Below are 219,116 nucleotides of genomic sequence, written 5' to 3' on the forward strand. Positions count from 1 at the left end.
CCAGACTTCCCCTCTCCCCTGCTCCCTTGCAGCCCCTGACTTCCCCCCATCCTTACACAGCCCTTTCCAGGCCGAGGGGTGCTGGGGTGGCCTGATCACTTCAGAGTCAGGCCACTAGGTAGGTTAGTCATCTGCTCCTTGAAAGACTGGGTTCCCCTCTCTGAGCCTCAGCTACTCCATCGATAAAGTGCCAGCAGACCTCCCTGGAGTCAGTCACCCTCAGAGCAGACCCCTCTAACTGTTCTTTAAAAGGGTTGGTCACATGTGCGAAGTGTCTGGCTCTGTGACTGCAGGAGTCTGGGTGGAGGCAAATGGTGAGGCAAGGTCTAGGGGAGCCCAGCGGCCCAGACTGCAAACACCAGTGGAGACTGAAGGCTGCCCAAAGCCCCTCCAGGGAGCAGTCCAAGACTGGGGGTGAGGGTGGGGTGGGAGTGGCTACAAATATTTACCACCCAAGACAAACTCCTGAAAGTAAGAGGCCTGGAATCTGCAGTGCCAGGCTTACAGGGAGGGGAGGGAGAGCAGAGCTGGGAACCCTGCACTTCAGGGAGATCTGTGGGGTTTGTCCCTTGCAAAGATCCGAAGCCCCTTGCTGGCTGGGCGGGCCTGAGCACACACAGCCAGGGACGGGACCAGCTAGCCAGGCAGTGGCCACGGAGACCCCGGCCGCTTGTGAAGGGGGACGGGGGAGGAAAGAGCCGGGCGCTGCAGCCACCTTGGCAACCCGCTTGGCGCCCTTCCAGGGGCGGGCTCCGGTGCCAGGCGCGTTTGGTTATTCCTATGCCCATCTCACAAAGGAAACGGAGGCACGAGGCGGTGCGGCAAGTGGCCCAGAACCTCGCAGCACCGTCGGGCCGGAAAGTAACGCAGCGAGCGGCCGGCGACGCCCCGCCCCGCGGGCCGCGGCGCAGCCAATGGGCGCGCGGCGCGCAGTGAGGCGATGTGACGTCACGGCGAACTCCGGGCCGCCCGGCCGGGTCACGTGAGCTGAGCCCGCTCGCACGCAGTTTGCCAGTCCTGGCAGGGCCGGCCCCGAGGCCACCCGGCCGGCCACATCCTCCTGGCCTCTAGATCCCACACCTGGCTGGGGCTGCCGCCAGGTGCGCATCCGGGGCACCCAGGCCTGGCTTGCCTCTGTGCGGGGACTGCGCGGCCGCCTCCCGAGGGGCTGCCTCAGCCGAGGGCACCCAGCCTCAGCTCTGCCACCTGTCAGGGGTTCGGGTCTCCCTTCGGCCCTTGGGCGACTTAGAGACTGCTATGGGTCGTAGCCGTTAGGGGCAGTAGGCAACGGGGGCAACAGCTCAATAGAGCGCCGAGTAATCTGCGGGTAAGCTGCCTGCCGGCCGCTATTCGACGGGAAGCCACGGAGACCCAGCCCTTCCCACACACTTGCCCTCAGACTCCATTTCTGCAGTAGCTCAGCTGGAACCTCCCCGGGTGTCAGCGGAGGGGGCCAGGCAAGGGGACACTGGGTCACTCCCAGCTGTGCCAGGGGCTAGGTAGCCTTTGACTGCAAGAGTCTTAAGATTCTATTCTGTAAGCTGGGTACAAGACCGCAGCTCTCAATGAGCCAATATATCTGCTCTGGTCACAAGGCTCTTGCCTGCTGTGAGCACCCCCAGGGTCCTCCAAGCCACCTGACAGGTCTTCCTGTCCTCCTGGGGAGCCAGGGGAATGAGGGGGACCCCCTGGGGACTGACTCTTGGACAGAAGCCAAGAGTAGATGGAGGGGGAGTAACACACCCGGGTGTGCGTTGGGAAGTGGGCAGAGACCCCCAAGCATCATGTGACTCCCTTCTCCTCTCAGCAAAATGCAGCCACAGATGTGTTTTAGTTTTGTCAAAATGAAATAGAGTTCCCTGAAGGCTGGGTTTCTGGCTTCATCAGAAGACACAAGGAGCCCAGGACAGGGCAACGGGGTTGCCCATTTAGCGAGGGGGCTGTGCGCTCCTCCCACAGCCCCCCCCCCCCCCCCCCCGCCTGGCATCACACTTGACCACTTCATTTGCTAGTAAGTGTTCCCTGCCAGGCCCCTGTGGCCTCAGGTGTGCTGCCAGGTGCCTATTTCCCAGGTTCAAGAGTGAAGATGGAGGGGGCAGGTGCATGCCTAACTGGGGGCAGCTCTCTCACATGGTGAACCCTGCAGCGGTTCTCCACGACCCTTTTGGGGGTCGAATGACCGACCCTTTCACAGGGGTCGCCTAAGACCATCAGAAAACACACATTCCTGATGGTCTTAGGAACTGAGACACCACTCCTCTATCTGCCTCCAGGCCAGTCGGCCCACATGCAGATACGCCCACATACAAGTACCCGGCGTGAAGACTGTTACCCATGCTGCACCATGCTTCAGTACAAAATTTCATTTATTTCTCATTTGAAATAAATATGTCACAATGTATAATTATATATTATTTTTGTGATTCATCACTATGCTTTAATTATGTTCAATTGATAGCAATGACAATACATCCTGCCTATCAGATATTTACATGATGATTCATAACTAGCAAAATGACAGTGATGAAGTAGCAACAGAAATAATTTCATGGTTGCGGGGTCACCACCACATGAGGAACTGCATGAAAGGGTCGTGGTGTCAGGAAAATTGAGAACCCCTGCTCCAGAGTGTTGGTGGTGATGAGAGTGAATGACCCCGCTCCTTTCCAGGCCACCCCACTAGCTCCCCGGTGTTGAGCCGGGACTGTGCTTCCTGAGATGGGGAGATCTCCTCAGACCCTCCTAGCCCCCACCCTGTGAGCTCTGGCAGGGGTTCCTTCAAAAGAAACTGCAGTTTGCTTCTCTTGCTTCTCCCTCCCCTTGGGGTTCCCAGGAAACATTTGAAAATAAGGTGGTCTGAAACAACCACTACCATCCCGCACCCCCCAAAAGAAAGAAACAACTCCCTCCTTCCCAGATGCTGGAGTGCGAGGGGGTAGGGACGGGTAGAGGTCCATCTGGCTGGTCCCACAGTGTTCCCACACTGCCCCACTCCAAGCCACGCGTGGCAAGCAGCTCTGGTCAGGGCTCCAGGGAAAGGCTCCGCAGAAGAGGATGCCCTGGAAGAGAGTCTGCTCTCCCAAGGACGTCTCCGTCGCTGGCCTTGCCCACCCCCCACTGCAGTGACTATCTACGGCATGGGACTGTCAAGATTTCATTTCCAACCCCCCAACAGGAGCATTGAGGAAGAGTCCCCGCCCTCAGCCCGGAGCTGCTGGAAGTCTCGAGAAGCAGCTCAGAGGAAGCCACTTGTCAGGAAGAAGAGAAGCACACTTCTGAGCAGCTCCGAGCCCCTGGATCCAGCTGTGCCTGCAAGAGTGCTCCCCCTGCGGGATGCCACGGTGCAGCCTGCCCTGGAGGACTGTCAGAGGGGGTGACGCCGCAGTGACTGTCCATAAAACGTGTGTGCAGGCGTCCGGCACTCGTTCTTATGGACGGCTGACTTATATCAATGTACCTACGAGGATAATCCCCGATGCCAGAATGCTTTGGGGACCTTTTTTATTTTAATTTGTACACACAGTTATGGGGTTTATTAGGGAAGTAACAGGTTAAAGTTCAGGATATAGTTCTTTGACCAGGACAGTCTAGCTGTGCCCATAAGCAGGTAGGTCTTCACTCTTTCAGCTCCTCAGCCTGGACTCTCCACTGCTAAGTGTTAACAAAGCTCTTTTACTTCACCAATAGTGTTCAGAAGCAGTCCTGTCCATGCATACATATGTTAGCATCTTATATTCTATGATATATTTGAACATAAGCTAATATAGGAACATTTTTCTCAACTGAAGCTCATTAGTTTGTTCAGGTTTTCCTTTTTTTTTTTTTTATCTTAATGTCCTGTTCCCTGGATCCAGTCCGGGGTACCAGGTTCTGTTTGGTAGTCATGCCTCCTTAGGCTTCTCTCCGTGGCGACAGTATCTAAGACAGTTCCTTGCTTTTCATGAGTTTTAGGAATGCTGAACTGGATGTTCTGTAGAATGTTCCTCCATTGGGATTGTCTGATGTTTTCCTCGCTTTTTGGACTTTCCATGCCTTCAGTCAGAGCTGTCATTGTTACCAATCACAACAGTGCAAATCACATGGCTGTATTTTCACTGTTAAGTGTGTTTCTATGGTCCCTGACTCAACTTTCCTGGTGTGTTCACAACTAGTGTTTGTGAACCTCCTTTAATAGCTTAAAAAAATAACTTCATTTTTTTTAAGAATGAAGTAATTAATGAGAAAGAATGAGAAAAAAAATAAAGGTTTATGCTTGGTATGGATGGCAGTGTAAACAAACACAAGAACCGTTTGCGGGGTGCCCACAGGGTTGAAGCCTCCGTGAACCCCCTGACCACTGGGCTTGGGGAGTGGCCTCGGGCAGCCAGAAGAAGTGGACAAACACAGCTGTCCTTAAGTTAAAATGTAACACCTTCTCATTCATTCTTTTGACCTAACTTAAATGTGCTCTAACTTTTATTTTCTGCTTTCTTTTGGATTGAGATTTTTTTGTTGTTATTGTTGCTTTAATATGCTTTTCTTTATTGAAGTCCAGGATAAGTAAATCTATAGAGCCAGTCATTGGATTAAGTTTCTTAGAAGCATGGCCAGGGGCAGGGAATGGGGCAGTTAATGAATACAAAAATGAAGACGAGATTTTTAAATGGATTGTGTCGATGGTTGCACACCTTTTTCAATATGTTTAAACTATTGAATTATATGGTGTGAATGACCGTAAGTACTCGAGTATAAGCTGACCCGAATATCAGCCGAGGCACCTAATTTTACCACAAACAATGCATCAAAATGTTCTGAAAACTTCAGCTTACACACGAGTATATATGGTATATATCAATAAAACTTTAAAAAAGATATTAAAGTCAAGGGGGAAAGGATCAAATAACTACTAATCATGTAATTCAATGCATGATTTTACAAACAATTTTTAGTAGTCATGTAATCTAAGCAATTTTAAAACATAACACATATTATCCTATGATTAAAATTGATGAACATTAAGTATTCCATCTGAGGTGTGGGGGTTACACGGGGTTGAAGCCAACCCTTGTACTGCCGCTGGCCTGAAGATGGAACTGAAAATTTCAGTTATGTATGTCAATAAATATCTTTCTGATTAAACTCATTTCTGTCGCAACCAAGCTATGTGTAAATGGGGGTGGTGGTAGCGAATTGCTCCCATTTTGGAAAGCCATAGTGAAGCCTGGCTGTCTCCCGGCACCACCCCGCCATAATTCTGTTAGCGTAATCCAATTGATCTTGTCGGTTATCTTGTGCCCTGTCACTTCGCCAAGTCCCAGTATTTTTCTTGCTGAGTCTTTGGGACTTTTTTATGGATAGGATCATATTATCTGCAAATGATGATAGTTTTACTACTTCTTTGCCAATTTGGATGTCTTTTCTCTTTTTGCCTTCTAGCTCTGGCTAAGCCTTCCAGCACACCGTTAAACAAGGGCATCCTTGTCTGATTTCTGTGCACAAGGGGAATGCTTCTGGTCTCCATCCATTGCCCATTGACTTTGTATGTAGACCCTTACTGACGTTTGAGGAATTTCCATTCCATTCACTATTTTGTTGAGCATTTTTATCAGGAATGGGTGTTAGGTCTTATTAAATGTCTCTTCTGTGTGGGTTGATAAGATCATATGGTTCATTTTGTTTTATGTACATGCTGGATTATGTTGATTTTATTTTAGTGTTGAACCATCCTGGTTGCATCCCTAGTATGAATCCCACTTAGTCATGATGATTTTTCTTTTGTGGATACATTTGGATTCTATTGGACTGGGATTCAGTTGACCTACTTTTGCATTTATGTTCATAAGGGATGTTGGTCCACAGTTTTCTTTCTCAGCTATATATTTGCCTGGTTCGGATATCAAGGTTATGATTGCTGAATCATAAAGCAAATTTTGGAATATTCTATCCTTTTTTATATTCTGGGATAGTCTGCATAGAATTGGTGTCAGCTCCTATCTGAATATCTGGCATAATTCACCAGTGAAGTTGTTTGAGCCAAGGCTTTGTTGTTGTTTAGGGGAGTTTTTTTAATGACCTGATTAATTACTACCACAGTTAATTTAGATAGATAATATTTTTCTAGAAATGTGTCGACTTTCAGTTCTCAAATTTGTTGGGGGTACAGTTCTTAGTATTCTGTTGTTAACCCAAACCCAGTGCCTTTGAATCAATTCCAAATCATAGAACCTATAGGACAGAGTAGAACTGTTCGTTGGGGCTGCTGAGCAGGTAAATCTTTGTGGGAGCAGATAGCTCCACTTCTCTCCAAAAGAGGGACTAGTGGGCTTGAACCAACAACCTTGTGATCAGCACCTTACTGTTTAAACCACTACCCCATCAGAGTTCCTTTGTTATCCTCTTGTTTTAGTTGGTTCTGGTCATATTATCTGCATCTTCTCCTTTTTCTTTGTTAGATTTGCCAGTGGTATGTCAATTTTATTCATCCGCTCAAAGAACCAACTTCTAGCAGTACATTGATTCTACTCTGTCAGTTTATTTGTACTCAATTTTTTTCTTTACTTCCGGTGACTTTCGATTGATTTTGCTGCTTTTTCTAATTGTTGGAGCTGTTCGTTGAAGGGCTTCATTTTAGTTCACTGTTTCTTGAGGTGTCACTTTATTGCTATGAATTTCACTGAATGCTGCTTTTGCTGATTCTCAGTGGTTTGGGTACATTGTTTCATTCTCATTTGATTCAAGGGCATTTCTTTCTTTTTTTTGAGGACATTACTTTTTAAAAATTCTATCACCCAGTAGTTTTTAAGTTGGGTGGGAGTCTGTATTCGATTGATTTTTTTTCTCCCTTGGTGTTCATGTTGTTGAATTCTAATAGTACGGTGTTGTGATCCGAGAAGATAATTTGTCGTTTTCCATGTTTTTAATGTCGAGAAGCTTGCTTTGTGGCCGAACATACGGTCTCTCCCAGTGACTGTTGCGTGTGCACCGGGAAAGAATGCACTGTGTGTGCTGAGGCTTGGTGCAGTGTTCTGTGTATGTCCACGAGGTCAAGCTCGGAGGAGTGCTGCCACCGCTGCACTTTAATCTGGCCCTTTCCCAGATTTGTCTCTCCACAGGACTCTCCCCTTTGTTGTTTTGCTCTGACTCCTAGTGACCCATGCACCGACTCGTACAACAGAAGGGAGCACTGCCTAGTCCTGCCCCTCGTTACGATTGTGATGTTTGAGCCCATCTTGCTGAGGGTCGGCCTCTGTCCCTTCCCCTTTACTGCACCCCTTAAGAATAACTTTACAAGTCCCCTTTAGGAACAACGATTAGCCAGTGTATTGAGGAACTATGCCCCTTGGTGAGGACTAACTAGAAGTCCTGAGGTCCCTCCTGGGCACTGCTGGCCTGTTGGATCCTTCTCTAGCTGACCTGCCTGTTCCTGCTGCAGGCCTGGCTGCTGCCCCAGAGCCTCCCGTCCTATAGGCTCCATGAGGGCTCCGATGCTGAGAATCCCGTCATCTGGAAACCAGGATGTGAGCTTCTTGAAAGTAGGCTCGAGGAGTTTCTTCCTTGAACACCAGTGGACTCCTGGGAGGCTCTGTAGAAGCTGGCAGCACGCATGCGTGTCAGGGCATCCTGGTGACCTGTGCAGAGCAGAATAAGCCTAGCCCTTTTCTGGCACCCACAGTGCCCAGTGTGGGGCGGGGTGCAGGGGAGTTCAGGAACCCAGCTCTGGAGTCTCAGGGATTCCAAGACTTTGACTTACACACAGTGAGCAGCCTCTCCCCCTCATTTGGCCGGAAGCAGATGGCGCCTCCGGGGCTCCCTGGTGTCCAGGGAGACAACTGGCTGCAAGGAGCTGGCAGCTGCAGTTTCTGGCTTGGGTTGGTGTAGACCCACCCCAGCTCTGGACCCACCTGCCTCTTGCACCTGGCAGAGGGTCCTCATCTCGCGGTACCATCTTAAAAGGGCAGGTGTTCAGGTCAGGCATAACTGTGTTGTTGCCCTTCTGTGGCCGACGGGGGGCCCGAGATCTGGGTTTGAGCTACACGTTTCCATCCTCCAGGGCTGCTCCTCCACCTGAGCAGTGGCTCTGCATGGCTGCCGTGGACCCAGGGAGGTGAGGGCACCACCCCTTGAGCCTTTCTGAGAAGCTTCCCACAACCCACCCCTCCATGACCCTCCACACCTCTAGGCTCTGAGAGCCCCTTTCAAAGTTAGGGCGCGAGGAGGAGAGCCTTTTCAAAGGCGCAGAGGGGCTGTGGGGCTGGGCAAAGAATGAAGGGGACTCTGAAAGGGGGCGCTTTCTGTTCGGCACGGTGAAAATGTTCTCAAGTGCAGGGATGTCTGCACATCAACAGACACCGGCTGGTACGCAAACCCCAAACGAACTCACCACTACGGAGTCGACAAGGACGGGTTAGAACTGCCCCTGTGGGTTTCCGAGACGGCAACTCTACGGGCGTGGAAAGCTCCGTCTTTCTCCAGTGGAGCAGCAGGGGTTTTAGAACTGCTGACCTTGCAGCTAGCAGCCACCACGTGACGCCATCGGGGCCCCTCGAGGGGTTTGCATGATGTGTGAATTCTCTCGCAAAACTACTTTGCCAAGAACTACTTCTCTACTCACAAACTCTGCAGGGTCAGATGCCCAGACCTCTGGTGAAACCTAGCTGAAGGGCTGAGCAGAGCTCACACCCGTTTGCTCAAGGGCCTGGGTGTGTGCCCTCCCCGCCCTGCCCCTCCCGAGGAGCCACAGATGAGCCCCTGCTCTCAGGGGCCCAGCCACCACAGCCAATGGCCCAGGCAGGCCAGGGTCTGTCCACCAGCTTGGGAGGGGGCGGGAGCAGCTTAAGGAGACATAACTGGCAGGTGCACCAACCAGTCAGTCACTCCTCAGTCACCACACAGGGAGGCCGGTGTGCTCCTATTCTTTATTGAGGAGTATTTTACATGCAAGAACCCAAACTGGAGAGACGGCACCGGAAAGGGGCCGATGGGCGGCTGGCTCTGAGCATCGCACATAGACCGTCCACAGACACGTATGACAGAGACAGGACATCCAGGCTCCGGGGGCCTCCGGACGATGAGCTCCACACGTGCCTGTCCCCAGCAGCCCCTCCAGTCCCGAGAAGCCTCACGTGGTTCAGTGCAGTCCTTGGGAACGTCACAGTTGCCCCGTCTCCAGCACGCCTGGAGCCAGACCGACCACGACAGCACAATCTCTAGGGCCGTGGGGGCCAGGGACTCTGGATGGCCATAGCCCACCCTGATGCACCCTGTGCAGAAGAGGGGCTGTGGAGTGAGGGGAGGTACAGTGGGGAGCAGCGTGTGGTCTGCTGTGGGGGTCCAAGGTCACCCAGAGCCCTCGCCACCACTCTCCCAGCCAAGCCTGGAGGCGGCACCAGAGGGGCATAGCACCCCAGCACTGCCCTGCCTGGTTTTGGACCTCGGAGGGTGGGGGTGGGGGTGGACAGACAGTCCTGGCTGGTCTCTCCTCAGAGAGCAGGGGTGTTTGCACTGAAGGCTGGCACAGACAGACAGATGCTCACTTTCCCTCTGACCCAGGCCAGCAGCAAGCCCTCTTGTGCTGGAATGCCATTCCGTCTGCCTGCCAGTCCCCAGCATGCCAGGTGGGTCGGACTGTCCTTGCCCACTGGTCGGAAAGGCAGGCCAGAGGAGCGGGTTAGTGTTCACATCGCGGCACACAGGAACACAGAACAGGTTCAACACATCCCCAAGAAAATATTTTGACAAAATAAATATTTTAACCTATAATCAGGTATAATTAGTGCTTATGGAGGATCCCAGCAATAATTTAGTGTAATTAAGTACATACTGTATCTGTTATTTCTAACACTTGTGGAAACGGGGGTTTGGGAGGGTCAGGATTTCCTGCAAGGGTGCTGCCCCTCCCATAGCTAGGGTCTATGCTGCCAGACTTGGGGCAGCCCCATACCCAAGGTGCCGCATCTCAGGGAACCCTGGAAAGGTACACAGGCCGCCCGGCTCCCCCTCAAGGCACTGGGCGCTGTGAGGGCTTCCGGCCATAAGCAGTCCCCCCAGCCTGCCTCAAGGCAGCTGTCTTTGACCTGGGTATTCAAGCAGAAGTGGGGCCACTTCTCTGCTTGGGTCAGTGGCTTCCTGCCACCCCACTGTGGCCCGGGGATGGAGTCTCCCTGGGCAAGTGTTCCCCTCCCTCTTCCTCTCAGTCCCGGGAGTCTCCTAATGTGGTGTGCAGTGTGGAACGGCCACGGTGACCATGGAGGGAGTGGGAAAGGGGTAGTGCCCAAGCTCCGCAGAGACTGAGACAGCTCAGGGCTGGGCACACGAGGCCACCTGAGCACTCTCTGCAGTTGGCATCAAGCTAGCTCACCAGCGTGCCAAGCAGAGCCCTGGAGGAAGTCAGTGCGGGCCAGGGTGGAAAGGGAAGGGCGTCCAACTGAACTCTGGCTGGCAGGGCCCCAGGATGACAATGAGAATGGAGCATCCTGGCAGTGTGGGGCTGAGGTACCACCAGATGGCCCCTCCAGAGGAGGCTGCAGTCGTGTCAGTGTGGGCACGGCTGCTGAACCGCTCCGCAGCCTGCTCCAAGGGTGTTCAGCTCTAGTCCAGCCTGAGTGCTTTCCCCAGTGCGGACCCTGGCTCTTTGTCTGCCTGAGCTGGTGCATGATGGGTGGTGGTGGAGGGGACGGGCTGACACTGCTATGGGTCAGGACACAGGGTGGCCTGGGCTGCTTGATAAGGGGACAGCAGCATTAGGGGGAGGGGGAGTGCTCAGGCTAGACCAGGGCCAAGCTCCATGTCCTTCAGTCAGAGCCAGGAGAGCAGGGGGTGACAGCAGGGTGTTGCCTGCTTGACCTGGGTTCTGCTGCCTCCCAAGCCAGCGGGGAGACTTGGAGTGGGAGGAGTCCGGAAGCAGGGCAAGGCCGCGGTGCCATTCTGGCAGCAGGGGGACACAGGCTGCCCCAGGCTGGGCACCCAAGAGTGCTGGAAGCCTTCCCAAACAAATCCCTCTGGAGAGGGACCCTTGCGTGATGCGGTGAGGGTACAGGCTGCGTCTGGCTAGTAGTGTTTCGAATGATCTCTGCAGGCACCAGGCAGCGTGCTGCGTGGCCATGCCCAGGGGATGGGGCGGCCCTGGTAGTCCCCTTGAATCACTTCCATGCCAGGAGCCTGCAGGAGTCAGCTTTGGCAGGGCCTAAAGCCTGAGCAAGCAACTCAGCGACAGAGATGTGGTCCAGAAAGTGAGAGGTCCCACACAGGGACCCCCATAGAACCTTCTAAAGTGCTGGCATGCCAGGTGCTGTGGGCGACACCTGTCAGGGAACAGCAGCCGGAGCGGGAAGCCCAGACTGGGCATGCCTGCAGGCCTGGCTCCCCTAGAGCAGCAGCACATAGCCCTCGAGAAGAAAGCGAGCAGAGGTGGGCAGTGGGGGAGCCAGGGCCTCCTCTAGACACAGCACCCAAAGGCTGCCCATCTGTAGCAGCCTTGAGGGAGTGTGGTGAGCCAAGGGGCTGCCCCCTCCCCACCCTGCCCCCCACCCCAAATGAAGATGGTGCAAGTTGGTCCTGACGAGTGGGAATCTGGGAGCAAACACAGTGGTGTTTCCATGGAGACACGGGTGTGGGCCTGGGAGGAGGGGCCGGGGCCTGGGCGAGACCGGACACTGGCTGCCCGGGGGTCTCTGGACAGGCACACCCTAACAGCAGCTCACAGGGCGAAGAGGGCATCCTCAGACCGCTCAGGCTTCTTCCGGCCCGAGGGGGCCGAGGCTGGCGGGGGGGCCTCCGCCGGAGGGGAGGGGAGGTCAGGGACCATCTCAGCAGCTTTGGCTCGCTCTTCGAGGAACTTATCAAATTCTGCAAACAAAACGGGGCAAAGGCAGGAGCAGTCAGAGGCTCGCCCTGAGTCTAAACCACCTCCTCTACTATGTGTTCCTGGTCTCTCCAGGGTTTCCTTGCAGGACCCCCACCCATCTCCTGGCTCCCGCTGGCACCACACTGCCCTTGGCCCCTAGGAGCCCCTCACTGCTTGCCACCAGGGAAAGAAGCCAGGCTGGAGAGAGCTGCCAGCGAAAGCCAGAAGGCAGTGGCACTTAGGCACCATCTCCACTTCCTCTGGGGTATGAGCAAGTGGGCCTCGGGCATGGGCATCCGTGGTCTAAGGCAAAAGAGGGCAAGTCCTCCTGAATCACAGGGGGCTCCCCACACAGTTTCCCCGGGACCAGCCCCACCCACTGATGTGCAGGCTCTCCACTTTCCCATCAGCCTTGGGACAGGGGGGCGGGGAGGAGGGCAGGCTGGAGTTTCTGCTCCCATACCGCCAACAGCCCCCACCAAAGGGAGCAGCTGAGGCAGCAGGAGGGGAGGAAGAGACATGAGCGCCTCTCCCAGGTGGACCGCCAGAGGGCTGCGGTTCCCTCTGAGCCCCTTGGGGGAGCTGATGATGACGACAGAGGTCAGAGGGCCGCACACAGGGGAGAAGGGGGTGCAATGAGGGCGAGATGGAGACACGGCTGCGAAGAAGGGGGTTCAGCTGGATTCCAGAAGCAGCCAGGCTCCCTCTCAGGAGGGGCCTCCGTGGCCATCGCCTATGCAGACACCCTTGAGCACTCAAAGGAGGCCAAGCTGATGGGGGGCATGGGTGGCAGTCTGTGTCCACACCTCCTCAGACCCACTCACACGTCCCTTCTGATCTCACTCCCTCACTGGAATGAGGGCTGGTGGGCCCTAGCTGTGACAGCCGCTGGGCACAGAGCCAGGCACACTGGGGGGTGGGGGAACAGGGGATGGAGGTCATACCTTCACTCGTGACCCCTTCCTCCGGGTCGTCACCTTTCTGTGAGCGAAGCAGAGACAGGAGCATTAGGCCCCAGAGCTGCACCACCCCAGAGCCCACTGCCCACTGTCCCCACTCCCAGAGTCCCAACAACACAGTGGCGTTCTTCCTGCCGGAGGGGAAGAAACTCCACACTCAGAATGGCTCTGGAGCCCCAGCCTTCCTCGGGAAGGGCTGAGAAGGAAAACCTTGCTAAGGAGCGGCTAGTTGTTGGGCGAGGCGGAGGGCACCAAGGGCACCTTCTTAGTCCGTCAGAACCTAGGGGCTCCTGCAGGAAGGGGCAGGGGCAGCTACCGGAGGATCCAGCTGCCGTGGCCATGCCCACCTGGCTCTGCATCTCGGGATCCGAGGCATCTCCCCTTACACTGAAGCTGGAAAGGCTCCAGTGGAGACCCGGCCAGCCACCAGTGCTCCTGGGGCAGCTCAGACTGCCAGCGTGTGGAGCTCAGCAGGGTATTCTGGGGAATTGGACGGCCTGGGGCCTTTCTAGGAGGAGAGCCGGCAGACACAGCCAGGGATGGGGTGAGGCTTGGCTCTTTCACAGCCTGCTGGGTGGCCTTACGGGGCAGGGCCTTTCTCTGTTCTGGGCCTTGGTGTCCTGGTAGGTGAGGGGCTTGGTCTTTCTGCTGGGCCTCTCTCTGTGACTGGAGTTATTTCTTTTTAGGGCATCTCCTTGGGAAAGATACGTGAGGAGGCTTCAAAAAGTTCCCAGAAAAATGCCACGATCTTTTCACTCCATTTCCCCCAAACTCTCTGAAGCCCCCTTGAGGTGGGACATGCTCCTCTCCGGGCATTTGGGGTGCTTTCTCCCCTGCAGTGGGAAAGTCTGACCTCTCCGCGAGGGAGACGCAGAGTAGCCAGTGGCCCTGGCCCGAGGCCCACGCCCCAGGAGGGACATGGGCGGGGCAGGCTGGCAGATCACAACGGGCCAGTCCGGGCCATGTGTTCTCTGAGAGGGAGGCCGCTGGGAGATTCCAGATCTGGGGAGAATCTGGCCAGCCTGGGAGCAGGCAGAATCTCTCTGAGCCGCTCCCAGACTGACTGCCAGGAGCAGGAGGGCGAGGGAGGTGCTTTGATGGATAGGTAGGCACCGCCCACAGTGGCTTTCGCTGTGAGCCAGTGACAGCTGGGCCGTACCCTCACCTCCCCCCTTCTCTTGGGATGGAGGCGCCCTCATTGGGCATGGCTTCCTCTAAGCCGTAAAAGCCAGAAGCCAGGGGTAGGGAGGGGGACTCAAAAATCAAACCAGGCTCCTGCCTCATTTGCAAGCAAACTTTATAATAAAATAAAACCGCACAAGATCAGCCCAAGCACATGCTGGAGGCTGGCAAGGAGCCGGGGAAAGGCAGCGTGTTTTCCATCCTGCTCAGCAGATGCCAGGCCCAGCTCTGCTCAGACTAGCTGCACGCCCCGCCACTGAGCTGGGAGGCCTGAGCGGGTGATGCCCATGGCAGGTGCTCCATCACAGCTGACCTCCCCCAGCCTCGGCATCAGGGGCTGCTGCCAAACCTTGTGCAGAACGTGAGCCTGCCCCAGGCTGTCCTCCCCTCGCCCCACCCGAGACAGGGCCCTGAGACAGCCCACGGCTGGTCCTCAGAGAGCTCTCTGGCCCCCAAGCCCCGCACACAGAGCACACACGTAGGGGTCTCACCAGGTCCGTCCTGAGCCACACCTCAATGTCGTCCATGACCGAGGACTGCACAACGGGGATCTGGGGCCCATCAGCAGCGGGGCAGGCAGCCACACAGCCACAGAGAAGGGAGACAGCACACCAGGACAAAAGAAAGTCGTCAAAACCACCCCAAATGAAACCAAAAGTACACATGGCAAACACACGCACACAAACCAGCCGGCACTGCAGCACAGGGCAACACAGGCAGCGCAGGGGAGAAGGCAGTGGAGCACAGGGTGCCAAGGGGAAGCAGCGCTGGGCAGCGGGTTCTGGGGAAGGGAGGGAGGGTGACCGTACTCATTCTTGAGATGGAGAACTTTTTGACTACGGGCCAGCCCATGTGCCGGGCGACCTTAGCTGCAGACTACGGCAAGACCAGGTGGTGCTCACAGTTAAGTGCTAGACTACGAATGGAAAGGTTGGTGGTTCCAATCCACTGGGAGGCCCCTTAAGACAGGCCTGGGCATGGCCTGAACGACCCGGACAGGGCCCAGCTCTACTCTGTAGCTGGGCGGCCACCAGGAGAGCCACAGAGACCAAACCCACTGCCAGCAGGTTGGTTCTGGCTCATGGAGACCTTCCTTCGGGGACGGTTGATCTTTACTGGAATTGACAAACCTCGTCTTTCTCCCGAAGAGCCCTTGGTGACACTGTGGCTAGCAGCCTAACACGGAGAGGTCTGCAAACAGCAAAACCAACCCGCAGCCACCCAGCGACCCTGTGGGGCAAGGCAGAGCTGCCCCTGTGGGTTTCCAAGACCGTAACTCTAGGGGAGTAGAAAGCCTGCCGTTCTCCCTTGGAGCACCACCAGGGCCCTTACTTACTGAGAGATCTTCAAAAGGGCCCTTAAGTCTCATGAGTGTAGAGGCCAGAGTGCTCCCCGCCCTCTGCCCACGGTCTGGCCCAGCCCAGGACGTGTCCAGCATGGTGGCAGGGCCTGATGCCCCAGGAGGCTGTAGTTAGGTCCAGCTGGTTTGCCCAGCTGAAGCAATGTCAAAATGTTGTCTGGTGCCTTTCTGGGTGGGAGGCAAGGCCCGCCAAGCAGAGGTGTGCACTGTCACCAGGGTTGAGACCCCGTGACAGAGGCGGCCGGCCACCCTACCAACAGAAATGGCACAAACCCGGGCTTTGATGACAAAGGGGACTGTGGACTGTGATGACAAAGGAGCCCTGTTTGTGTCTCTTCTGGGGACAATCACGAAGCAGCCCTGAATGCAACAGCTCCCTCTAGTCCCATCCTTTCTTCCTGCTCTTAGTGGCATCTGGGCTTCAGAGGTCAGGGAAGAAGGAGCCGCTCACTGGAGGACCGTCAGGGGTGCGGGGGAGGCAGCTGGTCTCAGAGCAAACCGAGAGGCCCCCGCCGGTGCGGAGCAGACACCCTGTTCCCCTGATAGGGCCTCCTAGGCAGGACTCGGAACAATCCATCTGGCTGCGAATGTTTCCGTTGCTGTCTGATAGCTACAGCCCCGAGCAGGCGCACTAACGAGATGTTGGCTCACAGCCTGGAGAAATGAGCGGCCTGCCCTTCACCAAGGCGACCTGCTCTTCACCTCCCTTGCATCCAGCAGTGCCTTCAGGGACTCGCTTGCAATCTCACTTCTTCAAGGAGAAAAAATGCCAGTGTTGCATCGGGCCTCAACCAGCGAGATGCCCGCGGTTAGAATCAGGCCAGTCCGATGGCTGCCCCTCATCAAGCTACGTGTCCCTAACAAAGGGCCTGAGCAGACGCGCCCAGGACTCGGACCACAGCCCTGCCGGGACTCCCTCCTCTCTCCTGGAGACCTGCTGTGGGTATGCTAGGCACACACTGGGTAGAAGAGGGGACTTCCAAGCCCAGCGGGGCCGAGGTCCACCAGGGTGACCAGTGGCCCCGCCTAGTGCTCCTGGCCCAAGCCCTCAGCTTGTTCCAAGGACTTGTTTTGACCACCTGGGTGACTGCACTTGGGATCCTGGCTGCAAGCCCAGCAATGAAGGCCCAAGCCAATCGTGGGCACAGTAGGGGTGCTGTCCCTGGTAGGACACTTGTTATTTTTGACTAACAGGGATGTCAGAAGGTTACATCACAAAGGACCCTAACTCCCTGACACGAATTCTTGGGACGATGCACATGCTAAAGCCCCTGATGAACTCCCCTGGTCCGCAAGGCCAGCAGCGGGCAGCAACGCCATGCCCGCCGTCAGGCCCACCACCGCTGCTCTGGGCAAGTGCACTGGGCCTCGCTGCGTTGCTTCACCTCATTCCCACCGGCAGGGCAGGGCTTCTCCGCGTATTGCAAAAGCTGGCGAAAGGCACCCAGCGGGTCATGGGCCTTAAAGCCTTTCGATTTCCCTTTGACTTTTTGGTATGCTCCCACTTTCCTTTCTGAGGGTGACCCACGAGAGTCTGCGTGCTCGGAAAATAAGCGCTGCATCTGAGACGCTCCTGACGGGCACGCTGCTCACCCCGCTCCTGCTCCTGGATTTGCCAAGTAAACAGCGTGTTGCCGAACACTTAAGGACGGGTCGCTTGCAGGTGCTCCTAACCAGGCTCAGAGGAAGGAGGCGGTGGCAGGGCACCGGGCAAGGGTGGTGCTCAGGCTCTGGCCCACAGGCTGCAGGGCCCTGGGCAGGCTGCTCCACCACTCTGCCGGGCCACTTCTTCCTCTGACAGCCTGCCCCTCAGGTCTCCAGGAGCCTCAGAGGGTCAGGGCAAGGGTGCAGAGGGCAGGTGCTGGCTCCCTTCGTTTTGGTTCCGTCAACTGTGAAGCAAGTTCACGGCCGAGTCTCATTGGGCTTTCAGCACTGGAGGACTCCCAATCCCGACTCTCGGCTGGTGTTGGCTGCCCGGCAGCACGGTGGTGGCCTCTTGCCAGGGGGATGAGTGCTGTCCGCCCTGCGTCACCCCTCTGTGGGTCATGAGCGGACTGCTGTGACCCACAGGCTTTTCACAGACAAGGCCTTTCTTCTTCGGAGGAAGCTTGCTGGACAACAGAGCAATACACACGGCGGGCTGCGCCCGAGGGGCCTTAGCCAGGAGTCAGACGCAGGCCCAAAGGAGTGGCGAGAAGTCTACCACTGGCACCCCTCAGCCCCAGACCTCCAGAGTAGTACTTCTCTTTCCCAAATCCAGGGAGGTGGAAAATGATCACAACATTCTCTTTCCATTGTGACGGGCACCTGGCCTCAGGGCTGAATCCCTGTGGCTCACCGCTACTGGTTAAGCTTCCTGCTCAGCTTCTTGTGGTTGGAAACAATGCCTTAGCTGAGAAGCCTCCTGCCCTGTGAGTGAATGCCTTAGGTATTACAACAGGGCGAAGTTTCTTCTCCTGAAGTAGGTGTGCTCAGACGCAGGCTGAACATACTCAGCGGATTGTGCAGGAGGAAGAGGCAGTCCTGTGTCAGGCTGGCGAGGAGAAGGCGCTGCGTTGTTGGGGGCTGGGCAGGGCAACAACCTCTCTGAGGCCTTGGTTTCTCCCATCTGTCGGTGAGGGGCCAGCCCAGCAGGGAGCCATGGATTTTGCGTTCTGTCAGGCAGCAGCGCAGGCTGAAGGGGTGTTGAAGGGTTTGCAGGAGAAGGTGTGGCAGAGGGCAGAGGCACAGTCATCAGCGAGGTGTAAAGCCGGGAGGGACGGCAGGAGATTCAGGCCATCTCCCTGGGCGGCCAGGCAGGGCTGCTGCTGGGCTGTGCAGTATAAGGCTGGATGCGGCCTGCCTGGACCCCGAGTGCAAAAGGAGGGGTGCCCCTCGGATGCCGGAGCTGCAGATAGGGACTGCAGGCTGTGGGTCTCTCTCACGTGGGTGTGTACAAAAAGTTTCCGGGTGGCTCAGAATCATGTCAGGAGGGACACCTGTCCTGAGGGGACCTTAGCTAGGTGGCTACACCCCACAGACCTAGGCTCTTTCCCAGCCCATTCTGTTCGGTGGTGACACATAGTCACTCAAATCAGGGCATCTTTCTGGACGCTACCATCATCTCAGAGACACCCCCCCCGACCCACGCCAGCTAAGGACCAGCTGGGAGATGCTAATAGATGCTCCCCAAGAGAAAGAAGGTGGGCAGGAGCACCCGAACACCACCCAGGATCATCCCAAAGGCCACTGGGATCCAATGGGCAGCTCACTGCTACAACTCTGGTGTTGCCAGTCCACTTCTGCGTTGGACATCACCTGCACTGGCAGCCCTGAAGAGCCCCTCCCCTGCACAGTCCCAGACCCACCAGGAAACCTAATGGACGTCGGCAGCTCTGGTGGGCAACCTCCGAGAGGCTGCGTGAGCCTCCCTCCAACGGTTCACTTACCACCCCCACTGTGAGGAAGCGGCTAACCGGGGCTTGTACAAAAAGTTTCCAAGTAAAGAATTTGTAGCGGAGACCTTTGGGAAGGGTTAGGGCATCTACATTATGAAGACCAGGGCAAAGCGATTAATATGCATAGTTTTAAAACAAAACAGAACAAAATAAAACAATGGTAGTCAGGTAGGATGCCAGGTTAGCTGTTAATGGGGCATGTTTCAGGGGGGCTGGGGATGGGAGCTTGGTGTGGCGACAGGTGGGGAGGCAGCCTGTGGAAGCAGTCTCCGTTTCGGCTGCACTCTGGCTAGTTGCCACAGGCAGTATCCTGTTTTGCAGGATTAGCAGGCACAGGGCGCGTGGAAGGGGCCCGAGCAGCTTGCACACTGGCGTGGATATGGTCTCTAGGAGCTTTGCTCTGAGGCCCTGGCACAGACCAGAGCCTACCATTTCCCCCCAGCAGCAAGCAGGGGCCCCCGCCAGCCTTCCTCGGGACGGCCTTCTCACTCAGAACTGCAGCTGCTGCTGGAGTGGGGGTGGAGGGGGGGTGTGGGTGTGGGGCTGCTCTACCTGGGCATGGCTAGACCAGTCAGCCACCTCCTCCATAGTCTGGATGGTCTTTCTAGAGCCAAACCCTTGCATGCAGGTCATCCCTGCCCAGGTAATGGGCAGCCCACCTGCTTGGGCCCGTCCCTGGGCCACTACTGATCCAGCACCCAGGATTGCCTAGGCCCTTCACCACTGTCTTCTACTCCCCTTCCCGGGTCGGAGGGGCACCCCTGCAGGAGAGAGGCCCACACGGTCACTTTTGGGTCATCTCTGCAGAGCTCGGAGGTCCCTACTGCTTCATCCGGGGGGAGCCGTGGACTCTCCTCCGCACACCCCCGGGGGAGGTCACCTCTTCTCCAGGCAACCTCACATGAGGTCTCTGTGCCAGGAGAGCTCTGCTTGATGACAATGGACCGTGCCCACCCCAAACTCGGCCCTGTGCCATCATCATTCTGTTCAGGGGGGTGAGCGCCTGTCTTCTAAGGGCTCTCGCGTCCAGATATCAATAACTGCGTTCTAAAATGTGTCAGATGCACAGGGCCGGCCGGCTGCGGCACTGTTCTTTCAGGACAGTCCCACATCCCAGAGCCTGTGCTCATCCTGGAAAAGCGAACACTGGGGAAAGCTCCAGAGACAGTAAAAGGAGGGAAGGTTGCCCCGCCCCTGCCCCCACCCCCTGCTGCCCAAATGGCCCAGACCCTTGAGATCCAGGTCACCAGCCTTGGCTGAAAGCCAGCAAGGCACTTCCTGGCCTGCCCTTGGTGAAATAGGGCATCCCGGTGGGGAGGACAGTGGCCTTGTACTGTCTGGTTCGGCAGGCTGCAGGGGGACAATGGACTGTTACACAGGTAAGGGGCTGGGTAGACAGGCCGGCGCTGCTGGTGAACTCTCACCATTCCTTGGGTTATTAGCCAGGTGTCTATAGGCTCCAGGTCAAAGTCCACACCTTTACTTCTCTGCTGGGCCGAGGACACAAAAGTCACGGCAAGACCCGGGACAAATAAGTCAAGAGCACATATTGTGGTGACAGAAAAGCCCAGTTCAGAGTTGGCAGACTGTCACACGAGGAAATGCAACCCCATATGCCTCCCTCCCTGCCCCTATTACCTGCCTGGAGGGAAAAAAGAGAGAGAAAGTTTAGCAAGCAAAGAACCCCAACAGACACTTCTGTTGATGCCTCCCCAGAGGGCCTCCAAGGGGCGAGCGAGGGCAGGCGGGGCCTGCGTCAGGGTCAGCAGGAAGCAGCCTTTGGAAAGAACCCGCTTTCACAATGACATGTCACTTTTTCTAGCAGTGTCCTCTTTGTCCTCCTTTCTACTTACTGCCATAGTCTTTCGCTAAACCCCTAACCTGACAGCCGAGTTTAGCATCTTTTCACTGCCTTCTTTTTCCCTCCAAGGTGGAACACTGAGAGCTGGGACTATGATCTGGTTGCCCTCACGCAGCCGGTGCTGTAACACGGCTTCCTCTTCTTCTCCGTGCTCCTAGATCCTGCCTTGCCCAGTTGTGTTCACTTCTGGGCCAGCCTGGCTTGAAGACCCATGACCATAGTCTGAAGGTACCCATCACCACTCACACATGTGTTTGTACACACCACTCGGCTCCTGGCACCTCTAAGGCCTTGGGCATGGGTGGCACTGCCATGGCAAGCAGTAAACATGAAGAAAGGGTCTTAAAACCTCATGTCCACAGGTAAGCCTGCTGGTGCTAAGGGGACCTTTGAGAAGCAGCAGGGCTGAGCCCACTTGCTTCCAAAGGGTGCAGGTCTGAAGTTGGTCCCATCCCTGGGTGGGCCCTCTGACCAGGATCCCTGCAGGGGCACTGATAACAGCAGGGCCACATAAGGACACACCCTGATAGACCTACAGACAGCCTGGGTAACAAATGAGGTGGCCCGGGCTAGCATTCGCCTGGGGGAGGGGCGTCCTCACCAGGCAGTGCATTGGTAGCCCTCAGCAGGCTCTCGCAAGCCCTGCCAGGGCAGCGGTGAGGGCACTTGGGTGCTGAGTAAAAGGCACAGGGCCATGGTCATCACACATCTTCTGGGAACCCCACTCTAGGCCCTTCTGTGGGAAGACAGGTGCTGAGGGACCGCGGACAGACCAGGCTTCAGGCTGGCAGTCTGTGCTGCCCAGTGCCTACTCCCAAGGGCCACACCCCTCATCTCTCAGGATCAACTCACGCTCACTGCCACCGAGTCGATGCCAACTCACAGTGACCCTACAGAACTGCCCCTGTGGGCTTCTGAGACCGTGACTCGTTATGGGAGTAGAAAGCCCCGTTTTCCTCCTGAAAGGGTGGCTGGCGGTTAGAAACTGGTGAGGTCAGCAGCCCAGCGTGTAACCACTCTGCCACCAGGCCTGGACAGAAAGACCCGGTCTCCCAGGTGAGCTTTCCCATGGAAACTGGACACGCACTGCCGCCTGTAAAGCCCAGTCTCAGACACGGGCCACAGAAGAACCCTGAGGGGCAGGAGGCTCCGTGCAGACCCCCTGCCCCCATGGCCAGTGGAGAGCCTCTGAAGGGGGCTCCTGATAGCCACCCCTCCCTGACCATCTACACTCTGACACGCATTCACACACGTCCTTGCAATGACCTGATGTCTTAAAGACACGATGCACTCAAGTGAGCACTCATCTCCAATTCCACGTCTCCCCCTTCAATTCTGCTCCCCCCAGACCAGGCCCCTCTGGAGGCCCACCGCTCGCTACCCTGCTTGGCCATGCTCACACCCTGCCCTCAGTGGGCTGGTACTCTTGGACAGGCAGCACCGAGTCACTGTCACGGGGCTCAGACCAGCAGCCACTGTGCCAGAGCTCATTGGAGAAAGGGCCTCCCTTGGAGCCTCTCAGGTAGCACCAGTAGGCCCTACGTCAGACCCTCTAGGTGGCTTGTTCCCTCCTCACGGGACCTTCAGGCTTTGGGGCTGGGCAGCACTCTTGGACCAGGCCTCTCCCTGGTGTGTCCCTGCCCTCAGTTCCAGCCCCTTCTGCTCCAGGATCCAGCGGTTTCACCACACTGCCGACTTCTCACTGGAGGACACCAGCCCCAAAAGCAGAGTTAAAGAAAGACATACCGCTTCGGAGCTCTGTTTCCGACTGTCTAGTGACGAAGCCAGTCCCCCGATTGCCTGTGGATCCTCGTAGGTCACCCTGGGGACAGCAGCACAGAAAGCATAAGACACCCCCCAGGTGGTTTGCAGCACCCTCCTCAAAGGCAGCCAGGGGAACATCCTGGGCCTGTCTGGGCAGAGGTGCAAGCTCTAGACTGTGGGGAGCTGAGGCGCTAGACTGGCCCCACCCGGCCTTCTCGGGGATCTGTCATTGTTCGATCCCATTTCTTGCTCCTGAGTAACAATCCTGGAACATCACTAAAGCTCAGTGGCAGGGTGTCAATCCAGCCAATCAATTGGGGGAGGGGCTCAATCCAGCCAAGTCCTATTCATTCTTATTTTGAAGCCAGCAGCCTTGGTAGTGAGAAATGTGGCCTCATGGGCTGGGATCTGAGGCTGCCACCTACTGTGGGGGGTGGGAGTCTCATCCTCGGACACCCAACTCCTTTTGGTATATGAAAAGCAGTTTTTGTCGATGAAGGGCACAGGGGGCCTTGTGTATTCTTGAGTGTAGGACTCAGAGTGGAGGGCCGGAAGTCAGGTCCTCCAGAAAGGGGTCTCCTTGCCAGTGCTTAGGGCGAATGGGATTCTCCCAGCATGTGCTGCCTGCAGGGGCAGGGGCTATCTACTCCCCCCCTTCCCACAGGGCTCACCTGGTCAGCACTGAAGCAGGGAGCTGTGCCCTGACTACTTGGCCCAGGGACCCTTGCTGCCAGGACCAGGTCTGTCCTTGCCTGGCTAGCCCTGCCTGCCTCCAAACTTCTGGGGCACGCAGCTGGCCGCGGGAGTCTGCGTTGTGCAGCAGCGGCAGCAAAAGGCAGAGGGAGAAAGGAGCATCCTGCCCTTGGGACGGATGGAGAAACCAGTGAGCATCAGTCCAGAGGTAGCAGAGGCAGGGGCGGGCTGACAGTCCCTCAGTATGCGCCCCAAATGCCATGTCCCATGTCTCTGCATCGTAAAGCCCCTGGTGGCCCAGGGCCTGGTCAATCAAGGCCTCTTTGTGTTGCTTGGGATTCAGCCTGGGCCAGTCCCACCCCCCCCCCCGCCCCCAGTATCATTAGAGAACCAATGAAAGGGCCCCACATACATCTTGTGTTGTTCAGCCAAGGAATTCCCTCTCGTCTGCGCAAACGTGTCGAAGCCGTCACGGGGGTGACACTGCTGGAGTGAGCTGAGGGTGCCACTGACACTGTCTGTCCCCAAGTCTGTGGGGCAAGACAAGCCAGAGGAGGGGAAGAATACGTGTGGACTCTCAACTTCACGGGGGCTCAGGGGCGCAGCTCTGTGGTGGAGTTTCCTCAGTCACCCCCAGAGCACCCCCCTGCAGAGGGAGCCATGGGAGAGGTGAGTGGAGGGTGGGGCCCCCGGGCTGACACTAAACGTCAGCTGGCAGGGACAGGAGCTGAGGGGTGAAGCCTGAGGCAGCTCTTAAGAAGGCAGTGGCAGAACCCAACCTGAGTTTTCAAGGTCAAGTCTGGCGCCCAGAAGCTGCCTGGCTCCCAGGCACACAAGCCCATTTCCAAGGGACAGTGGCTGCAGATACACAAGCTCCGGCCCTGCTAGAATGAAGGCTTCTGATATCACTGCCACCTCAGCAGCCTCTAGGGCCAATCCGAACTGCCCCTCGGGTTCCTGAGGCGGTGAAGCTTTACGGGTCTGAAGCGCAGACCTGCGGCTAGCAGCCCACCAGCCACCAGTGCTCAGTCAAAGCTTCCCTCAGCAGAGACAGCTCAAAAGTAGCAAGAGGACTGTGAGAAGAATGAAAACAGGATAGAGAAAGGAATTTTGAGGGGGCCAGGCCCATTACTTTACGATGGTAATTTTAGTTCAGTTATAAATGGGCATTATCCGGAGCACTTACGGCATCTAGAAACAAAGCACTGGACGGCTAGCTGCAAGGCCAGCAGTTCAGACCCACCAGCGGCTTTGGGGGAGAAAGACGAAGCCAACTGCTGTACATCATGGCAGCCTCGGAAATGCTAGTGGGTCCCTGTGAGCCGGATCAGCTGGTGGCAGTGGGTTTGGTCCCCATGGAATGCATGCAGTGTGTGGACAAAGGGTGAATGGAGCGTTCGGGTAGATATTACGGCTCAAGGACAGCGAATGTGCAAGTGCTGCCATTTCCTGGTCCCCAGCCAAGGAGACGTTGCCAATCACACAGAGTTTTTCTTGAGCCCTGTACAGGCAGGGCTTTAGCGTCCTTCTCAATCCTGAGCTCCAATCAGCGACTGGGCTGAAATCTATTTGCTATCCTCAGCCTACTTGATACAGAAACATAAATCGCTTCAACCATAGAGAGAGCATTCTAGATAAAACTTAGCAGGCTGCTTTTCTTAATGCAAAACAAATCAACCACCTTCCAGGCCTGATCCCCAACCACACAGGGTTAAACTTTAGGTTTCCAAAAGAAGTTATGCTGTGAAGTGTGGGGGGAGGCCAGATGTTTACAGACATCCTCCCTGAGGGCAGTTAGTCACCAGACTACAGGGTAGGCCTGCTCCCAGCTACTGGGGACAATTGATTACTTCTCCCTGAGGCCTGTGGCCATTAGCTTGGTTCCTGTAGGTGAAGTTCACACCCCACAGATAATGGTCTCTATCAGTTGAGCCAGGGAACAGGCCAAACCAGCTCTGTGACATCCAAGGTTAGGCTGCCATCCTGTATCTAGGATCCGCCCATCTTGCCACATGTATACCCCCAATCCCTCCTCTTCCTATTGTGTTTATTTCCCTAGATCACCCCCTCCCATTACTGTATTACCTATAGCACAACCCCTTCCTGTGACGTATGTCCTCACCTGTAATTAGGGGGCTTGCACGACCCCAGAGAATATAAAAGCCTGGGCTAGCATTAAAGACTCTCTTCCTCCACGTGGACCACCAAGCGGGGCTGAGGTGAGCATGCTACCATGAATTGTGTCTGACTCTGTTACTTCAATCTCTCTTCTATCTCTCATGCTCTCTATGACTTTACTATAATCTTTACTTATTATCGCTGTACAATTGCACCTACAGGACCCGTAATGAGGTGTTAGGGGCTAGCTTCCCCTGACAAGGAAGGTCATGGAATTGGCTAGGGCTCAGGAACACACTTACACACGGATTCCTCAAAAGGAGCCCCCAGGCCTTTCAACAGAGAGGGAAGGGCAGGGAAGGGCCTGCAGAAGGTAACGGGAAGCGGGGCCCAGCCAACACTCACCCAAGCCTGCCAGCTGGGAGGAAAGTGTGCACGGTGGCGCTGTGGTTCCGACCATGGGGCTGACCACAGCTGGAGAGCCGGGCCCCAGGTCGATCAGGTTGTCTTCGGTCACCTCGTTCAGGACCTGTGAGATGGGAGACCCGTGGTGAGCCCGAGTCCTGGGTCACAGGGTTTCCTGAGAAGCAACAACTGTGGCACCAACACAGATGCCAGGTTGGGGCACTCAGCCACTATCAGGGTCTGTGTATGTGTGTGCGCGAGTGTGGGATTATGAGTGTGTGTCTTGTGACCGAGTGTGTGACCGTGGGGGTATGTGACTGCAAGTGAGTGTGTGCAACTATGAGTGTGTGACTGAGCGTGTGTGACTGCGAGCGCAAGTAACTGCGAGTGCGAGTGGCTAAGTGTAACTGTGAGTGTGAGTGACTGTGTGGCTGCGAGTGTGAGTGACTATGTGTGAGTGTGACTGCGGGGGTGTGTGTGACTGAGTGTGTGCGGCTGTGAGTGTGAGTGACTTTCTGTGACTGAATGTGTGTGTGACTATGAGTGACTATGTGTGGCTGTGAGTGTGTGTGACTGTGAGCAACTGTGTGCGTGCTCGTGAGCCCAGCCCACCACTCTCCCCTGCACTGCAGGATGGCTGAGTCAAGCAGTCACCAGGACCACTGGAACCGTAATTCTCTGCTCAGCGCTGGCTGCCCTACCACCACTGGGGTGTGACCGCTGGCCCTTCCATCAGAAAGACAGACTGAGGTGCGGCCTGACAGAGGCGGGTCTCCCTGACAGCTGTGCAGCGGATGCGGCCCCGCCTCAGGCACTGAGGGCATTCTGGAAGAATACTTACTCCATTAGTGGCCTTTTGTCCAGAGAGACCTGACCTGTATCGTTCAAACCTAGAGGGGAAGGAGAGGCCGAGGTTAGGGGCGAGGTGGCTGTCTGTGGTCCGCACAGGACTCCCAGGATGGGACCGCTCAGGTGCTGAGAGGCCAGCCAGGCAAAGGCTCTCAGAAAGGAGGCCAACGTGTTGCATGTCGGAGTGGGGACGGGGCAAGGGGCAGTCACACACACAGAGAGACCCGCCTCTCACGTGGGCACCCTGTGTGCGGGTCAGGAAGGAAGCTGTGATAAGAAGCCTCATCAGTCACCCCTGACCTGGACCCAGGAAGCCCCTCTTGCCTTGCCTCCTCACCAAGGCTGTCTCCGATGTCTGTCTAGTCACCACAACCTTCCGAGTTCACAGAGTGCTCAAGTCTCTAAAATGTCCTCGACTTCTGGGGCCTGGAGAAAGGGGCGCTACTTCCTGGGCGATCATTTGCTTACACTGGCAGGGCTGTGAAGGGGCACGAGGAGGAGGGCAGGCTTGGGCTCTGGCCATCGTCTGGCAGAAAGCTCTCGACAGAGCAGTCAGTGCGGGGCTGCTGCCAGGAACAGGGTGGGCTGTGGGAGCTTCCTCTGCCCCAGCCGGTCAGCCATGGAGGGGCTTGGCTTTGAGCAGCCACGGCAGGTCTCCTCCTATGCCTCGTCGCACTCTGACCAGGTGCAGAACATGAAAGCTTCAGGGGGAGAGCTGGTGAGGGGGCAGTAAATGTCTGCCCTTGTATTGAAACACCCCTCAGTGCCCTGGGCCAAGAAGCAGCTGCAAGGCGCCTGCAGATGGGGCCAGAGCAGGGGCTTGCGGTGGGATCTGCTGCTCTGTGCTGGTCCCTGGGTGCCCCGGCTGAGCAAAGGAAGCCAGGCAGTGTCTGGTGACTGTGGCTATAAGTAGTACTTTCAAGCCCTCTTTACAAGAAGAACAGGCCAGTGGAATGTCTGGAATGTCTCTAAGGCGTGGGCACCTCGCCCTCACTGTCTTGAAGGGACATTTTCTTCAGAGCACTGGCATTGTGCTGACACCTGGGACAGCAGTCCCAGGCCCCGTCCTTGGATCTCTCTTAACTGTGGGACTAGCATGCTTTGGGGTGACACTGCCCATACTAGCCCTGGCTGTGTCGGGTCGGGCTGCTCACGGCAAGGGCAGCAGTCCCAAAGCACCCGCAGCTCTGCCGGTGAAAGAGAACTCTTTCTACCCCCACAAAGAGTTAACAGTCTCGAAGACCCCCAGGGGCAGTTCCACCCCTGTCCTGAAGGGTCACTGTGAGTCAGAATCTACCCGATGGAGAAACTGCAACCCCATGGGGGACAAACGGGGCTTGGCTGGGAGTCAGGGTTCAGCAGACCTGCTCCTGCTCTCCACGGACCGTGGGACCTCCTGGTGGCCCCAGGATCTCATAAAGGGTAGAGGTTTCTTCATCTGTTAAATGGGCACAGGCCCCTCTGTCCTACTTACACATTAGAAAGCTGAGACAAAACCCATGGCTGTGACAATCACAACAAAGTCACCCTCTGCACCCCAAAGCGTTATGCAAATCCACGTTTCTGTCTCACTGAACCCACTGATGCTGGTGAACACCCTCACCAAGCATGCAAATAAGCTGTGAGTCACCTGGTACCAACAAAGGGGCCAGGACACCCCAACCCAAGGTCTCCTGCCTCCTGCGCCTTGTCTTTGTCAGGAGAGGCTGCTTGTCACATGGGGCAATGGGGACAGCCTACCCCAGAGCACCCACCAGGTGAGGAGCTGGGAGTGCAACTCGCCATTGGTACCTCCTCTTTAACACCTCTCTCTGCACGAGGTTCAGCTTCTCCCCCCAAGACGAGGCTCTGGAGAAGGCTTGTTATCTCCAAAATTCATTTGGCTGCAGCAAGCAATGAAAAGAGTGTTGGGTCCCCAAGCAACTGCTTCTGAACACTTAGCCTGCCCACATCTCCTGCACTCAAAACACACTGGCATTTGAAAAGAAAATGCTATTTTTCCTTAAAAGATGGGGAAGAGGAAACCCTTTTTCTTAGTACTTTTTTTTAATTCCTTTAATCCTTTCCACATTCAGAAGGCCATCAAAGCAGCAGGTGCAGCAGCCCCACCCTCCTGGGGCCAGGTAGGGGAAGCAGAGCAGCCGCAGGCTTACAAAGGGCAGAGCCTAATTCTTCCATCAGCTTCTTGCTGCGCGCTCCCAGGGGGACTTTTCCCTGTCACCTGGGAACAAATGAGCATCTCTGGCGAGCATTTCCCACTCTCATCCCTCTGCTGTGTTGGTGAAACAAGCCCTGTGTTATGGCAACAGTGTCCTCAGGGGACAGGGAGCAGAGCCTGGCCCACCTCTCGTAGCGCAGGAAGACGTTGTTGAGGTCGTCGTTCACGTGCAGCAGCTCCTCGGTGACCTCCTCGTTGGATACTCGGGAGATGAGCTCCACGATGCGCTGCTGCATGGCCCGGCACGTCCTGTTCAGCTCCTAGGGGACACAAGCACTGCTCGGAGCCTGGCCCTGCTTCCCACCGTCCACGGCCTGGGAGAACGCTGGGCTGTTCCAATCAGCCACAGAAAGAGCACTCGCTGGCTGATGCAAACAACAGTCCTGTGTGGAACACAGCCAGGTCTCCTCCCTCTTGTCCCTCCTCCCTTACCTCCAAGGTCGGTCAGCGTGTCTCTCTCTGTCTCTCTCTCTCTCTCTCTCTCTCTCTCTCTCTCTCTCTCTCTCTCTCTCTCTCTCTCTCTCTCTCTCTCTCTGCCACGGAGTTGACTTTAACTCATGGCAACCCTGGAGGACAGAGGACCAACCCTGTTGGTTTCCAAGACTCTTTATGGGAGTAGAAAACCCTGTCTTTCTCTCAAGGAGCAGCTGGTGGTTTAGAACTGCCGACCTTGCAGTTAGCTGCCCAATGCATAACCACTACACCACCAGGCCTCCACCACCAAGGATACGGAGGCTTTTAAAAAAGATATGCACACGTGTAGACTAAGGTGATCAGATTTTAACATTGGTACAGCGGGACACCATTGACCGGGGTGGGGTGGGTGGGTTCTTGATAAAAAATTTGGTCTATATGGAGCAACAAAAATTTTCATAGAACACAAAAATAGTATTGTACTATTTTAAAAAATTTCAACATAAGTATAATTTACAAATAAAATATGTTAAAATTATGTGTAGTATTATTTTATTCTTCGGCATATTTCTCATTTGAGTGAATTTTTTTAGTAGATTGCTGTTGTTTATGAAATTTTTCACAAGAATTTGCTAAATTATATTTCACACATAAAATAGCTTTCAAAGTCTCAACACTTAATTGTGATTTTTCTGATGTCCACACTTTATTTACCATAGGGAAAAAAAAACAAACGTGTTCAGTCGCAGCATAAGTTCCTGGTAAGGACAGCGCGTATTCCACAATTTTTAGTGCATTCTTGTATGGAACATAGTTTGTTTCAAAATGATGAAATATTTCTAACCATTTGTTCTCTGTTGTGATTTTTGCTGATGCCCAAGATTTAACCTCTCCTCATTAAAAAGATCATTTTTGGAAATATTACTATATGGGAAATTTTGAGTAATATGATCGAATGATTTTTGCACATCATTCCAATTAAGTTCTTGTTTTAATGTAACCCAATGAATATGTTCAATATCACTGTAATGTACCGTCCACTCCTCTAAATAATCTATGCAGTTACTATAGAACTTTTTAATGCGATTCATAATATCTGCACGATTTATTGCCCCTTGTTCTGCTAGCTGGCTTATACTATTACGGATAGTTAGCGGAAGAAAGTTATGTTCTAACTGGTCTTGACACTGAAATTTTAAATTATTAACTTCATTTGCTACTTCAATTACTGGAATTTTGTCACCTTCAATACGTTTTATAGCATTTTGAAAAAGAGCTGCTTGATTGTGTACAAATTCTAGCCAAATTTTTTAAGGTTTTTTCCCAAAAACCTCTTCTAAAATTCTAGGACATTTATCTTGTGATAGAAAGTAGGATTTCAAAGGATCGTATATTTCCAAAATTCTTTCGACAGCTGGCAAAAGAGCTAAACAGCGTGTATCCAAGAATTTTACCGTATCCAAGAATTTTCTGATATTCGACTTCGCAGTTTCACAAAATTCTTTAAGCATTTCAACACGCACAGTGTATATATAGAAATAAGAATATATTTTAATAACAATATTTTCCACATCTACAGGCAACAAATCAGCAGCTCTTTGAATGGCGTTATGTAGTATGTAGATTCCCTTCCCGTTCTCCCGCTGTTCCCTAGCTTGTCGTGCATTCTTTCCAAAAACCGGGACTTTTTAAAAATGCCGCGGGATGTGGGACAAATTGTTCAAAATTGGGACTGTCCCTCCAAAAGCGTTAGTGTAGACTGACACAGCGCTGTGTACCCACAAGTACATGCTTGGACACATAGTATTATAAATGCTACTTGCTTTTTCTCTTCAACAAAAAGACATGACTTGCCCAACACTTTCCCTCTTCTGCTGAGAGGCACCCATGGGGAGTCTCCCTTTTTATTCAACCCAAGTAACAGCATGATGAACATTTATACCAACAACAACAAACCCCCAAACTAAACGCACTGCCGTCAAGGCACTGCTAACTCATCGGGACCCTATAGGACAGGGTGGCCCTGCTCCCCTGAGTTTCTGAGACGGTCACTCTTTGCAGGAGTAGGAAGCCTGTCTTTCTCCCGCGGATGGCAGTTGTTTTCTACCTGCTGACCTTGCAGTTAGCAGCCCCCCACTGCGCCACCAGGGCTCCGTGACGACGCACACATCCACTCTTAGAGACCTGTGCCCGTCCTTCCACAGCGGCCAGAGGGTGGGATGGTTTACATGTAGCCTGCTCGGCCAGTGGCTCCGAACCACCAGGTGCTCTGGGGGCGAAAAAGGAGTCTGTCTACTTCTATGAAGATTTCGGGCCTTGGACACCGACGGGGGCAGTTCTGCTCTGTTCTAGAGGGCTGCTGTGAGTCAGAGCGACTCGGAGGAAGTGAGAGAAGAAAAACGGCACTTCCAGAGGACAAGGTCATGGCAGTGGAACGACTGGCGCGAACGGGATTGATTATGTAGAGCGAAAGCTCCCCCAAGGACATTAACCAGTGTACCCTCCTAGCCACGCCACAGCATCATGGGTTATGGCAGCAAGCAGACACGCCGGTGGTCTCTTGGTCATCCTGCAGAGTGCGGGCGCTCGGCCAGCCTGCCAGCTCAGTCTGCCCGGGATCACTCGGTGCACCTCTGTCCCCGATCCCAGCCACTCTCCTCACCTCGGGGGCAGCGTCCCCGGAAGACAGGGGCTGGTTTCTGAGCCTCCTGGCTCTAGAAGAACAGCCTTACTGGGGCTCTGGTTCAAATTGCCTCGGAGCAGTTCCCTCAACCGTTCGAAAGGGCACCTTTCCATCTTGAATGCCAGATGGAGGCCTACAGAGGAGGGAACGGCAGGCCAGCCCCTAGGCCCCTCTGACCACAAGCACTGCTCGTCGGAGGCTGGCCACTGACCTCCCCTACCCAGACACCAGTGGGAGCTGGCGGAGCAGTGAGGAAGGTGGCAAGGAAAGGGAGAGGGTGCGTGTGGCAGGGGAGGTGTGGGGGCTGAGGGAAGCATTTCCATCTCACAGCCTGGTCCCCACACCACCTCCTTTCCCCGTTAGAAGTAACGCCTACTCACAGCAGACGGGCCAGCTCTGCTTAGTTCTTCTTTTTGCCTCGTGACCTGGAGAAGTTCTCCCTCTCGCTAGATCCGTAGGGTGGGGATGGGGGCGTCACCATTAACTTACTCCCCGGGCCCTGTACCAGGCAACACAGTGGAAAGCCCAGCACCCAAAGGTCAAGGTGGCCCAACAATGAAGTGGGGTATGACACAGCAAAGCGTCCCCTGGCCCTGCCAGGGCAGAGGTGGTGGCTCTGGTTCCTGTCGCCCCTCCCCCGCCAGCACTCTGGGGTGCGTGTCTGCACTCCTTCCACCCATCCCCGGTGCGCCCCCGACATGTACTTCCAGAGGCCCACCCACACGCATGTGCACGTGTACACGCAGTCACTTCACCCGCGAGCACGATGGATGCAGCAGTCTTGGGCCTGCATGGAGGAGCGGGGCCTCTGCAGACCTGCCCATGAGAGGCGATCTGGCGTGCCAGGTCTGCTCAGGCCGTCACAGCTCCGCTGCGACCAACTGACTGACCGACCCATCGACCGACCGGTGTTGAGGGCCAGGAGGAACTCTCCCGAGAACAGCTGTATATTTTAGGTTGAAGGCTGCTAGCCCCAGGCACTAGTCAGGGTGGGGAGGTGGGGAGGTGGGGGGGGGGTGCATTCAGCGCTGGCTCGCTCCCTGCGGTGGCAGCGCAGCCCTTTGTCGCAGTCCCGCCATGCACTGTACCCTCTCAAGCCCAACGTCTGCACGGTGTGTGTTGGTTTGGTTTGGTTTTGCTGCAGACTGCCGCTCCCAGAGCTCCTGAGGGAGCACCCCTCCGAGGGTGTGCCGAAGGCGGGCGCAGCTGACCCCGCGGATGTGGGTCTGAGGGCGCATTGCTGGGTGCTTGTGCTTCTCTAACCACTACGGGGTGCTTCAGGTGACTCCCGACTCTAGCTGCCCCTGGGGGCCACATGCCCACAGGGTCTCTGGCACAGAGGAAAGAGCAGGGTTAGGGTCAGAGGGTCAGGTCCGGCTGGCAGGAAGATGAGTGTCAAAGTCACCAGTCTGGTATTCCCACTTGGCTACTCTCAGAGACCTTGATTCTAAGGCGCTCTGATCCAGCCCCCTAAACCACCACCACGGTCCTCTGCTTCATTACCTCCCGAGCCCTTCTGTGCCCCCTTCTCGGCACTCCTCTCAGAAAGTGGGGGATGCGTGTTCACCCAGAATCCAGCGTTCCCCACCCTGTCCGCCCGGGACCTTCCCCATGCCATGCTGACCCAGCGGCAGGCACTTCGAAACACAGAGGCAAGGGTTAGAATTAATAACAAGCTAGACACCAACAAGTGACTGCAGAGGATGCCCAAATCCAGGGAAGAGCGCAGCACAGCAAAATGTTACTTGCTGCCCTGGAGAACTGACTCTTATTCCCAGGCCAGCCAGGGAAAGGTGCCCAGAGTCCACTTGGCTTCCTATCGCCCCAGTGTGAGTGCTACAGGTGCCAACGGACAAGCCAGGTCAAACCTGGCCACCGCAGAGTCAGGGAGGCATACCGGATGGTCACCCGCATGGCAGGAACCTCACCACAGAAGTGAGGTCTGCTCCTGAGTGAGCCGAGATGGCAAGCCAGGCCCTTGCCATGTGAAATAAGACCGCCACGCAACATGCCTGCCCAGGAAAGCAGCAGCCGTGGTGACCCTGTGAAGGCTGCACGAGGACTAGGAATGCCGCAAAACTGCCGTGAGGGGAGGCTCATTTACCTGTGACTCCAGCTGCTGGGGCCGAGGAGAACTGGCCCTGCCGATGTTCTGGTGGCACAGTCATTAAGTGCTCAGCTGCTACCTGAATGGTCAGCACTTCAAGCTGACCAACCACTCTGTGGGAGCAAAATACAGGAGGCTGCTTCTGTAGATTCCAAGCGTTGGAAACCCTTTGACCTCATGGAGTGGTCTTCCACGGTTGCTGTGAGCCAGAAGCCACTCACTGGCAATGGGAAACCATTAGGAAACTGGACTTCCCCAGAGCACTGATGGGAGGTGACCTGCCAAACTTTGGGTCCACAGTTGAGCGCTCGAATCCTGTGCCACCAGCACTGTTAAATGCACCGTTGCTGATGGTGCTCGGTGCTGGTGAGCTGGTTCTGCTCACAGTGACCCTACGCACAGCAGGCAAGCACTGACCAGTTTGAGCCCACTGTCCATCCGCTCTGTTATGAGTTTTTCTCTTTTTTGAAGATCCTCTCTTTCACCAAGCATGATGTTCTTCTCCAGGGACGGGTACCTCCTGATAACATGTCCACAGTTTGAGAGACAGCCTCACTACCCTCATCCCTAACGAGCATTCAGGCGGAACTTCTTGCAAATAGATTTGCTTGTTCCTTGGGCCAGTCCTTGGATGTCCAGTGTTTGTCACTCACACCATCCTGCAGATGCAGCTGTTTGTCTCCAGTCTTCCGGAGTCACTGGCTGGCTTTGGCACGCAGATGGGCAAGACGGTGGCGTGGGTCAGGTGTGCCTCCGTCCACAAAGCGCCATCTTTGCACGTTAACACTATAAAGAGATTGCAACAGATTTGCCCAGTGAAAAACATCGTTTGATTTCCCAACCGTTGCTTCCCTGAGTGTGGATGACGGATCCATGTAAAAGGAAATCCTTGCCAACTTCCATCTCCATTTTTCAGGGCGAGGTCTGTTGGTTCAGCTGTGAAGATGTCCGTTTTCTTCACCGTGAGGTGCCGTCCATCAGGAAGTGTGTCCAGTCCATGTTGCTTCCTGAAAACACAATTGTGTCACCTGCAATATCAAAGGTTGTTCATGAGTCTTCCTCTAATCCCGGTGACGTGTTCTTCTTCAGAGAGTCCAGATTCTTGAAGTATTTGCTCAGCATGCAAACTGAGTAAGGACAGTGGAAGGACAACCCGAGACACCCCTTTTCTGATTTTAAACCGTTCAACAAGCCCTTTCTCTCTTCGGAGGACTGTCTCTTGATCCGTGTCTAGGTTCCAGGTGAGCACAGTGAAGTCTCCTGGAAGTCTCATTCTTTACAGTGTTCTCTGTAGCTGGGGAGACGCATGTCAAACACCAGCAGCCAGCTTCATAGCACTCCCTGATGCTTCCGTCAGGGCCCAGCAGAGGGCCAGCAGGGCCCAGGCGCGCTTCTGAATCTGGCTTGGACTTTGTGGCGGCCTTCTTTCCATGGACTGCCACAACTCTTTTCCAATGATCTTGGGCAAAATTTTACTTGCAAGTAATATTAAAGATACTGTTGGAAAATTCAACATTCGGTGGGTCCTCTTCCTTTGGACAGGGACACAAATGGGTCTCTTCCGGTCAGTCGGCCAGGTAGCTGCCTTCCAAACTGCTTGGCACAGACGAGTGAGTGGCAGCAGAGCAGCTGCTTGTTGAAACTTCTGTTTCTGCATCCTGTCAACCTTTAACAAATGTATTCAGCGTAGACAAACACCTTTCTTACTGTTAAGACTTTTGGTTGACTTCAAACGTCCAGGCATCCATCCTGCTGCCCAGAAGAAAAGGCCCAACTGTTGGAAGGTCGACCTACGGGCAGGGTGTGGGAGGTGGCTGTGTTGGTGATAGGTAGGTCTGCCAGGGGCCCTCCCTGTGCCACTGTGCAGCTCATGTCTCTTCTAAATGTGCAGCTGGAGACTAGATCAGCCAGTGCCTAGGGATCTGCTCTGCTCCAGCAACCGAGGAGCTGAAAAATCTCTGCTATCCAAAGAACCTGCGGTCCCAGCTCAGGAGCATTCCTGCCAGCAAAGGTAGACCCTGACAAGCAGGTCTCTGCAGGGAGGTGTGGCCCTGCCCTGGCATCTGTGGCCAGCAGCAACCCCAGACTGCCTTGGGTTGGGGAGGAGAACAGGAACAGGGGAATCAAGCCCTACAAACTCAGGACCAATCACAGGGGCGGGGGGGGGGGGTATGTGGTAGGAACCAGGTCACCCTCCTATAGAGCCCAGAGCCATTTCCAAATACACCTTGGAATTTTACCGTGAACATTTCTAAACTGGACAGAGTTTTATGAGAACGCTGGCATACCCACCACCATCCAGCTTCACCATCCACACTGCAGTGTTCATTTTGCCTGACTTCCCAGTTCTCTACCTCCTGCCCCAGCCCCCAGCACAAGCTCCGGGGCCTCGCACAGCCCCCTCTGCCCCAGAGGCTCCAACAGCACTGTGGCTACACCTCTAGCAGGTCCCTGAGGACACAGACTACCACTGAACTCCTGCAACAAAGGCAGACTTCCAGTTTGCCCTTATCCTCAACCAGTGTTGGCCAGCCCCCTAACTCCCACCATAAACCACTGAGAACTTCGGACAGAGAGCAGATCTCCAGCAACACCCACAGGATGAACAAGAAACCAAGCCAGCTCTCCCAGCCGCCCACAGAGTGTCTCAGACACATGGCTGTCAGGTGTAAAACAAGGGTGTGGATGTGGGTAGCATTCTGCAGATGCCTGGGCGGCCTCCCAGCACAGGTTCAGGACACCTCCACAGCAGCCAGATCTTTGCTTTGGCTGCCCTGAAATACCCCGGGGTCCCCAGACCTCTGTTTTGTGGGGAAAGGAGTCTGTTGGTGTGAAAATACTGTTTGGAAAGTACGAGATGATTTCAGAGGCTTCTACAAGATCTCCCTTGGTTTGGAGAGGCATGAGGCCCAGGACTAACAAGCAGTGACTCCTGGAGTGATTTTGCGACCTCTCTCCCTACTGCCTCCTGCTTGGGAAGTGGCGCTAGGCACCCGCTCCCACAGGCACAGTGGAGACTCTGAGAAGCAGCCTGTCTGGCCATTCCAGAGCCGCACCTCACAGTAGGCCCAAAGACTCTGGCTGAGGGCTTCGAGAACAGAGGTCTCCAGAGGTCTCAGCACAGACAAGGTTTCACCATCTCCTGGCTCCGACCTTTTAGGTTGGCATCTTAGAGAGAAGAGAAATGGAAGTTGGGAAGGCTGGCATGCCAAGTTTTCTGCATCCTGAAGGCCAGCTGCCCACCCCCACCCTCAGCACTCCACGGAGCTCCGCCTCTACTGCCCTCAACCAGAGCTCCGCCTCTACTGCCCTCTACTTCCAAACTGCCCAGACACCGGGCCCAGAGTTCCGCTGGCTACCCTTCCCACCCCACCAAGTGCCGGACACGACACTCCTGGTCCTCTCATGTCTGGGCCTCAACAGAGCGGAGAACAGCCATCACTGTTCTCGGTGCACAAGCCTTCAGCGACCAGAACACCTCATGAAACCATCCTGGCTTTCTGTCTAATTAATTCCAATGCCTTTATCTTTCCTTCAAGAGGCAGTCTCGTTCCCAGTTAGCAAAAATATCTTTTAATCATCTTGATGGGTTTTCTCTGAACCCTCTCCAAGTTCTAAAGGAGCGTGGAATAAAGGCCTGAAGATCTGTTTTCTGTAACTACAAAGGAGAGGGGAGGGAGAAGCCATTCTTTGTTGAAGAGAAAGGGGGAAAAGTGAAGCCAAACATGTAGGAGAAACTGGTTTTTTTTCTAGGAAAAATGGTCAAGGCCATTCCACGGTTGTGGAAATGAGATGCAAGAAGTGAGCGGGAATCTGAGGCTCCTTTAGTAGCTGATGGGTGGCCATTAGGAACGCTCATTTGTGGCCTTATTGGATGATTAAATTGTTCTTCGTTGAAGACAAAGCTCAATAGCTAATATGGGAGAGACAGGACATACCGAATAGCAGCACCGGATCTTCAGAGATCCCAGGAAGCTTCCGCCAGAGGCGGCAGTACCAGTGTGAGTGTGAACTTCAGCCGGAACAGTAAAAGCAGAGTCTCTTGCCTGGGCCCTGAAGCCCAAGTGTCTATGCACTGGAAGACAAGAGGGAGCTGGCAGGAGCTCTCGGTTTGAGACATCTGCCTCTGGCTGAGAACCTCACATTTGTTTCCAAGGTGGGCTTCCTACCCTGACCAGATGGGGAGGGGTGGCTGCGGCAGTCCGCAAAGGCTTTCCTTTTGTTTGACTGTCAGAGACAATAGACCAGATAGGTTACCAGTTGCAGGAAAGGCAGACCTGAGCTCCATGCAACAAATTCAATCATAACCGGGTGAACTACTATCTGCCAAGGGTTTGTTTGTCCCCAGCACTGGGATAAGCGCCTCAACTATATGAGGGTAAGTCAGAAAGTATCGCTACAAGATGGCACCAAAAAAAGATTGCAGAAACCTTTATGAAATAAAAAATCTCAACATGTTAAGCTCCTGTTTTCCGATGTGTTGTCCGTCTGGGCGTATACACTTCTGAAAGGTATGTGTCCATGCCGCTAATCCTCCCCGGGATTCCGTGACCTTCGGTTTACACGACGTCAAAACAGCAGTTTCCGCTTCTTGAGGGACTCCGGCATGCCCCTGACATACACACTCTGCATTTGGGGGTCAAAGAGAAGCCCGAAGGGGCAAGACCAGGGCTGTGGAGTGGACGGGGCTAGAGTTCGCAGTGAAGTTCTCACAGGCTAGCCCTTGCTATCTTGAAGAACAAGCAGGTACGCTCTCATGATTAACAAATCAATAAAAGGGAAAGTCCCCCGCAAGCCTTTCCTAGACTTTTCCTCAGGAATGCAGTTTGTAATTCTTTTACAGCTTTTTCATAGTACCTCCCAATGCCTGTCTTGTGTCCTTGAGGAAAATCTACGAAGACTACCCCTCCGGGACTCTCAAAACACAGTTGCCATACCTGTCTGAGCTAGCATCTGCCTTGAGCGGAACCAGCCCTGCACAGACCCGGGAAGCCATTGCTTGGTGGGATCATGTTTGGAAGGCATCCTAAAGCAGCCAAGTCAAGCACATGGCTGCGGGGACTTGCCTGCAGCCATCCACCGACGGCAGAGACTCACCTGAACGTGCTCTGCTTGGTATAAACCCACGCAGGTTTGAATGGGAAGCTATGTAGCAATACTTTTTTATATGAATTTCAGTCCTTACAAGGAAGAATGAGTCCTCCATTCTGGGAAGGCGATTTAGACCAGGTGACTTGCTTACAGCACTAAGCTCCTGGTAGAACCAAGATTTGGACCCAAGTGATTCTAAAGTCTGTGTTCTTCCCAGCGCGCTGCCCGCATTCTAGCCAAGAAGCATGTGTTAGCCCAGAGTGCTGCATGGGGCCAGTGACCTGTCGCTGGTCGTCCAGAAGAGTCAGAAGGCACCAAACAAGAGGAAATGGAATATTGAAGGGCCGGTGGTGGTGGTGGAGGTGGCGGTGGAGTTGTTGGTGGAGGCGGTGTTGGAGGAGGTGGTGGTGTTGGGGGCAGTGGTGGCGGTGGAGGTGAAGTGGTTGTTGGTGGAGGTGGTGCTGTTGGGGGCAGTGGTGGAGGTGGAGGTGAAGTGGTTGTTGGTGGAGGTGAAGTGGTGTTGGAGGCAGTGGTGGAGGTGGAGGTGAAGTTGTTGGTGGTGGAGGTGGTGGTGTTGGAGGCAGTGGTGGAGGTGGAGGTGAAGTGGTTGTTGGTGGAGGTGAAGTGGTGTTGGAGGCAGTGGTGGAGGTGGAGGTGAAGTTGTTGGTGGTGGAGGTGGTGGTGTTGGAGGCAGTGGTGGAGGTGGAGGTGAAGTGGTTGTTGGTGGAGGTGGTGGTGTTGGAGGCAGTGGTGGAGGTGGAGGTGAAGTGGTTGTTGGTGGAGGTGAAGTGGTTGTTGGTGGAGGTAAAGTGGTTGTTGGTGGAGGTGGTAGAGGTGGAGGTGAAACTGCTGGTGGTGGAGGTGAAGTTGGTGGTGGTGGAGGTGGATGGAGGTGGTGCTGAAGGAGGTGTTGTTGGAGGTAGTAGTGGAGGAGGCAGAGGTACAGGTGTTAGAAGAGGTGGTGGTGGTGGGGGTGGAGTTTGTGGTAGAGGTGGAGGAGCTGGAGTTGTGGAGGTGGAGGTGGTGGTGAAGATAGAGGTGGTGGTGGAGATGGAGGTGGAGTTGTTGGTGAAGGTGGAGGTAGAGGTGGTGGAGATGGTAGAGGTGGAGTTGGTGGAGGTGGTGGCGATAGAGGTGGTGGTGGAGATGGAGTGGAGTTGTTGGTGAAGGTGGAGGTAGAGGTGGTGGAGATGGTGGTGACGGAGGCAGTGGTAGAGGTGGTAGCAATGGCAGCGGTGCTGGTGATGGAGGTGGAGTTCTTGGTGGAGGCGGGGGTGGTGGTGGCAATGCAATGATCCAGGCAATCTCTTTGCATTTGGCACGAGTGAGAGTGACGCAGGACCAGAGGAGTACTGGCTTGGCAGGCTGGCATCCTGACACACTTGTCCTGGGAGTCTTGAGGGAAATGACTCTCACCACCAAGCTCCCTTTCCACTCTACATCTTCTGTCAGGTCGGTGTGCCCCTGTGCTGACATCTCCCTCCCCAACCCCTCCATCTCCCACCCAGCATGCCCCTCGGTCAGGCAGCTCCCTCTGGCCTGCACGGCACGCTGGCAGGGAGTACGCTTGCTTCCTCAGGCCTGGTCAGCACCAGGGGCTCTAGGGGATGTCCAGGTGGAGCAGGCCAGATGCCCTCCAGCCTGACTGCAGGGGCCATGGGGCACATTTTGAGCCCATTACACTTCAAGTAGACTGGGGCAGTCCCCCATGTGGGCAGCCTGCTGTTTGGAGAGTCCCTGACCCACTGGCTCCCAAGTGCTGGAGGAGAGGCGGATGATGTCAACAATGACTGAGGCGCAAAGCCAGCTGGAGGAGCTGGGCCTGTTTCACACAGCACTGCCTGAAGCCTGGCTCCCCCAGGTGGCAGGAGAGCCTCCTGTCCTCCCACTGGCCCCTAGAATCCTTCTTCCTCTGTTTGATTTCTAAGACAGCAGGGAGGGTTAGCAGACTTGGAACAAAACAGAGGGAAGACAGGCGTCCAGGGGAGCCACCTATTTTTGAAAACTGAGCTGATGCCAAGAGATTAAGTTCTGTTTGACTTGGCTGCTGGGCTTATATAAAAACAAAACAGCATCGCAGTCATGCACACACCTACCTCCACAGGTGCACACAGACGCATATGCCCACACACACACACACAAGCACATACACGCAGTGCTCTTGCTGCTTGGTTGGGCTCGGGCGGCTGCAAGCCCCCACCAGCAGGAACTCCAACACAGACACAGCACAAGAGGCACTCGTGGTTCCTAAGCTGACCTCAGATTCCCGGGCCTTTTGGTAATATGCCACGGCTGAGAACAGAGGCCACCGACTCATTAGAGGATGCTGGGTCTCGTGGGGCGTGACAGTAGACAGCCAGACCCGCCAGGCTGACAGAGTCAAGTCTGGGAGCCCATGGGAGCCCATTCTCCCCGCTCAGGCATAAAGAATGGGCTGACACTGCAGTTTCTGAAAATGCGTTCTCCCTGTCGGTCTGTGTCCATACAGGGAGGGTGGTTTACTCAGTGCTAGGGCTGTGCTCAGAGCCCTGGTGGGGCCGAGGGTTATGCGTTGGACTGCTAACTGCGAGGTTGGCCATTCAAAATCACCAGTCGCTCCCTAAGGGAAAGATGTGGCTTTCTGCTGCCTTGGCCTCCACCCAACCTGCACCCTTCAAGGGGTCGAGGGCTTGGCGTGGATGGCGTCTTGACAGATGGCAGCTTGGGACCAGGCAGAGCCCTGCAGAGCACACTCCTCAAGGGTGGGTCCTTCCTGGGTGAGCCAGCCAATGACCTATGTGCCAGATAACACCACCACCAGCAGCAGGCCTGTCATGAGGCACTCCACAACCCTACCACGCCTGCATGGCCTCTGACCTCTTCACTTACCGGTTCACATGGCCTCCCATTCAAGATCTGGCACTTTCCACGACGGCATGGCCGCTCTACGGGCAAGGCTGCAGCCTCCTCTATAAAAACCAGGGCCTTCTGAGGCAGGGCACAGCCTCCAGCTCCAGCCTGGGCTGTGTTGGGCAGTAGGCCTGATCTGTAGGCTGTGGGGCAGGACTGCAGGCCTTCCAGCTCCTGGATCCCCTTGCTGGCAGTGTCCCAGAGGTGGCAAAGGCCACAGGGTAAGGAGACCGTGAAAGGAGCAAGCCCCAGTCAGGAACCTTCAGCACTTGGGAAAAGACAAGGAGCCTCAAGTTCCATCTCAGTCTCGATAATCTTGTGGGTTAGTTAACGGGTGGCAACAGGGTTGTTGCCTCAATTAGAGGCCTAAGGAGTCCTGCTGCAGAAGGTTTATGACACAGCATGACGGGAACAAGGCAACGCCGCACAAAACTGTTCGCGGCAGGTTCTCAAGCGCGCTGGAAATACACATCGGCAAAGAGTCCCAGAGAAAGCAGTTAGTCACAAGGTGGACAGAGGCTGCTGACGCTGTTGGAGGTGAAGAGCATGACGCTCTTCTTGGCACTTGGCTTTTCTTGTGACAGACCTGTCCTCTCTAATTTGCATTTTATAATCAGAAAAAGGAAACTAAGACAGAGAGGCCCCAGCTGGGGGGTGTACATAACTTCCCAGCCCTGATCTGACTGTAGGAACAGACCCTGGAGGCACCGTGAGTAAAGTGTCGGGCTGCTAACGGAACGGTCAGTGGTTTGAACCCACTGACCACTGCACAGGAGGAAGATGAGGCAGTCTGCTGTCAGAAAGCTTCGCGGCCTGGGAAGCTAAGGGACATCAGAGTGCTTCCGTCTCACGACCACTGCTCCAAGGTGGGGCCTGACCCCTGTGTGCAGCAGAGTACAGTGTCCCCTGCAGGTCCCCAAGATGAGGTCCCCCTCACCTGCAGCAATTCCAGATCGGACGAGTCCTCCTGCCCCGGGACCATTTCTGTTAGCATCTCCGACATGACTTTTGTGTTTCCTCGAACCACGTCTAGTTCGCTCCGCAGCCTGGCAATCTGTTGGGGCCGGGAGGGAGGGGGGCAGGGAGGAAGAGGAGAAGTCAACCAACAGTTGGCTGAGCTACCTGAGCACAGTGGCGCCCGTTGTGGTGACATCTAGACCACACTTCTGCACGGCCACACTGCGAGCCCCATGCCCAAAAATGGCTGTGCTGAGGGAGGCACGGGCAGGGAACCCTCTCCCCAGAGAAGGCTGGTCCCCAGAAGCCCGTGGCCCTGATGGCTGGCCCAGGACACTGAGGCAGTGGCTCGTCATTGGGGTGAGTACCGGGCCAGGGGGAACAGAACCAGTTTTCTGCCACAGAAGTGCTGACGTGCATGGTCTCAGCGCAGCCCCGGACCGAGCTCCACTCTCATGAGCCCTCTTGTTGTACGCTTGGCCCCTAGGAGTTTAAACTGTAATAGTCCTCTGAGAGGTCTGTAATGACCCTCCGTCCACTGAGCAAACCTTTCCTGAGGTCTCCTATCCTGAGTACAGGGTGGCTGTATGAACCTCACTTTTCTGCTGTGGTGAGAACACGGACAGGGAAGTGAGGGAACACTACAGGGAGACACCCCCCCCCTCCGCCCCGACTCTCTACTCGTATCACAGTCCCTTGGAAAGTCATCCAATCTGCTTACCTAAGAAGCCTGGCTCTGGGCCCAGGCTCGAGCCTTCTCTTCTCTCCAAGGGACATCCTGAGCTGCTCTCAGTTCTGCATTGTGCTCAGCTCTGGCCCTGCACCCTTGCCCACCATGGGCGCTGTGCAAGAATCTGGCCCCACTGACAGGGTCCCTCAGGGGTGGCCATGGGGAGGAGCTCCAGGACACTCCAGGAGCACTGGCTCAATGGGAGCAGTGACAACACAAGTGGACCTTCGCCACTCAGAGCTTCTGCATCCTAATACCTGAACCTGGCAGAGCTGCTGTGACAACCTGAGGTTCAGGGGAGTACATGCCGGCTCACGTGCTCCAAAACACTCACTGCCATACAGTCATTGCACACAGAGTAGAACTGCTCTATAGGGTTTCTGTGACTAAAGCTTTATGGGTGTAGAAAGCCTCATCTTTCTGCCACAAAGGGGCAGGTGGTTTCAAAATGCTGACCTTGTGGTTCACAGCCTGACTTGAATCCCACCGGGGTTCCTACTTAACTAACACCAGGAGGGCCTGCTAACTCCTCCTGCAGAAATGCTAAAAGACTGGGGCAGAGCCCACCACTTCCTGACTTTGGGCTCTGCCCAGACATCACTTCCCAGCTCAGGAAGCCTTTCCTGACTGCGGGGGGCCCAGCCTGCATTGACCGACCACACCCGTCATCCTCCTCGCCCCCCACGCCCTGCCAGCCTGCTCTCTGGAAGGGATAAGCACAGGAGACTACAAGAAATGTTTGATGATATCCCGGCGTGGTGTAGGGAACCAGTGGAGAGGTCTGGGAGGCTGGCCCCAGCACCAAAAATTAAGTGGATTCCTGCCCCTCCCCCGAAAAGAATTTGTTTCAAAGGACGACATTGATTCTGCAGCTCCGGGAGATGGACATATCTGATCAGAGCACATGGGAGCAGATGAAGGGGCAGGAGGAGACAGTGGAACACAGCCTGGCCCACCAGGCCATGAGGATGATGTTCCTGAGTAGAGCAGCCAGTCCACAGAGAGAACAACATGGCTGGCCCCACTATGAGACATGATGCCCCTCAGTGACCAAGGGCGATACAGGGGACAGCACCGGAGACACAGTGTGGGAATTGCACCTGACCTGATCCCACCACACTGAGGCAAATCACTGGGGGAGTGCAGCGGAACAGCAAGGGAATGGAGTGGCAAGGTCCCCAGGGAATGCTGAAAGTGGACTTTGGGGCCAGGGCGTGGTGCCCCAACAGACTGGACTGGAAAATGCTCCTAAGGGCCAGCAAATGATCCCTGAACTAACTACAAGTTTTTCTCTTGTGAACTGTTTTGTTCTGTTCTTTGTCAGTGGTTTGTTTTTGTTGTTTTGTTGCCTGGTTGTATACTGTTGCTTTGTTTTCCTCTGTCTTGTTTTCGTGCATGTTAGTGTCTCCACAGGTCTGTCTGAATAGGACAGGCTGGATGAACTATCTGGAGGAAAAACAATGGGACCGACAGTTCCGGGGGGACTTGGGGTGGGGGTGGTAGGGGGGTAAGGAAGTGGTGCTAACAAACACAGGGACAAGGGAACAACATGGGACCCAAAATGGTAGTGAGGGGGGAGTGGCAGGCCTGGTGGGGAATGAGCAAGGGTAAGATTGTGTAGAGAAGAGGTATAGCTGTAACCCAGGTGGGGACAGAGCTTGGTGGTAGGGCAGGAGGAAAGTCAAGGGAGATGGAGGAAAGAGCTAGGAGTCAAGGGGCATTTATGGAGGTCTAGACAAAGACATATACATGCAAATATATATATGAGGATGGGGAAATAGATCTATGTGTCTATATTTATAGGTTTAGTATTAAGGTGGCGGAAAGACCTTGGGCCTCTACTCAAGCACTCCCTCAATGCATGAATACTTTCTTTTATTAAATTGGCACTCTATGATGCTCACTCTCCCGACACAACTGCTGAAGCCAAAGTGGGTGAACAAGTAAATGTGGTGAAGAAAGCTGATGGTGCCTGGCTATCAAAAGAGATAGTGACTGGGGTTTTAAAGGCTTGAAGATAAACAAGTGGCCATCTAGCTCAGAAGCAACAAAGCCCACATGGAAGAACACACCAGCCTGTGTGATCACGTGGTCCCGAAGGGATCAGTTATCAGGCATCAAAGAACCAAAAATCATATCACTGGCTGCACACCTCCATGATACGATCGCCGAAGACAAACGGGTGCATAAGCAAATGTGGTGAAGAAAGCTGATGGTGCCCGGCTATCGAAAGAGGTAGTGTCTGGGGTCTTAAAGGCTTGAAGGTGAACAAGCGGCCATCTAGCTCAGAAGCAATAAAGCCCACATGGAAGAAGCACACCAGCCGGTGCGATCACGAGGTGCCAAAGGGACCAGGTATAAGGCATCATGCAAAAAAAATATATGTGTGCGTGTGTATATATACATACCATAGTGAATGAAGGGGGAAGTGCAGAGTGGAGACTCAAGGCCCAAGTATCGGCCACTGGAGATCCCCTCATAAAGGGGTTTAGGAGAGGAGATGGGTCAGTCAGGGTACGATGTAGTACCGATGAAGGACACAGCTTTCCCCCAGATCCTGGATGCTTCCTTCCCCCAACTACCATGATCTGAATTCTACCTTGCAGGACTGGATAGAGCAGAGGTTGTACACTGGTGCATATGGGAGCTGGCGGCACAGGGAATCCAGGGTGGACGATACCTTCAGGACCAGGGGTGTGAGGGGCAATGCTGGGAGAGTGGAGGGTGAGTGGGTTGGAAAGGGGGAACTGATTACAAGGATCCACATGTGACCTCCTCCTTGGGAGATGGACGGCAGAGAAGGAGGGGAAAGGAGACTCCAGATAGGGCAAGATATGACAAAATAACAATCTATAAATTATCAAGGGCTCATGAGGGAGGGGGGAGCGGGGAGGGAGGGTAAAAAAAAAGAGGACCTGATACAAAGGGCTTAAGTGGAAAGCAAACATTTTGAGAATGATTAGGGCAAAGAATGTACGGATGTACTTTATACACTTGATGTATGTATATGTATGGATTGTGATAAGAGTTGTATGTGCCCCAAATAAAATGAAAAAAGAAAAAAAAATGTTTGCTGCTTGAACCATGGTTTCTGCCTTGAGCTCCCCCTGGTGGATGGTTCACAGTGCCAGGAGTGTGGTGGTCCACACCTGTCACTCATCTATCTTTCCCTGGTGGAAGGCCTCAGGGGTTGCCCTGCACTCCCACCCTCCTACCCATCCAGGACCCCAGGCTCGCTATCCAGCTGCTGAGAAGGCTTCCCCAGAGCACGGACGGTGATGGCAGCAAGGAAGTAAAAAGGCTCCATCACTGTCCAACTTTCCAGGACGCTCTGTCCTGCCCTACAGGGGCAGGGCCTGTCGTCAGAGAATGGCCTCCTGAGGGCCTCTTTATAGGGAAAGACCTGGTCATTCTTGGTCTTGAGGAAGCGCTGGGTCTAGTGGACTGAAGCCCCTGGCCAGGGGGAGCCCAGACATGGGCCTTGCTTCCTGCTCCTCTGTACACACAGCAGTTTGTGGGCGACTCACAAGACGCCCTCTGCTGTGGCCTGTGGTGCTCATGAGTACCCTCAGTGGGGAGGGCCGTCACTTCTCTGCTGATGAGGAGTCAGGTCGCATGACCCGAGCTCAGCCTCTGGGGCAGTCTCCAGCACATCAGGACACATGCCCAGGCCTGCCTGACCCGGCCTCTCTTGCTCCCACTCACCACCTGGTAGGGAGCCTGTGTGGCCTGGTACGGGATGTCTCCGTTCAGTGGACACCCTTGTTTGGGACCTTGTTTAACTGAGCTGCTAGGATAAAGGAGGCATCATCACAAATGTTAAAGAAGGATTTTTGAAAATATAGATACTTGGTAGATTTCCACCGCCCCCTCCCAAGTCTGACAAATTCCCAAATACTAACTAATGGAAAGTGTAAGTGGTTCATCTAAAAGCCAGCAAAGAGAAATCCAGATCAGGGTTAAAGCCGTAGTGGCTCATCAGGAAGCAATGCATATGTGGCCGGGATCTGGGAGAAAGGCACCCCTCTGCTCCTGCGAGCTTGCTGAGTGTGTCACTTGCCTCTTCAGAGGCCTCTGGTGGCTCTCAATTCTCACAGGACACGACTTACAAGGCCTTCCCCAACTGAGCCCTGCCCTCAGACTTTTGGCTGCAGCCTCTGTCAAGTCCCCCCTCAGTGGACTCTGCACATGCTCCTCTGTGCCTCTGCTCTTCCTAGAGCCACTTCACCTGACAGCCCCTACTCCTGCTTTAAGACCCTCATCAGCACCAGCTGCCTAGGCCCATTGCGCTCCCAGCAGGCAGACAGGGAGCTCTGCATCTGCTCCCCCATGCTCCTCAGAGCCCAGGAGGGAAGGGGCTGGCCCTTTCATCTTCATATCCCTAATACCTAGTAAGTGCCAGGCCTGGGGAGGCTTCTGTGATCCCTTGGAAGGATGACCTTGCTGGGGAACAGGGTGTGTGCAAATACCTGTTCTGAGTTGGCTGTGATGGGACCAGTCACGGTCAGCAGTGGGGCCTGCGGAGTGGAGGAAGGAGCAGGAGGCGAGGAGTAGGGGCCGGCACTCGTCCTCGGCTGGGACTGGGGCTTGGGCATGGTGGCGGCTGGATCCACTTCAGGAATGCTCTGGTAGGGCAGAAACAAAGTCGTCTGCTCACTTGAGCCTCTGGGCTGCACCTCCCATCACCGCCACCCGAGGGAGGCGGAGCCCAGCTTGGCTGGGGCCTCACAAGGTTCAGCTGACTCCTGGAAGCCTGGTGTCCCTCTACTGAGTGAGTGGCAAGCCACAGAGCCTGCCTCTGCTCTCCTCCAGTGAGCTGCTCACAGGGCAGAGGGAGAGGCTGAGACGGCGGGGAACCCTGGAAGGAGGCTGCTATCAGGTTTGGGGAATTGTGCGAAGCCTACGTTTCCATTCCGGCGTCCCCAGGGAGGCTAGCCTGACCAGTGATTATGCAATACACCGCACGCTCCTTGTGAGGGCGGCCGAAACAACCGGCATCTGTGCTGTCAGCCCCAGACTAGCGCAGGCTGTGCTCACTCCCCACAGCACAGTAGGCCGTTTGCAGGCCTCATCACGAGGGCAGCATTTGGGGAAGGACAATTCTCTGCATGTGCCCATTGGCATCTCATAGAGCCTCTTGGACAGGACTTACTTGGTCTCACCAGCAGCCTGCGCATTCCACAGAGGGCACCAGTAAGGTGAGGCAGGCTGCGATGAGGCATCTTTCCATTTGCCGGAGTGTGTGCCTCTCACAGGCCCCCAGGGCTGGGCGCCACCATCCTGGGGCGGGCCTTGCTGCAGGGCATGCATCCACTTTTGGGCAAAGGATGGCTCCTGCGTGGTGGGAGCACCCAGGCTGGCATTGGAATAGCCCAGCGGGATGCCCTAAGGGGAGTCTCTCATGGGCTTCTGGATTGATGCAGACAGAACACTCATGTCTCAAACGGAACTTCAGGTCAGCCTGACTGGCACAGCGGTCTGCAGCCAGGGATGTCAACCCCTCTGCAGCAGCCAGCGCGTGCTGGTGCTACCAAGGGATGGATGACGAGGCCCTGAACACTCCAGGGCCCTCTGGAAAGCAGCTGCCAATGGATTGCACAGGCCGGCCCGCCTGAAATGATTCTGCTGTTACAATTTCCCTCAGCCAACGGGAGACCTGGAGGAGACACTGCTGTCACTTCATCACCTGCCCCACCAGCTGCCTCGGTGCTGCACACACACACCCTTGACACACACACCCCCATTGTTGGAAAGAAATGCTTCTGAATCTTAGGGACTTGTGACGGCCTGCTGAATAATTCAGTGAGCAGCAGCAGGGTGGTGGCAGTGGGCTGGCCAGCTCTTCGATAGGTCTTTCGAGAACACGCCAGCTGGACACTCACCCGCTGTGGTGTGTGTATTGGAGACAGAGCGTCCAAGTCTGCCATGGGGAACTCGACCCCCTTTCTCTTCAGCTCCTCGTATATGTGCACAACGCCCGTGAGGTCTGGGCTGCTCCGGAAGGCATCCGCCCAAGCCTGCGGGAGGGCCAAGGGGGTCTGTGAGGAAGAGTCTGTCCCCGGGACAAGCACGCCCATCAGAGGCCAGGCTCTGTCCCCTGCGCTGGAAGGCACATCTTACCCTGCCTGGCCTCCCTCAAGCTGCCTTGAGGGGACCGGTCAGATCGCAGTTCTCAAAGGTACTATTTTAAGTGTGGACAAAACCAGAAGACTTAATGCAGCGTGTCATTTCCTGAGCGAGGCGGCAGAGGTAACATCTGAGCACACTGGCATGTGCTAAAATCCAGGCATTTCCCTGGCTGTAAGGAAAGAGGTAAGTCCCTGGTGCGGCCTAACTGACAGGAACAGCAGGCACGGGGCTCAGGCAAGTGCTCAGCCTCGCACCTCCTCTGCACTGTCGGTGCTGGCTGAGCACGGCCGGAGTCTGTAGGCCAGCTGAGCTAAACGGAGGACAGTTGACCTGTGCGATGGAACCAAGGCTGATGCTAGTCTTTCCTCGGTGGACCAGGAGAATGACGATAAGGCTGAGACTGCCAGGGCCGGACAGACCATCTATCTGAGGCGGAGGCGGGAGAGCCAGCCCTGAGCTTCATCCCCTAAGTTGTGCTGATGAAGGCCCGGTGGGAAGCATGCCGCTAGATTCCCAGGTGTAAGACCACGAGAGGCAGAAACACAAACAAACTGCCACTTATTCTGTTGGTCCGCAAAACTCTAAAAAAATTAGCAGGCATTATGTGCTTTAGAATTTAGAGGAGATCTCAAAAAAGCAGGTCACTCTTCAGCAATGGGATGCCACCCTGCCAGTCCTAGAGCCTGGGGGTACGCAGGCCTGAACCAGCTGTTGCCACCTGCACTTAACCACGCCGTACCCCTGTGGTGTGCACTGCAGTCAATCTTGGGGAAGCCATGGACACCCTGCCTCAAAAGGACAGGCCCAATTGAAGTTCACAGGTCAGCTTCTCCAAAGGCTCCTTAATGGCCACAGAAGGAGCTCAGTCTTCCTACCAGGCCAGCTTGTGTGGCCCACTTATCTACTCTGCATACTAAGGGGTCATGCCACCTCCTCCACAGGACAGCCGGTCTTGGCTAGCACGCTCTCTCATTTGCAAAAGGCCCTCGGGCCCACCGGCTCTGTTGCTGGCTCAGCCTGGAGAGGCCTCACAGAGCCCAGCCTCCCCCCTGTACCCCAGTCCGGCTGCAGCCTGTGCCTGTGGCTTGGAGAGGTGCTCACATTTTCATTTGATGTTGGTTTCAGTTCTGAGCCCAGTTTCAGGGGCTGCAGGAGGGGCTGGGGTGGAACAAACAGGATGGCTCCCCTGGGTGCCATTTCATGCCTCTATTTCTCCTGGGAACAAACGGCCCCAGAGCACCTCTAGAATGTCTCCTGCTTCCCCCTCTAGCCAAATGTGAGCTAACAGAGTAAAGAATTACACACTCTCTCCACAGGAGCACGCACGGGCGGCACCCGCCAAACATGAGCTGCAGGGCCCTCTTACGGGGGCACGTCCTCACCATTCACAGAGGTACCCAGGGCCATGTCAGCTCCGAGTGAGTGTGTGTACGTGTGGGTACGTGCAACTGGGTTGGACGGATCAGATTCTCTTCCTCTCTGAGGTCAGCCCTGGGCCTCAGGGAGAGCTGGGCCCCTCTCTGGGAAGGCAGAATTGTCCTCTACAATTCTCCTACGGTCCTGTCCTCTACAGTCTCCTGATCAATTCTCTTCTTCGCCTAGGCAAGCTGGAGTTGGCATCTGTTATGTGCAACCAAGTATTCTTGGCTCACCCAGCCCTTCCACCTGCCAGTTTCAGCTCCTGCACAGGGCACCTGCGCAGTCTGGGCGAGGTGGCCGCTTGAGACCATATGCTCTCGACAGCATCCTCCACTGAGCAAGCTGCTGATGCCAACAGAGGGATGGGGGCAGGGGGTAAGAGAGCGGTCCCATGTGAAAGTGCAGAAATGAGGGCTGTGTGCCTTCAGTCTCATTTTGGAAAGCACCTAATCAGCAGGCGCCGTCTTCTTCCAAGTCTCCTCCACCTCACACACAGGAAACGAGCTCATTCTCATGGTCACTAAGCTTGCTCTTTCCTGCTCCCGCAAGCAGAGGAGGGGCGGGCACTCAGGCTGTGCACGGACTGCAGAGATAAAGGAGAAGCCCGCCACAGCGCTGACCCCACTGCTGTATCTCAGGGGCCAGGCACAAGCCCCAGGGCGCCAGGTCCCACTCCCAGAACTTCTGCCCTTGAAGTCAGCAGCAGCAGCGCTGCTGGCAGGCTGCCTTCCCTGAGGACTGCCTGCTCAGCTGGGTGCCACCACACTGAAGGTCCTGTCACAGGAGCTGGTCAGCAGCTGGCCGGAGGGAATGTCTCGCAGGAAGCCATGCCCATCAGAGAGCGAGCCCCTTCCTTCCCTGGGCTACAGTGTAAAGGGTTTGAGAGGGAAGGACGACTAAAGAGGAGAGAGAGAGAGAGAGAGAGAGAGAGAGAGAGAGAGAGAGAGAGAGAGAGAGAGAGAGAGAGAGAAACGCTTTCCTTCTGTCATTACTCAGTTTACACACCAAATCCCAGTCTAAAGCCTTAGAGACATGCAGTCTGCACTCTCATCCTTTCTGTAACCCTCAAGTTCTGACAAAGTCTTCTTCCAGCCAATTTCAGACCGACGTGTAACTGCTGATTTCGATGATGGCTCCAGCAATTTGCAGGCTGACGGCGTGTTCCATTGATGCTTCCGGACCAGGTTTCCTGTGCCTAGTGACAGGGTCTCCGCCCAGCTTCTGGCTAGAGGCCTGCCACCCAGGTCTTCTCATCTTATTCCCACTGCCATCACGTTGGTGCCGAGTCACTGCCACCCTACAGGACAGGGTGGAAGTGCCCTGTGCGTTTCTGAGGCTGTAACTCTTTATGGGAGTAGAAAGCCCGGTCCTCTCCCCACCCAGGTAGGTCTTGGACGCCTTCAAAGAACAGGACACCTCCTGCTCCTCCTGCCCCACCCTCACTGCTCCAGATCACTTTCTTGAATGGAAAGAGAACTTTCCGTACAGAGAGTAATTTTAGACCCTACTGCTGGGCACCAGAACAGGAGCAGGGAGACATGACTACACTGAGGTCACTCTGCCGAGATGGTGTCCCTTCTGTTCCTAAAACTGTCTCAAGGGATAAAAGGAGAGATATGACGTCAAGTGTGTGTGTGTGGGGGGGAAGGGTTTCCTGGTCTTCTCAATAAATAATCTTACCACGAGCAAACAATAAGCCTTGTTATGTACTAAAGAACAGAAAACACCATCTCTGCGCCATGACACCAGCCAGAAGAACTGGGTGATGCCCAGGTCAAAGAATCAGAAGAGAATCTTGATCAAAAGGGGGAAATTATAGAACAGGACGTCAAACTCTCCCAGATTCCCTTTTGACTTCCTAGAGTTATAAAATTTGGATAAACCTCTGCCACTATTACCTTGAGATAATCACTACACCTTATACCAAAAAGATCCCCTAAAATGTTCTTAAAACCAAGTATAAAATGTTCTTAAAACCAAGTGGTAGTTTAGTGTAATTAGTGTAAGTCAAAAATGTCTGCCGTGACCCATGTGCCTGCACTTTCAAGAACATCCCTCTGGGATCACAACGGTCACGGCAACTCAGAAGATCAGGTGGGACTTTGTGGGGCGGTGAGAACCAACGCTGCCCAGGCCCGAGGAACAGCGCCGCCATCACTGCGAGGAGCACGTGGAAGCAGGTGCTCTGGTGTACACCTGCTGTGTGCATTCTCGGTAACAACGATGACAACAAAGCAAGCTTACTTTAATGAGAGAACAAAGGAGCCGAAGCCAAAAGCATGATGCAAGGGTGAAAGGAACACTCAGGGACGATGTCAGCAGAGGCTGGAGAGCTGGGAAGCCAGGCTTTCTGCTCCCAGTGTGCCTTTCCACCCAGTCTGTGGGTAGGACACTGGTTTGGGCCAGCGCCTCCGGTGGGGGTGAGCCTCACACACCACGCGGGGATGACTGTCACAGAATCACAGCGCTCAGGGAAAACGAAGTGTGTGTTTTGTGCTATCATCAGGAGCCCTGGGGGCAGAGCGTGTGACTTGGGGCTTCTAACTCAGGGCCAGTAGTTTGACACCATCAGCTGCCCTGCTCTTGTATAGATGGACGGCCTGGGGCATCCACAGGAGCAGTTCTACTCTCTCCTACAGGCTCACCAGGGCTCAGAATGACCCCATGCAGTGAGTTTGTATCACAACCAAGAGGCTTTCACCAACAGAAATGTCCTATCTGAAGTTGTAGAGGAGATAAGTCTGAAATCAGGGCCCCACATTCACTGGGTGCTCTGGGAGAAAGCCTTTGTTTCTCCGGCTTCTGCTCTTTGGCTCCTGGGGCTCTTCAAGTGGCTTGTCATTTATCTTCGCCATCTCTGCAGTCCTTGCTTAATGGGCTCCTTGAATGTCTCAAAAGAGATAGATACAAGACATACCCTGCATGAATACTGTCTCATCAACATAATAAAGGGATTGAAAGGACAGTGGGCATGGGTCAGGATCTACAATACATATTTTTGGGGGTACAATTCGATCCATCACATGGAGGGCAGTCTGGGGGCCCCTGAGGGTGCTCTGGAGCACACGGCCCATGAGTGTGTTCTGTTTTTCCAGGCAGGGCTGGCTGAGCTCGAGGGAAGGGGCAGGGTGCTGGGAGAGCGTGCTAGGCAACAACGAGCTCTCATCACATACTTGTTCATGGCAAAAATACGCCCCTGGAAATGCCCCCTCTGTGCCAGGGAATGTCTGTGGCAAGCATTCCAGAGAGCAGCCAGAAAGGACAGGGAGAAGCAGAGGCAGGCATGCAGGAGGAGCACTATTCGCGTCCCTCACCGGCCAGGAGCTTCAGAAAGGCCAGTGCTCCTCCCCCCACGTGGAGCAGCGGGAGGGAGGGACAGTTCTCCCCAGAGGCTGGAGGTCACGGTCCAGTCGATGCTTGGGGGGCAGGAGGGGCGATGGTCTCCCTGTGGGGCCCTTAATCCTAAGAGTTTTTCTAGTGCCAGCACATTCTGCTTACTTCCACGTAAGGGGAAATTTGGGGCTATCCCTGAAATAGTTCAACTGGCTTGTGTCCGTGCTGGCTAGGCCCCAACCCTCAATCAGCTGCATCTCTCCTGGTAAATCCAAAGTCCCCCTGCTCCTTCCCCATTGTGCCGTACGTCTGTCCACGCTGACATCAGAGCTGCGGCTTACTCACAACCTGGACGGCCAGGAGAGCTAGGGAGCCACGCATCACCCCAGCTTTTCTGGGGCTCCTCGGGGGAGAGGAGCCCTTGCTCTCAGAGGGGGCAATTGTCAGACGCCGGAGGGGCAGGAGGAACCGTGTGTGTTTAAAAATCTCGTTTTAAAGCTTTCTTTCTCAAAGACGTGGAAGGTTGCGCCAAGCAAAGCCCCGCGCACTCAGCAGGGCTCTAATGGAAACGCTGGGAGACCCCGCAGGTCCGAGGGGCGGTTGTGGTTCTTTCCTGGGGCTGCTGTAGCAGATTGCCATGAACCCAGTGGTTTAAAACAACAGAAATGTATTCCTTCGCAGTCTGGAGGCTGGGCGTCCACAATCAGTGTGTCGTCGGAGGGCTGTCTGTGCTCTCTCTGGGGGTTCTGCGGAGAATCCAACCCAATTTCCAACGGTGGCCAGCAATCCTCGGCTTATAAATGCATCCCTCTAATAATCTCCCTGTCCTTGTTGCCACCGGGTGGACTCACATCCAAACTGTCCTCTTCTGAGCAGGACGCCATTCATTAAATGCAGGGCCGCTCATTCCAGGTGGCCTCATCTTCGCGTGATTACCTCTGTCTGCAAAGTCCCCATTTTCAAACCCAGTCCCAGTCCGAGTTAGGACTTGCTGCTCACTGAGCATTTTTCATATGAGCCCCAAAGTGGGACTGCCAAAGCCTTCCAGTGAGCTGGACGCACTCAGCCACGGAGCACTGGCCAGCCCCGAGGGTGACGGGGGCCAGGAGCTGCTCTCACACGCAATCTGCACGACTGGCGTGAGCATGGTGGGCTGGTCACAAACAAGCACAGCCGGGCAGTGCCATGTGCGTGATGTTCAAGAAAGACGAGGCTCTGTGTGGTGCCGGGGCCTGGGGAGCAATCCACTCTTGGTGCTGGTCAGTGGAGGACCCCATGCAGGTCATGGCGGGGAACACAAGCCGATGCATTGCTATGACCCTGGTCAGAGCCCACCACTCCGCCCCGGTCCACAGTCGTATATCCACGTTCATCAGACTGTACTTACTCTTGCTATCTGCGATTCCCTAAATACTAACTACGATTCAATACAAGGTCCAACAGGTCACAGATGCCACGCATCTTCCAGCTCTAACTGCCCCCCCCCCCGCCCCGTCAGGCTGTCGAATTCCACCCAAAGGCACCTCTCCAGGACACTTGCACGTCACAGCTGAAGCAGGGAGGGCGTGCCCTCTGTCCATCAGACGCCTCAGGGCCCCAGGGAGTGGTAGGCATGGCTCTTGCCAAATCAGCAGGGTATACCTGCAGACACAGGTGGAGGGGTGCCCAACCAGAGTGGTGGGGGCTGGAGGGTGGTGTAGAGGGGTGTGTTAGAGGGCAGGAAGGCAGAATCATGGCCTCCACTTGACAGTGCTGGGGGAAATGGGCAGGAGAGGTGGTAAAGTGGGTGTTTGGGGTCAGGGCAGAGTGGTGGGCGCTGACTTGGGTCATAGCAGTGCATCTGGCTTGTCTCCCCGCCATGATCTGCACACAGTCAGTACAGGGAGCACAGGTTGTGTCCAGCAAAGGGTTGGGACTATCATGTAGCATGGACCACAACCATGGCCCAGTGAGAACACGTCCTTTCCAGGTCTGACTCGAGCAAGCTCCCTGTGGCCACAGTGCGCTCTGCAGAAAGCCTTTCCTGTTCCACGGGTTCAGGCTCCACCACTTCCACTGTTTGTGAGAAAAAAGACCACTCCTTATCCCCACATCAGGTCCTGGAATACTGAGGAGTAAGAGCGTGCGCTGGCAAAGTTCCAGAAGGTCTGCATGGCTGTGCATGCATGTGCATGCACGCTCACGCACTCGAGGGCATGCCTGCGCAGGCACGTGCATGTGGTGGGAGGAGAAAGCTGCGGGCTGGGCAGAAGGACAAAGGGAAGGGTAGTCCCTGAGGGAAGTGTGGAAGGGGCTCTGCAGTCACCCACATGGCTCCCCTGACTCACAGCTACTGCCATCGGCCAACCACCACCTACTCAGCACTTACCCTATCCACCCAACTGCTCCCTGGGTCTTCAAGGAACTTAGAGGGGGCCGAAAACAGAAACGCTAGTAAGCAAGTGCTGAAGGGGCCACAAAAGCGGGTGGTGGCGAGCAGGGGGTGCAGACGGACGGTCGGCGTGCACTTGAATCGTTCTTCCTTCGGCTTGGCCTTTCTCCTTCTCGGCCTCTGGCACACCACCACTGCATCTCACTGCTCCCGGCCTGTCACGCTTCTTGGTCCTTGCTGGAGCAGACTTGCCGCCCTGCCTCCCCTGGCTCCTTCCTGGCCTGGAGCACAGCCCTCATCAGCTAGGGTGAGGAGTTGGCTGATGTGCTTTCTCCATCTAAACCCCAGAGCTGATGGTCTACAAGTCACCAGTGGGTTTCCACCACCTCCAGGAGAACGCACTAACTCTTTACACTCAGGGTCCACAAGCCTTAACCATCCTCTGGCTTCAGCTCAGGCTCCCTCCACCGCCTCCCGCAGCTTGCCCCCAGGCAGTCTGCATTAGGTTCCTATTTCCCAAGTGATGGTTTAAAAGTACGTTCCCAGAATCTTTGATGCTCTCCACTTGAAGAGGCTTAATTCATCTCCCTTTGAGACGGGCCGGTGACCCTGTCTAACAAATACAATGGGATGGCATGAGGCTGTGTGACTGCCGAGACCCGGCCGTACAAAGCAGAGCAGCCTCTTCCTAACTCTCTCGGACGGCTCACTCCAGGGAAAGCCAGCTGCCAGGTCCTGAGGACACTCAAGAGGTCTACATGGTGAGACACTTGGGCGCTCTGCCAGCCATCAGCAAGTAGCTGAGGCCTCTTGCCAACAGCCATTTGGGTGCAGGGCCTCAGCTGCAGCTCCTCCAGCCTGAGCTGAGCCTTGGGATGAGCGCAGCCCTGGTGGAAGTCTGACTGCACAAGAGACCCCAGGCCAGAACCACCCAGCTAACCAAGCCCTCAATTCCTGGTCCCCAGAAACTACGAGACAGCACACAGGTGTTGCCTTTAGCTGCTCCGTGATGAGGCGATGTTTCACAAGCAATTAGCAATGAACAACCTCAAGCAGGATGAAAGAATGGAAGTTTCTGGGTTTAAATATTTGCTGGAAAATATTTTTCTGCACTCATCCCAGAAATGCTGGCTCACCAACTAGCTCCCCAACCAGTCGGCAGGGCGGTTCTCTCTCTCGTTCTTCTGTGTTTTGTACCTGCACTCTTCTCTACCTGGACAAGGGGGCAGCCCGTGCCCACATGCTGACCTTCCATCAAGCTCCTCCTCATTCTTCTGGGTCCAACAGGAGTGACACTTTCCTTATCACCGTCCCTACTCCCACTCAACCTGCCTTATTACTCCCACCTTACAACTCCTGAGTACTCCTGACCCATGACTCCTACTGGACTACTCTGACTTATTACTCCTGTCTTACTACTCCCACCTTACTACTGAATTACTACCCCCACCTTACTACACTACCTTACTACTCCTGGCTCCCACTGTACTGCTCTGCCTTATTCGTCCTGCCTTACTACTCCTGACTCACGATGCCCACCATACTACTCTGTCTTATTCCTCCAGCCTTACTACTCCCACTCTACCCTGGCTGGCCTTGCCCTGTGCCTCCCCAGCCTGCACACAGCTCCAGCATGGCCACACTCGCAGCGGCGAAAGGCAAGGCTCTTAAGAAGCTTTAGTGAAGAGTCCTGTCGACTGGGTGGTGCGTCACAGCTTATGATTCCAGTGAGGCGAAGGTAAAAACTTAAACATTTGCCAGGAAATACTTAAACACAGAAACTCTCCACTCTTTGGTGGGAATTGTAGGAAAGCATGAGGACTTGATAAGAGGCCTCATTTTCCGCAGTCTCAACCCCAAAGAAAGGGCCGCCCTACCTGGATCAGAGCAAGCACTTTGTCCTGTACAATGGTGGGAGGGTTGTTCTTGGGAGAGATGATTTTGACCAGAACACTGTCGATGAAATCACGGTTCGCCACAAGGATGTGGAAGCGGTGGCCACAGTTCTTCACACACGTTTCCAGCACCTGGCATGGGAAGGAAACACAACAGGGTCACCAGGCGGGGCCAGAGGAGACGTGGAGGCGGGGAGCGGGTCTCCACCACCCTGTTTGTCTCCCCTCTTCCTTTTGGCCTGTCTCCCCCAGAGTCACATCTCCAAGACACTCCCACACCCCACTCAGCTCTGCCTCCCGTGATAACAGCAGTCCCTTACCAACGGAGACTGCGCATCTCTCCACAGTGAGTAGGTAGTCAGGTCAGGGGTTACTGAGGTGCTAGTTATACATGAGAAGGGTGCTGGTTTAATGCACTCAAAATGACTGAGCCCATCCCTGAAAATTCGCATGTTAACTCCTCTCCTTGGGCCTGTGGGTGTGAGGCATCAGCCAATAAGACACAGGCTCTGTCACTAGAGGAGGCTGCTGTGACAGCTTGGATTATCTGGTGTCAATTATAATGGCCCTTGTATGCGAGTAAGACAACACACACACACACACACACACACACACACAGAGCACATACCCTACATAACCTCCTTCTGTAACCAAAAGTGGTAAGTGCAAAATATTTCCCACTTTGGAGATGGTCTGTTTCTCATCAGCCAGGTAGCTTTATGATGGGTGTTCAATTTGAAGCCTGCCTGCTCCTCCCTGGCGCTGTGGGTTACATGTGGGACTGCTGACCGCGAGGTCAGCAATTCGAACCCACCAGGTACTCTGAACGAGAAAGATGAGGCTTTCTACTCCTGTAAAGAGCTACCGCCTCGGAGGGCCAAAGGCAGTTCTTGGCTGTTCTATAGGTTTGTCTGAGTCAGAGCTGACTGGATGGCAGTGAAAGGTGCTCCTCCCCAGTGAGAAAACCATTACTGCTCAGCAGATTCCAACTCATCACGACCCTATGAGAAAGACTAGAATTGCCCTACTTTCCAAAACTAGACATGTTTACAGGAGCAGACTTCCCATCAAGTGGCTGGTGGGTTCAAATGGCTAACCTTCTGGTTAGCAGCAAGATGGTTGACCATGGTGCCACTAGACTCTTCACCCGGGCCTTAGGCCCTCAGGAAAGAGTGGAACATATGATGGGTGCTGGCCAGCCAGCAGGTTTGAGTGTGAGCCTGAGCTCTGAGACGTTCTCCCTCTGGCCTGGGTACAGTCTCTCTCAGGCTCTCGTTCCTCATCTCATCTGTAAAGCAGATCTGTACAAAACAGCGCCTCTCTTACCAGGCTTCTGGGAGAACAGGGAAGAAGGTGTAAGGCACCTAGCCGAGGACCATGCACATGGGGCTCTGATGTGTGTTGTTGCTATGCAGAGAGCTGCGGCTACATTCAAACACCAAACTCCAAAAAGGCAAACTCACTGCTATCGAGTTGATTCGGACCCTACAGGACAGGGTACAATGGCCTCTGTGGGTTTATGAGACTGTAAATGTTTATGGGAGTAGAAAGCCTCATCTTTCTCCCAGGGAGCAGCTGGTGGTTTTGAACTGCTAACCTTGTGGTGAGCAGCCCAACTTGTAACCACTGTGCCATCAGGACTTCTGTCATCCAAGTACGGGGGCAGCTTATTTTGCCCCAGATGAGCTGTAGTCTGTAATTCACAGGTATCAGCAGGAAGGGTTTCTCCAGTTTCAAACATACCTCCCTGCACTGCAAACCAGCCCATATATGTACCCAGCCCTTCTTCCCTTGCCCACCAGGTCCACAGTCGGCCAGTGGGGAACAGCCCCCTTAGAAAGACAGCAGCAGCAGCCAGAAACATTTCTGACTGCTCAGGTATTCTTACTTGGTCCTCTCAGGATTGAACTCCGAGACCTCGCTGGAGGCCTAGCCGAATTGGCTGTAAAAGAAGGTCCACGCTAACACTTACTGCAGGCTCAGGACATGCAGGCACTGGGGTGGATCCTTCATCTAATAGAGAGCTGCATTTAATTCTCATCACGAATTAGTTCTCTTTAAAGTAGATATTGTTATCTCATTAGAAAAAAGTTAAGAGGCTTGGAAAGATGAAGCTACGGAGCTAGTCATCAATGCAGGCCAGTGTCAGAAGTAGGGGCCAGCAGACCAGTGTTCTCTGAGGCCACGCCCCCCCTACCCCCTCAGCTCTGCTTCAGGAGGAGCCGTGAGCCCCTGAGACATCAGGCGCAGGAGCCAGCTTTCACAATCCTCACCGGGTCTCCCCCCACCACCAAATAACCCTGGAAGGTGGGTACTGCCCCACTTGAAAGGGGAGGGAGCTGAGGCTCAGACAAATGAAATCCCTTAAGCCAAGAGTGGAGAGCTAAGCCTGCCTGGTCTCGCAGCTTCACACCAGTCAAGACTACCCTGTGCTGCGAGAGACAAGGTAGCCAGGTGGGCAAGGGAGGCTCTGGGACTGAGCAGCCTCATCCAGGGCTCCTGAGCAGCAGTAGCTTTCAGTCAGGTCAGGGAGTGATGGTGCTTGATCCTGGCCGGCCATGAGGGAACCAGAGTGCCTTCCTCACAGTGACGCAGGGGGGTGGGGGGGGGGCGGGGAGCAGGGGACAGGTTGTCACAGACAGGAACCAGAGGTGCAGAGGTGCTTGCTCTTCCTGCCCTCAAAGACCTTACCAAACTCACACCCAACTCATTGCCATCGAGTTGATGCCAACTCGTAGCGACCCTGTGGGGCAGGGTAAATCTGCTTCTGCGGGTTTCTGAGACTGTAAGTCTTTACAGGAGTAGAAAGCCCCAGCAGTGTCCTGAGGAGCGGTCGGCAGTTTCAAACTGCTGACCTTGCCGACTGAAGCTGAACGTATAACCACAATGTCACCCGGGTTCCTCAAAGAGGGCGCAGCCACCCTTCTTTCTGGCAGTCTCCTAAACCCTCTCACCCCCAGTGCAGACAGACACGAGTGGGCTGAGTTTGGGGGTGGGGTAGTGCCTTATTTCATGAAGGGAAGATGGAAAGGGAGGGAGGGGAGAGGGGGAGGCTGAGGGAAGGCAGGGGTGGGGGAAGGAGAACTGGACAAAGAAGAGCAGAGGGCTGAGGGTGGGCAGGCTGTGGGCACCAAAGGCCAGCGTACACACCTCCCCTTGTAGGGCCACATCCTGCAGTTTTTCTGAGGAGCAGACTCGGGAGCCTATACATCCCAGCCTGCGTTCTCAGGCTCAAGAATGCCACAGACAGCGGTGGCATGTGAGACAGAGCACCCCACAGCCCAGCAGAGCAGGAGGTGCTCCCTGGGCAGGGTGGGGCCCTTAGCCCGAGGAGACCAGGGGTCTATTTTAGGTGACTCTGTCACGGAACAAAAACCAAACTGAACTCGCTGCCATCACGTTGATTCCTATGCTATAGGACAGGGCAGAACTGCCCTGTGGGTTTCTGAGGCGGAAGCAAGCCTTCCTTTTCTCTCACAGAGTGACTTGCAGTTTCGAACGGCTGACCTTACGATTAGAAGCTCCGTCCCTAAAACGATAGGCCAACCTGCCCTGGTGGGTTGTGGGGCATAAAAGACATTGTAGCAATTCTCCAGATCTGTCCCAAATCCAAGAAGTAAGCAAAAAGGATCCTGTAAGGAAGAAGGAACCATGATTTCATAAGTAAAGTCCAAGTAAAGACCTCTTACTCACATGCTCGGTAAACACCAAAGATCCTGGGAGTACAGTGGAACGAGGAGTGGGAGAGCTGAGAGTGACTGACAGGCCACATAAAAACAAAGCCAGGAAAAATCACCCAGGAAGTAGACATGAGACCTTGCTGGGGCTGGGGGCAGGGGCTCTGGCTCTTTCCAAACTCCCCCAGAAGCACTGCTGGATCTGTAGTGGAGATCTGACCCATCGGGAAGGCTAAATGGTGCCTATGGTGCTCGGAAGCAGAAGGCAATCATTCTTTCCCAGAAAACATTCCACCTGGTCTAGCTGCCAGGAAGCTAGGTGCATAGAGAACTTTGCTGCCCACACCAGGAAAGGGCCCTCCCATAGCAACACCCATTCCTGATGTGTTTAGCCATTGGAAGAAATTTATTTTGGTTCATTCTGGGTTTAGTGAAATCCTTGGCTCAAATTCCAAAGAAAAAAAGCTTTCAGCTCCTTATTTCTCTTTTCTTCTTTATTAGTCTTGGCAGAGAAAATGCTCCTATTAAGTTCTGGGTTTTCATTTAGGGAAAAAAACCCAAACCATTTTTCTGCTTATAACAAACAAACAAAGCATAAGAATCACATGCCTATCTCAACAGATACAGAAAAGGTATCTGATAAAGGCCAACACCCATTCCTGATAAAAATTCTCAGCAAAGTGCAGTATGGCACCAATGAAACATACAACTTTCCTCTAGTTCTTTAATGCTTCCCCACCCCCACCAACTCCCACTATCATGACCTCAATTCTACCTTACAAATCCGACTAGACCAGAGCATGTACACTGGTACAGAAAAGAGCTGGAAACACAGGGAATCCAGGACAGATAAACCCCTCAGGACCAATAATGAGAGTAGCGATACCAGGAGGGTAAGGGGAAGATGGGGTAGAAAGAGGAAACTTAACACAATGATCTACATATAACCCCCTCCCTGGGGGATAGATAATAGAAAAGTGGGTGAAGGGAGACACCGGACAGTGTAAGACATGAAAAAATAATAATAATTTATAAATTATCAAGGGTTCATGAGGGAGGGGGCGTTATTAGGAGCTGATCCCAAGGGCTCAAATAGAAAGCAAATGTTTTGAGAATGATGATGGGAACAAATGTACAAATGTGCTTGGCACCATGGATGTGTATATTGATTGTGATAAGAATTGTGTGAGCTCCCAATTAAAAAAAAGATAGCGAATGTTCCTACAAATGTTTTGAAGCCCCCTTGTACATACAAAACCAACGGCCAACATTATACTTATTGGAAAGGGACTACAGCCTTCTCCCTGAGAAAGGGATCAGAACAAAGGTGGCCTTTATCGCCACTCACATGAACATTGCCCTGGAAACCTAGCTCATGCGAGACCACAAAAAGGGACATACAGGGCATAAAAACTGGGAAGAAACGAGTAAGACGATTCCTCCCCAGATGGCACCATTGTGAGGCTCCCTCACGTTGGTTCGGGCTCATAGGCCCATGCACACAGAAGGAAACTGCCTGGCCGTGCCCCGTGCCCACAACTGCTACGCTTGAGCCCAATGTGGCAATCACTGTGTTAGCCCATCTTGCCCAAGGTCTGCCTCTTTTTCGTTGCCCCTCTACTCTACCAAGAAGGATGCCCTTCCTCAATTGCAATTTCTTCCAAAAGTCATAGAATTCGAGTTTCTGTTCGTTGTGGAGTCAATTCCAACTCATAGCAACCCAATAGGACAGAAATAGCAGTCCCAGTGCATTTCCTCAGGGTTGTATCATCTATGGGAACGTATGACCAGGTCTTTTCCCTAGCAGAACCACTGCTGGCTTTGAATCACTGAGCTTTCAGTTAGCAGTAAAGGGCTTTGACCAGGAAGGTGCCACAAGGATGCTTTATAGGCCTTCTGTCAAATCATAAAAACTAAGGGTATACAACTAGGTGGACACCCCCCCACCCCACCCCCAGCAGAATGCCGAGGACAGCACTGAAGCTACAGCTTGGGGAGAGGGGCACATCTGATCATAGCACACAGGAGAAACAAAGAGGGATGGAGAGGGAAGGGAACACAGCCTGGTCCACCAAGACCCCGAGGATGATATTCCCACTCAGAGCAGATAAGGCACAGAGAGGACCACAGGGCCGGCCCCACCACTAGACACAACACCCCTCACTGACCCATAGTGCTGTGGGGAACAACACTGGAGACACAGTGCGGGCATAGTGCCAATCTGACCCCATCACATGGGGCGAAACACTAGGGCGTGCAACAGAGCAGCAGGGGGAGCACAGTGAGGAAACCTCCGGGGAAGACCAAAAATAGACTTTGGAGGCAGAGCGTGGCACCCCATCAGACTCGACTGGAAAACACTTGTGTAAAGGCCAACAAAAAGATCTTGAACTATTTATAGGCTTCCATTTTTGTCAGTGGCTTTCTTTTTGTTGCTGTTATTTTTTGTTGTTATTACTGCTTTGTTGGTTTTGACTTCCTTCGTTGTTTTGTTTGGCTTTGCCTGGTTTTGTGCTTATTAATGTCTCTGCATGTCTACCTAGATAAGATAGGCAGGATCAACAATTTGGGGTGAAAAGAACGGGACCAATGGTTCTGGGGGGATACAGGAGAAGAGGAAGTGGGAGAAAGAAAGGAGGGGGGAAACCAACCCAGGGACAAGGAACAACAAATGAACTAAAATCGATAGAGAGAAGTGGGGCTTAATCAAGGGCAACGTAGCAATGAGGAAATACTAAACCCGAAAGAAGGCCTAACATGATGGTGGAACAAGAGCAGTGGTTCTCAACCTTCGTAATGCCTTGACCCTTTCATACAGTTCCTCATGGTGTGGTGACCCCCAACCATAAAATTATTTTTGTTGCTACTTCATAACTGTAATTTTGCTACTGTTATGAATCGTAATATAAATATCTGATGTGCAGGATGTATTTCATTGTTACAAATTGAACATAATTAAAGCATAGTGATGAATTACAAAATATGTAATTATATATTGTGAAATATTTATTTCTAATTACAAATAAATGAAATTTTGTCTTGAAGCATGGGTAACAATCTTAATATAACAGCGGTAAACTACATTGCTACATTTTGCGACAGTATGCATAAAAAGTCAATGTCAGTGTGGAGGTTGAGATAGCTTCTTTCTCACCAGATCAGCATATCTGCATGTGGGCGGACCCATCTGGAGACGGTTTGAGGAGCAGTGTCTTGGTTTCCTAAGACCATTGGAAATATGTGTTTTCCAATGGTCTTAGGAGACCCCTGTGAAAGGGTCGTCCCAAAGGGGTCATGACCCACAGGTTAAGAAACACTGGACAAGAGGAAAGTAAAAGGAAATAGAGGAAAGAACTAGGAGCAAAGGACATTTATAGAGGTTTAAATACAGGCATGTACATATGTAAATATATTTATATATAACGAGAGGGGAATAGATCTATATACTTATATGAACATGTTAAGAATTAAAGTTGCAGATGGACATTGGGTCTTGACTCAAGTACTCCCTCAACACAAGAACACTTTGTTCTAATAATCCGGCATTCTGTGATGCTCATCTTCCTAACATGATCACTGAAGACAAAATGGGTGCATAAGCAAATGTGGTGAAGAAAGCTGATGGTGCCTGGCTATCAAAAGATATAGCATCTGGAGTCTTAAAGACTTGAAGGTAAACAAGCAGTCATCTAGTTCAGAAGCAACAAAGCCCACATGGAAGAAGAATACCAGCCTCTGTGATCACGAGGTATCAAAGGGATCAGGTATCAGTTGACTAATACCCAGAACAAAATCATATCCAATGTAAATGGGAGTGTGGGGCTGTGGAGTGAAGACCCAAAGTCCATCTGGAGACAACTGGACATCCCCATACAGAAGGGTCAAAAGGAAGAGATGAGCCAGTCAGGGTGCAGTATAGCACCGATGAAGCACACAACTTTCCTCTAGTTCTTTGGTGCGTCCTTCCCCCCCCCACTATTATGCCCTCCATTCTACCAAATAGATTGAATTAGACCAGAGGATGCACATTGCTACAGCTATGAGCCTGAAACACAGGGAATCCAAGAGAGATAAACCCCTCAGGGGCAGCAATGAGAGTAGAGATACCAGGAGGATAAGGGGAAGGTGGGGGAAGAAAGGGACAATCGATGACAAGGATCAACAAATAACCCCCTCCCAGGGGGACGAACAATGGAAAAGTGGGTGAAGGGCAACAGAGGATAATGTAAGATATGAAAATAATAATCTATAACTTATCAAGGGTTCAGGAGGGAGGGAGGAGGAAAAGTGAGGAGCTGATGTCAGGGGCTCAAGTAGAGAGAAAATGCTTTGAGAATGATGAGGGCTCTGCAGGTCTCTCTAGATAAGACAGGCTGGATGAACAATCTGGAGGAGAAAACAACGCGACGGATGGTTCTGGGGGCTATGGGGCAAGGGGAGGTGGGGGAAAGGAAGTGGGTGTTAACAACCCCAGGGACAAGGAAACAACAAGTGATCTAAAATTGATGGTGAGGAGGGTGTAGGAGGCCTGGTAGGGCTTGATTAAGGGCAATGTAACCGAGAAGAGTTACTGAAAGCTGAATGAAGGCTGAGCATGATAGGAAAATAAAGGAATAAATAGCATGAAGGAAATAAAGGAAGGAACCAGGAGGCAAAGGCATTTATAGAGGTCTAAATACAGGCATGCACATATGTAAGTATATATGATGATGGGAAAATAGATCTATGTGCATATATTTAAAGGCTTAGTATTAAAGTAGCAGATGGACATTGGGCCTCTACTCAAGTACTCCCTCAATGCAAGAACATTTTGTTATATTAAACTGGCATTCCATGATGCTCACCTTCCTGACATGGTCACTGAAGACAAAGCGAGTGCATAAGCAAATGTGGTGAAGAAAGCTGATGGTGCCTGGCTATCAAAAGAGATAGCAACTGGGGTCTTAAAGGCTTGAAGATAAACAAGCGGCCATCTAGCTGAGAAGCAACAAAGCCCACATGAAAGAAGCACATCAGCCTGTGTGATCACAAGGTATCGATAGGTATCAGGCATCAAAGAACAAATGAGGGGGAGTGTGCAGTGGAGACCCAAAGCCCATCTGTAGACAACTGGACATCTCCTTACGGAAGGGTCACAGGGAGGAGATGAGTCACTCAGGGTGCAGTATACCACCAATGAAACATACAACTTTCCTCTAGTTCTTAAATGCTTCCCCCCTCTCCACTATCATGATCCCAATTCTACCTTACAAATCTGGCTAGACCAGAGGATGTACACTGGTACAGAAAAGAACTGGAAACACAGGGAATCCAGGACAGATAAACCCCTCAGAACCAATAATGAGAGTAGTGATACCAGGAGGGTATGGGGAAGGTGGGGAAGAAAGGGGGAACCGATCACAACGATCTACATACAACCCTCTCCCTGGGGGATGGACAACAGAAAAGTGGGTGAAGGGAGACATTGGACAGTGTAAGACATGAAAAAAAATAATTTATAAATTATCAAGGGTTTGTGAGGGAAGAAGAATGGGGGGAGGGGGGAAATGAGGAGCTGATACCAAGAGCTCAAGTAGAAAGAAAATGTTTTGAGAATGATGGCAACAACTAAAAAAAAGAGAGAGAGAGAGAATGATGGCAACAAATGTACAAATGTGCTTGACACAATAGATGGATGCATGGACTATGGTAAGAGTTGTATGAGACACCCCCACCCTTCACACCCCACACTTCCCAGAAAAAAAAAAAAAGTTGTATGAGCCCCCAACAAAATGATTTTTTTAAAAATAGAGAAAGAGGAAACTGCTGATAATATCCATTAATAATAGGAATGTGGAATGTACAAAGTAAAAATCAAAGAAAAATGGAAGCTGTCAAAAATAAATGAAATGTCTGAAGATCGAGATCACAGGCATTAGTGAGTTGGGAAAAAAAAGAAAGAAAATGAAGATGGCAACATAAGTGCAAATATGCTTGACATAATGGATGAATGTATGGCTTGTATAAGAGATGTAAGAGCCCCCAATAAAAGTATTTAATAAAAAAATAATAAGGGTATATAGATGTTAAGCATTGTTTATAACTAATTTCAAGCAACTAATATCCACAGAATTAAGTTCATCTTTCATGGGGGTAATGATTATAGACTGAAGAAGCAGACAAAGAAACTCAAACTACATTGAGAAAAATGTAAACTTTCAGTTTGTAAAGAAAAGTAAATATGTCAAATGCATAAATTCTTCTTAGGTCTTCCTTACTCAATGTCCAACTTTCATAAATAAATGTAGCAATGGAAAATACCATGGCTTGGGTCAGGCACACCTTATTCCTCAAAGTAAAATTCTTACTTTTCAATAAGAGGTCTCCTGCAGCAGAGTTACACAATGCAGCATATCTTTTGATCTCTTCACTGGTGCTTCCATGAACAGACTGTGGGTCCAAGCAAGACAAAACCCTTGACAACTTCGATCTTTTTTCCATTTATCATGATGCTAAATATTAGTCCAGTTGTGAGGATTTTGGTTTTCTTTACATTGAGTTGTTATCCAATGCTGAAGGCTGAAATTCTTGATCTTCATCAGCAAATATTTCAATTCCTCCTCACTTTCAGCAAACAAGTTTCTGTCATCTACATACCACAGGTTAGTAAGCCTTCCTCCAGCCCTGATGCTTTATTCTTCTTCATACAATCCAGCTTCTCTGATTATTTGCTCAGATGGCGCTATTAGATACATAGAAAATCTCAGCAGTTTCATAAGAAAAACGCCGAAACTAGTAAAAAAAGATTTCAGCAAACTGGCAGGATACAAGATCAACACACAAAACTTAGCCGAATTCCTCTACACAAACAAAGAGAACTCTGAAATCAGGAAAACAATACCATTTACAACAGTCTGCAAGAAGATAAAATTCATAGGAATAAATCTAAGTAGGAACATAAAAGGTTTGTACAAAGAAAACTGCATAATACTACCATAAGAAACCACAAGAGACTTGCTAAATAGAAAAACATCCTATGCTCAGGAATAGGAAAACGTAACATTGTGAAAATGTCGATACTACCCAACGTGATCTAGAGATATAATGAAATCCCAATCCAAATACCAACAACATTCTTTAAAGAGGTGGAAAAACCAATCACCAACTTTATTTGTAAAAGACACAGACTGCAGATAAGAAAAGCATTATTGGGGAGGGGGGAACGGGGAGGGAGGGGTTAGGGAAAAATAAGGAAAATGAGCTGATTCCAGGAACCCAAGTGGAAGGCGAATTTTGAGAATGACGAGGTCAACGAATGTATTAACAGTGCTTTACTCAATTGATGTACGTATGGATTGTGATAAGAGTTGTATGAGCCCCAATAAAATGATTTTTTTAAAAAAGCATTATTGACGAAGAGCAACAAGTTTGGAGACCTCACATCCCTGCCCTCAGAAGTTTACTACATAGCCATGGTACTCCAAACAGCCTGACATATAGACCAATGGAACAGAACCAAGAACCCAAAATTTAACCCCAAAATAAAAGAAATGACCTATGTGCATCATCAAAGGTTGAATTGATAAACAAACGGTAAACATACATAATTGGAATACAGCACGGTGATAAAGAATAACGAGGAACCACAAAACATCTCACACAGAGATGAATTTGGAAGACGTTATGCTGAGTGAAATAAGTCCCACACAAAGGAACAAATACTGCATGAGGCCACTATTATAAAAAGTCAAGAACAGATTTACACACAGAAATTTGTTTACCAGGAAATAGAAGGGCGAGAGTGAAAAAGCACTAACTAGACAGTAGACAAGAGTGAATTCTAAACCTTACCTAATTCACAATAAAGAGTTCTTTTTGCTCATTTTTAAAGAGTTAATTCTAGTGAAAGGAAAGTCAATTGCCAATCTGGGAGAAGTCGGCCGAATGTGGCCACGGCAAAGGAAGCAAGAAAGAAGAGAGGGCGACTACAGTAAACTGGGAGGACGGCGCACCATCAGGCGGCGCTCTGTTGTAAACAGGGGTACGATGAGCCTGAACAGATTGGGTGGCACCCGACAACATGGAAACTCGATAACATATAAAGTCCTGCAGCAGCAGTAACAACTACTACTAAGTTACGAGTAAACACATAGGCAATTAGATTATTTTAATTATCTAATAGTACGGTAGTTCCCAGATGGTAACAGATGGTAGTTAGATGATCTTATGTCAACTTGAATTTTTATGAAAATGTAGAGGTGGAGGTTCAACCTGTCAATCGGGTTACATCCTGATGATGCTCCTGTGGGGCGGGGGGGTGTCCTTCTTATAGAAGAAACTGGGACCTTCCTCTCTCTCTGCTTCTCTGCCTTCCTGCCTGCTGAGACTCTGCCTTGAAGGGTGGGCCCATGTGGGCCACCCAATCCTGCGAGCTGTGGGTGCCCTGTTTCCACTGACCTTGGACCCACAGGACTCTGCACCCATTGGCTTGTGGTGGTCTTCCTGCTCCCCAGTTCAGCATTCTGTGCCATCAGCCTGCATCTACTGGAGTCTGCAGAGGGACGCATGGACTAGCATCTGACTTATGGACTTGAGTTGAACTGGGTTGGGATGCCTATTTATATATAGTTACTTCTTGACACAGAGCTCTTTCAGTATATATGTGTCACTGGATTTGTTTCTCTAGAAAACCCAGCCTACCGCAGTAAACAGGCATGCTAAATAGGTAAGGGGTCATGAGAAGTACACATAGGTATGAGTGGATATTGCTACATTCTTATTTGCACATGCTGCATGTATACTCACATACTAACCAGACCCTATTATTGTGATTGTAGTTAGATGCCATTAAGTCAGTTTTGACTCATAGTACCCTACGTACAACGGTACTGAGCACTCCTGCCTGGTTCTGTACCATCCTCGAAGTTGCTGTTGTGTTTCAGCCCATTGCTGCAGTTAGTGTGTGCAGCGTCCCGTTGTGGCTTTTCCTCGTTTTTGTTGACCCTCTGCTTTATCAATAGTAATGTACCTTTCCCAGGGACTGGTCTCTCCTGATAACATGTTCAAAGTATGAGAGATGAATTCTTTTCTACAGAACATTCATTCTAAGGAACATTCTTGCTGTCCTTCCTCTTAAGACAGACTTGCTTATTATTCTGGAAGGCCATGGTTCTGTCTGTGTTCTTCACCAACACCATCATTCAAAGGCATCGGTTCTTCGCCAGCCTTCCTTAGTCACTGTCCAGTTTTCCCAGGCCAATGAGGGGATTGACAATATCACAGCTTTGGTCATCTTGACTCCCACTTCACAGAAATCTTCTGCGGCAGATTTGGCCATCCAATGCACTGGCTGATTTCTTGACCGCTGCTTCCATGAATGGTGGCTGTGGATCCAAAGTAAATTGAAATCCTTGTCATCTTCGATTCTTTCTCCGTTTGGTTTGTTTTTGTGGTGTTGCATACTGGTCCAGTTGTGAAGACTTGGTTTCTTTACATTGAATTGTAACCCATGAACCCTGGTGGTACAGTGAGTTACATGCTGGGCTGTTAACTGAAGGTCAGCAGTTTGGAACCACCAGTGGCTCAGTGGGAGAAAGATGAGGCTTTCTACTTCCATACAGTTTTACAGTCTCTGCCCTACAGGGTCACTATGAGTTGGAATTGACTCGATGGCAGTTCAATTAGGGTGGTTTTTTTGTCTGGTGAGTTGATGCTTTCTGCATCATTAAATATTTTGCCCATAAAATCCTTTAATATTGCAACTCAAGGCTTAAACTTTTTTTCTCTCCAGCTGGAGATGTAGAATATGTTCTTCTCCATTTTCTAGCCCTGGGTCTTTGCGCATTTTATTATAACGCTCTACTTTGTCTTCTCAAGCGGTTTTGAAATTCCTGTTCAGCTCTTTTCCTTCACCATTTCTTCCATTTGCTTTAGTCATTCCCCATTCAAGGGCAAGTTTCAGAGCCTCTTTTTGAAGTCCACATTGGCATTTTCTTTCTTTCCTGTGCTTTGAATGTTTTGTTTTCTTCATGTGTGATGCTTGGTGTCATCCCTCAATTCATTAGTGTTTTCTGTATCAAATCTGTTCTTTGGATCGTCTTGAAATTCTAGTAGGATATTCAAGGCTGTATTTTCGTTCTCATGGACGCGTCTTTATTTTCTTCAGCTTTAACCTGAACTCTCATAAGAGACACTGATGGGATATTCCACAGTTGGCCCCCGGGGTCTTGTTTTGGATGGTGATTGTGGTAGTTATAGAATGGTTTGTCAATTTGAGGATTAAGAATGAAGGGATGCAGTCTAGCCTGTCTATCAGATCATAGCCAGTGAGCCCTCTGTGTGGGCATGGCCTTCTCCTAAGAATTCTGAGAATTTCGGTGTTTCCTCCTTGGAGGCAGAAGACATTTTCTCTCTCTGCTGACTTCTTGCGAGACATCCCTGAGGAGAAGCCACATGGACCTACCCTGATGCAGCCCTGGGGACTGGAGAAGCCACGTAGAGATCCCTGCCAACACTGAGATGCTTGCAATGCCACTGGATCCAAAGAGTTTCTTTCAATAATTCAATCACATCAAGAATAGCTGTACAATTATCACCACAGTCAAGTCTAGAATATTTTCTTCTTCCTTGTACTCATTATTAATGTAATTATTTTTTCTATGTGGCAAAAATATACACCACAAAACATTCTCCAATTCCACAACTTCCACATGTATAATTCAGTGTCATTGATTATATTCTTCATGCTTTAGAACCATTATTGATATCATTTCCAAATTATGCCACCACCATTAACATAAACTTAATGCCCCCTAGGCAATAACTCTTTCTCTTTCACCCATGGTACCCATTGATCCAAGTTTGATTTCTTTTTTAAGTAGTTTTCTTGATATTCTTGTATGATTCACACACATCATACACTTCCATGGTTAAACTGCTTGTAAAAAGTTTTATATACACCATCACAATCAGTTCTAGTGCTCCCTACCCCTCCTGCATTCATTGTTTGCTCCCCAAATCCCCTTACCCTTCCCACCCTCCCTCTCCCCTCCGTGTCCCCATAAGCCCTTGCATCAGTTATTGTCTCTATGTATCCACCCCTTCTGTGCTTAACAGACTGGGACAATAAGAAACAAAACCAAAACAAAATGGAAAGAAGAAAATAATAATAATACAAAGATTAAACAGATTTTAAAAAGATACTTAAAAGGCCAGAGAAGAAATTTCTTTTTGGGAACAGGTGAGAACTACTTCAGCCTAGAGCAAATTCAGGTTGGGTGAAGAGGGAGGGCAAATGACCAAGTATCATGTGATACCATGGCTCGAGTCACCATAATCGAGTTTACAGTAATCTCTGTCCGATAGTAAAGCTGCTCGAGCCCCTCCTCTGGGGCTAGAGGGGATCTGCCAGAGGCGTCATCTGACTCGATGCTCTGCAGATGGGTTTTGGGGTCCCACTGTCCTCCATGGCCTTCTACAAATCGGGTGTGCACAATTTAAGCTCCGATACTTTTTCCTTCATCATATATGGATTGTGTTATTGTCATCTTTGGATCACACAGGCTGATGGACTTCTGTGTGGGCTTAGTTGACTCCTCACTTATATGGCTACTTTTTTGAAGCCTTTAAGACCCAATTGATAGCCAGGCACCATCTGCTTTCTTCATCACACTTTGCTGAAGCTCCCTTTCCTTCAGTGATCATTTCATGAAGGTGAGTATCAAGATCAATCTTGAAATGATCTTTTTATGTGAATATGATGCTATTCCTCTTAAATGTATCATTCCTAGCACAGTAAAACATATGACTGTCTGATTCAAAATGTTCAATAACAGTTCATTTAGCTCATTAACGCCTGTTGATTTTTTTCGCCCCCACAGTTTACTGGCATGTAATTCACATATTATGCAATTCAACAGTTCAATCACATCAAGAAGAGTTGTGTAATAATCACCACAATCATTTAAAAAAACTTTTTTCATTCTTTTTTTTTTTTTGTCTTCAAGCGAAAGGACAGTCTTATTTTAATCGAAGTGCAGAAGGAGTGAACAGTCTCACACGCAGGCACAGGTATGAGAATGCTTCTGGAAAATGCCGAAGGGACCAGGCTCAAGCGCCAAACCCAGGGGCTGAGCGGCCACTTGGTCCAGCTGACTTTGGGGATGTCACAGTGCTCCGTGAGCGTGTCCAGGGGTCTGTTGAAGTCCTCCACTCTCTGTTTGTGGGTTTTAGACGCTTTCCTCAGGATCCTTTCCCTTTGCCGCTTCGCCTGCATCTTCTCGAAGGCCACCTGGGCCGGGTCCGCTTGTCCAGGCCACGTCGCTTCTCCTCCTCGTTCTTGTTGTTCGTTCCCATCGCTTCCAGAAGTTTCGCCTTGTCTTTGACCTTCTTTTTCTTCTTCCGTTTAGTTACGCCGAGCTCTGTGATGCTTTCAACTTCAGGGGTCCCTTGTGGACCTCCATTTTTTTCATTCTTATACTCATCATTATTAGCTCCACATTTCCCCCAGCCTCCCCTGCCATGCCCCCAAGGAATCCAGTTACTGTCGCTACAAATTTACCTATCCTGGGTTTTATATTCAGAAAACATTAATGGGGAAAAACTCCCAGCTAACAACAATAACAAAGTAAAACAGATAAAAAAAACCTCAAAGCAGAAAATATTAAAAACTAGAACAAATTTAAACGAATCATAAGGGGGCTCAATTGATAGGGTAATACATTTTAACCTAACTGCATCTTCAACAATTCACTTTCCAATGTTTATTGATCTTTACTGTGTTCCATTTCATGTTTGATGACTTCCAATTTTCTTAGATTCATATTTCATACACTCCATGTTCCAATTATTAAGGGATGCTTACAGCTGTTTCTTCTTGTTTCACCATCAGCAGGTGAACATCCTGAAGATCCGCTCCATTCACAGCATCACCGTTGGGTCTCCCTTGATGAGGCGACTCTTCCTCCAGTCATACAGTGAATGCCTTCCACCCAAGAGGCTCCTCGTCCACCACTATACTAAACAATGTCCTCGCTACTCGGAAGGCTGTTAGTGACTAATCCTTCAGAAATGGATTGCCTAATCCTTCCTCCTTGTCTGTTCCTACTTTGGAAGCTCCATGGATGACCTTGCTGGTATTTGCAATACCGCTGACATAGCTTCCAGAATCATCCCGGCAACATGTAAGCTACCACACTTTGACAAATGGACGGGCAAGAGCACAGCATACAGGGGCACAACGATAAAAACAATTTAGTCATACGGACTGCACCATAAAATCTGAATGCTAAGGACTCTAGGTCAATTAGTAAAATACAGTTCAAAAAGATAATCCTTTACATCTTGGTCTGGTGACGAGGATCTTGGGTTTCAAAAACTTTAAGTGGCTCTCTAAGAAGCAACTATTAGTCTCTTCCTGCTTGGAACATAGGAGACTGAAAAAAAAGAAGAAGGGAACTCAAAGAAACAATTAGTCGAATTATGTCTTAAGTGACAGCCTCCTTTAACTAGAGACCAGAATAAGTAGATGGTTCCTGGCTATCACTAGTGACCACTGTGGCAGTTACATTATCTGTTTTCAATTTGAGAGGACTAAGAGAGTAGGGGTGGAGTTTAGCCTGTCAATCAGGTTTCTGCTCGATGCCCTCATTGGAGGCACTAAGGAGATGAATAGCTCGCTGGAGGCAGGACACAGGCTCTCTCCCTGTGAGACATTGCAGCTGACAAGACACATGGAACTGTGCTAGTGCCCTAAGCTGGAGGAGCCACGTGGAGACCCCTGCCAGGGCCAAGATGCTTACGCCACTGGATCCTCAAGACTTCCCACCCACTAGCCTGTGATCTTCCTGCATTGCATGTGTTTTGTGAGTCGGAAGAGGACTTTATAGGTTAGTATCAGACACATGTTCACATTTAGCACAAAAAATGTTTAAAATTATTTTTCTTGGGGAAGCATTTTGCACCTGTCTGGGATAAGTAATCAGCTATTCCAACCGGTCATAGACACCATCATGGAGCACAGGCGTAGTTCGTGTGATAGGCACGGTGGCCCAGATATCGCCACATGCCTCTGAAACAGCTCCCTGGGAAGCCACACCGTGTCTTTCCTTAGGGAAGGGCCCAGACCTAGTCTGTCCTTGCCAGGGGTCCTGTGGGGGACCTTCGGGAGATGATGACTAGTTTCCACTCTAAGTGACTGGTCTTTGTGACTGAAATCTGGGCCCACTAACTCCTTTGCTCCAAGACCTCCGCTGAGCACCAGTTTCCTGAACCGTCCAAGGAGATGATGAAGCCTATGCTGGAAGGCTCTCATAAACATAGCAGCCCTGGTGGTGTATGGGCTATGCTTGGGCTGCTAACCAAAAAGGCAGGAGTTCTAAATCACCAGGGGCTCCGAGCGGGAAAGATGGCTTCTCCTAAAGATCTCAGCTGCCGAACCCACAGAGGCAGCTCTACTTGGCCTACTGGGCTGCTAGGAGTTGGAACTCACTTGATGGCATGCAGTTTGAGGTGGGTTTTTGTTGGTTGGTTGCTTGGTTTGGTTTCAGTTCTAAGCATCTACAATATATCTGAAAAGCTGGGCACAGCCCCTGCCCCGCCCTGGGAAGGTGGCAGGTGGGAGGGATGTTATAGCCAGTCTCCTGCTCGGTCAGAGCTGGCTAAGGGCTGGCGGGGAGCCAAGCCCAGGACACTGCCTTCTCATTCTGCTGGTCAACTGTGTTCACTGTGTGCACTCACCTCTGTTCCAGAGGAGGGTAGGGTCACTGAGCCACAAAGCTTGACTGAGCACAGTCGCTGGCTGCAGCCCACAGAGTGCTGAGTGTGAACGAGCAGGGAAAGCAGACGGGGTTTCTCATGGACTTCCCACCCCTGGGTGGAGCAAATGATTGACACGCTCAGTTGTTGCTGGAAAGGAGGCTGGTGCTCTATCAGTCACTGAAAACTGGAGCGCTGACCCAGGGGTCTGTGTCTGCGTGGATGGGAATAGTAACAGTGACAGTCCCCACACCCTGGATAGGAGGGCAGCACTCACGGTTAATGCCAGCATCACTTCTCTGTAGTTCCGGTTCCCATTGAGCCGCTTCTTCAGGGCTCGGATGGCATCCTTGGGCCTGAAGAGAAGGATATATTAAGATCCCTACAAATTCAGTTATGTTCTCTCATGCAGCCTTTTGCCATGGTCCTTATCTATGTGCATAGATTTATAGGTTTAGTATTAAGGTAGCAGATGGACATTGGGCCTCCACTCAAGTACTCCCTCAATGCAAGAACACTTTGTTCTATTAAAATGGAATTCCATGAAGCTCACCGTCCCGACATGATTACTGAAGACAAATGGGTGCATAAGCAAGTGTGATGAAGAAAGCTGATGGAGCCCGGCTATCAAAAAATATAGGGTCTAGGGTCTTAAAGATTTGAAGGTAAATAAGCAGCCATCTAGCTCAGAAACAACAAAGCCCACATGGAAGAAGCACACCAGCCTGTGTGATCATGAGGTGTTGAAGGGATCAGGCATCAAAAACCAAAAAAATCATATCATTGTGAATGAGGGGGAGTACCGAGTGGAGACCCAAAGCACATCTGTAGGCAACTTGTCAGCCCCTTACAGAAGGGTCATGGGGAGGAGATGAGCCAGTCAGGGTGCAGTATAGCAATGATGAAACACACAACTTTCCTCTAGTTCCTAAATGCTTCCTTCCTCCTGCGCTTCCCTCCACTATCATGAACCCAATTCTACCTTACAAATCTGGCTAGACCAGAGGATGTACACTGGTACAGATAGGAACTGGAAACACGGGGAATCCAGGACAGATGATCCCTTCAGGACCAGTGGTGAGAGTGGCGATACTGGGAGGGTAGGGTGGAAAGGGGGAACCGATTACAAGGATCTACATATAACCTCCTCCCTGGGGGATGGACCACAGAAAAATGGGTGAAGGGAGATGTCGGACAGTGTGAGATATGACAAAATAATGATAATTTATAAATGATCAAGGATTCATGAGGAAGGGGGAAGTGGAGAGGGAGAGGGGAAATGGGGAGCTGATACCAAGGGCTTAAATGAAGAGCAAATGTTTTTAGAATGATGAGGGCAATGAATGTGAAAATATGCTTTACACAATTGATGTCTGTATGGATTGTGATGAGTTGTATGAGCCCCCAATACAATGATTTAAAAAAAGAAAAACAGGTTGGGAGATTTTCCCCCTTAAGCCCTGAGGAGTTGTTACTTTTGCCCTAGTTCTTTGGAAAAGCAACTTGAGGGACCAGCCAGGTTGCTTTCTATTCCAAAAACTTGTTATTTTTTATCTTCTGGAGAAGCCTGGGCTCTGCTGGCAGAACATGTTACTTTTTGTACAGCACTTAAGTAGATTGCTATCTCCTGGCTAATTGAACTCTGGTCAGTGAGGGAGGCTCACTGTAATTGATGAGAACAGGGATACAGTGAGGGCTGAAGATCAGAGGTTTTCAAGGCCTTCCGGAGGGTAGTGCGGCCTTTGGGACATGGAGGCCCTGCCAAGTGCTGGCTTAAACAACAACCAAAGAGCAACTGCGGACGTTACTGGGATAGAGGCATAGCCACCTGGAGGCAGAACAGGGTACGCTGCTACACTGGCTATGGGTTGGCAGTCAAAGCGTGATGGTGGAGAGGCCTGGTGACAAAACAGCTGAGAGCGGAACAAGCTGCTATCATGGCTAGGCACTGGACCAAGTTGTAGCAGAGAGGCTGACCGCGGAGAGGCTTAACAATGAAGAAGCCTGATGGCATCCGGGTCCAGCAGTGGAAAGCTATTGACAGGAAGGCAGTAGCAGAGAAAGGCGGCTACACTGAGCAGCTGACGGTGAGGAGCTCAACATTGAAGAGAGCCAATGGCAGAGAGGCCCACCCAGCTGAGCAGGCAGCCACCTGGAAAGAAGGCAGCTGTCCAGCAGAGAAGCCTTATCTACGCATCACTGGACGTGCGCAGTGGGACTGACTGAGAGGTGTCCTGATCGGAAGCTGTCCTGCACGGAAGGGAGGGATGTCTCCACTTCAGAGATCTATCCAGACCTTGCCTGTGTGCTTCCCGACCCTGATCCAAAGTTGTTCCCCATCATTTCCAAATTGACGCTAGCGATAACCTGTTACTCCCTAATAAACCATGTAACTGCGAGTCTGCTCTGGGAGTTCTGTGTGGCTACCTCAACCAGGGCTTTAGTGCCAGCATGAATTACACGTTGGGTTGCTGACCACAAGGTCAGATGTTCAAAACCACTTTATGGGAGAAAGCTGAGGCTCCCTACTCCCATAAAAAGTCACCATCTTGGAAAGCCACGGGGCACTTCTACCCTGTTCTGAGTGGCTGAGCGTGGGAACTGAGTTGACAGCAATCAGTGTTGGCAGCGAGACTACAGTAGAAAATGTCGCAGGGGTTGCAACTGATGCCAGGAATAATGAAGTAGGAGGAAGGCTACCATCATTCCTCAAAGAACCCAGACAATATTTTATACTTTTAGACCTACAGATTCCCTCCTGTTTGTAGGAACTAACAGCTGTAGAGGCACTGTTTGTCAACACACAGACTGGAAACAGATTAGCTGTCTATCAACAGCAAACCAGTTATAGTAGCCTATGGTACATCCATGTAACAGGCTGCTACGCAGCTGTGTAGCAGAGTGACGTCCCAGACGCACAGAAAATGGGACAAACTCAAAGACCAATCACCAAAGGACTGCATAGCCCAGTGCCTCCCGTGTGCTCCTTTCTGAGTGAAGAGTGAAAGAGCAAGGTGAAAATGGCTCAGAAACTGGTAACACTGGCTGCCCCTGATGAGCGGCTGAGGAAGAAGGTTTGTCACTGGATCGCCTTGCTGCCACATGCAAGTGTCATTTATTCAAACCAAGTATGCTGAATGACACTTCTTAATGGGATGGCTCTTCTACCCAAGTCTCTGTAACTCCCACCAGATGATGGGGTGGGACTATGCAAACCAGTGTGTACAACATGAATGGAGGGGATTGGTCAGCTTTTGTTACTGGCACTCTGGCTGCAAGGATGAGCCATCTGTGAAGCAGCGAAAAGTAAAGCCTGGAGGACGTTGGAAGAGCACGTTCAAGGTCTCTGTCTGAGGCAGCAGTGGCCACCGAGAGCAGACGGTCACAGACCATGGCATGGAGACTTAGAGGAGCAGCACTGAGACCAGGGGCATCTTCTCCTTATCTGACCTGAAACTATGGAACTGTGGAACACTGTGACAGGAAGGCTGGCTTCCTGACCCATGGGGGAAAGTCCATGGGTCTGCGTGGCTGCGTGGCTAAGAACTGGAGAGACCTGGCTACTGGCTGAGGAGACCAATGACTGTATATTTACTGTTTGCTGATCCTGATTTATGGCAATCTATTAACTTCTCTCATTACCCCCTTCATTGTGAGCACTGTCTGTGAGTTGTGCGTGGCTGCTGTATTGAACGCAGCATATTTGTAGAGGGGTGGAGGAGGAAGGCTTTGTGTCAGAACAGGTACAGAAGGATGGGGTGGAAGCATGTCTGCCTCTGCCTCTTGGCAATGGGGAAGCAGAGAAGGTCAGCTATGTCCACCTCCTCCACTGCTGTTTACTTCACCAAAAAGCAGCCCATGGGGAGGTAACACACTGAGAGATCCCCACCCCCACCCCTCTCCCTGAGAAACCAGAGAGAAGAGACACAGAAGGGGGAGGATTAGGCCCCTGCTTAGGTCTGAATATTCTATTTCTCCTTGAGTCGACTAACTTCCGTGAGCCTACTTAGAAGCTCGGGAACGATGTGTCTGAGGTACCAAATCTGATGGGGATCCCACAGGAAATCTCGCAGTCATTGGTAGCTCCCAACTCATAAATGGGCTGTGTTCAAAAATGCATTCATAAATCGATGGTCTGGAACTCAAGATGCATTCTTCCTTCCTTGTCTGTTACTGCTACGCGCTCCCCATCCAGTCTGCCCAGTTCCCCAAGTGCACTTATTATACTCGTATGGATGGGCCTACTGTGGGATCTCACTGAAGGCAACTCAGGATTCAACAAAACTGGGCTAGGAGCCACCTAAAAACATCAAGTCCCTGAGCCCCAATGCCCGATAATCCTGCACTCTGGGATCCCAAAGTCCAGCCATAGGCCAGTCCTTTATTCTCCACAAAGAGGCTCCAGCCTTCCACGAATTGCATGCCTATCCAGATGGGTTGCAGGATTGCCGGGTTGGAGGGGGGGTGGTAGTGGGGGAGGAAGACTCTCCCTATCAGCCCAATTTGGACAGAAATGAGCAGGAGCAAAGCAAGGCTTCTGGAAGAAATTAAAAACTAATCCCCTATCCATCTATTTCCTATTTCCACTTGAAACATGGCTGCCCTGAAGGAATTTCTGGCACCTGAGTCAAAGGGAACGGCCCCTGCCAAGTATGTCTGCAATACAGCTGCAGTTTCCAAACAGGGAGGGACGGCTGCAAACAGGGGCCTGACAGGCTCCAGTGTGGAGACTGCTGTGGGCTTGGGCGGCTGAAGGTCAGTGGTGACTTGCTGGGAGCAGATATCGATTGCCTTCCTTTCAAAGGCACTGCCAAACCCTAGTGAGCCTGCCCCCGCAGCTCCAGTCCCTCTCCATCCAGCCCCCGCCCCCAGCAGACACTGGGCACGGCCTCCATGGCTGAGATCATTGTGGCCTGCAGAGCATCAGCATGCGAGGGGCTCTCCCGGTGTGGGGTGATGGAGTCAGCAGGCACAGGGGGAGATACAAAATGAAAATTCATCCCTGGGAAGTCTTGCTGGAGTGTGACTGGGTAAGCACAAATGCAAGTATTTATCTCTCTCCCTGGGGGAGACGCTTCAAAGAGGCGGATCAAAGTCATGTCAGAGGAATTGCCACGTTTCCAGAAGCTGCGGCAGATGAGACAGCTCCAAGCTGGGAGCCAGGGATAAGGGGGAATTGAGAGTGGTGAGCCAAGATGGAGAATGGAAGAAAGGACCGAGAGGAAATGACAGGTGTACCAGTGGGAATGCCACATAGCTCTCAGCGAGGTCAGGTCCCTCGCTCACCCCCGGGCTCCGGTCTTGTTGCTGGGTCACCTTCCTCACAGTCCCTCCCACCCCAGACTCACAACTCTGTACCTCGGCCTTTGTCCCTCTTTCCTGCAGCCTCAGAGCTGCTGCTGGTGGGGAGCATGTTCCGTCCTCGTCCCACATCCCCCGGAATCATCCCATCAATCACTCTCCCCCTGCTTCTGCTCTTCCCATGCTCCGCTTTACCTGTTTACTCCTCTGTACCCTGCTCACTGAAAGGTGGATGGTTCAAGTCCACCAGCTGCTCTGCAGGAGACAGACGTGGAAGTCTGCTTCCATAAAGATTTACAGTCTTGGCAGCCTCACAGGGAAGTTCTAATTTGTCCTCTTGGGGCCTAATGAGTCAGAGTCAACATGGCAGTTGGGTTTTCTTTGGCTCATAAATGAAGAAACTCAGACATAAGGAAATTAAGTCCCTTACCTAAGGTCACAGAATACAGCGAGTCCTAGACATAGCCCACCCAGTCACAAGTCACACGCACTGGCCTTCCACCTGCCATGCCCACTCTCACTTCACCTGGAGATGCCCTTGTATCCTGCAAGACTTCACCAGGATGTGACATCCTCCAAGAAGCCTTTGCCACAGGCAGTACCCGAGTCTCTGGAACTATAAATAGCTTCTCGCTTGCAGAGCTGTTGTCCCATGCGTCAGAACTATCTTTACAGGCCTGCATTCCTCACCAGACTGCGCTCCTTAGGGACCCTACTCACGAGTTAACAAATGCGGATCAACCAGGTGTGTGCCGTGGTAGGCACTGGGATAAAGTGGTACAATCCCTGCCTTGTGGCGCTCACAGTCCAATGAGGACGGAGGAGTGAGACCACACCCTGCCAAGTGCCACACAACATCTGTTATGAGCACATATATGGGGCGCTTGTCTAAGAGAGGGTAGAAATAAATAGATGAATCAAGTGAAAGAGACTATCAGGGCAATGAGAGTCCAGTGAGGCCCAGTGAATGATGGGAACTGGGGTCAGGGAGCAAGCCTGTATGCAGGTGAGAGGGAGTTAGGTCTCCGATAATGAGTTGAACTGGTGAGGCTTTTGCTCCCATTTTAGGAAATGAGAACAGTCACTTTCTCGCTTGTGAAAGTTAGGTGTTGTGGTGCCAACATGGCACCTGTAAGCCAGGGGTGGAGTCTAGCCTGTCAATCAGGTCACAGCTTGATGACCTCCTGTGTAGTTAAGACTGCGATAAAGGGCTCTCTGTGTGCAGGCCTCTCTGCCTCCCTGGTGGTCAGACCAGCCCCACCGAGCTGCCCTGCCGCAACATGTGCGCTACACTAGCTGTGGGCCGTGCGGTGCCTGCTCCACCTGGCTGAGGCTGGTGCGCCGCGTCACTGTGCTGTGCTGCTCCATGCCACGGTGCCCCTCCACCTTGTAGTGTCTGCTGCCTGCGGGCTCACCCTGCTCATCCTGCCACCACTCTAGATGCCGCACCGCCCACCACCACTTCTTATCGCTCCACCGTGACCTGCTTCAGGACGCCGCGCTACTGGCCTCTGCTGCGCCTCACCACTTCATCTTCCTACTGTCTGCATCCTCGGCCTGGGACCAGCGGCTGCGTGAGTCGGAAGGACCTTCAGTATATTAAGTGTCCCATGAACGTGACTTCTCTGTACTGGTGACAGAGACGGAGCTCTGGAATGCTGTGTGGACTAATTTGCTGTTATGTTCCTTTTTGCTATATAAATGTATCCATATTTACAATCACAAGTTTGCTGGTTTTGTTTCTCTAGAGAACCCTGCCTAACACACCCCTGCAGTACAGGTGTAGACAGAAAATACCCTGGGAATCACTAAGGTATTCTCACTCAAACCTGCAGGGACAGGAAACAGGAGCTAGACCGCGTTAGGAGCAAAGTGTCACCAAGGCCTTACGTGATGGAAGGGTTTAAAATAGAAGCTCCTGACTCCAGTAGAGCAAGAACCCTTTGGAATGAGGAAGCACTTGGGCTCCTGGCCCTCCTGTTCTCAACTCCTTCCATGCTATCCTCCTGCTTCCATCCTCAAGTCCCAGACTGAAGCCAGCCCACCCAGAGGCACCCCCTCCTCCTTCTCACTGGAGTCCTCAGCACTGGGCACACACCTTGACCTTGGTGAGCACAGACCTGTCTGGTCCCCCTCCTCAGACAGAGCCCCAAGACTGGGAACTGATACACTGGTGGTAATCAGTCAACAATACCTGGCTGACCCAAACAGCGAGTGGCATCGGACATGAGGAAGGAAGAAAGGAGCCCCGAGGGATCTCAAGGACGTGATCAGTCTTCCTTTACAAAACAACAGTCTCCAACCTTTAGGACGGTGGGTGAACCACATCTGTGTGCCAGGTGTCGGGCTGATTATCCACATAGAAAGAATGAAATACGTCATTTTCCTGAAGACTCCTAAACCTCTATCTCCAGCACAGGGGACTCATCCCCCAAACTCTAGACTCACACTTTCAAGCATCCTGCCAGCAGCTCTACCTGCAGGCTTGACAGATCGCGTGTATATCTCACGTGTTTCAATGGAACTGCCGATTTCCCCAGCCCAGTTGCCTCTCCCATGGCTTGCCCATCTCAGGCACTGGCTGTCGGTGCCCGGGCCCTAAACCCTGGCGTTATCCTTGGCTCTTCTCTTCCCTCAACCCCCACAACACAAACCTCATTGCCTCTACCTTGGGAACAGATTCAGAACCCAAGCGTTCCTCACTCGCTCCTCTGCCAGCTTCAGCCACCACCACCTCACACCTGGGTTGCTGTAATAACCTCCTAGCTGGTTTCCCAGCATCTGTCCCTGCCACATCCCTGCCCGGCAATTCTGAAACGAGCAGCCAGGGTGATCTTAAAATGAAAGTCAGCGCATGCCATCTTTCTGCTCAAGCCCTTAGATAGATTCCCCTCTCACCCAAAGGAAAGGCCATCGTCTTTCCCAGGTCCTCAGAGCACACCATCACCCGGGTCTCCATGCAGCCTGCGACCTCGGCTACCAGCACCCTTTTCTCCCCGGCTCTGCTCCAGCCCCCAGACTTCTCACTGTTTCTCACACGTACCACACACCCTCTCTCCCCACTCCCTCTACCTGAAAGTCCTTCCCTCACAGGAGCCTAATGCTCAGGCCCTCCGTCTCCTTCGAGTCTGTTTAATGTCACCCCAGTTAGGTTTCCTGAGCCCTCTGCTCCTCCAGACTAGCTCCATGGAGGCAGGGGCTGAGGTTGGTAGGTCGTGCTCACCGGTCTCCTCTGCACCTACCCAGACATGCACACGGGGAGTCTCTCATACACGACTGTGTACAAGGCAAGGCTAGTGAGGCCAGCAACAAGAGGCAGTGCCCCAGGACAGAGTTGTTCTCCCCGTCACCTGGGAGACGGTTTCAGAGCAGGGGGCCACAGTAAGTAGGGTTTGCAAGGAATGGCCTGAGGACTAAAGGCAGAGCAGTTTGGAAGCAGGACAGAGTACATCGATCATGTGGAAGAGGGGAGATGGTAAAATAAGATAAACACACAAGCCAAACAAGAGCAGATGCAGCAGAGCTGGAACACAAGGGGGCAGCTGGGGGCGGGGGGGCTGGCCCTCCATGCCACCCACGTCCCTTCCCTTGCTGCCTTCCCACACCTGAGCTCCTTCTGTGGACGGGGTAGGGCTCTCGCCTGACTCCCGGGGCTGTGGTCCAGTGAGCCACGTGAGTGATGGGGAGGCCGAGGCGAGGGAGTAGGAAATAAGGATTTGGCTGCTCAGATTAATGACCACTGGGGAACTGAGTAACCAAGCAACTTAATTTCTATGTGTGACTAAAAGCAGGGCTATTTAAGAGGTCAGCATTGCTCTAATCAAGCACCACTGGGGGAAGGGTGGGGCGAGTGGGGTGGAGAGGGAGAGAACTAAGGGTACCAGCTTAGTGAATGTCAAAGTGAACACATTAAAAACACCCCAACAAATCACTCAACATCCTCAAGCCCCACAGGCTTGGAGCCATACCAACGAGTAGCCCGAAGCTCAGCAGAACGGGGAGTGGGGGCAGCACCTACCCTTCCTCCGTCTCATTGATGATGTCGCAGATCTCCATGTTCAACGTCCAGTCCTCACTCTGCAGGGAGCCATCTGTTGCCTTTTCTGTGAAATCAGAGAGAAAACCAGTTTACAATCCCCTGGAACAAGGGGCCCTGGGGGAACAGGTAAAGGCCAGAACCATCACATTGTTCTGTAAGCAGATAATGGGGCCCATGGGACCTTCTGGGGGTGATGCTTTCATGAGAGGACAGACACCCAGAGAGAGATCTACGCCTGAGGACCAGTGTCACAGCACTGCCGTTCATTCACCAAACTCGGGGAGAAAAGCTAATGCCAGGGCCACGTCATCAGAAATCTCTCCAAACCCAAAAAGACCAGACTCTGGAGGCCAAATAGCCAATCCCGCTACCAATTCAGAGTGACCCTATACAGAGCTCCTGGGACTGTACATCTTTACGAGAGCGACAGCCTCGTCTTTTTCCTGCAGAGTGGCTGGTGGGTTTGAACCACTGGCTTTGTAGTTAGGACTATGGGGCTCTGAACTACCTCGATTAAGTGCTGGCTCCAGCACCTAGTGGTGACCTTGGGTAAGTTACATGATTGCCTTGCTTTCCTCATTCATAAACTAGCGGCAATCACAACACAATTATAGAGCTGTTCTGAAGACTGAATGAGTTCATATACATATATAGCACTTGAACAGAGCCTGGGCCACAGTAGACGCTCTACAGGTAAACTGTCAATATCAGAAGTCAGCTTCAAGTAGTTACAAAACACGATCTGAACCAGGGGCAAGGGAAATGGGGGAGAACAGAATGAGGCATACCACCAGGTGCCGTGCTGGCTGCTACATACACTTTATTTACTCCAACAAATGATGCTTACAACAGCAATTGCTTGGATGTGTATGTCCTTCAACTTAAACCCCCCACTTAAAGAAGTGAAGGGAAAAGTCAAGCCTCCAGTTGAAATATTGAAGGATTCTATGGGGAAAATATTAAATAAAGCAAAAAGTAGAAGGAATATACAGAGTCACTATACCAAAGGAATTGGCTGACAGCCAACGACTTTAAAAATGTGATCCAGAACCGATGGTACTACTAGGCATACACTCTAAAGATATGAGACACAACATGAGTGGAGGCGTGCTCTCCCATGTTTGTAGCAGCACAGTTCAGAATAGCAAGAAACTGGAAGCTGCCCAAACGCCCAACAGTGGAAGAATGGACAAAGAACTATGGTCCATACACACAATGGACTGTTATGCATCCCTAAAACCAGTGATGAAACAGGAAACACGGCATGACATGGAAGGACCTGGAAACCACGATGCTGAGTGAAGTAAGCCAATCACAAAAGGACAAGCACCGTATGAGCCCACGACTACACAGAGAAACATCAGTGAAACAAATTGTAGGAGCCAGTGCCAGAACCAAAGTTGAGAAGCTTACCTACCACCCAGGAGCCACACATCACCTCCCTCTGGAGCATTTCATAAGCGGCAGCTTGAAGGGGAGACCTCACATTGCCTGGGGTCCCACTTTCAAGAGGGGGGAAATGGGAGATGACAATACACTTGAAGCTACACAGCATGGAGACAAGACTGGGGCAAATCAAGGGCTCCCACAGGATTGGACAAAGAATCTTGCCAGAAATAAGCCAAGACCAGGAAAGGGAACCACGTGCATTTTGGAGGAGATGCGGATAGTTCCATTGGTGAATCTGGTGGGTGATTGGAGAGAAGCAACCTCACATCAAGAAGGGATGCTAAACTATAATTGTAAGGAACCTAGAGGGGCAATGGGCAGATTATGTGCTCCTGGATAGACACTCCAAATACATTTCTACCCAACCGAACCATGTCATGGACTAAGCACCATGAAGATCCTGGAAGCTGACCTTGCAGGCAACATGGCATAACACAGGGGCTACACCAGAAGAACTTAACACAGAGGCCCGGCTGAATGAACTAAGCCCTGCCTCAAAGCTGCCTGCACCCTTGGACAGAAGACTGGGGTACTTGAATGGGAGAGGAAGCAGAGAGTGACTGACCCAGGACTGTGTAAGTGGTGGTCATTGGACCTTGGGGGAAACCCCAGCTTGGCGGGTGTCCAATAGAAAGGGACCCAGAATCGCCATGCATATAGTGCCTTGATGCCCACCTTGCAGTGACATGACGGGTTTCCATCTATTGGTCAAGGATGTGCACTTGGAAGCATTGATCCAGGAAGTCCCTCCCCACCCCTGGCACCAATCCCTATACTTACACAGAGCTCAATTATGGGGGACTGAACTGTGTAGGCAATAACTCATGGGCTGTGGCTCAAGGTGGAAGCATAGACCCCTCATATCGACAGTGTCTGGAGGGCTATGACATTGGAAAGCCTCCTGATGGTATCAGTGCAATCACCTCTTATCCCAGGGGGATGAGTAACACTTTGAACTGTTCTGTTTCTATGGGTTTTTGTTTTCCTGCCTTTAGTTTGTTTGCTTTTGCTTGACTTTTTTGTTGTCTGCTAGTAGGTTTATTGCTGTTGTTGGGGTAGTTGGTATTAAGGGGGTTTTGATTTTGTCATAACACAACATCCAAAGTAAACCTGAATCATGCATATTCCAGGGACAAGCAAATGGATCTGGGCCCCCACTTAACTCTAGCCCCAATCCAAGAACAGTTAGTTCTGATCACATGGCCCTGCTTGATGCTCACCTTCATGAAATGATCACTGAAGATAAGGTGTTACAGCAAAGGGTGGTGAAGAGAGCAGGTGGTGCCCAGCTGTCAATCAGAATAGTGTCAGGTCTTAAAGGCTTGTCTTCAAAACAAGCAACCGTCTAAGCAGGGAGTCAACTAAGTCCACATGGAAGAAGCACACCAGCTTGTGTGATCCAACAATGACGGTAACAAAATCCAAATATGACGAGGGAAAAAGTACCAGAGCTAACATTACGAACACCCAATTGGTAGAAGGCTATGGAGAGCTCCCACTGTGACTGCAGAGTAACGAGATTAAGCTGCTGGCAGACCCCAACCAGCCACAGGCAAGATCTCTGTAATCTTGATTAGGCCGATTGAACTCCACACTTGGTCAGCTGCCCTCCCTACTGACCCAACCAGAATTTGTCCTAGGAGCAGGTATCTCCTGCATGTCCCATGACAAAAATCTCTTCCCTGGCTTTTTCCATATTGACGGTAGTCTATCTTTCTTACTCATTATTTGTATTTTTATCTTTAAATTATTATCATTTTATCCTTACTATTTTATTTAGCTTTTGTGTTTCATGTTTCTATTGGGCTTCCCAGTTTGTGAAGCACAGAAGAAGCGGATTCACAGAGATAACTGGTGCCTGGGTCTACAGGGGTGGGAGTGGGAGACAGAGTGAGGGAATTTGGGGAATAAACAATGAAGGGGGAGGGGGGAGGGAACACTAGAACAGATTGTGATTACACAATTCATTTTAAAGGTGATTTAACCGTGAGTGAGTATGTGTGTGGGTGTGCTAAAACTGACTGTGGTAATGATTGTACAATTCTTCTTGATATGATTGAACTATGGAATTATATGATATGTGGATTAGGTGCCAAGAAAAAATGTTAAAAAGCAACGGCATTGAAGGAAAAAGTTCACGCTGTACAAGAGGCGCTAGTGGAAAACAAGGCCCCAGATTTGATGGAATACTAACTGAAATATTTCAATAAACTGATGCAGCACTGGAAGCTCTCACTAGTCTATGCCAAGAAATTTGGCCAACTGGCTGAAAGACATCCATATTGTACCCATTGGAAAGACAAATGATTCAACAGTATGCAAAAAGTACTGAGCAAGATCATTAATATCACATGCAAGTACAATTTTTCTGAAGATAATAAAAATGGCTGTAGTATTAACATTAATAGGAAAGCCCATAAACGTAAGCTGGACTCAAAAGAGGATATGGCATGAGGGATATCATTGCTGACGTCTGACAGATGTTGACTGAAAGAAGAGCATATCAGAAAACTGCTTGTATACTGTTCACTATGGAAAGTTGTTTACTATGCAAAGGCATTCAATCGTGTGGATCACAAAACTATGGATAGTGTTGTGGATAATGGAGTCTGCAGAACATTTCACTGTGCTCACGTGCAGCCTGTACATAGACTTAGTGGCAGTTATGTGAGCAGAACAAGGGAATGCTGGATGGTGGCCATCAGGGCTATATCCTTTCACCATACTTATTCAAAATCCAAGAAACAAGACACTGGATGATAGAAATAACATGGTATCAAGACGGGAGAAAGGGCTTATTAATAACTTTCAATATGCAGATGGCACAACCTTGCTTGTGCAAAGTGAGGAGGGCCTGAAGCACTTGATGATTAAAACCAGTGTGGATTAAAATTCCATGTAAAGAAAATGAAAACTCTTACAACTGGACCAAAAGATAACATTATGATAAATGGGTAAAATTGAAGTTGTCACGGATCTCAATTTGATTGGATCCATAATCAATGCTCATGGAAGCAGCAGTCAAGAAATCAATTAATGTAATGGATTAGGCAAATCTGCTGCACAAGACCACTTTAAAGTATTCAAGACCAAAGATGTCACTTCGGTGCACTTGACCCAAGCCATGATATTTTCAATGGTCTCGCAGACGTGTGAAAGTTGGACAATGAATAAGGAAGACTGTACAACAGTGGTTCTCCACCTTCCTAATGCTTCGGCCCTTTCACACCGCTCCTCACATTGTGGTGACCCCCAACCATAAAGTTATTTTCGTTGGTACTTCATAACTATACTTTTGCTAGTGTTATGAATCATAATGTAAATATCTGCTATACAGGATATATTTTCATTGTTACAAATTGAGCATAATTGAAGCATAATTATCAGAAAACAATATGTAATTCTATATTGTCAAATATTTATTTCTAATGACAAATAAATAAAATTTTGTCTTGAAGCATGGTGTAGCATGGATAACAGTCTTCATGCCAGGTACTTGTACGTGGGCGTATCTGTATGTGGGCGGACCTGCCTGGAGACGGATAAAGGGATGATGTCCTGGTTCCGATGGTCTTAGGAACCCTGTGAAAAGGTTGCTCGACCCTCAAGGGGGTCACGCACACCCCACAGGTTAAGAACCGCTGCTGTAGAAGAACACATGCATTGGAATTATGGTGGTGGCAAAGAAGACTATCAAAAGTACCATGAACCACCAGCAGAATAAACGCATCTGTCTAGATAAAGTACAGCCAGAATTATCCTTATTACCAAGGATGGTGAAACTGCATCTCATGTGCTTTGGACATGTTATCAGGAGAGACCCACCCCTGGAGAAGGACATCATGCTTAGTAAAGTAAAACCCCAAACCAAACTCACTGCCAGAGTCGATGCTGACTCATAGAGTAGAAGAGAGAGGAGCCAGAGTAGAGCTGCTCCTTTGGGTTTCTGAGATTGTAACTGTTTACAGGTGTATTAAAGTCTCCTTTTTATCCCAAGGAGGAACTGGTGGTTTAGAACTGCTGACCTTGTGGCTAGCAGCCCAGTGAGTAACCCACGAGTCCACTAGGGTTCCTCTGGTAAAGTAGAGGGTCAGCAAAAAGAGAAAGACCCTCGAGGAGCTGGATTGACACTGCAATTACAATAAGCTCGCAGATAACAATAATGGGTTGGATGGTGCAGGACCGGGCAGTGTTTTGTTCTGTGTACACAGTATCACTGTGAGTGGGAATCAATTCAGTGCCACCCAACAGCAGTCACATACTTAAAAAGAAGGAAATGGAGGTGCAGAAAGGATGGCTCACTTGGTCAAGGTCACACAAGTGAACTGGAGGCACCAACAATTGATCTCAAGTCTGTTTGCCTATCTCTAAAACCTGGGGTACCTACAGGGTCCTGTACATTTCCTAGCAAAATCAGAGTTCGAATCTGAAGTTGAGATCTTTGGTAAATTCTTAATCTCCCCATCCTAATGGCCATTTAAGAAAGGGTTATTAGCATACACTTCCACTGGTGCTCAAATAATAAGATAGAATGACCAATGTATACGCTGAAAAGTATCCTTATTTTGGATACATATCCTTGCTTGGCCACTAGTTGAAAGACAGTTTGAACCTGCTCAGAAGATGGCCTGGTAACTGACTTCCGACAGCCATAAAAGCCCTGTAGGCAGGTCTACTCCACACACTGGGGATCGCCATTAGCTGGAATCGACTGGGCAAAGTAGTACCATCATCCTTATTTGACTGGATGCAACTAGGAAGAGGTGACAGTGCTTTTGACATAACATACTAGGGCACACAGTGTAAGCAAAAGCTGCACTTCTAAGCCCTGACAACACACTTATTCCAAAAATATTACTCTTACCCAAAATGCGATAGCCTCCAGTCTGCATAAAAAGGCTCCACTGGGGCCCTGGTGGTGTAGTGGATTGTGCGTTGGGCTGAAAAGCACAAGGTGAGCAGTTCAAACACACCAACTGCTTTGTGGGAGAAAGTTGAGGCTTTCCACTCCTGGGGAAATTGGCAGTCTTGGAAACCCATGGGGGCAGTTCTAGCCTGCCCTACAAGGTTGCTATGAGTCAACACTGACTCGATGGGAGTGAGCGCTTCATTTTTTACCAAAAAGGATATGATCTTAACTTTGTCATCCGCTTTGTTCATCAACAAAAGATTTCTGAGAGCCTGGAAGAAGTAAAGGTACCGACACATGGTGAGACCAGCTGAATGCCAAGTGAGCGCAGCAGTACAGAACAATGAGCTAGCTCCAAGCTCCCCGCCCCACCCCCAAGACAGGCGGAAGTCTTAGAAAGTCCGTGTCCGTGTCGAGGTTGGAGTCGGGAAGGCACAAAAGCAGCATTTAGTATCTGCCCACGTAGCCGAAGTGATGTGGGGTTAAAGCCATGGGCTGCTAACTGAAGGTCGACAGTTTGACCCCATCAACCGCCCTGCAGAAGAAACATGTGGCGGTCTGCTTCCCTAATGACCGATTACGGCCTTGACAACCGTACAGGGAGATGCTACTCTGTCCAGCAGCTTTGTCGGGAGTTGGCACGGACTCAACTGCAGAGGGTTTGTTTACCAGGTTTCCACAAGATGAGGAAAGTGCATGGGCGGGGCAGAGCAGGCCTCAGGGACACCTGGGCCGCCCCACACCTGCTTCCTCCCCCTAGAAGGAAAGCTTTGTTTGATCTAAGCTGCAAAACCAGTAAGCCCCACACCAGGGCCTGTGAGGCAAAGTAGAGCCACCTGGAGAGGCAGCTGGGCGGTGGGAGGCCTGGTGAAGAGGCTGGGGGCAGCGGGCGGGGCGGCAGCGGGCAGGGGGGGCAGGCTGGAGAAGAAAAGGCTGAGGACAGAGGCTACAGGAAGGCTGATCCCAGCCTTCCCACAATGGGTGCTGGCAGGCGTGTGGGCGGGGTTTGCCAAGACACAGGGGAGGGCCGCCTCTGGGGAAGTGCAGCAAAGCTCCTGAACAGGACAGGCATGGAATGATCTATGATTTCTACCGCTGCTCTTCCTGCCGCAACCAGCCGCCTCTGGACACCCCTCCCTTCAAATCGGCCATTCAGAAAAGGTCACTCACTGCTGGGGTCACAGACTGCGGGGGGGGCGGGGGGGCATGTCTGCAGCCATCAATCCAGTAGCTGCCACAGGAGGCGGCAGACTCCGAAGGTAGCAGCTCTGCCTGGACCTGTGGCCCTTCTGGGTCAACAAGTGGAGAGGCCAATCAGCCAAAGGGCCATCTCTGCCTGTCGTCACCTTCTGAGAACAACTGTAGCCCAGACTCTCATGAGAAGAAAGTACCACCGCTGCACTTTCCTGGGGCCACAGGGACATTGTCTCGGGAGTTTTAATAGAGGAAATATTAAATCAATGAAACCTCATTTCCAAGTTCAGTTTTGCAGCAGAATCCATTAACCTTATATTCACCCTCTCCCTCCTCTAATAATGCCGGGAAGGGGTTCAAAAGCGCGGTAACTTATCCTCAGGGTCAGCACATTCTATTCAATTATGGGGTTCTAAGTATTCAAGCTAAAAGACATCTACTCGTTTTGATTATATAGAACCAGCCCCCAAAAGAACATTTCTCTCTTTTCATTTTGCTGAAAATGTCACACAAACAGAGCATGGATGTCTGGCTAAGCTGAGGGACGTGAGGCTGACGAACCAGGTTTTGTTTTTCCTCTTTCTTTATATAGATATTAAAACTTTTCATTGCGAATTAGGTGAAGGCTTACAGAGCACATCGTCGGATTTACATGCAACAAGTCACATTCATTTAGTCCTTTGCAATCTCCTCAATGAACCATCACTTACTCCACTTCCTCGGGGTGGCTCCTGTTTCCATTCCTCCTCCTTTCTGAACCCTGTATGCTTGATCTTGGGGTGAACGTTGCCTTTAAAAAATTTAAATGGCTGATTATTCCCACATGGTGGTGACTTCAGTTCCAGACCTGCAGGGTGACCAAGGGCCACAGACTTAGGTGCTCCACCAGCCTTGACCTGACCTGAAAGCCTAGCCCTTTTTACGACTCGGAGTTTTGTTCCACACCATTCTCTCACTCTATGAGGCCCTTCTAACGGGACCCCTTTTAATGGGACCCTTCTCAGGGCCATGGGCAGTGGGAGCCAGCCACCATGTAGCTCTTCTGGTCTCAGGTTGGCGTGGCCCATGCATCCACTGGATGAATTATTTCCATATGGCTTTGGATCGATTCAGCTATCTTCTCTTTGCATAAAATGAGCTTCCAGCAAGAGGGAACAAAGGACTGTCCCTGAAACTACGGTCCCCCTGTGTGGGTTCCCTCACTCGGTCCTGTCCACAGGCTAGAGTAAAGCTTAAATTCAATCTCATTTCCGTTGTCCCATAAATCATCAAAACCTAAAATAAATCCTGGTGGAACAGCAGGAACACAAAGCCCTCGGGAACAGCAGGGCTTGTCATTCTCAACAGCCAGTCCCTGGGATGGATAAAGATCAAAGCAACTAGCAGCCTTGGTTGCTTTAGAGGGTGGGTGGGCAGGACTGGGCAGGACCACTTAGGCAGGGCAGCCCTGCCGAGCAGCCTACTGAGAGGGGCCCCATTTCTGGAGACAACTCACTAACGTTTCAATGCAAAAGTAGCCTGTCACCCTGACTTGTCACTAGGGCACACCCACCATTCAGAAAAGGCTGCCTCCTGCCTCGGCTGAAGCCTGGGCCACCCTGCCCTGCAGCCTCAAGGAGGGCAGCAGAAGCATGCTCCCGCTCGTGCGGCTGCTTTCCTGCCCATCTCTCCCACAGTCAGAACTCCAAGACAGTCCTGCTGGGACGGGAAGGGCCTCACCATCCATTGGTCTTTCTGCACTTTGATGTTAAGTACAGTGACCTCAGAAGCTGCCCCCTCAGCACCAGGAGGCAAAGGAGGGCTGGGGTTTGCATTTTGCATTCTGCAACATCCTTCTGTAAAAATGGAGGAGGGCTAACCCAGCTAAATTATCTACCTCCAGATTAATCAAGAAGGTGGGTAGGGACCCAGAGGTGGGTTGCTCTGTGACAGGTGTGGAGGAAGAAGAAAAAGGGGTTTTGAAGGGCAGGAAGCTTATCTAATAATATGCCCCAACGAGATGAGATGAACCTACTGGATCTTTCTATGCTAGTGAAGCAGGTTGGCATCTGCAAGTCAGGTGGGAAGAGAAAAATCAATTCCGACATTCTACACAGAGCCGTTATTGCCTTTTGCTTCAGAGTCCCAACCTGCTCTGTGAATGCTAATCGCAGATGCCCCTCCTTCTACTGGAGAGGCAAGAGAATGCATTTTGAGTATGCATCCCTACTTTAAAAAGCTCTGATGGCGTTACATGTCTATGTTACATGTTAGGCTGCTAACTACATACAGGTCAGCAGTTCGAAACCACTAGTGGCTCCATGAGAGAAAGATGAGGCTTTCTACTTCTGTAAAGAGTGACAGTCTCAGAAACCCACAGGAGCAGTTCCACCCCGTCTTTACAGGGCCGCTATGAACAGGAATTGACTTGATGGCAGTGAGAGCTGATGTAGTGGTTTGTGTGTTGAGCTAACCACAAAGCCAGCAGTTTGAATCCACCAGTCACTCCTCAGGAGCAAGATGAGCCATCTACTCCTATAAATAGACTTACGCCCTCAGAAACCCACAGGGGCAGTTCTATTCTGTCCTACAGGGTGGCTGTGCGCCAGAATTGATTCGAAGGCAGTGAGTTTTATTTGAATGATTCCCCACTTTACAGGATGTCCTTGTCTGTGACAGCTGCTCCCCTCTTCACAGGTCCAGTGGGACAAATACACAAAAGTACCATTGAGCCAGCCTGCAGGCTGCCCTGAGGCTGCACTCTCAGTGACCTTAAGCAGGGTAAAGCAATGTGGTCCTGATGGCATTCAATGCTGACAAGGCCTCAGATGTGCTTGTCCTGTCTTTGGAGCTGAGAAGAGGAGGGAAGGGCCGTGACTTGCCTTTCAAGGCCAAGGATCCGGGTAGCAGAGATGAGGTTTGTCCTGGCCAGGGGTCAGTCCTGGCCAGCCCAGGATAACTACAGCCCGCTGGGTGGTTTCTACATCTGTGCCCTAGTGCCACAGCGCTGAGGAGGCCCTTCATGGCTTGAGCAGGTGGGACACCAGTGCACTGCAGCAGACAACAGTCGGTCTAAGAAGCAGAGTGCACAGGATGAAGACAGACACCTGCAGAGAGCCCGGGGAGGGGGAATGTCCAACAGTACTTCCAATCTGATTGCATGCTTGAGTCATCCTGGAAACTTTAAGACATACAGGGAGCTTCAGACTGTTTTCAGGAAAATTCCATTATCTTTAACTCTTATTATCCCATGCCACAACCTGAGGTGATGCCCCAGGGCTGGGAGCAAAGACAGGAGGCCTCTTGGTTTGAAAAGTTGTAGACCTCTCTAGTTTGGGAAGTTCTCTCATCTTTACTCTAGCCTCTGCCTCCCAATGCCAACCTTCTGTCCACGCTCAGTCTCAGGACCAGCTCCTCCGCTAGCCTCCTCCGTCCTGCAAATCTTACTGAATCAATGAGCCATGAGTCAGGCTAGGCTAAACTTTAAGCTACTTGAAGGCAGGGCACCTTCACATTCCCAAGACCTAAGCCTAACTTCATGCATCATGAAAAAATTATTAAATTTACTTATTAAAAATCATATCTATGAATATATATAGTTCTGGAGGTGAAAATCTACATAGGAAATTGGTTTCCCATTCCAAGGTTTGTACACAAAGCACTCTATGACATTGGTTGCATGCCCAACAATGCGTCAACACTCTCCATTCTGCCCTGGGTTTCCTATATCCTCTTGTACTCCTTCCTGCTTCTACTCACCTTTGCTTTCAGGCAAATATCCTTCTGACCCAGATAATCATGTTCTAAGGAACTGTTCTTCTTGAACAGTAGTTAGTGGTTCTCAACCTTCCTAATAACAGGACACTTTCATACATGTTCCTCATGTGGTGGTGACCCCCAACCACACAATTATTTTTGTTGCTACTTCATAACTATAATTTTGCTACTGTTATAAACTGTCATGTAAGTATCTGATATACAGGATGAAATTTCATTGTTACAAATTGCACATAATTAAAGCATAGTGATTAATCACAAAACAATATGTAATTATAGATAGTGAAATATTTATTTCTAATGACAAGTAAATGAAATTTTATCTTGAAGCATGGTGTAGCATGGGTAACAAGTCTTCATGCCAGGTACTCATAAGCGGTGTCTCATTTCCTAAGATCATCAGAAACATGTGTTTTCCAATGGTTTAGGCGACCCCTGTGAAAGGGTCCTTCGACCCCCAAAGTGGTCTCAACCCACAGGTTGAGAACCATGGTTCTTGAGTATTATTATTTACTTATGGGCCAATTCTTTGGCTGAAAGGTGGTCTCTGTCAATCAGTGAAGCCTGGCCTTTTGGGTGAATTTAATGTTTTGTTTTACATTTTTCTCCTTCTCTGTCTGGGAACCTCTGTTGAGATCCCAATCAGAGTGGCAGGCAGTGGTAGCGGGGCACCATCCAGTGTTTCTGATCCCTGGGTCGTATGGATGTGGATCATGTGGCCCATTAGTCCCTTGGATATTCAGTTTCCTTCTCTCTCCTTCTCTCCCTCTCTCTCTTTAAATAGACATCAAAGTTTACTAGTGGTTCCTAGGGTCAGTTTACAGAAAGTAGGGGTGGAGGACAGGGGTGGTGAAAAAGCTACATGGATCATGGAATTGTACGCTTGCAAACATATTTTTGTAATTGCTGTCAATAAGGCTTAAACCTGTAAAAAGCTGAACAGGCAAACGTTGTGGTTTCAAACAGTTTGTGGGAAACTTCCATTATTTTCAAATGTATTTGCAGTTATCACTGGGGCTATGTCTTGCTGATTTGGTTGCTGGCCTGCTCGTCCACCTGCATGGCCGGGTGCAGGGCCTTCCTGAAACCTTGCAGGGCTGAGAGGTACTTGGTAATGTTGGCGAGGGTGGATGCTGCTTTGTTCTCAATGGTCTCCAGGTCAGAGTCAAGCTGCCTGGTCATCGTGGGAGAGCTTAAGTCAGGTTGGCCCTTGCTTTGAGCCGCAGAGGTGCAAGGAGTCGTGGGCAGCAGACACAGCTGGGAGCACCGGCTACGAGGTGCTCAGGCGGTGGGCTCTTCTCTGGCACTGGGCTCCCCGTGCACAGGAGGTAGGAGCTCTCCTTTGCTCTTGTTGGGAAGAAACCAATAGTTGTACCTTGCGTGGCTGCCTGTAAGCTTGAAGACCCTAGACACTACGCACCAGAGTGGGAAGAACACTGCCTTCATGAACTATAGATATCCCAAGTCTACGGTCCTTCACCCTTGAGCCTATAAAGTTTGTCTTGCCTTCCTCTCCATATCTTCCTTTGCCTTTACAGGGAAGCCAGTGCTAACAAACCCTTCTGAAAGCCCCTGGATAGTAGGCCCGGGTGATCTGGCCTCATTATGGTAAGCCTCCTTTGACTTGGGGACAGGAGGATGGGTAGCACAGTACAATCAGGGGTTCTGCTAATTACAGTGTTTCCAGGCTAGTAACATAACCTCTCAAAACAATTCCCTCAACTGTACGACGGGATAATAGTCAGGGAAGCACCTGGCTCACACAGTTGTTGTGAGGAGAAAATTCAATAATGTACAGATAATACTAGACCAGTGGTTCTCAACCTGTGGGTCGCGACCCCTGGGGGGGGGTGTCAAACGACCCTTTCCCAGGGGTCACCTAAGACCATCAGAAAACATAAATATTCCACAATATGTAATTACATATTATTTTGTGTTTAATCACTATGCTTCAATTATGTTTAATTACTGGCATGTTAAATTTGTAACAATGAAAATTCATCCTGCATATCAGATATTTACAGTACGGTTCATAACAATAGCCAAACTACAGCTATGAAGCAGCAACAAAAATAATTTTATGATGTGGGGGTCACCACCACATGAGGAACTGTCTGAAAGGGACGCGGCATGAGGAAAGTTGAGAACCGCTGCACTAGACAGAGTCACACACCATCACAGGCCCTGCCAGCAATTCCTTTCACCAGGAAGACAGCTTTGCCTCAGAAAGGGCTCCACCAGCACCTTCCCCACCCCCTCAGGCAGCATCCTCAAGCCGCCACTGCCACCTGCAGGTAGCAGTCGCCCACAAGCTCTGCCCACCAGATTCAACACTGCCTCTGGGTAATGTCCTCAGCCTTTCTGGTGTCTGCGTGAGGGGCTCCTGTACATGGGGCTCCCTCCAGCCTTAGCTGGGCCCACCTGTAGAGTGAACGAAGAGCCAGGCACAGTTTCCTTTAGGAATCCAAATGGTAAAACTCCAAGAGTTTTAGAAACTATCCAGTAAAGAGAGTCTACGAGAGTCACTCAGAAGAGATGTTTAGTTAGAAGCACATTTTCTGGGCCTCTGAAAATGAGTCTGGGGGTGGGAGGCATATTTTGTTGGTAGCTTCCCCTAGACAGCTGGTTGCCTTTAAAATTACCATTGAAGCAATCAAGTCTTTAAGAAAATTATACTCAATCTTTTTTTAAAAAGTGTATTGGGGGCCAGGGGGTGGGTGGCGGGTAGGGATAGGCAGATACAGAGGGAGAACAAACAATGTTTCCCCAGCAGGACACGCATCACTCTAGCTGGCTCAGGTCTTTTACATGCACCGGCTTACTTTCCCTCCTCTGCTCTCCCCCAGGAAGTCCGGTGGCACAGTGGTTAAGGAGCCGGGCTACTAACCGCAAGGTCAGCAGTGTGGAACATCAGCTCTTCTGTAGAAGAAAGATGGGGTTTTCTATTCTGGAGATAGCCTTGGAACCCCACAGGGGTAGGTCTAGCCAGTCCTCCAGCGTGGCTCTGAGTCAGAATTGACTCCATGACAGGTGAGTCTCTATTCTAACAGGTGCAGCAAATGAAAGTGGGAGCCGCGAAGAGCCCAACATCTCAGAACCAGGTGCTGCCCATCATACCGCCCCCAGGTCTTCCTGGCACACAAGTCCTTGGGCACCAGCAGACACCCAGAGGCCAGTGGGGTCAAAGCAAAAGATCAGGCCCTCGCCTCTGGAAACCCAGATGCTGCAACCCTCCTAACTTTACAGGGGGGCTGAAGACCTGGGGGTAAGAGGTGTGTGAGGGAGTGCTGAAGTTAAATGAACTGCTACATCAACCGTTTTCTCTTCTTTTAGACTCTTTGTTCAATAAACGTTCTCTTTTGAATGGTACACTGATAGACTGTACACGCAGTGAGTATAGAGTCCTCATATGTCCTTTCCTCGGTTTCATGTTAACAGCCTACATAACCATGGGATCTGGTATGTTGTTAGCTGTAGCCAAAACCAAAATTTAGCAGTATACAGTACTTATAATGAAATCCCCTAGCTTTCATGACTTGCTCCGGTTTTTACCAATGTCCTCTTTCTGTCCGGGATCCAGCCCAGAATGCCACACTGTATTTCCCTGCCTGCTCCTTTTCATCCTCTATTTTCTTTAAAGACTGACCAAACTCCCCAAACCACCACCTTACTCTCCATTCTAAAGGGCAGCTCTGTGGGAGCCCCACCCCACACCCCAGCCTAATTAGGGCAGGCACTCCCCCATTCTCCAAACAAAGGAGCCCTTCAGGCCAGCCAAACAACAGACAAAATAGAAGCTTGTTAGGCACACAGGCCCGAGGCTGCTGATCCAAGTTCTTTTTCAACTAGGATTCCCTTGAGGGGGACCCTCAGATTTAAAATGCATTTGGGGGGGGGGGGTTGTACTCAGGAAGCCACGCTATGGGTTAGTATCTAATAGAATATTTTATGTGTGGAGTGAATGAATGTGCAAGAGGAGTGGGGAAGAGCTAGATTTAGGGGTGAGGTGGAAACTGACAAGAGGAAGGGACCAAGCACTTGCAGGAGTTGATCACAATTGTCTCAGCCAGCCTCCTGCTCTCCAGCCTGGGCATATTTGTCAGGTTTACAAAGACGATAGGGAGCACTGGTGGTGTTGTGGCTGGGCTAATCTCAACGCCAGAGGTTCAAGCCTACCAGGCACTCAGATGGAGAAAAGCGAGACTGCAGGCTCAGAAACGCTGTGGAACAGTTCTTCTCGGTCCTGCAGGGTTGCTACGAAGCTGAGTCAGAGACGCAATGGCAGTGGCTGGACCCTCAGGAAGTGGAGCCCTGGTGAGGCAGTGTTTACAGGAGCTATTACAAAAACGTTGGCACCTGCTCCCAGGGAAAAAGCTGTGACCCTGTGCTTCAATAAAGATTTACAGCCTTGGAAAGCCAAGGGGCTAGTTTTACTCTGGCCTAAGGCACCCCGGGGGGTGTAGTGGGTTATGTTCTGGACTGCTAACTGAAAGGTCAGCAGTTAGAAGCCACCAGCCACTCCGAGGGCGAATGATGAGCTTTTCTGCTCCTATAAAGATTTACCATCTTGGAAACCCATAGACTTAAAGGCCATGAAATTGAGCTTTTTGAGTTAAAGCGTCACTGTTGCGTCAGGATCGACTAGTGTTCTGGTGAGCACTTCTGCTATAAAGCACAGTGAGTAGAGATGGGGCACCCACAGGCACTATGGGCATTTTCCGTCTTCCCTACTTAGCACCCATTTTTTCTCCCCCAATGGGCAGCTCTGGGTCTGTGCCTACAGCCAGCCTGCTCATTGAGTCCCCAGCGCTCAGAGAAAGAACCCCAGTACTGCTAAGAGAGACATGCACCCCAGGAGCTTGTTTCCCGGTGGCTAGCATCAGCCTCTTCTTAGCTAGCCCCACCGCACCTCTGAGGAATCACTGCAATGCCATTCATTGGGAGGCTAGTTCTACAAGCCACCCAAAGACATTCATGTAAAATAAGCAAACAAAAATGGAGCAGCCTCCCCATGTGGAGCTAGGGCAGGGCAGAAAGTTAAGACAGAAGCCTGTCCTCAAGAAACTTACCGGGAAGATGCCCGCAAACTCAGGCGAGTAGAGCCTGTTAATGCTAAGGAATGGCCCTAACGTTTGAGTTGGGTCTTGAAAGTAGCAGAGCAAGGATCTGGAGACGGTGGTGGGGATGGTGGGCAAGGAGAGCTTTATGGGCAGCTGAAGGGCACAGGCAACACCCCCAAGGCTACAAGGATCAAGCCATGAGCAGCAGGGCCGTGGCGATGCAGCATGAGACCAACAGGTTTATCAGGAAGATGAATGAAGAGTCTGCTGAGATTATGCTTGTGATCTGGTCAATTCATAGAAGTGGCTGCTTGCAAATCGGGGGAGAAGAGCAAAGAGGAAGTGGAAAGAACAGTGGTCTTTACCACTTTCACCGCATCTCCGGCCTGGGGGCATGGTGTTGCCCTGCAATATGAGTCACTTGATCTGGTCCTCGCAGCCATCTTCATTGCAAATCCCACCCAGTAACTAGGTAGGACTTTGCAGAAGTGAGATGCTTGGATTGGAAAAGAAAACAAACTCGCTGCCATCACGTTGATAGCTTGCTAATGATAGCAGTAAGGTACCTGGCACTGTGGTATGTGACCACCCTGTAAGTAAGGTGTGTGGAGGGGATTGGTTAATTTGCCATCCACTAGGTGGTGTAGTGGTTAGGCTGCTAACCTCAAGGTCAGCAGTTTGAAACTGCAGCTGCTCTGCGGAAGAAAGATAAGGCTTTCTACCCCCCTAAAGAATCAGTCTCTGAAACCCACAGAAGCAGTTCTACTCTGTGGGTGGTCCCCATGAGTCAGAATCGATTCAACAGCAGTGAGCTTACTTCATTATTTATTTGGTTTTGAAGACTTAACAGGAGTCATCCCACTGGCAGAAAGGGGGATTTCACTACAATTCAGAAAAAAAAAACAGAAAACAACAACAATAATATATATATATTAAGGGTTCAGGGGGTGGTAGGATGGGGGAGGGAGTGGATAAAGGGGAGCTGATAGCAAGGAGTTCAAGAAAAAAGAAAATGGATTATAAATTGTAATGGCAACAATTGTACAACTATGCCTAATCTAATGGAACTATGGATTATAATAATATCTGTAAAAGCTCCCAGTAAAATGTTAAAAAATAAAAGGAAGAAAGAAGAGGCAGGAGGGCAGCACCCCCTTTGGATCTGAGTTCCCTGCGCTGAGAGAGCTGTAGACCCCAGAGAGGGAAAGAAGCAGTGGCAGAGAAGTGACAGTCAGAGGTAACAAAACCAGGAGCATAGGACAACGCAGTGGGCCTCTGGGCCCAGCCAGCATGAAAGCTGAGTGCCTTGGACCAAGAGGCCGGCTTGCAGCATAGGCTGTTCTTTGGGTATTTACCAGAGCTAAAGGGGCCACGTAACACTTGCCGAGAGGGGCGCAAGCCAAAAGAAAATAGTCAAGAAGCCAAGGACCAGATAGAGATATGCCTGCTGGCATGGCTGAGAAAGAGAACAGACCAAAAAAACTATATCCTTAATGTTTCTGATCCTTGTAAGCTGTTAGCTTCCCTACAAAATCCCATAGTTCTGAATATGCATACCCTGTGAATTCTGTGCAGCCACTGTAACAGATTGTTGAGCCCAGCAGAGAAGCAGATAGACATGAGGGGCAGTTGGCGGCAGAGCAGGATGAAGGAAGTTGGAGGGTGGAGGCATGTCTGACCTCTACCACACAGGAATCAACCTTGGGCAGATATACAGTTGGGCTCTACTTCTCCCTTGTGTAGCTGAGGTCAGACATGGCCCCCACTTCCCCATGACATGTGACTTGCATTCCAAAGCCAAACATAACAGGTTTGAAATCATCCAGGAAATTGCTTCTTTCCACCAACACATAAAAATTTACAAATACCAAGCTGAGAGCAAACCAGGAAATCAGGTTTAAATGCAGCAATATATAATGTGAAAAAGAGCCCCAACACCAGCATGTATTGCTACGTGTACAATATTCAGAACCAGCACACCGATCACACCAGGTTGTATAACTCATTCACGTCAATGGGCCTTTAAACAGTCCGTTCTAACTGGGTCACCTTGAATAATGCCAAACAAAGCTGGCCAAGGGGAGCATGCAAATAAGATGAACAAATCCAGTGGGAAAGAGGCATTTTCCAAGACTCTTGGAATGTTTATTGTAGAAAAAGAAACCCAGTATCTAGCTTCTTCATCAACAAAGAATCGCATCATCATTTCTTATTCTTTAATCGGGAGGGCTCCACAGAGAGGGTCTGGCACTGATTCATGCACACTGCACCAAGTCAAGCTGGTATGTGGGGGAATGGCAGAGTCAGCTTCCTGTGCATTAGGGGCAGGCGTTGCCCTACACCCCAGGACAGCCCAAACCACGAGGGACAGGCTTTCCTCCGTCCCTCTCTGAAACTAGGACCTGCCAGCACAGCTGTCATCAATAAGGAATTCCCAAGCCCACGGCATGGGTGTTGTGAAAACCTTCTCTGGAGAACAAACGCCACTGGGGTCCCACACGAAGGGCCACAGAAAACATTTTTAATTCTCACGCTTTCAGTAAGAGAACTCGATATTTTATGATATGAAAACTTATGGTTAATCTTCTGGGAGGCGATATTGAAGTTGGGGGCGGGGGTCATACCTTTCAAAAGACTCCTTGTCATTTAGAAGTACAGAGGGAAGTATTTTTGGACTAAATTATAGGCTGTCTGGTATTTACTGCAGAGTCATCTGGGAGAGGGCCTAGCAGTACCTATGGTACTGCAAAAAAAAACTAGCCATATGTTGATCACTGTAAGTCCATGGGCCTTTAACATAGTCTTTCTTCCATTGGTCTGTGTGACATTTTTCAAAAGAAGAAGGAAAAATAATCAGTAGGGAAAAGCATAAAACCAATTCATAATTTTGACCCAGCAATCTCCCCCTAGGAAATAAGTCACGGAGAAGAGGAGGGCTGAGTCTGCAAAGATGCAAAATGGAGGGAGATACGCTCGGCTGTTCCCAGCAAAGGAGAGGACGGCCGAGCACTGCGGGGATATCAATAAGGCAAAGATGCTACGTGGCTTTTACAAATGACAAATGCTTTGGCCTAGTCGCTAAGTAGAAATCGGTAAAGGAACACTAAGTGAGAAACAGCTAGCATAAATATTAGGTGCATACTGATTACCACTGGGTAAAATGCATGCTCGCCTCCTGAACAGGGTCAAACAGAACACAGGCTGCTGCACTATTCCTTTAGCATCCAGCTCACTGCCATCCTGTCAGCCTCTTCCCCCCCCCCCCGCCCCCCTGGGGCTGCACCCACCTGCGAGGAAGCCCTCCCCTGCTCGGTGACCTCATCGCTCTCACTGCCCTGTGACATTGTGGAAGGCCTCTCATAGCCCCTAATGGATGTGGTTCTCCGACACTGAAATACTTGTCAAAGGAAAAGACCAGAGCTGCTGCCTACTGTGTTTTTTGGTTTCTTTTTTTCTTTTCTGAAAAGCTAGTGCTGCTGCAGGAGCCATTCAAGAAAAGCATTCCTTAGAGCTGGTGGGAGAAGAGTGCTTCTGTTGCTGATTCGCAAAGCATTCCTGCAGCTGGGGACTTGTGAGAGCAAGGCAAAGCAGAACCCAGCAGCCTTCCTGTTCAGCTCCTCATTTGGTTTTGAAACCTCTAACAAGCTCCACTGCTATCATTCCTAGTTTAACAAGTGTCAAGTCAGACTCTCCTCTCCAAGGGCCACTGTGGAGCGCAGCCCTTCCTCGGCCACTCGAAGGGGAAGTTCCACAGCCACTGGGTCTGCAGCTAGTGCCCCAGCGAGAGACAAGAAGTGCACTGGAGAGCAGAAAGAACTGGGCCTGGGAAGCCGAGCACAGCTTCTTCAGCTTGGAGAGTACCCTAGAGTGTACAGGGATTTCCCCGCACCTCTGCCACATCTTTCAGAGCTGAACCCCCAGTCCTTGTGTGTCCAGCTGCTTCAAGCAGCAGGCTTTTAGGGTGGGTGATGATGTGATCTGACGTGGCGAGGCAAGAATTTGGAAAAATTCACAGGAGGTTGTTTTTCAGAGCAGAGGTTCTGAGCCCTTTTTAGTAAAATGCTAAAGGAAGGCTGTTCCCTTTGAGAATATGAGACGAACCTCCAGAAAGTGCATACACACGTACAATTCTGCATACCACTTAAACTGGATTTCCCAAACTTTCTGACCCCTGCCCAACTCCACTCTGTTCTTCGATAGCCTCGGGGCTCTAACCTGAGTTTAGCTCTTCGTAAAAAGTCCAAACTTGCTGCTATTGAGTTGATTCCGAATCACAGGGACCCTCACGGACAGGGTAGAACTGCTCCTGGGGGTTTCTGAGACTGTGACTCTTGACAGGAACAGCAAGACTCTGACTCTGTCAGAGCGACTGGTGGGTTTGAACTGCTGACCTTGTGGCTAGCAGCCCAACCAGTAATCCATTAAGCTACCAGGGCTCCATAAAGCTGTTCAGATAAACACTTAAAAAGCAAAACCCCCTCTCTGAAGGGCGGACAACAGAAAAGTGGGTGAAGGGAAACATCAGACAGTGTAAGATATGACAAAATAAAAATGATTTGTAAATTATCAAGGAGGGGAGAATGGAAAGGGAGGGGGGAAATGAGAAACTGATGCCAAGGGCTCAAGTAGAAAGCAAATGTTTTGAGAATGATGATGGCAACAGATGTACAAAAGTGCTTGACACAATGGACGGATGTATGGATTGTGCTAAGAGTTGTACGAGCCCCCAATAAAATGATTTTTTTAAAATGCAAAACCCAAGATGATCACACACACGCCATTTGGCTGCACTCTGGGCAGGGTGCTGTGTTGAGTTGGGGACCACTCACAGAAATAAATAGAACCCCTGCCTTGGCACCCTGAGGAAAGGCCCCAGAGCCAAGCACTCTATTCCTGCTCTTCAGAATCGAAACTGCCAAGCCCACCAGAGCACTGAGAGGGACTGGGGTATCAACACCGCTTATCAGTACAGTCATTGGACCAAGTTTCAGAAAATGCTTCAGAGCGTGAGGCGGTTTCCAATACAGTTTAATCAAACCAGACTCTCCCCATCCCCAGACCATCTTCATTGTTTCACAGAACGTTACTCACCCATCCTCTTTATCTTTTACTTTTTAACTTTTTAATTGGGTGAAGGCACACAAAACAAACCTGGTTTCTATTCAACAATTCATACATATCTTAGGCGTTGCTTGCAATCCCTACAATGTAACATCACTTATCCTAGTTCCTCCCTGTTTCTAGTTCCCGTTCCTCTTTCTTTCTGTCTTCTGCATACTGTCTTTGGTTGGGCAAATGCTGCCCTTTCCATCTCCAACGGATGGTTAATCTAAGGCATACACATCCCCTAGGTTACTGTTCACCTGATAGATATTTGGCTGAAAACCAAGCCAATGGGCGTGAGGTCAGTTCCAGGCCTGAAGGGTGACTAAAGGCCATATTCTTGCAGGTCTATCAATCTCATTGGACCAGTAAGCCTGTCTTTTTTATTATTTTGAATTTTGTTCCATATTTTTCCCACTCTACCCAGGCTCTTCAAATACGATCCCCTTCAGAGTGATCGGGAACCCCCTGGTTCTTCTGGTCTTAGGGTCACGGGGGCTATGGTTCAAGTGCTCCATAAGTCCACTGGACTAAACGATGTCCTGCATGCTTCCTTGCTCCAGAGGGGAAATGCCAATAGTTGCATGTGAGATGGCCACTCCCAAGCCTTCAAGACTCATCTCTCCTCACCAGAGCAGGAGTTAGAGTATTGCCTTTGTGGACTGTGTTATACTCGCTGACTCTGGTATTCCCTGAGGGTATGGTCCTGAGGCCAAAGACCCTCCATGAGTTTGGTTTTGGCTAAGGTTTTTTTTTCAGAGTCTCTTCAAAAGTTTTTTTTTTTAATCATTTTATTGGGGGCTCGTAAAATTCTTATCACAATCCATCCATCCACCCATTGTGTCAAGTACATTTGTACATTTGTTGCCATCATAATTCTCAAAATATTTTCTTTTTACTTGAGTCCTTGATATCAGCTCCTCATTTTCCCCCTCGCTCCTCACTCCCCCTCCCTCATGAACCCTTCATAATTCATAAATTATTTAGTCGTATCTTACACTGTCTGATGTCTCCCCCTGCCCACTGCTCTGCTTTCCATCCCCCAGAGAGGAGGCTATATGTAGACTCTTGTCATCAGTTCCCCCTTTCCACCCCACATTCCCTCTACCCTCCAGACATCGCCACTCCCACCACTGGTCCTGAAGGGGGCATCTGTCTTGGATTCCCTGTATTTCCAGTTGCTACCTGTACCAATGTATATCCTCTGGTCTAGCCAGAAATGTAAGGTAGAACTGGGATCATGATAGTGGGGTGTGTGGGGGAAGTATTTAAGAACTAGAGGAAAGTTATACGTTTCATCATTGTTACCCTCCACCCTGACTGGCTCCTCTCCTCCCCACAACCCTTCAATAAAGGGGTGTCCAGTTGCCTACCGACGGGCTTTGAGTCTCTACTCTGCACTCCCCCACATTTACAATGATGTATGATTTTTTGTTCTTTGATGTTTGATACCTGATCCCTTCTACAGCTTGTGGTCACACAGGCTAGTGTGCTTCTTCCATGTGGGTTTTGTTGCTTCTGAGCTAGATGGCCACTTGTTTATCTTCAAGCCTTTAAGACCCCAGACGCTATATCTTTTGATAGCCGGGCACCATCAGCTTTCTTCACCACATTTGCTTATATACATGTTTGTCTTCAGTGATCATATCGGGAAGGTGGGCACCCACTGATGTGATTTTTTGTTCTTTGGTGTCTGATAACTGGTCCCTTCTACACCTCATGGTCAGCCAGGCTAGTGTGCTTCTTCCAATGGGGCTTTGATGCTTCTCAGCTAGATGACTGCTTGTTTATTTGCAAATGGCTAAGGTTTTTTTATTGTTCTTGTTTTTATAAATTGTTGTATTGGGGGCTCTTACAGATATTTTAACAATCCATAAATCAATTATATCAAATGAACTTGTACAACTGCTGTATGACTAACAAGTTTTGACAACGTTGTCCCCTGTATGCACTACTTTATTCATGGATATGCTTTCAGGACAGGTAAACACACAAGTAGAAATGTCCTCTGTCAAGCCTATTCATTGGTATGGCCCTATTCTCTGTCCTATACCTGTTCAGCTTGCATATCTACCTATGAATCTATTTGCAGATCATTATTATTACAGGATTGCATATATAATAATTTTACCTATTGCTTTTAACTTTGGGGCTCTTCCACGTGTCTTTTGTGATGAAAATCTTTTCTTGAATTTTTATAATAGTGGCCTTAAACAATTATTTGTCCTGTTGTGACTGACTGGTTTCACTTAGCATAATGTCCTCCAGGTTAATTCATGTTGTGAGGTCTTTATAGTGTGAATTCAATGCTATTATTTAACACTGCATATTGTGTATGTGTACCATAGCTTATTTATCCATTCTTGTTTTGGTTCTTTTTTCCCACGACATATATATTATTGCTATAAATTGCCCTCTGAGTTTTGGTAGGCTGTGTTCTCATTCTTACTGATTCAAGATTTTTTTTATTTTTCATTTTTTCTATTATGCTCTTTAAGCAGAGTGTCACTCAGTTTCTATGTATATATTTTTACCTTGATCTATCTATTCATGTCAAATTTCATAGTATAGTGATTTAAGTAGCCCTGGTGGTGGTGTTGATGAGGCACTGAGCTGCTAAATACAAGCTCAGTGGTTCGATTCCACCAGCAGCTATACAGAAGAAAAGCAAACTGTCTTCTTCCACAAAGATCTACAGAAACCATGTATAGGGTTGCTATGAGTCAGAACGGCAGCAAAAAAGTGATCTGAGAAGATGCTCTGTGATATTTTGATGCTTTGAAATTTATTGAGGGTTGCTTTTGACCTAACAGATGGTCTATACTAAAGAATGTGTGCTGGGAAAGAATGCAGATTGTGGAATGTTCGGTATATGTCAACGTGGTCAAGTTGGTCGATTGTTATTTAGTCCTTCTGTGTCTTTGTTGAGTTTCTTTCTACCTATTCTGTCCTTCATTTAAAGTGGTGCATTAAAGTCTGCTACTATTATTGTGGAGTTGTCTACTTTTTTCTTCAATTTTCTTAAAGTTTGATTTATGTATTTTGAAACTCTTTCATTAGATGCAGAGATATTTATTACAGTTATGTCCTTGTGCTCAATTGACCCTTTAATTCTTATATAATGTCTTTTCTTGTCACCTGTGCTATTTTTTAAGTTGATTTTATGAGCAATTAATGTTGCCAATTCTGCTCTTTTATTATATATTTTTACATCTTTTTTTTTGTCTACTTCTGTCTTTGTGTCTAAAATATGTCTCATGTAGATAGCTTAGTGATGGGTCCTATTTTCTTATCTACAAGGGGGTACTCCCACCAAAATGGATTTTTTTCCCAAAGCTATGTATTTAATTTTTTTGTTTTGTTTACAAAACAGCCTTATCACCTTCAAAGTACTCTCTATTACACTTAACACATTTGTCAAATCTGCTATTCCATTCTTGGAAACATTTTTCAAACTCATCTGCTTGGATGGCTAACAGGACCGCCCTCATTTTTTTCTTTACTTTCTCTAAGTCGTCAAATTGCTGTCCTTTCATGTCCCTCTTCATTCGCAGAAACAAAAAAGAAGTCACACAGAGTGAGGCTGGTGAGTAAGGAATGTGGGACAAGAGAGGCATGCTATGTTTTGCCAAAACTGGTGCACTGAGATGATTGCATGAGCAGGTACATTGCTGTGGTGGTCAAATCAGTCCCCCACCAGCCACCAATCAGGTCTTTTTGTCACACACTGTTACGTTATGCAATCTTTTCAAAACCTCTAATAGAAATCTTAACAGTCTGACCTGGTGGAACGAACTCTAAATGCACTACAAGTTGACATTTTCATCAGTTCAGGAAGTTGATGGACATCTAAAACAAGGTTTGTCATCAATCAACATGAAATGAGAAAACTACTTGTACACTTGAGTTTTTCCCATAGCGCTGTCCTTGTAAGCTATGCTCAACATCACAACAGTTTCTGCAGCATTTTTCCTGATCAGGAAACAAAATTCACAGCTGCCTGCTGTTCGCTTAGATAATCAGCCATCACACACACAAAAAGAGGGTCAAGCAAACTGTTTAAAAAATAAATCATTTTATTGGGTGCTCTTACAGCTCTTATACCAATCCATACACCAATTATAACAAGCACATTTGGACATATATTTCACTGTTACCAGAGAGAATTTCCCCAGGCAATGCCACTGGGAGTGCACTAACTCAGAGCAAGTTGCTTGATGCTCTCCCAGCAGAGCGTTTGCCATTTTTTTGAGTGCCCCTCTTATTCTGCTACTCTCATCAACTGATGGGTGCATTCAATTCATTTACATTCCTTACTGGTTTCTTTGTTCCATATAATTTTCTGTACTGTGTTTGTGGGCTTACTTATTATATCCTTCACTGATGTTGTTTTAGTGTTTACAAAATCTTTATGATTTTTCTCTTGTATTTTGATAGAAAGGATTAGTATTTTCCTTGGGGTTTTCCTATAATTTCTTTCCAAGTTTAAACAAAATCTATTCTATCTTGAAATCATCTTTCTTCTCCATCTGGAAGTTCTGTAATAATACAATTTATTCCCTTTATTCTGTAGTTGTCTTTATTTATAAATTACTGTCTCTGGTTCCCCTTATTCAGCTGTATTAGTTTATTTCAGTACAGATACTATTTATATCTGGGTTGACTCTGGGGTAATATTGTCATTAACATCACATTGTTTGCCATTGTTGGTTCCCTGTCCAAAGAACTGGCTTTAATATTTCTCGTAAAGTTGGTTTTGGTTATACCAATTCTGTTAATGTCTGTTTACCTAGAAATGACTTAAATTTGCCATCATCAACAGGGCCAATGGCCCCGGAAGGTCTAGGGAGAAGGGTGTGGTAAGCAGACGGCATCATGGACAGGGGAGCAACTAGGGAATGGAAACCAACATCTAGGAGAGGGTAAAGATCCTGTGAGTACTAGAGCAACACCAAGCTAGCGGAGAAGAAGCACTAAGAGGTGGAGGAAGGGGGAAAGTGATGGCGGGCAGGAGGAGGCAAAAGGAAACAGATAAGCACTAGGAAGCAAAGGTACAGATAGGGATATTGACAGAGGTGTGCAAATACATTAAATCCATAAAAATACAGGTATTGGCCTATGTACCTATATTTATAAGGCAATACAATGAGGTTGCAGATGGGCCTTGGGCCTCAGCTCATACCTTCCCTCAATACAAGAAAAAGTTTTCTAACAAATTGGCATTTTGTGATGGTCACCTGTCCCCTGCCCCCGTCATGATCGCTGAAGACAAAATGGCTGCATAAGCATATGTGGTAAAGACAGAGGATGGTGCCCAGCTATTAAAAGATACAGCATCTGGGGTCTTACAGGCTTGAAGTTAAACAAGTGGCCAACAGTGAAGCAACAAGCCCATATGGAATAAGCCCACAAGTCAGTGTGATTGTGAGATGTCATTGAGACTGAGCAACAGGCACCAGAAGATTCACAACAAACAACAAACAAACAAAAATGCATTGGTGAGAATGAGGGGGGTCAGAGCGGAGACTCAAAGTCCATCTGTAGGCAATGGAACAACCCCCCACAGGGGGGTCGCAGGGAGGGGATGAGTCAATCAGGGTGCAGTAAAGCACTGATGGATCAGCAATATACCTCTGATCTCTTGAAGCCTCCTCACCCGCCACTATCATGAGCCCAGTGCCGTTTCCCACTCTGGACTAGACAAGAGCATGTACATAGGTATAGGCAAGTGATGAAACTCACAACACACGGATCCCAGGAATAGGAATGGGAATAGTGATACCAAAAGGGTAGGGGAGGAAGGTAGATGTGGGGACAGAGGGGGTTACCAATCACAGTGACTGACATAACCACACACCTGCATCAGGGGGAAGAGCAACAGAAACCAGAGGGGAAGGAAGACAGCGGTTGGTGTGAGATTTGAAAATAATTAACAATATATAATCTGTCAAGGGGCACAAAGGTTGGGGTGGGAAGGAGGGGGCAAATAGAGGAACTGATCACAAGGGCTCAATGGAAAGTAAATGTCTAGAAAAGAACAATGGAATATATGTACTAATATGTCGGATACAGCTGATATATATATATAGATTGTAACAAGAGTAAGAGGCCCCAATAAAATGATTCAAAAAAACCACCTTTTACTTGTATCTAATTTGCATACCGTTATGGTTTGTTACAATATATGTAGGAGCCCCCAATAAAATTATTTAATTTTTTTAAAGAAAAAATAATTTACATACCATTCAAAAATTTTCGCCATATTTGGGTGAGAATTTGGGTTAAGACGCAATTCTTAAAAAAAAAAAGTCGCAATTCTTGGTTGACAATTTTTTTTCTTTCAGATATTATCTTTTAATATATATGTTATCCCATTGCCTTCTTGCATGCAGAGCTTCTGCCAAAAAACCAGAGTTTAGTCTAATTGTTTCCCCTTTGTAGGTGAATTTTTTTCTCTCTCTTTCCAAGCTGCTTTCACGTTTCTTTTCGTGTGTTTGGTTTGGGGAAGTGTGATTGTGATATGTCTTGGCAATTTTCCTTTGGGATTTATCCTGTTTGGAGTTCACTGAACTTTTTGAATGCATATCTTCTCATCTTTCATATTAGGAAACTTTTCTTCTAATATACCTTTAACAATTTCTCTGTGTTTCTTTGGTCTTTTATTGCTCTGGAATTTTAAAAAATCATTTTATTAGGGGCTTGGACAACTCTTATGGCAATCCATCCATCCATCCATCCATCCATTGTGTCAAGCACATTTGTACATATGTTGCCATCATCATTTTCAAAACATTTTCTTTCTACTTGAGCCCTTAGTATCAGCTCATTTTCCCCTCCCACATGAACCCTTGATAATTTAGAAATTATTTTGTTATGTCTTACACTGCCCAGTGTCTCCCTTCACCCACTTTTCTGTTGTCCGTCCCCCAGGGAGGGGGGTTTATGTAGATCATTGTGATCAGTTCTCCCTTTGTCCCCCACTTTCCCTCCACCCTCCCAGTATTGCCACTCTCACCACTGGACCTGAGGGGTTTGTCTGTCCTGGATTCCCTGTGATTCCAACACTGATTTGTACCAATGTACATACTCTAGTCTAGCCATATTTGTAAGGTAGAATTCAGATGATAATGGGGAGGGGAGGAAGTATTAAAGAACTAGAGGAAAATTGTATGTTTCATTGTGCTATACTGCACCCTGACTGGCTCGTCTCCTCCCTGTGACCCTTCTGTATGGGGATATCCAGTTGCCTACAGATGAGCTTTGGGTCCCTACTCCACACTCTCCCTCATTCACAATGATATGATTTTTTGTTCTTTGATGCCTGATACCTGATCCCATCAACACCTTGTGATCACACAGGATGGTGTGCTTCTCCATGTGGGCTTTGTAGCCTCTGAGTTCGATGGCTTCTTGTTTATCTTCAAGCCAAGACCCCAGACACTGTATCTTTTGATCTTGCTCTGGAATTCTGATCACACCTAAGTTATTCCTCTTGATGACACCCCACCAATACAATTCTTATGTCTGCTTCAGATTTTTCACTTTCTTATGCTTGTTCCTCTAGTCTTGAGAGTCTTCAATCTCCCTAATTCTATCTTCCAGTGATTTAATTCTATACTTTTCCCCTTTCAATATGTTATCTAATTCTGAAATTTTAATACTGTCAGATTTCTATGTTAATTTTGCATGGTTTCTAATTTTTCATGTTTTGTCCGTTTGTTCCTATAATGTTTTCCTGAATTCTTCCAGAGTTTTGTCTGTTTTTCTTGATTTCTCTGCAGTTTCCTTAATTTTTCTCTCATTTGTTGACAATCTTTATAACATTCTTTTGAATTCCTATCATGTAGCTCCAACACCATTTCTTCCTCAGAAAGGTGGTCTAGTTCTACATTTTGTCTCTTATTTTGAGTCATTCTCTCTTGTTTCTTTGTATGAACTGTGATTTCTCTGTTATATCCAAGACAGTACTGGTAATTAATTGTATGTTATACCTGTCTTCTGGTGGGTGCAATTGAGATTAAGAGTGTATATGTAGTCCATATGTTCACTGTTCATGGACAGCAATTGAGGTGTAGATTGTCCTGTTCGAAGAGTAAGTGATGAGAATGATGGCAATAAATGTACCAAAGTGCTTTACACACACACACACAGAATAAGTGATAGCCCCCATCCAGTGGATACAGGAGGTGTGGGTGTGGCATGGTTTCTGTCTCCCACTAGGTAGGAAAAAAAGTAAAAACCAAGAGGAATAATTGTGAAGATTGGGAGTAGGGCTTGTGAGGTGGGGAGCAAAGCACCCAGGCAATATTCCTGCTGACTGAAGAAGTGGCAGGAGGCAGGTATGCAGGATGGACTGGCACACATTGCTGGCTGAAGAGGCTGCAGGGGGTGGAGACACACAGGATGGCAGGTACTGGATGGAGTTCCTACTGGCTGGTAAGGTGGCTAGAGTCAGAGCTCCCGGTCCTAGGAGTTGCTCCCTGCCCAAGGGAGAACTGGGGACAAGTCAATCAACTGGCTCTGCGAATACTGCTATCCTGAGGAGACAGAGGTTGCATGCCTCCAGATTCAGCACCCAATCTACAAGGGCACACCTCCAACCTCTGGCAAAAGTGGGAGTAGGAGAAGAGGGTGTGTGTGTGTGTGTGTGTGTGTGTGTGTGTGAGAGAGAGAGAGAGACAGAGAGAGAGAGAGAGAGAGAGAGAGAGAGAGGAATGGGGCTGGCTGGCACACTTTGGTTCACCAGGAAGGTGTGGAGAACAAAGGATAGATCACACTTTCATGTCACCAACCACTGATATGGGTGATCCTAGAGCCCATTATCAGGTCACTTCTCCAGTCAAACGCTGCCTGCAAAAGTTCAAATATGGTCATGCTGCATCAGGTCAGCAGAAGCCACCATCCCTTTGTCTCCTTGTTGGCCATTTTTGTTCCGCTTGTTTTCCTACTTGGCATTCCATCCATTTTGTTCTTTTCCTCTGAGGCACAGAGTTAGAGGATTATCGTCTGTATCTGCTTAATTGGTCTCTTATGTCTTTGTCATAGATGGTCTAAGTAGCTTTTCTGCCCAGTCTACCATCTTGCCAGAAGTCTACCCCCTTTCTCTTTAAATATTGCCTTTTCAAAAAGATTTCTCCAATTCTCTCTACCTACCACATTTCCCTGCCCCCACAATGGGATGAAGCACCACACAGGGGCTAGGACAGGATCCTTGGAGTCGAGCAAATCTTGAGTCTGCTATCTACTATCTCTGTGCCCCTGGGAATGCAACTAACTCCCTGGTCCTCAGTTTCCTCATCATTAGGATAGGCTCATCCCTTCCAAAACTTCTAGGAGAATTAAATGAACATCTACAACGTGCCTGCCATGGATTATGGAACAATCCAACCCCTAGGGGAAGTAGAGATACCAGCAGGTGCTCTTTCTAAAACTTGAGTAACTCATCCATCCTCCTACAAAAAGAGCTCCAGGAAGACAAGGTAGTAAAACATCTCCCAGAATGACATATGCACTGGAGGTCCTCAACAAGGTGTGCTGTCAGAAAATCTGACTGTTTGGAACTGCCTCAGAAATCCCAACACAGCAGATTCACGCAGGCCAGATCACATGATGGAAAGCACCTTCCTACAACCTAAGTGGCCATTTACTTAATTGCTCTGAATTAAATTGACAACAGTGACTTGAAAGATGAGGTAGGAAACATAAGTGGCAGTGAGTATATGCTCAACAAAAAACAAATGATATATTTTTTAAATTGCTATGAATGTATATCACTGGCCAATGCCTCGATGAATTACAGATAAAAGCTATCAGCCCATAAGCGTTAATTTGGTATAATATGAATACCGCAAGTTCTAATAACTCATAGGAGACTACTCCAGGACATATAAGCCTACCTGTCTTCTGTACTCTTAACACAATCATAATTATCATTTATTGATGTTTTCATTAACTTTTAATTACTTAATCATAGAAAGTATGGGAGAAAGCTAATTTCAAAAAATTTTTGTTTCAGAAATAGAAGACAAGAACATGAACCTATGAATCTTTTTTTAACAAGCATCCCAGAAACCAAATATTGCTTCATTTCCTAGGATATATGTGTAGGTAGACCTTGGAGATAGTTGGGGTTCAGTTCTAAACAGTGCTACTAAAGCAAACACGGCAATAAAGTGAGTTACACACTTTCTTGTGTATTTCCCAGTGTGTGGTAGTTACATAATTTCAAGTCACCTTGATAAATCAGTGTGGAGGTAGAGTCTAGCCTGTCAATCAGGTCAAAGGCTGATGATGCCTCCTTGTGGGCGTGGTCTTCTCATAAGGATTCTGGGAACTTTCTGCTTCACTTGTCTGTTGACAAGCCATGTGGAGCCAGGCTGAAGACCTAAGCAAGCCATGCAGAGGAGACCTGAGCCAGCCCTGTGATGCTTCCGCTGCCAGTGGATCCACAAGACTTTTCACCAATCTGTGATCTTCCTGCATTCTGCGTCATTGCATGTGGCTGTGTGAGTCTGAGGAGAGATGTATGAACTAATACCAGACTTATGGACTTGATCTGGACAGGGCTGGGATGTTTTCTTGATATGCAATTACTCTTTGATATAAAGCGCTCTCTTAAAGATAGATGAGTGTATTGTGCACAGAAGCTCCTAGAGAGAGCTAGTGTGTGAGATGCTCTCAGGTGGATTCCGACTCTTACTGCCTCCATGCGTGCAGAGTGGACCTGCTCCATAGGGTTTTCCGGGCTGTGCCCTTTCTGGAGGCAGATCGGCAGGCCAGTCCTCTGAGGAGCCGACCTTTCAGCTAGTAGTTGTGTGCAGCATAAAAGGAGAGTGCTCGTTCATAAACAAAGTGGCAAAGTCCTCCGGTGCTGGCGCCTTCCTCCTGCCTGTTTTGCAGACTCGCCAGGTAGAGCAGCCTGGCAGTTTTCTCAGAATGGGAGCCACGTGATGGCCGGTGATGGCCAGGCAAGAAGACAGAAGCGGCTGCTCCAAACCTGTGCTGCCTGCTTTTATATTTCTTCTTGTTCCATGAGAAAAATATCCCCTCCCCCAGCTGCTCAAGTGACTGTTAATGTTTTAATTGCTTGCAGCTGAATGCAATCATAACTGATAAGGTAATGTTTTAATATTTTACAAGGGGGAAATATATTTACATATTGTGTAATTAAAAATGAGGAATAATTAAAACCCTCACAAATACCTGGGCCCATACCAGACAAGCCGGACTAAGTTTTTGAGATAATCATGTATCTGTAATTTTTTTAATTAAAAAGTTTTTTTTTTCATTTCATGTATCTGCATTTTTTAACAACACATTCTGCTTTTCAAGATTTTTCCCAAAACTTTCTATAAACAATAAGCATTTCTTTGTAACTAGTTGTAAATTTGCTTCTTAAAAAAATTGGCCATCTGTATCGTCACCAGGAACCACAGAGTAAGTTTCGGAAGGGCTCGGGAAGGTCAGCTCATCCAGCTTATGTCTGCTCTCATCTGGTCTTTGTGTAAAATTAAAAGGCAAATAAGGACTTCGGCCAAAGCACGAGCCTGAGTCTGTACGGAGGACAGCATGGCGAGGCCGCTGGCTACAATGGTAGGGTTCTGAACATCTACAGCCAGTCGGATTTAATGCAGGAAGGAACTCAAGGTCCCTGTGATTTTCTAATATGGAAGCTGCAGAGAAGCAGGCTCATTATGCAGTCCCTGTCCTACTGCACTCAACCAGGCACACAATTAAGGGTGGAACTCAGGGCGCATGCACCATGCATACAAAGCTGGCCCCCCTCTGGGAGACAGCAAAACAACACAAGACCCCACAGCAAGGCAAGCAGCCAGGTATTAAGAAAATGTGTTCCAATCAGTGTCCATTCTCAGCAAAACCCCTGCCCGCAGTTTCTTCAAGAAGCCTCCATGGTTATAAAACAAGCAAGCTAATAAATACATTAATAGATGAGATCTACAAATCAGCTGCTGCCAACTTTGGTAGGGAAGGGGCAGCTGAATCCAGAATTGGGTCTGGGGAGGTAACTTCATACCTAAGGCTTTATTCTGTACTCAGCCTTTCCACTCTAGCAAATACTTCTGATCTCCTCCTAAACCAAAGGTGGCCCCAGCTGCGAAGACTCCTGACTAACAGAGTTGGTCCCATCCTGTGTGTCCTTCACATCTGACTCGCAGGAAAGTGACCTTCTCTGACCACTCTCACTGTCTACCTCTCAATTTCACTCTCAGGTCGCAGACCCAGAACTGGCTGGGTTGCCCTTCCCAAAGGCCCGGTCATTCCGTTGGCCCTGGAAGGCAGCATGGAGGACTGTGCTGCAGAAGATGGCCCTTATCCTAGAGCAGGCCCTCGGACAAGTCCCCTCCACTCTCTGGGTCTCCATAGGCTCCAATGCCAAGATGAAATATGAGTCAGAACAAACTCTCTCTAAAGGCCCTCCAAAGTAGACAAACAATGGTGTTGTAGCAGTGGTGCTATAATGTTCCCGAGACCTTTATTTAGAACAGTGGTTCTCAACCTGTGGGCCGCGACCCCTTTGGGGGTCTAACGACCTTTTCATAGGGGTCTCCCAATTCATAACAGTAGCAAAATGACAGTGATGAAGTAGCAACTAAAATAATTTTATGGTTGGGGGTCACCACCACATGAGGAACTGTATGAAAGGTTGAGAACCACTGATTTAGAAGGACATTAAGGAGTCAATTAAGGAGCCCCAGTGTAGCAGTGGGTTACAAGTTGGGTTGCTAACCACTAAGTCAGCAGTTCAAACCCACCAGCTAGCTGCTCCTCGAGAGAAAGGTGAGTTTTTCTGCTCCCAGAAAGGAAGCCCAAAAGAACAGTTCTGCTCTGTCCTATCGGGTCATTTTGAGTTGGAATCAACTCACTGGCAGTGGGCTAGGGAGTCAAGTCACAAATAACGTAATGTAATTGGTAACTGACTACAAAAATACTTGACCTCCGCAGTAATAAAGGAGTCCTGGGAGTGCCGCGGTTACCTGCTTGGCTGCTAAGTGAAGTCAGCAGCGGACCACAGGGGGAAATATGGAAATCTGTAGCTGTGAAGACGCTCCTCTGTCCTATAGGGTTGTTATGAGTCAGAATTGGCTCGATAGCAGTCGGTTCCGCAGTAATCAAAGAAATGGAAGTTGCAGTGAAAGGCACTTTCGCCTATCAATGCAGCAGATCTGAGGAGTGATTCACTGACAGTAGAGTCCCACTTACACAACAGCTCGACCCCTCCTACCTTCTGCAATCTAGCCCACCACCCCCCCCCGCCCCCACACACACACCCAGAATCCAGAGGGGGCTTTCTGGAATGAAGATCTCATTACACTTACCACACGTCAAGTGAAAAGACAAAACACAAATTGTTATCTACAGCATAATCTGTTTCCAAAAATGACGACTATCACAGAAAGGAAATACGACAAAATGTTGACTGTTTACCTCTGGGTAGTGGGATCACTAACCTACATTTCTTTCAGATTTTCAAACCTTCACGGGGAAGACCCACAAGCCTCCCTCTGTAATTCTTCTGCCTCACTCGGGGCCCTGGGGTTAGAGTGAACCAGCTTCTCCCACCCCTGCAGCTCTGACCTCCCAGGACCCTTCCATTCAGGACGTCCTATCCCTCAGCACCTACAGCAGATACCGGGGAGAGGGGCGGGGAGGGGCAGGGAGGGACAGGGACACAGAGTTGAGGTCACCTGGCCCCATAGGCCCAAAGGGGAAAGGAAAGCACGTTTTCATCTCTCCAGGGGCACGCACCTCCCAGAGTTGTGAGGCCACCCCAAAGCAGCAGTCCAATCAGCATTACGCCTCCTTCTGCCAGAGGAAGCCTAACTAGTCTATCCCTCTGGTCTTGAAACAAACCTTCTACTATGATCCCATTCAAGGAATGCTAGTAATTTGACTTCAACCCCTGGTAGGAACGAACCAATAAGAAAAAGGAGAGTGCATGTCAAAAGCCGTCCCTGATGAGCGACCAAAATCAAAGGAAGAAGAGGCAGAGATCCGTGCGTGGAGAGAGCTGTAGATGCCAGACAGGGTAAGAAGCAGTGGCAGAGAAGAGGCAGTCACGGAGACCACAGAACCAGGAGGGAAGACCTCAGATCTATACACCATATGACACAAAGCTTCTGCCTGCTTTCCAGCGTCACCACTGGGGAAGGGCCTTCCTTGGTGATTGAGGACCCATGTCACACAGGCACTGCATCCCCTGCTGTTATCACGGTGCTCAGTTCCCTAGCAGCGTCCTGGGGCTGACAGCCTGCTCAGCTCTGACGCATGGCCCACATTCTAGTCTCTCTTCCTGCAGTCTGTAGGAACAAGACAGCGCAAGGATAAATGGTACTAAATAATGCAAGGGTGAACATCACTCACACGGGAGCATCGCAAGGACATCCCAGAGAGCTGCACGGTGGAGGGCCAGGTGGGAAGGCTGACACCCACACCAGGCTCCCAACCCCTCTGAAGCGTCAAGGCAGTTCCCACACGGGCTCCCAGCTGTCTCACCAACTGCCTGCACCTGACACTGCCCAACAGAGAAACACACTCCTTCCTGCCAGCACGGGAAGGGCTCTGCTGATATCCACACAAAGGCTTTTCTCACCTTCGTCTGTGCAGCACAGCTGACCTGGGGAGCTCTCTCCAGGACATCCTCTGCAGAGGTCCCCTCTGTGGAGCACCCTCAGCCCCAATCCACAGCTCCCTCAGCAGTGTGGTGCAATGGAAAGAACATCCAGGAGCAGCGAGGGGAAAGGAGAGGAAGGCACGTTCCAATTAAAACGGAGAAAGGCCTTTGTGTTGAGCCTTCTGCGGGATGAGTTTCCCATCACTGGAGGCATTCAAATCTGGGCTGGCAACCACTTGGCAGGGGACCCTAGAAGGATGGTTTCTGTGCCTGAGACCTTGCCCTCGGCAACCCGGAGGCCTTCTTCCACCTGACACCCTGGGGGCCTTTTGATTCCCAGGAGCAGCCGGAAACGGCTTTCTTCGTTGAGACACAGACTGACAACAATCCCGCAACTGAGCTCCCACACAATACATGGCTGTCACGACGGGCATTAGCGAGGAGCTGCCAGAGAGAGAGGAGTGAAGGGACACTCTGGAAGGAGCCAGTGTGACTTAAGGCGGCCACAAGGCTTGCCAATCTCTCTAGATTCCATTTGTTACCTGATACACATATACTTGGAGAGGCCATTGCTGTGAACGCACAATCATAAAACAGCATCCGACATCTACTGGCTTATTACATTCGCCTATGGGCTTTGCCTCCTTCTCCGTCCTCATCCTGTCCTCGTGTGTTGCTATGATATCATTCTATGTGCACACCAGGAAGGTGGGGTTCAGGGAAAGTAAGTGCTTGTGCCGGGAGTTACAATCACAGCTAGCAGTAGGACCTGGACAAGAATCCAGTCGGTCTGACTCTGACTTCTGGACCCAAGTTCTCTACCAGTAAGTAATAGAAGAGCTGCTAGTAATGCGATAAGAAGGACAGTCCTACAAATGTGCTTGACACAACGGATGGATGGATGGATTGTGATAAGAGTTGTATGAGCCCACAGTAAAATGATAAAAGTAAATAAAATAGAAAAAATGACAGCATTAAGAGCTGTGATATGCACACTGCTTCTCAATGATTAGTTTTCACCAATTCTGTTTTCCATCTGTGCTAAACCTCTTTTTTTTTTTTAAGTTTGCAGGGAGACCAGACCTTTCAGGTATGATGACTCCATCCATCCTGCTCTGAGATGAAGAGCAGGCAAAGAGCTGGCAGCTAGTTGTTTAAACTGGAAGGAGCCTGAATGTCCATCTGGAGGAGCCCATGAGGCTGAGGCCCAAGTCCAGTGGCCTCAGGGCCACCTGCTGCACGAACAACTGGCTGTCAGAATGTAGACTGTCTGACTCTCCCATAGGTGCACTTCCATTGAGCCCAAACACTCTCAATTGCATCGTGTGTGTCTGAGTGGCCAAGGACTAGAGGAAGACATGGGAAGGGCACTGTGTCCATGGTGGAGGCCCCTAGTCAAAGGGTCAGTTAAAGTCCTCTTCTCAGGGAGGGCTTCTCAGTGAGGAAGCATGAGTGCCAACTACTCACTCATTAGCACTAATAATTACCAAAAGGCAGCTGGTGGTGCAGTGGGCTAAGTGTTGGGTTGCTAACGTTCAAATCTACCAATCACTGTAAGACTGGCATTCTCAAAAGCCCTAGGGAGCAGTTCTACTTCTGATTTGATGGTAGTAGGTTTGGCAGTGGGAATACTTACGGATACCTATGTGCCTAGTTCGCATGCCCTGTGAGAGCAGATCCTCAAGTTTGGAAACAATCAATCAAGTTTGGAAACCAACTGTTTCTCAGCTCCTAAAGAAATAATGGATTCTGGTGGTGCAATGAGTTATACATCGGGCTACTAACTACAAGTCAGCAGTTCAAACCCACCAGCTGCTCCAAAGAAATGTGAGACCTTTCACTCCTGTAAAGAGTGGCAGCCTCGGAGACCCAAGGAGCAGTCCTACCCTGTCTTATAGGGTTGCGATGAGTCAGAAGCTATCCAGTGACAGTGAGTTGTTGTTTGTTTCTTTGTTACTGATCATGGAGGTCCATTGGCTCTGTGGTTAAGAGCCCAGCAGTTCATCAAAAGGCTCAAAACCCTCTACCCACGCCACAGGAGAAAGACGCACAGGGTTAGAAATCCTGTAGGGGTAGCTCTACTCTGTCCTATAAGGCTGCTATGCGACAGAATGGACTGACAGCAGTGGGCTTGGTTTTGGGGTTTGGCATTGATCAGCAGCAGCTCCTAACATCACAAAAGGAAAGACAATCAGGCAGTGAGTCTCCCAATAGAAAAATGCAGCATCACCTCTGGTGCAGTCATGTGAAAAGTAAACCTGATTTTCATCCAGCATTTAAGCTCCAACTTCCAGTGCACATGATCGACAGAGGGCAGAGAGTATGTGAAGCAATACTAGAGACACAATCACAAAATCCAGACTATGGGAGACACTACAGGACAAATGGCCTGGTTTCTTCAATGAACAAAATACAAGGACTATGAAAGGCCTCCTTAGGCTTACGAGATATATCAACTAGTTGTAATGTTGAGCTTTATTAGCTCTTATTCAAACAAACAAGCACAAAATATAGACACGACATACCAGACCAACAGAAATTTGAACACTGACTGGATATGAGATGCCAGAGAATTATAATCAATTGTTCGAAGTACTAAGGGGTATTACTATTATTTTAAAGGGTCATTTTCTTTTCAACATGCATACTAAAATAATACGATGCTTAGGATTCACTTCAAATAATGTGGGCAGGGAGGGGAGCAGGTGGGTATATGGAGGAAACATAATAGACCATGCTGAGCATTATTGAAGTTGTATTTGTGTAGAAGGCAAGGGGACATTCAATATACTATTCTCTGTATTTTTGCTTATGCTTAAAATTTCCCATATAACAAAGTTAAAAAAATTAATTTACATTGGAAGATAAGGTGAATACATTCAATACTCCCAGAAAAAGTTAAAGTAAAAACTATAGGGCATATTACAAATATAACAGTTTAGATGAGAGGGATATCCAAATACAATAAACATGTATTGAGTGCCTAGGATGCACTATAAGAAGCCTTGATAGCATGTCGGCTAAGCATTGGCCTGATGACTGCAAGGTCAGCTGTTCTAACCCACCAGGCACTCTGTGACAGGAAGGAGTAGTGGCTGTCTGGGTGTACAAAGATTACAGTCTCAGAAACCCTACAGAGCAGTTCTACCCCGTCCTGTCGGGTCTCTGTGAGTTAGAACTGACTCCATAGCAGTGGTTATGGTTCGGTAGTGCTATTGGTTATGGTTTGGCAGCAGGCACTTTATTTATTAGATGGGTAATTTCTGCACCTCTGATTCCTCTCTAAAATGGATGCTAGCAAGTCCTCTCCTTCTGGTTGCTATTAAGAATAACTGAGCTCATACCCAGAATGGGAATGTCTGGGTGAGGCAAAAGGTTACTGCGCTTGGCTGCTCAACACAAGCTTGCAAGTGCCAGTCCACACAACGGTGCCTCAGAAGAAAGGCCCGAGGATCTCCTTTCGAAAGGTCACCCACTGAAAACCCTGCAGCGCCTGCGCAGTTCTACTCTCACCCACATGGGATCGCCAGCAGTCTGAGTTGAGGTGACGGCAACTGGGTTTGCTTTTTTATTTTTTCTGGATTTGGTTTTTTATACACTTAGCACAGTACCAACACGAAGCAAGTGCATTCAATAAACAGCAGTCTTTACATAACCCCGTGGAATAAACACGGCTAGACCCATTTGATCAACGAGAAGACCCCAGCTCGGAAAAGTAAGGTACCTTGTTCAAAAAGCCAGGTGACCAGTAAGGTTTGACTTTTAAAACCAGCTCCTATGGGCGTGCCTCGGTTATGAGAGACCGCTGTGAGCCGAGTGCACCGAGAAGGCAGGCACGGAGGCAAGAAATGAGCTCTCACTTGAACCACGAGTAGAAATGGGAAAATCTGAAAGATCTCCTGAAGAGCACGCTCAGACCCTCAGAAATGCCATTCAAATAAAGTACAGGGCACATGCAAGTGCCAGTTAAAGACTGGTCTCCGTGGCTGCCATCGGGGGTGACCTCACGGATTCAAATAAATAGCCACAGTATGCAGAGGGAACAATCTGAACTCTGATTTCCCTAATACGAATTCTGGATTTTAGCCCAAAGCGTTAGCTGGTTAAGTGTGGGTCAGTCTCATAAATTGTTTTCTTGGCTGGGCCCTGAAAGCCAGGCTGCCATCCCAGCAAAGATGTGACAGCTTTACACTCCTATCCAGAAAGAAGGCTTTGCCATAGGGTTTGAAAATCATGCTTCGTTAAGCAAGATAGCACTGGAGTATCCCATCTTCTGCTAAAATCTGTCCCAGGTTGGATTGAGGGGGAAATGGCACCATTCCAGAGCTGACACACCAGAACACAAATGACTCAGGAGACAGTGTATCCAGGGAACAGGCAGACAAAGGTCAACTCAGAGGTTAAGCTTTCTAAGTTTTGGTGACTGCCACCTCTCCCACCAGCTGACGATACTGGGGGTGGGGGGGGTGGGGGTGTAGTTCTAGCCCCCTATTCTAACTCAAGTAATTGTGTTCTTCACACACTAGGTGTGTGCGGGCAACACACCTGTATTCCAAGTCAGTGCCCAGAAGAAGTACAACCAGAATGTTCCTTGGAGACAAGGGTGGCAAGACTTCATCTCCCGGACTTTGGACATGTGATCGGGAGAGACCAGTCCCTGGAGAAGGACCTTATGTTAGGTAAAATGGAGGGTCCGTGCAAAAGGGCAAGCCCCTCGACAAGATGGCAGTAATGGGTAAGAACAATCGTGAGGATGGTCATTCTGCTGAACGCTGGGCTGCCAGGAGTAGGAGCTGACTCGGCGGCACTCACCAACAACAGAGTCAGGCCTGGTCTAGAGATGCCAGCCATCCTCTCTGCGCTTGGATGGCCATGGAGAACGCATGCTCACACCTGCGCCTGGCTTCCTTGTCTGAAGAGCTGGCTAAGAGAGAGCATCCAGACATGTCTGGGGAAGCCAGGCAGAGGGCAGAGCATTACTCTTGTGGTGCTAGAATGAGATCAGATCGTTCAGCACAGGGGCTCCGAGCCAGCAACTTCCATCCAGGGCAGCATACAAAGCGGGCTGCCTGAGCTGGTGTAGAATGCACCAATCAGACCCGCACTTGATTTCTGGCTCTACCTCAGGGTCTTTACATGTCCTTCTCAGGGCCATTACACAGTTGAATAAGCAAGCCCTGCCTGCTCCTCAATGTTAACCAGGCTGACTGACAACATAGACCCGAAGATGACCTAGGAACCTCGTTTTCCTTTCAACTCCAGCCGCTTGTGAACCTATGAGGAGAACTTTCTTTGAATTCTCTCTGCATCCTGCTCCCTTCCTTACCTGGTGCTCCAGATGCTGATGAACACTAGCGATTTCTCCTCAGGAAAAGCAGGGAGAAGAGAAGAGACACAGCAAAGGGTCAGATGAAACCCCACCAGCTAGCTCAGCAGCCTCCAAAAGACACACTGGCTTACTGTGTCAGCCCAGGTGACCTATGCCTGCCTGACTCAAACCAGTGCTCCGTCTCAAACCCACCCCACGGCATTTAGAAGTAACAGCAAGAATAAAGGCCAAGACTGCAGGTCAGCCTGTCGCTGCCTCAAACTCCTGGCTCTGCAGGTTCATTAGCTCTAAGACCTCAGGCAAGTTCCTGAACCTTGGGTTTATGCCTCCAAAACTTCCTATATAAAATGTGGACAGTAACCATACATTTTGTAAGCCTGCTGTAGGAGATACACTACCTATCCACAAGGACCCGTACAATAGCTAAAGAGCTATGGCAGTGATGGGAGATAGCCATCATGCTGCTAAATTGGCGGTTCAGGCCCACCAGCCACTCTACAGGAGAAAGATGAGGGTGTCTGCTCCAATAAAGATTTATAATCTTGGAAACTCTATATTGGGTTGCGATGAATTGGAACTGACTCAGTGGCACGGGGTTTGGGGGAGGAAGGTTATATAATAGCTGCTATGTATTAGGGCAGGGGTGGGGACCTTCTTCCTATCAAGGGCCATTTGGAAATGTATAACATCATTTGTGGGTCAAATATTTAATAAATTCATGTAATTAATGTGATGGCTGGCACTGGTTCTCTTTGGCAAGACATGTAAGGTCAGCTGGTATTGATGATTTTCTGGGTCTCATATAGCCAGAGGGCTGGGGGTTCCTCACCCCTGTATTAAGGGCCTGTTATGCAGTGATACATATTCTATTACTGAAACTTTTAGACCGTTAAGCAGTTCTACATGAGAGCTCATCTTTTCTCCATCTTTAAGGGGTGAGCAAACTGATGCTCAGACCACAAGTTTACCCCAAAGACACACAGCTGTAAGTGTTGGGCTGAGCACAGCGCCTGAGTGTGTCTGTCCCAAAGATCATATCCATGCCATGGCTGTGCCCCATGCATCGCAGGCGGTGAGGAAAGGCAGCTGTGATGACTTCATGAAGGCTCTTGCATGCTTTCCTATTAGCAGAGATGCAGATATTTAGCATCCCACTTTACAGATGAGAAGACTGGGACACTCAGATTAAGACTCTTTGGGTAGCTCCAAACTCAAACTCACAACCATTGAGCTGATTCTTACTTGTAGCCACCAGATAGGGCAGGGTGAGACTGCTGCTGTGGGTTTCAAGACAGTAACTCTTCACAAGAGTAGAAAGTCTGCCCTCTCTCCACAGAGTGGGGGCGGGTGATTTCGAACTGCTGCAGCCCAACGCATAAACACTATGCCACCAGAGTTCCTTTGGGCTTGTCTAGGTATGTTTAAACAAACCAACACAAGACCTTGCTCTATCAGAAACACAGACTTAAGTAATTGTGTATAGAATTATATGAAGAATGCAGTCTGCAGGGGGGAGGGAGGAGATGGGGGAAGAAATAAGAGGAAACAAAATTAGCCTCAAGCAAAATGGTTGAAGCTAAGTGAAGGGTTCATAGGGATTCGTGATACTGGTCTCTGTACTCTTGTTCATGTTTGAAACTCTCCCACAGACAAACCCTCTCTTCTCTCCAAGAAAAGGTGAGGTGGAGCGAAATGGGCCTCAATCTGAGGTGGGTTCTGCTCCCTGAGCCCGAGACTCCTGCAATCCACTGGAATAGATGCTTTGAAGCAACCCTACCCTTTCCTCCCCCTGCTTATCTGGACCCAGCCCTCACTAAGGGCATTAGCATTACCTAGGAGCCCAGGGCGACTGGGAATCCTAGGCGAGGAGTTAGAAAGTAAGAGAGTGCATTCAGCGTCAAATGGACACAGACATCCTGCTACAGGGCCCTCGGGAGAAGCCAGGCAGGGCTGGAAAGGAGGCAGAGGTAGCCTGCGAAGACTGTCTCTTCACCAGGAGAACAAAGGATTGGAAAGAGAAGGAGGTGAATGAGGATGGCACAGGAATGCAAAATGTATGGACAGGGGAGAGTGGGGCCACCACAGGCCCACAGCCTGGGCTGCTCCCCTGTCTCTCTGCTGCTCCTCATTGGCTTTCCTTCCTCCAGTCTCTTCCTATCCCCCAATATCTCCAACAGGTATCTGATCCCATCTTCCCCTTGCTAAGTAAGAACCTTCCAGAGCTCCCATGTACACCCAGATAAAATATTCTCCTGCACCTGACCCTCAGGGCAGCTGTTGGGAACCAACCCCCACTCCCCTCTGCTCTCATCCCCACAGGAACACCTGGAGCCCAAGGGCTCGGGTTTCTGAACTACTTCACATGTCCCCCAAACCCTTGCTCTGCATAAGGAGCAGAGTGGCTTCCTGGGCTGCTGACTCAAAAGGTCAGCAGTTCGAAACCACTAGCTGCTCCATGGAAGGAAAATGAGGCTCTCTGTTCCTATAAACAGGTACAGTCTCAGCAACCCACTCTAGCCTATCTTATAGGGCCACTGTGGATCTGAATTAAGTCGATGGCACTGAGTTTGATTGTTGTTTCTTTTCTCTCTGAGTGGCCCCCTTTTCTCAGATGCACCCTTTGACACACTTCCATAGGAGAGCCAGCTTAAAGGTGGCCTTGCTCTGGATACAGCGCACATCCTCTATTACACGACCCATGGTACACTTGGAATAGGAAGGTGGACTCTAGACCTCTCCCTCCATCCCAGGCCCAGCACGCAGCGGTGGTCCATACAATGTGACCATCACTATCAATCACACACACAAAAAACACGGCCCCAGGGAAGGCAGGGGCTGTGCTGCATCACTGTGCTTGGCACACAGCGGCTGCTCCCAAATAGGTGAGCACGGCAGAACCAGGGCCCACCTGCCCCCTCCCCGACCTTGGCTGAAGAGCCTCTTTGCTGTGCCCGCCCTTCACGTGTCTGCCAAGCACAAGAACAGCCTCCCCAGGCTTCAGGAGGCTAATTTCGTGCTGAAAAATGCTGCTACCACTTCCTTCCACACAAATGGGAGATGATACTGACAGCTTGGCTCTCCCTTCCTTCCACGGCTGCAGACCTAAAGAATATTTATGATCCGTGGCATCAGAGATTTGTTGTCTTAGAAGCAAAGAAAGGTCACAAGATGAATTAAAGCAGACCATCTGCTTTCGAGTGGCGAAAGAGATTCCCATATTCAAATTCATTCTCCCTAATGCACCAGGCACCTGCTCCTCCGATGAAAAGCTAAGAGCCAACGCAAGGATTTTTTATTTGAGTTAGAATAAAACGAACGGCTCTGACAAGACCGGGGTGAAAAGCTAAACACAAACATGCCGACCAGCAGAGAGCTCAGGAAGCCTTCTGGCGGGTCGCAGGAGGACCACGCACACAGCCCCGGCCCCCGGGGAAAGCTGCACTTGTGCGCTCCATATTAAATTCTCAGCGACAAGGCTGCGTGAGGAGAACAAATGCGCCCGAGATGTCTGCATGATTGCAAACGTAGAACAATGCGTCGGGGGCCCATGCTAGTGGAGCGTCCCTCCTCCTGCATTTTTCATAGGCCTGCTGCTCCAGCAATTCCCAACACTACGCGGCTGACATGACAGCAGATGCTGCCACCGCCGCCACCGCCGCCACGGCCACGGCCACATTAATCCTTCGGCAGCGGCTGCCAGTGGAGACATACGATTCCCATTAATCAAGCAGTGGGCACCAAAATAGCTCCTCTGACCTTTTCAAATACCAAAGGGTAGATTCAAACCAGAAATGTGTAAAAGGTAAGGCAGAGGCTTTCGCTTTCCTACAGAAAGACGATTTTTATGTGGCCATTAGCGGAGAAACAGAAATAGCGTCGGCACAATGAATAATTGGATAGAAAAGGTTGAGTTGCAAATGAAATTTGCAGCAAAGTTTCGAAAGACATACACATGTATGCATGTACATGCATGCAAACACAATCATGCACACACACTGTTCCTGGATGATTTCACATACCATATATACTTGCGTATAAGCCGACCCGAAATCTAGCCAAGGCATCTAATTTTATCACAAAAACTGCATTAGAAATGTGCTGAAGTGGCAGGGAGGAGATGGGAGGACTGGTAAGGAGTGACCAAGGTCAATGTAACTGAGAGGAATTACTGAAACCCACATGAAGGCTGAACATGGTAGTGGGACAAGAGGAAAGCATAAGGAAATAGAGGAAAGAAGTAGGGGGCAAAAGGCATACATAGAGGCCTAAATACAGGCATGTACATATGTAAATATATTTATGATTATGGGGGAAATAGGTCTATGTGCATATATTTATAGGTTCAGTAGTAAGGTAGCAGATGGACATTGGGCCTCCACTCACACACTCCCTCAATACAAGAACACTTTGCTCAACTAAAGTCATGCCATGATATCTACCTTCCTGACAAATATGTGCATAGGCAAATGTGGTGAAGAAAGCTGATGGTGCCCGGGTAGCAAAAGATATAGCATCTGGGGTCTTAAATGCTCGAAGGTAAGCAAGCGGCCATCAAGCTCGGAAGCAACAAAGCCCACAGGGAAGATGCACACCAGCCTGTGTGACCACGAGGTGTTGAAGGGATCAAGTAGCAGACACCAAAGAGCAAAAACCATCATTGTGTGCTCACCTTCCCCATATAAACGCTGAAGACAAAAGTGTGCACAAGTAAGTGTGGAGAAGAAGGCTGATGGTGCCCGGCTATCGAGAGATATAGCGTCTGGAGTCTTAAAGGCTTGAAGGTAAACAAGTGACCATCTAGCCCAGAAGTAACAAAGCTCACATGGAAGAAGCACACCAACATGTGTGATCATGAAGGGTAAAAGGGACCAGGTATCAAGCACCAAAGAAAAAAAATCATATCATCATGAATGAGGAGGAGTGCATGATGGGGACCCAATGCCCATCTGTAGACAAATGCACATCCCTTGCATAGGGGTAGTGGGGAGGAGATGAGTCACTCAGGGTAGTGTAGTATTGATGAAACTCACAACTTTCCTCTAGTTCTTAAATGTTTCTTCCCCCTCCACCCCCACTATTATGATCCCAATTCTACCTTACAAACCTGGTTAGACCAGAGGATGCACAGTGGTGCAGATAGGAACTGGAAACACAGGGAATCCAGGACAGATGAATCCCTCAGGGCCAGTGGTGAGAGAGACACTATAGGGAGTAAGGAGGGAAGATGGGGTAGAAAGGGGGAATCGATTACAAGGATCTACATATAACCTCCTCTCTGAGGGATGGACAGCAGCAGAAAAGTGGGTGAAGGGAGATGTCGGGCAGTGTAAGATATGATAAAATAATAATTTATAAATTATCAAGGGTTCATGAGGGAGGGTGGAGCTGGGAGGGAGGGAAAAAAAAAGAAAAATGAGAAGCTGATTCCAGGAGCCCAAGCGGAAAGCGAATGTTTTGAGAATGATGAGGGCAAAGAAAGTATAAGTGTGCGTTACATAATTGAAGTATGTGTGGATTGTGATAAGAGTTGTATGAGCCCCAATAAAATGATGAAACAAAAATGTGCTGAAAAACTCGGCTTATACACAAGTATATACGGTACTTTAAAATTATGATGTGCTAAGTCAGAAAGTATTGGCGAAAGTGAAATCTTTTTAAAACAAAACTATCAAAGTGTGAAGCTACTGTTTCTTGATAAAGCTCCATCTAGGACTACATGCTTCTGAGGGAAGTTTTTTTCTCTCTCTAGTCTTTCCCCCAGAGAATTCTGACTCTCCAATTTACAGTGCATCAAAGGACAATTTTGCCATGCTCAAGGGATTCAAATTATGGTTCTCTGAAATGCTCTCTGCGTTTGGAAACAAAAAGAAGTGTGAAGGGGCTAGATCCGGGCTGCAGTGTAAAGGGGGTCAGGATTCCCAATACATTGCCATGACAAAAGTCCCCAGCACAACTTTCCTGCCCTTATTCCTCACCAACGCAGTTTGTCATTTCCTTAAAACTTCATAAGCCCCCGTGACCATCCTGGGTCTGTCAAGAAAATCTATCAAGATTACCCTTTTGCAATCCCCCTCCCCCAAAAAACAAACAAACAACAACCTGAGCTGACCTCTCTGCCTGGACTTTAACTGGCCCAGGATATCCCCTTGGAAGCCACTGTTTGCCTGGACCTCTTTTGGAAGGCAACCCGACAAGACTAGCGTAAGCACGTTACAGAGAGAACGTGTTTGCAGCCATGCTGTTCACAGAGACAGGTTTATAAGATTTGTCTGGAATGATCTCATGTATGTTTAAATTGGAACCCTGACAGCAATACTTTTGACTTTAATATATGGCTCCGAAACTTCCTGGCACTAGATTGAAAACAATGTCAAACTAACTAGAAGCTCTTTCTTCTTTTTTTTCCCTCAAAACCCAAAGCCTCACATATTTATTAATTGCTAACCTCCTAATGTGGAAGCATAAAAACCAAGGACGAAGCCGGATGTTTGTCAATACAAGTTCAATTGATCCAGCAGCAAAGTCTTAACCTCAGTAGGACAGAATGCTGGTCGGCACTGCCCTGTCATCACACGTACGGTCCCTAACAGATCCAGCTTGATTCTTCTCCAATGTCGTCTCATGGACTTGAACCTGAGCTTACTACCACTTTTCACATGAATCCATTGGGTAATGGGGCAATTCTGCTTTTGTTTCTTGGCCATGAATCTTTTGATCCTGAAAGTCTTTTGAGAAGACATTGTAAATACACAATACAACTGTACTCAGACGGCAGAGAAATGGAGCGAGGTGTTAGTTCTTTAAAACACACTTACATGTTGAAGAACTTGGATTTGGTGTCCAGCAGCAGTGGACTCCACGACAGAAGCTAATACCTAAGGGGTTGTATCAGAGCTTAAATTCTGAGCACTTGGTTTGCAGAAGGCTATGAATGACAGTGAAAGCCCAAAATACATTTGCAGAGTCCCCACGGGGACCAGGCCACCACTGAATTCCTTCAGACCAGTGGTTCTCAACCTTCCTCATACCACAACCCCTTCATACAGTTCCTCATGTGGTGGTGAGCCCCCAGGCATAAAATTATTTTCGTTGCTACTTCATCACTGTCATTTTGCTACTGTGATGAATCAGGTGACCCCTGTGAAAGGGTCATTCAACTCCCAAAGGAGTCGCGACTCACAGGTTGAGAACCACTGCTTTAGACCATTGGTCGGGGACATGAACAGGCTTGCCCTCAATACATCTGAAAGTGAATTGATGAAGATGTAGTTGGATTAAAATTTTTTCATTTGTTTCCCTTTTGATTCATTTTTATTTGTTCTAATTTTTTATTACTTTCTGCTTTCTTTTGGAATAAATGTTTTTGTTATCATTGCTGTTTGTGGACGGGGAGGTGGGGGCGGGGGACAGTTTGCATGATTTTCTTTATAGAAAATCCAGGCTAGATAAATCTATAGGGCTATTGCAGGGGGCATTGATAGGAGATGGGGAACCAATAATAATTAGTATAAACATGAAAAAAATGTTCTAAAAAATGATGAAGCTAATACCACCACAGATCACAAATCTGTGACTAAAAAGAAAACCAATTCTCTTCTTGGAGAGACACAGCCCACCAGGTCTAACTTAGCAAGCTTTATAATATATATCTTCATTGTCTCTCTGTTTCCATTCCCATAAATCTTAGTCAATCAATGATGTTTTCAGGACAACAGGGACCCTCACACAAAACTTGATCCCAAGTAACCTTACACATAGGGCTTTGGATTTTTTTTTCCCATTTAAAAAAAAGGGGGGGGTTGGAAACCCTGAGAACTATGAATGTTTAACACCTTTGGCTGTTAATCCAAAGGTTGGAGGTTCAAGTTCAGAGGCACATATGAGGAAATCCCTCCTGATCTACTTCCAAGCAGGCAGTCAGGGTAAGTGCTGGGGAGAAGTTTTACTCTTGACACCCAATGACTAAGGTTACGAGTTGGAACCAACTGAATAGCAACTGACTCCTGGCTAACTTTCAGAAAACAAGAAATAAAGAAAAGAAGCAGTATCTACTTTAATTTTTTATAATAGGTTTATGGAGATATGATTTATATGCCATCTTTAATTGCACAATTCAGTGGGTTTTAGTACTGAGTTATGCAACCATTCAAACCAAACCCAGTGTCATCAAGTCAATTCCAACATATCACAAGACCAGTGTTTCCCAAAGTGGGCAATAATGCACCCAGGAGGTGGGTGGTGGTGCTGGAATGAGGGAAGTGCTGCAAAACAGATACCTACACTTTATCTTGGATTATAGGCTATAGTGTAAATGCTTTTAATTGCCGGGGGGCTGGAGGGGTACTGGGTCTTATCTTTTTTTTCCTGAAAAGGGGTGGCAAGCTAAATAAGTTTAGGCACCTATGCTATGCTTCCTTACAGAAGCCAATAGCCTCCTCTTCCTCGTCCTTAGTGGTTTTAGACCACCAACTTTGCTGTTAGCAGCCCAATGCTGGCAGAGCTCCCTAAAGACACCATCCGTGAAGAAAGCAACAACCCACTAAAGAGAGGAAAAGAGCTATCAGAGGGGACTTTGAAATTGTCTCTTGAGTATAGGATAATTACAGTGAATGGAAGAAATGATAAAGCAAACGAGATTTCCAAGGGCAGTTCAAGAAGACAAAGTAAAAGATTATAGTGAAATATATAAACCTCAGGAGTTAGAAAACCAAAGGGAAAAAAGTATGTTCAACATGTCTCGACTTGAAAGAACTGGGGGGGAAAATCCAAGCCTCAAACTGTAATATCAAAGGATTCTATTGGAAGAAATATTGAAAGATTCCAGAGGCATCAAAAGAAGATGAAAGGATACACAGAGTCACTGAACCAAAAACAATTAATCAACATTCAACCATTGCACGAACGGTACTGAAAGAAGTCCAAGCTGAAAGCATTAGCCACAAGCAAGGCTACAGGAATTGACAGAATATCAATTGAGATTTTTTTCTTAACAAACTAATGCAGTGCTGTAAGCATTCACCAGTCTGTACCAAGAAATCTGGACGACAGCCACCTTGACAATTGACTGGGATCAATCCATATTTGTGCCCACTCCGTAGAAAGGTGACTGAACAGAATGTGAAAATTATCAAACAATATCATTAATATCACCAGCAAGTAAAATTTTGCTTAAGATAATTCAAAAACACTTGCAGCAGTAAATTGCCAGAAATTCAATCTGGATTCAGGAAAGGAGGGGTAGAAGGAGGGACACCATTGCTGATGTCAGATGGATCTCAGCTGAAAGCAGAGAATAGCAGAAAGATGTTTGCTTGTGTATTCTATTGACGGTGTGGATCACGGCAAATTACAGATGACAATGGGAAGAATAGGAAGTCCAGCACATTTAACTGGGCTGCTCACAGGGAACCTAAACATAATCCAGACTAGCTGTTTGAACTGAACATGGTTTAAAATCAGGAATGGTGTGTGTCAGGGTTGTCTCCTTTTACCATACTTATTGTGGTAATTACATAATCTGGTGTCAACTTGAGACTATTAATAGTAAAGGGGAGGAGTTTAGCCTGTCAATCAGGTCACAGCTTGATGACCTCATTTGGAGGCACTACGGAGATACTACGGAGATACAATAGCTCCCTGGAAGTCAGACACACACTCTCTGCTACACATTCCTGTTAACAAGCCATGTGGAGCTGCGCTGATGGAGTCAGAGCCCTGAAGCTGGAGTTGCTGCATGGAGACCCATACCAGCGCTACGATGCTTTCACCGCCACTGGATCCACAAGGCTTTCCGCCCACTGGCCTGCAATCTTCCTGCATGTAATATCATTGCATGTGGTGCGTGAGTCTGAAGAGGAATTTAAAGACTGGTAACAGACGTATGAGCTAATATCGGACTTAAGGATTTGATCTGGACTGGGCTGGGATGTTTTTTAATATACAATTATTCTTTATAGAAAGCTCTTTCTTATACACATATGAATGTCTATAACTTTTTTTCTCTAGTCTACATGCTCGGCAAATAATCCAAGCTGGATTATATTAAGAATGTCATAGCAGTATTGGAGGAAGATTCATTAAGAACCTGTGATATATAGATGACATAACTTTGCTGAAAGTGAAGGAGATTTGAAGCACTCACTGATAAATATTAAAGACTACAGTCTTAAGTGTGGATTACACCTCAACACACACACACACACACACACACACACGGTTTCCCCATTGGGACTAATAGATAGCATCATGATAAATAGAGAAAAGCTCGACATTGCCAAGGATTTCCTTTTACTTAGATTCACAATCAACACTCATGGACAAAGTCAAAAAATCAAACAATTGTTGCAATGGGTAAATCTGCTGCTGTTGCTGCAAAAAAAGTCTTTAAAATGTTAAGAATAGCAACGTAGCAACGTAACCAAGAGGAATTACTGAAATCCTGAAGAATGCTGAACATGATAGTGGGACAAGAGGATAGTAAAAGGAAGTCGAGGAAAGAACTAGGAGGCAAAGGGCATTTATAGAGGTCTAAATATAGGCATGCACTTATGTAAATATATTTTTATATGATGATGGGGAAATAGATCTATGTGCATACATTTATATGTTTACTAGTAAGGTATGGACATTGGGCCTCTACTCAAGTACTCCTTCAGTGCAAGAACATTTTGTTCTATTAACCTGGCATTTCATGATGCCCACCTTCCCAATATGATTGCTGAAGACAAAGTGGGGGCATAAGCAAATGTTGTGAAGAAAGCTGATGGTGTCCAGCTATCAAAAGATATAGTGTCTGGGGTCTTAAAGGCTTGAAGATAAACAAGAGGCCATCTAGCTGAAAAGCAAAAAAGTCCACAAAGAAGAAGCACACCAGCTTGAGCGATCACAAGGTGTCGGTAGGATCGTGTATCAGGCATCAAAGACCCAGAACAAAAAAAAAATCATATCATTGTGAATGACGGGGAGTGCAGAGTGGAAACCCAAGGCCTATCTGTAGGTAACTAGACATCCCCTTACAGAAGGATTGTGGGGGAAGAGACTGTCAGTCAGGGTGCAGTATAGCGCTGATGAAACAACATACAACTTTCCTTTAATTCTTTAATGCTTTCTCCCCCTTCCCCACTATCATGACCCCAATTCTACCTTACAAATCTGGCTAGACCAGAGGATGTATGTGGGTACAGATAAGAGATGGAAACACAGGGAATCCAGGACAGATAAACCCCTCAGGACCAATATGGAGAACAGCTATACCAGAAGGGGAAGGTAGGGGGACACTGGAGGAACCGATCACAATGATCTATATATAACCCCCTCCCAGGGGGGATGGACAACAGAAAAGTAGGTAAAGGGAGACATCAGTCAGTGTAAGACATGAAAAAATAATACTAATTTATACATTATCAAGGGGGAGGGAGGGAAGGAGGGGAGGGGAGAGAAGGGGGAAAATGAGAAGTTGATACCAAGGGCTCAAGTAGAAAGAAAATGTTTTGAAAATGATGATGGCAACAAATGTACAAATGTCCTTGACACATTGATGGATGCATGGATTGTGATTAAGAGTTGTATGAGACCCCAACAGAATGATTTAAGGGGAAAAAAAGTGTTAAGAATAAAAGATGTCACTTTAAATACTACAGGTACACACCCGACCCCAGTCATTGTATTTTCTTTTTTTTTTTTCTTTTACATTTTATTAGGGACTCCAACAACTCTTACAACAATCCGTACATATACATACATCAATTGTATAAAGCACATCCATACATTCCCTGCCCCAATCATTCTCAAGGCATTTGCTCTCCACTTAAGCCCCTTGCATCAGGTCCTCTTTTTTTTCCCCCCCTCCCTCCCCTTTCCCCCCTCCCCATTGTATTTTCAATGACCACATATGCATGTGAAAGCTAGACAGAAGAATCGAATTTTGACGTTGCCAAAGAATATGAAATACACTATAGCCTGCCTGAAAAATATATCTCTCTTGGAAGAAGTACAGTCAGAATGATCCTTAGAAGGGAGAATGACAACATTTTGTCTCAAGTATTTCAAGAAGGCTCCAAAAAAACAACCTCACTGCCATTGGGTGGATGCTGGCTCACAGCGACCCTACAGGACAGGGTAGAACCGCTCCTGTGAGTTTCAGAGTCAGCAGGGATGAGTCCTGGTACAGAGCAACACAGTCAGCAGCCTGGCCCACAGCATCGGAGAAAAGGGAGACCCGCAACACGATGGGCTGGCACAGTGGCTGCGACACAGAGCCACGACTGTGAGGTTGGCCCAGGGCCAGGCACTGTTTCATTCTGCTGTGCATAGTATGGCTATGAGTCACATCCCATCTGAGGGCATCTAACATCAACAACAATCTGCTACTGTGGGTCCAGAAGCTGAGCGGGGCGTGTCTTGCTCTCTGAATGTGTGCCTATCATGTTGTCTTAGTTGTAGTTGCTGACTCATGGTGACCCTCTGTGTGCAAAGCAGAGCCATTCTCCCTAGGGTCTTCAAGGCCACGACCTTTGTGAAGCCAATCACCAGGCCTCGCTTCCTAAGCACCTCTGGGTAGGTTTAGATTACCAGCCAGTAGTTGAGCACTTAACTGTTTTCACCATCCAGGGACTTTTAGTCTAACACGGTGGTCTGATTTTAGGAGAAAGTATCTGGGTAATTGCAGTGCTCTACGTATAACACCCCACCACCACCACCAACAGAAACATAATAATTTATTAAGGATTCCTGATGGTAGGAGGGTGGGGGAGGGAGGAGAAAGAGAGGCGCTGATGCTAAGGGCTCAAGTAGAAAGAATGTTTTGAAAAGGATGATGGCAACTGTGGGAGTTACATAATCTCCTGTCAATTTGAGCGAAGGGGTGGAGTCTAGCCTGTCAATCAAGTCATAGCCAATGAGGCCTCTGTGTGGGCATGGCCTTCTCCTGAGGATTCTGGGAACTCCTGTCTTCCTCCCTGCAGGTGGGATACACACTCTTTCTGCATTGCCTTTCCTGCTGTTGAGAGCTGGAGGAGACATGTGGGGACCTGTGCCAGCGTTGAGATGCTTCCATTGCCAATGAATCCAGAAGACTTCTACCCACTGGCCTGTCATCTTCCTGCATTCGGCAGCAGTGCATGTGCTGCATGAGTCTGAACAGGAATTTATCTGGTATCAGACATACGGGTTAATATTGGTTATGGACTTGATCTGGACTGTGATGTTTTCTTAATATACAATTACTCTTTGATATAAAACTCTTACACACATGAGTGTCTCTGGATTTGTTTCTCTAGTCAACCCGGACTAACACAGCAACTTTGCACAAGTGTGCCTGAGACAATGGATGTTGGATTGTTTTAAGAGTTGTAAGAGCCCCCAATAAAATGATTTATTAAAGAAATTTTTTTAAGTATCTGCATAACAGAGGTTGAAACCAAACTCACTCCTACCAAGTCAATTCTGACTCACAGAATAGGGTTACCCCCTGAGAACTGCTGTAGCTATTGGAGTGAAACGCCTCATTTTTCTCCCAAGCGGCAGCTGGTGAATTCAAACTGCTGACCTTCTGGTTAGCAGCCCAATACATCACCCACTACACAACCAGGGATTCTTAACAGAGACTAGGAGATAATAACGACACCCCCACACATACTAGATAAAATCTGTGGCAAAGCACAACAAAGAACCCAAACATACCATATAAATAGTAAAAGCTACCCTTCATCGCCTGATCTATGTTTTACAATATTATCTCTTGTAACACCTTGTCTCATTTAAAAATGAGGAAAAAGTGAAAAGCTGAGAAAGCCATTTGACAGAAGAGAAAGCTGAGGTCCACAAGGTTAGAGTTAGGAGTCAAACTAAAGTTTGTCTGATTTCAAAGCTTTTGTTTTTTCCAAAAAGTATAACACACTGTAATTTATTTTTAAATTGTATACAGCATGATAGATTAGACTGCTATATAACCAAATATAATTTTTGTTCTATTTTCAAAGATCAACATGTATTCTCCTCAGCATGTACTTTGCTATAGTCCAAATTCAAAATTCATGCATTTCAGAAACATTTTTGGGAAAGAAGAAAATAAAATAATTGATGAGTCAGGTGCTTTGCAACCATTAAAAAAATTTTAGAGCTCTAAACAACCCTAAAAGATATGTATTCGTTGTTTTGAGGAAACTGACACTCAGAGACTATAACAACTCTGAATTTGTCTTTCATTAAATTACCCAGCCTATCAGTTTCATTTTAAGTTATCAACTGAATGGAAGTCCATGGGTCAACCTCTGAGCGAGACCCACCTGTCATGTTGGGGGCTATGGATGTCAAGATGAGGTGTCCTCATCTCGACCTTGGGAGAACTGTGGAGCTGGCTGAGGACAGTGACAGCTCTCACCCACATGAAGCTCCTGTGCCAACCAGAAAGAAAGATACCCTCTTTTCAGAGTGGAAGCAGCCCCCGGGCCCACTCAATTGGCTGGGCACGATTGTGCAGTGCCTGACAGTCAGTGGCCTGACAGCTCCCATTAAGTCCTCACATGTGGCCTTCGAAGCAGGGAACAGAGTGACAGGAGCCCTGAGACTGTGGTGATTCTGCCTCACCCAGCTGCTACCTTATGTTGCAAATACAACCTTGCTCCCATAACCCCTAGGGACCAAAGTGACCCAGAGCATATGACAGTGCAGGTAAGGAGGAGCCTGCTCAGAGTAGGTAGGTAGGAGGCAAACCCAAACACAGTGCTTGGCATCCTTAAGCAGTACAAAAATCCCCAAGTAGAGGCTGTTGTGGATTGGACAGTGTTCTTACAAAATATGTTATATGATACCCGTGGTTATAATCCCATTTGGGAACAGAGTTTTCTTTGTTATGCTAATGAGGCACTATTACTATATGGTATGCCTTAAATCCATCTCTTTTGAGATTGAAAAGAGAATAAGCAAGCAACAACTAAGCAGAGAATGTGGGCAGGGAGCTAGCACACTACATGAAGAGCATTAAGATTGAGACGCTGAGGGAAGAGCCCACAGAGAAAGGAAGCCTTCCTCTGGAGCTGACACCCTGAATTTGTACTTGTAGCCTCTTGAATTGCGAGAAAAGAAGTTTGCTTGTTAAAGCTACCTACTTAAGGTATTTCTGTGACAGCAGCACTGGATGACGAAGGTGGAATGTGGCCCCAAGAGTAGGATGCTGCTCTAACAGATACCCAAAATAACCCACCCCCTTCAAGTTGATTCTGACCCCTAACGTCCTACAGGACAGAGGAGAATGGTCCCTTTGGGCTTCTGAGGCGGTAAGCCTCTACAGAGAAGCTTCATCTTTCTCCGGCAGAGTGCCTGGGTAGGTGCGGAAACCTGGAACAGCCCAGCTAGTTGTAATCCATTGTGGCGCAGGGCGCTCTATTCTCAGTGTGGAAGTAGGTTTACAAGTGGGGAATGGGTAAAATCTGGAGGAATTTTTAAGTATTTCACAGAAAGGCCTTGACTTGCCTGAAAAAGTCTGTTGGTCCAATTATGGACATAAAGACAATTCTGGTGAAGAGTTAAAAAGGAAGTGAGGAGTGCTCTAGAGAAATTCACTATTGTCTTCCAGAATACATATGGTACTGTCAGCAGACTACTGCTGGGACTGGGACTGCCAAGGGTGCTGCTGCCATTGAGGCTGAAAGGGAAGAAGAACCAGGAGACTGCGCAGTGGAGACAAGGCACTGTTCCTTGTGGCCTGGCGAAGAACTTGTCTGAATTGTGTTGGGTTGTTTGGTAGAAAGTAGAACTTCAGTTATTTGCCCACGGGTATTTCTAAGCAAAACCGCCAAGGGGCCACATCTTTTCTCCCTGTGACTGATCATAGCGGCAGAAGATGGGCTTGAAAACACGCTCGGAGAAACAGAGGCAAAAACTTGCAGATCTGGAAAATTCTGTCTTAAAGACATGGGTCCTAGAATTTTCACCAAGAATATGGCTACACAATCTTTTCTTTAAAAAATTTATTTTTAAGTCTGTGACTGATAGTTCTAACCAATTACCACAGCAGAAAACCCATTAGCTTAGACTGATGGAGAAAGAGATAGGACACAAGGAAGGATCAGACCAAAGGAACTCTATCTGTTGTCTGCCAAGAAAGGAAAGGACCGTCCTGGTGCAGTGTGGAGAGATCAGGAGGACTGCTTAAATGAGCATGGGAAGCAGGTCTCAAAGGGTAGCCCCAAGGCTCCCTGGATTTCAAAAGGGGAGCCACTGCCTCCTAGGTTTGAGAGTCAGATCCCCACCAATGCAGTTCTGTAATATGGAGCTGCCATACAGGTGTGCCAATAGGATTCGATAGCTGACCAAAACTGAGGAGGGAGCTAGTGTAGGAGCAGAGGGGACAGGGAGGCAGAAGTAAAGACCTCGGGGGCAGGAGACATGTCCCACTGAGGGTCAGAAGGTAGAAGAGCCGGTTAGAATGAGATCAACTCTCCATGGTCGGGAAATTAGTGCTCAGTAACATGAATCAGCCCTCTTTAGATGCTCCGTTTAGTGGCTGAGCTTGACCAGTCTCCACCATTCCAACTCTTGGAAGCTCCTTTCTGAACAAGGGTGGACCCTGCCTGGGGGCCTTAGGGAGCAACGGACTCCAGCTAGAATAACCTTGCTTGATTTTACTTTTACTTTTAGGTTTTCATGAATGCCAAGTGACACTGGTTTTCAATTTCTAGTAGAAAGAAAATTTTAAAAAGTAAAATTTCCCAGTGAATAAAAAGAAAACAATAAATAACAGTGCAGTTGGTTCGTGGACATGGACTACCAAGTTATATCTGAGGAGACACAGGGCTTCACACAATAGACTTCTATATTGTCTGCTTTGTAAATAAGAATGTGTTCATGTGCTAACACCATTCGCTGAGAGGAAGAAACAGCTTTGGGTTGCCCAGTTTACACAAAAGGCTAAAAGAAAGCAGCATTTGGGGTCTGCTATGGAGAAGCCCCTCAGCAGGTGGCTACCACCCCCATCTCTAACAACTGGACAAATGCCTGGACCTTGAGTGCTGGTATGGCCTTCTCCCAAAGGCAGCCACTGTCACAGTACTGCAGTGGGCTCCTAAGGGGTTCTGTCCAAAAGGCTGGTCGCCTCCCCTTCACTAACCTGCATCTTGTCCCGTGGTGAAGCTCTGTGGCACAGACCAATGACAACATCCTTTTTATTTAATTTCATCAAGTATTTATGCAGAAGACTCCTGTGGACATTCTCTAGAGCAAGAGTACTTTATGAGGTTCGGTCTAGGAGGGTATTAGCACCAGGCTCCTGGGCCCAAAGGATACGCTCTACTCCTGGCTCTTCTTGATGGTTTCTCCCCTCGCCTCTAAGATGAGCTCATTTTAAGCCTAACAGGATGGTAAAACTGACTCATCCCTTCTAGTCCCCTTGTTAGTATTCCACATAGCTTGTTTGCATGGTCCCACATCCTTAAGGGATCCATGTACCTTGTTTGCATTATTAGCAGGCTGTCTTAATATCCTTGGTGAGTCACAAATACCTTATTTGCATAGTCTCACCCAATCATTTCATGGGAGTCACAACAATCATGGCCAGAAGGGTCAACTTATAGTAATTCACTGTATTGCAGCTATTCTTGGGAGACTCTCGTTCACCGAGGCCAAGGTAGTGCTACCAGCTCAATTGAGTGCTGTAATTTCTATCCTGTCACCTGGCCGTAACTGACCTTTACTCTGCTAGCTCATCATGCCTCTAAACCTGCAAGGCTGGCTACCCTTCCTCCCAGTAAAACATTTTCTGTAAGTGCACAGCAGCCTCTAGTAAACATGAAATGCAAAATAAGACACACTCCATGGTACTAGTTAGAAATCTTCCATTTTGGTTCTGAAGAATGCTGAGGAGTCTGCAGGGGCTTACGACATGCCAAAAACATAGAGGCTTGTTCTGAGTCTTTAATAACCAAAGCCAAGACAGTTGCCTCAAACTGATTCAGACTTTCGGCAGTTCTATGTGCATCCGAGTCCAAGTGTGCTCCATAGGGCTGTCATGACTGATCTTTTGAAAGTCGATCACCTGGCCTTTCTTCTGAAGTGCCTTTTGGTAGATGTGAATATGTGGAGTCTAATTGCCAACCTTTTAGTTAGTAGTTGATAGCTGCCCAACCCAGGACTTCCTCTGTGCCCTGAGAGGGAACTATTCTGGAACTGACATTTTTGAATTTCAGAAGCCTTCTTGCAAAGTGCGGGAGACAAGTAGGACTCTCCCTGACCCTTGGAGAACAAAGAGATACAAACCACCATCCCCACCAGGGGCTCCCCATCTCTCTGGAAAGCACCAGGGAGGAAACCTCCAGAGCAATTGTGGTGACCTTGGTAACCTGCTCCCCAATCACACCAGGCACTGCGCTCCACGGACAACCAGAGGAAGGCTGCAAGGCCTGGGAGACCACGCTGTGGGGCCTCACCGGGCTCTGCACTGACTGGTTCTGAGACAGTCACAACAGGCAGAAGAACGATGAGCTCACGCACTCGGAAGGATTAGAGAGCTAAGATTTACAAGGACACAGCCCCGTTCCAAGGCACAGTTCCTTTCTCCTTTGACCCTACAGCAGGATGCCGTCCCCTTGGTGGTTAGTAACTGCCACCAGGGCAGGCATACTATATCATTCATCTTTGAATTCATGAGTTTGCCCCAACGTGCCCCTTGTGTGTAAAGGAACAGAGCTGACGCCAGTGTCGCTTGGAGCTCTGCAGGCAGCTATGCCATAGGAGGCAGCTAGGATGCTGTTGTTGGTACCACCCAGGAGACAACCAACACAACACAACCCTGCGCCATCCTCACAATTGGTCCCGTGCTCGAGCCATTGGTGCAGCCACTGTGCCAATCCATCTCGTTGAGGGCCTTCCTCTTTGTCTCAGTTCCTGTACTCTCCCAAGCCCGGTGCCTTCTCCAGGGACTAGTCTATCAACATGGCCAAAGCATATACGATGAAGTCTCTCCATCCTTGCCTCCAGGGGGAACTCTCCCTGGACGTTTTTCCTAGACAGACTTGGCCGACCCTGCTGACTTCTGAAATATCAGTGACCTAGCTTCCACCATCACAGCAACACACGAAACACCACAGTCGGACAAACTGACAGACAAGTGGTGCAAAGCTAGGATAGATCTTAAATCCTGCAATCCTTGGTTTGTAGAAGGAAGGCTGCAGTTTCCAACGGGGCCCTCATTCCATTTTGAGTCCTGACAGAAGCTCAGTTTCCATTTGAGTTCTTCTGACCATTAACCAGCAATGTGAAGTGCTGTGTCTCAGAAGGGGGCTTGCCTGGAGGACCCCCTTACTGATTTACATACGGGAGTCCCCTAAAGATTAAGGTACCTGGGCCACAGGTCATGAGTCAAGCCCCAAGCACTGACTAGTCAGGTGACTGCAGGGTCCCAGGACCACTCCTGCGAGCTTTCAAACCTGCAACTGTGTGCTTATCCTAATCATGATCCTTTCTCTGCATATGTCATCTTACCTGCTGACGAAATCACAATTTTGTGATGCTTTGCTTTGTTTTCTCTTACTGACAATTAGCCACCACGATGGCCTCCTACTGATGCTGCCTTTCCTCCAAACGATTTGTCTTCTCTCTCCTGGTTAAGGTTTCATGAAAAAACCCTTATGATTTGGGGTCTTTTCCCTCCTAGACCAGACTCTCCGAGGAAGGAATGGTATGCGGGGGAGCAGATGTGGTGGCAGAGGTCAGGAAGGAGGAGGGCGGGCGGGCAGCTATGGGGTCTGTTGAAGAAAGTGCAGTCAGCAGGGGCCTGGATGCCAGGCTAAGTCTAAAATGCACTCTAGCAAAGGGAGCTCCATCCAGGTGGCTTCTGAGAGAAAGGGGGTCTCAGGAGTCTCTGGTGGCAGCTGAGTGCAGAAAGGACAGGAAGGAGACCACCATGTGGCATCTGCAATGGCCTAGGACCAGGTTAGAGGAGGTGAAAAAGATGAGGAAATGCTACAAACATTGCGAGGGGATTCATTTTTAAAGTGGAAGGACACACACACACACACACACACACAGCTCCTCTACATCTAAGGCAGGGTCCACAGATCCTCTGAGGTCCGGAGCAATGCCCTGTCCATCTACTTAGCCACTCCTGCCTGCCTTCCATTTAAAAGGCACTTCTGAAGTTGAAATGAGTACATCGCATGCACACCTTGTCAGAAAGACACCATTACAAGCTACTGTACATTTCTGGGTGTTCGAGTGCATCTAGCTCATCAGCTGGTGGATCTGTTTTGCCCCCTAAGCAAGTGGAAAGACTGCAACAGCAACAGTGACAGAAACAAAAGCCGCCCACACTCTGTCCATCAAGCTGTTCTCTCCAGCCCTCACTCCACATTGAGCAGAGGCCACTGGTCAAGGGCAACTGCCCCTCTCAAGCCACAGTCATGCCAACAACAACAAGACAAACACTGCTGTTGAGTCAAATCCCACTCAGAGTAACCCTAGAGGGCAGAGTAGAGCTGCCCCGTTGGGTTTTCACGGCTGTGAACGTCCACAGGAGCAGAAAACCTCGTCTCTCTCCTGTGGCACCACTGGTGGGTTTGAACTGCCGACCTTTTAGGTTAGCAGCCCAACTCATAACCCACTATGGCAGGTAGGGAAAATCATGCATCCATTTTCCTAAGATGGAGGACGAAAAGAGGAGGCCTGGTGGTGTCACGGTTAAAGTGCTCAGCTGTTAACCACAAGGTCAGTGGTTCAAACCCCTCAGTTACCTTGGGAGAGAAAGATGTGATAATCTACTTCCATAAAGCCTTGTAGCCTTGGAAATCCTATGGAGCAGCTTTACTCTGGTCCATGACATAGCTTGGAGTTGTAATTGATTCAATAGCAGTGGAATAATGCTGAGACCAGAGGTCTAGACTTTTCACTTCCAATAAATTATACTGTCAATTTTTATGGAAGTAGACTGCCATCTTTCTCTCCAGGAGCAGGTGCAAACCACCGGCCTCTCAGTTAGCAGTTGATGCTTTTAACCACTGTGCCATCCGGGCTCCTTCTAGCATAACCCGTTAAATGAGAAACCTTACTGAATGCATAGTGTGGACTTATTAACACTGAACTCCCAGTTATCAGCTGTATACCCCAAGCCTGAGCCGAGTTTACCCAACACACGTATCTCCGTGAGGCACATCACAACCTTCTTGTGCTAAGGAACACTACCCCTGAGGGTCATTTTAAAATGCACAATCACCAAGATAAGGCACAGAAATGCAAACAATGTGGCCCTCAACAGACCAGGAACAAGGCAGCTATTTATGGGACGAGAGCTGACACCACAAGGCAGGGTGTCACCTTGTTCAAATTCAGCTGGGAACTTGCATATCAAGCATTTCAGTTTTTTCTACTGCTCTTGGCCTGTCCATGAATGACCAAGAAAGTACCACAGGTATTGACCCCGCAGTTTATAGATTGATTTTAGAGAGTATGCAATTTGCAAACATGGACTCCGTGAATAATGAGGGCCAGCTGGGTACATGTGTATATCTAAAGATACATATACCCATATTGAATTTGTTGAGGATTTCATCCACAATCAATGCTCATGGAAGCAGCAGTCAGGAAATCAAATGACCTACAGCACTGGCTTAATTTGCCGCGTGAGATTTCTTTAAAGTGTTGAAAAGCACGAAGGCCACTTTAAGGACTTAGATGCAACGTATATAAGGTGCAACCTTGGTGTTTTCGATCGCCTCCTATGCATGTGAAAGTTGTGATGAGAGAAGACTGAAGAAGACTCATGGTGCTGGTGAAGAACAGTGAAAGTCTCATCGACTGCCAGAAGAACAAACAGAGCTGTCTTGGAAGAAGCACAACCAGATGCACTTCCTCTGCATCCTCTGGGCCTATTATCAGGAGAGACTAGTCCCTGGAGAGGGAGAGTAGGCCTAGTCAAGTGGAGGGGCAGCAGAAACGGGAAGACCCTTGAGGGGAAGGATTGGCACAGTGGCTGCAACAATGGGCTCAAACAAACACTAATGGTGGGGGTGGCACCAGACCCGGCAGTGCTTCGCTCTGTTGTGCAGAGGATCGCTATGAGCTGGAGCTGGCATGATGGCATCTGACAAGAACAAAGTGTCTACAGCTACGGCTGTGGGTTTAGATCCAGATTCCAAAGAAAGGAGAACCAACAGTCTAAAGGAAAAAAAGAAAGAAGACTTTGATTCGGGTATTAGAAGTACAGCATCCTCACACTTTAGATCTGGAAATGAATTTGTAGACTCTGCTGTTCAATCACATACTTTAGCTCAGTAAACAAGTCATGAAATAACCCACCCAAAAGTCACACAGCAAATCCGCAGCAGAACTGTGCTCAATCCCACACCTTCCGAGTCCTAGCCTGGAATTATTTTCTGCGTCCTGGACAGGTACCCGAAAAGCAGATAAAAGACCAAGGATCGTTTTATAATTTAATTTTTCATTTGAGCCATGAAATCCGGAATGAAATAGTACTATTTAATTGCAGATTAGTACACACCACCACACCATCACCAGAACACTCCTTAGTACAACCAAAATGCTCTTTAGTAGGAGGATTCGGAGACTTTGTCTCACATAATTTGAGCATGTTATCAGAAGAGACAAAAAAAAAACCAACTCACTGCCATCGAGTCAATGCTGACTCACAGTGACCCCCCACCCTGCTGTGGGTTTCTGAGACTGTCACTGTTTATGTCTTTCTCCCAAGTTGCTGCTGGTGGTTTCTAACTGCCGACCATGCGGATCGCAGCCCAACATGTAACCACTGCACCGCCAGGGCTCCAGAAGACACTGGTCCCTGAAAAAGGACATCGTTGTTGGTAAAAAACGGATTGATTCAGCAGCTGCAACAATGGATGGGCTCAAATAGAACATTGGTGAGCATGGCCCAAGACTAGGCAGTGCTCCAGTCTGCGGCACACAGGATCACGTGAGTCAGACCTAACCTGACAGCACCGAACACCACGACCACCAAGCTGGTCTCAATCAAGAAATTCACTTTCAAACCATAAAATGGAGTTGCCTTTCATAAAGCTGAGTCAAGACTACCTCTATGTTGAAAGGGGGCAGACTGCTATTATCTTTCTTGGATCATGCCCATAAGCAACTATCCAAGGGCATTGCTAGAAGCCAGGAGAGAAGAAGCTGAAGACGCTTCGAATCATTAAGGGGCGTCTTCCCTCAGCCTTGTTGTTGACCTTGGTGCATCCTGGACTATCTCGGTCTCAGTTTTCCCACCGATAAAAACAAAGAGGTTGGATCACATGCCACTAAAAATCCCTTCTAGATCAAGTTGTTTGATTTCTTAAAAATTGCTGGCTTAACTATTTCCAGGGTTGACACAAGGGGCCATCACTGTCTGGACCACTATCAAATCCAGCCTTCGGACTCCAAGCACTATCACTTTGCCGGCTTCACGTACGACTGTGAGTAAGGATGTGCCAGAGCTCGTTACAATGTCCCTGAGAGGAACAGCAGCAGAGAGCAGCGGAGCCCCATGACTGGGCCCTGTCCGTGATCCCTGCTTGCAAAGACTTGCGGCCCAATTCTCCTAAATGAAAGATCCAGTCTCTCTTCATTATGCTCAATCTTAAACCAAAAACCTGAAACAGGATATCTGACATGCCTCCCAGTCTACCAGGCTGGCGCTTCATGAATGATTAAAAGAGCAGCTGGCTAATGGCTGAAACGAAGTTGCTCAGTTAGACAACTTATCATCTGTTTAAACCCCCCTCTTCCACCAACCAGCACTGTAATTCCAAAGCACATGCAAAGACAACGTAAAATACACAGGCCTGCTTCTTAGAGGGGCCTCCCTGCAGGCCTCAGACAGCACATCCCTTGAAGGAATGCTCAGAAACCTTCTGGGCTGCAGAGGACACACATACACTGCATGACACTAGGGTACACTGAACTACTGAAACCGGGTGAGTCGATTACAATACTAAAGCAGATCCAGGTGGACCTGACTTCCAGCCCCCAGCTGCCTTCGGTATGCATAAGCTCCACAATGCAGTGGGTAGGAGCACAGATCTGGGCTCTGTCCCTGCTCTGCTACTTATTAACCCCAAGATTCTGGGTATGTTACGCCAGCCTCCGTTTTTCTAGTTTATAAACTGTGAGCGATAGGACCTACCTCACAGGACTAGTGTTGATGAAAGGGAATGGTTCAGTGAAGGACTTAACCCTATGCCAGGTGCAAGGTCACACGGCATGGTACTGTTAACATCTTTAGTACAAGCCTTTAAGGCACTGTTTTACTTCTCTATGAAACATTATTGTGATTACGTGAAGGTTTACAGAGCAGACCGTCAGTTTTACATCCAACAGTGCACACACACTTCATTTCGACGCGTCCACTGCGGTGCCCTCTGTGAACCAGCACTCCGCTCCCTCTCCTCTGTTTCCTCCTCCTTGTCCAGCTCTCTACCCCTTTGACCTCAAGTACTGTGTTGATTCCTAAATGCAGGGGTGAGTTCAGCTCCCCATCTGAGGGTGACGAAGGGCCAGAGTCTTGGAGCTCCACCAGTCTGTGACCAGTAGGCTTGATTTAATGATTCTGAGTTCTGCTCCGCACTGTTCTCCCTCTCTCTCTATCAGGACTTTCTAATGTGATCCTGTTCAGAGCTGTAGGCAGTGGTAGCCGGGCACAGCCTAGTTCTTCTGGTCTCAGGGTAGTGGAGACTGATGCTTGCATGGTCCATTACTCATTGGACTCAATGTTTCCAAGTGTCTTTCTATTTTAATCACGCTTCTTTCCTCTCAATGGGCAGAGAACAAAAGGTGCACCATGGATAGCTGCTCACAAGCGTTTAAGCCCCACTTGCTATCACCACAGTAGGATGCAGAGCACTGTCTTTGTGAACTGCTATTAAGGTACCGTGGTAGACTGCTGAAAAATCAGAGCAAACAGAAACAAGTACCTAAAGCACCTTTCATCTAAAAAGAACTATAAGACCTCATACAGTCTCCCTTGATTCTCACAAAAGTCTGTGAGACATGGCAGGGCAAGTATTCTTGTCCCTGGTTTACAGGTTAGGAACCTGAGATCAGCACACTTGGTAGACCCCCCACAGGGCAGTCGGAGGGAGGAAGGGGCTGATTCCAAAACCAAAAGTGCTAACAAAGAGAACAAAGAAAGTACAATGAGGTCAAGTTTGTGCTGCAAGATTCCAAAGGCCTGTGCTATGTATACAGAATCAGCTAGGGCACATTCCGGTCGAATGGAAATCTCTTGCTTGCTGTCAAAAGGTCTGGGGCCTGACTCATGAATGTAGATCAGACCTCAGCCTATGTGAGGCAGGGACCCTTGAGTACATTTCATAGCTCTCCTAAGCTTCCTTTTCTCCCTTGTAAAGTGGAGATGATGCCAGATGACATTTGACTTAATGGAGCTGTTCTGAGAGGGGAAAAAATTACTAAGAAAATTAAAATGTATAAAGCACTTAGCAATGTACCTGAAACATGGTGAGTGTTCAGTAAACTATGGCTGCTTTTTCAGCTTTGAAAAGTACTAAAAAATACAATTGATCTCAGGGACTCTAGGAGGCGAGTAACTGCAGAGAACGAACGCTGGACCACATGCTGTGCAGGTCACCAGGAAACAGAGTCTATGCCCTGTCCTCAAAGAGCCCCTAGTTCTAGCCTGGAGGTGATGCATGGTGAGACAGATGACAGCAGCCAACAGCACCCACAGAAAGAAAGGAACCAGCAGTTCTGAGTACCGAGTTTGCTGAGTGCCGGACACTGCCCTAGACTTTACACCATACCATCCCACTTCATCCTTACAAAAACCTGGAACTCACCCCTAGTGAGTCAGTTCTGACTCACAGTGACCCTGTGGGGCAGGGTAGAACTCCCCTGTGGGTTTCCGAGACTGTAACTCTTTACAGGAGTAGAAAGCCCTCTCTTTCTCCCGCAGAGCGACTGGTGATTCTGAAAGACTAACCTCGCTGTTAGCAGCCCAATGCATAACCCATTACACCACCAGGGCACCTTTAGGTAATACCATTGTCCCTGGCTCACAGGTGGAAGAAAGGCCTGACATCGACTTTCAAAATCAGCCAGTGAAAACTTCATGGAATGGGACACCAATTGGCTCCACAAACTTTCACCCAAACAGTTTTTGGTTTGTTTGTTCGCTTTTTCTAAAGAAAAGATGAAAACCGTATGGAACTCAAAGATCTGACCCACAGCCAATTACGGGATGGCTCAGGACCAGGCAGTTTTTCATTGCCCGGTGCCGCAGGGAATCAGCATGTGTCCTTCCGTGGGGTGGGGTGAAGGCAGCTAACAAAAACAACAGCTTCTAGGTGAGAGAAATACCAGTTGAAAGGTGTGGCTAAGAGTGGTATGGATAACAAGCACTGTGAGTGCAGAGAAGAGACTCATCCCGAAATAGGGCATCTGAGAAGGAAGGCTATCTGGGGGAGAAAGGCAGGGTAATGGACAGCAGAGTTGATGATTGCGGGGAGAAGATCAAAGAGAATCTTCTAGGCCAGAGAAGCTAGAAGGAGCACTGAAATAGGCACCAAGTCTGGGACTGATTTTTTAAAGGCCTATCTCCACCCACAACAAGCTGGGGAAAAGAAAGTGCCCTAACATGAGTCCCCCTTTTCAGACTACTTCTAGGTTAACCCCAAAATACTGGGTGATTTGTCTGTGAGGCCAAGAGAAACACAACCCTAACTGAGCATTTCCTGGGCATTTCTCATTCCCCTTTCCTTAGTTAACACCCCAAGGTAAAGAAAAAGGAAAGTGTACTACATAGAAATATGCTAATAGCTCTGCCACCGTGTCTACTACATCGCAGGCATGGGAAAGCGGAGCTTCGATATATAAGCACTCCATTAAGTGAAAAGAATAAACACAATCAGTTTGTAAGAAAGCAAACTATGGTGGTTTGGTTCTTTGTATTTTTCCATATTTTCTTCTAGGGTACGTTGCCTTTTAAGAAACACAAGTCATATAAACTTTCAGTATTTCAGACCGCCTGCCTCTGCACCAGTGGCACTCTTCCAGAAAAGTCCTGCAAATGTTTCACCACTGGTCTTGTCCACGGGAAGCAGAGTGAGACAGGGCGCGCCTGCCCTGCCATGTGCCTGTCACAGCCCTCCCTGTCAGGCAGTTAAGGACAAATATGCGCATAACCCTAGAGTTCTTCATAGTGTTCCATCAGCCTGCTGGCAGCTCCCCATCTCCACGACCTCAGAGCTGCCCTAACTGAAGCTTACAAAAGCAACCCTACCCCCAACACCCCCTGACCCTGACATGGGGGCGTTAACTTAGCGTGGTGAACTTCCTTGTAGGACCCCAGTTCCTTTTGGTAACTGTGTAGCACAGTCACTCGGGGGGGGGGGGGGGGGGGGGAGGGGGGAGTACCTGACATCCAAGCCACGCCCATTCTTAGACAGCTTTATGGCCCCCGGTGCCACCAGTGCAAGAGTGCCACTTGTTTGGGTCACATTTGAAGCCCTCTGTAATCAGCTCTTACCTTACGGTTCTATTCTCTCAGCTCCCCTCCTCTCAGCTGCTAACACCAATTTCTATTACTTCTACCTGCCTGTCAACACACAGCCTTGGCTCACACTATTGTCTGTGCCAGGCCAGGGCTAACATTGGAGGAGTTAAGCCTCCTTTTCCATTTCTACCAAATCCTACCTGTGTCTCAAGACTGCCCACCTCCTTAGAGATGTCATTTGTTCTTGCCTGCTTCCTTCCCACGGTGCTCTTTCGCCCTTCTCCTTCGTGGAGAGTGGCACAGCATAGAGGACCTACGTTCTGAGTCAGGTCTGTGACCCCAGGTGGGTTACGTAGCTGCTCATTGTCTCCGTGTCTCCATCGACAAAATGATGGTACGTGTCCCTGGTGCCCAGCGTTGTTCAAGGCTTAAGCAATAGCAAGACAAGTAAAAGAATAACTACAGTCTCTGGCACATAGCAATGCAATACTGAACGTAAACACCTTCAGCCATCATGATGACTACTGGGGGGTGGGGAATAGTGGTTACTTGAGAGCATCCCTGCCTTCCAGTGAGAGACCCAGTTGAATTCTGGCCAACACACCTCATGCATAGCCACCACCCTGTTGGCAGTAGAGCTGTGATGTGAACAGGCTTCACTGGAGCTCCAGACTAAGATGTCACCAGGAAAAAAGCCCTGGCAATCTACTTCCAGAAATCCGACAGTCCAATCCACAACCAGCTGCGTGTAGACGGCACAGCCCCAGATTGCACTTCATTCTGTGCTGTGTGATCACAACAATGACGACTGGAGGTGACTCTTCCCCTGCTTCTGTGTCTTACTGCCTTCACCTGTCCAACCTGTGGCAGGCACTGCTATCTACCTCGTCGGACTTAGGTGCTTGCCTTATATGCCAAAGACGTAAAAAAAACCCAGTCATCAAATTGATCCCAACTCACCACGGCCCCATACAGGACAAAGCAGAATGCCCCTTTAGATTTGTCAGCCGCTACATCTATTGGAGTACAGCCTCATCTTTCGCCTACAGGGAGGCTGGTGGGTATGAACCGCTGGTCTTACGGTTAACCGTCCAGTCCTTATCCCACAGCAACACAAGGACTCCTTCGCTTGACTAAACGTCCTGGTAAAGGCTTCATGGTGTATATAAGAACAGTCCATATCGAGTCAGTGAATGAATGCATTCTAAGGAATCACATTTGTGGTTTGTCTCCAAGAAAATCAACATCACTTGGAAATCTGTGAAACTGTGCAGTCCTAGCTGCCTCTACATCCCAATGCACTCTGGGCTAAGGCCTGATCCTCTGCGCTTTACCAAGCCTTCCAGGTGCTTCTAGTGATCCTGAATCAGGGATCTGTAAAGGAAGAAGTAACGTGACGGAGCACAAGGAGCATTCCCAGCTTAACTCTGTCATTGACCTTGTACAAGTCGTTCAACTTCTCAGAGCCTGTCATAGATTGATTGGTGTCCCCCAAACGTGTGCTAACTTGGCTAGGCCATAATGCTCAATGGCTTGGCAGTTAGGCAATGACACAACGGGAAAGCTACACAGCAATGTCCCTATACTGTAATCTGATGTGAGATGAGAGATGAAAGGAGAGAGAAACTAGCAGAGATCAGAGGGATCTCCCACCATGAAAAAAGAAGTACTAGAAGTGGAATGCATCCAAGGATCCCTACACAGAGAAACTCCTAGACCCCAGGGAATATTGCTGCCAAGACACCTGGAAAGCTCCAGGAAATCCCATGGATTCTGGAAGGAGACAAGGTCCTTTCCCCAGAGCTGAGGAACAGAGAAAATTAGCACTTTGAATTTGCACTTCTAGCCTTCTGAACTGAGAGAGAATACATTTCTGTTTTTGAAAGCCATGTGTTGGTGGTATTTCTGCTATAACAGCACTACATAATAAGACAGACCCCAATGTCCTTATATACATGGAGAACAATTAAATATTATGACCTGAGATCCCACGTGCAGGGTTTGCAAATAGTAGCTGCTTTTACTTTTCTTCCTGTGCATCTCCTGTGGTGGTGAAAATACATAAAATAATAGAAGCAAAGGGCTTTGGGAGTTGACCATTGTCATGGGAATCTATAATTCAAACACCAAACTCACTGCCATCAAGCTATGGATTGGGCTCCTAACTGCAAGGTCAGCAGATTGAAACCACCAGCCACTCAATGGAAGAAAGTCGTTTTCCACTCCCATAGAGTCCCAGTCTCAGAAACCCACAGGGGCCGTTCCACTCCATTTAAGGTCACGATGAGATGGGAATCTGAGGATGACTTATTCTGGGTCCAAACATCCAGGCTAGACTTACACACCTAGTATTCCCCGGGCATTAAGAAATAACCCATTCTTCAGTGACTGGTAGGGCTAAGTTCCCAAGCCCACAGTTAATGCAAAAATGGAGGATGACCACAACAGATCACAGAATCAATGATGACTACATCATTACATAAGTGCCAAATTACATCACTGTATAACTATCAAATCCCTGAGAATCACGGCCCACCCAAGTTGACACAAACCTCAACCACAACAGGCAGCACCACTCTCTCACCTCCCGTCTCACCACTCCTTGTTGCCAGGCGTACACTGTTAGAGGGCACAGCAGTCAGATTGTTTACTATGGTCATGAATGCAAAATGTCAGATAACAAGGCCCATCAGTGAGTGTCCTCTGGTAGAATAGCACCAAGGTATCTACAGACACAAAATCTGCAACAGAGTATCTATGTCTCACGGGTTCATTCGATGAAACTGTGGATAGAGGAAATGACTGCTTTCTTCCCTTCACTAGATTGGTCTGAGAAGAACCCTAGTGGCAGAGTGGGTTACCTATTAGGCTGCTAACTACAAGGTCAGCAGTTTGAAACCACTCGCTGCTCTGCAGGAGAAAGATGAGGCTTTACATTCCCTTAAAAAATTACAGTCTCAGAGACCCACCAGGGCAGTTCTACTCTGTCCGATAAGGTCACTATGAATCAGAATTCACTAGGTTGCAGTGAGTTTGGTTTGGTTTGGAGTATGATGGAAATTAACTACTCACTGATCTTGAATCTACAGTTTGCTCCTGGAAAGGGATTACCTGAAGTACTTTCCCAGCCACTGTGAACTGCAAACACTTGCAAAGAAGCAGGGACCCGGTACAAGGCACCCCTGATGTATGACATCCAACCTGGAGCAGTTGTGAAGGGTTGAGATTAAGACAGCAACGTTTTGAAACTTCTCTCAGAAACAAGAATCCAGAAATAAAATGGTCTTCTTCTCCCCCGCACTTCCTACCTTCACACATCATTTCTCTCTCGCCTTTCATCCACTGGATGCAAGAATCCTTTGCCAGAATGCGGGAGGGATGCAGGAACATTCAACATGGACACTTAGGTGTCAGACTGGAATCTCAATTGCTAGCTCAAGAGGGGAAGATCCAGTATTTGACCCAACAGCATGACTGTAAACACTGAGGCGCAGGCAGGGGGGTGGGAGGAGTAAATACTCTAACACCCACTCACACTAGGTAGCCCTAACTCTCCAGTGCAACGACACCTTCGGGGAGTGTGCTCCCACTACCAAAGTACCATCCCGTGCAGCTCTTGCAGACCAGGCCCGGCCCCACGAAGCTCTCACAGATGCTTACTGAATTGAACCAATGTATTGGAATTATTTAGTATGCGTCTCTACATAGCTATTGCTTTTTAATTAGGACAGTGTTACTCTTCCACTGATGGAAATGAAACCCAGAGAGACTAAAACTTCAACCCATTGAAAGAATACAGCTTTTGATGCTCCCCATTAAGAACAGGGCTGTCTGTGACCCCAGCCCTACCGCCTCGATGCCCCAGCCCCCTCTACTCTACTGAGACTGGCACCCACCTGTCCCAGGCATAAAGGATCCTTCTCCCTCTGCCTGTGAAATCCCCATGCACCACTCATGGCCCTTGGACTGGAAGAAGCCACATCTCTTCTGAATACTTCTGAACGCCACACGACTTGCAATTTCACACTCGACTGAGTCCTTGACTGTCGATGGCCTTCCCTTAGGGATTTTGCTCCTTTGAATGCAGGGACCAAGTAGGAATCCCAGCGTTCCCCCTTACCAGCTGAGCAGTCTTCAGCAGGGCACTGCCCTTCTCTGGGCCTCAGTCCTCTTCTGTAAAGTGGGGAGGCACTGTGTGGTGAATTACTTGTCACGACCCTTCTGGTTATAGTTGTAACTTCCACCAAAGGATTGTTAGCATACGGAGCGCAATGCAAATGTGAGGTGCTTGTGGCCCGCCAAGGGGTTGCATAGCTTGCCACTAATGCAAATAAGGTACATGGCTCCCTTGTAGAGTGAGACCATGCAAATAAAATATATGGAAACCTAACAAGAATTGGTTAGTTCTGCTTTCCTGCTAGGCTTAAAATAAGCCATCCCAGAGGGAAAGGGGAGAGAGGGTTTCACCATCAAGAAAGAAGAGCCAGGAGTGAAGAGAAGAGCACACTTTAGACCCAAGGTCCTTGTGCTGCACCTCATCAATCCAGGAGACAGAGGACTGCGACACTGGAGATGGCGAGAGATATCAAGCAGCAGCAGCAGCAGCAGCCGCAGCCACAGGAGAGGCAGCAGAAGCAGTGACTGGCGAGAGAAGGCATGTTGAGCTTCGGGACCCACAGAGTGAGAAAGCTGAATGCCTTTGGGTAGGAGTTGCTGGTGGAGCAGGGTGTTTCTGCGCACTTAACTGCAGAGCTAAAAGAGCTTTCTGACACTTGCCCACTCCGGGTGGGGACCAGACTGAGGGTTGGAGAGAGCTGGGTCTACAGGTATGGTGGAGGAGAGATTGTCCTGATTGAAAAATTGAGCCTTCCTGATCCTGTCTGTGAGTTATATGTGGCCATTGCAATAAATTATGGAACCCAGCAGAGGTAGGAAACGTCATGTGAAAATTGGTGAAAAGCTGGAAGGGTAAAGGCACACCTGACCTCAGTCTCATAGGAATCAGTCTAGGCTGGTGCGCTTTTCCTCCTCCCTATGTGTGCAGTACAGGTCAGACACTGTTCCCACGTAAAACGTGCTGTACAGAGCAGCTTGGCTGAAGCAAGCGACGGCTGTGGAGTTGCTCTGTGCAAGCTAGTGCTGCAGTTCTTACTTTGCCGTTTCTACTTTATTTCTGTGTGCCCCACCCCAAATTAAAATAAACGAAACTCCGCTGCTATCAAGTTGATCCCAACACTTAGTGGCCTTTTTTCACATTCTAATTTCTAACTCTATTATTTTTTTAATTGAGTTCTAATTACTGTATCATACAATTCAATAGTTCAATCATATCAAGAAGTGTTGTCACAATCAGCTTGGGAACTTTTTTACCCCTTCTTTGACACCTTGATTTCCCATTTTCCCCTCCTTTTCTCATGTGTCCAGATAATCATTAATCCCATTACTACCTTCATTTTCCTCTCATCCCAGTTTCCCTGTAGAAGGCGAGGACAGACACCAAGCAAGATCTATCAACAGTGGCCATACAAAACCAACAGAGACCTCAATGTAACAGAAAGCAGAGACTATTAAAAGTTTAGAATAGATTCACATTGGGATTTATGTGAAAATTCCCACTTTGTGTTTAAACGGATTTATCATATTAGTCATACCCACTGCCTTATAATCGATTCTGATTCATAGCAACCCTGTATAGGGTTTCTGAGGCTGTAAATATTTACAGAAGCAGGCAGCTTTATTTTTCTCCTACGGAGCAGCTGGTGGTTTTGAGCTATCAACCTAAAAGGTATTATTAGTCCAGCACCTACCCAACAGCACCACAAGGGCTCCTGACATAGTTATGAAGGTTCGAAAAAATATTTGGTCAAAAGTCTGAATAGCCAAATTCTCAGTAAACTTTGCCATTTCAAAGATGTTGAACTTCCCATTATAAAGGAGAAAAAAGAGAAAATTAAAAATCCCCTAAGTTTACTTGCTCCTTCCATTAACGAGCTAGAATTCAGCACCCAATGGAGCAATGCGTTTGTAGAGTCCGCTGCAGTGCAAGAGCCCCTGAGAAAAGTGAGAAAGGCAAGGAGAGAAGAAAGGTGAGTGAGACTACAGGGAGGCTCTCAGTAAGAGCAAGGGGTCAGGGTCAGAGGCCTGAAAGTTGGGGAGAGACCCTTCCAGGGCCTGGTGTCTGCCATCCTTTAGACAAAACCCTTCACTAGAAAAGGAAGCGAGGCTCCCACATGCCAAATAACCAATAGGCGAGGACTCTATGTTCCACAGGTCCCACCAAAACCTGAAAAGTGAGCAGGAAACTTGTAAGCAAAACAAATTACACCCAAACTGAAAAAGCGAACCCACTGCTTTCCAGTCAATTCCAGCTCATAGGACCCTGTAGCTCAGAGAACTGTTTCACAGGGTTTCCAAGGTGGCCCTCTTTACAGACCTGGACTGCCAGCTCTCTCCTTCCTGGAGTGATGCTTCACCCTTTCAGTGAGCACCTGAACGCTTTACCCCTGTGCCACCAAGCCTCTCTTTCAGCCCACACCAGTCAGGCGCATAAAGACATCAAAAAGCTCCCTGCTCATAAAAGATGTTTTACTCTTCCTTCTACCAACTAGAAAGTACCCAGTTTGAAAAGATACTAATCAACAATCTTGACTGATTACATAGCATAAGCTCCTGCCTTAGGTGATGGGGAAAGTTGCTATTTGGGTAAGGGAAGCTCACACTCAGGTCACCTGGGTGCTCCTTCACCTATGCCTTGAGCTTCCCTTACCCAGGATTCGGTGTCCCCTTTTCCAGGTCCCAGAGCACCATTTCCGAATTAACTCCACAATGCTACCCAACGATTTTAGTGTTGGCAAATTTCATACAGCGGAGAGCAATTGTCCATGTATAGAGAACCACTCAGAATAGAAAAACTTTAGCACCAGAAGGGGCCTACCACATTTCCCTCCCAACACCTCATCTGACAGGCAGGGACACCTAAAGCAGAAGGGGCAGCGACTGCACAAGGTCATCGGAGAGTCCCGGCTCTTATCATTAAATGACACCGGCTTCCTTCTCGCCTGGGACGCACTGCAGGCATGCTGTCCCCTGCCAGAACAATCACCCCCGGGGCTCCCTACCTCTCACAAGCGAGCTGAGCCGCAGCTCAAACCTAGCAAGTCTCAGAGCAGTGGCATCCTCGGGGAGGGATGCCCAAACTGGAGCAGGGGAGCAAGGAGGGAGAAGGCGTGGGGGGCGGGTGTGTCCTCGCGGTGACACCCCATCGGGGCAGGGGAGAACTGGGTCTCGGGGGCAGTGGCGTTGAGGCTGTGGGTTGGACCGGGTGCTCCCAGTGGCACCTCCCAATGGGGGAGGCGGAGAGCAGACGAGCAATTGGCAGCGGCAGTGGGAGGGCTGGGCCTGACGAGTAGGGAAGCGCGGAGCATCCCGAGGCCGAGTTGGATCTCAAGAGCGCTGCCTGCAGCGTTCCCCGGCGCCAGGTCCGCCAGCCAGGATGCCCGGTCCGCTGCAAGGTGGCACCGGCGCCGGGCAAAGGCCGCGGGCCCGGCCACTCCCGCCCCAACGCGCGGCCTTACCGAGGCACTGCCCCACCGGGGTACTGAACGGGTTCCCCAGGAGGAACTCCATCGTGGGCAGACAGCCGGGAGCCACCCGAACCCGGTCCGCTGTCGAGGCCTCCGCTGTCCGCTAAGCGCGCTCCGACCTGACTGACACTTGCCCCCGCCCCACCCTCAGGAACGCCGAGCGCCCGGCCCTCGGGCCCGCCCCCTTACCGCTTCCCTATTGGACAGAGGCTGCGCAGACCTCTTCCGATTGGGCCTACGACCTCAGTGAAGCCCCACCTACCCCGCGGCGTGCGATTGGGGCAGGGAGGGAGTGGGTCACTGGAGTCCCCGTCAGGCGTTTCGTACATTTTCCGTTTGCCCGCCTCCGAAAGCGGGGCTCTGCATTTTGATTTACCCATAAATGTGTCACTCTGGAGGATCCTTATTATTATTGGACAAGAGAGGAGCCAAACACCAAAATAGGGGGCGGGGAGAGGCGGACCTAGGAAGAGTCCCGCCCCTAGAAAGTGCTGATTGGAGAGACGTTTGTTTTCTCTGCAGCTGGTTGGTGTGAGGAACATTTGCCCGCCTAGAAATGTAGTCACGTGACGCATCAACTTTCACCTAGGATGTCTACTTTGTTACTTCCCCTTAGTAACGAAGTGACTGTTCTTGGTCCCCCTAGCAACCAGGCGTTGCAGCTGCTGCGTGGAGTCAGCCTCGGAACCTGCGACTGGGAAGGTAAACCCCGGGAAACTGCAGCTCCGAGAGGTCTGGAAGGGGCAAAACGGAGTCCCCGTTCTTACATTTCTTACTCGGCATGTGCAGACAGGTCGGGAAAGGAGGGAGATTTTACAGTCAAGCTGCAAACTGTCTTAACATCAATGCCTAGCCTAACATCAACTACTCTATCCTGATAAAGTTGGACTGAGGCAGCCCTAAATAGTGTAAACATTTGATCATTTCATTGAGGGATCTTACAATTCTTATTACAATCCATACTTAAATTGTATCAGCAATATTTGTACATATGTTGCCATCATTCTTTTCTAGACAATTACTTTCTATTGAGCCCATGGTATCAGTTTCTTCCCCCCCTCCCCCCTCCATGACCCCTTCATAGATAATAAATTATTATTTTCATATCTCACAACGACCACTGTCTCCCTTCCCCAATGGTTTCCGTTATTCTTACCCCCTGGAGGGGTGTAGTGGTTGTGTGTCGATCATTATGATCGGCTCCCCCTTCCACGCCCCCCACACCCTCATTTCTCCCTACCCATCTGGTATCACTCTTCCCATTCCTGCTCCTGGGTTGCATGTGTCACGAGCTCTTATTTTGTGAATGTCCAAAAACCAAACTCGATGGCTTCGATTGCAAATCTATAGGACAAAGCAGAACTGTCCCCTTTGGGTTTCTGGGGCTGTAAACCTTTCCAGGAGGATACAGTCTCATTTTCATCCCACAGAGCAACGGATGGATTTGAACTGCTGACCTTGAGATTAGCAGCAGCTCGACATTTTACCCACTACACCACTGGGACTCCCTTTTGTGAATATAGTCAGGTCCTTGAAATGTCAAAGTGATGATTTGGTTAAGAGGATCGAAGGTTAAACCTGAAGCCTTTGAAGTGTAAATATTGCCCATCTGGCTTAGCGGTTGTGAGGAGCAAGTTAGAAGAATCAGACAGCAACCTTTATTTTCACACGTTGAAGCTCTGTGTTCTGCACTACAATCGACTTTCACATTTGCAGCCAGCCTTTCAATTTAGTTACAAATTTCCCAATAAAACTTAACAGAAATACTAGGAAAAATACTCCCAACCAGTGAGAATTTAATTGTGATTAGGATAAGGAACAAAGATTTGATAATATATACCTTTCTTGGCTATGAAGTTATCTTTTTAAACATCATTGAGCATTATTAGTCCTATTTCCTAACCTCCTGCTGACTACACCACCTTCTCTGGGGCCAACTGTTAAACATTTTAACAAACACCATGCAATTCTTTATCTAGGAATTCGAAATCCTAACTCTTCTTTGTTTTTTGAATAGTAACATTTTGACACATGCTCCCTGCCCCCACCCCAAAAAATGCCTAATGGTTTCAAAAAATGCCTAATGGTTTCTTTTAGAAAAGAAAAACTATGGGTGGCGGGAAAAAAATAAAGAAAGAAAGAAAGAAAGAAAAGAAAAACTGAAAATCATAATTTAATTTAAAATGGAGTCTTAAGGTCTAAAATCACCCAGTTTGTGTGTGTATGTGTGTGTGTGTGTGTGTATGCACATGCTAGTGCCTTACTTTTTAAAATGCTCACATCACATCACCAACAACTCTGTCTACAGACAAGCTAGGTTGGGCAGTAAATTACAGCAAAGCACTCTGTCTGCAGCTCTGAGACTTTTGAAAGAATGGGAGCTTTGTCTCGCTGTATCTGCACCTTTGCCTTGACCCAGAGAGTTGTGAGAAATCAGTGTTACCTTGACAATGATAGACTATAAGGTCCTGGGTACAACTGAGTCATAATTAAGTCTCAGAGGGTCCCACCTCTGCCACATAGTTGGAGTGTCAGTGTGCATATGTACCTTACCCTTTCTCACTAGGTCCAGCTCTCTTATCTGGAAACTGGGATTGATTAGTCTGAGATATGTTGAGTTCATAGAGATCTCTCATATGCACATCTCCTCAGTGTCCTGGCCATCTAGCCTCACTATCTTTGCTGAGACAGATGAGGAAAGAGGCTGGCTGGGTTCTTCCACCCCCATTTCTGAGGCCTTTCCTCAAACCAACACTTATGGGCCCAATCAGACCGCATATCCAGTGAGTATTTTACCCTGTGGTATAATTACAACTCTCTGCATCTTTTCCATTTCCTCACACACTCTCCCTCCCCACGGCAAGTGTGTTTCTCTCCCTGTAAGAAAAAAAAATTGGGTTTTAGTTCCACACTTTTGCTCTGCGCCATTGGTCCATGTGACCAGCTTAAAGTAGTCATCGGAGCAGGAGCAGACCAGACACCCCTGACCTCCAGCGGAACTGAAGAGCTAAAAACACCCTGGCACAGCACTTGAACCTGAGGAAACTATTTGCCAGGCTCATGGGCATCATCCCATAATAAGTGATGACAGCCTACCCAGAAGCCTTTACCTTGGACTACATTTTTGAACACCTGTTGCATGTGCACCCAATGACCACCATAACCTTAGCCATGTAGATCCACTTCCCTGAGACCTCACCTTTGTTCATAAATAAATATAATGTCCTTTCCACCTAAGCTCCCTTATAAACCCCTCTCCTTTTCCCTTGTTTAGAAAGACTGGCCTGCACAGTCTGCTCCCCTGCCCTGTCTCCCTGGCAAGGTAGTTCTCACTAATACATCTTGCTTGTGGAGTAAGCTTGGCTCCTGGCCTCCTTCCTCTTAACCAGGCCAGCGAAAGAACCCCACCTGTGGGGCACTCCAGCAGCAGTGTCACTCTCAGTACTGTGGCTAGGGGGAGCCTCTGAGCAGGGCACCGCCCTTATTCAGCCCTAGGAATTTCCCAGGGGTCTAGTCAAGCATCCCTGGGAATTCTCCTCTTCCCCCTCCAGGCTCCCACCACGCAGTCCCCTCCTCCTTCTTGCCTTTTCTAGCTCAGCCCTGTCTTCTCTGGCCAGGCCAGGTGTGCCTACTGTACTCTCTCCTGCTTTGCTGCACCAACAAGCTTGTCCTGGCTCTCATTCAATCGAGGTGTGATGACGTGATTCATGTGTGTGACAGTGGTAAGACCATCTGTACAAATTATTCATGGTGCACAGTAATTACTCAGTAAACGTGCGTGTGGGGGGGGAATGAATGATTATGTATTAAGTACATTCCCAGGCCCGGAGTTTGTCAAGGCCTTGGTGAAATTCAGGGGAGGAGACGCCAGCCAGTTTTAGAATCAGAAGTAAGCTCCATTTCCTCAAGTAGACCACCTTTCTTCCCAAAAGGCACAAATACTTTGCAGATGGCATATGTCTAACGCACCACATTAACATGTCCTCAGAGACGGCCTTCAGGAAAGCTGTTTCAGAAATGGTCTAGAAACCCAGTGCGGGGATGAATCTGGCCGTGTCAGGAGGAGGAGCCCGTTTGTGCTGAGAGCTTGAAGAAAGTGGGAGGCAAGGGACCAAGTTTTAGGAGAGTGGCAGGCCCAGGGAAAGAAGCAGATGGTGGTTATGGCTCCTCTTGGGGCCAACAGAAGAAAGGACACAAGAGGATTGAAAGAAGAAGGCATACTGAGCAAACGTGGTGCCCCTCATCCACTGCCCACAAATGGTGGGCACAGCATTTGCACAAGCTGCATACCAGTGGCTTTAGCACAGGAGAGCGGGCAGCCAGGCAGAGGATCCCTCCAAGACTAGGTGTGCCTCATGCCCAAAATCAGGAGTCTCGCCCGCAGGCTCCGTGGAGAGGGCAAAGGACAGTGGATGGGGTCCCAGGTCAGACCAACAGGACAAGAGGTTCCAGGACTCCCACAAAGTAGAAGATAAAGCTGGCAAGGAGGTGAGGAGCCAAGAAGCCTGAGTGCGAAGCTCAGAGGAAGATGAAGTTAGAGGCCCCACGAGAACATTTCTGGTCAACCAATTGGGGAGAACACCTTCATGGAAGGCTCAGCCCTTCCATATGTCCTCCCCAAAGGTGTTGTGAGTGGGTGAAGGGAGACATCTGTCAGTATAAGACAAATATATATATGTATATATATAAATATAATTTATAACTTATCAAGGGTTCATGAAGAAGGGAGTGGAAAAAAACGAGGCGCTGATACCAAGGTCTCAAGTAGAAAGAAAATGTTTTGAAAATGATGACAAATGTACAAATGTGCTTGTCACAATGGATGGATGTATGTATGGATGGTGATAACAGTTGTATGAGCCCCCAATAAAATGATTTAAAAAAAAATAAAGGCTAGGTGCTCCAGGTTCCCAGGGACAGAGACTGGATTATCAGGTGGGGACCAGCCCACAGTATAACTGATGTCCCACAGACCCCGCCCCTTCTTGGGCAGCTGCATCTCAGCTTAAACCAGTGGTTCTCAACCTTCCTAATGCCTCGACCTTTTAATACAGTTCCTCGTGTTGTGGTGACCCCCCCCCCAACCATACAATTATTTTCGTTGATGCTTCATCACTGTCATTTTGCTACTGTTATGAATTGGGCGAACCCTATGGAAGGGTCATTTGACCCCCAAAGGGGTTGGGACCCACAGGTTGAGAACCAATGGCTTAAACCCTTTCAACCTTCAGCAATAGAACCTTACTTGAGTTAGCTTAAGGAAAAGAGGACTCAGTGTGAGAAATTGGGAAACTCAGGTGGAGAGCTGGGAATGCTAGCAGGCATCCTCTGTCTATGTCGGTCTGTCTGGCCTTTTGTCTCTTTCTGGGTCAAGTAGGTCTCACCTGGTTCTCTCTGATCATCTGCCTTATTCTCCCTGCTTCCTCTGCTTCCATGTGTCAAGTCACAGCTCCCCAGTGCCTCCCAGGTCAAGCAACCCACTTTGATTGGCATGTTCAGCCCACAGCCCCACTTGGTCCCTTCTCAGGGAAAATGCATGCCAGCCTGGTCCGGTCTCCCCTGGCACCAAGCAGCTTGCAGTGCCTGCAGGGTAGGGTGTTAAGAGCAGATGCTTCCATCTAATACCACTGGCAAAAAATGAGCCCAGACATGAGTGAGAATGGGCACCCAGAGGCAGGGCCAAGGTCTGAGGGGGACTGAAGGAGGCCCATGTAGGCACAATCCCTGGGGCTTTGGGGCTAAGGGGTAAGTTGAGGTTTGGCATCCAGGGGGGTTCAGGGCATGAAATGGGGATCTCCCCCGCAGTGTCCCAAGGCCCTTTGGAGGAGCCCTAGCCATCTAGGTCCTAAACAATAGAAGAAGTTATATTCAGACCACGGTGTATGACTTGTATGTCAATAAAACTGTTAAAAATAGTTCTGTGAATCAGCATTATCAAAAATTTTGCCCTATCTCCAACCCTCATTGATTGTGTACATAGCGTCCAGTCACTTAAATTGTTAATCTGTACAAATCAACAATCCATGTACTTGGGTCTGAAAAACTGTGCCATGCATGTATACTTTCTTCTTTTTCTCGGCAGTATTTTCCATTCTATACTATTAGCTAAATATCAATAGAGCCACCATGTTGTTTATCTATACAAAATAGGCAGGATAGGCAATCTTAACGAAGACAGAAACTGGACCAGAAGTTCCTGGGGGCATGGGAGAGAAGGAGGTTGGGGGGAGGTGAGCGGTGAGCCAAGCATGTTGGGTACAGGGGAATGGTAAGTTCTCTAAATTGATGGCGAGGAGGGTGTAGCCTTTGTGGGTGTGTTTGATTATCGAATTGTATTGGAGAAGAATTAATGAAAGGTGAACGAAGGGTAAACATGATAGTGGGGCAGGAGGAAAGAAGGAGAAGAATATATGCACATATGCAAATATATAAACATCTGTGTATTTGTTTATATAGGTACATATGAGCAAATGCAACAAGGAAGCAGATGGACTTTGGGCCTCTGCTGAACTCTTACCTCAGTACAAGAATGGTTTGTCATACTAATGTGGCACTGTGTGACACCTTCCTGACCCGATCACTGGAGACAAAATGGGTGCATAAGCAAATGTGATGAAGAAAGCTGATGGTATTCAAAGATACAGCATCTGGGGTCTTAAAGGCTTGTCGTTAAACAAGTGGCCATCTATCAGGGAACCAGCAAAGTCTACATGGAAGAAGTACACTAGCCCGTGTGTTCTTGAGTTGTTGATGGGAAGGGGTATCAGAAGTTCAAAAGCAAGCAACCAAATAGATGTGAAGGGGTGGGAAGGATGTATTGGAGACCCAAAACCCACCCGTGAGATAGTTGGAAAGTCCCTCTCAGAATGGCCATATGAAAGGGATGACAAATCCAGGGTGCAGTGTGGCACTGATGAACCACATAACTGTCCTCTAGTTCTTTAATATTCCCCCCCCCTTACTATTATGGTTTTTATTTGTTTTACCTCATTAACATGTTATATTTGCAATGTTCATTTGTATATTTAAGACCATTCGGTACATGAGAGCCAAGATAGAGAACCCTTCAGAAACAGTAACAGGAGTAGTGGTTCCCTGAGGGTACGGGAAGGGGGGTGGGGAAGATTGATTATACCTTGATGACTGTATAATCCACTCGATGGGATCAAACAACAGAAGTGTATGTGAATGGATATGTTAGATTGTGTAAGATATGGCAAAAAAGCAAACAAACTATTATAGGGAGAAAAACTAAGGGTTCCTGGGGGGGAAGGGTGGGGGATGGAGGGGATAAAGGGGAGCTGATATCAAGGAGTGCAAGAAGAATGAAAGCGTCTTGAAACTGACTGTGGTAGCAATTGTACAACACTGCTTGATGTGATTGAACTATGAAATGTTATGGTATCTGCAAGAGCTCCCAATAAAGTGATTAATAATAATAAAGTTAAAAAATAGAACTACCATATTTTATAATGTAGGAAGGACATCATTTACATTTTCCTTCCACAAAATAGTAATGATGTTTTTCAAGTGAACCAGGAACACATGTAAACCATAGCTATATGAAGGAATTTTGAGTTTGCATTTAATCCTAGGCCTAACTTAAGAAAAATGAGTCCTTATTACATGGTCCTACTTAATCCCCACATGGAGTGATCACTGAGGACATGGGTGCTAAAGCAAAATGTGGGGGGAAAGCAGATGGTGCCTGGCTAATAGTCTTAAAGGGTCTGAAAGTGTGTCTTAAAACAAGCAGTCAGCTAAGTAAAGCATTGTGAGAAATCAGCTCTCACAAATCACACTGGGGTCGAGAGGGGCACAGTGGCAATTGAGAAAGATAGATACAAGGTCAAAGGTAAGACATAGTTGGGGCATAGGGGGCAGGAGGGTAAGGGATTGCAAGGCCCAGTTCTTTACACAAGGCAGATTTATATACATAGAGTTCTTGTCACGTAACCAGCATTGTGTGACAGCTTCTCCCACAAAGGGTGTGTTGACATTTCACTGAAGGCAAACAAAGAAGCAAGAATATTTCCGCCAACGTGTCTCGGATCTGGAAGGGAAGATAAAGCCCAAACCAGGGAGTATTACTGAACACCTGCAGAATGCGGTGTCAGCAGTTTCCCAGGGTACAGGAGAGCAAGTGTTTATCGTAGTTAGAGGTCAGAACATCCAGTCCCTCAGCCCCCTGAGTTTGAGCTGTCACAGCTTCCCACAGGCCTTGCCTAAGCCACGGAATAGAGTGGTCCCATCTTAACTTGGAGAAGGAAATGAAGTTCAGACTGTCCCGTGAATATGCTACTTGGAAGCCTGCGACAGAATTTTGCACCAATTGCTCCACATTCAGAGGCTTTAACACGTATTCCTTTCTCAGAGTTCATCTTAAAAGACCATCTGCTCCCACCAGGCATCTGCTAAGCCCTCTCAGAAGCACACCAGCCTGTGTGATGCGAGGGCTGTAAATAATAAAAACCAAACCCGGAGAAGGGAGCAGTGTTACAGCTTAAATTCTGAATGCCCAGTTTGCAGAAGACAGGTGACAGTGAAAGATCCAAGTCCATTCATGGATCTCCTTTGCGGAGTAAGCCTCTGGTGAGTCCCCTCTAAGGATGGTCCAGGGATGGAAAAGACCTTGTTACCAGAGAGAGTGCATTGTAGGGTGGATGACTGCAGTCGTAGTTCTGCCAAAATGTGACAGCTGGCCATTGAGCCCCCTCTTGATCCAATGGATAACTGTTCCAGTTTTTAAGATTTTTCAAAATCGCTTTATTGGGGGCTCATACAACTCTTATCACAATCCATCCATGTGCCAAGCATATTTGTACATTTGTTGCCATCATCATTCTCAAAACACATTTGCTTTCTACTTGAGCCCTCGGTATCAGCTCCTCATTTTTCCCCTCCCTCCCCCTCGATAATTTATAAAAAATTGTTTTCATGTCTTACATTGTCTGATGTCTCCCTTCACCCACTTTTCTGTTGTCCGTCCCCCAGGGAGAGGGTTATATGTAGATCACTGTGATCTATCCCCCTGTCTCCCCCACCTTCCCCTTCCCCTTCCCCTCCTGGTATCACTACTCTCATGATTGGTCCTAAGGGGTTTATCTGCCTGGATTCCCTGTGTTTCCAGCTCTTATCTGTACCAATGTACATCCTCTGGTCTAACCAAATTTGTAAGGTAGAATTGGGATCATGATGAGGGGGGGACATTACAGAACTAGAGGAAAGTTATATATTTCATCAGTGCTATACTGTACCCTGACTGGTTTGTCTCCGCCCTGTAACCCTTCTGTAAAGGGATTTCCAGTTGCCTACAGATGGGCTTTGGGTCTCCACTCCACATTCCCCTCATTCATAATAATATGATTTTTTGTTCTTTGATGCCTGATACTTGATCCTATCGACAACTCATGATCACCCAGGCTGGTGTGCTTCTTCCATGTGAACTTTGTTGCTTCTCAGCTAGATGGCCACTTGTTTATCTTCAAGTCTTTCAGACCCCAGGCGCAATATCTTTTGATAACCGGGCACCATCACCCTTCTTCACCACATTTGCTTATGCACCCACTTTGTCTTCAGTGATCGTGTCGGGAAGGTAAGTACTATGGAATGCCAGGTTAATAAAACTGTTCTTGCATTGAGGAAGACTTGAGTAGAGGCCCAATGTCCATCTGCTATCTTTACTTTCCTCTTTTCCCACTATCATGTTCAGCCTTCATTTGTGTTTCAGTAATTCCTCTCAGTTACATTGCCCTGGATCAAGCTCTCTACCAGGCCTCCTATACCCTCCTCACCATCAATTTTGGAAAGATGTTCTGCCTTGTTTTTCACTGAAGTTTTTCTCAGTTTCATTTTGTCACTGTTGTTAGGCTGTGTGTTTGGGTTTTGTTTTGATTTTGTATGCTTTCCTGTGTATGAAACCCAGGATAGTTATATCTTTAGAAACAACTGCATAGATAAATTCAAAGGGACCCAACTAGGGAGCTGGCGGGAAATGGGGAGCCAACAACAATGAGTACCAGGAAGAAGAAATGTCCTGAAGTAGATTGTGGTGGTGATCGCACAACTCATGAATGTGATCAAACTATTGAAATGTTCATTGTATGCCAGTGAAATGGTTCAAAATAAACACATTTTTAAAAAGCATAGTTCAAATGCAAACCAAGCGAACAATGGAAGAAGCAGTGTGAGGGCCATGTGTGTCTTTCAGGAGGCTGGTACAGAGATGAACCAGATATGTGGGTCGATAGAGCCCAGAGTGATGGACGACGACATGCTCAAGATGGCTGTGGCAGAGCAGGGGCCCCGAGAGGAGGCCGGGCAGCTGGCCAAGCAAGAGGGTATCCTCTTCAAGGACGTCCTCTCCCTGCAGCTGGACTTCCAGAGTACGTGCCCCTCCCCGCTCTACTCGCAACCTCAAGTCTGGATCCCCACACCAACAGACCCGTATCAGCATCAATGCCTGTTGGGTTTGAAAGCACAGGAATTTGTTGTTAGGTTGTTAAGTCCCATTGGGTTGGTTCCGACCTACTGCGATCTTAGGACTGTCCAGGCCTGCACCAGCCTCACGGTATTTTCTATGCTTGAGCTCATTGGTGCAGCCCCGATGTCAGTCCACCTCATGGAGGGCCTTCCTCTCCCTTGATGCCCCTCTACTTTACCAGGCATGCTGTCCTTCTTCGGGGGCTGGTTGCTTCTGACAGCATGTCGAAAGTACTATGTAAGACGAAGCCTTGCCATCCTTGCCTCTAAGGAGCGCGCTGAACTTCCTTCTTTCAGGACATCACTTTGTCCTTTGAGCAGTCCATGGTACTTTCAATATTCTTCCACAGTCCTCCTTGTTCAATGTCCAACTTTTCACATGCGCATGATGCAATGGAGAAAATCAAGCCCACCTTCATCCTCAAAGAAACGTCCCTGCTCTTCAATACTCTAAAGAGGTCTTGTGCTGCAAATGTACCTACTGCAATGCATCTTTTGATCTCTTGACTGCTCTTTCCATGAGCATTGATCCTGGATCCAAACAAGGCAAAATCCTCAACAACTTAAACTTCTCCATTTATCATGATGCTACCATCTGTACGTATGTTTGGTCTTCTTTACACTGAGTTGTATGTAATCCAGACTGAAGGCTGCAACCCTTGATCTTCATCAGCGAGTGCTTCAAGTCCTCCTCGCTTTCAGCAAACAGGGTTGTGTCTTCTACTGATTGCAAGTTGTTAATAAGCCTTCCCCCAATCCTGATGTCTTATTCTTCTTCATCTAATACAGCTTCTCTGATGATTTGCTCAGCCTACAGATTGAGTCAACATGGTGAAAGGGTGCAACCCTGACGCACACCTTTTCTGATTTTAAACCAGGCAGTATTCCCTTGTTCTAGTCACACAACCGCCTCTTGGTCCATGTGCAAATTCCACATGAATGAAGTGTTCTGGGATGTATGTTCTTCTCAAGGTTATCCCACAGTTTGTTATGGTCCACACAGCTGAATGCCTTGGCATGGTCAATAAAACACAAGGTAACAGCTTTCTGGTATTCTCTGCTTTGAGCCAAGATCCATCTGACCTCAAAAGTGATATCCCTTGTTCCACTCCCAGTTCTGGATCTTGCCTGAACCTCTAGCCACACCCTGTCAATGTACTGCTGAAACCATTGTTGGACGGTCTTCAAGAGAATTTTATTTGCATGTGGTATCAGTGATATTGTTCCATAGTTTGAGCATTCTGTTGAGTTGCCTTTCTTTGGAATCGGTGCAAATATGGATCTCTTCCAGTCAGTTGACCAAGTAGCTGTCTTCCAAATTTCCTGGCATAGACATGTGTTTCCAGTGCTTTATTAGCTTGTTGAAACATTTTAATATTGGTATTCCATTAATTCCTGGAGCTTTGTTTTTGCCTGTTTGCAGTGCGGTTTGAACTTCTTCCTTCAAGTTATTCTGGCTCTTGCTCATATGCGACCTCCTGAAATTGTGGACTATCAACTAGTTCTTTTTGGTACAGTGACTCTTTGTATTATTTCCATCTTATTTTGATGCTCCCAGTACATTCAATATGTTGCCCATAGAATCTTTCAATATTGCAACTCAAGGCTTGAATTTCCTATTGAGTTCTTTCAGTTTAAGATATGCTGAGTGTGTTCTTTTGGTTTTTTTTTTTAATGTCTAGGTCTTTGCACATTTCATTATAATATTTGCCTTTGTCTTGAGCTGCCCTTTGACATTTGCTTCAGCTTCTCTATGATTAATAGCAAGTTTCTGAGTCTCTTCTGACATCCACTTTCTTTCTTCCCTGTCTTTTTAACGACCTTTTGCTTTCTTCGTGAATGATGTTCTTAATATCCTCCCACAGCTCATCAGGTCTCTGTCATCAGTGTTTAATGCAGCTAATCTGTCCTTGAGATCTTCTCGAAATTCAGATAGGATAGACTCAAGGCCGTATTTTGGCTCTCGCGGACTATATGTGTATAGTTGCCTTTGGGGTTGTGGAAAAAAGGTATTTGCTATGAACAAGTCATCGGTCTTGCAAAATTCTATCAGTTTGCAAAATGCCAGCTTTGTTTCTATCACCAAGTCCATATTTTCTAACTACCATTCCTTCCTCTTTGTTTGTTTCCAGCTTTTGCATTCCACTTGACAATAATTATCAATGCATCTTGATTGTATGTTTGATCAATTTCCATCTGAAGTCATTGGAAGATTTCTTCAATTTTTTTCATCACTAGATTTTGTTGTGGTTGGTGCGTAAATTTGGATAATAGTTGTACTGATTGGATTTATTTAAAGATGGATAGATAAAATCTTATCACGGACAGCATTATACTTCATGATTGATTTTGCAATGTCCTTTTTGACAATGAATGCCATGCCATTCCTCTTCGTTGGCATGGCATAGTAAGTCATATGATTTTCTGATTCAGATGGCCAAAACCTGTCCATTTCACCTCACCCATGCCTAAGATACCAATCTTTATGCATTCCATTTCATTTTTGAGCACTTCCAATTTTGCTAGATGCATACTTGGCACATTCCAAGTTCTGAGCATTAGCAGATTTTTGCAGATGTTTCTCCTTACCTTGAGTCGTGTCCCATCAGTAATGAAGATCCTGAAGGCTCCACTCCTACAGGCTTTACCTGACTCAGGTTCCCACGGTCTTCCGCACTTCTCCCCGGTCACACTGTGAGTGTCCTTGGACCTGAGGGCCCATCCTCTGGCACTCTCTCTGACTATGTTCTGCTTCCAGTCATTAGGCCATCCGATCTTAAGCTCTGCATTAGATTTTCAGTGGTTTCCTCCTCTGAAGTGGTGAGCCGCATTCTTCTTCATTGTCTGTTCTTAGTTATACCTTTTTTCACAAAGTGAAGGGGAAAGGTTTCAGTCTTCCACCATTGAGTATTATGATTGCCTTGGATTGATGTGTCTGTATAAATGCCCTTTGCCCTGTTGAGCATTTTCCCCTTTTCCATTGCCTGTTTTTATAGGGGATTGATGTTGGCCAAATGCCTTTTCTCTAAAAATGCCTCTTGCCAAATGTATCTCAGAGCTCTTGGCTGCAAGTGACAGAAGCCAAACTCAAATCAGCTTAAGTTGGACAGAGAATGAATTGGCTTATGTAACTGGGACAGGTAGCCTTCAGACATGGCTGGATCCAGAGGCTAAACCAAAACCAGGTCTCAGTCGCCCTCCCCTCTCATCTCCCCTCCCCCAACCCCACCCCAATTCACCCATCAGGTTTTCCTGCAGCCCTGGCTGAGAGCACTGATGACCACCCTCACACTCCTCACCCTCACCCTCACACAGGGCCCCTCAGTACCTGGTCACAACACCAGGACACCCACATACTCCTAGGTGGAGGTGGAGGGGTTGTGGGACCTTTTGTGCGATGAATGCTAACCATTTCAGGCCTCACAAAACGCTACCCGAAGGTCTCCTCTGTTATCACAGACATCCTCCAGATAGACAACCTCTGGCAGTTTGAGAACCTGAGGAAGTTGCAGCTGGACAATAACGTCATTGAGAGGATCCAGGGCCTGGAGAAACTCATACACCTGGTCTGGCTGGGTAAGGCCCCCGCTGTGTGTCCACTCAAATCTTAAGATGATGCCCCGCCAAGGTTATGTCCTTCCCAAGGGACAGGAACCAATCATGCATGACAGTTTGCTACCAGCCCCCTCATGAGCCTGGCTGGGCAAAGCACAGACGTGCCCCCCACAGAAACTCCAAAACCAGCCTTACTGCCATTGAGCCCATGCGACTCATTGTGACCCTTTAAGACAGAGTAGAACTGCCCGTGTGAGTTTCTGCAACTGTAACTCTTCGGGGAAGTAGAAAGCCTCATCTTTCTCCTGTAGAGTGGTTTCACACTGCTGACCTTGTGGCTGGCAGCCCAATGTGTAACCCACTACACCACCAGGACTCCTACAGACACACCGGGAAAGAATGTTCTGTTCCCATCTGCCCCGCTTCTCTGGGAGAGAGAAGCACACACAGGAACTGCGTTGGATTGACAGTTACCTGTTGGCCCCACCAGTCCAATCAAGCTGAACATAACTATCACAGCTGCTAGTGCAAGCTGAGTCCCTACTATATGCCATGTGTGAGCCTATGTACTTTCTATATGCACCCTCTGAAACCTTACAGCATCCCATTGTAGAGATGTATATTCTGAGATCATGGCAGGTAAGTGGCAGTGTCAGGCTTCCAGTCCGTCCCTGTCTGACCCTAGACTTCTGTCCCTCATTGCTAAGACTTAAGTCTGCTGGTCCTGTTACATCTGATGAGGTCCCTGACAGAGAGAAGGCGACAGACCCAAGGGTTAGTTGTGTACTATCTGGGTATTCTATGGTGGCTGTAACAAAGTTCCACAAACTGGGAGCCTCTTAAGAACCAAAATGCCTTACAGTTCTCGAGGTGAGGGGTCCAAATGCAGGGCTGGGTGAGCAGAGCCATGCTCCCTACAAAGCTCTGGGGAGAGCCTCTCTTGTCCATGGGACAGCCCCAGGCAGTCCTTGGGGGGGCAGATGCCTCTTCTCGTGGCCACATAGCCTCTGTATCTGTGTCTCTTTTAAAAGGACACCCTTCAGCTAGGACGCAGGTCCACCCTACACTAGCGTGACCTCATGGGGACGATAACAGCCTCGAGGGCTTTGTTTTTTAATGAGGCCGTGTGCACAGGTGTTAGGATTTCCATATCTCTTTTGGGGTGGAATGGAATGGGGGCATAATCTATCCCTCACATGCACATGAGCTCATAAAGCCCCACAGCAGTTCTAAGAGACACGTCTTTGTTTCAGTTCCAATCTACAGAGGAGGAACCAAGGCTCAATGAGGCCAACTCCCTGCCACAAAAAGCAGCAGAGCTCGGCCTCAAAGGCATACCTGTCTGACCCCAACGCCCACATTCCTTTCAGCCTGTCAGGCTGCCTGCTGTCTGATTGCAGGCGCGTCCCAGGGGTGGCACTCTGGGCAACATCTGTGCTGAAGTTGCAGGCTTGTAAAAGCCCCGTGTGTAGGCTTCACTGGGCCTCCCCCAGCTGCAGAAACAGCCTTAGAGAACCTGACAGTCACGAGCTAGTCGGAGCAGTCAGACCACAACCAGCGCCCCGCCCCCCGCCCCCCCCCCACTTACCCTGCCAGTTTTCCAGAATATTCAGAGTCACCTTCGCTGTAGGAGATGAAGACAGTGGACTTGGGACTGTCATTTCAGGTGCAGATCAGCTTAACCCTGAGCCACGCACGCACGCACGCACGCACACACACACGCACGCATGCGCATCCCCCAGGAAGGCCTCCTACCGTGCTTTACAGCAAGAGCTAGCAGGCCCATTGACCTCTTAGACACACAGTCGGTGCCGTGTGTCCACTGAGAGCCGCTGTCAGCCTGTCCTCCCAGAGACACTTGGTTTCTCTCCTAACAAAAAGCTGGAGCCTCTGTACTTAGACAGGAAGGGAGGCGTGCTCCCAAGCTTTTCCGCAACAACAGTGTTTGCCCCCAAGGCAGCTCAGTGCTCAGCACTCCCTGATCCAGGGTACGAAAACAGAAAGAGGTCATGCCAGGATTGAGAGGTCCTGCTGCCCTCATGGGGGGAATTTCAGGACAGAACTACTTCCTTGGCAACCCAGTGATATCCCAGAAGGGGGCTAGGATCCAGAGGAGGTGGTGCCCTGATGGGTCAGCAAAGCCCCCTCACCTGCAGACACAGGCAGGCACTGCATTGCTAGCGATGCTGAAGCCACTGGCATTGATTCTCAGAGTCAGCCTCATAAACTCTTTGTAATCTGGGGATGTCACAGTGGGAATTTATAACCCAAGACTAAAACCCACTGTTTGTTGAGTCAATTCCCACTCATAGTGACCCTATAGGACAGAGTAGAACTGCCCCATAGTATTTCAAAGTCTGAGACTAATCTGTACAAGAGCAGACACCCTTATCTCCTAAAGACCAGCTGGTAAGTTTGAACAGCTGACCTTGTGGTTAGCAACCCAATGCTTTACCTAGGAAACCACCAGAGCTCCCTTGAAATCAGTCACAGGGGTAGTATTTACACCACAGAAATTGGCAAGAGCTACACATCAGCCCCCTGCCCAGCCCCAGTTATGACACACTTATCAGTATACCCTTAGTTCAGGAGGGGCAGGAGGCAACCCACCGAAGAAGAGACTCTGGTGGCCTGGTGGGAAATGTAGTGTGCGGGCCAGGCATTTGAGGTGAAAGCCCAGCCAGGAAGACATGGACCCGGGCCTTCAAGCAGAACTGCAGAAGGTGGTGGGAGGGTGGAGCCGCAGACAGAAGCCCATGTATGACTCCTAGTAGCTCACCGTCTCCTAGTAACTCACCAGCTGTGAGGTCTGTCCTGGCCCAACAACTCAGCTGAGGGCTCACCCAGCATGAAGGTGGCTTTCCTCAAGGACAGTTCCTCCCTAACCCAGTAGTTCTCACCTCCCAGATCTGTCCTTCAACAACATCGAGACCATTGAAGGGCTGGACACACTGGTGAACCTGGAAGACCTGAGTTTGTTCAATAACCGCATCTCCAAAATTGACTCCCTGGATGCGCTGGTCAAGTTGCAGGTGCTGTGTCTGGGCAACAACGATGTCTCCAACATGATGAACGTGAGTGGCCGTCACAGGTGGGAGACACCAGAGGGACTGGGCTAGGGGGGGCCCCGAAGTCCCGTGACACAGAGTGATGGCATTCATCCCGGGAGACTCTGAAAGCTAGGGTGCCCGCTTTTCCTTTGTTCCTCAAAAAGCCAGAACTATAGGTTGCTTCATGAGAAGCTTGGTAGATGTTTACATTACCCCACTCAGTGAAGGGTTTCTAACTGGTCGGAGCCTGTTCACTTATGGCCGACAAAGAGCAACCAAGACAGACTGGCATTTGCAAAATGTGGGTGCCTAGAACAATCGCCAGAGTGGGGGAAATGGCGGGCTGAAGTCCCGGAATGGGGAACTTGGAAGGGGGCTAGTGAGCCTTTCCAGGTGTTTGACCCAGGGGGTAGGACTATTGCCAGGACCGTGCACTCGGAGCAACGTGGTGGATGAGCGTCTTTGAGCAGGACGCCATTGTGACCATCTCTACCGGTCAAGAGATTCGGTTGCTATGCAATGTGCATGCCACCCTCGTCTTCAAAGGTGGAGATTTCTTAGCATTTTCTAACAAGGCATTGACCTGTGATTTTCCCCATTCCGCATGTTGTTCTAGGCACCCACATTTGGCAAATTCTAGTCCATTTCGGTTTTACTTCATTAGCCATGACTGAACCAGAAAGAACCAACTTGAAGCCCTGGCTTAATCCACCTCAGACACTGAAGGTCAGCGGATTGCAGGCACATCAGCCCATACTTAGCAAACATCCCTGAGAGGTGTGGCATACATATGGGGGATCCCCGGTGCAGTGATGAATCAAGTGTGGCCCTCAGATGACTCACTCCTACTTAACCTGATAAAGACACAGGGTGACAGGGAGTTGGGGCCATGAGGAGGAATCAGCAAGGCCTGCAGGTGTGGGGAGTATACCTGGGAGGCCAGGTACGTCTGCGTGAGGTGCTGTGAACACTGGTCATCTTAGGACAAGGCAGGCTGCCCTCCGACATCCTCTGTCCACAAGCTCACCAGGCTCACTAGTGAGATTGCTGCACCAGAGACCTTGAGTCTAGAGGTCTCTATATCCTAGACAGGGGCAGCTGGGCAGTCGGACGGTGCTGAGAGCATGTGGGTGCAGGGATGGGGCAGGGGTGCAGTTGTATCTGTGGAGCCTGTGTCAGAGGTGTTCCCGCGATGACCTTCCCACTCTGCTTCTAGTCCAGGACCATGCTGTAACTGACTCCCAGTCCCAGTTGCTGCCCATTATCCTCTCAAGGTTCCTGTTCTGTGTAGGCCAGGCTGATGGCTGGAGTTCACCTCCCAGCTGCCTACCCTGAGACTGACCCTTTCCGGCACTCTGCCTCTTCCTCGGTGAGATGGAGAGCATGGCCCTACCCTGTCTTTCCAGGCTGTCCCAGGAGATGGTGAGGAAGTGTGGAGGGAGTTCTCTGCCAATGGAGGATGCAGTGGCTGGGATTGCTTCTAGGAGACTGTTAGGAGGGAAAGGGGGCTTTGGGTTCAAAGTCAATGAAATGTTATCAGTCAGCAGGAAGGATGGCCTCTTATGAGGTGGGAATAGCGTGAATGAGGCCTTGACAATGCCAGCCCAGCCCATGGCTGCTGGGCCTCCTGGGTCACGGGTCAAGGGTAAGGGGTATGCAGTGAGACAATGGGGAGAGGACAAGATTGGGAGTTGGGGCCTCATCGCAGATCCTCTTGAATGACATCAGAAGCAGGGGGGCGATATGGAAGGCTCTTTGGCTGGGGCATGTCGGGATGTGTCTGCAGTTCAGGAAGGGGACCTGGGCGCAGTGCAGATCGGTGTGCAGCAGCTCTGCACCTGGGTGACTCAGGGCTGACTGTCAAAAAGATGCAGACGTCACAGGAACAAAGGCAGCTCAGCTTGCTGAATACTGAGTGGAGCTGAGGGTCAGGCCATTGGATAGTGACGAGGCAGTCCCAGGAAGCTGGAGAGAGCTAGGGGGACTAGTAACGCTATCCAGGTGTGTTACTGAGGTTGCTGCTGAAGGTGAGGGGCATTTGTCCAGTCTCCTTGACTTGAGCCCCTGAAGGCCTGGGGTCAGGGCGTTAACCCACCAGTCCTGTTCATAGTAACTGAGGGGCACCCTGGAGGTGTTATCTCTTCCCGTTGGGATGAGTAAGCTTCTTGGCTTCAGAGGCAAAAGCGGAGCAGCTGGGAGCTGTCCGCTAGTTCTCCATGGCAACCACCAAGCCCTGCTGCTGCAGCAAGGACGTGTGATAGAATGATGGTTGGCCTCGTAAGAAGTGGTCACTGCAGGCCCAAACAGCAAACTAATCAAGGACTAACAGACACAACTGGATGAATCAGCATCACGAGAGTAAGAGGACTGCTCCTGTTGGCCGGAGTGTTCAATGGAATTTAGGGGCTCACGGTTCCCAGGTTCTGGTGATCTGCCCATCGGATGCCATCCAAGGTTCAGGGACTCATTTCTTCCCAGTCAGCGCCATCACTTCACCAGTAGATGTTATTCAAGGGGGGGGAGTCCAATTGGCAAATTGTGCTTCAGCCACTTCTTTTTCTTTTCTTTTATTCTAGCAGCTTTATTGGCATATACTTCACATACCATACAATTTAATCTTTAAGAAGATCTGTGCTGTCACCACCACAATCAATGTCAGAACGTCTTCTCATATTCATTCTTGTTAGTGCCCCATTTCTCCTCATCCTGCCCTACCATTTCCCCACCCAGCTACTGTCTCTGTAACTCTACGTACCCTGGGTTTCATATACAGAAGATCACACAAAACAAAACATAATCACACAAAAGCATGCAAAACAGACCAGCAAAACAACCCACAATGACTAGACAAAACAGAAAAGCCTCCAAAAGAAAGTCAAGAATATTAAAATTGAACCAACTGTAAAATGGGTCAAGAGGGAGGGAAAGCAAATGATTAGCTAACCACAACTGCCATAATCAACTGCACAGTGCTCTCTGTCTGATAACAAGGCTACTCACGTCCCTCAGCTACGGTCAGAGGGGGCTCACCAGCTGCTGGATTCACTTGGGAGCCCTGAAATGGGTCTGGGGCTGTCACCATCATCCTTAGCCTCTGCAAGCCGGATGTTCACGATGTGAGCTCTGGTACTCTTCTCTCCTTCAGATTTGGGTTCAACCCTGGGATCACACAGGCTTCTGGTGGCCTTCTTCTAGGTGAACTTAGTTGACACCTCCCTTACATGGCTGCTCGTTGGAAGACAAGCCTTTAAGACCCCAGACCAGACAGCCGGGCACCGTCTGGCTTCTTCACCACACTTTGCTGTAGTGGCCATGTCTTCAGTGATCTCTTCATGAGGGCGAGAATTAAGGAGGACCATGTCATAAGAAATAATTGGTTCAGCCACTCTTTTTTTTTTACTTTAAAGTTCATTTTATTGGGGGCTCTTATAGCACCTACGACAATCCATACATCGATTACATCAAACATATTTGTACATATGTTGTCATTATTTTCTAAACATTTACTTTCTATTTGAGCCCTTGGTCTTGGCTCCTCTTTTTTCCCTCCCTCCCCCAATCCCACCCTCATGACACCTTGATAAATTATAAATTATTATTTTCATATTTTAATACCAAATGCTGTCTTCCTTCCCCCACAGTTTCTGTTGTTCCTCCCTCTAGGGTGTGGGGTGTGTGTGTGTGTGTGTGTGTGTGTGTTTATGTGTCGATCATTGTGATTGGTTCTACCTTCCTCCCCTACCCTCCTGGTATCCCTACTCCCATTTCTATTCCTGAGGGGTTTATCTGTCCAGGAGTCTGTGTGTCCTGAGCTCTTATCTGTACCGGTTTACATGCTCCAGTCTAGCCCAAGGTGAAAGGCAGGCAGGACTGGGGTCATGTATGCGTGTGTTGGCAGGGAGGGGAAGACGCCTCAAGTAACCAGAGAAACACTGTATTTCATAGGAACCCTGGTTGACTCATCCCTTCCTTGTGGCCCTTCTGTGTGGCACTCTGTGCTGGAAAAAAAGCCTTTTTTGTTGTAGTCACAGAGCTGATGTTGCAGAAACCCATTCCAAAGTCTCAGCATAGGAGTGGCTGACAAACTGAGCCCCTCCCCAGGAGTATGGGCTGCAGAGGCCAACACGTAGATTTCCTGCAGCACTTTCTCAGACCTTAAAGTCCAGTGTTCTCTGCTCCGAGGGCAGAGGCCCTGCAGGCTTTCTTCCCTGTGTGCCCTTCAGGCCTGCTATGTGCCCACAGGTCACCTGGTTTGTGGGCTGGAAAACAAATTCATGATGAAGAGGAATCCCTTCATTGCAGGAGGTTAAGCCCCTTTTTCTCCTTTCCACAGTGTGGCATCTAGGTGTAGAGAAAACGCTTGCAAATAAAATATTGGCCCCCCTATTGACTTCTTAACTTACAAAATCAACGCTAGGAAGAATAAGCAGCGACTGACTGGATAGTTCCCAGTTGATTCTGGGTTAATTTTGAATTGAGGTGATCTCTTTAGGAAGGGGTAGGGAACATTTTTTCTACCAAGGGTCATTTGGATATTTATGACATCATTCAGGGGCCATACTGGTTAAACATTTAATTAACTCCTAATATGGTGGCTGACACTGCTTCTCTTTAGTGAGACATGTGCTGATGGCTGTTATTGATGATTCTGTGGGCCTTACTCTGCCAGAGAGCCAGACATTCCCACCCCTGCTCTGGGATTTTACGAACTGAAACGATAATGCCTGTTGCGAGGCCAGGTTGACTAGAGAAACAAATCCAGGGACACTCGTATAGGTGTAAGAGAGAGCTTTATCTCAAAGAGTAATTATATACCAAGAAATGTCCCAGCCCAGTTCAGATCAAGCACACAAATCTGAGCCTAGTCCATAGATCCCCTTGCAGACTCACACAGTCACATTGCAACCGTGGGGAAGACAGGAAGATCACCGGTCAACAGGTGCAAAGTCTTGTGGCTCCAATGGTGGTGGCTGAATCACAGAGCTGCAGGTCTCAGCACAGCTTCTCAACAGGAAGACTAACAAGAAAAGAGAGAGCGGGGTGGGGGGAGAGAGAGAGAGAGCTCTGCCTTCAGCAAGCCATTTATCTCGGTTGCCCTCCAATCAAGCTGCGACCTCATTGACAGGCTAAAATCCACCCACATATTCCTACAGGAGCCATGTTGACACAAAAAAACCTAACTCCCACATCAACCTTTTGATCCACCCAATGCTGACCAGGCTGTGCCTGAGCTGGAAACGGCAGAAGGATGCTAGGTGGTAAGACTACCAGGTGTGCCTGCAGCCCAGTGGCAGGTAAACCAACAGGGCCTTCTCTTCGTCTCCTCCTTAGATCATCTACCTACGGCGATTCAAGGACCTGCGGACGCTCAGTCTCTCTGGGAACCCCATCTCAGAGGCAGAGGACTACAAAATGTTCATCTGCGCCTACCTCCCCGACCTTGTGTACCTGGACTTCCGGCGTATCGATGACCACACAGCAAGTATCTCTCCCTGTAGGCTACCTTATGATGAGATCACTTTCAGGCCCCCGGATTCTCACAGAAGCAGGGCGCTGAGCTCGCCCTCTCCTGTGCAGTCTGCGTGTCAGGACCATTCCCCCGAGTCCCCAGGGTCACTGCTGTGGAAGCTCCCGCTTGAACGATCGCAGGGCCTCTCCCGGCAGTTGCAATGCCTGCTTTTCCAGATGAGGAAACTGAGGGCACCAACTGCTAACCGCCAGCAGGGTTGGCCGGCTGGCACAGCCACACACCCAGCTTTTGCACTGTTCCTCACTCTGCCCCGCCTGTGATGGGGACCCTGCCCTCACCACCATCAGGGACTGGGGCTCAGGACTCAGTCATGGAGCAGCTGAAGGCTGGGACCAAAGCGGGTCCCCACCTCGTTGTCTCTGCTGGCTTCTCCTAAGTCTGCCACCTGGGCTGCCCATGCCCTTGTCGATCCGGCCCCTCACATGGCCTCTCCGCTGGGGCTCTGTTGGCAGTATGATCTGCCTGAGGGCATTCCCACCTGGGCGTGGGGGGAGGCCAGTGAAAGCACACAGTCTCGGGCAGCAGCATGGTGGGGGTCCCTTGTACCAGGTCCCAGTACCAGGACTGCAGACTGCACAGCCTGCTGCTCCTCTCACCGTACCACCAGGGAAGGCAGATCAGACGCGGTGGGGTTGCTGAGGGGACTGAGGCCAGCCCATCTCTGCCTTGCCACTAGTGGGCTTGGGCCCCAGCGCAGCTGAGTGCCTCCCAGGTGTCCCTTGGCAGCGGCGGCGGCTCCTCAGGCAGCCCATGGGGATAGCAGAGTCAGAGAGCTGGCCCTGCGCGGACCACGGGCCCCCTCTCCTGCAACGGCACAAGAGACCAGGGCTCTGACTACTGAAAACTTGACTCAGGGTTTTACTTCTGTCGTCACTGTGGTGTCCCATCTAGAAAGCTGGGCCTAGTCACAGAGGTGTTTGGGGGAAAAAACCATAGGACATCTGTTTTAAGGTACAGGAGCGACCCTAAAGATAAGTTAGGGAGAACATCCACTCCCTCGTGGGGCCCTGTCACCTAGAGTCCACCTAGTGCGATGTCAGGCTCGCAGAAGGCTGAGGGGCCAAAGCCATCTGATCACAGCACCCCCCCCCCCAACCTGCAGAAAGAGTTGGCAGAGATGAAATACCAGTATTCCATCTATGAGCTCAAGCACCGAGAGAACCAGACACAGGCCCTAGAGGAGGAGGCGAAGGCCCAGAGGGAGGAGCTGGAGTCACACAAGGTACTCTACGGGAATCCTTAGCTGGCCTCTGCGCTGACACACACCCTCGCTGGCCCTGGCTCAGAGGTGCCCAGCAGAGAGCATCCACGGAATCAGACCAAGTCTGCAGGGACCGCTGGGACCCTGAAAACTCACCTTTCGATTGAAAGCATGGATGCCGCTCCGCCATGCCTGGGTCCGCTTAAACTCCTCTTGCCCCAGGGCCTGGTGAGCCTGCCCACCTCACCCCACCAGGCTCGCCTCTCTGCCTCTCAGCTGGAGGGAGTGTGCTTCATGCCTTCTGTCCATCTGTCAGAGGCACGCCTTGCCTGGAGCCCAGGACTGCCCTCTATGGCATGCCTCCAGGTCAGCAAGTACCCTCCTACCAGTAAGCCCTCCCTCTGTCTGCAGCCCGATTGCTCCCAGAGGCAGGGTCTGAGAGCAATCTGCAGTCATACTAAGCCCCGCCCTGCGAGCACCCCGCTCCTCCTGAAAACCCCACCCATCCCAGCGTGGCTGCGCTCAGTGGGGGAAGCAGTGGAGCCACTGAGGCCGTGCTTCTCTTCTCAGGCCGGGTTCATCGAACACCTTAATGGGTCCTTCCTGTTTGACAGCATGTATTCGGAGGATGTGGAGGGCAACAAGCTGTCCTATCTTCCTGGTGTCAGCGAGCTCCTCGGGGTATATCCTTTCAAGCTCCCCCTGCCACTGCCGGCTGAACCCAGGGTCCCTGTGCGGCCGCCCTGCCGCGGGCAAGTCCTGGCCTCTCGGGACCGCAGCCTGCTCATCTCCCCCGTGAGAGCCTGGGAGGGGCCGTCGCCACTTCCGAGCAGTGTAGCCACGACACGATTGAGACGGGGCACAATGCTGTCTGATGGCACCGAAGTCCAAGCCTGGATGGCCGGTCCCCAGGTCGGGGCGGTGAAAACACTGTGCGGTGGCCCCCCTCCATGTGTCACTTTGTCCTGCAGTGTGCTTCACATACATTCTTGGTCATTTTCTCAAACGTCCCCCTTTCCCATCAACCCCCACCCCCACCCCCCGCCCGGACAGAGGCCTTCTGACCCATCCTACTTTATAGTCAGGAAGCCAGAGTCTGTCAGAGTCAGGCAGTTCGAAACTGGGGTTTGAACCTTGGCCGGAGTCCTAAAAGCTGTATTCTTTCCCAAAATGGGTCTGTACCTTGCTAGATTGAGACTCACTCTTAAAGACCCCGCATTCTATAAGCCATAACAGCAGGGGGCAGGAGCCTGGTGAGAAACATCAAAATCCCAGACACCTTATTGGTTCCTCATGGTAACTGGCAGATCAAAATAAACCCTCTGCTGGGGCCAAACCACACGGGTCTCCAGAGAGGACTGGGATGGACTGCCTTCTCCTTTATCAGTTTACCAAGGCGCCATCACAGGATTTTAACCCAAGGATGCTCAAGGAACCCACGTAGTGAGAGAGAGGCTTGTATTGCTTGATTGTCCAAACTCAGGCCTCCAAGCCCAGAGACAAATCGGGGAAAAAGGGGGAGCTCATCTCACAGCCTCCCTGCAAGCATTTTATCCCCTCCCTTCTCAAGCCCCTCCCCAGGGTCCTCACTGGCTGAGTACAATGGAGTTAACAATCCTTCCCAACCATGAGCTTCTCCTGAGAGTCTTCTCCCCACATGCCACACCCCAGGCGCTTGGGCCATCGTAATGCCCTGAAGGTTATCAGTTGGTGCCCTGGCTCTTCAGTAAGGACCTGACTCAGGACCCCCGGTGGCAACTGCTAACCACAAGGTCATCAGTTCAAAGACAACAGTCACTCCTAGGACCTGACTCTTTGCTCTCTGTTTGCGGAAGATGCACCAGCCTGGTGACTTCGTTCCCACCGCGTGGAGGTGAAACAGGAGGAGACGTGGTGAGGATGGCCAGGGCCCTATCTGGCCAGTCAGCCTGCACTGTCGCCGGGCTCTGCCACCTTCCATCTGGTGACCAGACCCGCATTTGAATCGTAGATATAGCACACTATGGTTGGGTGCCTCCGGGCAAGTCAGTTCACCTATCCAAGCTTCACTTTCCATCCCTGCAGACTGACCTGACCCTCTTGGCCTCAGTGATGCCTCCTCCTCCAGGATGTCAGGTGGCAGCAAAGGACACTGAGGGCCGGAGAAGATGGCAACTCACCAGGCTGATTCCAAGGGCTAGTGGCAGTCAGGACTCAACCCTGTCTGTCCGCCTTGAGATCTGTGGCCTATCCGCCCCCACCAGACTCCTGCAGCACCCCAGGCTGGCCTTGGTGGAGGTGATCTGGATTATATCCCAGAGACAACCCCTCGAGGTGCTCAGTCCCCTGGGGCTTCTCAGGAGCCCTTTTCCACATGGGTCTTCCTGCTCTGCTGCCTACTCCCACGCACCACCCATTTCTCAAATTCCTCAGGCAGAGGGTAGAAAGACTCCAGCTCAAGGTCACGGCTGGGCTGGTCCCGGCCCCCACCCTCCGTTTCCTTATCAGGCAAATGGACCAGAGCACAAGCTTCTAGAACCCACCCGTGCATGCTCTGTGCTGGAAGGGCGGGGCGGGTGCTGATACAGATGCATGCAGCTTTCCCCAGTCTACGCTTCAGTCCACGTGAGTCTCCTTGACAGCCACTTTCACCTACAAGGGCAAGTTTGTCATCATCTGCGTGAACATTTTCCAGTACGGTCTGAAACAGCAGGAGAAGCGGAAAGTGGAGATCGACACCTTCAATGAATGCATCCAAGAGGCCATCCAGGAGAACCAGCAGCAGGGCAAGCAGAGGATTGCAGAGTTTGAGGAGCAGCACCAGCTGGTAGGCCTTGCACCTCTCGGATCCTGTCCCTGTCCCTGCCCCCACCACCAGGACTGAGTCCCCAACCCTAGGTCCCTGTCCTCTAGGACGCCGGGCACACCACCCTGACTGGCCCTGTAGTAGCTGGTCCTACCCAAGAGTCTGCAACTCATGTGCCCTGGTAGCCCCAGAGGCCCAGGGGCCATTATCTCTGGTGAGAGAGATCACAGGACTAGTCAGTGGAAAAGCTTCATCCCACCCCCTAACCACAGCTCCTCCCTGCACTGTGACTGAGCTTAACTAGGGGCCCTGGGGGTCTCCTTTCCAAAAGTTCACAGTGTCCTTGGGGAGATGATGGCCCTACCCTTACTACCTGATCATCAGTAACAGCAATAGCATCATTAGTACTGCAACTACTAATACAATTACTATTCATTCATTTATTCAACAGACAGGGGACCCACCATCGCCATCAGACTGGGACCCCAGGAGGGAGATAACTGGGCCACTAGTTGCACACAGTGCACTGTAGTGCCTTGGACAGGGCATCCAGGACAATGGGGTTGGCAGAGCCAGATTACGAAAAGGAGGTGGATTCTGTTGTTCATTAACTGTGGGGGAAGGGAGACAGCGGTTGGTGTAAGCTATGAAAATCATTGATAATTTATCAAGGGGCCATGAGGGTGGGTGGGAAAAAGAGGAGCTGACACCAAGGGCTCAATAGAAAATAAAAGCCTAGAAAATAATGATGGCAACATGTATACAAATGTGCTTAATACAATTGATGTATGGATTATTATAAGAGCTATAAGAGCCCTCAATAAAATATTTTAATATTAAGAAAAAGAGGGGGAATACGGGATATCATTGCTATTTTTGGTTGAAAGCAGAAGATACCAGGCAGATGTTTACCTGTGTTTCACTGACTATGCAAAGGCATTCAAGTGTGTGGATCACAACAAGCTACAGACAACCTTGAGAAGAATGGGAATTCCAGAACACTTCCTTGTGCTCCTGTATGACTTATATGTAGACCAAGAGGCAGGTGTTCAAACAGGATGGGGATACTGTATAATTTAAAATCAGGAAAGATGTGTCAGACATGTGTCCTTCTACCAAAGTTATTCAAACTATATGCCCAGCAAATAATCAGAGAATCTGAGCTATATGCAGGTAACACAACCTTGCTTCTTGAAAATGAGGAGAACTTGAAGCCTTGTTGATGAAGATCAAGGGTTGCAGCCTTCAATATGTATTACACCTCAACATAAGAAAACAAAACCCCTCACAAGTGGGCCAATAAACAACATTGTGATACATGAAGAAGAGATTGAAGTTGTCAAGGTTGTCATTTTAATTAGGTCCACAATCAATGCTACAATGGACACATCAGTGAAGAAATCAAATGATGTATTGCATTGGGAAAATCTCCACAAAAGACCTCTTTAAAGTGTTAAAGAATAAAAGTTTCACCTGGAGAACTAAGCTACACCTGACCCAAGGCTTGGTCTTTTCATTTGCTTCATATATATGCGAAAGCTGGGCTGAATGAGGAAGAGCAAAGAACAGTGGTTAGTGAGGAATACTGAATGCATCCCCCAGTCGGGCCTGCCAGAAAAACAGACAAGTCTGTCTTGGAAGAAGTACAGCCACAATGATCTTTAGAAGCCAGGATGGTGAGACTTCCTCTCACATATTTTGGACATGTGATAAAAAGGGACAAGTCCCCGAAGAAAGACTTCATGCTTGATAGCGGGTCAGTGAAAAGGAGACTCTGAGCAGGTTAACTCTGGGTCGACGTTGGCTGCAACAATGGACTCAGATGCAGCAAGTATTTTGAGGGTGATGCAGGACCAGACAGGTTTTCATTGGCTTGTGCTTTTGGTCACCATGAATCAGAAATGGCGTTTTGACATCAATAACCACACACCTGCTGCTTGTCACGGTGCAGACACATGACGCTATGTGGCACACATAGACCCTAGCAGACAACCCAAAGACCCGTTAGTCTCTTGGCCTCAGTTTTCTCATTTGTAAACTGTAGGTAACCCCCTCAGGAACCTTCAGTATGGTCCATGTACCACCAGTGGGAAGGGAGTGACAGTGATGTTCTGCCCAAGCACACTGGTCTTGGACAGGTAATGCATGCACATGGCACAGACTTGAAAATGTAGATGGGGGAATGTCAGGCCACTCCAGTCTCACCCACTTCTCCAGGCGCACTTGCTGGAGATCATGTAGAAAGAGAGATATGCATGTTTCTATATAAACTACCCTGGTAGTGCAGTAGTTAAGTACTTGACTGCTAATCTAAAGATGAGCTATTTGAACCCACCAGCCTCTCTTCAGAATAAAAGGCCTGCTCCTGTAATGACCATGGCGTAGCAAACTCTATGGGACACTTTGATTCTGTCATATAGGGTCCCATATACCAACTCAGACACCAACTCTGAGTTGGTATCAACCTGACAGCACATAACAACAGCAACATCTCTGTGTCTCTATGGAGTCCCCAGGTAGTGCACCCACTTACATGCTCAAGACTAACCAAGAGATTGGCAGTTCAAACCCACCCAGAGGCAACTCAGAAGAGAGGCCTGACCATCTACTTCCAAAAGGTCACAGCTTTGAAATTTTAGAAACAGTTCTACTCTGCACACATGACATCACGCTAGCTTAGGACTGACTCAACAATGACATGTATCTAGCGCGACAGAAACATGTGCACAAATATATCGATGAGTGAAGGAGAGCATCCACGAGGCTCAGTCTGTCATCCTGTGATGGCTTGCATGTGGCTGTGACACTGAAAGCGATGCTACAGGTAATTTGAATACTAGTGGTCACCTGTCTATGCCTCTATGCCTAGCAATTTGGAAGACAGTCACCAGCCAACCAAGTGGGTGAGATCCATATCTGCCCACTCCAAAGAAAGGTGACCCCACACACACAAACCATAATAATTTAAAAAATTAAAAGATGACCCAATAGAATGTGGCAATTATCAAATAATATCATTAAAATCACACACAAGTAAAATTTTACTGAAGAAAAAATTTTAAATGGTTGCAGCAGTACATCAACAAGGAACTGTTGGTAATGCAAGCTGGATTCAGAAGAGGACACAGAACAGGAATATAATTGCTGATGTCAGATGAATTGTGGCTGAAAGCAGCAAAACCAGAAAGCTGTTTACCTGTGTCTTGTTGGCTCTCTAAAGACATTCCACTGTGTGGATCATAGCAAATTTCAGACAACATTGGGAAGAATGGGAAGGGAGTGTCAGAACATTTAATGGGTGCTTAAAGGCCTTACACACCGACCAAGATACAGGCAATCAAACAGCACAAGGGGTGCCGCACAGTTTAAATTCGATACAGATGTGCATCAGGGTTGTATCCATTCACCACACTTACTCAATTTGTATGCTGAGCAAATATGCGAAGCTAGACTCTATAAAGAAGAATGCTACCTCAGAATTGGAGGAAGGTACTCAAACAAATGGCCATATGCAGATGACACAGCCTTGCTTGCAAAAAGGAGGGAGGACTCAAACTCCTGTGGATAAAGATCCACTGGTAATCAGTAAGGATTACAAGTCAATGTAAGGAATAAAAATTTAATGTAAAGAAAATTTGAAAATCTTTACAACTAAGCCAATAATCAGCAACATGATAAACAGAGAAAGAAATCAAATGATATATTGCATTGGGCAAATCTGCCGAACACGACCTCTTGAACATGCTAAAGAACAAAGCCGTTGCTCTAAGGAGTCAGGTGCACCTGGCCTGAGCTGTGGTATTTTCACGCACTTCACATGCATGTGAAAGCTGGACAGTGGCTAAAAGAGACCACAACAGAACTGATGCATTGGAATGACGGTACAGGTACCGAAGATACCAAGGATACCATGGACTGCCCAAAGAAGAGGCTCATCTGTCTTTGAAGAAGTACAGGCAGACTGCTCCTTAGAAGCAAGACTCTGTCTCAGTCCTTTGGACCTGTCACCAGGAGAGGCCAGTCCCTGGAGAAGGACATGATGCTTGGTAAAGTAAGAAGGTCAGCAAAACAGAGGAAGATCCTCAACGAGATGGATTGGAAAAGTGCCTGTAACCATGGGCTCAAGCATAAGGTCATTTGGAAGGATGGGACAGGACCAGGCACTCTTTATTTCTGTTGTACTTCGGGTTGTTATGAGTCAGAACCATGCAACAACCACATGGGGGCAAAGTTTTGAAAACTTCTCAGATAGAACCAAGCACTTTGAGGGAATGAGTCACTGCACTTCGGGGCTCAGAGGTACTAAGTCTTGAGAGACAGGGTGGTCAATTGACATAAGACAAAGAACATATTCTACATCTTACTTTTAAAGCTTGTGAACAGTCCACCTTAGGTGCAAACATTAGTCTCATCTGGAGCAAAGAAAAGTCAAAAAGTCAAAGATGTTAATAAGGAATTAGCCCAAAGGATGAATAGACCACATGAGCCCCAGCCTCCATCACCCTGAGACTAGAACTAGGTGGTGCCACTGTGGCTGACTCTGAAAGTGACTACAGTGGGTAGCCCTGAGTAGAGTGGGAGGAAAATGTGGCCTTAAACTTGTAAACAACACCAGGTCCACTGGTCTGTTAAGAGACTTGTAGAACTCCAGAGACTATGACCCTTCATCACTCTTCAAGATTGGAATTGCACTCTCCCTGTGGCTCAACTCTCAGCCAAAGGCCTATAGTGACTATATAGTGAACAATAGCACCAGGAGGTCTGCACTCATTTGAATAAGCAATGCTACGAGATCCAAAGGGCAGCAATTTCCCCTGGATAAAGCTCAAAAGTCGGGAAGAGAGTGGAAAGAAAGATGAAGGGAAACAGTGAACATAGGGAAGACGGAGAAAGGGTGCCAGGATTCGAGTTTGCACACCAATCACTGAAGCCAATCATGAAGTAGCTGAACCTTTTTTTTAACCAACTTCTTCCATCTGAAATATGTCACACATGTAATCAAGATGCATTGATATAATTTTTAATGATTAAAATGTGAACATTGGAAACGACAAAAATTGGTAGCTGAAAAATGGAGTCTTGGTGACAAAAATCAAGGCTGGAAAGCATGTAGTGGGAATTTTCAAGACCAACAAGTTAATCATTGAAAACTCCCTTTTCAACAACATAAAAGGCAAATATGCATGTGGATCTCGCTAGATAGAATACACTGGAGTCAAATTGACTACACCTGTGGAAAGAGATACCCTCTCCCTCAATATCACCAGTCAAAATAAAGCCCAGGGCTGACTGTGGAACAATTGCTCCTATACAAGTTCAAGTTGAAGAAAATTCTAACACATCTACAAGAGCCAAAATACAACCTTGAATTTATCCCACCTTAATTTTGAAACCATCTCAAGAATAGATTTGATGCATTGACACGAATAACCAAAGACAGATTAATTATGAAATAACATCAAACACATCGCGCATGAAGAAAGCAAAAGATCGTTAAAAGGAGAAAAAGAAAAGACCAAAGTGGATGTCAAAAGAAACTCTGCAACTTGGTTTTGAATGGCTAGTAGCTAAAAATAAGTGGAAGAAGTGATGAAGCGAGCTGATCAGAAACTTCCAAAGCACAGCCCAAGAAATCACAGCAGTGTAAGGAAATGTTAAAAAATCTAGAGTTAGAAAACCAAGCTGGAAGCACACACTCATCATTTCTCAAGACGACGAAGAAGTATCAGTGTAGCACTCCAGCCAGGTGGGAGCTCCCTGGGATGTGCTACTCCAGACACGAAATTGAGTCGTGAGGGAAGAGAGAGGAACGTAAGAGAGAGAAGACCCTCCCAAGCTTCTCCGCTAGCTAGTTTTGAGTTGCACCCCCAAAGGAGAAAGTTTACAAAAGTGCAGATGCAAGGGCTATTCTAGGGCACAGTGACTCCAGGCTCAACATATTCTCATGATTCATTACTAGCACATTCTCACTTGCAAGCACATTCTGGCCTGACGGGAGTTCTTTTTGTCTGCACATTTGCTCCAAGTTCCTGAAACTCAGTGTTTGCTCCAAGTTCCTAGAACACGCAAATAGGTACACGCTCAAGGTTCACTCAGTCTTCGCACACAAGCAATCCCTCCAGGGGGCACAGGATAATCTATAGGAAAGAGTCTATGCTCAAAATATTGAACGATGCCAGAAATAATCAAAAGAAGGTGGGAGGAATACAGAGTCATTGGACCATTAAGAACTGGTCAATGTCCAACTATTAATGAAATTGAAGGAAGAAACCAAAACTACACTGAAGGGACCCGTGGGGAAAAAGGTGCCAGGATTTGACAGTATGTCTTGAAATGTTTCAACAAACAGATGCAGCACAGGAAACACTCGCTAGTCTATGTCGAGAAATTTGAAAGACAGCTCCCTGTCCGACAGAATGGAAGAGACCCGTGTCTGTGCCCATTCCAATGACAGGTGGCCCAACAGAGTGCAGAAATTATCTCACAAACTTTGGTGAGTAAAATTTTGCTGAAGATAATTTTAAAATAGCTACTATAGTAGTACATCAATAGGGGACTTCGAGAAATTGAAGCTGGATTCAGAAGAGGACAAGGAACAAGGGATCTCATTGGTGACATCAAAAGCAGGCAATACCAGACAGGTGTTTACTTGTGTTTTGCCTATGCAAGGGCTTTCTACTATACAGACCTTAACAAGCCATTGGATAATGTTCTGAAGAATTGGGATTCCAGAACATTCTAATTATACTCACATGGAGCCTGTGCGTAGGTGCAAGAGACGGTCGTTCAAGCAGAACCGGGGTGCTGACTGGTTGACAGTTAAGGGAAGTGTGCGCCAGGGTTGTGTGCTTTCACACACTTATTACGATAATCTGACAAGCTGGACTGGATGAGCAAGAATGCTGCCACCGAATTAAAGGCTCGTTAGCAACTTGCAATGTGCAGATGGCACAGCCTTGCTGAAAGCAAAGAGGAAATGAAGCAATTAACGATGAAGTCTAAGAAAACAGAAATCGTGGCACCTGGACAAATAAAGAGCGTCATAGTAAACAGAGAAGATTGCCGTTGTCAAGGATTTGGTTTTACTGGGATCCACAATTAACACTCAGGGAAGCAGCAGTCAAGAGGTCAAACACTGGATTGCACGGGACACATTTGCTCCCAACGAGCTCTTTAATGTGGTAACAAGCAAAAGATGTCCCCTTGAGGACTAAGGTGCACCGAACCCAAACCGTGCCACTGTGAGTCACCTCATATACTTGTTAGCACTGGGCCGAAGAAGAATTCGTGTGTTTATTTGAGTTATGGTATGGGCAAAGAATATGGAAGTAAAAAAATATGTCAAAATTTCTTACCATGATTTCCAGAAGAACAAACAAATCAATCTTAAAAGTGAGTAATTTCTATGTTTTTCATATATGACACCCAGGTTGGGAGAATCTAGAGGGACAATAACTAGAGTAAGGACTTCTAGGAGGTACGACAGGGGGCGAGGGGGAGCGGATATCAAGGAGTACAAGAAGGAAGAAATGTTTGGGAAATGCTGTGGTAGCGATTGTATAATACTGCTTGATATGACTGAACTACTGAATGGTATGCCTGGATTATGTCCTAATAAAATCGTTTGGAAAAAAAAAATCAGAAGTGAACATTTGGACGTGTTATCAGGAGGGATCAGTCCCTGGAAAAGAACATCATGTTTGGTAAAGTACAGCGCCTGAGACAAAGAAGTGATTGACAGTGACTGCAGCCATAGGCTTGAAAATCATGACAATTGTGAGGCTGGTACGGGATCAGGCAGCGTTTTGTTGTGTTCACAGGGTCACCGTGTGTTGGCACCAACTCTAGGGTGCATGTAAATGTTTGATATCTTATGCAAACCACATATGTTTTTCAATATATGTCATCTTTACATGTGGGCTCTTCAAAAAGCTTGTGGAGAAAATGAAGTTAAAAGATCATGGAATTTTTCCACAAATGTTTTGGAGTGTGTGAGTGTGTGAGTGTGTGTGTGTGTGTGTGTGTGTGTGTGTGTGTGTGTGTGTGGTATCACATTGTCTGCATGGCTTTTGCCACGCAGGATTTGGGGGATTTTTAACGTAGTGGGTGGTGTAGTGGGTAGCGTATGTGCTGGGCTCCTAACCCTAAGATCAGCAGTTCACAACCACCAGTAGGAAGATGAGGCTTTCTCCTCCCAGAAAGAGTCCCGTCTCCGGACTCCTGTGGCAGTCCTACTCTGTCCGATCGGGTTGCTACGAGTCAGCACTGACCTGAGGGTTATGATGGCGATGAATGCAGTCGGATTTATTGATCTTCTCTGGGTATACTTAGAAAGCATATCTCTACTCCGAGATTATTTTTAACCTTCATAGTCTAGAGTTTCATGGTCTTATTCTTTACATTTAAATCTTTACCGTGGATGGACGGTTCGGTTTTCTCCGACCCAGAGTGTTTCAGTGAATCACGTAGTGCAAAGTTGACCTGCGGCCTGAGGTCTGGCAGTGGAGTTGTGCGCTGGTACCTTTTGTAGCTCTGACTCAACCGGGGAGACCCTATTGGTAGTCGCACTTGCACCAGCTATTGGTCCCGACCAGGCCTCCCCGCCTTTGCCAACTGAGTGCGCCCAGGAGAGTCGCTATGAGTCCGTGCCGGCTTGATGGCAGGGAGTTTGCTTATTTTTTGGTTTTGGCTGTTCCAGGAAAGGTGACTTAGTGCTTATTTTCTCTTCGGGGAGCTCAGTGGAGAGAGGGAGAGTGTAACTGTATCTACTTCTTCTTCTGGGCCCTGTTTGTTCTTATATTTATTTTATATTCGGTTGTAGACTGCTGTCCTCATTTTTACTCTAGGGGCTCTCGATAAATTAAGAACCCATGGAAGGATCTGCAGACACTGCTCCCAGTTGGTCCTTGATCTTGTCGCTTTGTCAGCAGTCCGTTGGTCATGTGGAATGGGAGGGTTTGTTTATGTAGTAGAATTTATCAATGGACATCTCCACTCTGTGGTTGATTTTTTTTTTAATCTACAGAAGGTGACCAGATGTCCCGCTTTTGGCGGGACAGCTCCGATTTTTAACAATTTGTCCCATGTCCTGCGGCTTTTTAAAAAAGTCCCGATATTTGGACAGAATGCACGACAAGCTAGGGTGTACGGTTTTTCGGCTGCCGTGTGGCTATTTCGCCAGGATATGAGTTTTATCAATGGTGTCCCGCTAGTGTCCCGCTTTACCAATGTTACAATCTGCTCACCTTAATTCTACCATGGGTTTGCTTCCCCATGAGCATTTCTCGCGATCTTACTTTTGACATGGAAGTCTTTGCTCCATCGGGACTTCCTTTTCACAGAAGGCTGAGGTGGAGGTTCTATTTGGTTCTTCTCCAGGTGGGGTCGCCATTACGCTCAACACCATTCACTCCACGGAATCCTTCAGTCCCCCAGTCCTTCTTCCCGATCACACAGCACAGAAAGCCGTGTACCCAGCAGTCACTTGGCAGCTGAGTTTCTTGAGTCCTTTGTTAGGGAACAGATGGTAGGTGGTGATGGCATTGTTAGCATGCTCAGATGCGCAGACCCCATTCACTCTCCAGCTGCGAGCGCCCGCTAATGCCAAACAGTTGCTTACCTCTGGCCTCCACTTGCTCGTTGGGGTCTGTGTGGTTTGATTTATCTCCTGAGTTTGGGACTGTCTCACGTCCCAAGCATCTGTCCTTCGCTGGGCCTGTTGTGGAGTCGGTGGGTGGTACAAACAGTTACATGCTTGACTGCTAACTGAAAGGAGCAGCCTTGGAGGGTTGAGCCTGCTCAGAGGTGCCTTGGAAGAAAGGTGTGGGGATCTACTTCGAAAAGGTCAGCCATTGAAACCCATCTAGGGTGAAGGCTTAATATCATGAAGATCATCCTACTCAAAGCCATCTGTAAAGTCAATGCAGCCCTCTAGACATTCCAACAGCCTTCTCTGCAGAAATGGAAAAGCCAGTGTTCACTTTTATATGGAAGGGCAAGGGAACTTAAGGAATAGCTAACGCAGTCTCTCTCTCTCTCTCTCTCGTTTTATTGGTACATAATCCATATAGGCTAAAGCAGTCTTACAAAAGAAGAATACAGTGGGAGGACTCACATTCTCATTTCAAAACATCCCGCCAAGTCCAATCATTAGAACAGTTTGTGGAGAAGAATTGACATAAGTCTGAACCTCATCATGTGTGGAGGAGTCAAACCCCCACTTCATCGCCCCTGACACCAGCTACCCAATGGCACTTTCTCTCTCTCCGACCCTAGACACTCAGGGCTAGGGGAAATTGCATAGGCTAAAAGGGTTCCAAATCCATCTGACTCCAACTACAAGTTTGGGGGAGACACCCCCCCAAACTTCAAACCTGTTGGCTCTGATTTGGGGGTTTTAACACTATCTGTTCAGGATGCCAACCTCAAACTCAGGTACCTTCCCTGGCTTCCCTTTCACCTGCTGACTCCCCTACTCTTCGGGGTTTGGTAATGTGCTGGGGTGGTTCGAAGAACCCACAGAAGGTATGCAGTTATGATTCTTGGTTTACGATAACAAAAAAGATACAAATCAGGATTCTCTTAAGCAAGGGATGCATGGGTGAGGTCTCCGAGGGTTCCCTAAGCAATACTTCCATAGGGTACCAAAGATGCTACATCACCCCCTTCACCAACCTGGAAGCTCTGGAAGCATCTCTTCACAGATTTTATTACCCTCAGTCATTACACAGTCATAACTGGGGCCTCATTAGATATACAGAATCGGCTAGATCACATCTCCTGGTATGGGCTTTCAGGCAGTCCTCAGGTGGGGCACTAATGAAGATACCTCAATTACTCAGGAAAGTCCAAGGGTTTAGAGTTAACTTCTCAAAACACAACAGCAAGACTCCACAACTTTAAATGATTTGCACCATTTTGCTAGTATAACCACAGCCATGATGGCGGCACGGCACCTAGCAACAGCCATTGCGCAGAAGGACAAAAGCCCAATCCAACAAATGGACAAAAGATCTGAGCAGGCATTTCACCAGCGAGTATATTCAAATGGCCAACAAACACATGAAAAAATACTCGGTGGCATCAAGTCACTGCTGCCGACAGCGAGTCCACCCCAACTCGTGGGGATTCTGCAGGAAAAACTAGAGCTGCCTCAAAGAGTTTCGCGGGCTGTGATCGTTACACGTCAGACATCTTTCTAACAGGGCGTGTTCTTGGTGAGTCTGAGCCACTGACCATTAGGGTAGCAGCCCAACTCTGACCAGAGCTCCTTATTGGTCATTCCCAACAAGTAAAGCTGAAGCCACTGCTATCGGTTCCACCATGACTCAGAGTGACCCTAAGACAGAGGAGAGCTGCCCTCAAAGGGTTCCCAAGGCTGTCAGTCTTTATGGAAGGACACTGCCACGTCTTTTCCCTGCAGCACAACTGCTGGGTTTGAACCACTGACCTTTTGGTTAGCAGCCAAGTGCTTTGACCGTCACATTAGTCCTTAGGGAGATGCCAATCAAAACCATCACGGCACACCCCCTCACTCATGGTAGAATAGCAATGATGGAAACAAAGCAAACACAGGTGTTTGGCAAGGTTGTGGAGGAAGCTCTGCTGTCGGGCATGTATGCTGGTTCACCCACTGGGAAAACAGTTGGGCGAGTCCTCACCAGGTGGAACACGGAGCTTTCATAGGACACTGTTACACAGCAGCACAGGCACAGGGGTAGGCAGTGGACGACAGGCGAGACATTTTATTCAGGAGGCTGCCTTCCATTCAAGAGGCCTGTGTGCCGGACTCCCTTCCAGGGCCGGCTTATATCTCACCAGTACACAAAAGAGGCACGGTGCCAACCCCCCACAAAGCATGGTGACATGGTTACATAAATGATTCCATAGTGGGTCCAATTCCTGCACATACAGACAGTGTTCCCCTTTGGTTTCCCCCGAGCCCGTCCGTCTTGAAATAGGATGTCTATCACGTTTACCTCATAGTCAGCAAAGGTTAAATTGATCAAGGAGAACCCTTTATCGCTCTGGCTGCCAAGCGCCAAGTTCCAAGGCTAAAGCAGCTGCTGGTGGAGGGCGGGTTGGGGGAGGTGGGGCGAACAGATGCCTCCTCCAGCTACAGGGGTTCCATCCATCTAAATTTTTTTCTCTCGCTCGCTTTTACATGGCAAGCCAAGCTGTCACTGCATGTGAAGATTCCCACACACAGCAATCGCACCCCTAGGTACCACTATCCGGAAGTGAAGGAGACAGGAAAGGGACTAGAAAGAAGCCTGTCCACCAGCGTTCACTGCAGCGCTTTTCCGCACAGCCCAAAGGTGGAAACAAGCAGAATGTCTGCCAATAGAGGAATGGACTCACCCAGTGTGATACATGCACACAGCGGAATGTTACTCAGCCGTAGAGGGTAAATGCCGCGTGGATGTGTTTTGAACTCACTGCTGTTGCTGGGTTCTGTCGAGTTACTTCTGCCTCCCAGGGACCCTGGGTCCAGCAGGACAGAACACTGTCCGTCTCGCACCCTCTTCACAGCTCTTCTGTGGGAGTCCATTGTCAGAGTCACTGTGTCCATCCTTCTTGTCTTGGGCGCTCTCTTGTCTTGGCTGCCCTCTTCCACGAACTGGTCTCACCTGACAACACGGCCCATGTATTTGAGAAGAAGTCTCACCATCTTTGCTGCTCAGGAGCATTCTGGCTGTACTTCTTTGGAGACAGATGTGTTCATTTTTATGATAGTTCCTGGTGCTTTCAATACTCGTCGCCAGCCCCCCAATTCAAGCCCATCAATTCTCCTCATCTTCCTTCTTCACTGTCCAACTTTCACATCCAGATGAGGCTATTAACGGTACCCTGGTTGGGATCAGGCGCACTTGAGTCTTCAAAGGGAGAGCTTACTGTTTAATATATCTTAAAGATGACTTGGGCAGCAGACTTGCTCAAGGCAATATGCTGCTTGCTCCCGTGAGAGCTGATGGTGGATCCAGGCCACGCAATGGTCAGGATAGCCGCAATCTTGTCTCCATGTGTCCTGGTGTCTGTTGGTCCGGCTATGAGGATTTGGGTTTGCGCTGAGTCGCAATCCAGCTGGAGGCTGCAGGCTGTCTTTTTCTTCAGTCAGTGCTTCAAGCCCTCCTCGCTCCCAGCAAGCAGAGCCGCATGCTCTGTGCGTCCCAGGTGGTCAGCAAGCCTTCCAGCAATCCTGGTGCCTCACCGTTCCTCACACAGCCCAGCTTGTCAGTCGCTCGGCATGCGGACTGAATAAGTATGGAGAAAGGATGCAACGTTGGCCCACGCTTTTTCTGGTTTTAACCCATGGTCTGTTCAAACAAATGCCGCTGGTCGGCATACGGGTTCCGCATGCGCACTCTGAAGTGTCCTGGAATTCCCATTCTTCACAATGAGATCCGTGGTTTGTGATGATCCACACAGTTGAACGCCTTTGTAGAATCAATTAAAACCCAAGTAAACATTTCTTTTATGGACTTGCATATGACATGGATGATATTGTTTGAAAATTGGTCGATGCTAAGAACTTTGGAAGGCCTGACTAACTGATTGGAATTGACAGAATACATGTTGAAAATACGCTGAAATACGTCAGCCTCAAAAGGAGAACTACTGTCTAATTTCACTTAGATGAGCTAAGCAAATATGTAGGACTTGCTAGTGGCTACCAGGGTTGAGCCCGGGGAGAGGGGAGCGTTGTTTCCATTCATGGTGGGGGCGTCATCGGGGAAAGGTAGTGAGATGGTAGCGCCCCATAACAAGTGCAGTCATTGCCGCTGAGCTCACGCACGTCAGAATCGCTGATTGCGTGGACGGGTTAATGGTCTCTAAGGAGTGGAACTGTCCCACAGGGTTTTCTCTGTGGCAGTGAGCTGCTCCATGAGTCTCCTGCAGAACGGCTAATGGGTCCTTTCAATTAGCAGCTGGTCATTTAACCGTTGCCTCAAGGCCCCCATGTGCCAGTTGCACATACTCGCTCTCTGAGAAGCACATTTACCCAGACTCTGAAGCACAGGTGAGAAAAACCCAACACTTAGGCAAGAGGAGTAGCTCATCAGACTCACATGCGAAGAGGCAACCCAGGTAGGATTCAAGTTCAGTCCAGCTGACTGTGGTCTGGGGCCTTGTACGCATTCTCCCGGCGCTCATCACAGGAGAGCTGTGTGTTGCCGGCAAGGATACTGAGGCACGGGGAGAGTCAGTAACTGAAACGAAGACGTGGACTTGGTGGTCTGAGCCCAGAACTCACTCTCTTACCTACCAAGCCAACTGCCACCCGCCATGAGCTGCTTCGAGTGCGTTGCAGATTCCTAAAGCACAGGCGTTGTTTGCAGAACTTGAATGCCATTCGAGAGGAGTCCGAAACGCCCGCCATTGAGATGAAGGTCGTGGACTGTGGCGAGAACATCACGCAGCTCTTCAATGTGCTCATGTCCCTGGAAATGCAGCTGGTAGAACAGTTGGAGGTGAGCGGTGTGCACGCCCCCGTTCTGAGCCCCAGGCTCCACAAGGGGGTGACCTGCAGGCCGGCTCTGGCCGGCCAGTCCTGCCCTGGCATTTTGTGTGCTTGTAGGCTGGATTTGAGAATGGATTCTTTTATGAAGAATGAGAGGTGAGGCTCAGCCGCAGTAGGGAGAGGTTTATCGAAGCCCCAGGAGCCACAGAAAGGCACAGGAGACAAAACGGCCCTACTCCCCAGCCTGGCCTGGGTGCACTGTGGAGAGGCCAGGAGACTGCAGATGCGCCCTAAGCAGGGCTCTTCAAGATTCACGGGCACACAGTGACAGATGTCCCCGAGGCCGCAAGCCATGGGGCTGAGTGGGTTGATGAATAGGATCTCCTCAGATGCTGCCATGACTGGCCCAGGAGATAACGCCTAATCAGCCCCTCACAGGCCAGACGGGGCAGACTTTACACGGCCGCCAATAGCTTCTGTCTCTACGGGGCTGCGCCAGCTCTCCAGCACACAGCAAGTGTGCTCTGGGCAGGCAAGACAGCTGCCCCACCTTCTCCAGCAGGGGGCCCTTCATTCACAAGCTCCCCAGAACCCAAGTGCAGGCCAGCGTGTGCTCTCCAGCAGCTGTGCGTGTCGCAGCTGCATTTGCACACAGCTGAGAAGCGTGTGATTGGCCCAGCCTGAAGCCAGGCCTAGTCTAGATTCTGGCGGCAGCCCCTTTGGTCTAGAGCTGTTCAGGGGACTGGCCCTGCCTGAGCGACAGGGCGGCAGGCCCGGTGACTCACTGTGCCTCCACAGGCACAGGGACTGGGCCTTGCCGAGCAGCGTGTGGCTCTGCCAGCCTTGCCTGGGGGGCTTCCTTCACTGCACATTTGGGTCACGTGACGCCTTTGCACCTTGCAGCGACCACGTGCTATGGAAAAACCCATTCTATAGGTGAAGGAGGAAGGCCCCAGGAGGCGAAGTGCTGCCCAATAGTTGGCCGTGATGGCAGAGCTGGAAGGCAACGCCCTCCCTGTTTCTGTGGCATTGCACTGGGGGTGGGGAGGGCTCTGTGGGGCAGGGGGGACACAGACTAGCCCAGGCAACGGCGTAAAGGAAGCGGTGAACATTCAGGGCATGTCTAGGGAGTTGATGGGGCCAGAGGGTAAATGCTATGAGAAGAGGTGGGACCAGACCCAGCACTCCAGTAAGGTGGAAGCAGGTCTGAACCGCGAAGCTTGAGAGCAGATGCCATCCAGCTGTGGCCCCAGGAAAAACACATGCTAACTGTTCTTTGTCATCCGCAGGAAACGATAAACATGTTTGAGAGGAACATCATAGACCTGGTGGGACTCTTTATCGAAAATGTGCAAAGCCTATATCCTACCCATGGAGACCCTCTGGACACCACTGGACTGTGGGGTCACTCTGGCAGCTTTCTGGGGTGGGGTGGGGGTGTTACATGGAGAAGAAGGTCCCTTCCAGGTGACTGCCTGCTGTGCCCACACCTGTCCTCCCTCCCACTGTCACCAGCACCCTACACAGGAGTTTAGACAGAGATGGTATCACCCGAGTGTTGCCCAGGAATAGCCACACCCCACTGGATTTACAGAAAGCTGTCCACCACCAAAATGAAACTTCAGTTCACGCCGAATGCCAGTCTTGCGAATCTACACCTTTGAACTTAGAGGAATGTCAAAACTTACTGCTCACCCAGGGGAAAGCTTACCTCCCAACAATCGATTAGGCAGGGTCTGAGAGTGTCCCCCAGATGCCCATCAGACCCTGGCCTTATGGGAGTCACTGGGCAGATGTCCAGCATGACCCTGACCAGGGAGAGTCCTGGCATGCCTGTCCCCAAGCGGTGACACGTGTGGACAGTAGTGCTCTAAAGTCACTGTGGGGTGACTCGACATGAGTGGGTGAACACGCTGGGCGTGAGGCCCCTCCCCATGAAGGATCCCTGTAGATGCCTGACAGTGAGCTTGAGCTCGTCTGATTAATACCCGGATAGGAGCTGGCGTGGCCAATACCTGGATTGGGGCGTTGCCTCCCTGCTGCCACTAAGCTCAGGGCCCTGCCATTCAGACAGGGGTGGGGCCAACTGTTGGGCTTTAGAAGCACTCTGGATCCTGCCCCACAAGGCAATCGGGCGGGGACAGCAGGTGTGGCTGTGTCAAGTGGCAATGGAAGAACAAGGTGAGCAGCACCGAGTCAGGGCCACGGGGTGGAGGGTGGGAGGCACAAGTCTAGCAGACCACGAGCATCATCCTAGACCTGCAGCTGGAGCGCCGCCGCCTCAGGAGCAGTAGGTGGTTCTAAGCCAGTGGGCCGAGGCCCATGCTTTGAACGCTGGTTCTAGCTGACACAGGGAGGAGAGGTCTGGCGGGACATGTCCAGTCAGGAGGTGGAGGGCTGGCCCTGGGGTGGCCATGGCCATGGAGAGAGGTGATGGAGGACAGAGATGGGCTATGAGGACAGGGGTGCGGTGGGGGTCTGGGTGGCCCTGGATGCTGGTACGATGTGCATGGCTCAGAGCACACCCTTCTGCTCCTATGTTCTCCTTGCTGGAAGAGCGGGTTCTCAGTCCTGCTTGGAGGTCCCTGTCCGTGCCCCTCAAGCTGGCCCACCCCCACCCCACCTGCCGCCCCTCCTTTGCTTAACTCTCAGTGCACCATGGCTCAGTGCCGGGACCTGGAGAACCACCACCACGAGAAGCTCCTGGAGATTGCCATCAACACCTTGGAGAAGATTGTCAAGGGCGAGTTCGATGACGACCTGCCTGACGACGTCCGGGCGGTGAGCAGGGGGAGGGGAGTCATGGGCACCGCTAGACTGTAAGAGCTCAGGTTCGTCCGGCCCTCGCAGAGCCTCAGGGTCCGCACCTGCAGAAGTGGAGCCTGCAAGGTGTGCTCCAAAGCTTGTCACTGTGGGGGTTCCTGGAACTTTCAGATAAAGGGCCACTTTCAGATAACGGGCCATGGAGACAATCCCGGCTCACACAGAGAGGCTGAGTCCCCCGCTCCCTCACCCCCCAAGGTCTCCTCCGCCCTGCATCTCTGCGGACCTGTGCTGTGTGTTGTGAAGGGTGCTGCAGTGGCAGGTCAGCCTGCTAAGAGAGGACATGGGCCCGCACATCTTCCCAGGACCCACATTTCTCACCTCTCCTCATCCCCTTCCCGCCCCCCTCACCCCTCACCAGTCAGGCCCTGCCACCCAGCACCCGCCACCCAGCACCACCCAGACTACCACCCACCGAGCACCCAGACGACTGCAAGGGCCCCCTCAGGAGTCTCCCACAGTAGCCGGAGACAATAGCTGCTCTGCCCAGAGCCCTCCCATGGCTGACCAGACCTCCCCCCCATCTCTGCCACCGCAGATGATGCTCCATCCAACAGACTCTCTCGCCCCAGGTCTCACTCGCTTTGGGGGTCCAGCTCTTCCTTGTCATTCAGATCTCAGCTCAAATGTCAGCTCCCAAGAGAGGGCTTCCCATCACTTCATCTCTCTCACACCCCTATCTTCCCTGGTCCCAGCCCGGGTCTGGGTTTCCAGCAGTCTGCAGGGGGCAGGGACTGCCTCCCTCACCACCGTGCTGTGGTGGCAGTGCTGGGCCTGGCAGTGGAGTCAGAGTGGGCTGTGCAGCAAGCAGGTGGGGCATCCCTGAGCCTCTGCCTCACAACAGGTGCAGCTCGGCCCAGCAAAGGGAGCTGGCATGCCCAGCTCCAGAACCAGCTGTGGGTGGCAGGGCCACACACCAAGAAGCCCTGGTTGCGGGCTTCCATCCCTAAACCCTCGCTCACTGTTGCTAACCAGAGTCAGGGAGGAGCCATCTCCCAGATCAGAAAGTGAGGCTGCCAAAAGCGCACTCCAGATTGCAGATGGGCAGGTCGAGGGGGCCGATGGCAGTTGGCAGGACAAGGCTGAACCGTGCGCAGGAGGAGAATGCTGGCCCAGGGTCAGCAGAGAGGCTGTCTGGCTGGCCTCATGACACCTGTGTGCTCCTGGGCTGGAAGGGCACCAGCTACCTGTTGCAGAAGGAGGCCGCCTCGCTGGCTGGCCGGGCCACCAACACTGCGTGAGGCCACCCAAGGCTCATCACGTGAGGGTTGATGCCGCATGCTGGGCATGTGCGATCTCGGTGAATTCTCCAAAGGAGATTGCCCCAGAGGGGCCATTGTCATTGCCGTTTTACCCACCGGGTGTTGGTGTCCTCAGCTACTCCCACCAGCCGCAACCCCACGCACAACAGAGAGCAACACCGTGCACACCATGCCCATGGCTGGTGACACGTGGACTGTGGTGAGCCGCGGGTTTTTGTGGCTGCTTTTCAGAAGCAGGTCTCGGGAGAAGCTCCCCCTGAGACCTGTTCAGCATCATAGCCATACTCCCGCTCCCACAGGCATGCTGTGGCGGTGGCGCCTGCGGTGCTTTGGGCAGGCCACCCTGGTCTCCTGCTTGGAAAGCTAGAGGCTACTGCTGAGCCACCACTGCCCCCTACTGATGGGAAACAGGGTGCACCTGAGGCGGAGGGCTTTGGTTGGTAGATTGCCTGAGATCCCACAGCTGTGAGCATCCGGTCTGGCTTTCAATTCCAGTGAGCCAGTGACATGCGGGCTCAGGCCCCCTGCTGTACACTCCCGGTTACCATCTCCGGTAGTGCAGCTCTTCCTGTGAGATGAGGAGCCACCTGGGCCACTGGAGGTGGGGGGACAGTGCTTCCCTTGAGGCCTCACAGGGGCGGCCATGGGAACCTGAGGGCCTCCCCCTGGAGACTGGGGCTGGGGTGTGCCTCAGCCTTTGAGAACTCCCACAGCTGCAGCGAGAGACATCCCCTAGAACTTGACACTGTTGCGTAAGTCTCCTCGGATGCAAGCAGCATAGCAGAGCATGCTCTTCTCAGGGGGCAGAGTGTGTCCTGCCTGCAGACAGTCCCCGGGGTTCATGGTGGCCCCTTGCACAGACGAAGAAACTGAGGCACTGCATGGCGGAGCAACCTGTGCAAAGACACAAGCTGTGGAATTGCGAGAGGAACTCGGACAACTTGATTCCGCACCTTTGACAGATATGCCCACGGAGTTTGTAGCCAGACCGGGCATGTGCAGAGGAGGACGTAGGACCGGGCATGAAAACTCCGGCGCCTTCCTATGACCTGATCTCCAATGAGTGAATTCTGATCCAAAAGCCACCCACCGAGGCCACCGGTCTCTTTTCATCTCTTCTCACTCAGCTGGGTAACTGTTACCAGTTTTTGCCAAACCAGCCCGACTCTCTATCATCAAGCCCTGCCAGGTGTTGGAGGCAAGAACAGAATGCCCGGTCCAGGACCCATCCCGAGCTGGTGAGGCAAGAGGTCCCAGCACAGAGGCCGGTGTGGCTGCAGTCAGGTCAGGGCCTATCCCCAGCCCCAAGTCTCTCTCCCATGGCAGCAGCAGTGAAAAGTCAGACGCCTGCCCAAGGCTCCGACTGTCCACACCCATGTCCAGTGGTGAGACAGGGTCAGTGCTGCACCCAAAGTCCCTGAGAGCGTCCCAGGTGGCCATCAAGGCACAAGGGGAGTGGCCAGGCCCAGTCGGGGGCGAAGGCGTGCAGGCGGTGTACTGGGGCTCTGAGGAGGGAGGGCCAGGTGGGATCTGGGCAGCTCCCTGAGCACAGCTCCCTGAACTCAAGTCCCTGAGCTTCTCAGGGGAGCTGAGGGAGGAAGGATCTCTGCAGCGAGGGGACACAGTGCCATTAGGTATTTGTGCAGGTGACAGGATAATAGGATCCCATGTGGGCCTGGGGTGGTCAGTACTTAGGACCACCAGCAGCACAGTGGTCCTAGGGATGGACACCAGCTGTGCCCTTCTCAAAAGCCCCCTTCCCTGCCCCCTTGAAGAAGCTTAAAAAGAAATTGGCTTGTTCCCTTGGGCTGGACCGCGGCTGTGCAAGCCAGCAAGAAGCAAAGCAACAGGCCCCTTGGGTCTGGCGGCCTGCCTTCCCCAGGCTCTGCTCACCCCAGCAGAAACCAGAAGAGCATCCACAGCCCTTTACCTAGGAAAGCTGTTCCCAGGCAGTGGGGGTAGGGGAGAGCTGAAACATCCAACACCCAAGGCCCCTAAAGGTAAGACACCCTTGTGGTATATTGTTATTTTTTTCTCCCATTGATTCTTGAAACCAACCCCAGACCCCCTGCCGTCAGTCAGCTGTGACTCACAGATACCTCACTGGACAGAGGAGAACTGCCCCTTTGGGTTTCTGAGGCCCCCAGTCGCTGTAGGAGCAGACAGCCTCGTCTTTTTCCCAGGGGAGTGGCTGATGCCCTTGTGGTTAGCCGGACACACAGCCCTAGGGCTCCTTTCTTACTTCTATCCCTTTAAATCGGTGCTCTTTAATTTGTATCTTATAGACATCACAATTTCTGTGTGTGTGTGTGTGTGTGTGTGTTTTATAGCAGTTGCTATCATAACCTACCTTTCTAAGTTTCATTCCTGTTGCTTTGCACCACTTACGAAGCTTGTCTTCTATGTAGACAACATCTTCACACAAATGTAGGGGGTCTTTCTTGAGGGTTTGGTGGAATTGGTGGCTCTTTCAGGCAAATCGTTCTGCAGGAAGCCCACGCAGTGTTCATGGCCCCTCTGTGGAAAGCAGGCTTTGCACATCACCAAGCCTCCCAAGGGCCTTGCCTGGGCTGTCTCTGCCCAGCGGAAGAACCTAGCACCTCCTGGTCACTTCTCCCATGGGACTCTGCTAATTGGTTCCCCAGACTGCACTCCCCACATCAGCTAACCTGCCTTTTCCCACTTGGAATTCCATGGGAAAACGAGTGCCCCCGCCATGCGAATGGCATGCCTCTAAGAAGTAGTCTGTGCTCAATCCATTAGCAAACGGAACGTTTGCGTTCCTTTTTCTTAGGCCTTTCCAGAACCTCCGAGGCACGGTGTGTGCTGCGACCATTGTAACAAGACACCACCGCTTTGGAGCTTTAAAACAACAGCAGTGTACTTGCTCGCTGTCCTGGCGGCCAGGAGTCCAAACTTGAGGTGTCAGCTGGGCTGCACTCCCCTCCAGACGCCCAAGGGGAGATCCCTTCCTTGCTCATTACTCTGGTGGCTCCAGGTGCGCCTCGGCTTGTTGCCACCGTACTCCGTCTCTGCCTTTGTGATCGCACGGGCTCCTTCTGTGTGCGTGTGTGTGTGTGTGTGTGTATGCGTGTCTGAATTCAGGGCCCATGAGGCGAACGCTCCTCTTCTCATGACCTTTGGCCACATAAAATAATATCACCCTTTTGCCATATAAGGTAATATTCACAGACTCTATCTTTGGGGGACTACTTATTTGTAGCCTGCCACAGGTGTGCGGAATTTCACTGCCGTATTTGTCCAAAGAATACTTTTTGGGGCAGAAACAGTAACACCCTGATTCCCAAGAACATACCCTCTGGAGACCACTACATTCACCGCGACCGTGCAAACCAGAAGCAAGCGTCCTCGCCGTGCTCGCTGCAATCTAGAAAGTCCTGGGGCCTTTCCCGTCCGTCAGAGCACCTTCCAAGTGGAAGCTGCAGCTTGCCAAATGCTCGGGAAGCCTTCCCCAGCGCTGGGAGACAGTCCTGTGGGACAGCGACCTCCCACCCCCCACGCAGCAGTCATAGCGTGAACATCTGGAGCTTGCCAGGCCGTGACTTCTTGACAGAAAGCCAGGTCAGGAACAAGAGGAGGTCAGAGAACATACCAGACTGAACCAGAGTCCACTTGGTGCGCGTGAAGGCATGGTGGGTCCGAGCAGTCTGAGTGTGCGTCAACTGGTGGGACCCTCCGTCCTCAGGGAGTGGGCTCCAGTCCTGAGCGAGGCTCCAGTTCTTCACTGACCAAGAGAGGTTTGGGGGCAGCTCACACTAGAGAACAGCGAAAAGGGGGTGCTGTCTTGGCTGCCCCCTCCCCCATCCAAGGCTGTCACCTGCCTTTTCCAGGAGGACGCCTGGTCAGAGCTGGGGTTCTGAGTCAGCACCCTGGGTTGTCCTTCCCTGCAACCCTGCAATTGCTTGGGTCTGGGAGGCAGCAGGCACCGAAGGCAACTGTGGGGCCACCTCCCCAGTCCCGAGGACTTGGGCTCCGTTTCCATTTAGGGTGGACAGCTGTACTCAGAGTGAGCCAACACCATCCCTTGGGGCATTCTCACTCACCAGCTTTTTGTGGACAAAGACACCATCGTCAACGCGGTGGGCGCCTCCCATGACATCCACCTGCTGAAGATTGACAACCGGGAGGACGAGCTGATCACCAGAGTCAACTCGTGGTGCACGCAGTTGGTGGACAAGGTGGGTCCAGTGGGCAGGGCCCGGTAGTCAGCCAGAGAGTGTGGAACTTCTCCCTCGGCTGTGTGCACCATTTCTCACGAAAAATCCAGAAGGGGAGAAAAGGAGGGTGGTAGAATTCCAGACAGAAGGCCCCACTCAGAGGCTTTAAGTCGACAGGCTTCATTTTATAACTCCTACTTCCAATATACAAAGGGGCTTCCAAACGTTCATGGAAAATTGGAATGAGAAGATGGCATTTCCCGCTTTCCACGAACTTGTTGAAACGCCCTCATATGTCCCGTTCGCAGCCCCTGAGTCAGTTCCCAGACACGGTGGCTCCGGGTGCCGTAACACAAAATGCTGCCCGGTCCCTTGCCATTCTCCTGACCCCTGCCTCCAGAAAGCATTGCTGCCTTACCCCCTGGGGGGCCCTCTCGCAGCACGGTGGGGGACCATGTCCTCTTGGGATGCACAGTGTTTTCTGTGGCCAAGAACCAGAAGCAGGCCCCCAGGCCTTGCCTCCCAGCCGCTCTTGAACCCAAAGCTGCTGGACACACCTGCCCACCACAGAGCCCCTGCTGGCATTTGGAACACCTGTGGTATAGGATCCAGCCTCACAGCAGCACACAAGCCACCACAGTGTGATCAACTGACAGACAGCTGGTGGTCTCAGATGTCAAATCCAAACATGATGGGGGCAGGTGGGTAAAGTGCGCCGGAGACAGCGCAAACATCAAAGAGGCAGTCTCCCATCACACTGGACTCTGGAAAAGGCGTTAGCTTCGTCCTTGATGAGGCCATGCCATTGTCTGTCCCCCGCACAGATTCACACCAATGAAATCACCAGGAACCGCAGGCGTGTGAAGGAGATCAACCAGTACATTGACCACATGCAGAATGAGCTGGACAACCTGGAGCTCAGCGATACGCTCGACTAGGTGTGTGTCAGCCCGCAAGCCCCCGCAGGAGGAGGCCGCTGGACGCTGACGGCGTCTGCACGGGGACGTGCTACAACCCCCAGCCACCGCCCTGGCGCTATCCTCCCCCACCCCGGGACAATCTCCAGATGCAGAAAGTAATAAAGGGCTTTGGCGACCTTTGTTCCATTCTGTAGAAGAAGCCAGAATTCATGTCCACGGGCAAGAAGGGGGCACGGCCTGGAGCAGCAGCGATTCCTGGCAGGTGCCCAAGAGCCGCACGCCCCCCACCCCCCGGAAGCAGGGACTGACATGGGCGGGGGCTCTCCCCACTTGGGTATTGAGCTGATGTGGGGTAAGAAAGGAGAAACCGCACCACTGCTGTGGGTCTGTGCCAGTCACTGAGGTCTGGAAGCAGGCACCCGAGTCCCACAGGAGGCTTTGGCACTGCCCAGACTGGCCTCCACCTCAGGCATGGGGCGCCAGCCCCCGTCTCAGGAGCTGTGGCAAAGACAGGGACTGGTACGTGGAGGGACATGGGTATGTGCCACCACCACCCCCCTTTAGAACTCAAGTGTGAGGACAGGAGCCCCAGGTGTCCTCGCTTGGCAGAGCCTCCAGGGCCACAGAGATGAGTGTCTAGGGGTGAACTGGGTGAGGAAGACACGCCAGTGCCCCTGAGGGGAGTCAGCCAATTAAGAGCAGGGAGGATGGGACCGTGACCATGGGGGAGCCCTGGGACTAGAGGACATGAGGGAGACCGGGTGAAGAGACCCAGGCACGGAGAGCATGTTCATGACCATGTGTGTATGTGCGCACATGTGTGTCAGTTGTAGAGGACACTGAGGTGGCCATGTGGGAGGGGCTGGTCGTGAGGGTGTTGTGGGATACAGAAGGATTTTTTCCAAACTGTCTCCCCCAATTATATGCCAAGCTTAGCTGCTTGGGAATGACTATACACTTGGAGGTCATCAGAAGTAGATCAGGGTTGTTCTCCCTAAGAGGTATCAGCCATCTAGAGCAAGCAGACACCACTGTTTATCCCACAAGTAGGGCCCACTCCCTTCTGATAAGGATAGTAGTTGTCTGTTTCCTTGTAGGAGACCCCAGAGAGGTCAAACCTGCCCAAGGATGACTAAGGCTAGGCGGCCATCTTGAATCTAGGGTCCGCCCATCTTGTCACATGTATACCCCTAGACCTCCCCATTCTTATGGACACACCCCTAGCTCATCCCCTTCCTGTCACGCTTATGCCTATCACACAACCCCTTCCTGTGATGTATGTCCTCACCTGTAATTAGGGAGCTTGCATGTCCCCAGAGAAGATAAAAGCCTGGGCTAGCATTAAAGGTCTCTCTCTCCCTCCACGTGGACCACCAAGTGGGGCTGAGGTGCGCATGCTACCATGAATCGTGTCTGACTCCATTTATTTCAATACTTCTCTTCTATCTCTCATGCTCTCTATAACTTTACTATGATCTTTACTTATTATCGCTGTGCAATTGTGCCTACCGGACCCGAAATGATGTGTTAGGGGCTGGCTTCCCCTGACCTGTGTGGAGGTAATTTTGTGAGGGGCGCCCAGTCATGGTGGGTGTGGTAGTGACCATGTTGGAAATCTGGGCATGGAGGCCATGAAGGGTACCCAGAATTGGTGGGGGCGGAGGGGAGACCAGGTACAAAGGATGTCTCAGTGACAGTGGGAGGAACCCAGGAACTGCAAGTGGCCATGGTGTTTAGAAGGGATGGGAGTGGGGAGGATGAGGTGACAATGCAATGCAGGAGTCCCCAGGTGTGAAGGGTATCTGGTGGGAAAACCAGGTATGCAGGACCTGAGGATGATCATGGGTAAGGACTGAACATGAAGGCCATGGAATAATGTTGGGGGAAGGGCGGAGGGGGGCTGCTACCCAGGCATGGAGAACATGGAGGTGACCATGTGGGAAACCCAGACATGTGTGGTGAGAGCCTGCTGCTGCTGTGGAGGACAGGGAGGGGGCTCTGCTGGGAGAGACCCAAAGGTGGGAAACGTGAAGGGAAGACTGCGTGGGGAAGCCAGATGCGGAGGGTACAGAGGTGACCATCTGGAGGGTACAGAGGCACCCAGACAGAGACTATATGACAATGCCCACAGGGGTGACCCAGACCTGGGAGACATGCCAGTGGCCCTGATGGAAGATCCCTGTGTGAAAGATGTGACCATGCTGGGGACTCATATGGAAGACATGGAGGTGACCGGGTGGGGAGGCCCCAAGGAGGAAGATGGGACAGTGGACATGGGGTGGAAGTTACCATGTGGGGAGACTGGGGCTGAGAGACTAAGGAGAGGACTGTGCAGAGGCACCCTGTGAGACCATGTGAGAAACTGAGGGGTGGAGTCCCTGCCAGCGACAATGTGAGGAGACCTAGGCAGGGGGCTGTGATGATTCAGGTGGGAGGATGACTCAGGTGCAGAATGTAGAGGTGAATGTGGATGGGGGTGGGGGGGCGGGCTCAACAAACTCACGGCCATCGAGTCAATGCTCACTCATAGCGACCCTATAGGATAGGGTAGAACTGCCCCTGTGGGTTTCTGAGACTGTAGAAAAGCCAGTCTTTTTCCCATGGTGTGGCTGGTGGTGAGCTGCTGACCTTGCAGTTAGCAGCATAATACGTAACCACTTTGCCACCAGGGCTCCTCGGATGGGGTCCCAAAGTATTGAAAATGGGGACCAGGATGTGGAGGGTGTGGGTTTTATTATGTAAGGGGCCTAGGCATGAAGACATGGAAGGAACCATGTGAACTGGGCTGTGGATGCTGGGATGGAGACCTTGGAAGGGTGGGGAAGGGATCTAGGCAGGTGGCATGACAGTGACTATGTGGGACTTATGACAGTGACCTTGTGGGGAACCCAGGGAAAGAAGATGTGGAGGTGACCATTAGGGACAATGGACATTCATGAAGGACATGGAGACAACTGTGATGGGGGAGCTGGGTGAGATTAAGTAGAAGTGACCATGTAGGAGGGTTCCGGCATGGAAGACTTAACCATGACCATGGGGGTGAGGGTAGTGATACCCAGGTATGAAGGATCCCAGGGGAGATGTAATAGTGACTGTGGAGGGAGAGACACTGGCCTAGACAGTATGACAGTGACCCTATAGGGATACTTGGGTTGGAAAACATAATGGTGACAATGGTAGGGGGGCCCAGCCATGAAGGCTTTGACAGTGAGTAACTATGTGGAGAGACTGTGGGGACCACATGAGAGGACCCAGGCATAAAAAGGTATGGTGGTGACCATGTGGAGAACTGGGCATGAGGAACATGACAGTGACCTTGGGGTAGCCCCAGGTACAGAAGACGGGAAGGTCAGTGATTGGTGGTTGGTGAGGGCTGGGGCACAGAGTCTGGGCATGTGGAATGAGGTGGCTTGTGAGGGACACTCAATATGGAGGACATGAAGTGACTGTTGGGGGACTCAGGCATGGAGGACGTGAGCATGATCATGGGAGGGAGGACCCAGCCCTGGAAGACATGACAGAGGCTCTGGATGGGAAGATAGAACAGCGATTGGCAGGGGCAGGGAATCTGGGTAGGGAGGTTGTGGAGGTGACCATGTGGGGAACCCAGACATGGAGGCTGTGACAGGAACTACATGGAGAGTCCCAGGCATGGAGGGCACAACAATGACCATGTGGGGAGGAGCCAGCAGTGGAAAGCATGGAGGTGACTGTAGTGGTTACATAAGTTTGTGTCAACTCGATAAAGTGTAGGGGTGGAGTTTAGCCTGTCAATTAAGTCTCAACATAATGGCCTCATTTGGAGGCATGGGCAAGAGGAACAGCTCATTGGAGGCTGGCCCCTCTCTCCCTCTCTGCTTCATCTACCTGTTGACAAGCCACTTTGAGCCATGCTGATGGCAGCCAGAACCCTGGAGAAACTTCCACTGTCATTGGATCTACAAGACCTTACACCCACCAGCCTGTGATCCCTCCTGCATTCCACATCATTGTGTGTGGCTGTGTGAGTCTGAAGAGGGATTTATGGACCAGCATGGGACTTATGTAGTAGGATCGGACTTACGAACTTGATCTGAACTGGGCTTGGATGTTTGCTTGATATATACTTCTTTTTTAAAAAGATCATTTTATTGGGGGCTCATGTAACTCACAATCCATTCATCCATCCATCGTGTCAAGCACATTTGTACATTTGTTGCCATCATCATTTTCAAAACATTTTCTTTCTACTTGAGCCCTTGGTATCAGCTTCTCATTTTCCCCCTCTCCTTCCTCCGCCCTCCCTCCCTCCCTCATAAACCCTTGATAATTTATAAATTATTTTTTTTCATGTCTTACATTGACCAATGTCTCCTTTCTCCGACTTTTCTGTGGCTCATCCCCCTGGGAGGGGATTATAGATAGATCATTGTAATCGGTTTCCCCTTTCTACCCCACCTTCTCCTTACCCTCCTGGTATGGCTATTGTCAATATTGGCCCTGAGGGATTTATCTGTCCTGGATTCCCTGTGTTTCCAGCTCTGATCTGTACCTGTGTACATGCTCTGGTCTAGCCAGATCTGTAAAATAGAATTGGGGTCATGATAGTGGGAGGAGGAAGCATTAAACAACTAGAGGAAAGCTGTATGTTTCATCGGTGCTATACTGCACCCTGACTGGCTTCTCCTCCCCATGACCCTTCTGTAAGGGGATGTCCAATTGCCTACAGATGGGCTTTGGGTCTCCACTCCGTACTCCCCCTCATTCACAATATGATTTTTTGTTCTGGGTCTTTGATGCCTGATACCTGATCCTATCGACACCTTGTGATCACAGAGGCTGGTGTGTGCTTCTTCTATGTGGGCTTTGTTGCTTCTCAGCTAGATGGCCACTTGTTTACCTTCAAGCCTTTAAGACCCCAGGAGCTATATCTTTTGATAGCTGGGCACTATCAGTTTTCTTCACATTTGCTTATGCACCTGCTTTGTCTTCAGTGACCGTGTCAGGAAGGTGGGCATCATGGAATGCCAGGTTAATAGAACAAAGTGTTCTTGCGTTGAAGGAGCACTTGAGTAGAGGCCCAATGTCCATCTGCTACCTTAATACTAAACCTATAAATATACCGTATATACTCGAGTATAAGCTGACCTATCAGCCGAGGCACCTAATTTTACCTCAAACACTGCATAAAACATATGCTGAAAAACTTGGCTTATACATGAATATATACGGTATGTACATAGATTTTCCCATCGTCATATATTTACATGTGTACATTCCTGTATTTAGACTTCTATAAATGTTCTTTGCCTCCTAGTTCTTCCCTCTATTTCCTTTTACTTTACTCTTGTCCCACTATCATGTTCATCCTTCATTCAGGTTTCAGTAATTCTTCTCGGTTACATTGCCCTTGATCAAGTCCTACTAGGCCTCCTACACCCTCTTCACCATCAATTTTAGATCACTTGTTGTTCCCGTGTCCCTGGGTTTGTTAACAAAGGTCTCTCTTACACATATACGAGTGTCCCTGGATTTGTTTCTCTAGTCAACCTGGTCTAACAGTGACCATGTGAGAGAAACTGGGAATGGAGGATGTGATGATGGCCAGTGGGAAAGACCTGGACCTAAAAGGCTTGAATTGGCCTGATGGAGACTTTGGGGTACAAAGGCTCTGGAGGCAATCATGTGGGAAAACATGAGCATGGAGGACATGACGGTGAAAGCATGGCATTACCCAGGCAAGGAGGCAGTGATGGTGACTGTGGGATGACTTCTGTATGGAGGGTATGAAGGTGACTCTGGTACACTCAAGACATGGATGGTGACTGTGTGGGGGCCCAGCATGGAAGATGTGGCCATGACTGTGGTGGTCATCATGCTGGGGGTGGCTAGTGGGGAGGGGGTGAACCAGGAACGCATGATGTGACAGTGATTGTGTGGGACACCTAGAAATGAAAAATGGTTAGCTATTTGTGTAATGGACCCAAGCCCG

General features: G+C 49.7%; 2 protein-coding genes and 1 pseudogene across 7 annotated transcripts; 1 reads left to right on the plus strand and 2 right to left on the minus strand.

The window, feature by feature from the left end:
- Window positions 1-8,880: 8,880 nt before the first annotated feature.
- TOM1L2 (target of myb1 like 2 membrane trafficking protein) lies at window positions 8,881-163,034 on the minus strand. Of its 6 annotated transcripts, XM_075560957.1 has the most exons (16): window positions 162,890-163,034; window positions 86,415-86,499; window positions 77,373-77,451; window positions 58,668-58,817; window positions 49,421-49,555; window positions 48,008-48,163; window positions 42,789-42,905; window positions 28,794-28,927; window positions 26,442-26,490; window positions 25,601-25,724; window positions 23,490-23,607; window positions 22,367-22,442; window positions 20,184-20,246; window positions 14,454-14,513; window positions 12,766-12,802; window positions 8,881-11,823 (listed from the first exon to the last, which is right to left on the minus strand). In XM_075560957.1, the coding sequence occupies exons 1-16, from the start codon at window positions 162,939-162,941 to the stop codon at window positions 11,675-11,677; spliced, it is 1,584 nt and encodes a 527-aa protein (XP_075417072.1). In that variant the 5' UTR covers window positions 162,942-163,034; the 3' UTR covers window positions 8,881-11,674. The 6 variants fall into 6 exon arrangements, with proteins under 6 accessions (XP_075417072.1, XP_075417075.1, XP_075417073.1 ...); XM_075560960.1 differs by lacking the exon at window positions 49,421-49,555; XM_075560958.1 differs by lacking the exon at window positions 20,184-20,246.
- LOC142460204 (protein FAM32A-like) lies at window positions 70,356-74,811 on the minus strand (annotated as a pseudogene).
- A 427-nt stretch (window positions 163,035-163,461) lies between the features above and the next one.
- DRC3 (dynein regulatory complex subunit 3) lies at window positions 163,462-213,313 on the plus strand. Its single transcript, XM_075559141.1, has 13 exons — window positions 163,462-163,600; window positions 173,109-173,283; window positions 176,840-176,956; window positions 179,843-180,009; window positions 185,317-185,463; window positions 186,618-186,737; window positions 187,287-187,399; window positions 189,348-189,522; window positions 203,841-203,972; window positions 205,252-205,322; window positions 206,620-206,743; window positions 212,115-212,246; window positions 213,050-213,313. Exons 2-13 carry the CDS (start codon window positions 173,124-173,126, stop codon window positions 213,161-213,163), a joined length of 1,572 nt encoding a protein of 523 aa, XP_075415256.1. The 5' UTR covers window positions 163,462-163,600; window positions 173,109-173,123; the 3' UTR covers window positions 213,164-213,313.
- Window positions 213,314-219,116: the final 5,803 nt, after the last annotated feature.

This window comes from Tenrec ecaudatus, chromosome 10 (genome assembly GCF_050624435.1).
Source record: "Tenrec ecaudatus isolate mTenEca1 chromosome 10, mTenEca1.hap1, whole genome shotgun sequence".
NCBI classification, from domain to species: Eukaryota; Metazoa; Chordata; class Mammalia; order Afrosoricida; family Tenrecidae; genus Tenrec; species Tenrec ecaudatus.

Bases quoted from the DNA above. Each gene is read 5' to 3' on its own strand.
- DRC3 (XM_075559141.1), top strand. From the start codon at position 173,124: ATGAACCAGATATGTGGGTCGATAGAGCCCAGAGTGATGGACGACGAC. The intron at 180,010-185,316 runs GTGAGTGGCCGT...TCTCCTCCTTAG, and splicing joins ATGTCTCCAACATGATGAAC to ATCATCTACCTACGGCGATT. The intron at 189,523-203,840 runs GTAGGCCTTGCA...CGTTGTTTGCAG, and splicing joins TTGAGGAGCAGCACCAGCTG to AACTTGAATGCCATTCGAGA.
- TOM1L2 (XM_075560957.1), bottom strand. From the start codon at position 162,941: ATGGAGTTCCTCCTGGGGAACCCGTTCAGTACCCCGGTGGGGCAGTGC. The intron at 26,491-28,793 runs GTGGGCCAGGCT...CTTCCCCTCTAG, and splicing joins GTCTTCCTGCGCTACGAGAG to GTTTGAACGATACAGGTCAG. The intron at 23,608-25,600 runs GTGAGTGTTGGC...CTTGCCCCACAG, and splicing joins CTCCCAGCTGGCAGGCTTGG to ACTTGGGGACAGACAGTGTC.